A 288,358-nucleotide genomic window follows, 5' to 3' on the forward strand; every position below is an offset into this window, starting at 1 on the left:
ATCCAAGCACCAACATAGCACTTTAAATAGGAGTATTATTTAAATATTTTTTTATGGTAATTAAGTGACACGTAAATAATATGTTAGTTAGGTCAACATTTTTTATTAGACAGACAATGTCGATAAAATGAAAACCATCTCAGAAAACTCAAGGATTAAAGTGAAACAAGGGGGGAAAAAATCAAGGATTAAAATTTAAAGTGAAAATACACCATAAATATAGGGATGAAAAGTCAATTTGAGCCTTTATTGTTTTCTCGCAACCAGTTAAATAGAGCAATTTTATGGACACAAAAAATAATTTCCTTAAAAAATCACATATTTTTTCACAAATGCATGGCAAGTTGTAATTAGAACTTCACTTTGACATGAGCCCATTACAACATCCAGTGGCGACGCCACATGCAAGTCAGGGTGTTCCCAGGAACACCCTGACTTGAAAAAAAACCTGAATTTTTTTTTTTTTTTCTTTTACAAATCTTTTTATACTTGCTCTGTTTTAGGAACACCCTCAAATTAAAAAAAAAAAAAAAAAAAAAATTTATTTGTTCTACTTTCAAGCAAAAAAAAAAAAGAAAAGAAAAGAAAAGAAGAAAGCCCAAAAAAAAAAAAAAATGGTAACAGAGGCAAGCCCAAGGCAACTCGGCAAGTCCAACAGATTACAAAGGCAAACCCACTGATTCTCAAAAAAAAAAAAAAAAAAAAAAACCAAACCCCAATATAGAGCTGCAGACCAAATCAAATCAGAAGACAAAAATCACTTCTAATTTTCTAAATCATAAATCCTAAAGGCTTAAAGCAAACCTAAAGAGTAAAGACAGAGTAAGCAACGCCTCAGGCTCAAACCAACTGCCAACAGCCGGAGTCACGGAGATCGGATCGGTCACGTCGCTCGCAGCTCGCAGCTCGCTCATCGTCGGAGATCGGTCCAGTCCAAATCGTCATCGTCGCTCGGCTCGCTCGCCCCTCGTCCTCGTCGCTCGCCACTGCCCTCATCGGAGATCGCTCGTCGCCTCGTCACCTTGTCACTGCCTCGTCACCTTGTCACTGCCTCAGCGGCCTCAGCCTTCACGCCTCCCTGCTCGGCTGCTCCGGTGCTCCCTCCCTCAAGGTATTTCATTTTACTAAACTAACTTCTCTCTGACTCTCTCTTTTTCTCTCTGACTCTCTCTGAATCACTGAAGTCTGAAATGAAAATAATGACTCTCTCTCTCTCTTTATTCTTTAATACTAATTTTAATGCTTTGTCTTTATCTGATTCTGTGATTGGGCCACTAATTGCTAAGCTTTAACTTTATCTTTATTAATATTTGGCTGATTTTTTGACTTATTGAATTTAGCTTTATTTTAATATCTTATCCGTTGGTGTTGGTGGGTGTAACGGTGTTGCTGTTAGTGTTGGTGTGTGTGTTTGTGTCGGTGATATTTTAAATTATTAATTGTCTTTTTAGTATAATGCGTATTGTGATTTGTGATTGTAAAATATTTTGATTGGCAGTTGGCTCTTGTGTTTGGGGAAATTTTCTTGAGGCTTGACTGGCTTGTCTGTTGAGTGGAAGGGGGGGGGGGGGGGTTGGGGTGGGGGTGGGGGTAGATGAACACATGGGACCGGATAAACAATAATTAAAGCAGTATGATGTGCACATCAGCCCATGGGATGTGTAATGTGCACATGGCTGGCTATTTTAGTGTAATGTGCACATAGATGTGTGCTAGTGCAACTAATGAACAATAATTTAATTAATTAATAATTAATTGAGGAAAACAACTAATAAACAATAATTAATAATTTAATTAACCAATACATTATAAAAGACAGACAAACAAATTAAATTATATTAGGCTAAACAACAATTAATAATTTAATAATTAATGAAATAACAATACAACAAATTATAGTTTATAAAAGACAAACAAATTAATGAAACAACTAAACAACAATAATTAATAATTTTATTAATATGTCAAATGAACTTATAGTTTATTGTATAGGTACCTTTGTTCATTTATTTTCTTTTCATTTTTTTTTTCCTTTTGAGGTTTTTCGGTGTACAAAATGCAAATTTGTTTTGGTTTTAAGAACCTTTTTTTTTTTTTTTAAGCACAAACTTCATGCCGGCCAAATTTTGAATTTTGGCCGGTATTTACCGAAATGTCCCGAAACACCCGAAATAGACCGAAATGACCCGAAATTTTTTCAAAGTGGAATAGGAACACCCTGGACAAAATTCCTAGAGTCGCCACTGACAACATCACTTTTATTAATAAGAATCACAACATACTTCTTCAACAATTGTGAAGAACTTAGGAAATATATAAATTATAGAGTTACTGAATTACATAACCATAAAGTCCAAACTCCAAAATGACATATGAGAATACCCGCCAAACAAGAATGGATCCAAGATGAAAGGGTCCAAGCTGTATTCTTTCTGTTCTTCTCTGGTTGAACTTAAAGCGGTGCACAATATGTAGCTTCATGGTGAAGATCTATCAAACCATGAATGAAGGATGAATCATGTAATACTATGGATTGGACACGGCCACTGCCGATCAGAATTTTATGACTGCCAATGAGATGAACATTTTTAGAGAAGGAAAAGAAAAATTCATTCACATGGTTAAGAATTTGTAATACTTTGAAACAATATAACTATGCACTAGCACATCTGTCCAGTATAGGAAAGGTACCTGAAGAAAATTGAGTGTTTTCATATTTTTTGCTTTCATCAGTGTTCATTCACTTGATCAGGAACCGGGAAAATGTGTATGCCAGAAATGTGAGAAATCCTTGGCCTTTCTACACCTCCCTCTTGGCAACGAGAGCCAAGCAACAAGCATTCAGTGATTAAAAGTGAAGTTAAGAGTGGTGGGTAATCCCCCTGCTGGCATTGACTCGAGCTTCTCACAGTCGTTGATCTCCAGTGTTTCAAGTGAGGTGAGGTCCTGAAGGCCTTTGTCAAGGACTTTGAGGTTTGGAAGTCTGCTAATACGAAGAGAAGTGAGAGTGTTGGGCAACAGACCCTATTCTGGAAAAAACTTCACATTACTGCAGCCACCTTCAATCTCAAAACAAGTGAGAGACACCATTCCATGTAAACCCCATTCCTTTTGAGGTGTGAGATTGTTGCAATTACTAATAATCAGAGATTGCAAGTTAAGGGGCAAATTGCCTTGTGAAAATTGAGAGAGCTTTGGACAATTGGATAATTCCAATCTCAGAAGACATGGTAAGCAAGTATGCAACCCCCCTCCAGGAAGTGATTCCAGCTCTAGGCAATCCTTGATTTTAATTTCCTGAAGAAATGTGAGAACCATATCTTGAGTAGAAAGGGACTTGAGATTCTCACAGTCCTTAATATGAAGATATTGAAGCTTGGTGAATATGCCTAATGGCAGAGATTCCAAAGATTCACAGCTATTTGATATATGCAAACGTTCAAGAACTCCAAATTGGTGCATTACATTCTCAGGTTGGAAGAACTCTAATTTTCTACAGTAAGAAATAGAAATTGATTTTAATGTAGTAAGAGAATCACCTCCAAAAAAGGAAATGAGTGAGGGGCAGTTAACTATTTCCAATTGTTGGAAACAAGAATTGCCTCCCAACAATTCTTCAGGCAGGGTTGTCAAAGCATCCAAACAATGCAGCTTCATTTCTTTCAAAGTTGGGACTCTCGGTATTGAAGCCTTAAGCTTCCGACACCCAGAAACCACTAATTTTGTCAAGGAACCAAGGTGCTTTGGTAAGCTCCCAATTAATTCAGGACATCCTTGTATTTGAAGCTCTTGGAGTGAAGGGAACTCTTCACCTTCATTTGTAGAAGGTATCCAATGCACCCAATTAGGCAAATCCTCAAACCACAAAGTTTTCAAACATCTGAATGGCTTGACTCCCATGTGGCTGTTCCCATAAAATCCGGCATCCAGGTTTTGTAATCTTTCCATCTTTGAGATGCGGAGCTCTTGAAGAGAAGATAGCTGCCCTAGTGGCGGCAAGGCCATACATTTTTTGCACCTGCTAAGATGTAGGAATACCAGGTTAGCAAAAATGGCATCACATAACCAATTGGGAAACCTTGCACCACCATAGTTTTCAATGGTTAGCTTCTTCATATTTTCATGAGGCCGCAGATTGTCGAGTACTTTTGTTTCAGTTTGTACTTCATGGGTGTCAGAGTTCCATTGGAAAACTAACTCATTAAGATAATTTTTACTTTTCAAGTCGGCCTTTGAAGCATCTATGGCATTGACTACAAACTCCAGCTTTGAGATGGTAAGTGTACTTCGAAGATGTGAAAGCTTGCCCAATTCATTGATCCTTGACCCACTATCTTTGCTCACAACAAAATTAGTCAACACTCGAAGACTCTTTAACCTTCCAAATGCAACTGGCATCTCTGCTAAGTTGGTTTCACTTGCATCTAGACGGCGTAAATTAATGAGGTCTCCAATGTTTTCTGGTAACACAGTGAGATTATAACAACTTGACAACAACAATGTTTGCAAATTATACAAAGAACATATCGAGCTAGGTAATTCACCAATTAAAGTGTGGGAAAGGTCCAAGTAACGTAGATGAATCAATTCGCCCAAAAAGTCAGGCAGCTTACGGATCGCTTGACCAGAAAAAGAAAGCACACGTAAGTGCTTCAGAATGGGCTTTTGCTTAAGGCAGAGCATTGAGCAGGATTTGAAAAGCTTAGTGGAAGGAAGGTTCGAAGAGACTTCAATTCCTGAATTGCCACGAATTTCTCAGGGCCATCCCGGTTGGTTGACAATGCAAAATGGCGAGCCTTTTCTGAAATTCCATGCAGTTTGCCATCCTCAAACTTGCAACAAAATTCTCCAGATGCAAATTGAGCTAAATCATTCACAAGGTCATGCATCACAAAGAACTATTTGTTGCGAGGTGATTGTTGAAAAAATGACCACGATAATAGTTCACGAAAGTACTCATTTCCAACCTCTTCTATTGTGTCATTACCCTTTTGTTGCTGTAGGAAACCTTCTGCCATCCACAAGAAAACCAATTTCTCCTTTTCAAACTCATAGCCCTTAGGAAAAATTGAACAATAAGCAAAACATTGTTTGAGATGTGAAGGGAGATGATAGTAGCTCAATAATAAAGCGGAAAGTATGTTACTCTGGTCATTAGGTAGATCCCATATCTTGCTTTTCAGTATTCTATGCCATTCCTCAACTTCTACTTTCGAGTGCAAGAGGGTTCCAAGTGTTTCTGTAGCTAAAGGCAGGCCTTTGCATTTTTTGACAATCTCCTCACCGATTCCCTTTAAGGTTGGTTGTTCTGCAGGGTTTCTCGTATTAAATGCATGTTTTGCAAATAATGACCAGCAGGCTTCAAATGACAAATGCGGCAAAGGATAAGTAACAACAGCATGCATGATTGATGCAACACTTTGATTACGAGTTGTCACAATAATTTTACTCCCATAGGCTCCAACTGATAAGGGTCTTGACAGCAAATCCCATTTACTAAAGTTCACATTCCAAATGCCATCTAGAACAAGTAGAAATCTCTTTCCCTTTAATTTCTGCTTTAGTTTGACTTGAAGAACATTCAGGTCTCTGACATTGCAATCGCTTGGAGTGATTGATTCAAAAGTGGTTCTTGTGATGTTTAAAACATCAAATTCTTCTGAAACATAAGCCCATGCTCTTAATTCAAAATGTTCCTCCACCTTTGAATCATTATACAAGAGCTGAGCAATGGTCGTCTTGCCAACCCCATAAATCCCAACTATAGCAATCACAACCAATTCTCGCACACTACCAGCAAGCAAAAACTCCGTTAGTTCCTCTTTATTCTTTTCTCTACCAAACACTTTGGATTCATCAACTAAAGAAGTTGTGGGAAACATGCATGATGGTTTCCCCCTTACAATTCCATTGAGATTGAGCAGATCTCTCTGGTTTGATAAGGAATCTAGTCTTTCAACTATATTTTTCAGCATGGATTCTGGATTACGTGGATTAAGAGCAGAGAACTGACCAGCTGCTACCTGGTTTCCATTGGCCTTAGCTTCAGCTTCCAACTCTCCTCGTAAAGCTATAGTGGCAATCTCATCCAGCAGATCATCAGCGTTGTAGGTTGCATCTTTGAGCCCATTGTCCATTGATCCACTCTTTCACTGCCAGATTCGTGATCTGGTTCTCCTCTGCATGAATGACCACTGCATTAACAGTCAGCAGAGCTGTCTTTAGCTTATGAAAGAGTGTTTGATCAAAATCCCGGCCTCGGAAGAAGGCCATAACCTGGCGAGAAGCCAGCCTATCAAACAGCACTTCAAAAAATGCAGAAAGTAATGCCCCTCCCACAAGTTCGGGAAGCATTTTTTGTTTTTGTTTTTGTTTTTGTTTTTTGTTGCTTTGTCAAGGAAGGATTCAAGAACAACAATGAAAAAAAGAGCTTGGGAATGTGTCTGCAATCTGTAACAATTGCTTCTTTTCTTATTCCTATATAACCTTGAATCTAATGGGAAACTTCTTTTCTTATACCTATATTTTGATTTATTTATTTATTTTGTGATTTGATTGGATCGCCTAATATGATTTTTAGTATGTTGTCTTCATAGTAGCTTCGAATTGATCGCTGCCAATGATCAAGTCAAAAAAATATTCAATTCATATGGTATTTAATTAGACCAAGTATCTATTTGGATTCACGTCTGTATTTTGCTTCCGCGCGTTTTTTTTTTTTTTTTCCAAGCCGCAACTTTTGACTATTCTCTCGTGAACAGTGCACCCGTGCACTATTCACAGGTCCCACAAAGTTCACTTTTCAACAACTTTTTCATTAAAAATGGGTCCCACGGTACTATTCACACATTTAAAAATTATTTTGTTATAATATTTTCAGTTTTCAGTTTTCAGTTTTCAGCAATGATAGGCAAAAAACAAATTGACCCCTTGTGATAAACTAACCAATTAATTTAGCCAAGTGAATTAATTAAGTTAATTAACATACAAACGCGTGGTAGCACAAACAAATCACTAATAAACTAATTATGCAACGGAAAATAAATAATACGGTGATTTGTTTACAAATGGGGAAAACCTAACGGCAAAAACTCCACCGGGTGATTTTCAGGTCACCACTCCCGAAACTTCACTATTATCACAACAAACGGTTACAAGTAAAGGAATTCTAGTACCTTATACCAACCTATAGTTGAACTCTTACCCCAATACCCAATTGGACTTGTTCTGGAATTCTGTTTTTCATAAAGCTCGACAGATACCTGTCTGTCGAGATGCTGTCGAGCAGCTATCGGGCCACAAGGTTGGAACAGCTTCTTAACTCGATGGATAGCTAGCTGTCAAGATTTAATGAACAACACTTCTTCAGCTTGAATCTTGGATGGACTTGCATGTCTTTAACACTTGATCTTGAAACACAGTTTCTTGAAGTATTAAACACATCCTAGATCTATCCAAATACAAGTAAAGTGCGTTTTGTCAAAGGATTATCCAATTACATAAAATAGTGATATATGTTCCTAACAAGTGAATCACATATGTCCTAACAATCTCCCCCTTTGGCAATCCGTGACAAAACCACAACAAACAAATGAACATATGAGAGAAGTCATAAATCATGAAAGTTCAAAAACGTGTACAAAACACCTTTGAACGTTTAGACCCCCAAATTACAACTTAACCAAAACAAGCAATATGTCAAACAACTAGTGTGCGGAAACTTAACACATGCTATAACACGAAATTGGTTAAAGGCTATCTAAGCCATAACAAAATAAAACCACAGCAGATAATAAAAAGGCAAAGATAGAGAGGAAGGAAGATGCAAACACAAAGACAACACGCGATGTGTTATCGAAGAGGAAACCGAAGTCCTCGGCGAAAAACCTCTCCACCGTCCTCCAAGCGGTAAACAATCCACTAGAAAATACAGTTGGGATACAAGGACAGCAATAGACCCTCCAAGCCTAATCTACCCAGTGCACCTAAGCCCTCCAAGCTTCTTGCTCCAACGAGGTTGTGCCGAACCTTTTTCTTTTCTAGCTTCCCGGATTCCGCTACTAGACCGTAGCATCAACCAATGAAGATTGGCTCCTTCCTAACTGCTTCCCAGAAATCCAAACAACTGTCTCACAGTGATGATGAAGGTGAGAACCAGGTTTGGTATAATGCCTCTCAAGGATTTGACAATGGAGAGGAAGAGAGTTGAGGAATTTGAAGAGACTCTAAGGTAGAGATTGTGGGTGAAACAATCTAGTTTTTCTTTAGGGTTTTTCTCTCAAAATTCTCTCTGGAAGCTCTCTTTCAATCGTGGGTAAAAAGGGTATTTATACTGGAGTGGGAGAGGAATGTGAAACGTCAGGTTTTACAAAACATGGGTGGCTCGCGGCTTGACCTCGCGGCTTGACTAAGTCGCGAGATCCAGTCGCGAGTTAACCGTATGGCCAGTTGTCCTGTTTTGTCCTGTAGTGCTCCAGCTAGCATGACTGTTCATCTTCCAGCATGCTTGGCACGTGTTCTGCTTCTGGCGGCTTGCAGCCGCGAGTCACCCGCGAGTCTCTGTTTTCTTGCACACTCTTGAGAAGAACTCCAAGTCTTGACCAAGACTTTCTTTGAGAAGCTCCTCATCAGGACAGAGATCATCATAAACCGGTGAATGTCGGAAAATGGGTCTGTTGATGTGAAGAATTTCTGCCAGATATGTAGGAGAGACAGAAAAGCTCTTTTTCCGAACCCAGCACTTAAGTTCATCTCCTTCCACAATTGCGTTAGCATAAAATTCTTTTACCAACTCTTCATACACGTCATCTGGATCAGATAGAAGGTAATTCCAATCCTTGTGAGCAAACCATTTCGGAATGTCAGTGTCATGAAGTGAGGACTGATCCAAAACTCTTTCTAGTAATGGTGTGGCATGTAGAAAGAAATTCTCATAAGACTGATAGGCTGCATATGATCTGAACTTGTTGGGATCGAATCTCTTTGATGAAGAGCGAGTCCCTTTTGGTTGAGGTGGGTAATCATCAACATCAATTACTAGTTCCTTCCCTTTGGAACTACCTCCTTTCACAGCAGCTTTCTTGAATGGTGACATGACCAGTCTGCATTATAAACAAGGGAAATGATAGAACACAATCCAACAGACTATATTAGCAGTGGGTTAGAGGAAAATTAGTGATACGAGTGTTAAGTACAAGAGATAACTTAATCTTACTCATCACAAACAAGAGCCATAAAGCCCACTTGCTTAGTTGTGCATAGAGATGCTCATCTAAGTTACAAGAGATACAAAGTTTAGAAAACTTTGTTTCAATGGCCATCCAAGATACACAAGTACCAATGTACACAAAACAATCACTATTTTTGTATTTTTCTAATTTTTCAAAATTTTTTTAATTTTTATATGAAAAACAAAACAAAGCAAAACTGAAAAATAACCAAACAAAAACATGTTAAACAAAGCAAAGTATAAAAACTAGATGCAAATGCATGAGGAAGAAGGAGGAGAGAAAGAGATCAATCCATGGAGATAACACCAATGTTTTGATGAAGGAATTCAAAGCGTTTGCTATCAAGAGGTTTAGTGAACAAGTCAGCCTTCTGATCATCGGTGTGAATAAACTCAAGAGTGAGAATACCATCTTTGATAAGCTCCCTAATGAAGTGATGTCGAATCTTTATGTGTTTGGTTCGAGAATGTTGAACCGGATTCTTAGAGATGTTGATGGCACTGGTATTGTCAAAATAGATGGTGAGATGCTCTTGACAAATACCATAATCATAGAGGAGTTTTTGCATCCATGGGAGTTGGGTGCAACAGCTACCGGCAGCGATGTACTCAGCTTCTGCAGTGGATAAGGAGATGGAGTTCTGCTTTTTGCTTATCCAAGAGACAAGATTGTTACCCACATAAAAATAACCCTCTGATGTACTCTTTCTATCATCAGCATTCCCAGCCCAATTAGCATCAGAATAACCAGCTAAGACATCATTTGTGTCCTTACTTTACCACACATCGAACTCAGCAGTGGTTTTGACATACTTTATAATTCTTTTTAAAGCAGTCATATGGGATTCTTTGGGATTAGCCTGATATTTAGCACACACTTCAACACTGTAACTAATGTCAGGTCTACTAGCAGTAAGGTAAAGAAGACTACCTATCATGCTTCTATATAGAGAAGGATCTACACTTTTTCCTAACAAGTCCACAGTGAGTTTAACATTTGGGCTCATAAGGGTTCTAACAGAACTAGCAGATTCCAAACCAAACTTTTTCACAAGATTCTTAGCATATTTAGATTGAGATAGGAATATACCTGAATCTTGTTGACAAATTTGTAATCCAAGGAAGTGAGTCAGCTTTCCAATCATGCTCATCTAACTCAGCTTGCATGAGTTTTGAGAAGCCATGAGCAAGTTCATCCTTAGTTGACCAAAAGATGATATCATCAACATAGACTTGAGCAACTATCAACTCGCCATCTTCCTTTTTGATGAAGAGAGTTTGATCAGCTTTTCCTCTTGTGAACCCATGTGACACCAAATATTGTGTGAGTCGATCATACCAAGCTCTAGGGGCTTGCTTTAAGCCATAAAGTGCCTTCTTGAGATACAATACATGGTCTGGAAATTGTGGATCAATGAATCCTTTTGGTTGAGCCACATAGACATCTTTTTTAAGTAGCCCATTCAAGAAAGCAATCTTTACATCCATTTGATAAAGTTTGAACTTCAAATGACATGCTAGGGCAAAGAGAATTCTGATGGACTCCATACGGGCAACTGGGGCAAATGTCTCATCATAGTCTACTCCTTCCATTTGTGAGTATCCTTGAGCTACAAGCCGAGTTTTGTTGCGAATCACATTGCCCTCCTCATCAATCTTATTGCGGAATATCCACTTTGTGCCGATGATGTGCTCGCCCTCCGGTCTAGGTACTAAGGTCCAGACATCATTCCTCTAAAACTGAAGGAGTTCATCATGCATTGCTTTAACCCAACTTTCATCGTGAAGAGCTTCCTCAACTTTTGTGGGTTCAACCTGTGACAGATAACAAGAATAAGACACAAAGTTAGCAACACATTTATCAACAGTCCATTTCCTTAATGTGAGTTCATTCATATTTCCTACAATAACTTTTGGAGGATGATTTAATTTAACCCTGGATGAAGGTCCTTTCTCTTCATGAGATTCAGAATCTGGTGAAGTGGGTATATCTACAGAATCTTCTAGAAGACTAGGAGTACCGGGAGTACTTGGAGATGCAGGTTCTTGTTCAATAAGTTCTTGAACTTCCTTAGGCTCAGGAGGAAGAATTTCTTTGGGTAACTTCTCAATGCCTTTCTCAGAACTGGAATCTGAAGACTTATTAATAACAACATTCACTGTCTCCATTACCTTCATAGTTCTTTTGTTGTATACTTGATAAGCCTTGCTTGTGGAGGAGTAGCCCAAAAATATACCTTCATCGCTCCGAGAGTCAAACTTTCCCACATTCTCTCTATCCTTGAGGATGAAACAAGTACTTCCAAAGATTCTGAAGTACTTCACATCCGGCTTCCTTCCTTTCCATAACTTATATGGAGTCTTCTTGATACCGGGTCTGAAGTACACCCTATTAACCGTATGACAGGCAGTGTTAACGGCTTCTCCCCACAAGTTTCTAGCCACATCCTTGTTGTATAACATGGCTTTAGCCATCTCCTGAATAACCCTGTTCTTCCTTTCTACTACACCATTCTGCTGAGGAGTAATAGGAGCAGAGAATTCTTGAGATATACCTAATCTTGTGCAAAAGGACTCCATATATGAGTTCTCGAATTCTTTACCATGGTCACTTCGAATTCGATCAATCTTCAGGTCTTCTCATCCTGCAATCTTGTGCGCAAAGCTTCAATGTGCTCAAGAGCATCAGACTTGGATCGTAGGAGAATGACCCAAGTGTATCTAGTGAAGTTGTCTACCACAACCATGATATATCTCTTACCACCAAGAGACTTGGTTCTACTTGGACCCATAAGATCCAAATGTAGAAGCTCCAATGGCCTAGATGTAGCTGATGTCTGAGTGCCTAGATGCTTAGCTTTCGTCTGTTTCCCAAGCTGACATGGTCCACACACCACATTGCTCATTCTACTAAGTTTGGTATCCCCAAGACTGATTCATGCTTAGATACAATAGAAAGATATTTGTAACTAACATGTCCCATCCGTTGATGCCATAGATCTTCATTTGGCAAACGAATGCTATTGCAAACAATATCAGCATTAGGAACCAATCCATAACAGTTGTCTAAAGTGCGAATGCCACTTATGAGTTTCTTTCCAGACTCATCCATGACAAGACACTTTCCCTTTGAGAATAGTACCATGAAGTCTTGATCATATATCTGACTTATGCTTAACAGGTTCACCCTTAGACATTCTACATAAAGAACATTTGCAATGTCTGGCAATCCAGGTAGAGAGATAATTCTCTTCCCTTTAATCTGTGATTTGCACCCAACACCAAAAGTGACATTGCCACCTTTCTTAGACTCGAAAACCTTGAAGAGAGATCGGTCTCCAGTCGTGTCTTGAGCAACCGCTGTCGAGGTACCACAAACATGTGTCCATAACTTTAAATGCGGACTTCATCATAAAACACACTTCATGTTTAGATGACAAATCAGTGGGAATGGTGCTTTCTCTCATCTGCCTTTTTCGAGCTAAGCCTTTAACTTTCACTCTTCTCAGACGAACTCGTTTGCACATTTTCATTCTGAGACAGTCTAATTTCTTCTTAGCCAAACTGAGATCTTTTTCAATAGTCATCATAAGAGAATTCAAATAACTTTTAGACTTGTATTTTCTGAGACACTCAACCAAATAGAGATTAGAAAAACAAGATGTATTTGAAAACGAAGATCTCTTCAAGTCGATTACAGCCATGACAACAGGGGTCAATGGATCAACATAGCAAAGATTAAAACATAATCAGAGTGTGTCTGCTCTGATACCACTTGATAGGCCAAAAACGAATTGACCCCTTGTGATAAATTAACCAATTAATTTAGCAAAGTGAATTAACATGCAAACGCGTGGTAGCACAAACAAATCACCAATAAACTAATTATGCAGCACAAATTAAATAACACGGTGATTTGTTTACGAATGGGGAAAACCTAAATGCAAAAACCCCACCGGGTGATTTTCAGGTCACCACTCCCGAAACTTCACTATTATCACAACAAGCGGTTACAAGTAAAAGAATCCTAGTACCTTATACCAATTTACAGTTGAACATTTACCCCAATACCCAATTGGAATTTTTTTGTAGTGACAATTTCCCCTTTTGATGCACGGCTCCCAAGTACGTGACTAACCAATGCGCGGATCCCAGTACGCGACTTCAATTACCAACTAGAGAAAGTTGTTGGCTGCAAAGTTCTTCAGTTCATCCCAACGATGAAGATCAAGAAGATGCTTGGTCACAAAACCCTACAGTGCACATACACAACAACTTCTTCACAAGAATGATGAACTAGGGCAAAACTTTGTCTCCGGTTACAAATTGCTTGAACTAACTTTGCTCAACACTTGTACAACTTGTATATACTTTGACGGCCCTTAAAATAATCATTTTATATGTCTAGGGTTAGAAGAAAAGAAAGCTTAAACACATAAAACCGGATTAGAGTCAAAACAGAATTGGAATTCTGTTTTTCATAAAGCTCGACAAATACCTGTCTGTCAAGATGCTGTCGAGCAGTTGTTAGGCCACGGGGTTAGAACAGCTTCTTAAGCTCGATGGATAGCTAGCTGTCGAGCTAGCTATCAAGATTTAATGAACAACATTTCTTCAGCTTGAATCTTGGACAGACTTGCATGTCTTCAACACTTGATCTTGAAACACAATTTCTTGAAGTATTAAACATATCCTAGATCTACCCAAATACAAGTAAAGTGCGTTTTGTCAAAGGATTAGCCAATTACATAAAATAGTGACATATGTTCATAACAAGTGAATCACATATGTCCTAACAAGCAAAAATAAATTGTATCCAAACGGACCCCAAACATAGGTAAGATTAAAGAATTTATTTTCAATAAATTCAGGGAGACTTCATGTATCATTGTACCATGTTCACTTGGTTTAAGGATTAAGGTCCTTTAACTCATTTTTTCTAAAGCTACCAAACACTAGAAAATATATAAAAAAAAAAAAAAAAAAAAAAAAAAAACTATCTTTACATATTGTTTACATAAAAAATTCATCTCCTAGTTATAGAATTTTTTTTATTTTTTTAAAAAGTATTGTATTTTATATTTCTTTCATTGAAACAAACTTCCAAAATAAGAAATAGTATTAATCTTTAGATTGAGCCGGCCAAACATTGGAATAATATCCAATTCATTATTTTGGATCTCTCTTTTTGGACCTTCATCTTTTTACAATGTTGGACATTATTATTATTTTTGGTTGAGATGTTGGACAAGCTTTGTTTTATAGGTTGTATTTACCTTCTTTTTTAATATAAATATAAATATATATATATATATATATATATATATTTATATAAATGGGTTTATTCTCCTCGTACCATGTGGATAGTCCCTTTACCTTTTTAATTTAGACACTTCAAATTTTGAGTAAATTAGATTTTAAACCCTATAGTTCAAGGGTATAATAAATTAATCTTATAGTTTCAAAAGGAACAAATCTAGTATTGAAGTTTCAAAAAATAACAAATTAAACTTTAATTAATTTAAGCAACATGACATGAGTTGAGGGTTTGATTTGTTCCTTTTTAAAATTGAGGGTTTGATTTGTTACTTTTTAAAATCTTGGGGTTTAATATGTAATGTATTGAAACTATAAGATTTAATTTATTATTTTTAGAAATGTCAAGATTTAATTTGAAACTGTTAAAATTATAGGGTTTAATTTGTTACACCCCCTAAGTTATATGGTTTAAAATATAACTTTTCCTAAACTTGTTTTATTCTGATTAATAAATAGTTTTTACCGCATCTATATCTATATCTATTTAAAAGCTGGAACGTAGCATTTATTGTTGTTACGCTCCCGTTGAGCCACATTAGCAGTCACGTTACTATTTTATTTTATTTTTTTGGTTTTCCATCTTTATTGATTGTCTATTGCAAAATTAATTTTTTGTGGCCAAATGTGATGCAATTTACGCCATCATAAATTCTAATTGTCTTTTGTCTATCTTGAAAGCTCATTTCAACATTGAATGTCATTTTCTTTCCATCCTTATATATATATATATATATACACACACACACACACACATTTTGCTACTCAATCATTGAGCCACATCATCTACTTATTTTTTATCTCTTCTTTTCTTTTCTAAACTTTTCTTCTAACTACTATTTACAAAAAAACAAAAACAAAAATCTTTTCTTCTCCCTATTAGTACACACCTACATATGGTTACACTTCATCCAACCTTTCCCTTCTTTTTTTATTTTTTATTTTTTATTTATTTTTATAATTTGACTCTTCTTCTTCCCATTTTATTTGTACACATCTACGGTTACACTTCCTCCAACCTTTCTCTTCCCTCTTTACCTCTTTACCTCCCCCACTACTCTTTACTTCACCGTTACAGTTCCTTCATCATTTTCCCTTTTTTATAACTTGACTCTTCTTCTTCTCATTTTATTTGTACACACCTACAATTACACTTCCTCAAACTTTTCCCTTCCCTCTTTGCCTCTTTACCTCCCCCACTACTCTCTACTTCGTCGTTACACTTTATCATTTTCTCTTTTTTATAACTTGACTCTTTTTCTTTCCATTTTATTTGTACACACCTACGGTTACTCTTTCTCCAACCTTTTCCTTCCCTCTTTGCCTCTTTACCTCCCCCACTACTCTCTACTTCACCGTTACACTTCCTTCGTCATTTTTTTTATTTTTTTTATTTATTTATAACTTGACTCTTTTTCTTCCTATTTTATTTGTATACATTTTTTTGATACATTTCTCCCATTCAATCCATATTTTTCTCATACAAAAACTGTGAGTACTCTCTCTTTCTCTCTCTCTACTTTCTTTTGGTGAATTTTTGATCTCTTTTATAACTCTAATTAAGATTGATGGTTTTTTTTAATATGTGTTTTGTTATTGTTTTTTTTTTTTTTTTTGTTTTTTGTTTTTTTAATTTCCCATTACAAAGTCGTCTCTCTCCCTTTTATATCTCTGGTTGAATTTTGGTTTGAGTTAATACTTCGTTTTTTCTTTTTCCTTTTTTTTTTTTGGAAATAGGAATTTGAGTTTATATCAAAATACAATCTACAATATGGCCATGAATTTGAATATGTCTACCAATTTTTTAAATAATAAATTATGATAAGGTCTATCTTTTATTTCTTTGGTTTCATTTTAATTTTGGTTAAGATGAATTTGTAATTTTGTGATGATTTTTGATTATCATGATATCTACTTATTCCTTAAGAGAGTTGAAACTTATAAGGTTTAGTTGTATATTAGGTTAATATAACACACTACAACAAAAATTAGAAAGATATGGTTCACCTTAAAAAAATATTAATCAAACACACAAAAAATAATAGAATGATATATTTGTAGAGAAGGTAAAAAAAAATGCATGCAGATATCTTTAAAAAAATTGAAAATACTTGAAGTAAGTGTTACTTTTTATATATTGCACCCCATTATATAATATTTATATATATTCCCACGCATCGCGTGAGTCTACAACTAGTTATATGTACAATTAAATCATTAAACTAGTGGATTCCAGTTAGCTCAACCGTTATAGGTTGAAACTCTATAAAAAAAATAAAAAAATAAAAAATCTATTACTAGAAGTTAGAAAAAAATTATAAAATTTATTGTTAATTATTTTAATTGTCAATCATAAATTTTAATTTTGACAAAAGGTTTAGTAATATAAACTTTTATGGTGAAACTAAACTATTAGTCCTTCAAATTTACCTTGTGATCGCAATTAGTCTCTCAAGTTTCAAGTGGGCACTATTAGCCCCTCAAGTTTCAAAATTGAGCACTATTAGTCTTTTTTAAATTACTGTTAGTGTTATTGTTTATGTGACTAACGAAATAGTGATGTGGCATTTATATATTGACATGGCAACTTAAGTGTCAAATGCCAAGTCAACTATTTAATTATATGGTTGTCGCATAATCTTTTAATTGATTATTATTTAGAGAAATGATATGTCCACAACTTTTTTATAACATTTTTAGAACAAATCCTAAGTGGGCACTATTAGTCCTTCAAATTTACCTTGTGATCGCAATTAGTCCCTCAAGTTTCAAGTGGGCACTATTAGCCCCTCAAGTTTCAAAATTGAGCACTATTAGTCTTTTTTAAATTACTGTTAGTGTTATTGTTTATGTGACTAACGAAATAGTGATGTGGCATTTATATATTGACATGGCAACTTAAGTGTCAAATGCCAAGTCAACTATTTAATTATATGGTTGTCGCATAATCTTTTAATTGATTATTATTTAGAGAAATGATATGTCCACAACTTTTTTATAACATTTTTAGAACAAATCCTAAGTAGCAGGTTGTTACTGGTTGTTATTGTTGGGGCAAAATAGTAATCTTAGTGTTAGGTTCAAATTTGAAACAATAACAACTAACCACCTGTGATTTGTTATGAAAATGTTATAAAAATGTTGTCAATGAAGCATTTCTCTATTATTTATTATAATGGAAAAAAAAAAATTTGATTTGTTTCAGGCCCCCTTTCTCCTTCGCAGCTTTCAATTCTCCAATCGAATCACCGGAGCACCTCAAAGCCAACACAAATATTGTGAAGTGAGTATTGAGTTGAAGAGATCCACCTTTGAGCAGACAAAGTCTTATAAAACTCTAACTCTCTCTCTCTCTCAAATTCATTAACCATAAATCCTTTCTTGTTAATGGGAATAGTCTATGATTGGGTGAAGCCATGCAGGAAAGCCAACATAGATGTGTGCAATAAAAGGCATTCTTGCACCCAAACTTAGATCTGTTCAATAAAAGGCAGTCGGTGATCCCCATGAATGTTGGTTGGAGGAGGGGTAGATAAAAAAGGATTAAAGATTTCTAATGAAATTGATTTAAACCTTTTCATGTTAATTATAGTTATAGATCCATTGGAAATAAAGCTTAAAAGCAAAGAAACATAGAGATCTTTGGAGATTAGCCATTGGTGGATATCCATGGAGATTGTCAAACAACAAAGAGGTGTCTGTGCTGGTTGATGCGGCGGCGACAACAGCCATTTGGATTAGAGGGAAGTATGGCTAACGGCAGCAACAACAGTAGTGACAGAGGCAATGACACCCATTGGTAGAAGAGGAAGAGGAAGAGGAAGCTTGGGGTGGTCATAGGAAATAAACAAAGAGTTTGGAAATGTTTTTAACAAAATAATAATAAAAAAAAATGACTCACATGCTAAAGTTGCTAACCTAGCGAATTTTCCAACGTGGCTATTACAATATATATAGACTTACACTTAGTTTATAAAACATTTTGAAGTAAAAAGATTAAAAGATGTTAGGTCATTATGTTGTTAGCCACATAGGCAATAATACTAACGGTAGTTAAAAAATGACTAATAATGCTCAATTTTAAAATTTAAGAGGCTAATTATGCTCACTTGAAATTTGAGCGACTAATTGCGCTCACAGGGTAAATTTTAGAGACAAATAATATAATTTTGCCAACTTTTATCATAAAATTTAAGGTGATTTTTTATTAACTATTTCATTGTTCAACTCTGATGATATTTTTGAATCATATCTTTATTGTACCTATAAATTTTAATGAAAAATGCTATGTTCACAACATTTTAACAACAAATCATAGGTGGTTAATTGTTATTAGTTTAAATTTGAATCTAACACTAAGATTATGTTTTTGCCTCAACAATAACAACCAGTAACGACCTGTCACTTAAGATTTATTGTAAAAATATTGTGAAAATGTTGTGAACATATCATTTCTCAATTTTAATTAACCCATGCATTAACACAAGTTCTACTAATTTAATAAAAATAAAATTTTTTTAGGGAAATAAAAATATATAAAAATTGCTAAAATCTTAACAATGGTAAATTAAAAATAAAAAAGAAAGTAATATTTTGTCATTAAAACCCAATAATATTAACTCTTATATATTTACGATTTTTTTATTTCTTTATTCTGTATTTTTGTTAAGCAATTATCTATCCACAAGAACTTAGGATGATTTTTGTATTATCTATCGCAGACAATGAAAACTGTAAAACATCACCCTTATAATTTGAGTGTGGGTAATGATTTTCTCATACAACTAATTTTATATATTCCGAATATATCTACTTTTTTTACATTTTGAATGTAGATATCATCCTTTTGTGTTTTAAAATAAATACATCAACACATTTAATTATGGATATTGTGTGTAGGCATTTGTGGATATTACCTAAGCTCGCAATTTTTAAATCCTGTATCATAGTCATATTTAGTAATATAATAATGTGTGGTTTTACTTCTTCATTTCAATCGTTTTGGAAAAATTGCTAAATCTTTTTAAATTATTAAAATTGCTGATAATTTAAACTCTAAAATTATTAATTGCTTTTTAGAAACCTTGTAATTTATTTTCATTGTCCGTCTTTGTCAACTTAAATAACATCATCTCAGGTTGATGCTTGTTAAAAAGAACACCAAACGGGACAAACTAGTCGGTAGCCGGCTAATCTATATCCAAAACGACATGCACTGTCAATCTGCATGGACAAGAGAGGCTCAACTAATTTAATTTATAAAAAAAAAAATAATAATAATAAAACCATAATCAAGCTAAATTCAAAGTTGTCAATGGATACTTGCTAATGAGTATGACAATGCATGGGATACTAGAATATGAAAATTGAAATGTTGAAGAAGAAGAATGTTACCATCCTAAGAATTGCTATCATCTAAGAGTTCTTTGTATAACTCCAATATAGAATTTTTGAAATTCTATTTATTCATTTAAAAATGAGTAGATTTTGGATTTTATCACTTTATCACTATTTAATAAACATTTGGTGCATGTTCGATTTTGATCCCTTTAATTTAAAAACTTGGGATTTGGTCTCTAGAATTTCAAAAAGGAAAGAATTTAGTCCCCCCATGTATTTTTTTTAATGTGACTAATGCAGTGATGAGATGTCCCATTTTTTAGGAATCAAATTAAACTCACCGCATATGTAATGGATCAAGATCGATTCGACCTCATATTTAAGAGATCAAAATCAAAGCAACCCCATAGTCATGGGACCAAAATCAATTGAGCCAACCTCAAATTTAAGGACTAAAATACCGACCCAAAATTTTAGGGACCAATCCGAAATTTTTAAAATTGGAGTACCAAGATCATTTATTTTCTTTTTCAATTTGGCCTGCATCTTATTTGTACTATTCCAATTTGGATGAGGTCTAGAATATTTTATAAGTCCTAGTATTGATTATATTTCCTTATTTGAATTTTGTTTCCTTTCTTATTTGGTTAAACCTGACATTCCTGCTGAGACTATTTTTAGAGCTTTATAGGCTTAGAATGCATTTTGCAAAAAAAAAAAAATGGTATCTAAATCATTTTCTAGAGCAAAAAGTGGGAAAATGTTAAAATATTGAGGATTCTACTTTTGCATTCTACTCCTGGTGGCCTTCTCTTCATCGAACTCTCTTTCAGGCAAGTACTCCTCCTCCAACCCCTTGGTCCTTCAAAGGAAACACCAAGAGGTCCCAGATAAGCTACAATGCTTGGCAAGGGAAATTATACCTAATCTATCAGCAGGTATCATTGATCACTTTCTCTTTCATTAATCACACTCATTTTGTTCCAATTATGTCTGTAAAGCTCTACCACTGAACAGTCTGAACTAGTTGTGTTACTCTATTTTATTGCTCAACTGTGTTATCTGCTCTAACACGAGTTTATTTGTTTAGAAACTGAGAATCTCAAAATTAAGATATAGGCTTGGTTACAGAACTGGGTTGCTCACCCAAATATATGATGCAAAACCAACCAAATGAAATTAATCCAGAAAGAATGAAATTTCTTGGTTTAGAATCTTTAACTAAATAAAGAAAGTACCCAATTCTTAACATTACACCAGAGGCCTTAATAAGGTCTTACAAAGTTGTACCATTAAACAGAACTGAACCCTACTAAACTAGCATTCTCCAGAGACAAAAGCGATAGTATTGTTCTCAGGACGACTAATAACATCGAGGATGGAATCAAATGTACCCGGATATTTTTAGTTCCAGAAGTAAAGCATCCTCTGTGTCTTGCTAGACCGGCTCACAAAACCTTTAGTCAGCCAACATTGTTTACTCTTTCTAAGTCCACAGGTTCCATATTTGCACAAGTCATGAAATAGTTTTCAAAATTCTAACGTATGAGTCCTATATATATAAGAGAGATTTAATTAGATGAGTGGACAAAAACAATGACCAAGTTTAATACAGAAAAATTTAAATCAAGGTTTCAAAATCATACCTGAAATTGATTGATCATCAGACATCATAATAGCATACTAATGTTCAGATATAGCCCAACACTGAGATCTGCAAATTTAAAAAAATATTCATGATGAAGATGTATGGAGAAATTAGCTTTCATTTGGTTACTCTAACTATCTCATATAATTATTATACGATGCAGTTATCACTTATGTCTCTTCTTATTTTGTCTCAGCTCAGCTAAACATTTCTAAAGCTCATGGTAAAAGAAATTTTATTGACGGTTGTCAGATGATAAATTGAAATTGGTGAAATAGATTTCTTATTACTGAAGCCTTAGCATACATGGAAAATAGTGCAAACAATTTAAAAAAAACCTGATGTATGTAGTTTTCAGTGCTAGATTTTCACTTCTATGCTGCTGGATGAAGATCAACATAAGATTCACAATCCTTATTGATGTTGTGTTACCCTGTTCAAATTTCAGTAGATTCAAATTACTACTAATCCAAATAAGTTTAAATTATGAAGCAGAGATGCCTATATTGGATACCAGTATGCTCATAATGCAAATCCTAACAAATTAAGATGTTTGTGTGTGCCATTCCCACAAATAAAAATAGTAAATGCTTCTATTACCTCCCATTTCTACTAAGGATCAGAATCACCAAATGGAATTTGCCAAGATCTTGACTATTTATTAATCTCTTATTCGCCTCCCCTTCATGCCTATTAGATGTCTCAACTGAAAACATTAAGTTGATATGAAATCTTTTATCCTTTCAGAATTATGACGAAAGAGAAATGAATTATACAACCTTCACCATAAAACAAAAAAAAAATAAAAAATGTTTGATAAAATGAAAACGAAGTTAAATATTGATACAAGAATTTTTCATGACATAAGTTGGTTTACTCCACCTTTTGCACTCCAAATAGATGATCAAACAAAATAATCTGTGCAAAGTAAACACAGTATTAGATCCAGTTAAAGGTGAACAAAGCGTAAGGACTGGACTTCCTCCGATAATAGAGGGAACTGAGAACACTTGAAATTATGAAAATCTATTAGAAGAATAAGCTTTTTGAGTTTCATGGAGAAATAGTATAAGTTTAAGTAGAAGTGGTACATACCAAGTACCAAGAACTGCAAAGAGCAAAACTGAAACCATGATTCTGCAATTAAGTAGTCAGAGAAATAAAGGTATGTAAAACAGGCCATTCTATAATCGTTTTTGTGCAGCCTGAGGGCTGTTCATTCAACAGCACCTGCCACAATATTCCAACTTCAGTCCACACAGCCAGAGCCTTCTTCTGATGTTAAGTCAAAAGCTGCATATATTCAATCAACATGTCTTGTTAGATGAAGACAGTTGGGATGGGTTTTGCCAAAAAAGAAAGACAAAATGAAGTTTTTCCACTAGGTTCTTCACTAGGGTGTTACTTTTTGTATATATAGTTCAACATCCTGAAAAGGATTCACAAGAAATGTAGATATAAAATGAGAGAGGTTTCCACAGTACTATAAACCAAAACAACATAATAATAGTACTAAACTAAAGAGCTTCAACCTTACGGAAAAGAATTCATCGACTTTCTACTGACCAGACAAAGCACTAGCGCTGCTTCTCCTGGTGATTCAAAGATCACAAAAAAATCATTAGTTGAAGTAGATAGTTAAGGTCAACAAAAATAGAATCACCAGATCATAGTAAATTAAGTTAACAAATAGCACCATGTTTGACATATGGCAGAGTACCTGAGAAGAAGTTGGATATATTGAAGAGCTGGGTTCCAGTAGAAATTAAGCTCATCATATTCAGATCACTTTTTCATCAATTTTTATGATGGGTATATGAGCTATCTTGGGCCAGTCTTCCCCTTTCTCCCTAAGGCACCGAGTTTTCAGCAATGGACATTTCTTGACACTTAGAAATGACAACGATTTTGGCAGACCCTCTTCTGGCATGGACTGCAGATTTGGGCAGCAGCCAATTCCCAATTTTTTAAGTGTGGTGAAATGTTGAAGCTCATTGCCGTCCAGCGATTTCAAATGGGGAATATTCCAGATTTCAAGGGATGTAAGAGAAGAGGGCAGCAGCGCCCTCTCTGGAAAGGACTCCACATTTTCACATCTACCCCTGATACAGAAGCTTCTAAGAGAAGACAGTCCTTGCAAACCCCACCCTGTGCGGCTGGAGATAAGTTTGTCACAAAAAAGGATTTCAAGTGCATTTAAACTGGTTGACAACCCCCCATCTGGAAATGACTCAAGTTCTGGACAAAGCCGAATACTCGAAGCCCGAAGGGATGGGAGCAAGGTATGCATCTGGTCAGGCAGTGCCTTCAGATTATTACAGTAACCAACACTGAACCTGGTAAGGTTGGGTGCAGGCAGTCCCTCTTCGGGAAAGGACACAAAGTTGGAACAGTTACTGATTACTATGCTTCTGAGAGATTTAAGATACTGAAGCGGCCCTTGATTTGAAACAGAAAGGGACCGAAGGTTATGACATCCGTGGATATCAAGATGATTCATCTTTGGAAATAAATCTAATGGAAAGGACACCAGAGAATCGCAACTACTTCTTATGCACACACTCTCAAAGGAAGCATAACGATGGTGCATCGGAAACAGTAATTTCCCACAGTTCTTAACACCAAGTGATTTTAGTGTATCAGCAATACCACTACTGGGAAGCAACGTGAGAGATGGACAATCAGAGATATCTAGCTCTTCAAGGCAGTTGTTGTTGTTGTCCATAGGTAAGGACTCCAAGTTGTCATATCCGATAATTTTGAGCTTCAACACTTGCGGTGGTAATTCATTCAACACCACCTTATGACAATATTGTAACCTCACTTGACGGATGGCTGGAGCACTTGGAAGTGTAGCGACAAGCTGCTGGCATTTATCAATCACAATTGATTTCAAAGAAAAAATGCCATTGGGAAGACCCATGCTCAGTTTAGGACAGTTTTGTATACAAAGCTGTTGGAGACGAGGGAAAGCTATTGCACCTCCATTGTCATCCGTGAAAGGAAGCCACTCTTGCAATTCTGACATGTTTTTAAAGCGCAAATTTTCTAGCGATCCAAATGGCCTGCGCCCAGAAGCAGGAGTCCCATAAAACTCTCTACCAATATTCACTACTCCATCTAATCCCACAATAGAGAGGTTCTTCAGAGAGGGCAGTTTCCCAAACGGTGGCAATTTGTAGCAATACTTACAATTATGAATTTGGATTGATACAATATTGTAGGCTTCATGTCCTAACCAGTCTGGAAAAACTGTGCCACCATAATTTTCAATGGTAAGCTTTGTCAGGTCTACATGAGGATGCAGTTGGTCTAGTACATCTCTATTCTTTTTGGAGTCATCTGTATCCCCACCCCACTTTAACACCAATTCATTAAGTTGCAACTTATCCCTCAAATTAGCCTCTAAAGCATCTCTAGCATCAACAACATTTTCCAACTTCAAAATTGAAAGGCTTCCCCTAAGTTGCCGGAGCTCCCCCAACTCTTTGAGGCCAGAGCTACCTTTTTTTCCCAAAATAAAAGAAGTTAATGTTTGGAGACTTTTCAATTTATCCATTAGCAGTGGCATTTCTATCAAGTTTGTTCCACTAATATCAAGATGATGCAAGTTAATTAGCCATCCCATGTTGGCAGGCAACTCAGTGAGAGAATGACAACTTGCCAACAATAATGTTTGCAAATTGTGTAAAGTACACACTGAATCAGGTAATACTTTGATTGCAGTGCGAGAAAGGTTTAAATATCGTAAATGTTTTAAATTACCAATTGAGTCTGGTAGAAATGTCAAATTCCAGTAGTCAGATAGAGATAGTACCCTTAAGCTTGTCAGTGCTGGTAATAAGTCAAGAATAACTTCTTTACTTAAGCATCCAGACCGCACTGACAAATTTGATGGTAGAAAGCTTCGCAAACCCTTGGCTCCAAGACAGGCTTCAAATTTTTCGTAGGCATCAAACTTCAATCTAGAATATGAAAAATGCCGAGTCTTTTCTGACAGATCATATGAATTGTCTGTCTCCATTCTAAAACAAAATTCCCCAGAGACAAATAAAGCTAAATCATTCAAAAGGTCATGCATAACATAGCATGAATTCTTACCACCTGACCTCTGAAAGAATGACCTGGATACTAGATCATAGAAGTACTCAATACCTACTTCTTCTAAATTCTCTCTTTTAGGCAAAAAATCTTCCGCCATCCATAAGAGCACTAATTCCTCCTTTTTAAATTTGTAATTTTTTGGAAATATTGAACAATAAGCAAAGCATGGCTTTAGATGTGAAGGTAAATAATGGTAGCTCAATATAAGAGCTGGAAGAATATTGCTTTTGCAGTCTGAGAAACTCCATATATTGCTCTCCAATATCCTAAGCCATTCCTTAGAATCCAACTTCGAGCGTAAGAGACCACCAAGTGTTTTTGCAGCTAAAGGCAAGCCTTTGCACTTGTTCACAATTTTCTTACCAATTAATTCCAGCTCTGGATGTTCTTTAGATTCTCGGTTGCCAAATGCATGTTTTGCAAATAATAACCAACAATCTTCATCCGTTAAATGCTTTAGATGGTAGGTTGGAACTGTGCCTGCAATTGATGCAACACTTTCATTACGTGTTGTTAAGATGAGCTTACTTCCATATGCCCCAGATTTGAAAGGGATTCGTAAGACCTCCCAATCCAAGTAATTCTCATTCCAAATATCATCTAACACAAATAGAAATTTCCTTCCCACAAGACTCTTGTTCAACCTAACTTGGAGTAGATCTAGGTCGTCAGTATCACCTGACGAGGAAGTCACTGCCTCAAGAATAGTTTTTGTGATCCTAAGCACATCAAATTCTTGTGAAACACAAACCCATGCTCTGACATCAAAACTCTCCATCACCAACTTCTTGTTATATACAAGCTGCGCAAGTGTGGTCTTGCCCACACCACCCATGCCCACTATGGGAATCACATTTATGTTATTACCACTACCATCATTTTCTAGCAACAACTCTATTATGGCCTCCTTATCTCCATCCCTTCCGTATACACCAGATTCTTCTACCAAAGACGTTGTTGGCCTTTTTTGTGAAAATTTCTCACCACCACCTTCTTTGAGATCAAGGAGGTCTCTTTGCTTTGCAAGAAATTCTAGTCTGCCTAGAATCTCTTCTAACTTAACTTCTATTCCATTGTAAGAACTATGAGAAATCAAGTTGAAGCTTCGTACCTTATTTTTGCTAATTTCCATTTCGGCTTTTAACTTGTAGAGTGCAGCATCAGTAGCAATCTCGTCCAGCAAGTCCTGAGCATTATAGGCAGCATCTTTTAGCTCGTTCACCCATTCTTTGACAACTGGGCTTTTCATCTGCTTCTCTTCTGCATCATTGAGGACTGAATTGATCAATAATAGAGTTGTCTTCAACTTCTTCAGCGGTTCATTGTTAAGCTTCCATTGGCTGAAGAACTCAAGTACCTCATGAGAAGCCATCCTGTCAAACAAAACCTGGAGGAAAGCAGAGAGAAATGCTCCTCCAACTAGAGCGTCAGCCATTGGGTTTTTTTTTTTTTGATGGAAAGAATTGAAGGAAAAAATATGGAAGTGATTGAGAACAATGGAGCACAAATGGATTGGTCAAGCTTTTGAGGATTCTACAATTAGTTCTTGAGCCAGATTTCAAAAATGAACAATTCTTTTACTATCAAGGGGGGACAACCTACCAAGTCGTCGTGTGGCAGACTTAGACCCCCATAAAACACTTAGAAGGGCAATTTGTTACTTGCATGTTGAATCCACAACTTTTTTATTTTATTTTATTTTTGTGAGCAAATTATGTCATTGAGCTTCAAATCTTTTTGCATCAATTAGTTGAATATCGAAGGTTAAATGTTAACGAATCCATGAAAGTGAGATTATACATATATAGTACCCTATAGTTTGGTTTTCTTTTCCTTTTTTTTTTTAAAAAAAAAAAAAGAAAAAGAAAAAGAAAAAAGAATTCCCCTCCCAACATTGAGTCCAATTTGAAATTATAAAACCTTTTTTTTTTTAATTAAAAAAAAAGGAAAAGAAAAAAGAATTCCCCTCCCAACTTTGGGTCCAATTTGAAATTATAAAACCTTTTTTTTATTTTTTTTTTTATTAAGAAGAAATTAAAAAACCTTAAACTTTGAGGAATGACCACATTAATCTTTCTTTTATCATGCCGTTTATGCAATAGACGGTTTAATAAATAAATAAAAATTAAAAGTCAATGAAGAATTCCTTTTAATTTTTTCTTCTTTCTTTTTGTGTTGTCTTATTTTCTTCTTAGCCGACTTAAAAAAAAATAAAAAAAATAAAAAAATAAAAAAAAAAATCTCTACAACTAAAACCCAATTACCACCGCCCACAAGATACGACGCCACCACCTTCCATTCATTCCTTTGGAATTTCCTTGCGTAGTGACACTGACATTGCGGAATAAGCGGCAGACAGCAAAAAGGACCCCCAAAAAAAAAAAAAAAAAAAAAAACTAGAGTAGAAGTGCAATAGAAAGACGGCAAAAATAGCCAAATATCACTATTTTTTGAAATTATTAGTGTTTTATCACTGTTTGAGAAATATTTAGTAATGTACCACTTTTTTAAAATTCGAATTTTTGAAACTTGAGTTTGACATGGAACTCGAGTTTAAGAAAATCGAGTATCATAAAAATGTCACATGGAACGGGAAAGCCGAGTTCAATGTGTTACTCGAGTTTAAGACACTTGAGTACCATGCAAGAAACACTTCCCACTTCCCACACACTCACACAGTCAACAATAGCACTCACACAGCCACAATTGTTGACTCCCGCAGCACTCACATAGTCAACAATAGCACTCACACAGCCACAATTGTTAACTCCCACAGCACGCCTTTCTATCTCTTTTAATTTTTTATTTTTTCAACTTCTATCTATTTTTTTTTTTTCTCATTGGCTTCCAGTTTTGTTTCTTATTCTTCTAGTTTTGTTTATTCTTCCAGGTGTGGGTTTCCCTATTTTCTTTCTATTGTCAGGGTCATGTAGGATGGAAGATAAGTCAACAATTGTGAAAAGGTAGTGAAAGTGTTTGAAATAGAGGCAAAAGGAACTCGAGTTTATGAAACTTGAGTTCCAAGTGGACTTTTTTAAGATACTCAATTTTTGTAAACTTGAGTTCCATGTCAAAATCGAGTTTCACAAACTCGAGTTTCAAAAAAGTGGTACATTGCTAAATATTTCTCAAACAGTGGTAAAACACTAATAATTTTGAAAAAGAGTGGTATTTGGCTATTTTTGCCATAGAAAGACTAACATAACAATTTTTGGTCTCCACCCGGACATGATATGATCAACTATAAGTGATGGACCTACATAAAAATAATAATTTACCATTCATAGTCGACTATATTAAAATTGTGGTAAAAATTATGACATAATTTTTATTTTTTTTAAAGATAATTACAATATATTACGGAATATTAACCTTATAGTTTAAACATTTTCTCTTTTAGAGCCTTAAGCATTTTGTGCATGGGAAGGTGCCAATTCAACTAGAAGGCTTAACAAAATATAAGAATTGTAGGGAAAAAAAAAAAAAAAAAAAAAAGATGATGAAGGAAAATTGAAACAAAATAGTTACACGGATGTTGGACTTTGATAAAAGTTGTAGAGTTAGAGTGGGTCTGAGTCCCAAGTGCTAACACTGTTCTAAGTGTTGTTCGATCTCATCAAGAAATGAAGAAAATAAGCAATGTTGAGGTCTCCTGTGATATTTTTGAATTCAAAGTTCAAACTTTAGTTGTCAACAAAATGAAACTCCGGTCTCCACAGCCCAAATTTTCTCCAGAAACTTAAAGAGGCCAGCACTGCACCCCACCAAAAAAAAAAAAAAATGAAGGGGTTTCGACCTTGAAAGGTGATGATGCCAAAATCGTCAGTTGGGTCACTTGTCAAATCCGGAGCATTAGACAATCTTGTAGGACCTGCAAAATAAAGGAGGGACTGATCGAAGAGACCACCGGGTTATGCCCGGTGGGGGAGCCTCCGATGCTTAAGTTAGTACCAACCCATATATTGTGTATATAGACAGTGTTTTGTAGTAGTTTTTTTACATACCTTAGCGAATGGACAAATTGTCCCTTTTATAGGTGATTTAGGTAGCCGTTGGACATAAATGAGGGTGATTATTACCCTAATTGTAACGTTCTTTGTCTTGATGAGAGGGTTTAAGGCCTTTGATGATCGTTATTGAATGTGTGGGGTGGTTACTCATCTATCTTTGATGGCCAACTAATGACGCAAAGACCGTCCATTAAGATGGACAACCTTAGTAATTTTTATGGACTCATCAATTGCCCCCCATTCCCAAGTCTGATTTTGCTTTGTGCTAGTCAGACTTTGGGAATATTCTCGACTTGTTTAGATTCAGACTTCTTTATCTTCAACTACTTTCTCCTTCAAGAGTAGTAGTATTTTTGTGACGACTTCTTAGTATCTACCTTTTAAAGGTCTTCTTGGACGTTCGAGGGAATATAGCTTGATCCTGAAAGTGAGCTAATTTCTTTGGACGACCATTTTTTATCACTGCTAAAGAGCGAGGTGATTTCTTTGGACGACCATTTTTTATCGCTTCAATGCTTTTTCTTTCATTCATTTTTTGGTTGTCACGTTTGATATTCTTGATTTGCTTGTGACTTGCGTTTGTGTGAGAATCCTTGTTTGCTTACACTCGTCTAAGGGTATTTAGTCACTTAGCCACTTTTAGGTGACTTACATCCAATTACAGAGCTTTGTCATTTAGACTTCATCAGCGATTTACATCGGCCTAGTGGAATCTTCTCCCTTTTTTTTTTTTTTTTTTTTTTTTACTTACATCCATTTAAGGAATCTTGTCACTTAGGCTTCGTCAGTGATTTACATCCGTCTTGGCGGAATCTTATCACTTAGCCATTCTTTGGTGACTTACATCCATTTAAGGAATCTTATCACTTAGGCTTCGTCAGTGATTTACATCCGTATTGGCGGAAGCTTATCAGTTAGCCATTCTTTGGTGACTTACATCCATTTAAGGAATCTTGTCACTTTGGCTTTGTCAGTGATTTACATCCGTCTTGGCGGAATCTTATCACTTAGTCATTCTTTGGTGACTTACATCCATTTAAGGAATCTTGTCACTTTGGCTTTGTCAGTGATTTACATCCGTCTTGGCGGAATCTTATCACTTAGCCATTCTTTGGTGACTTACATCCATTTAAGGAATCTTGTCACTTTGGCTTTGTCAGTGATTTACATCCGTCTTGGCAGTGATTTACATCCGTCTTGGCAGAATCTTATCACTTTTTGCTGGAAAGATTCCTTGATGCTATGTCGTTTTGGACCTTCTTGAGGTCATGTTAATATCTGCATTAAGTAGCACATGCACTTGCTAGGACTTGGTTAAACAAGAATTTTAGAACAATTCATACATGAATAATAAGTCACCAATGGCTTAGGTGGGCCTTTTTCTTATTTTCTTGTAATCCTAGAGTTTTACCTCTTTTGTGATCTATCTAGTAGTACATACATTTTTGCATGAAACCTTACTAGGTGTAAATTTTTATAGACGAATATAAAAGAGACAAATAAATGTGTTACCTTAAATGACGACATTATTTTGTCACAAACCTCAATCTTTTTATTGCTGGGATCTTCTCGACAAGCTCTTCCATTTTTAAGATGACGAGCTCTTCTCTTTTCAAGATTTTTTATGCTCAACATGATACTTCATGTCTAAGGCCTAGATCTCTTTTGCTTCAATTTTTTGAAGATGTAAAAACTAGGCCACGTTGTTGCCCCCGTTCAAACATGGAAAAGGCAGTTCTCATTTGTTGACGACTATAGGAGTGGTCTATCATGATTGGAACCCTCTTTTTTTTTTTTTTTTGCGTGCTTTGACGACTATGGTCATTGCTGTTTGTAATAGCAATTTTCTCTTCCTTCTTCTTTAATTGTACGCTTAAGTCACTTCACTAATGCTAGTTGCATTTTGTTAGGAATGACAATGTACAAATATGCAATTACTTGCTATACAATTATGGATGTCAGTTAACGAAATGCATTCCATATGAATCATAGAGAAGTATTCTGTGATATATAAAAATTGAAGCTATTTGACTATAGGCTTGTTTTAAACTGGGCTTTGTTAGGTGCTTGCATCGTATATAATTTTGAAAGCAATTTAAAAAAGTTTTGGTGAGTTGACGGAGATAGCAGGAATTTATTGAGACTTAAACTCATGACCATACGATAATCTAACATTTAAAATCTAGGAGACTTAATAGAATTTCTCAGATTCATGACGATGGAACATATGCTACTAATAATACAGTCATATTAGCTATGATAATTGTAACAATTTTATAGCAATGTTTTCAACATGATTTATATGTACATATTTGTAGATAATCATGCAAGCTTGATATGCACTTAATTCTAAATAAAAAGAAAGAAATAACTGAGTTACCTCGACAAGAGACCTTAAATTATGATACTATTATGTACATACCTTGATCTTTTCATTGTTGTAGCCTTCTTGATAAGCTTTAAGATCTCTTTTGTTAAGCTTAACATGCTACTTTCATGTTTGAGGCTTGGATCTTTTTTGCTTCATTCTTTTGAAGGTGCAAGGACTAGGGCATGTTGACTGTTCGCGGTTATATTTCCTTCCTTTAGGGACGGAGACTACCCTGGGGGCTTCTATTATTACTTCCTTTATCGTTTGATGGCAACAAGTGAAATGACCCTTGCTTTTTGTCTCTTTGTTGAGATAGTGACCTAGTTGGCCAATTTCTTTTCTTATTCTTCTCGGGCTATTCACTTGACTGTTATGATCAACTGTCTAAAGTCCTATCATTCTGCAATTTATACATGTACTTGCAAAGTGTTTCATTAAACACTTGTCATATGAGTAAAGAGACCACTGGCAAGATTTTATAGGGCGTTTTGCCTTTGCTCCAGTTTGTTTTAAGGGGTGATCCCATTAGGGTCAAGATTGGCATGTGCATAAGATAAGATTCTTCCGAACACATGCCTAATTGGTTATGCATATACTACAATTTAAAAAGAGTACTTATGCTTGATACATGATCTATCATCATACTTTCACATTCAATAAATATTCAAGCTAAATTTTTAACACCATGTCTCTTATATATCATTGTGTGAGTCATTATGTATCAAACATATAGCATACTGATATAACAATTATGTATCAAACATATAGCATATTGATATAGCATTTTTTTTTTTTTTAAAGAAGGAAATATTCATGATGCTATGGAAAGATTCTAGGCTTTTCCATGATTTTTGGCCTCGGTACAAAATTACCTTGTAGCAGTGTCAACAATTATATATAGATAGAGATGGAGTGGTATGATGCTATCATGTCACATACCTCTGATCTCCTTTTTAGCAAGCTCTTTTTGATGAATTCTCATTCTTAATCCTGTAGACTTGAGAGTATATGTACAATCAAGATAGTCTAGATACTCTAGTCTAGTTGTTGTACTACATGTATTCTTGCTGCGTAAAACATTAAGCTTGGAGCAACATTGTCAAGCAAGAAATCACAAATGTTATTAACCACAAATATATAAAATTTGTTGTGGCTTATGGGCGATTGATGCATCCATAACATAGTCTTTAGCATAGTATACCTTAGCATGTTTGCATAACACAAATATGCATGTGCATAACATAAAGAAAATGTAATTTAATTCATACTGAGCACTAAAATAATGGCTCAATTTGTGAAAGTATGATGCTCAAATATATAGAGACCACAAAAGTTTTCATGAAACCATGTAGTGGATTTATGCATCAATTGTTAAAGCATGTTCGATAAGCAGACAAGTATACAGGAGGAAAACTCAAAACCCCAAATGCATATGTAGACAAAGATTTTGGTACAACATGTTATATTGTTATATCATGAGCTATGTGAACAATGCTGTCTCCTATTATTGATATCTTTTTCATTTAAAGAATTCATATGGATAAAATCTAATACTATTTTGAGAGCAAATTGTATGATGGTCTACTAATGACTTAGATAACTTAGATAGGCAATAAGATTCAAATCCACCTTTTTAGTGGTTAGAATCATGACATACTACAATTCTATTAAGATAATAATTTTCGGTTTCACTTTTCTCAAATGGTAAAATATGAGAATTCTTACCTTTGACAAGGCCATGCAATAAAATTTGACTTCAATTTTCCTATCTTAGCAAGATGCATTAGGAAAGAAAAGTACTGATAAAAAGCCATAATGTGTGAACATCAATTAGGATATTATAAACATTTATTTATACAGTAAAGGGACTCAAACGGTTTGTTTTGATTATATTAGGAAATGTAGTAGAACTCTTTTTGATGGTCATGATTAGAATATCAAGGCTATAATGCTTGACTTATATTTAGCTTTAATAGAGGGGATTTTAAAGAGTAAATGGTGATATTCCTTGACTGAAGGACCAGGGGAGAGCATTAATTCCGTCTCTAAGGAGTTTTATTTTTTTTTTTTTTTTTTTTTTTAAGAAACTTCTCTAAGGAGTTGAATGCTGAAGTTAATGTGCAAGAGGAGTGCGTTACAAATGGCTTACAGGTGGACGACAGTTTGATTACGAGGTTAAAGGAGAAATTATTGCACCATAATTACTCGGTATTTCCCTCAGACTTCGTCTTGGTTCAAAAATTAAACAATGATAGCTCAGAAATGGTAATAACGGATAAGGAAAAAGAGGCTCCTAGAATCACGGAAGTTAATGCTGGAGAATTTCGCTTCAATGCAAATTGCATTAACTCTAAAAGGATCTCTTTCCATACTCTTTTCCCTAACTACCAAATATAATATATCCAAATATAATATATTCCTTGAATGTGTGTTGGCTGTAATTATAAAACCTCACTGTTGTACAACTATTCAAACCCAAAATTAGAATCTAAAATTTTGGTGTCCTTTTTATCCTCTGTTTTCAGTTTGTTGAAACAGGGTATATATTCCCTTGTACTTATAGTTTTACTAAATAAAAGTTTCTACCCATTTCACATCAAAAAGCTCGTATAAAATTGGATAATATCTCTAGACCATATATATTTATTACCATGTATTCACTGTCTTCTAACTATATTATGGCAATTTCCATCAATGCTTAGCATAGAACTTGGGAATTATAATATTGTCTAACGTTTTGCATTCTAGGATGGAAAAGTACTATAGTTATTAACTCCTTCACCCTTATGTGTCTTTTGAGAATAGTGTAGCGTGAAAGAAGATTAAATATTATTTGCAAATACTTGGAGAGTAGAAAAGGAGAAAATGCGTAAATCTAACCTTTGGCTTTTAGACCATAATGTGTTCTTTGAACTGGGCCATATCCTTAAGGTTTGTCGAGGTCGCTTGAATTTTGTGGTCATCCAAGTTTTAGTCCATTCCTTATAATGAACAAACCACCCATTTTATCTCCTCTACACCATAAGACCCGAATGTGTGCTTTGTTCTCTGCTTCAGTGGTGTGGACCCTCAAGGAGTCAAGGTAGAGGCCATAGGGTTTGAGACCTTGGATTTGGGTTCTCACATCATCATCTCCTTAATTGGACAACATAGTCATGCTTTGACGAAGATGGTGTGTCAGTGATACCTCTTTGTCTCCTCCATCTCAACCCAATCTTATATTGCGAAAGTGGTCGAAGAAATGAGAATGTGCAAATTGAAGAGATGATCCAAGGGTATCATCCTATGCGATGCTCTTGGTCCGGTATCTTCTTGTTCATAACCCTTGATTGAGTTAAGTGACCCTTTGTTGTAGGAAGAGGTTAGTGGCTAATCTCTTCCCACAGACGGCGCCAAACTGATGATGCCAAAATCGTCAATTGGGTCACTTGTCAAATCCGGAGCATTAGACAATCTTGTAGGACCTGCAAAATAAAGGAGGGACTGATCGAAGAGACCACCGGGTTATGCCCGGTGGGGGAGCCTCCGATGCTTAAGTTAGTACCAACCCATATATTGTGTATATAGACAGTGTTTTGTAGTAGTTTTTTTACATACCTTAGCGAATGGACAAATTGTCCCTTTTATAGGTGATTTAGGTAGCCGTTGGACATAAATGAGGGTGATTATTACCCTAATTGTAACGTTCTTTGTCTTGATGAGAGGGTTTAAGGCCTTTGATGATCGTTATTGAATGTGTGGGGTGGTTACTCATCTATCTTTGATGGCCAACTAATGACGCAAAGACCGTCCATTAAGATGGACAACCTTAGTAATTTTTATGGACTCATCAAAAGGTATGGAGGATTGGAAGAAGAAGAAGATAATTGTAATACCCAGGAAAAAAAAAAAAAAAAAAAAAGGTTATTTAAGTAAATTTGTTTATGGGGTCAATTTTATAATTAATATTTCTAAGGGGTTTTTTAGAAAGTAAGGTTGAAACCCTAGCATATATAGTCTAATTTAAGTCAGCGTATAGTGACAGATGTTTTGAGAGAGGAGACTACCATAAATACTCAAGTAGAGAAGGTTTGAATGCATAATTGAGGTAAGAGTCTAAGAATCTATTTCTTGTCAAATCTAAGCTTTATTTGAAATTAGAGTATTTTTTTATGTGGGTATTATGGCCAATAGTGAAACTATTTAATTATTCGAGAGTTTTAATGATGCAAACAAAGAAAAGTTTGGATTTATTTTCGATAAACTAGACGCTGTTACTGCAGATTTTTATGTTCAGTAAGTAGTAACTTCATCTTATCTGATAAGGGGAATTTTCAATTGGCAAAATAAAAGTTGTTGTTGATCTCCAAAGACCTGTCAGCTCTATTATGCATACTGACGACTTCACGCAAGATGAAGCCGTCAATCTCTAAGCTGAAGACATCACGCTAGATGAAGCGGTTAGTCTCTAAGCTGAAGACTTCACGCAAGATGAAGCTGTCAGTCTCTAAGCTAACAACTTAACACAAGATGAAGCCGTTAAGTTGATGACTTCATCTTACGACCTGTTGGCATCTATGCCTAGACAGAATGAAAAGCTGACGGGGAGAAAGCTGAAGGCAGGAAAGGATCCCACGAGATATGTGTATTAATGAGTGATAAGGAAATTTACAATATTAGAATCACCAATGAAAAGGGATGAAGCGACAGTCTATTGACAAATGACGACATGAGGAAGTCTATGGGTCCACCTCAAAGCTGATGGGAGCACCTTGAGCGATGATGGAAAGCTGACGACTATAAGCTGAAAGGGGTATGCCAGACCCCAATGGTTCTAATATGGCTTTACTTGAGCTCCATGCATGCGTGTATAATAAGATATTTTGTGCTCCACACTCAGTGTTAATCAAAAGGACTCCTACAAGGAAAGGGTTCCGAAAAATACGCTCATGGAGACTCCTATAAGGAAAAGACTTCTAAACCAAGGAAGAGAGGTCAACCCTCAACTATTATAAAAACCCCAAAACCCTCACAAACCAAGGTACACATAATTCACCCCAGCTCTGGTACTCTAGAGTTGTGAACAAGAGATTTCTCTAACTTGACCGTCTGAGGGTATTTAGCCAATACCACACCGGTACTCCTCTTAAGGTCTTCAGCTTTTATGTTGTGCAGGTTCTTGTCAAGAGCACGTGAGGACCGTGTGGTTCACTGGTGATTTTTTCGGCATTATCATTATCTATGCCTTTTGTTACGAGTCTACAAAGTCCACAAAATGGACGAATTTATTACCAAGTCTACAAAGTAGACGAGCCTAGCACCACGAAGTGGACGAGCCTATCACCAAAGTCTACAAAGTAGACGAGTTTAATATAAGTCCAAAAGTTGGACAAAAACCATTACCAAGCTTACAAAGTAGACGAGCATAAGTCTACAAAGTGGACGGGCCTATTGCCAAGTCTACAAAGTAGGCGAGTTTAATATAAATCCACAAACTTAACCAGAGTCTACAAAGCAAACCAGCCAAGGTTCACAAAGTGGATGGGCATATTACCAAGTCTACGAAGTAGATTAGCCTAAGTCCACAAAGTGAACAACCCCACAAAAGTGGATGAGATTATTACTAAATCCACAAAGTGAGCAACCTTATTACAAAGTCCAAGTGAACGGGTTTGTTAAGTCTACAAAGTGGACAAGTTCAATATAAAGTCCACCAAGTGGACGAGTTCATTACGAAACCCACAAAATGAATGAATTTATTACAAAATCCACAAAGTATGACTTGTTCCACAAGTGGACGAGTCCATCAAGTAAAAGCAAGCTGACACCATTATCCACAAATGGATGACCAGTCCACAAAAGGGACGCGTTCAAAGAAGAAGATGGTTTGAAACCGTTAAATAAGACGTGTCTAAAAGACACCTTAAGTGGATGGATTCGCCTTAAATTACCAAGTACGAACGTATCCTAACATACATACAAATGCCAAGGATAGACACACATGCTAAATAAAAAGTAACGCATATATATTGAAAGTGACAGGCGTAAAATACTACAAATAAAGTGATGTTTTTACAAGCAAGAGCCCAAAAACAAGCGGGCGTCAAACATTGTCTGAAATTAGCTTACATTTACAATAAAGAAAGAAAAAAGCTTAAGTTCATGAAGCCAGGGGGTTTTGAGGCTTTTCATCACCCTTTGGAGGAAGGGCCTGGATGCCTGAAGTGGAAGGGTCTTCAGCATTAGGGTCTTCAGCATGAGGATTGGCCGACGGAGTCAAAGGGACAACGGGCTGGTCCACGGCAGGTTGGGCAAGGACGACGCTATCATCTTTTAGGTCCACCTCGGACTTGGTAAGATCGTCACCTTCCTCAAAAATAGTAGGGGGCAGCTGATAAAGGCGGCTTGAGGCATCACACATGAATGACCTTTCTGACGATGTTAACTCCATAACCCGTCAGCTAAAGCTGACGAGGCTATGGAGTAAGGGGCAGCTGATAAGGGGAATTTTTAATTTGCAAAATAAAAGTTGTTGTTGATCTCCAAAGACCTATCAGCTCTATTATGTATACTGACGACTTCATGCAAGATGAAGCCGTCAGTCTCTAAGCTGAAGACTTCACACAAGATGAAGCTATCGGTCTCTAAGCTAAAGACTTCACGCAAGATAAAGCCGTCAGTCTCTAAGCTGAAGACTTCACGCAAGATGAAGCTGTCAGTCTCTAAGCTGACAACTTCACACAAGACGAAGCTGTTAAGGTGACGACTTCATCTTATGACCTGTTGGCATCTACGCCTAGACGGAATGAAAAGCCGACGGGGAGAAAGCTGAAGGCAGGAAAGGATCCCACGAGATATGTGTATTAATGAGTGATAAGGATAAATTTACAATATTAGAATCACCAATAAAAAGGGATGAAGTGACAGTCTATTGACAAGTGATGACATGAGGAAGTCTATGGGTCCACCTCAAAGCTGACGGGAGCACCTTGAGTGTTGATGGAAAGCTGACGACTATAAGCTAAAGGGGGTATGCCAGACCCCAACAGTTCTGATGTGGCTTTACTTGAGCTCCACGCATGCGTGTATAATAAGCTATCTTGTGCTCCACACTCAGTGTTAATCAAAAGGACTCCTACAAGGAAAGGGTTCCGAAAAATACACTCATGGAGACTCCTATAAGGAAAAGACTTCTAAACCAAGGAAGAGAGGTCAACCCTCAACTGCTATAAAAACCCCAAAACCCTCACAAACCAAGGTACGCATAATTTACCCTAGCTTTAGTACTCTAGAGTTGTGAACAAGAGATTTCTCTAACTTGACCGTCGGATGGTATTTGGCCGGTACTACATCGGTACTCCTCTTAAGGTCTTCAGCTTTTGTGTTGTGCAGGTTCTTGTCAGGAGCACGTGAGGACCATGTGGCTCACTGGTGATTTTTTCGGCATCATCATTATCTATGCCTTTTGTTACGTTGAGCGGAGATAGAATCTGCAGAATTTTAGGCTTGGTGGGACAAGTTTCTGCACAGCCGGAATAGTACCAATTTGATGAGTTGAGGACTGACAAAAAAAAAAAAAGAATCGTATAGAAGAAGATGAGTCTAGGATGGATCTTCATGATATTCTACAGTAGTGCCCATCTTAAACTTTGCAAATTTCCATCCTATGATTGGACTTGGTTGGGTTGTTGATGCACCATTTCTTTTATAGACCTTGCTATCATAAAAATTAGTTTTTGCATAAAAAAATAAATAAATAAAAGAAAAAGAAAGAAAAGAAAGAAATAATGGTTGTTCTGTAAGGCACATGGCCTAGCCTGTACTCGGAGTTGTCAACATCTCAAAAGATGATAATGGTGGCAGGTGATAGGAAAAAAAAAAGAAATTAAAGTACCTGAAGAGTAGTCCATGTGTTGCTCTTTTTTTACAAGTGATTTTTACCTTTATGTATTCTATAGGTCTTATCCTAGGGTATTATTAGTGGTAGAAAGTAAAGAATAAATATATGGTGAATATGTGGATTTTTGCGTTGGTATAGACTTATAGTAGTGAAAAATTATGGGATATTTTTAATAGTTTCTTTTCTGGTCGGATACCGTTATAAGTTTTTTTTGAATTATTTGATTAATGAGTATGGTGTTTGAATATTGTTTAGATAATATCTAAAGATTTTAGAGAAAGTGTTTGGGAGAAGTTCTTTGTGATGAGTTAGCTGAGGTAAGTAACCTCATCCTAATTGAATTTTATTTTGGTTATATTAATGTATTTTTAACTACTGAAAATTGTATATAATTGTTAGAATTTTTATTTCTATTGTATTACTGATTTCAAGTAAAGGATTATTATAAATATATTTTAATACTGAGTATATGATTTTTATATACATGCTTGAATAAGATATATTTTTATTAGAAACTATAATTTCATATATATGATTATGGACAATCTGACTATGAATTGATTTTGATACCCAGCCAATAGGGGTTATTCATTGGTACTCTAATATCTAAACCAATGAGGGTTATTCATTGGTACACTGATACCCAGTCAATGGGGGTTATTCGTTGGTACTCTATGCCTAGTCATGGGGATATAACATGACCATAGTCATAAGATTGTTAAGAATATGAATTACGTTTGAATATTTGAACTATTTTGAGTTTTTAAAACTACATATTTGATTCTGGAAATGTTTGAGTATTTGAAATATTTTGAGTCATTAAAACTGCTTATGTATTTTTGGAATTTACAATAAGTTATAGCTTTTGATATACGGAAAATTGACTACTTTCAAAACCATCTATGATATATTTTTAAGATTAAAGTATGTGATGTATTTGCAACTTATTATTTTAAGACTATGAAACTTCTTTAGTTATTTTTGAAAACTCATAGTATATAATAACTTTTGAAAACTCATATTACATCTTATTACTTTACGGATCTATTGCTTAATAGAGCTTATTAGGATTTTGGTTACTTATTGAGTTGTCAACTCACCCCATTTTTCCCCTCCAATTTCAGATTGTGAAGAATAGCAAATTTTGGGAGTTTTGATGTTGTGTTGTGAGTAGGAAAAGAAGCTTAGTGATTTTGGGATTGGATAGTCTTCTAATAGGTTTATATTCATTGGCCAATTGGCATTATGTACATGAGATTTGGATTATGTTCCTATTAAATTATTGGAGATCTAAAGAATAAAGAAATTGTTGAGGTATTTTGAATTTAATTGTTGTAATTTTTTAGGATAAATTTTAGTTGCTAAGAAGGCATTGCACACTTGTAGGGTGCTTACTTTATAAGCATGTGGTGGTTGTTACGTGCCTATCTTTATAGTTGGGTTTGGGGCATCACAATTTTAATTGTATTAGAGTTTAGGTTATGATCTTGCAGACTCTATACTAGGATTTGATTTGGAATAAGGTTTGCGCACTAGGGATTATGGTTATAATCATTGTTTATGAAGGTTATTAAGCCATAGATAGTGTTCTCTTGATGATTTGATGAGAAGTGTAGGTGAGGTTCCATCATATGATGAATTTGTTTGGCTAGATTCACTAGGATTTTATATTTATGTCTCTTGGGTTTATGCGTACATGACTTATAAAACGAAAAGGAGGATTTTAATGGATATACTTCTATATTCTTATACTAGTATTAAGTGAGTGTGTTTTATTCTTGTAGTGAGCCTCTAAAACTTCGAATCTTTGACAGCCTTGGTTCCTCCATAGGTTGTCTAAAGGATGGTCCATGCTTCCTTCGCAGTTTCAATGGAGGATATCTTCTTCAACTCCTCATTAGTGACTGCACTAAATAGAGCATTCAATGCCCTGCTGTTGAAGTTTGCCACCTTGATCTTAGCATCATCCCAATCGGCCGACGCTTTCTTCGGCTTGGTCCAGCCTATCTCTACAATTTGCCACACTTTCTCATCTATAGACTACAATAAAGCTCTCATGTGTACTTTCCAGTATGTATTGTTAGTGTCATCAAATAAAGGAGGTATAATAAGGGACTGTCCTCTATCCATGACAACAGGGGTCAATGGATCACACTGCAAAGATTAACCCTAATCAGAGTGTGCCTGTTCTGATACCACTTGATAGGCCAAAAACATATTGACCCATTGTGATAAATTAATTGATTAATTAGTCAAGTTTATTAATTAATCAAATTAACATGCAATGTACGTGATAGTACAAACAAATCACCAATTAAACTAAATATGCAGCGGAAATTAAATTGACACAGTGATTTGCTTACGAATGAGGAAAACCTACACGACAAAAACCCCATTGGGTGATTTTAAGGTTACCACTCCCAAGAATCCACTATTATTAAAACAAGCAGTTACAAGTAAAGGAATCCTAGTACCTTATATCAACTTACAGTTGAACCCTTATTCCAATACCCAATTGGACTTGTTCTATAGTAACAATCTCTCTTTTTCAATACACGGCTCTCAGTACATGACTAACCAATTGCGTGGATCCCAGTACGTGACTTCAATCACCAACTAGAGAAGGTTGTTGGCTGCAAAGTTCTTCACTTAATCACACGATGAAGATCAAGAAGCTCCTTGGTCACAAAACCCTATGGTGTACAAACACAGTAGCTTCTTCACAAGAAAGATGAACTAGGGCAAATTCTATCTCCAGTCACAATTTGCTTGAACAAAATTTTGCTTAGCACTTGTGCAACTTGTGTCACATTTGACGGCCCTTAAAATAATCCTTATATATATCTAGGGTTGTAAGAAAAGAAATCCCAAACATATAATCATGGATTGGATGAAAAATAGACTCGAAAATCTGAGTTTTATAAACCTCGACAGATACCTATCTGTTGAGCTGCTGTCGAGCCACGGGATTCAGACAGCTCTCTAAGTCTCAATAGATGCTAGCTGTTGAACTTTAATGAATAACAATTTTCACACTTGATTCTTGGACAGACTTGCATGGCTTTAACACTTGAACTTGAAACCTTGTTTCTTAAAGTATTAAACACATCCTAGATCTACCCAATTACAAGCAAAGTGCGTTTTGTCAAAGGATTAGTCAATTACATAAAATATAAAAACTCAGTAATTCTCGACAAATAGTTAGGTGTCGAGAGGTATCGAGCTTTAAAAGGGTCGACAGATGCAGCTATCGAGAAGGTGTTCAGAGGTGTCCATAATCAAAAAGAAGCTCGATGGATTGAGGATCTATCGAGGAGCTATCGAGGGAATAGAAAGTTTCTCGATCAATCCACCTAGCTATCGAGAGGTGTCGAGATTACGCTAAAAAGCAACTGAAGAGCTCGATAGATAAGCTAGGTATCGAGAGGTGTCGAGAAGCTGTCGAGATTGCTTAAAAATAATTTTTCAAAGAAGAGAAAAATACAGACATGAATGCAATCAAACATGCAACTTAACCAAGGATCCAAACAACATTTTAAGCTCTCTAAATCATCTCTCAACAATAAAAATGATAAACATTTAGATCTCAAAACACACACACACACACACTAAATAAGTCTAACCAATTTTATATTTCAAAAACAAGTTAAGATAGTTTTGTGAGCATACATAAACACATGTAAACCTTGTGATGGCCAAATCACATTGTACCTACACATGTATCAAAAGTAGCAAAGAATATTGCGTGTTGTGTGTGAAAAACATCGCAAGATCGCATAAGTGTCTACATGTTATGACGATTTGAGATATGAGAAAATTACTTTAACTCATACACAATCATAACTATTTGATGAGGACTATCACCTTCAAGTTACATCCTATAACTTCCACATCTCTTAGAATAAACGCTTTCAATCATATATGTTAGGTTCTAAAGTATAGGACTTTATGTATTTAGAACTCTAATTTGTATTGTTGGCAAACCATGATCAAAACAATGTGTTTAGAAGTGTTTAAAGCTAGCTCAAAGTTGTATGTCAATGTAAAGTTGGAATCGAGTGTAAAGCAGAAAGCGGTGTGGCTTTCGACCTGGCTCGATCGATCGAAGCTTAGGCTCGACCGATCGAACGTCGAGCAGATTGCTTTTCTGCAGAATTTTCCAACTCAGCCCTAGTTGTTTTAAAACGTTTTTAGGGTTTCTTATTTGTCCTAAGTATAAAAGGCAAACCCTAACCACGTTTTAGTGTTGCTCATATTGTGGTTTGTGTAAATCTCTTGTGAGATCTAGAGGAGCTTTCCTTTACACAAACTTAGGGCTTTCAAGGAGGAGATATTCTCTACACCTTGATGATTAAAACAGTTGCTGCCATTAAAGCTTAAAGAATACACAAGCGGGGGTACTTGTAGCTGGTGGGAATCCAAGAAAGAAGGAGTCCGTAGATTCGGAGCTTGCACGTGGTCGTGTCAGTAAGTTCTACTGGTTGGTAGCATTAGGAAGTCGAGCGGGGGGTGCTTGTAAGTCCTTTTGTATGAACTTCGATTCTTTCTGATAGTGGATTCAAGTTTACCTTGAGGATAGCTAGGTCAAATCCTCCCCAGGTTTTTACCGGTTTGGTTTCCTAGGTGATCATATCGTGTGTTATTTATTTTCCGCTGCTTTGTATGATTTGATCTTTATTATTGTGATAACCTAGACTTGTTTAATTGGACTAAGTAACAACTTGGCTAATTGCCTAGGTTTAATCAATTGTTTAAGGAGTCTAAAAACTGACAATATATAAAGCATTTTTATTCTTTTTGTTTTTTATTTTCTTTGCATATTTTTCTTTTTGAGTAAATCATGCATGGGCATATAAGAGAGAGAAAAGAAATACTCAATTATGTTAAGAATTTTGACATTCTACTTTTTCTATGCCGAAGCATACAAATGTCATTTCATGATTGACGGGCAACAGTGGTGAGATAGTTATTTATGCCTTTCTCTTCGAATTTTCTAGTCCTTCCCATAAAAAAGAGTGATACGAGTGTTAAGTACAAGAAATCACTTAACCTTACTCATCACAAACACGAATCACAATACTCACTTACTTAGTTGTGCATAGAGTTGCTCATCTAAGTTACAAAAGATACAAAGTTTAGAAAACTTTATTTCAATGGCCATTCAAAGTACACAAGTACCAATGTACACATACACACACTATTTTTGTATTTTTTTTTATTTTTCAATTTTATTTTTTTATTTTTATATGAAATACAAAATAAACCAAAATTGAAAAGAAAACAAACAAAAAGAAATTAAACAAAAACAAAGAAATGCATAAAACTAGTCTGACTCAAAACTATAAAGCAAAACATACAAGTAATGCAAAACAAAAATTTGAAGGGGGAGAGAAAAAGTGACAGAATCACTTAGAGTCCTTTTCCTTCCACACCTTGGAAAAGCCTTTCCTTTGAGTGAATCCTTGAACCGGAGGTGAAGGGGAAGAATTGAAATCGTTTAAGTTCGAAAGGAACATGAGGGCATTGAGAAGATCTCCAAGGGGAGCAAAAGAAGATGGAAACTGATTCTAGTTTCCTGATGCAATTATGTTGTTGCTCTATTGAGTGGCTAATCACTTATAGCAATTAGGTTGAGTATGACCAAATGCTCCACAGTGATGACAAAGATGTTGCTTCTTCTATTTAGGCTTTTAAGAGTTAGCCTTCTTAGCCCTAGGGTTTTTAACTTCTTTCTTATCCTGCTTAGGGGGTGCTCCTAAGATAGATTTACCTTTGTCTATGTTCTCACTAGCTAAGTCAGTTTTGACATTAGTGTTCTCAATTTCAACATTATTAGCAAGAGAAGCAAAAAGAGTAGTACTAGTAGAAGCAATACTAGGAGAAAAGTAATCATACCCTAAACCGGTTCGATCGGAAACGGATTTCTAAAGATTGAGCATTTCATCGAGTTTAGCGCTTGAAGTCCTTTCTAGCTGAGCTCTGACTTGGAACAGTTCTGTCTCAAGCTTCTTGATCTTTTCAGCCAAGAAGTTATTCTCAAACCTTAGTGCTCCAATAGTCTGATTAGCTTCATCAAACTTTGTAGAGATTTCTTCTCGCTCTAGCTCCACATCATTAAGCTTCTTGGTGGTCAACCTATACAACTTCTCATACTTTTCTGAGACCTTGTATAACTTTGCATAGGCTGTGTGGATGTCATCTTATTCATCCATCTTCTCAAACTTGGACTCCACCAATTCCTCTTCTTCATCTGTATCTTCAACAATCCCCTCAGTAGGATTGACAGTGGTAGTGAAGGCATTTAGGATTTTGTCATCCTTATTGTTGGAATCATCCTCAGGCTTGGTGTCGCTCAATATAGTAGCAAGTGCCTTGCTCTTCCCAATGGTCTTGAGATATGTGGGGCATTCTTGTTTCATATGTCCAAAGCCTTGACACCCGAAGCACTTTGGTCCTAAGGGAACAGCATACTAACCGCTATCCCTAGCATCCTTCTTCCCTTTGTCTTGGCTCTTGAACTGTGAGGAGCTAGATTGCCTACGATCCTTGTTGAAGCCCTTCCCATTGGCATTCTTCATGAACTTCTTAAATTGCCTTATAATGTAGGACTTCATCTTGGAATCTTCATCATCTGAAGACTCATTAGTATCACTGCTCTTGGCCTTCAATGCCAAGCTATTGTTCTTGCTCGATTTCCCGATCCTTGTCAAACCCAACTCATAGGTCTGCAGATTTCCAACCAACTCTGTTAAAGGAATTTTGTCAATATCCTTTAATTCCTTAATCGCGGTGATCTTGGCATGGAATATTTTGGGCAGAGATCTGAGCACCTTTGTCACAATCTTGGATTCAGGAATAGTTTCCCCAAGATTAAAGGCTGAGTTCACTATGTCCTTGAGCTTGACATAGAACTCATCAAACGACTCATCCTCCTCTATCTTGATTTCTTCAAAGCTTGTAGTGAGCCTCTGAAGTTTTGAATCTTTGACAGCCTTGGTTCCTTCATAGGTTGTCTGGAGGATGGTCCATGCTTCCTTCACAGTTTCAGTGGAGGATATCTTCTTGAACTCCTTATTAGTGACTGCACTAAATAGAGCATTCAATGCCCTGTTGTTAAAGTTTGCCGCCTTGATCTTAGCATCATCCAAGTAGGCCGGCGCTTCCTTCTGCTTGGTCCAGCCTATCTCTACAGCTTGTCACACTTTCTCATCTAGAGAATCTAATAAAGCTCTCATGCATTCTTTCTATTATGCAAAGATTAACCCTAATCAGAGTGTGTCTGTTCTGATACCACTTGATAGGCCAAAAACGTATTAACCCATTGTGATAAATTAATTGATTAATTAGCCAAGTTTATTAATTAATCAAATTAACATGCAATGTACATTGTAGCACAAACAAATTACCAATTAAACTAAGTTTGTAGTGGAAATTAAATTGACACGATAATTTGTTTACAAATGAGAAAAACCTACACGGCAAAAACTCCACCGAATGATTTTAAGTTCACTACTTCTGAGAATCCACTATTATTAAGATAAGCGGTTACAAATAAAGGAATCCCAGTATCTTATACCAACCTACAGTTAAACCCTTATCCTAATATCCAATTAGACTTGTTCTGTAGTGACAATCTCTTCTTTTCAATGCACGACTCCCAATACGTGACTAACCAGTTGCGCGGATCCTAATACACAACTTCAATCACTAACTAGAGAAGGTTGTTGGCTGCAAAGTTTTTCAGTTCATCACACGATGAAGATCAAGAAGCTCCTTGGTGACAAAACCCTACGGTGTACAAACACAGCAGCTTTTTAACAAAAAAGATGAATTAGGACAAATTCTGTCTCCGGTCACAATTTGCTTGAACAAAACTTTGCTCAACACTTGTGCAACTTATATCATCTTTGACGACCCTTAAAATAATCCTTATATATGTCTAGGATTGTGAGAAAAGAAAGCCCAAGCATATAATCATGGATTAGATGAAAAACAGACTCGAAAATCTGAGTTTCATAAACCTTGACAGATACCTATCTGTCGAGCTGCTGTGGAGCCACAGGATTAAGACAGCTCTCTAAGTCTTAATAGATGCTAGCTGTCGAGCTTTAATAAACACACTTTTCAGACTTGATTCTTGGACAGACTTGCACGGTTTTAACACTTGAACTTGAAACCTTATTTCTTGAAGCATTAAACACATCCTAGATCTATCCAATTACAAGTAAAGTGCGTTTTGTCAAAGGATTAGCCAGTTACATAAAATATTGACATCTGTTCCTAACATGTGAAACATATATGTCCTAACATAATTTTTGGAGACTACTTAGGCCTTGGAATTTTGTTGAAATTAATAATTGATGGAAAATCAGTTATTGGGGTTAATCTAAACGATTGGGCTTTGGAACTTTTATCCATATTGAAAGGAACTTAGAGAGCTATTTACACTAGAGATATTTATATCTTTAAAGAATCTTATATTTTTTCGTAATATTGTTGTTCTTAAACTATGGGTAATTGAGTAAGAGATTTTATAGTGGTATTGTATTATGCAATGGAAACATCATGGCTCCATTTGCCCCAATTTGATTGATTGTGTGATGCCCCAATTCAATTAATTGTGTGATGTGTGTGGGTATGTGTTGAGTCCCACATCAGGTATTTACTGGATAAATCTAAGTTTTATTAACAATTACAAGAAGTTTCAATTGTGACTTATCCTTTTAAAGTATAGAGCACATGTGGCTAGCGTTTTTCCTTAGGTCGTTTTATATGATATCAGAGCTAGCCCGGTAACCCCGTGTGGGCTCAGAGACATTACCCCACAAATTGGGTCCAAACGAAGATGCTAGGGATTTAAGTGAGGGAGATTGTGATACCCCAATTTGATTGATTGTGTGATGTGTGTGGGTGTGTGATGAATCCCACATCGAGTATTTACTGGGTAGATCTGGGCTTTATTAACAACTACAAGAAGTTTGAATTGTAACTAATCCTTTTGAGGTATAGCACAGATATGACTAGCGCTTTTCCTTGAGTCATTACAATAATAAAGAAAAGCAAATTTTTAAATAAATTTTTTATTTATTTTAAGAATCAAACAAAAACAAAAATTTAAAGCACAACAAAATTGATAATATAGAATAAGAAAACAAAAATTTCCATCTTTTTTTTTTTTTTTTTGTGTGAACAAGGAGAAGAAAAGATTTAATTGAATAGAGAAAAAAAATATTATTATCTTTTAACCATAATAAGGGCTTGAATTTTTTATGTAATAATTTATTACTTTTTTTAATAAAAAGGTAGTGTACTATAATAAAATATGGAAATAATATAATATTTATAATTTCATATTGATTTCATGTTAAACTATAAGATTTTAGGTGCACAATTAAATGATATTTAATTGTTATAATTATAATTATTTTATGAGTTAAATAAAAGCTGATATAAATTGTAATTAACATTTATTTAATTCTTTTAAAAAATATTTATTTGAGATATATAGATTGAATTTTGACAATAAAAAATATTACACGCCTTATCAGTATATAGATAATCCCAATAAATAAAATCAATATGATGGGTATGTTATTTTTTATGAGTTATTTAAAATTGAAATACTAATTGTATAGGGTATCATTTTTTCAATATACACATTCAAATATGTTTGATATAGTTTGAAATAAAAAGAAGAAGAAGGAGAATTTGACAATTGCATCCATTCATTTTGTTTTTATGATTTAAGAAAGAAGGGTAAAATGAAATTTTACATCTTTAAACGAAGGAAATGAATCATCTTGTCTGTATTTTTTGGATTTTTTTTTTTTTTTGAAAATACTAAGGTCTTAAAGAAACTGACAGTGGTGCATATCTAAAATGACCTAACTATTGGATACACAATACAAACTTTGAACCTCTTTAACCTCTTAGAAATTTTTTTAGAAGTGAATGAAATATTTCTTTCTTTTAAAAGTATCTACCAACTAATATGCCTCTCCCTTCATTTCCCTTCCAACCACTATAATTCTACCCATTCGCACAGGTTGTAATGCCACGGCTTATAAAAGAAAGCAATGGGAAGAGAAAAAAAAAACAATTAAATGTAGAATGGATAGAATCTATATATTACATATCTAAAAGTTGAAGCGTAGCATTTATTGTTGCTACGCTCCAGTTGAGCCAAATCAGCATCCACCTCATTAGCATTTTCTTTCCAATTTTCCTATAATTGTTTTTAACATTTACTTTTTATTTTATTTTAATATTTACACTTTTTCCAACCTTTCTCCACCCTTACTTTTTCATCTTCCTACTACTTTTTCATCTTCCTACTACCTTCTACATAAATACTATTCTTCTTCTTTTTATCTCCACTCTACCCTCTACATAAATACTATTCTTCTTCTTTCTCTTCATCTTCCTTTATCTTGTCTCTTCTTATTCACACTCTCTTACTATAAATTTGTAACTATCTATTCCATTCTATGCATGGTTTTCTCTCACAAAAAAAGGTTCTCTCTCTCTCTCTCTTTCTCACACACAATTTTTCGATGAATTTTTTATACATTCTTCTATTTATGCCAAATTACTAATCTTTGGGAATCCTTTCTTTCTTTTCTTTTCTTTTTTCTACACTAGAATCATTATGCTCATTTTCTCACTTAATTTAATCGGGTAGTTTGCCGGAATTCAAAAAACGGTTCTCTCTCAATTTTTCGATGAATTTTTTTTTATACATTCTTCTATTTGTGCCAAATTACTAATCTTGGGAATTCTTTATTTTTTTTTCTACACTAGAATCATTATGCTCATTTTCTCACTTAATTTAATCGAGTAGTTTGCCGGAATTCAAGTAAAACCAGACAATAAGGAATCTTACGGCATTGGAGAATGCCTAAATATATACCAGCCCAAAGTTGAAAGTCAGCAAATTAGTGGAGCTATGATTAAGCTTCAAATGGGATTGATGGTATTGCCAATGTTCTTTAATTAGCATCCTTATTTCTATTTCTCTATATATGTTTCCTAGAATTAGTATTAGTCTCATTTTTATTTTCTCTATTATATTCTAGGTAAACCAAGAGTTCTTTAAAATTCCACATTGGTTAATGCCATTTAGATTTGTTTTTTAAACTTTTTTTTTTTTCTATTTAATTGTTAAATGTTATCCTATTTTTGTTCTTTCTTATAACTCTAATTAATGTTGATGGGTTTTTTTTTTTTTTTTGGTTAGTTAAGGTTGATGGTTCTTTCTTACAAAGAAAAGAAAAAATTGAAAACAATTGAATTCCGTATAAGCCTATACCTAAAGGGGATAGGAGCCTTTGTTTATTTGATTAGAGACAATATATTAAAGGGGCATATCATTTGGCGATTGCATTGCATTTCTTGAGGTTAATAGATAGAGCTTGTCATTATAGGAAAAAATTTTAGGTGGGGATAAGGGCGTCATTTTGTTTGCTCTAAGAGTAACAAAAGATCCTATTATAAAGGAAGTCCACAATCATATCACATGCTTATTGCACTAACCATGAGCACAACACATTATTCTCTCTCACCATGTTTCTACTACATTTGCATTTAGCAACCTAAGTTTAGAATTTACTCCCAATAGAAGACTTGTAGAATCATTTAGTTTTTATAGGAAACTAGCCGCAAACTCATGCGATGCGTGGGAATATAAATATTATACAATGAAGTGTAATATATAAAAAGTAACAATTACTTCAAGCATTGTCTTATTTTCCAAAAAAAAGATTTTTACAGTTATTTTTTTTAATCTTTTTATCTCTACAAGTATATCATTTTAATATTTTTTTTGTGTATTTCATTAATATTTTTTAAGGTGAACCATATTCTTCTAACTTTGTTGTAGTGTGTTACATTTGCTTAATATACAACTCATCTCTTAAGGAATAAGGAAATTATCATTATAATAAAAAAATCATCACAAAATTACAATGTTAACTTAACCAAAATTAAAATAAAACTAAAGAAATAAAAAATAGATTTTATAATAATTTATTAGTCAAAAAATTGCTAGGCATATTCAAATTCTTATTTCCAAAAACAACTAAGTATTAATCCAAACCAAAATTCAATCAAAAATATAAAAGGGAAAGAAAAGACTTTTTGATGGGAAATTAAAAAAACACAATACAAAAACACATATTAAAAAAAAAAACCATCAATCTTAATTAGAGTTATAATAAAAAAATTAAATAAATAATCTTTTATGTGCAATTGTTCTCTTTAGTGGTATTTATTGTTCTATATTTTATTTTTACTTTTTTTCTTCTTCTCATCTTATGTTATTCAACATTTAAATTCAGTAACATCTTCCATATCATTAAATTATTTATATTTTCTCTCTTTTTTATTTTTAATAATTAAACATGGAATATTCCTTACCTTTATCTTTTCATCTCCCCACTACCTTCTACCTTAATATCACTATTCATCTCCCCACATCTTCCATATCATTAAATTATTTTTATTTTTCTCTCCATTTTATTTTTAAAAAAATTAAAATTTTAAAATTTTACTTAAATTCAATAAATAAAAGTGTCCTCATAAAGTGGAGTAATACTAGGGACACACTCATTCTCAAACCCAATACATCAAAGAAAAAATATAATACAAAACAAATGCTAATTGGGAAACACTAAATTAAAAAAAAAAAAAAAAAAAGAGGATATCAAACCAAATATAATATAAAGAATAGTTATGGATATACTAACTTAAGGGTAGCAAAATTAAATGAAAAAAAAAAAAAAAAAAAAGCTACAACGCATATTTAATGCAATAAAATCATTATCAAATTTTGGAAAACAGTAGGTTGCTTATGGAGAGAGAGAGAGAGAGAGAGAGAGAGAGAGAGAGAGAGAGAGAGAGAGAGAGAGAGAGAGAGAGAGAGAGAGAGAGAGAGAGAGAGAGAGAGAGAGAGAGAGAGAGAGAGAGAGAGAGAGAGAGGGTAAAGAAAAAAAATAATCAAATGTCAATTAGTAACTATTAATTGGAAAACAAAGAGGTAGAGAGAGAGGGTAAAGAAAAAATAATCAAATGTCAATTAGTAACTATTAATTGGAAAACAAAGAGGTTGTAAGGAGAAGTAAAAATAAAAAATAAATATGACCAATATGGAGAACATTAAAAACTTTATATTGCAATAAAATTAGCTGTTACATTTACTTAAAAAATTGAATCAATAATCAATAATTAAACACAATCATAGCAATATATTTAAACTTAAAACTAATCAAACTCTAATTCATAACTAAAAGGAGATGTTCTCATGTAATAATAGAAATTACATAAGAAATAAAGATAGAAAATTTTAAACCAGCAAATCTATATATTACTAAAAGCGGTAGTGTAGCGGTTAATTCTACTGCGCTCATGTTGAGCCACATCAGTATCCACGTCATTTTTTTTTTTTTCTTATAATTATTTTTAATATTTTTTTTATTTCATATTTACATTTCTCCAACATTTCTTTCTCTCTTACCTTTTCATCTCCTCACTACTTCTCTAACATTTCTGCTTCCCTAACCTTCTCATCTCTCCACTACCTTCTACATTAATATCATTCTTCATCTTTCTCTTCATTTTCTTCTATTTTTGTCTCTTCTTATTCACACTCTCTTACTATAAATTTGTCACTATCTCTTTTATTTTATGCATAGTTTTCCCTTACAGAAAAAAGGTTCTCTCTCTCTCTCTCTCTCTCTCTCTCTCTCTCTCTCTCTCTCTCTCTCTCACACACACACACACACACAATTTATGGGTGGATTTTTATTTTTTTATTTTTCTTGCATCTTCACTCTATGTTGATAATTTTTTATATTCTTTAATCTACTTTAGGTTAATGCGATTCATTTATGTTTTTTTAATTATTGTGTTTTTTTTTTTCTCTCTCTCTTGGATTGTTAAATGTTATCCTATTGCGTTATGAAAGATTAAATATAGCATATAAAAATATAATATTATTCTACTATATAACATGATTTGGATAATTTAATTTGTTAGTTATTGTAATTTGGTAACATGATTTTTATAGTACTCAATTTAGATGTTAAACTATGAGACTTTAATCATTTTTGTTTATTTTTTAATTATTTGTGGTGGACAAAGTACTCTTAATAATTGTATTAGAAGTACTCCGTAATGCCATTTATTTAGAGAAAAGCAAAAGTTGGCTAAACAAAAATTATTGGATTATTGGATGATAGACAAATTTTATCTTTCGCAATTTTACTTTTATTATTATTATTATTATTATTATTTTATAACAAGGCATATATAGAAATTTAATTCTTAAATTTTGCTAATAATTGTTTATTTGATAATATGTTTTGGGTGGACAAAATTACAATTTCTGCAAAGAAAATAACCTTAGTAGATTACAAACAACAAATTGTTTTCCTAATTGGTCCAATTAATCATAGTTAAGTTTTATTAATTTTTTTAGTTAATGTTGAAGTGTAGCGTTTAATGCTACTGCACTCACGTTGAGCCACGTCAGCATCCATGTCATTATTTTTTTTTTCTATTTTCTTATAATTATTTTTAATATTATTTTATTTCATATTTACATTTCTCCAACCTTTCTCCCTCACTTACCTTTTCATCTCCCCACTATTTCTCCAACCTTTCTCCTTCCCTCACTTTCTCATCTCCCCACTACCATCTACATTAATATCATCTTTCATCTTTCCCTTCATCTTCATCTATTTTTGTCTCTTTTTATTGACACCCTCTTAATTACTATAAATTTGTCACTATCTCTTTCATTCTATGCATAGTTTTCTCTTATAAAAAAATGATTCTCTCTCTCTTTCTCTCTCTCTCTCTCTCACACACACACACACACAAATTTGGGTGGATTTTTATTTTTTATTTTTCTTGCTTCTTCACTTTAGATTGATAATTTTTTATATTCTTTAATCTACTTTAGGTTAATGCAATTCAGTTAATTTTTTTTTCTTTGATTGTTAAATGTTATCCTATTGCGTTATAAAGGATTAAATATAACATATATAAATATAATATTTTCTACTACATAGCATGATTTGGATAATTTAATTTGGTAGTTATTGTAATTTGATAGCATGATTTTTATAATGCTCAATTTAGACGCTAAACTATAAGACTTTAATAAATTTTTTTTTTTTTTTAATCCTTTGTGGTGGACAAAGTACTCTTAATAATTGTATTAGAAGTACTCTATAATACCATTTATTTAGAGAAAAGCAAAGGTTGACTAAACAAAAATTATTGGATGAGAGACAAATTTTATCTTTCGCAATTTTTCTTTAATTATTATTATTTTATAACAATACATATATAGAAATTTAATTATTAAATTTTGCTAATAATTGTTTATTTGATAATATGTTTTGGGTGGACGAAATTACAATTTCTGCAAAGAAAATAACCTTAGTAAATTATAAACAACAAATTGTTTTCCTAATTGGTCCAATTAATCATAGTTAAGTTTTATTAATTTTTTTAGTTACTTTTTTTCAGTTTTTTGGATTGTAGGTAGAAGAAATAAGTTTGAGAAAGTTTGTTTAAAACTAAAAGGATAATTTCCAAATTTTATATTCTTTTTAATGATTCAAAAAATGTTATAAATAACCTTTATAATATATATATATATATATATATATATATATATATTTTCGTTAACTTGCCTTTTGAATTTTTGAGAAAAATTGTATTTTTTTTCATTTTAGTACGACAAAAATGATTAAATTTATGATTTATGATTGTTTCTATATTACATTTATGATTATTCTTATAATAAATAAAAATAATAATTACAAAGTACATTACTCTTTATTAAATTAGCTTAAATTGTATAAAAAATTAATAAAACTACCATAAATAATAATCTTCATGCTCAATGCGTTGGTTCGCTGCTAGTATATGATAATAGTAAAAAATGTTATAATTGAAATTATGAAAAAAATGTGATAAAACTAATTAGCTACTATCATTATAAAGTAGTAGTCTATGATTTTACACATCTAAAGAAGTGGAATATATAGAGTTTACTTATAGTATATGTAAAGATTCACATTAAAAAAAAGACATGTAAAGGTTAAAAAATGTATATTCTATAAATAAATAAAAAGGTATATGTAAGGTTTTTATTAACTTAAAAGAAAATGAAAAATCAATTATTAACAACAACAACAACAACAACAATAATAATAATATAGGGTTAATTACATTCCCCTTCCTTGAGATTTGAGGAAATGACACTCTACCCTAAACTTGAAAGGAAAAAATATTTTCATCCTTTACATTTGTTTGACCAAATTTTGTTAAATTAATATTAAAATATTGTGTACTAACCTGCTTGTGCTTAAGGTAATTTCCAAAACTATCCTTAATGTTAAAATTAAATTCTCTTATTTTAAAATTTTAAATTAAAGTGTATTTCAAAATATTAAGTAATGTCTTTTGCTTTTTTTTCCCTTTTCTTTTCCCAATGAGTTATGGAGAGATTTGTCATTTCAAATGTTTTGGTATTTTATAAATTTGTATTTTAATTCTAAAGTTATGAGTAATGTCTTTACTAACCATGGTTAAACATTTATAAACAAATTCTTAAATAAATTTAAAATATTTTGTTATTAATATAAATAGAATGGGAGGGTGTTATTACTTATTACCCCAAATATATTTGGTAAGATCATCCTAAAAAAAAAAATTATCTCACGCAATGCGCGGGTTTGCGACTAGTAAAAATGATTGTCGATACAAGGAAGTAGGCTAGATTATTTCACTTCTTGTTTATGAGACACCTTAAAAATCTCATGGACTGATAACATGGTAGATTGAAATTGAGACTTCAAAATTTACGTCACATTCTTCAACAAATTCACCATCGCATTCTACACTCTCCTTAGCTCCTCTCCATTTTACCTCAACTTTCCCTCGTTTAAACTAAACCATAAATGGCTATAAAAATACTAATGGACACCGCTTATGTCAAGTGCACTAATACACTAGATACAAGCTTAACCCGCGTTCTAAAACCAAAATCATTTCATTTTGTCTGTTATAAAAACCAGAATGATGGGAAGTCAGATTTTTATTTTTTTTTCTTCTTCTTTTTCTTAGAAATTGTGAACGAAAATGACTTCAGACCCGACCAAAATGAAAGCACGATCTATTGTAATCAAATTCAAAGATACAAAAAGATTTTGTTGACTTTAATGAAATGTAATGGACCATTTGCTTCCGCAATAGGGAAGCTTCTAACAAGAGGGCATAAAGATTAAACACACGTTTGGAACAGTGATTCAAAGGACTAACGTTACAAACGGGTGTGGTTGATGGGGATCGAGTTCGGTTTTGAACCAGCCAGGTCGAGTCGTATTGAGAAGAAATGCAGTCATAGAATGAGACAGGGCAAAGCTCAAGCGTTCTCTCCCAGTATGCAATGATCACTCACTGACTTCTTTTGAAATGACAAAGCTCTAGCATTGCTGCTACCAGTTATGCAATGATTACTGAAAGACATAAGTTAAAGTAGATAATTAAAGATAGATGCATGAGGTCAAGAAGATAAAATGCACCAATGCATATGTAAATGAGTACCTGAACAGAAATATGATGTGTAAATGAGTACCTGAGCAGAAGTTCAATTAGATGAAGAGCTGAGACTACCGCAGACTATCACCTTGTGAGATCACTTCTTTGTCAACTTTTATAAGGGATATACCCTTTATCTTGTGGCACAGGTTTTTCAGCATTGGACATTTCTTGACGTTTAGAAAAGATAGGGAACTTGGCAGACCATCTTCTGGCATGCACTGCAGATTTGGGCAGCAGCCAATACCCAATTTCTTAAGTGCAGTAAGATGCTTAAGCTCATCACCAACCAGAGATTTCAAATGTTGAAGATTCCAGATTACAAGGGATGTAAGAGAAGAGGGCAGAAACCCCCTCTCTGGAAAGGAATTCCAATTGTCGTATTCACCCCTGATGCAGAAGCTTCTAAGAGAGGGCAGTCCCTGCAAACCCCATGTCGGGCGACCAGCAGCGAGTTTGTCACAAAAACAGATATCAAGTGAATTTAAATTGGATGGCAAACCCCCTTCTGGAAGTGAATTGAGTTCTGGGCAATGCCACAAACTCAAAGTTGCAAGTGATGGGAGCAGGGTTTGCATCTTTTTAGGCAGTGCCTTCAATTTGTTACATTTATAAACGTGAAACATGGTCAGGTTGGGGGCAGGCAGTCCCTCTTCGGGAAAAGATACAAAACTAGAACAGTTACTAATTTGTAAAGATTTGAGATTTTGAAGCGGTCCTTGATTTGAAACTGCAAGGGACAGAAGACCCTGACATTCCTGGATCTCAAGATGATTCAGCTTTGGGAATAAGTCTAATGAAAATAACTCTAGAGAATCACAACTACATATTATGCACAAACTCTCAAGGGATGAATAGTACTGGTGCATTGGAAACAACAATTTCCTACAACGCTCGAGATGAAGTGACTTTAATGTACCAGCTATACCAATGCTAAGAGGAAACATGATAGGTGGTAAGGACAACAAGCCCTCATATCCACCAATTGTGAGCTTTAGCATTTGAGGTGGTAATTTATTGAACGACACCTTATGACAGTTTTGTAACTTCAATTCACGGATGTCTGGAGCACTTGGAAGTGAAGCCCTGAGCTGCTGACACTGATCAATCACAAGTGTTTTTAAAGAAAAAAGACCATCAGGAAGACCCTTGGTCAGGTTAGGACAATTTTGAATATAAAGATGTTGGAGATGAGGAAAAGCCACTGCACCTCCATCATTATCTCTAAAATGATGCCATTCCCGCAATTGCAACATCTTCCTCAATTGCAAAGTTTCTAGTGATCCAAATGGCTTGCTAGTAGATGCAGCAGGCCCATAAAACTCAGAATCAATTAACTCTACATTATTTAATTCCGTAATATAGAGGTACTTGAGAGAGGGCAAATTTCCAAATGGTGGCAAGGAGAGGCAATATTTACATTTCTGAAGGTTTATAGATACTAAATTGTAGGATACATGTCCTAACCAACAAGGAAATGCTGTGCCACAATAATTTTCAATGGTAAGCTTTTTCAGGTCTGCATGAGGTCGCAGTTGGTCTAATATTTCTCTATCTTTTTTGGAGTCATTGGTATCGACGGTATGCCCACCCCATTTCAACAATAATTCATTAAGTTGCAATTTATCATTCAAATTGGCCTCCAAATCATCTCCATAATGAGCAGCATTTTCCAACTTCAAAACAGAAAGGCTTCCCTTAAGTTGTCGGAGTTTCCTCAACTCATCGATACAAGAGCCACCAATCTTGCCCAAAATAAAAGCACTTAATGTTTGGAGACTTCTCAATTTATCAATATGCGGTGGCATCTCTATCAAGTTTGTTCCACTTATATCAAGATGACGCAAGTTGACTAGCTCTCCCATCTTGGCTGGCAACTTAGCAAGAGAATGACAACATGACAACAGTAACGATTGCAAATTGAATAGATCACACACAGAATTTGGTAATACTTTGATAGCAGTGTGAGAGAGGTTTAAATATCTTAAATGTTTCAAATTGCAAATTGAGTTTGGCAATACTGTCAAATTCCAATAATGAGTTAGAGATAATACCCTTAAGCTTCTCATTTCTAGTAGTGAATCAAGTGGAACTTCATTACCTAACCATCCTGATTCTAATGACAAATGTGATAGTAGAAAGGTTCGCAAACCCTTAGCTCTATGAAAGCCTTCAAATTTCCTGTTAGCATCAAAATGAGTTCTATTATAAGACAAATAACGAGTCTTTTCCGACATGTAGTATGAATTGTCATCCTCCATTCTAAAAGAAAATTCTCCAGAGACAAATTTGGCTAAATCATTCAAAAGCTCATGCATAACATAGCGTGAACTCTTGCCACGGGAACGCTGAAAAAATGAACTTGATACCAGGGCATCAAAGTACTCTGCACCTACTTCTTCCAGATTCTCTCCTTTAGGGTGCAGCAACAAATCTTCTGCCATCCAAAGGCGCACTAATTCCTCTTTTTGAAATTTGAAGTTTTTAGGAAATATTGAACAATAAGCAAAACATCGCTTTAGATGTGAGGAAAGATAATGGTAACTTGATAGAAGAGAAGGGAGAATTTTGCTCTCACGGTTTGAAAAGTTCCATATATTGCTCTGCAATATCTGAACCCATTCCTTAGGATCCAACTTCAAGCGCAAGAGACCCCCAAATGTTTTTGCAGCTAAAGGCAAGCCATTGCACTTTTTCTTGACTATATTCCTACCAATTATTTCCAACTCTGGGCTTGCGATAGACTTTTTGTTTCCAAATGCATGCTTTGCAAATAACGTCCAGCAATCCCCGTCTGTCAATTTCTTTAAATGATACGATGTGACTGTGCGTAGAATTGAAGCAACACTTTCGTTTCGTGTTGTTACAAGAAGCCTACTTCCATCTGCCCCTGATTTAAAACAAATCCGTAAGGCATCCCAATCCAAGTAGTTTTCATTCCATACATCATCCAACACAATCAGAAATTTCCTTCCGACAAGATTTTTGGTCACCTGAAGTTGGAGTTGATCTAAGTTGTTAGTATCAACAGTCGAGGAAGTGATTGCCTCAAGAATCTCTCTCATAATCCTACGTACATCAAATTCTTGAGAAATGAAAATCCATGCTTTGACATCAAAACACTCCGTCACTAACTTGTTGTTGTATACAAGCTGAGCAAGGGTGGTTTTGCCAATACCACCCATTCCCACAATGGGAATCACACGTATATTATCAGCATTGGCATCATCATCTAGCAACATATTGATTATCGTCTCCTTGGCACCATCCCTGCCGTATATTTCAGATTCGTCTACCAAAGACGTCGTTGGCAATTTTTGTGAAGATATCTCACCACCACCTTCTTTCAAACCTAGGAGGTCTTTCTGCTTTGCAAGAGACTCTAGTCTGCCTAGAATCTTGTTTATCTGTTAGAATAATGATAAATGATTAAATTCATTATTTTCTAATAGTTTAAAATTTTTGGGATAAGTGATTGATAATGGTTAAACAGAAAACTCCCATTAAGTTTGCTGACTGTACGACCAGTGATGCAATATTAGAAGCTAAACAATGGCACACAATAAACCCCTAATTTTGAGGAAATAGCAACCAGGTATGCAGTTACTGAAGCTTTTGTTGACTAAACTTCCTATTTAGATTCCTATAGTGCATCTCCCTATTGAATACTGGAACTCCACTTGCTTTAGCCGTGTAGCAAGTGGGGTTAGGAGGTAAATCTAGGAGGAAAGTCATTGGTAGTCGGGGTTGAGTATCCATGTATCCCTTCAAATGTGAGAAACGTAGGGTGTTTGGAAATGCAAGTTTTGCATGTCAAAGAAAAGTTACAAAGACATGGATTCCTAGGAAGAATAAGGGGTTCCAAGGTTGAATAAATATACTATTAAGGTCCGTTTGGATACAGCTGAAAACTGAAAACTGAAACTGAAAACTGAAAAACACTGTAGCAAAATAATTTTTAAATGTGTGAATAGTATCGTGGGACCCATTTTTAATGAAAAAGTTGCTGAAAAGTGTATTTTGTGGGACCCATAAACAGTATATAAAAGCACTGTTCACACCAGAAAAGTCAAAAAGTTACTGCTTGACCAAAAAAAAAAAAAAAAAAAATGGTGAAACGTAAACGTGCGTCTGGGAAGCGCAAAACGCGCTTCCCAAACGCACTCTTAGGGTGCTAGAGTGTGTAGAGAGAGAGAGATGCAGCACCAAGAGTGTTTAGAAAGGCTATGCAAAAGTATAATAATGAAAGGCAGGTTTCTACTGGTAACCGTGTAGTAAGAAAGATGACTAAGCTTCATCCTTGTCAGAATTCTTTAAAATTTTGGCTAGCAACGATGCTAAGGGATAATCAGGAGGATGGAGGGATATCTGACATAGATGAGCAGTGGACTAACAGATCTCCTAGTGTCACTATCCAGAAAATCATCAAACAAGCACTGTGCAATGGATTTGGAAGGATGTGAAGAAAGATCAAACAAAAGATGGGGGTTGACAAGAGAAGCCCGAGATGCAGGGCTCATTAGAGGTGCCCTGAGGGTTTTTGTACAACTTCAAATTTTCAATGAATTTGGTTGTGTGGAATATAAGAGGTCTAAATGATCCCTTAAAAAGGTGGTGAAGGCATTGGTGGGCAGATGGAAAATTAATGTGGTATGCCTTATGTAAACCAGAGTTAAGGAAGAACATGTTAAAAGGGTTAAGGATTGTATTGTACCAGATTGGGGTTTCATACATAATTGTGTGTCTCATGGCTTAGGTAGAATCTGCGTATGTTGGAAATTTGGAACAATCATGATGAATATGGTGTGCCATATAGACCAGGTAATATGTTATAAGGCTTGATTGTTTAAGGTAAAATGGTTGTTTTCTATCATTTTGTACGCATCCAACAAGGGGATGGGAAGAAGATCACTTTGGTAGAGTCTAAAGTCATTCAAAGTTTCTATTGTTGAGGAGTTTTGGTTGATAGCAGAAGACTTTAATGTAGTATGGTGTACTGAGAAAAATTAATGGTTGAGGGTATCTCCACTTATGAAAGAATTTTTGCAGTTATTTGTTTTACATAGAAGTCTTGGATCTTGCTTTTGCGGGATGCTATTACAATTGGAGTACAAGAAAGAGAGCTGTCAATGTGTCAAGAAAGTTGGATCAAGTTTTGGGAATTTGGGTTGGATGGAAGTTGGGAGTTCCTAAATCCTAGGGTCACTGATAACTCCCTGCCAATGATCTCTAAAGAAATGGAAGGGAACTTTGGTCAGAAACTTTTAAAATTTTATTTTTACGTTGATAAAGATTCATTCTTGAATTGCATTCAAAAAGGATGGGCACATGAGATTGATAGGGTACACATATTTAGGCAATACGCAAAGCTTAAGGCAGTCAAATGCATCCTATGGAAAGTTAATATAGAACTGTTTGGTGGAATTCCTTAAAGGTTTAAACCAGGTAGATTGAAGCTGGAGCATAACAAAAGATGCTTGATGCAGTACCCAGGCAGGACAAAGTTTTTGGTTTAGGAGAAAGATTGCATGCATGAATATGTTTCAATTTGCACACAGAAAGCTTTTTTAAAACAAAAATCTAGAAAAAATTGGCTTAATCTTGGTGACCAGAATGTGGCCTACTTCTATAGGTTTGTAAAAATTAGAAATTCCAAGTATACTATAAGATGTTAGTGGGATGGAGGGATCAAAGTGGAAGAACTGGGGCAAATTAAGAATCTGGCAGTAAGTTTATATCAAAGGCTACTCAGGTTTTCTCCACACTCATCTGGTAAAAAAGAGGCAGCTATAATAATTAAAGTGATGACTAATCAAAACTTGCTGAAATGTCAAGGATTATTGCAGAAAGATGATTAAATAGAAGAAGCTTGGTAGGTCATGTTTTCCATTGATGGAGGCACAGCTTCTGGCACTAGCAGTTTCTCTAATTTTTCTAAGGCTTGGCCTATTATTTTATACTAATTGAAAACCGACGATGCATGGGAAAATTTGTAAGAATATGATGTAAAATTTGTAGGTTAAATGGTGCAAACATTATTTAAAAGTATTTTCTTTTTCTTTTTTTTTAAAGTTTTATGTAATTGAACACATGATGTATTTAGCATTCAACCACAATACATAGTGATTGATGTGAATGCATGTGTGTGTGTGTTTATATATATACACACACATAATTTAATAAAAAGATTTAAACTACATAATTATAATATTGTTTTAAATAAATTGAGAAAATGTTATTAAAATGGACTTTTTAAAAATATACTATAATAATTAAGAAGTAGATTAATTCGAACATATACAAGAATATTTAAAAAAAAAAATGTACACCCTCATTCAATAGAATACATGTAATATATATGTTACAATAAGTTTAAATTATTATATAAGTTTAGAATTGTAACATTGATTTTTCCTTTTCCAAATATAAGAATAATGCATATATTATTGAAACTTGAATTTTATGTAATGTTGTGAATATTTATCATTTTTATTCTTTTTCTAGAGCTCATATCTCTAGTTTCTAATGTCTATTTTGTTTGTATTTTTTATCCCAAAACTAAAGAATTTGGCTCAAATAGAATTAAATTTAATATTTTTCAACCTAAAATTTGAGGAAAAAAAAAGAATTTTTGAGCCCAAAACTGTAAAGGTAACCTATAAAGGAATCAATTTAAGGACCAAAATGGGCCAGAATAGACCGAATTAGACTGAATGGACGAAAGTGGACTGAAATGAACTGAAATGCTACATTAATGTGACTTAATAGGAGTATAACAACAACAAATGTTATGCTTCAATTTTTAGATATTATATGGATTATTTATTAATTGTAAGATAAATATTATGGAGTATATAAGAAATTGACTTCTAATGTGTCTGCTTGAATACGGTATTAAAGTTGTGAAAATCCTTGAGCTACACATAGGAAAAGAAATAGATAATATATAAATTTATATGCTCAGAGGCTAGACATTGGGTTGGATGTGGGTCCAAGAGTGCATCACTACAAGATTCTTTGTGGCTATAAATGGAAGTTGAGTAGTTTGGCTAGGCTTTTCTAGGGTGAAAAGGGATTAAGGCAAGGTCATCCCTTATCACCAATAGATTTATATGACAATTTGGGTACATTTGGAAAATTGTACTAGACCCCATAATGGAACGGATATTCCTTATGGGTTTGTTTAGTTTGAGGAGTGAAAAAGTGAGAGGATAGAAAAGTAAAATGATATAAAATATTTTAGTTTTCCTTTGGTTTGAGGTGGAAATGTGGAGGGATAGAAAATGTAATTTGTATAAATTTACTTTTATAACCCTACTAGATTTATAAAAAAGAAAAAAAAAAAGAGAGGTAACAAATTAGGGAAAAAAAAGAAAAAAAAAGTAGCAGTTGAGTAGCACAAAACGGAAAAAGAAAACCAAAAGAAAAATAAATAAATAAATAAAAAGCTCCAAAGAAGAAACCAAGACAAACCCACTTTGCTTAAAAAAAAAATAAAAAAGAAAAAGAAAAAGCAAAACCCAATTAATGTTGGATGCTTGGAGCAACATCATAAGGATGGTTTAGTCCAGATTTTTTTTTTCCTCTCCATTTTTCTCCCCAATTTTGGGAGAAACCATTTTGGTGGCTCAAGGGAAAAACACCCGAGCCTCACTAGTTTTCCTTCCTAAAATCACTTCTACCAAAAACCCCAAAAAATTCCTTTACTTGTAAAAATTTAAGTTCCAAAAAAAACCCTACTCTTACTTACTAGGTTCTCTCTCTCCCTAAGCGAATAAGAATATATTTTTGTAAATCACTTATTCTCTAGAGTCTTTCCTAGATTTGTTGTAAATCTCTTATTAAAGAGTTATCATCAGGAACAGTTGTCATAGATTAAAACTCTCTCAAAAAAATTTGAAAACTAATTCAAAACATAATCTAATATGTGTAAATATATAATTTTGTAAAAACAGTGTTTTGGGAATTATCATTCCATTCCATCTTCTTTTATTTCTTGTAATAATTATTCTTATTACGCAGTAATCATCATTATAGTATATCAAATATGCCGCATAAGGCAAGGTCAAAAACTTAGGATTTCAAATTTCATTCTTGGTGCTCTAAACTTCATTTTATTTATTTGGGCTATTCCGATAATTTATTGATGTCTTTCCATGGTTGATAAGACTTCTTCTTGCTTATTTAGTAAAGTATTTGAGGAGTTACGACAACTTTCTAGATTAGAAGCCAATCCTACGAAAAGTGAGGAATATTGTGCTGAAGTTTTACTGATTTAAAGAAGAAACTGGTGGTTGAAAAGGGGGGGGGGGGGGGGGGGGGGGGTTGTTAATCAATCCTCCCTCTCCCTACACAACTTAAACTTTGATTTTATCTTTTTAATTCTTATAGAGTTTCTTTAAGTATGTCTTTTTTTATGTATATCATAATAACTAATAATTAATATACTTATATTTCTTTTACATCTCAAATTTTATTTAGGATAAAAAATTCTTTTTATTTTATCAATATCTTTTAAATATTCAAAACCTATAAAAAGAGAATAAAAAAAGTTGAAAAATAAATAATAAAAAAACGCAAGAGTTTTAATCGAAAACTAAAAGACAAGAAATAACGATATTATTAACTTTCAATAAGGGTTTAGGGTTGAGATTGCTTTGATGACTTGAATATTCAGAACTGTTGTTGTTCTCCAAGTGGTTGCTAGGCATTTGTGTTTCTCTAGGCCTTTTGTAATTTTATTTGTGGTGATCTACAATAGTTTAGGCTAGAATTGAGTTGTGTCTTTCTATGTACAACGAGGCTGCATGCTGTTTGTATAGCTGTGTGTGACTTTGTACTTAATAATATCCTTCTCAGTCGTTAAAGAAAAAAAACAAAAAACAAAAAATCATTCCTAAACTTTAACTTGTGACCAATTTTGTCTTTGAAATTTAAAGTGGTATCTTTTAGTTCTTAACTAACAACCTTGTTTTCACCAAAAAAAAAAAAAAAAAAAAAAACTAACAACCTTGAAAGGATTGTTTTTAGTCCCTAACATATCTAAGGGAGCGATAACAAGTTAGTTTTTTGTTTGATCACAACGTATATCGTTGCATGGAAGAATCTAATAGATGTTGACGAAATGACCAAAGGTTATCATTAGGGGCTAAAACTAATAGCTTTAAACTACAAGGACTTTAACTTGTTAAATATTAGCATTGATGTGTACCTTATTGAATTTGTTAGAATAGATTCGGAAGAGGAAGCATTTAATAAGAACACAAGGAATATGAGGTTTAGCTTTGTCGATCTACGTCCACATATGTAGCCCTTAAGATGAAACCCTTAATGGCTACATCTTTAATATATGAGAATGCAGTACAAATCTTGTGTTACTATGAATCTTGACATGAGTATATATCGTAAGCTAAATCCTAGACTTCTAGTACAAGTATGAGACTTGTCTTGCATACAAAGTATGATGGGCTTGGGTCTATGCTATTAGACTAATATGTTTAATATATGTCTAACACTCAAGGTGGAAACTTAGTGAAAGTTTGAGGTTGGATAAGTTTGAGAAGATGCCTTGAAAGATATCTTAAAGAAATCATGATGATAAATTTGCTAATTAAGCAAATTCGGAGCTTCAAGTGAAGAAGTGGAGCCCAAAATCGGAATTTACGCAAAAAAAAACCAAGCAAAATAAGCCCTTTCAGAAATTTTGATTTTTTGGTTAAAGGTCAATGCAAAAAAGTCAACTACTAATCACTGGATCAACATAGGATGGTCAAACATGGAGAAGTTCAAGGGTCATACTCGGGTGTTCCGAGTAGGGTCAGTTTGGGTCAACTAAGCTCAATGATGTGGCAGAAGGACCTAGGGTTGACATGGCAGTCTTGCCTGGCTAGATGACGTTATCTAAACGTCCTGGGCGTCACGTGTGAGAGGCCAAAGAGGTGCGAGGAACGACACTAGCGCGTGGGCGACTGATAAAACTTCCATTGGAGCCCGGGTTTCGGATTTCTGTAGTTCGAATGATGCCAAAATGGATGACCTAGCGCATGGGGCAAGGAACTCAGCGGAGCGTGAGATCACTGAGAAGGGTCTGGAATATTGCCAGGAGTTGAGGCTGTGAGTGGCAGCGCGTGCAGCAAATATATGGGATCGGCTTTTCAAGTTTTACTCGTGCAATATTGTTGAGGTGGCCAGTGTGGTTGATTTCTTCCAAAGGAGGTTGGAACATCACAAATTATTGTGTAGGTGTTGTAGTTTAATGGGTTTAGATCTCAATCTCTAACAATGGGGGCGAGGGATGTAGACGGCATGTGGAGGTGTGGTTTGGCTGACAAGGCCTGTGGAGGTCTTGTGGTGGAGTTGAATGTGCCAGTAGGTTCAGAGATAGTAAACGATGCCACAGTGATAGACCTGGTGCATTGGAGAATCTGTGTTGTCCACTATGGTATCTTATTTGCTGGATAGATATGAATTAATTTCGCTAGATGCTAAGAACAAAGTTTATCTTTGATACCATATTAAATATTAGTATTGATGTATATCATATTGAATATGCTAGAGTAAATGTGAAAGAGGAAGCCTAAAATAGCAACATAAGAATACAAGAGTTATGTGCCTCAGCCTTGTCGGCTTACGTCCAAGGAGGAAATCTTTAAAGGCTACATCTTTAATATATGAGAATATAGTACAAATCTTATGTTACAATAAATCCTGACATGAGTATATATAATGGGCTAAACCCTAAACTTCTAGTACACATATGAGACTTGTCTTACACACAAGGCACGTTAATAGACTAAACCCTAGTTAAATATTATTTAAGTGATAACATAAAGACCCCATTTGAAGATTTCGCCTTAGGCCTCTAAAATGCTTGGGCCACCCTAGATGCCACAGTGATAAACCTTATGCGTTGGAGGATTTGTATTGTCCACCTAGGAATATTCTTTGCTAGATAGAGATGAATATTTCTAGATGCCAAGAATGAAGTTTGGCTCTGATACCATGTTAAATATTGGCATTGATGTATACTATGGTGAATATGCTAGAGTAGATGCAAAAAATGAAGCATAGAACAGGAACAGAAGAACGTGAGGATTACGTGATGTGGCCTATGTCCACAGAGGAAACTCTTAAGGTTACATCTTTAATATATGAGAATATAATACAAATCATACTCTACAATGAACCCTAACATGAGTATATATAATAGGTTGAACCTTAGATTTCTAGTATAAGTAGGAGACTTGTCTTATACACAAAGTAAGATGGACTACTTAGGCCTATACTATTGGGCTAATATGTCTTATATATCTCTAACAAAACTCATTGGTAAAAGTTTAAGGACCAACAATATTCCACCCCCCCCCCCCCCCCCAAAAAAAAAGATTTAATGAATAAATGATTATTCACTTTTTCCTATGAACAAAGTTGTGTATAAACTTAGTTGTAACCAATGGCTACAACTTCTATTAAAAAATTTAACATGACTATAGATAAAAAATTTAGCTGTCAAATTGCGTGTTCTTTATATTCTTAACATGTATGTCAAATTTTGTATTAATAAGATATTATTTACTATTTTATCTATAACCCTTTTATGGATAATTTTAGACTAACAAAACTTGAAGTTTAAACGTTTGATTAATGACATACCTATTAATCTTTAATTTTTTGAAAATTTTACAAATATAAATTATATAAGAAGAAAAAGTAATCCAGTGAAGGATTTATCAAAATTCACATCCAATAAAAAAATGTTAGGTTGAGTTGTAGTTACAACTAAGTTTGTAGCTAAATTTTGCATTTTCCTAATAGTTTAAGCAGGGATCAACACAATATAAGACCTAGCGCAACAACTTTGATAAGACATATTCTTATATTTAATTATTTATCAACTAATATTTAACTTTCTATATAATACTTTTTAATTTAGATTACATCCATCTCATTGTTTTGAGACGTGGAATTCTAATTAAGTTTTTGTATTCAAGTTTTGCTACTTATTTTTAATTGATAATTAATGTGTTTAATCCACTTGTGGCATAGTCATTACTTCTTCAAAAAAAATTTGTATTGAAAATAAATCTAAACCATCAATATCAAAATAAATATCGCATTTGAATAAACAATCAAGATTAAGAGCATATTTTTGCAAACTATCATCATCTAGTGATTTTAATTTTTTCAGTGCAGTTTGTATTATGTCTTTATTTGATTATTTTTATCAAGCTATTTCTTTCTAAGTTCTTCACGAAATGCAAGTTCTTATTGCAATTCAACTTTAATCTCTATGTAACCAGAACATATACAATTTCATTTTCTTTATATTTTTTGGGTTAAAAATGAGTGTTTCAATTCAAACTACCCTCCTGTTTTAGGAGAATTAGAATTCATAACCTCCTTCCTGTTTATTATTATTATTATTATTATTATTATTTTTATGAGTCCTCATGTTGTTGTATAAAGTATCAAAGAGAATATATATATATATATATATATATATATATATATATATATAAAAGCATTACTCTAAGAAAAATACATCTTGGTACCATCTGTAATCTAACATAGTAGGACAACGTAAATTGTTTAAGTAGTCACTAATACGGGAAGAAATATTAGAAGGAGTTCCAACCAAATGTTTAATAATAGTATAGATTAAAGTATTGACTCCATCAAGAATACCTTGACCAATTCTTTCGTCAAAAATGGGTAAACCATCATCATCTTTTTTAACAGCCTTTTTGATGGATTTTCTAGACTCTTCAGTAAGATATTTTTCCCACCAACCATGAAGGGTTCCAGAAAAACCAGTGGTAAGAAGGTCAACAATTTCAACATGTTCAAGATTATGATTGGTAATATAAGCATTAGCAAACATAGACATTTGACCCATTTTATTAATAATTTCTTGTTCAAGTAAACCATCAATATTTCATTCATAAAATTTATTAGCAGAAATAGAAAACTAGGTTTGAAAAAATATTTCTTCAAATTGCATATCAAGAGGGGTAGGTTTTGAATACCAATTTTTTTTGTAAAAGATATGGAATTGGGTTTTCTGACAAATCTTTTCAAACTCAGGAGTAAAGGATGAGGAGTCAGAATCTGAATCTTCAAGAAAAAACAACCTCTTCTCTTTTCCTAGAAATAGCACGGGCAGTACTTGTAGAAGTAGTATTCTACTCAGTTTTTATTTTTTGTAAATCAAGAAGCAATTGTTCAACTTTTTCAATAGTTTTAGTCTTGGTGGTCTTAAGGCTCAAGCTTTGCCTTTGACCAGGTATATCAATCAAAGGTTTTTTAGTTTTTGAAGAAGAAGTAGGTTTTTCAATTTTTCTTCAATACAGTCAAGTTGATGTTAGGAATTATTAAAAAAATTGTTTTGTTCAATAATCTTTTTTTTTTTCAGTAGAAATAGGGGTGTTAACATCAATTATTTTAGCAATTTTGAAAGAGGAGGCCTTTATCTCAATCCCTTTACAAACCTTTGAACAAAGTTTTAGGATGGATTAGGTATCCTATCCCCAATAAGAATGACCTAGTACATAGGTTAAGTGATGCTGTCATATTCTCTAAATTCGATATGAAATATGGGTTTTGGCAAGTCCAAATATGTGAAATGCCATAAGGAGGTAGATGACTAGACCGAACAACAGTTTTATCTTCTTTAACAAAATTTGATTTTTTTTACCATATCCAAACTGTTTTTTGAAATATTTTTTGAAACATAATAGTTTTCAATGAAATCAAAAAACAAAATATATTTTTGCAATTCATGCATTTTTTCTTTCCATTTTCTTTTAACATAATCTTTTTCTTTCTACTCAAAAGTAGCATGATAGGATTTTCTTTTTTCTTTGTTTTTTGCAGATTTAAACTCATCAAATGAAGCTACCATATCAATAATAAAGGCTTTGTTTGAAACTCTCAGTTGGCTATGAATAATAGGGGTTTGAAATCGAGAGCAATAGAAGCTTGAAAATCAGAAGCAGACGGAGACTCAGATTCGGTTCCTTCTTCTTCTTCAATAACATGCTTGCTATGTTTAGAAGGATCCTTTGTTTTTGTAGAATAATAAGCAGTTCTTACTTGGGAGTTATCACTTGCAACCCCTTTCAACTTCAACTCAGGTTTTTCAAAATTCTTTTGTAAGAAATCATTGAGATCTTGATCTTGTTTTGAAATATTTTTAGAAATAGTAGATCCAACAAAAGAATTTCATCCTTCATTAATCATAAGAGGTTTGTTATTATCAAAACTTATTTTAATAGTTCCATCAAGATATTGTTGGATATGGTCAAAATTTAAGTCATCAGAAGCAAATTTAGCCGGTTGAGCTTCTCGTTCTATAATATATATATATATATATATATATATATATATATGTGTGTGTGTGTGTGTGTGTGTATTGGAGGTTTTAAGAATTTTTTCAGGGTGGTCACTAAAAAATTTAAATAATACAAAATTTAATAAAAAGATAAGTTAAATATATCAACATCAACCAAAAAAACATGAAAATATGAAAAGTATTTCAATTTCTTTTCTACTAACAAAGAGATAAAGAAAGAAAAATGACTGATAAAAGATAAAGTAGGAATTGAAAATATTTAGAAGAGAGTAATAAAGTGAGAGAGAATTGAAATGGTAATAGAAAAGAGAAAAGTGAGTGGAAGAGAGAGAGAGAGAGAGATGATTTTTGATACAAATGCGTGCCAAGTTACTAAGAAGAGCAAAATTATTGCAACTGCAAAGTTAAAGAAAGCAAAATTGTGGGCATAGCAAAGGAGAACTCACGATCATAGTATTTCTCTTAGTACCTTTTTAAGAAAAAAAAAAAATTTAAACACTATTTTTTATGTAATAAATTGAACGAGTTACAAATTTAAATGATCATAGATTCTTATCTTTATTTTGTTTTTTAGTAGATTTTTTGTTGAATAATTTGTTCACATGTTGTTATTTGGTCTAGTCATGTTTTTCATTGAGTTATTTTTGTTGTTACTTGGGCTAATTTTTATTATTGTTATTTAAGCCCCTTTTTTTCTTTTCTTTTTTCTTTTTTGTTTAAGGGGGCTAAGAATTATTTTTGAGAGCATAAAATTAGTTTTGGAGTAATGCTTTGTTTATAATATTTTTAGAACAAATCTTATGCAACAATCTATTATTGGTTTGTTAAAAAGTAAACCAATATTGAGGCTGAATTAGAGTTAGTCACAACTTATCATGTAGGATTTTTTGTGAAAATTTTATAAAAATGTTATGAATTTTACATATATATATATATATATATATATATATATCTTCTCTTTTAACTCTGTTCTGTTCAGAATTAAATTCATTTTCAAGAGCGTCCATATCAGGGATGAACTCTTTTGTCAACATTAGGAGCTGATGATCATATTCAGTTTCCTGCTGAATAGGATTTTTAAAGTCAGATCCTGATGGTGAGGGAGGCTTAAGACTGTCCTAACTGTTGCTGTCTTCTTCTTGATCAGCAACTGAGTCATGCTTGGCTGTGTAACAAGGGGTACTAACCTGGGAGTGGTCTTTAACACCTTGAAACTGTGGACCTAGGTCTCTTCTAGAGGTAGGAGCTCGTGTTCTAGACGAATTACTATACTGGGATGCAGGTCTATCTTTCAAGAGGATAGTTGGCTGCCTAAAGGGTTGGCGTAAATCTATGGATCTGGACCTTGGTTCCTGGTATGTTTCCTGGTGCAGATCTAATGAGGATCTGGGCCTGGGTTCATCATACTCTAAGGGTGATCTAAACCAAGATTGGTCAAAACTAAGTCTAACCGTTCCATCGGCTAACTGCTGGACATAATCTAGATCTGGATTCCTAACAGGATTCTGGATCTGTAGAGGATAATTTTCATTCTCTAGAGACCATTGTGCTGGGAATGTTATTTCAGACCATTTCAGGGTTCTTGGTACCTGAACGGTGGATCTAACATCTGGGGTTTGGATAAGAGTGGTTTCACGTGCCTTAGGTTTGAGGCTAGTTTGTCTAGTTGTGGGGAGCTTGACTAAGGGTTCTTCTAGAGTCTGGATTGGTTTGCTAGGGTTTCCTGACTGGAGGAGAACCTTGTTGTCAATCCTATCTTCTATCCTATCAAGCTGTTTTCCTATGACTCCTAAACACTGGTTGGTATAGTTGTTTTGCTCTATTACCTTCCTGACAACCTTTTCTTCTGGGGTTGTAGCACACTTGAAGGGAGAAGCAATAACATCTGTACTTCGGTGGTTAAAGAGTATGGCTTCTTGGGGAGGATGACTAGACCTAACAATTTCTGGTTTGCTAGTACTTGGTGCATCCTTTTTTGGGAGTAGTTTCCAGTTGGTTTTGGAAATGACATAGTTCTTTTTATGCCATTGGAAATGTTTCTCAAAGTATTCAAAGAAAGGATAATCAGCTTGTACCTCTTTCATGAATAACTTCCATTTCTCCAAAACTTCAACCAGCTCTTTAGGTGTCATAGATTATGATAACCTAACCTATGGAGATATCTCAAGCACAATCCGAAATGAAGGAATGAAAATGTGCATAGATCTTAAAATCTAGAATCAGGCCAACAAGAGCAAAGCCAAGTACGAAATAGGAAATTTCTGTACCCAATATGGCTTACCTTCAATCATTCCCAAGAGGAAATCCAAACACAGAGGCGAAGAACCCTCTGAAAAATCCCATAGGAAGAAACCTGCCTCCAAACATTATAGAAAAAAGAAGTTCAACACTGATAATTTCTATAAGAAAGGCAGATCCCAATCCACAGGTAAATTCATACCTAGAGCATCAGGAACATGCTTTAAGTGTGGAAAGAAAGGTCATTTCCAAAAAGAGTGTCAAGCTAAGGCCAAAACCCTTATCAATACCCTCATTAGTGACCAGACCAACAAGGATGAAATCTTCAAACTCTTAGAACTCGATCACCTGAGCAGTGAGTCTAGTGACCAAGAGAAACATCAGTTGAATATATATATAACAAAACAAAAGAGAAGTCAAGATCAAGGGTGGTACCTTCTTTCTGCTCACTTGCAGGTCCCCTTCCAACATGCACGAAGCATCCGTTGCAATCTCATCAAGCACATCCTCAGCATCATAGGCTACATCTTTTAGCTCGTTAACCCATTCTTTCACAGCTGGGTTTGTGATTTGTTTCTCCTCAGCATCATTCAGCACTGCATTCATCAACAGTAGTGGTGTTTTCAACTTCTTCAGCACTTCATCACTAGGCTTCCATGGACCGAACTCAAGGACCTCGAGAGAAGCCATCCTGTCGAATAAAACCTGGAGAAACGGAGATAGAATTGCTCCTCCAAGTCCAAGCACGACCTCTGCCATTTTTATTTTTGCTGATTAAGGAAAGAAATATACTGAGTAGAAAAAGGTTAGCTTAAGCTTTGAGTATTGTATCTGTGATAAGTTGCAACTCCTTTTATACTCAGTGAGTCGTGTCATGGATCATGGACTCCACAGCTCTCACGTGGGAACTCCAACATCCAAATTCCAATCCACGCTAGTCAAAATGCAAAGTGCATGCCGTTATAACAGGTCTAGGCAAGTGTTAATAAAAGCACGCTTCTGTTACAAGGGGTTTACGGTTAGGTGCACTTAGGGTCCATTTGAAAATAATTTATTTAACTGAAATTAAAATTTTATTACTGAAAATATTGTATAAAAAAAAATAAAAAAATAAAAAAACTAAAAACTAGCTGAATAGTACAGTGCTAAAAAGTGCAATGAGGCCTATAAATAATAGTAAAAATAAACTAAAAACTCTAATAAGTTTCAACTTTCATCACTTTCCAAATCACTTTCCAAACACACTCTTAGAGTTCAAAGGTAGAAATTTAAATGTCTAGAAAAAAAAAAAAAGAAAAAAAAAACCTTTAAGCATGCTATTTATTTTTTGCGCATTTTGAAAAAGCACAAAGTAGCGTAGGCACGCTTTTTCATTTTATTCGTAAACAAGATGTATAATATCCAAATTAATTTCTTGATCTTAAAAGAAATAACATAGACCAATGATTTACTATACAACTACTATTCTTAAGGTATTGTATACTTGTATTATACATATGATTTTTTTAATTTACATATCAAAAGATACAAACAATATTAATTTACTATTTTTGTACTTTTGGTTTCCAATTTTTAGATTTTTGCATCATTTGATCATAAATGGCTATGTATTTTTATAAAATACAAGAGAAGTTTATAAAATGTTATGTTTAAATGCTCTACAACTAGATTATCATGATATTGTCCATTGATAATTTTTTTCAATTGACTATATAAAAATTTTAAGAATATAATTGAAATAACTTAAGTAAAATTTGAACTTAAAAACATTATGCAATTTCACTTACCTAAGGGATGAAATTTACAAATTTTGAGTTTTTCTTTTTTAAATTATATGTTACAAATAGTTCTATTAAAGGTTATTAGACATTATACTTGAAAATTGTGCACTTTATTTCAATCAAGCATGCGATTGCGCTTTGCTCCTAGTCTCTAAGAGACTTATGCGCCATGCGCTTAGTTTTACCAACACTAGTTTGGACCCTAACTCCACATATGGGCCAACAGTCAAATATTTTAACATGCCAAAACTTTTTTTTTTTTTTAACCAAAACGATAGAATATAACAAAACTTAGATTTTAGAAATTGTCAATGTCTTTTTTGTTGAGGAGAGAAGTACCATCGGAAATTGTCCATGACTGTGTTAAGGAGAGAAATACCTTGGGGAAACTATTTGAGTAGTTAATATAACATATAGAAACAACACTTAACCCAAAAGATTTAAGCTCAACTATGTTATATTTAATCATTCACTCTTCTCGTTAGTATCCAAACTTTGTGTTGAGGAGAGAAATACCTTGGGGAACTATTTGAGTAGTTAATATAACATATAGAAATACCACTTAACCCAAAATATTTAAGCCCAATATGGTTATGAGATCAACTATGTTATATTAATGATTCACTCTTCTCGTTAGTATCCAATGTGAAACTTCACTTCTTAACAAACCACACTACTCACACTTGAATATTCCAACCCTTGTTAACCTGTTAAATTGAGTATATAATGAGTCTATGAAGATCATATCAAGTTCAAGACAGATTGTGCAGGAAACAATTCAAAAAAGACAAGTCTGACAATGTTTAACTACCCTTCGATAAAGACAATGTTTAACCACACTACTCAGAGTTTGTTTTGCCTAGAATTTCATACCCTAGTGAACGCCAATACATAAGGAATTATTTTACACGATTTTCTAAGAAGAGGAAAAAATAAAATTATTAATGAATATGTTATTTTAATGGGCTCAATTAAGAAAATAAATAATCTTGTGTTAAAAAAAGTTTAATAATTTGTTGGACTCAAATTAAAACACAAAATTTAACCCCCAAAAAAAAAAAAAAAAAAAAAAAAAACTATTTTAAACTAACCTGTCTATGTATCTTAAAATACATACGACTTTATGATACGATACAATTCATATAATACATACCTATGTATTGCACAATTCATAAGTACTTCCCATACCTATCATATGATATGTATTGCATACTGTACGATACCAACAATTGTGCCAAAATGAGGGGGAAAAAGAATGTAAAGAAAACAAATGAAAAGCCATAATAGAAAGTTAGAAACCAAAAGGATAGCAAGAAACTTAGAATATGAAACTCCTCTGTAATTGGATTTTTATTGGAACTCCTCTATAAATTTTTCTGAAATATGGTAATTTATTATGTCACCACATATTCAACAGTAGACTAATGACCTTATAGTTATATACATGTTATAAAATTGTGTGTGGAAAACAGTTTTCCACACACAATATTATACCTAAAACTATAGGAAAGGCATCATTAAGATTTTGAAGGAGATTGTCGAAAGTTTGAAATTGTCAAAAGTGTATGGTTTTTGTTAATAAGGTCTCAGAATTGTATACCCCGACCTTCCTAGTGACTATTATTCTGAAGGGACTTGCTAAGTTTTTGTTTATTGATTTTTTTTTTTTTTTTTTTTGGGTGTTTTCTGGTACAGGGCTTTGAGGAAAATAGTAGTAGATTGTGATTAGATGCTTCTTGAAACTACTATATAACTAATCATGTCAGTGATGAGCTTACTTATTGTATAACAAAAGAATTTTTGAGATACTAGTCCCTTCTCTAGGCACTTTAGGAAATTTCCTTAACTTTAGATATTCTTCTATTTGACTACTTATATGATAATTGTACCATGTTAGCTTTTGATTAATTTCGTTAATAAAGTCTTAAATCTATATCACAACGAGAAGTGCATAATATTCGGAAGGGAAGAAGCAATCTGAAGTTGTTGATAAGGGTGACAGTATGATTTTGCCTACTTTCAAAGTTGCATTGAATGAGATTGTTGGCTTTGAGTTACAAATATCATCGAAGCCAAAATTTGTAATTATATTTGTTTAACGGAATTCATGATAAATGTTAAGTTTAATGGAAATAGATTATTAGTTCATATATTGATATTTAGTATTTCTTTAGATATGCTTTTTAGTAGCTTTACGTGCTTCAAACGAATTTGCAACTAGATACCATAAAAGACACAATCATGATTTCTCTCAAATGGGAGTCTAAAAGTAGAAAATTCATGCTCACATCTACGAAGGGAGGTCTGGTACAAGAAGTGGGGTGGGGTATAGACTCAATGTTTTATTTCTTTGAGTTTGGGTTGTTAGGGACATATTTATGTAATTGGCTAATCCTTTGACAAAACGCATTTTACTTGTAATTGGGTAAATCTAGGATAGGTTTAGTACTTCAAGAAACAAGTGTTCAAGTTTAGTATTGAAACCATGCAAATATGACCAAGAAACAAGTGAAGAATATGTTGTTCATTAAAGTTCGACAGAAGTCTTGACAAAATCCTTTTTATTGAGAATTACTGCTAAAGCTCGACAAAAGCTCAACATAAGCTGTATCTATCAAGAATTACGAAATCAGAATTTCCAAGTCTGATTACACGCATATCTTTGAGTATTTGTGTAGGGTTTATTTTCTCACAACCCTAGACATATATAAAGATTATTTTAAGAGTCGTCACAAGGTGATGCAAAGTGATAATACACGCATATTGTGACGAGAGACAGAAATTGTTTTGATTCATCATATTCTCTCTAGAAGCTACTGCGTCTTTACGCCAAGGATTTTGTGACCAAGGAGCTTCCTGATCTTCATTGTTGAACTGAAGAACTTTATAACGAACATCTTCCTCAAGTTAGTGTGTTAGTCACGTACGGAGATCTGTACATCATTGGTTAGTCATGTATTGAGAGTCATGCATTGAACAGAGAGATTGCCGCTACAATACAAGTCCAATTAGGTATTGGGGTAAGGGTTCAATTGTAGGTTGGTATTGGATACTGGGATTTCTTTTACTTGTAACTGCTTGTTATTGATAATAGTAGATTCTTAAAAGTGATGACCTTAAATTCACCCGATAGGATTTTGCCTCGGTGGTTTTCCCTATTCGTAAATAAATCACCTGTGTCAAATTTATTTTCCGCTGCATTAGTTTAGTTGGTGATTTGTTTGTGCTACCACGCTTATTGCATGTTAAATTGACTTAATTAATTAACTTGGATAATTAATTAATTAATTTTCCAAATGGGTTGATACATTTTTGCCCTGTTAAGTGGTATCAGAGCAGACACACTCTGATTAGGTTTAATCTTTGTTGTATGATCCATTGACCCCTGTTTGTCATAGATATAGGACAATCTCTTATTATACCTCATTTATTTGATAGCACTAACTATGTATATTGGAAAGTAAGCATAAGAGCTTTCTTGCAGTTTTTGAATGAGAATGTGTGGCAAGCTGTGGAAATTGGCTAGACTAAGCCAAAGGAAGCGCCGGCTGATTGGGATGAGGCCAAGATCAAAGTAGCAAACTTCAACAGCAAAGCATTGAATGCTCTATTCAATGCAATCACCAATGAGAAGTTCAAGAAAATATCTTCAACTGAAACTACTAAGGAAGCGTGGATCATTCTTCAAACTACCTATGAAGGAACCAAAGTCGTCAAGGATTCTAAACTCCAAAGGCTTACTACAAGCTTTGAGGAGATCAAGATGGAAGATGATGAGTCATTCAATGATTTCTATACTAAGCTGAAGGACATACTCAACTCCACATTTAATCTTGGAGAACAAATTCCCGAATCCAAGATTGTGAGAAAAGTACTCAAATCTCTATTTGAGAGATTCCATGCCAAGATCACTGCCATTGAAGAATCAAAGGATATTGACAAAATTCTTTTGATGGAGTTAGTTGGCAGTTTGCAAACCTATGAATTGGGTTTGACTAGAATTGGAAAAGGAAGCAAAAGTAAGAGCATAACACTAAAGGCCAAAAGTATAAGACTGATGAGCCTTCAGATGATGAATATTCCAAGATGAAGTCCTACATCACTAGGCAGTTCAAGAAGTTCATGAAGAATGCCAATGCAAAAGGATTTGATAAGGACCGTAAGCAATCCAGTTCTTCTCAATTCAAAAGTCAAGACAGAAGAAAGAAAGAAAGATGTTAAGGATGGTGGTTAGTATACTATTCCCTCCAGACCAAAGTGTTTTGGATGTCAAGGTTTTGAACATATGAAATAAGAATGTCCAACATATCTTAAGTCAATTGGGAAAAGTAAGACTCTTGTTGCTACCTTGAGTGACACCGAGTCTGAGATTGAGTCAGATGACAGTGATGACGAGGGAATTTTGAGTACCTTCACTGCCACAGTGGATACTATCAAGGGTATCGTAGAAGCAGTAGATGAAGAAGAGCACTTGGTGGAATCAAAATTTGAGAAAATGGACGATCAAGATGACATCTATACAGCTTATGCTAAGTTGTACAAGGTTTCTGAGAAGCATAAAAAACTGTATAGGCTGGCTACCAAGAAGTTGAGTGATATGGAGCTAAATCAAGAGAAGCTCTCTACAAAGGTTGATGAAGCAAACCAAACCATTGGAGCTTTGCGTTTCAAGAACAACTTCCTTGCTGAAAGGACAAAGAAGCTTGAAGTGGAACTATTCCAGGTTAGAGCTTAATTGGACAGGACTTCTAGATGAGATGCTAAGCTTTCAAAAAGCTGCTTCTGATAAAACCGGTTTGGGGTATGATTTTTCTTCTCCTAATATTGTCTCATCTAGTACAACTGTGTTTGTCTCACCTGCTAATAATGTTTGATAGTTTTTAGACCCCTTAAACAATTGACTAAACCTAGGTAATTAGCCAAGTTGTTACTTAGTCCAATTAAACAAGTCTAGGTTATCACAATATAAAAAATCAAATCATGCAAAGTAGCGGAAAATAAATAACACAAGATATGATCACCAAGGAAACCAAACCGGTAAAAACCTGGGGAGGATTTGACCTAGCTATCCTCAAGGTAAACTTGAATCCACTATCTTGAAAGAATCGAAGTTCATACAATAAGACTTATAAGCCCCCACGCTCGACTTCTTATTGCTACCAATCAGTAGAACTTACTGACACGACCACGTGCAAGCTCCAAATCCACGGACTCCTTCTTTCTTGGATTCACCACCAGCTACAAGCACACCCGCTTGTGTTTTCTTTAAGTTTTAATGGCAGCAACTAAATTGATCATCAAGGCGTAGATAAATCTTCTCCTTGAAAACCCTAAGTTTGTGTAAAGGAAAGCTCCTCTAGATCTCACAAGAGATTTACACAAACCGCAAATATAAACAACCCTAAAACGTGGCTGGGGTTTGCCTTTTATACTTAGGACAAATAAGAAACCCTAAAAAACGTTTTAAAACACTTAGGGCTGAGTTAGATGAATCTGCAGAAAAACATTCTGCCCAAGCTTCGATCGATCGAGCCTGTCTTTCGATTGATCGAGCTAGCCCGAAAGGCACAATGCTTCCTGCTTTAACTCGATTCCAACTTCACATAAAATCACAACTTTGAGCTAGACTAAAAACACTTCTAAAGCATTGTTTTGATCATGGTTTGCCAACAATACAAATTAGAGTTCTAAATACATAAAATCCTAAACTTTAGACCCTAACAATGTTAATTCTAAGAATGATGAAGCTAAAACTGAAATAGCTGGTAAGAACTTAGATAAAGGCAAATCTACTTTAGGAGCACCTCCTAAGGTTGAAAAGAAAGAGGCTAGAAACCCTAGGAATAAAAGGGAGAATAACAAAAAGTCTCAACAAAAGAAGCCACATTTCTGTCATCACTGTGAAGTTTCATGGCATACTCGTCCAAATTGCTACAAGTGGTTAGCCACTCAACAAAGCAATAGTATGCTCTCGTCCGGTAACCAGAATCAGTTTCCATCCTCTTTTTCTCCTCTTAGAGATCTTCTCAAGATCCTTATGTTCCTTTCAAACTTGAACTGTTTCAATTCTTTCCCCTCACCTCTGGTTCAAAGCCTCACGCAAAGGAAAGGTTCTTCCAAGATGTGGAAGGAAAAAGGCTCAAAATGATTTAGTCATGCATTACTTGTTTGTTTGTTTGTTTGTTTTTATTATTTTTTTATTATTTTTTTTTTTTTGCTTTCTTGATTTTTAGTTAGTCTAGTTTTATGCTTTGTGATTTTCTTTATGTTTTTGTTTGGTTGTTTTTCAGTTTTTGTTTATTTTTCTTTTCATAAAAATAAGAAAAAAAATGAAAAATCAAAAAAAAAATACAAAAACAATGTGTGTTTGTGTATATTGGTACTTGTGTACCTTGGATGGCCATTGAAATAAAATTTTCTAAACTTTGTATTTTTTGTAGTTTAGATGAGTATCTCAATGCACAACTAAGCAAGTGAACTTTATGGCTCATGTTTATGATGAGTACGATTAAGTAATCTCTTATACTTAATACTCATATCACTCTTTTTGATAGGAATGACTAGAAAATCTTAAGAGAAATGCATAAATAATCATCTCACCACTAAAGCCTGCCAATCATGTATAACATCTGTGTACTCAGACACAACAAAATAGTAATGTTTCAGCTTACATAATTGGGTATTTTTTTTTTCTCTCTCTCTTATATGTCCATGCATGCTATGCTCAAAAATAAAAATATGCAAAGAAATACAAAAGTAAAAAGAATCAAAATGCTTTTAAATATGGTTATAAGTGTGTTTTTAGGAGATGTGGGAGTTATAGGATGTACCTCAAATGTGATAGTCTCCATCAAGCAGTTATGATTGTGTGTGAGTGTATTTGGTTTTTCTCATATCTTAAATCGTCATAATGTGAGACACTTATGCACTCTTGCTATGTTTCACACACAACACGCAAACTTTTTGCTACTTTTAATACATCTGCAGTTACAATGTGATTTGGCCATCACAAGGAATACATGTGTTAATATATACTCACTAAACTGTCTTAACTTATTTTTGAAATATAAAATTGGTTAGACTTGTTTAGTTTGTGTGTGTGTTTTGGATCTATGAATGCCTTGCATATATGTTGAGAGATATTTTGAGAGCTTAATGTGTTAATTGGATCTATGTTTGAGTAGCTTGCTTGTTGCATTAATCCCTATGTGTTTTTACCTTCTTTGAAAAACTTGTTTTCTTTAAGCTCGACAGATCCTTGACAGATTCCATTTCTATTGAGCCCTTCTTTCTCTTTTCTCAATAGATCTTGACGAATCCTCTATCCATCGAGATTTCTAGGTTTCTCTCTTTAGACAGAATTTCTTTTCTCTCGCCCCAAACACTTTTCTTTCATAAAAATCTCCCTACCCACGCGATTTTCGGCCTAGATCTAGCCTCAATCACTTGGTATATGTTCTTAAACCCTCATTTTACATGCATTCATGTATTTTAGACCTAGGTTTTGGGGTTTTTGAAAAATTTTGGGGTTTTTGAGATTTTTGTGAAATTGTTGGGTTGAGTGTTGTTGATTTTATGTTATATGCTCATGCATTGCATTCTCAATGCATTTTAACAATGTTTCATGCATTTTAGATGTGTATTTGATTATTATTGATTATGTGCTAGTAGGTTGGATTGGGTTTTTACCTATGATGTCTTTAAATTTTTCACGTCACATGTTCATGCATTTTTCATGCATATGTCTTTTCCTTTCTTTTCTTTTCTTTTCTTTTCTTTGTTATTTGGTTGTGATGTTCTCTCTCTCTCTCTCTCTCTCTCTCTCTCTCTCTCTCTCTCGTGGATAGACTACGCTATGGCACCTAAAGCACGTAAATCCACTCCGACTCAGAATCCTCTTGGTTTTGGGTCTTCTTCTTCTGATCTTATTCCTCCTCTCCACATTTGGTTCCATGATGAGAAGGCTCAAAAGGACTTCTTGGAGAACTTTCAAAAACATGGCATTCATTTCAAGCGCCATGTTATCCTGTCGGATTTTGCCGACACTTCTCTCCCCTCTGTCATTCGGACTCGAGACTGGGAATCTCTACTTAAGAGTCCCTTAAGGTGTCCCATCGTGTTTATATAAGAGTTTTACTCCAATATACACAGTATTGATACCTCTGTACCTCGGTTTGCCACTACATTTCGAGGAACACGTTTCGTAGTTACCCCAGATCTTATATCCAAGGTACTACATGTTCCGTGGTAGCACATCCTAACTACCTCGGTTGTGAGCATCTTCAAATTGTGTCCAAAGATGAGCTTATGTCTCACTTTTGTGAGACACCTTCCATATGGGGTGGTAAGCAAAATACCCCATGCTCGGGTTTTGCAAAAGGTCCAAGATTCCTTAACATGGTGATGACATTTACTCTTACTCCATTGTCTCACTATAACTTTATCACTAAGCCTCATACTCGCTTTCTTTTATCTCTTCTTGAGGACCTCTCTATTGGCTTCCCCTTTCACTTCATCACATCTGTCCTCAATGTGTATCAAGATATGGCGACTCGTGATAAGCTCATCTTTCCTTCAACTATCACGTGGATCCTTCACCACTTCTCCATCCCCATTCTTGACTCTCCTTATTTCATCACTATAGGTGCCATTAGTGTCGATTCTGTTCGGCGAAGCAAGGCCAGCTTCGACCAAAGCGGCCAAGGACGAAGACGGTTGATCTTGAAGCTTCTGCTGTTCCTTCTTCCTTGGCTCCTTCCACCTTTGCAGCTAGTGGTGTGACCTTGGAGGCCATCATGGCGCAGCTTTAGTGCATGGATGCTCGCCTTGACTTTCTTTCTGATGAGATGGGTCAGGTGAACACCCGCTACGGTCGTATAACACGTCGACAAGCTCGCCTTGGTGGTATTGCTGCTTCTCCATCTCCTTCTCCTAAGGCTTCAGTAGATGTGAATGGTGATGCTGGTAATGATGAGGATGATGATGCTAGCTCTTCCAGTGATAACGAGATGACAATCTCTCAGTGACTTACCATTTGTCATTCATGACAAAAAGGAGGGTAGTCTTGTACTTAAGGGGAGAGTTAGTATAGGACATTTTTGTTATGAGGAGTGCGTATATCTTTTGAGGGATGTAGTGAGGTTTACATGTATTTTTTTCTCTTTACATTAGCCTCTTGTACACCGGTCTTATGAACATTTAGTGGCATACATTGTACTTTATTTTCATATATATATATATATATATATATATATAATGATGCATGTTGTTCTTCACCTATCTCCACATGTGTTATTTCTTTTCTCTCTTTATACACATGTTTCTTTATGTACACAATCTTTATTTCTATTTTATATATGATGGCTTGAAGAGTTTTGTTTAAGTTTTTTAGAAAGACGGGTTGTTAAAGTCCACCATGCCATGAATTCTCTTCTTGCAAAGTTTTTCAAGAGTTTATGCTAGGGTTAGATTTATTTTTTAATTCAACAAGTGGTTATGAGTTTAGTGATTTAAGACTTCTCTCATGATTCATTTGTTTGTTGTGGTTTTGTCACGAATTGCCAAAGGGAGAGATTGTTAGGGACATACTTATGTAATTGGCTAATCCTTTGACAAAACGCACTTTACTTGTAATTGTTCAAGTTTAGTATTAAAGCCATGCAAATCTGACCAAGAAACAAGTGAAGAATGTGCAGTTCATTAAAGCTTGACAGAAGTCTCGACAAAATCCTTTCTATCGAGAATTACTACTAAAGCTCAACATAAACTTGACACAAGCTGTATCTGTCGAGAATTATGAAATCAGAATTTCCAGGTCTGATTACACGCATATCCTTGAGTATTTATGTAGGGTTTCTTTTCTCACAACCCTAGACATATATAAGGATTATTTTAAGAGCCGTCACAAGATGATGCAAAGTGATAATACACGCATATTGTGACTAGAGACAAAAATTGCTCTAGTTCATCATATTTTCTCTAGAAGCTATTGCGTTTTTATGCCAAGGGTTTTATAACCATGAAGTTTCCTGATCTTCATTGTTGGATGAACTAAAGAACTTTGCAACCAACATTTTTCTCAAGTTGGTGTATTAGTCACATACTGGGATCCGTGCATAATTGGTTAGTCACGTACTAAGAGCTGTGCATTGAACGGAGAGATTGCCGCTACAATACAAGTTCAATTGGGTATTGGGGTAAGGGTTCAATTGTATGCTAGTATTAGGTATTGGGATTCCTTTTACTTGTAATCGTTTGTTATTGATAATAGTGGATTCTCGGAAATGGTGATCTTAAATTCACCCGATGGGGTTTTGCCTTGGTAGTTTTCCCCATTCATAAACAAATTACCTATATCAAATTTATTTTCCGTTACATTTAGTTTAGTTGGTGATTTGTTTGTGCTACCATGCTTATTGCATGTTAAATTGTCTTAATTAATTAACTTGGAAAATTAATTAATTAATTTGCCAAAGGGGTCGATACATTTTTGCCCTATCATGGGCAATTGACATGTGTAAAAAAAAACAAAAAAAATTCCACAATCTGGCCCATAAATCAGCCCACGTTCCTCCAAAAACCTCCCATTAACCTCTAAGAAATTCCAAAGTAGCAACATATATAAACACAAAAAATAATTAAAAAGAAAACAAACAAATTAGGTCACTGTGAACTATTCCAATAGTGTCACTTGCCTCCAACAATATTTCCTATTCTCAGACCCTCAGATTAGGTAATACGGTAGCGCATATCCTAGCTAAATATGTTAGAGGTTTATTGGTGTAAATGGAGAATGTTCCTCCACACCTCCATGTTGTTCTTTTAGTCGATCATGGTTGATTTTTTCTTTAATGAAAGTTCAAGGTCTATTTTCTCAACCAAAAAAAAAAAGTTTGCCATGCCCTAGTGTTCTTGTTGGGTGTTCACAACATCATTTCTTGGCAGCACTACTGGTACACCTTCGCTCTCTTGTTTCATTTGTGTGCTAAAACACTGTTGTTTGTTTGTTTTTGTTTTTTTTTTTTTTTAATTTTTTTTTTTTAGGGGGATAAACAAACACACACATACGAAAGAGAGAAATAGATTCTAACACAAAAGCCTACCATATTATTGTCACAACTGCTAAACATTATTGTAAAGCAATGACCGACTAAAGTAAATTTCTAGACTAGAGTAATGAAGTGATGTATAGCTGTACATCACCCCCACATGCTTTTTTTTTCTTTATTATTTTTATAATAGATATATTAGTTTTGTTGTGTTGTTTTAATTTTTTTTAATAAAAAATTTCAACTTATGGCGTCTGCTCCTGTTATTTTAATATTATGTATACTACAAATAATAATAATAATAATAATATGGTTTATATTATTATTTTTGTTGGTATCTAATAATAGTGGGAGGACAAATAATTTTTAAATTGTTTGATTGCACCTAAATAGTAATCTATTTTATCTATCTATATATTGTTTTAATGTTTTTTTTTTTTTTTATATAGAAAGTTTTAGATCTATGGTGTCCGCTCCTGTTATTTTAATATTATGTACACTACAAATAATAATGATAATAATAATAATAATAGTATGGTTTATATTAGATTTTTTTTTTTTTTTGTTGGTATCTGATAATAGTGGGAGGACAAATAATTGTTAAATTGTTTGATTGCACCTAAATAGTAATCTATTTTATCTATCTATATATTACTAAAAACTTAAGCGTAACATTTAATATTGCTATGCTCAAGTTTAGCCATATCAATAGCCACATTATCTACTTAATTTCTACTAATTCTTTTTAAACTTTTCTTCTCCCTATTCTCAAAAAACAAAAACATAAAAAAAAAAAAAAAACAAGTACTTTTCTTCTCTCTGTTGGTCCACACCTACTATTACACTTTTTTCAACATTTTCTCTCCTTCTTTGTCTCTTTATCTTCCCACTACTATCTACTTTTTCATTACACTTCCTTCATCCTTTTCTCTTTCTTATATTTTGACTTTTTTTCTACCCATTTTATTTTGTATAAATTTGATATCATTTCTCTCATTTAATCCAAGTTTTTCTCACACAAAACCTATGAGTACTCTCTCTCTCTCTCTCTCTCTCTCCCCCCCCCCCCCCATTCTTTTGGTGTATTTTTGTTATTTCTTATAACTTTAATTAAGGTTGATGGTTTTTTTTTTAGTATGTATTTTGGTATTGTGGTTTTTTTAATTTCCCATAAAAAATTCTTCTCTCTCCCTTTTTATAGCTTTGGCTGAATTTTTGCTTGGGTTAATACTTAATAATTTTCTTTTCTTTGGAAATAGGAATTTGAGTTTATATCAAAACACAATCTACATTGCTATGAATTTGAATATGCCTACCAATTGTTTGATTAATAAATAATTATAAAGTATATCTTTTATTCCTTCGGTTTCATTTTAATTTGAAAGGCCAATCATGAGCTAATCAAATTTCCATTTAAACTTAAGTAGACGTTACTCAAATAGCCAAAAGAGCCATTAAGAGGTCAATGATGGTTACACTTATAATGAGGCTCCTAATGGCTGTATCAAGGCTATAAATAAGCCACCAAACACCAAAAACAAGGTACACAATTCTAAACATACAGAATTACATTCTAATTCTCTGTGAGATATAAAAATCTCTATTGATTTAATCATCAAAGAACCGTTGGCTAACACCACTCTGGTGCCTTTTTCTTTCATCTTTGTAGGGAATGTAACCTTGTTGAGGCTATCAACTGAAAAACATTTTTGCTTCATTGGATTTTTTTTAATTATTGTTTCTCAAAAATTGTGTATTTGATAAGTTCATGACTACTATCGTGCAATGCACAAGCTTTCAACTAGTTACTAAATGGAGGATAAACTTTGGCTATAAATATTTTTTGAGCTATTTTTTAAACTCTATATTGAGATTTATAAAAGTACCAATGTGTATTATTTAAACAAATCACATGACCCATTAAAAAAGTCATATATATGAGTAAAATTATGCATAAATATTCAATTACCACATAATAGATTGCAAAAACATAGTTCCAAACATGTTTGGAGCTAAATGTTTTCCTTAAATGAAATAGAGAATTAGTTTGAAGGAATCTCCTCTAACTCATTACATGCAAGTCATTTAACCTTCTACACGTACTATTTAAACAAGTCACATGACAGATGACCCAATTAATAGGTCATGTTTCACGTGGATGGTTTTAGCAACCTTCACAAGAGCTAAAGGAATTTTTCTCCAAACTAGTTTAGAGGTTAACTTTTTTATTTTAAAAATAGTTAGCTAATTTTATTTTTAAAGATTCTTATCATCGAATAAATAGTAGAAATTTTTGGTTAAATCTTTAGGGTACATTTCATACACTAAATGATGATTATGATTGAAATGGTAATCTTTATTACTGAGAATAAAATGTGTTGTAATAGAATAGCTAAACTTATTCATAAGTTTGGTTGTGAGTTGTAACATTAAAATAAAACTTAAGATTTATTTTAAGAAATATCTTAATCAAACAATTATATTTCTAAGAAAATAATATATATTTTTTAATTTGAGATAGATAATTTATTTTTTGATGATTTTTTATTTACATAATTATTATGTGCGTATGGTATGGAAAGTTTGCTTATTTGAAAATATATTAATTTTAGAAATTATTGCACCTATTAAAGAATAGCTATTACAAGTTTACAACCCATTTAGGACATATTTGGTAGACTATAATAAGTACTGTAATATAATAGATATTCCTATGATTTAGCTATTCAATAGTTTGGTTATTATTTTATTGCAGAGAATAGTCATTCCTTATAAATAAAATAAGGAATAACTATTAATCTCTAAAGGGTTGTAATATCTATTCATTAGTAAGTGTAATAATTACCTTGATATACTTCTAAATAAACAAACTTTCTATATCCACATAGCAATTATGGAAATAAAAAATCATCAAAAAATAACTCATCTCTCTCAAATTTAAAATATATTATTTTATAGGAAATATAATTGTATGAGCAAAATATTTCCTAAAATAGATCTTAAGTTTTACTCTCTTTTTTTTCTTTTTTTGTTGAGAATGTCGTATTCTTATATTACAACTTACAACCAAACTAATGAATAAGTTTAATTATTCCATTACAACACAGTTTATTGCCAGTAATAAAAATTATCATTCCTGTTGTAATCTACATTCAATACACTAAACGTGTCCTTAGTGAGAAATAGTTATTATTCATTTTAAAGAATAGTTTTTTTTTTTTTTTAATTGAGAAAAAAAGAATAGATATTCGTAAAAAATGAATATTCTTTGTAATAAAAATATAACCAAATTATTAAACAGCTAAACCTTAAGAATAACTTTTTCATTACAGTGTTTATTACAGTCTATCAAACATGCCTTAAATGAACGCGAATACTCTCAAATGTTTTAATAAATTAATACTGCAAAGTATGTTCCTTTTAAAGCTATTTTCCAACTATCACCAATCATCAATAGACTGATACACATGAATGCTAAGTACGAACATTATTGAGTTAATAAATTTTGGATGCTTTTTCATTTCTAGTTTTGTTTTCTCCTAATCTAATATATTCAAGTTTTCCTCTCTATCTCTCAATTCCCCTATTATTTGTTTATATAATAGTCTTCATTCATCAAGTAAAAAAGTTAGATCCAGTATTGATATAATGATGCTTTCCCAGACTAAGACCTAGATTGAGACTTGGCATCCAAGGTGTCTTTCCACCCACTACCATGGAGATCTTTTTATATCTTACAAATAGTATAAAATAAAAAAGGTAGAAGAAGATCATTCATTTTGTTTGATGAATAAAATAACTTTTAATTAATTAAATATTATAATTTTCCTTCTTTCTCAACTCATTGCAATTAGGTCCTACTTAAGAAGACCTAAAGTTAAGGGTCGATGGTGCTTTTCTAATTGCGTACCATCAGTTACTAATTTCTTGGAACATGCTATAATTTATGTCTAGCCCATAAATTGGTAATAGCCTATTAGGAGCTTTGCATTATTTAACAAAACCTATAAACTCAAGAAGACTCGGCCAAAATCTTTGGCGTAAAAGTGCTTTCCTGATCCCGGTCTTGCACCTTTTTAGAAGATGTTTCATAATGATGACTAGCTCACAAATTCTAATAATATTAAGAGCTTTGCATTATTTAAATGACGTTAATTCAACAAAAGCCAAAGACTTGGTGCCATTTTTGTGCTTTCTCAACTTGTAAGTGCTTTCTTGGAAAGTGCATTATAGTGATCAATGAACACTAATCCATGTCACTACCATGATGAACTTTGCATTATTTAAGAACTCCTAGACCAAGATAGTCAAAACTTCACATCCATGTGTCTTTCCACTCACCACCATCAGAACTTTTTTAATACTAATATATAATTTTTTAAAAGTTTGAAGAAGATAATTCCTTTAGTTTCAATCAATAAATAATTTCATTAAGCAATGAAAAAAGATTCAAAGACCTAGCCTATATGCTTTCACCAAAGTGATAAAAGTGCTATGAATATATGGGATTACGACAGGCCTCTAAGATGAAACCATATTGGCCCAACAAGATCATGAGGAAATTTCAGGTCTCTTTTCGAAGTGGATTGTGTAAAAATGATGTGGGATATACGATAGGACTGACGAACTCACCTCCCTTGGATGAGCTCATCAAATATACTCGTCCACCTTGGCAGGACACGAACGAACACAAGATAACCATTAATAAGAGCATTCAATACCTTGGATAGTTACCAAACAGTTGACAGACCATTGGAGCCTCATCAAAACCCATATTCATGAGCCCTGAGGCGTTACAAAAAGGGCACTAAAGCCACAATTAAGGCCCCCAACAACTCGGAACCATGAAGCTGTATATATACACTCTAATCAGAGACAAACCAAGTAGATAGGCTCACCCAAAAGTATTCATAGACGCTTTGATATTCAATACTCTCTTATTATTCTCTAAAAACTTCTATATACTGATTTTGGCATCAGAGGCGTGGTGACAAACATCACATCGGTGACCATTTTGAGAGAGCCATTGTCCCACATTTGCAAAGATAGTGGGAAGGACCCAGCTCCATCTGGACGAACCTACAAGATTGATGATTTGCACGTCATCAATATATATTAAAACCATTGGCCCATATCCCTCATACTCAAAATGCATCAAACAATATATATAAAAGTTTAGAACAAAATCCAACAATATAAAGACTAATAAATTGCAATATTTTTTCATATTGACCAATAAACATAAATTTCAAAATAATTAATTTCAGTCTAATTATATGCTTGAATCTGATTGAAAATTTTAATATATCACGCTTGTAAAATTGTAACTAAATTTTACCAAATCTAATAAAGAAATCAATTGCCAACCACGGGAGCCCACAACAACTTAACCAAGGCCATACAGAAGTCTAGTGCATTAATAACTGTAATAAAAATGACAAAATTAAAAACTATAATAAAAATGGCAAATTTTGGTTACAACTCTCAGTAAAAAATTAATATGACTATAATTTTGAAAATCTGACCATAAAATTGTATGTTTTGTTTTTAACACACATATCAAATTTCGTGTTAATTATATGTTATTTAATATTTGATCCATAAAATTTTTCCATGTGTAATTTTAGAATACAAAAACTTGAAATTTAAACATTTGATTAATAACAAACACCTAATAAAAAAAATATCAATTGAAATTGTAGTTTCACAAAAAGATATAATATATTTTTTTATGTAATTTACAAATCATTTGAGATGGAAATTTTAAGGTGGTGAGGACGTGTATGTAGGCTGTGAAGAGTATTTTTCCCTTTGACATCTTTTTGTAAACTTGAGATAAAATTAAAACTAAGAATGCTATTGTCACAAACTATATTGATGTGATAAATTCTTACAAATTGCTATCTATACCCACAACTGACATTATTTATTTATTTATCAATAACTACTTACCACATTAACCGTTTGTAATATTTTTTGTAGCTTTAACATTTTCCTTTGCCTAATTAATTGCCTCTTCAATTTGGATTCCTTCATACACACCAAGGATACTACGTGGTAACCCTTACGCACAGAAACATTCAAACAGTGATGATGCAAAAGTTACCTTACCTAACTTTTTTTTGATGAACCGTTACCTTACCTAACTGAGCAAGGTGATCATACAAATTACAAGGTACTTTACAAAACAATTTTCTTATTTTTCCAATTAATCAGCAACTGTTTTAGCAATCACCTACTAAATTTATTTAAAAATAAACGTGAAGAAACATAACTATATAATTAAAAATCATGATAATTAGCACTACTATTTGGATAACATGTCCCTAAATTTGATGCGGCGTTAATTTAATTTCATCTAATTTTTCCTACCTTGATTATATTGAATTGCTGAAGGATCAACTGGAGCTTATTGAACTTCCAAAACTAGTAATAAAGACATCAAACCAATAAACAAAATACATTATCAACAGTACCTATGGCAGCATCTGCTTAACAATTGCCATCAAAATTGGTGAACATTATGGATTGAGAAAAAAATAAAAAAGAGAGAAGAAAAAAAGAAGAAGAAGCATCGCCTCTATTTCCTTCCACTCTTTTACGCAAAAGTAACTTTGATCTTTTTATCTCACTTTTACTTTCCACCGAATACAATTAGTCTTCATGTAATAATTTTGTCCTCGGAAAGCTCCCTATTGCGTCAACAAATGCTGCTTTAAATCAAAGTCTACAAGCCTATTAGAAATTTTCAATTATGAAAAAATAAACTATCGATTACATCATTGTCTCAATGAAAGACTTTCGGTCTGTGTCCATCACGCCTTCTCCATTGTCGTGTCTGAAATCATTTTGGTGTATACTTTCCACCAAAAAAGAAAAAGTCACTGTCATCACAAGCCAACGATGCAGTACAGATGGCTTGGATGCAGTAATGGCAGATTTGCAAAGAAGTCACTGTCACCAGATACCAACTTTGAGGACCTGCTTGTCTTGGCACAGTCAAATTAGAAAATCTTGGTATCTAAATTTGTATTACTCTGTCAGGAAGTATTGACAAGCAAGTTAATGTAGAAAATTTTACAATCTAGACTAGTATATGACTGTAAAGTAAAATCTAGATTTTCAATCAGATAATGTATACCTTATACTAATAAAATGAAGAACCTCATTCTTGCAAAATTGCAGCTGTTTATTCTTTTCCAAAATTTTGTTGAAAAGAAATCACAGTACATGTTTAGCGTTTCTTTTATCATTATGACAACCTGTCTATAGGTGAAAGGTGTGGCAAGAGGGACAACCTGTCTGTGAGTACTGTGCGGAACTAATTTATTGCAGAGACGAATGATCCATTTCATTACACTGAAGTCAACAAAATCCTTTTGTATCTTTGATTTACTTAGATTGTGCTTTCATTTTGGTCGGGTCTGAGGTCATTTTCATTCACAATTTCTACAAAATGTCAAAAAGGAAAAAAAAAATTCGAGTTCCAATCATTTTGGTTTTGATAACCGACAAAAGGAAATGATTTTGGTCATACAACACTAGAGATTATCATTTACATTTTTTTTTTTTTAGCCATTTATAGCTCATGTTGTCTTTTGAACGAGGGAAAGTTGAGGTGAAATGGAGTGGAGTTCAGAGGGTGTGGAATGTTAGGCGAAATGCATTATTCCCTTATTATTGAAGAAAACTAGAATATATTTTTATTTATCTTAAGTAGAATAAGAATTTTAATAAATTTTAAAACACATGGAAAATCCCTACCCGAAAGGCACACCGATAGTGAATTCATTGAGTTTGAGACCTGGATTTTGTTAAAATTAAGTTTTAAAAACATAGACATTTTACTGCATAATTTGAAAATTAAAGACAAATACCTATTTTTTCTCACAATTTTAATATAATTGATTTTGAGCAATAAACTATTACTTTTATATACATTTATCATTTATAGTTAACTACATTAGAGTAATGACCAAAATTATTACACAGAAAATTGTGTTGGTAGTCTTTCTATTGTACTTGTACTATTTATTTATTTATTTATTTATTTTGTCTTATCTGCCGCTTATTCCGCAGCGTCAGAGTCACCATGCAAGAAAATTCCAAAGGAATGATTGAAGAGAAATGCTATGTTTACAACATTTCTACAACATTTTTACAACAAATCCTAAGTGGCAAGTTATTACTGGTTGTTTTTGTTGGGGCAAAAATGTAATCTTAGTGTTAGTTTTAAATTTGAACCAATAACAACTAACCACCCATGATTTGTTGTAAAAATGTTGTAAAAATGTTGTAGACGTAGCATCTCTCATGATTGAAAAGTCGTATTTAATTGGTTGGCTATGAGACAAGACAAAAAGGAAAAAAAATTAAAAGAAATTCTTCATTAACTTTTAATTAAATTATTTATTTATTTATTAAACTGTGACAGGCAGTGACTTCCTCGACAGGTGATACTAATTAACGACCTAGACCTACTCCAAGTTAGGTTTTTTTTTACTGAATAAGGTAGAATTGATATATATATATATAAAAAAAAAAAAAAAAAAAAAAAAGGGTACTCTTTTGTCCTGTAGCCTAGAGGCCTGTTGTGGCTCAGGACCCTATTCTTTTGTACTTTTGTACCAAGTTAGGTTGAACAAGAGTATTGTGGGAAAGAAATTTCTGATTGTGTTAGATGATATTTGGAATGAGGATTACTTGGATTGTAAGTAAAATAATATTGACAACACGTTATTAATCGACATGGAGATGCTGTTAAGCTTGCCCAGATGTTGACATCTTCTGCCCAAATGTTACCTCAAAGGTATATATTATACAAATAACATTTCTATCCAATAAATAAAAGAAGGGGGTAATTACATTAAACCTATCTGTGATTTGGTCAGAAATCACTTTGCTTCTCCATGGCTTAAAAAGTGTCACTTAACCCACCTGAAGTATGTTCCGTTTGTTTTCTGTAATCCATCTCTTTTAAAATCAGGGGTAAATAAGTATTTTTGCTTAAATTTTGTCTCTCTCCTCCCAAAACAAAAAATAGCACAAAAATGCATGAGAAACAAAATCAAAAAGTGGTATTGGTCTCTCTCTCAATTCACATAAATCTTGAACATGAAAAACATACCCAAAAAATAAAAAATAAAACTCAGACCTACCTACCCAGATCTCCGATGGCTACACCGTCTTTGCCACCGATCTCCTCGGCCACAACAGATCTGACGGCCTCCACTACTACCTAGTCGACATGGAGAAAATCGTCGGAAGTTCCCTATCTTTCTTCTTTCACATCCACAACAGTGAGCTGTACAAACTCCTCCCAGCTTTCCTCTTCGGCGAGTAAGGATAAGAGTTTGAAGCTCTATGATGGGATGTACCATTCGTTGATTCAAGGGGAGCCAAATCTACCTACCCAGATCTAATCCACTTTTAAACCCAAAAATGGATACCCAAAAAAGGAAATGACAGCTAAGGAAAATAAATACTATTAGTTTCCATCTAGAATAATTGAATTCAAACATCTACAAGACAAGCAACAATTTTTTTTCTCAAACAAATAGAAGTTGGAAACCCCTTCTTTCTCTTGGTAAAGTAGTTGAAATCCCTCATTGTTGCTAGCTTTGTACAACTTTCCTTCTTTCAAGCTCTTTGTAATAATCACCAACCACATCAATGGTATGAAAAATCAGATTATTGAAATAAAAGTCACCATACTTTGTCATCACAAGACTAGCTAGATGCCGAATGTTGAGTTCCTATAAAGTGGCAATAGCATCAACACCATCTTCACCTAGATTATATAATTCTGCTCACATATCAATGAGGGCAGCCGCGTAGGTCCTTTGGTCTTCAGGAAATGAACCTAAATCCATGAAAAAGTTTTTGAATTTGACCTCAGGACATGAAAATTCTAGGCTTCTTTGGAGACATTTATGCAGATCAATATTGGAAATAATGTCGTCAATAGAACATTTCCTCAATCTACTAAGCTGAACCTCTGCACTCTGCCCAGGGAATGATCCACCAATCACTTCAAGGGCTAGTGGAAACCCCCCACAGCCTTTCAACATCTGCAATTTATGGAACCACATAAAATTTGTAATTCCTCTTTTGGGTTTAATTTTTTTTTTTTTTAATACTGTCTCCAAATAACCTAGATCTAATCCACCATGACTCTCCAAACTCTCCCTTCTATAACCCTTTAGAAACTCCTTCACAGCACATAGCCAAGGCTTTGCATCGTTTCATTAACCATATCAATCACTTTAAGCCAACTTCTTCACTCTCTACCAATGCAGCTCAAGCAGATATAATCTCAAATGGAGGTGAATACCTCTTGAAATACTCTGTTGGTACACCACCAGTCCAAATCCTAAGCATTGCTAATACTAGTAATGAGTTGATTTGTCTACAGTGCAAGCCTTGTAATGGCTTCTACAAGCAAACAGCTCCACTTGAAGTACAAATTTAGAGTTTCACACAGTAAGTTGGCACTTGAACAAAATCTAAAACCCTAAATCCAGAACAGACACAAATACCTTGATTTTCTTTACCGAAACTACCTTCCCTAGCTTCGATGTTGCGAAACTAGTGTTTTCTCCCCCTTCAAACACTCCAAACCATGAAGAACACGTTGATCTCACCACAGGTCTCTCTCTCAAAAAGTTTCTAAGTTTTGGGTGTTTTGATTCACGTTATGTTATGTTTTGGGTTTAAGAAGTGTTTTTGTAACGGTTGAGCTTGAGGTGGATTACGGAGATTGACAGAAACATACCTTAGGTGGGTTAAGTGATACTTTTCAAACCACGGGTAGGCAAAGTGATTTTCGCCCAAACCACAGGTGGGTTATGTGTAATTAGTAATTACCCCATAAAAGAAAATATATATTTATAATACTATATAGAAGTATAACAAATTTTAATTGATTATCAAATAATAATAATAAAATTAATTTTTTTTTTTTTGGTATTTTCTAAGCTTAAATACATGAATTTGCATGTAATCATAATTGATATACAACTGTTCTACCAAAAAAATAAATAAATAATTGATATAAAACTAAAGTATAATTGAAATGGTTGGTTCTAGTTAACTCAACTGGTAAAATTTTCGATGATTGAATAAAAAATTTGAAGTTCAATCCCCACCTATTCCAAAAACTAATTGGTATCTTGGTCTGATGATAAAGAGTTATCATCAAAAGTAAACACTATAGGTTGAAATTTTCTCAAAAAAATAAATAAATAAATGAAATGCCACTTGGTATGAAATTAGAGTATATTTAAAATTAATATAATGTGTTCCTCTCTCTCTCTCTCTCTCAACTGAGAATAGAAAAATGGAGGGAAGCAGCAATGAGGAAGAAATGGAGTCAGTAGTGCTCCCTAATTTCGATATCATCTACCAGGTAACCGTATGGTGTAATATATTATATAAAAAAATAGTAGTAGTAATTGTTAATAGGATTTCAAGAATGCTGTTACGGAGATAGAGTTGCTCAAATCCAACTCTATTGCTCAAAATCCCAGAAGCCCTCCAATTCACTTCTCATTCTCTCTACCAAGGTCAAATATGATTTCATTCTTTTACTGCTTTGTGTTTGTTATATTGCCTCAATAAACAATTTTTTTGTTTTTTTAAATGTTTCTAAATTATCAACTTCAACTTATGACTTTTAGTGATCATTGCATAACTGGTAGCAGCAATGCTAGAGCTTTGTCTGTTCATAGAGGTCAATGAGTCATCATTGTACACTGGAAATGCTTGAGCTTTTCCCTGTCTCATTTTATGCCTACATTTCTTGTCAACACTTCACAGGCAACTGACTCATATCTTCTGTACAAGTTTGAAGCCCCAATGATGATTCTTGTTGCAGTGATATTGAAAGCTCTGTATACAAAAAGTCCCGGGATAATGTAGGGCCTAATGAACTAACTTCATTTATTTTTCTTTTTAGGATAAAACCAACTAGCAATAATTGTGTTTATTGAATGTCTGCAGCTTTTTACTTAACATCAGACAGTATTTGGCTATGTGAAGTGCAGTTGGAATATGGCGGAAAGCACTGTTAAATGGATGGCCCTCAGGCTGCACAAATGATGTACTTGAGAAGCTTGTGCCTCATACAAACGTGAATAAGCTACAGATCCATAATTATGGTGGCACAAGATTTCGAGGTTGGTTAGGAGATGATTCATTCTGCAATATTGTATCTGGCCTTCAAAATTGTGAATATTTCTGTATCTTGCTACCCCTTGGGAATCTACCTTCCCTGAAACACTTTTCCATTGAAGGTTTTGATGAACTAGCTAGTGGCTGTTGGTCCTGAGTTTTATGGGAACAATTCTCTTGTGGCTCAGCGGTTTCTATCTCTTGAAATATTAAAGTGTAGTTGGATGTCTGCATGGGAGGAATGGTGTTCTATCAGAGTTGAAGATGAATTTATAGCTTTCCCTCGTCTGCAAGAGCTTCACTTAGATGTTCTTTTGAAGTACCAAGATCAGCACAGAGCTTTGTTAGGTCTGCTAATGTTATCAAATTTCTTAAAGCAGAGTTTCATTCAATTCTGCAGGTACGTTCTCATTGCTTATTGTTTGGTATACTTGACTGAGTATATTCCACAAACTTACTGATGATTTATTGGTTCTTATTGTGGACCATGCAGGCTTCTAGTTCACACAAAATTGAGGCTTTTACAACATTCCACCTGATGATTATCCCATAATTACTTTTTTAAATTTGGTGACTACTACGAGCATTGTAAGCATTGGAACAATGGAGAAAATCTCTAATATTATTGGTGGAACAGGACTTCTCATCTTGCTTAGTTTAGTTTACTGGATGTCTTGTTTTCTGTCCAATGAAGTAGCAAAATGAACAGTATCTGTGGTAAAATTTCATCTTGCACTATTGGATTTTTTAACTTGTATGTTGTAGTTCACCATCCATTTTGTTTGAAAAACGCCAGAGGCTTGTACTGCTAATTTTAATGGTAATGTTTCCGGTTTGTGTGGCTTTAACTTGCGTTTGTTTTGTTGCATTAGCTCTACCTCTAATGTCTAATTGCTAAGCACTTCATTTTTCATGTGGTAGACCTCAATGGGTTGGATTTGTGATATTGAAGGCAGAGATTGGCTGTGACCACATTGGTGGCAGCCGGGTACATTCTTTCCTGTTATATTGAACTAGCATGTCGTGTCTCTAAAACTGAACTATTGTGTGCTATGAAAGTAATTTTCTAACATAATTTTAGATTGGAAATAGGGATGTAATAAAAAAAAAAGTTCATAAATATGAAAATCTCTATATTCAGTGTGTATTAATTTGCCTCTACCTAGGACATGGGTATTTATATATGTTGGAATACTTTTATAAAAATTACAATATTTTTATTAATATGGATTAATTGAAGTGATTTAATAGAAACTTTTTTCTTTCTTTTATGTCTACCTTTCTTACTACGCAGCTAAACCGATATGCTTTGACTATTTTTAAATTGATGGTTTCACTTATTTAATGTTGGTAAATTACTAAGCTGTTAAACCGATATGCCTCTTTCTTACAATAGTCAAAAGAATCAAAGTAATAAACATGAGACTTTATTTTTAACGTATAGTTTGTGACAATAGCATTCTTAGTTTTAATATTATCTCAAGTCGACAACAAGATGTCAAAGGGAAAAATACTCTTCGCAGCCTACACTTCCTCACCACTAACATATAACTAGCACAAAATTTGATATGCATGTTAAAACAGAACATGCAATTTTATGGTCAGATTTTCAAAATTATAGTCATATTAATTTTTTTAGTTAGAGTTGTCGCCATTAATTGTAACCAAGGTTTTTTTTTTTTTTTTTAATTCTTTTTCTTTTTGAGAGGGGATAATTGTAACCAAGTTTGTAACCAAATTTTGCCATTTTTATTATAGTTTTTAATTTTGTCATTTTTATTACAATTTTTAATGCACTACACTTAGTTTCAAAAATAAAAATAAAAATTAATGCACTAGACTTCTATATGGCCTTGGTTGAGTGATTGTGGGCTCCCGTGGTTGGCAATTGATTTCTCTATCAGATTTGGTAAAATTTAGTTATAGTTTTACAAGTGTGGTATATTAAAATTATCAATCAGATTCAAACAAATAATTAGACAAAAATTAATTATTTTGAAATTTATGTTTATTGGTCAATATGACAATATATTGCAATTTATTAGTCTTTATAATGTGGGATTTTATTCTAACCTTTATATATATATATATATATATATATATATATATATATTGTTTGTTGCATTTTGAGTATGAAGGATAAATTATGGGCTAATGGTTTTAAAATATATGGATCCCACATCATTTTTACACAATCCACTTTGGAAAGAGACCTGAAATTTCCTCATGATCCTATTGAGCCAATATGGTTTCATCTGGAAGGCCTATCCCTATCTCATATATTCATAGCACTATTATCACTTTGGTGAAAGCGTATAGGCTAGGCCTTTGAATCTTTATTCATTGCTTAATCAAATTCTTTATTGATTGAAACAAAAGGAATTATCTTCTTCAAACTTTTATATAAAAATATTAGTATTTATAAAGTTCTGATGGTGGTGAGTGGAAAGACATATGGATGTGCAGTTTTGACTGTCGTGGTCTAGGTGTTCTTAAATAATGCAAAGTTCATAATGACAGTGATATGGATTAGTGTTCATTGTTCACTATGAAGCGCTTTTCAAGGAAGCACTCACAAGTTGAGAAAGCACAAAAATGACTCCAAGTCTTTGGCCTTTGTTGAATCAAGGTCATTTAAATAATGCAAAGCTCATAATATTATTAGAATTTGTGAGCTAGTCATCATTATGATACATCTTCTAAGAAGGTGCAAGATAGGGATTTGGAAAGCGCCATTTGTGCCAAAGATTTTGACCGAGTCTTTTTGAGTTTATAGGTTTTGTTAAATAATGCAAAGCTCCTAATACCATTAGTATGGGCTAGACAACAATTATAGCATGTTCCAAGAAATTAGTAACAAATGATACACAATTTAGAAAAGCAAATAACGAAAGCTCATAATATTATTAGAATTTGTGAGCTAGTCATCATTATGATACATCTTCTAAGAAGGTGCAAGATAGGGATTTGGAAAGCACCATTTGCGCCAAAGATTTTGACCGAGTCTTTTTGAGTTTATAGGTTTTGTTAAATAATGCAAAGCTCCTAATACCATTAGTATGGGCTAGACAGCAATTATAGCATGTTCCAAGAAATTAGTAACAAATGATACACAATTTAGAAAAGCAAATAACAAGGGAATTGAAGACTATTATATAAAAAAATAATGGGGGAATTGAGAGATAGAGAGGAAAACTTGAATATATTAGATTAGGAGAAAACAAAACTAGAAATAAAAAAGTGTCCGAAATTTATTAACTCAATAATGTTCGTACTTAGTATTCATTTGTATCAATCTATTGATGATTGGTGATAGTTGGAAAATAGCTTTAAAAGGAACATACTTTGCAATATTAATTTACTAAAACATTTGAGAGAATTCGCATTCTTTTAAGGCATGCTTGATAAACTGTAATAGACACTGTAATGTAACAGTTATTTCTAAGGTTTAGTTATTCTATAGTTTGGTTATATTTTTAGAAGAGGTTGAAGTGGTTCACTTGTAAGATGGCTTGCTTGAATAGTGAAGGAATATAAACCAAAAAATATACCCTTCTCTCTCTCTCTCTCTCTCTCTCTCTCTCTCTCTCTCTCTCTCTCTCTCTCTCTCTCTCTCTATATATATATATATATATATATAAAGCAAAAGTTGAGAGAACATTCAATTAGATTACAATTTGAATTTCAATTGAAGAATAATTTTATGCCATATGTAATTTCAATTTTCTTAATATCTTTAGAGAGTTGCAAAAACATGCCAAAAAGAATGCAATTGCATCTAAGTTTTTAAATTTTTGTATCAAATGAGTTAGTGTAAAATAAGAGAAGTCCAATATGAATGAACCATTAGGAACCCAGCTATATAGCTAAATCTATGAATAAAATAAAGGAAAAGGATTCACTGCAACCTCGTATGCAATAATTGTTGCATGGCAGCCAAAGAGAAGTGACTAGTGTCCAAGGGTCCTGTGCAATGCACATGACCAGCTTAATCCATAATTTGTTGTCACTTCTCTTTGGCTTCCACCTTACCTTGTATGAAGCAAGTCCTCTCCCTAAAATAAAATTTGAAGAAGAGAGATTTTGAATGATTTTTCCTTCCTATGCCATTTGTTTGTCTAACTATATATGTAAATATTGTGTGTGTGAGTGTGTGTTTAATTGTACCCGAACTGAGTGAAAAAATAATTAGATTCTACAATTGAAGTGCAATTTGCGTCATGTGTCTTAAAAAATTTCTTAATTATTATGTAACTCCATGCATATGCATGAATACAATTAAAAAAAATTACAATTATACAATTCAAATTATGCCTTTTTTTAGAAGATATTGAAATTATATGTGGTATTAGCTTACACCTTTTTTGAATCATACATTTTTAGAATATGTAATGGTTTCTTATTTTATATATATATATATATATGATTTAGAATTAAATTTGATTTATAGTCTTCGGTTTTTGCATCCAAAAATTTATTTGCCATAGAAATTAAAAAAATTAGATAGACACATGGCGCAAAATTAGACTCCAATTGAAATCCAATCTAGAATCTAATTGGATTTGGACTATTCGATTTTTACACTAAATAACTCATTTGATACAAAAATTAAAAATTAAATGGGACACATGGTACATAATTGTACTCCAATTGAAATTCAATTTAGATTTTAATTTGATTTTCTCTGATCTTTGGCTTTTACTATATACTAGTATATACCTCGTGCATATGTATTGTACAATTAAAAAAATTACAATTACACACATATATATGGATTCAAATTATTCTCTCTCTCTCTCTCTCTATTATTTTTTATTTATTTTAATTTATTTTGGATATAAACATGAGTTTACTCTTTCTTTCTTTCTTTTTCTTTTTTTTTTCCCCTTTTTTTTCTTTTTTTGGTCTATAGAGTTCTTGATGATTTATTTATATTAGACTCTTCATCTTTTGTACCTCATTAACTCACCTAGAATAAATTAAAAAAAAAAAAAAAAAAAAAAAAAAAAAAAAATTAACTAGGGTACATGGTGCAAAATTAGACAACAATTGGAATCCAATTTAGAATCCAATTGGATTTTCTCTCAGCTTTACCTATTACGCTCTATTTGTTTAGGCAAAAATATTTTCTAGAAAATGAGTCATTTTCTTAAAAGTATTTTCCATAAAACTATTTCATTTTTTTCTTTATTTGGTAATTACCTTAAATAAGTTGAAAAACAATCTTTTAACCTCCCCTATTTAGCTTGTTGTGAGATAGAGTTGTTTAAAAAAAAAAATTAATGAAAAACAATCTCTACAATTAAACGACATTTTTTTTAGTTGACCAAAGATAGTTCTCCTTTGATTTTTCTTTTCCTTTTTTTTTTTATACTACCAAACTCTAGAAAACATGGAAAACTATCTTTACAAAAGGTTTTCCATCAAAACAAATAGAGTGTTAATATATATATATATATATATATTGGTGTCAAATGTGGAGATCACACCATAAATATTTATCCATACATTCATTGTATTTATTTACAATAATGCACAAACCGAGGAGTCCAATAAAAAATTTTCTAAAAGGTGAAACATCTCACAGATTATGGAAAAACAAAAAAACCAAAAAAAAAAAAAAAAAAAAAAAAAAAAAAAAAACACACACACACACACTGAATGGACTAGAGGAAGAATTCTAATGCTAACTCAGTCGAATCCATAGTTCATGAACTACATAATCATATGTTTTTCCCCAAAGGTTCCTACTAACTTTGAATGACAATACAATCCCGCACTAGAGGTAACTTATAGATCTTACCGACAAAGCATGAACTTGAAATACATGTTTCTGAGTTTTTTTTTTTTTTTTTTTTTTTTTTTTTGAGTGTTTAGACTCAAAGGAGCAGAGAATATTCTACAAATCAAATAACCTAAAGATAAAAACTAGCATGCAGGGAAGCCACCACGAGTTTGATGTCTTTATTACTAGTTTTGGTAATTCAATAAGCTCCAGTTGATCCTTCGGCAATGATGTCTTCAATATAATCAAGGTAGCAAAAAATTAGATTAAATTAAATTAATGCCGCTTCAAATTTAGGGACATGTTCTCCAAATAGTAGTGATAATTTTATCATTTTTATTATAGTTTTTAATGCACTAGACTTCTGTATGGCCTTGGTTAAGTTGTTGTGGGCTCCCGTGGTTGGCAATTGATTTCTTTATTAGATTTGGTAAAATTTAGTTACAGTCTTACAAGTGTGATATATTAAAATTTTCAATCAGATTTAAACCTATAATTAGACTGAAATGAATTATTTTGAAATTTATGTTTATTGGTCAATGACAATATATTGCAATTTATTAGTCTTTATATTGTTGGATTTTGTTCTAACCTTTTTATATATATTGTTTGATGCATTTTGAGTATGAGGGATAAATAATGGGCCAATGGTTTTAAAATATACGGATCCCACATCATTTTTACACAATCCACTTCGGAAAGAGACTTGAAATTTGTTCATGATCCTATTAGGCCAATATGGTTTCATCTCAGAGGCCTGTCCCTATCTCATATACTCTTAGCACTTATATCACTTTGGTGAAAGCATAAAGGCTAGGACTTTGAATCTTTTTTCATTCCTTAATGGAATTCTTTATTGATTGAAACAAAAGGAATTATCTTCTTCTAACTTTTTTTTAAAAAAAATATTAGTATTAAAAAAATTATGATGGTGGTGAGTGGAAAGACACAAGGATGTGAAGTTTTGACTGTCATGGTTTAGGTGTTCTTACATAATGCAAAGTTCATAATGGCAGTGATATGGATTAGTGTTCATTGTTCACTATGAAGCACTTGCAAGTTGAGAAAGAACAAAAATGGCACCAAGTCGTTGGCTTTTATGTTGAATCAAGGTCATTTAAATAATGCAAAGCTCATAATATTATTAGAATATGTGAGCTAGTCATCATTATGAAACATCTTCTAAGAAGGTGCAAGATAGAGATCAAGAAAGCACCATTTACGCCAAAGATTTTGACCGAGTCTTTTTGAGTTTATAGGTTTTGTTAAATAATGCAGAGCTCCTAATACCATTAGTATGGGTTGGACATCAATTAAGCATGTTCCAAGAAATTAGTAACAGATGGTGCACAATTTGAAAAGCAAATAATAGGGGAATTGAAGACCATCATAGAAACAAATAACAGGGAAATTGATAGATAGAGAGGAAAACTTGAATATATATATATATATATATATATATATATATATACATATTGAGAATACAAAGTATTTTAACACACACACACACACAAGGGGAAAGGAGAGAAGGTTTTAATGACACTAGCAATGGTGTATATCCCACAGGGCTTAACTTGAATATATTAATGAAATTCTTTATTGATTGAAACAAAAGGAATTATCTTCTTCTAACTTTTTTTAAAAAAAAATATTAGTATTAAAAAAATTATGATGGTGGTGAGTGGAAAGACACATGGATGTGAAGTTTTGACTGTCGTGGTCTAGGTGTTCTTACATAATGCAAAGTTCATAATGGCAGTGATATGGATTAGTGTTCACTGTTCACTATGAAGCACTTACAAGTTGAGAAAGCACAAAAATGGCACCAAGTCTTTGGCTTTTATGTTGAATCAAGGTCATTTAAATAATGCAAAGCTCATAATATTATTAGAATATGTGAGCTAGTCATCATTATGAAACATCTTCTAAAAAGGTGCAAGATAGAGATCAAGAAAGCACCATTTACGCCAAAGATTTTGACCGAGTCCTTTTGAGTTTATAGGTTTTGTTAAATAATGCAGAGCTCCTAATACCATTAGTATGGGCTGGACATCAATTAAGCATGTTCCAAGAAATTAGTAACAGATGGTGCACAATTTGAAAAGAAAATAATAGGGGAATTGAAGACCATCATATAAACAAATAACAGGGAAATTGAAAGATAGAGAGGAAAACTTGAATATATATATATTGAGAATACAAAGTATTTTAACACACACACACACACAAGGGGAGAGATGAGAAGGTTTTAATGAAACTAACAGTGGTGTATATCCCAAAGGGCTTAACTTGAATATATTAATGAAATTCTTTATTGATTGAAACAAAAGGAATTATCTTCTTCTAACTTTTTTAAAAAAAAAATATTAGTATTAAAAAAATTATGATGGTGGTGAGTGGAAAGACACATGGATGTGAAGTTTTGACTGTCGTGGTCTAGGTGTTCTTACATAATGCAAAGTTCATAATGGCAGTGATATGGATTAGTGTTCATTGTTCACTATGAAGCACTTACAAGTTGAGAAAGCACAAAAATGGCACCAAGTCTTTGGCTTTTATGTTGAATCAAGTTCATTTAAATAATGCAAAGCTCATAATATTATTAGAATATGTGAAAAATGGCAAAATTTGGTTACAAACTTGGTTACAATTATCCCCTCTCAAAAAGCAAAAAAAAAAAAAAAAAAAAAAAAATTGGTTACAATTAATGGCTACAACTCTAACTAAAAAAATTAATATGGCTATAATTTTGAAAATTTGACCATAAAATTGCATGTTTTGTTTTTACCATACATATCAAATTTTGTACTAGTTATATGTTATTTAATATTTGATCCATAAAATTATTTTTTATGTGTAATTTTAGACCACAAAAACTTGAAATTTAAATATTTCACTGATAACACAGCTATTAATCTTTAATCTTTTGGAATTTTGCAAACATGAAGAATGTAAGGAAAAATATGTAATCCAAATTTCTCAACACTCACACCTAATAAAAAAATATTAATTGAAATTGTAGTTTCACAAAAAGATATTGTAGGTAGAAGGGGCCCAAAAATGCATATTAGGCCTTCGGCTTTGTCTGAAGACGTTATTTTGTTTGAGGACAAATAAATAGTATTGAAGATGTAATTCTTAGAGCCCCATAAATAAGTTACAAATGAGAAGGTCGAGGAAGGCAGGCCGTGGAGGAATATCTCCTCGGCTAAATGAAGCAAAGGTCAAAATGTGTATCCTACCATCTAGGATGACCATCCAGGAAGTTTTATTGATAAGGGCATGCATTATGAACGCATAGGAGGGATGGTAACTGAGAAATATCTAAAAGAAAGCTGCTACCACTACATTGAATGCTCTGCAGCTAACTCTCTGGCCATATTAATGAGGAAGTGATATCTGAACAGTCTTTTACAGCCTTACAACTACCCCCAAAGACTTCAGGAAGGTGTTGATGGGATAAGGATCAACACCAATAATCTGATCTACACGTGGAAGGCAGATATGAAGGTAGAGGGATAGTATAAAATTGGAGAAGGCAATGAGAGAAGGAGATCGAAAAATGGTAGAAAGAAAGAATGTAGCCATTAACACTGTACTTGTATCCAACTTCAGGCACTATATACAAGAATTGATCTCCTCGGACTGTGCCGAGGATGACTTTCTTTAAATAAAACCAGACTACTTCTATTTTATTGTCATCTGGATCCATTATAGCTACTACCCAACTCATTAGAACCTAGTTTTCTAACTCACTCTCTACAAATTCATTGTATTGGGTTAGTTGGGCCTAAATCCTTTTACCTTTTTGGCTTAAGATCCAAGTTGCGTCCTTACAGATATAATATTTTTTTATGTAATTTAGAAATCATTTAAGATGGAAATTTTTAGGTGGTGAGGAAGTGTAGGCTGAGAAGAGTATTTTTCCCTTTGACATCTTGTTGTCGACTTGAGATAAAATTAAAACTAAGAATGCTATTGTCACAAACTATATGTTAAAAATAAAGTCTCATGTTTATTACCTTGATTCTTTTGACTATTGTAAGAAAGAAGTATATCGGTTTAGCAGCTTAGTAATTTACCAATATTAAATAAGTGAAACCATCAATTTAAAAATAGTCAAAGCATATCGGTTTAGCTGCATAGTAAGAAAGGTAAACATAAAAGAAAGAAAAAAGTTTCTATTAAATCACTTCAATTAATCCATATTAATAAAAATATTGTAATCTTTATAAAAGTATTCCAACATATATAAGTACCCATGTCCTAGGTAGAGGCAAATTAATACACACTGAATATAGAGATTTTCATATTTATGAACTTTTTTTTATTACATCTCTCTTTCCAATCTAAAATTATGTTAGAAAATTACTTTCATAGCGCACAATAGTACAGTTTTAGAGACACGACATGCTAGTTCAATATACCAGGAAAGAATGTACCCCCGGCTGCCACCAATGTGGCCACAGCCAATCTCTGCCTTCAATGTCACAAATCCAACCCATTGAGGGACCACATGAAAAATGAAGTGCTTAGCAATTAGACATTAGAGTTAGAGATAATGCAACAAAACAAACACAAGTTAAAGCCACACAAACCGGAAACGTTAGTACCATTGAAATTAGTACTACAAGCCTCTGGCGTTTTCCAAACAAAATGGATGGTGAACTACCAACATACAACTTAAAAAACTGCGAAGGGTTGACAAGAAATGTAAGCATAAAATGAGACAGGGCAAAGCTCAAGCATTTCCAGAATACAATGATGACTCATTGACCTCTATGAACAGACAAAGCTCTAGCATTGCTGCTACCAGTTATGCAATGATCACTAAAAGACATAAGTTGAATTTGATAATTTAGAAAAAAAACAAAAAAAAATTATTCCAAACTGGGGAGCACTACCAACTCCATTTCTTCCTGGTAGATGTTGGCAGACCCTCTTTCTGGCATGGGATGAAGATTTGGGCAGCAGCCAATCCCCAATGAAGGTAAAGCTCATCACCATTCAGAGATTTCAAAAGAGGATTATTCCAAATTTCAAGGGACGTAAGAGACGAGGGCAGCCAGCAGCTCCCTCTCTGGAAAGGATTCTGAAATTTCAAATTTACCCCTGATACATAATCTTCTCAAAGAAGGCAGTGCTTGCAAACCCCAACCCAAGCGGCTGGCGATAAGTTTTTCACAAGAATAAGTTTCAAGTGAATTTAAACTGGATGGCAAACCCCCGTCTGGAAATGACTCAAAGTTCTGGACAAAAACGTATACTCAAAACCTGAAGAGATGGGAGCAGGTCAGCAGGGTGTGCATCTGGCCAGGCAGCGCCTTCAAATTAATACAGTTATCAATACTGAACACCAAATAAGCATAATTTAGCAGGTCTATAGCATTGCTAATATGCTAAACACCAAATAAAAACCAATGGTACTAAATGAACCGTATAACAAAAAATACCTGGGAAGATGTCTGTGATGGAAGGAATATATTTGGGGGCTGATAGGGAGCAGGAGTTCCGTATGCTACATAAGGAGAACTTGAGGGAGGTTGATAATTTCCACCATATGGACTGCTGGGAACACTAGGCTGCATTTGTGATGGCGCAGTTTCCTAAACGATACGCATTAAAAAAATTCAAAGGATAAAAAAATATACACATTAGAATAACTGGGAGAAATGCAACAATGTTTGCAATAAAACAGCAGCTGAGACAACTACATCATACAGAAAAGAGAGTCACAAATAAACACCTGATAATATGTTTGAGAGGTATCATAGCCATAATTGGATTGATCAGCACCATACACTGCTGCACTTTGTGTTTGAGAGTTTTCAAGAGGCATAGCCCTGGCTTCTTTCTCTGCAACAAACAAATTCATCAACTGAAACCACATATTGAGTCAAAAAAAAAGCTATATAGAGCTTAATTTGTCCTTAATTTTCAAATAGCATACCATTTGTTACTAATTTCTTGGAACATGCTATAATTGATGTCTAGCCCATACTAATGGTATTATGAGCTTTGCATTATTTAACAAAACCTATAAACTCAAAAAGACTCGGCCAAAATGTTTGGTGTAAATGGCGCTTTCCTAATCCCTATCTTGCACCTTCTTAGAAGATGTTTCATAATGATGACTAGCTCACAAATTCTAATAATATTATGAGCTTTGCATTATTTAAATGACCTTGATTCAACAAAGGCCAAAGACTTGGTGCCATTTTTGTGCTTTCTCAACTTTTAAGTGCTTTCTTGGAAAGTGCTTTATAGTGAACAATGAACACTAGTCCATATCACTGCCATTATGAACTTTGCATTATTTAAGAACACCTAGACCACGATAGTCAAAACTTCACATCCACGTGTCTTTCCACTCACCACCATCAGAACTTTTTTAATACAAATATTTTTATATAAAAAGTTTGAAGAAGATAATTCCTTTCGTTTCAATCAATAAAGAATTTCATTAAGCAATGAATAAAGATTCAAAGTCCTAGCCTATATGCTTTCACCAAAGTGATAAAAGTGCTATGAATATATGAGATAGGGGCAGGCCTTTGAGATGAAACCATATTGGCCCAATAGGATCATGAGGAAATTTTAGGTCTCTTTTCGAAGTGGAATGTATAAAAATGATGTGGGATCTGTATATTTTAAAACCATTGGCCCATAATTTATCCTTCATACTCAAAATGCATCTATATATATATATATATATATATATATATATATAAGGTTAGAACAAAATCCCACAATATAAAGACTAATAAATTGCAATATATTGTCATATTGACCAATAAACATAAATTTCAAAATAATTAATTTCAGTCTAATTATATATTTGAATCTGATTGAAAATTTTAATATATCACACTTGTAAAACTGTAACTAAATTTTACCAAATCTAATAAAGAAATCAATTGCCAACCATGGGAGCCCACAATCACTTAACCAAGGACATACAAAAGTCTAGTGCATTAAAACCTATAATAAAAATGAAAAAATTAAAAACTATAATAAAAATGACAACATTTGGTTACAAACTTGGTTACAATTATCCCCCCTCAAAAAAAAAAAAAAAAAAAAAAAAAAAAAAAAAAAAAAACTTGGTTACAATTAATGGCTACAACTCTCACTGAAAAAATTAATATGACTATAATTTTGAAAATCTGACCATAATATTGCATGTTTTGTTTTTAACACGCATATTAAATTTCACGCTAGTTATATGTTATTTAATATTTGATCTATAAAATTATTTTTTATGCCTAATTTTAGATCACAAAAACTTGAAATTTAAACATTTGTTTGATAACACAACTATTAATATTTAATCTTCTAGTATTTTGCAAACATGAAGAATGTAAGGAAAAATATGGAATCCAATGGAGAATTTCTCAACATTCACACCTATTAAAAAAAAATTAATTGAAATTGTAGTTTTACAAAAAGATATAATATATATATATTTTTTGCAATATAAAAGATATAATATTTTTTTTTATGCAATTTACAAATCATTTAAGATGGAAATTTTAAGATGGTGAGGACGTGTAGGCTGCGGAAGAGTATTTTTCCCTTTGACATCTTGTTGTCACAAACTATTCGTTAAGAAATAAAGTCTCATGTTTATTACTTTTTGATTCTTTGACTATTGTAAGAAAGAAGCATATCGGTTTAGCAGCTTAGTAATTTACCTTGGACATTAAATAAGTGAAACCATCAGTTTAAAAATAGTCAAAGCATATCGGTTTAGCAGCTTAGTAACAAAGGTAAACATAAAAGAAAGAAAAAAGATTTCTATTAAATCACTTCAATTAATCCATATTAATTAAAATATTGTAATCTTTATAAATATATTCCAACATATATAAATACCCATGTCCTAGGTAGAGGCAAATTAATACACTGAATATAGAGATTTTCATATTTAAGAACTTCTTTTATTCCATCTCTATTTCCAATCTCAAATTAGGCTCCCCACTAGGTGTGTTTATGTTAGAAAACTACTTCCATAGCTCACAATAGTACAGTCTTAGAGACACGACATGCTAGCTCAAAATAACAGGAAAGAATGTACCCGGCTGCCACCATGGTGGTCACAGCCAATCTCTGCCTTCAATGTCACAAATCCAACCCATTGAAGACTACCACATGAAAAATGAAGTTCTTAACAATTACACATTAGAGGTAGAGATAATGCAACAAAACAAACGCAAGTTAAAGCCACACAAACTAGAAGCATTACCATTAAAATTAGCACTACAAGCCTCTGGCGTTTTTCAAACAAAATGGATGGTGAACTACAACATACAACTTAAAAAATCCAATAGTGCAAGATGAAAATTTTACCACAGATACTGTTCATTTTGCTGCTACATTGGACAGAAAACAAAACATCCAGTAAACTAAACTAAGCAAGATGAGAAGTCCTATTCCACCATCAATATTAGAGATTTTCTCCATTGTTCCAATGCTTACAATGCTCGTAGTAGTCACCAAAAAAAGTAATTATGGGATAATCATCAGGTGGAATGTTGTAAAAGCCTCAATTTTGTGAGAACTAGAAGCCTGCATGGTCCACAATAAGAACCAATAAATCATCAGTAAGTTCGTGGAATATACTCAGTCAAGCGTACCAAACAATAAGCAATGAGGACATACCTGCAGAATTGCATGAAACTCTGCTTTAAGAAATTTGATAAATTTAGCAGACATAACAAAGCTCTGTGCTGATCTTGTTACTTCAAAAGAACATCTAAGTAAAGCTCTTGCAGACGAGGGAAAGCTATGAATTCATCTACAACTCTGATAGAGTACCATTCCTCCCATGCAGACATCCAACTACACTTAAATATTTCAAGAGATAGAAACCGCTGAGCTGCAAGAGAATTGTTCCCATAAAACTCAGAACCAACAGCCACTAGTTCAAGGATACAAAACTGGAACGGTGTTGATTTGTAAGCTTCTGAGAGATGAGAGATCCTGGAGCGGTCCTTGATTTGAAAATGAAAATGAATGAAGATTCTGACATCCTTGGATATCAAGATGATTCAGCTTTGGAAATAATTCTAATGGAAAGGACACGAGAATCGAAACTGCTTCTTATGCACAAACTCTCAAGGGATGGATAGCATTCGTGCATCGGAAACACTAATTTCCCAAAGTTGTTGACACTAAGTGATTTTAGTGTATCGGCTTTGCCAATACTAGGAAGCAATCTGAGAGAGTGACAATCAGACACATCTAACTCTTTAAGACAGTGGATATGAAATTTCTCATAGGCATTAAACTTCATTCTAGAATTTGAAAAATAACGAGTCGTTCCTGACAATTCATATGAATTGTCAGCCTCCATTCTAAAACAAAATTCTCCAGAGACAGAGAGCTAAATCATTCAAAAGATCATGCATAACATAGCATTGACTCCTACCACTTGACTGCTGAAAGAATGACCTAGATGCTAGATCGTTGAAGTACTCAACACCTACTTCTTCCAAATTCTCTGTTTTAGGATGCTGCAAAAAATCTTCTGCCATCCATAAGAGCACCAATTGCTCCTTTTTAAATTTGAAATTTTTGAGGAATATTGAACAATATACAAAGCATGGCTTTAGATGCGAAGGTAAATAATGGTAACTCAATCTAAGAGCTGGAAATATTGCTTTCACAATCTGAGAAATTCCGTATATTGCTCTCCACTATCTTAACCCATTCCTGAATTAAGATTATTAACAAATACTAACAACAATATATTACACCATATGGTTACCTGGTAGATGATATCGAAATTGGGGAGCACTACCTACTCCATTTCTTCCTCATTGCAGCTTCCCTCCATTTTTCTATTCTCTCAGTTGTGAGAGAGAGAGAGAGAGAGAGAGAGAGAGAGAGAGAGAGAGAGAGGGAGAGGAAGAGGGAGGACTGTTGAAGTGAAAGGAACAAGAAGCTTCAAGCTTAAAGACAAAAAATCATCGACTTTCTACTGACCAGACAAAGCACTAGCGCTGCTTCTCCTGGTTATTCAAAGTCAAAGATCACAAAAAAACATTAGTTAAGATCAATAAAAAAGAAGAATCACCGGATCATAGTAAATTAAGTTTACAAATAGCGGAGTACCTAAGAAGAAGTTGGATATATTTACATCACTTTTTCATCAATTTTTATGACTGGTATGTGAGCTATCTTGGACCAGTCTTCCCCTTTCTCCCTTAGGCACCGATTTTTCAGCAATGGACATTTCATGACATTCAGGAAAGATAGAGATGTTGGCAGACCCTCTTCTGGCATGGAATGAAGATTTGGGCAGCAGCCAATCCCCAGTTTTTTTAGTGCAATAAGATAAAGCTCATCACCATTCAGAGATTTCAAAAGAGGATTATTCCAAATTTCAAGGGATGTAAGAGACGAGGGCAGCAGCTCCCTCTCTGGAAAGGATTCTGAAATTTCAAATTTACCCCTGATACAGAAGCTTCTCAAAGAAGGCAGTCTTTGTAAGCCCCAACCCAAGCGGCTGGTGATAAGTTTTTCACAATGATAGATTTCAAGTGAATTTAAACCGGATGGCAGCCCCCCATCTGGAAATGACTCAAGTTCTGGACAAAAACGTATACTCAAAATCTGAAGAGATGGGAGCAGGGTGTGCATCTGGCCAGGCAGCGCCTTCAAATTAATACAGTTATCAACACGGAACCAGGCCAGGTTGGGGGCAGGCAGTCCCTCTTCGGGAAAGGATACAAAATTGGAACAGTTATTGATTTGTAAGCTTCTGAGACATAACAGATGCGGTCCTTGATTTGAAAATGAAAAAGAATGAAGATTCTGACATCTGTGGATATCAAGATGATTCAGCTTTGGAAATAATTCTAATGGAAAGGACACAAGGGAATCGAAACTGCTTCTTATGCACAAACTCTCAAGGGATGGATAGCATTGGTGCATCGGAAACACTAATTTCCCACAGTTGTTGACACTAAGTGATTTTAGTGTGTCAGCTTTGCCAATACTGGGAAGCAACCTGAGAGATGGACAATCAGAGACATCTAACTCTTCAAGACAGTGGTTGTTACCCATAGGTAAGGACACCAAGGCATCATATCCACTAATTGTGAACTTTAGCACTTGAGGTGGTAATTCATTGAACAATGCCTTATTGCAATACTGCAACTTCAATTCATGTATGGCTGGAACACATGGAACTGAAGCAACCAGCTGCTGACACTTTTCAATCACAAGTGTCTTTAAAGAAGAGAGGCTGTCAGGAAGACCCTTAGTCAGGTTACAACAATTTTGTATATAAAGCCGTTGAAGACCTGACAGAGCTACTACACCTTCATCATCATCTCTGAAAGGAAGCCATTCCTGCAATTGCAACATGTTCTTGAAGCGCAAAGTTTGTAGCGATGCAAACGGCTTGCTTTTAGAACCAACAGTCCCATAAAACTCTGTACCAATAGTCACTACTCCATCTAATCCCACAATAGAGAGGAACTTCAGAGAGGGAAGTTTACCAAACGGTGGCAAGAAGAGGCAATACTTACAATTAAGAATTTGGACCGATACCATATTGCAGAATGCGTGTCCTAACCAGTCTGAAAATATAGTGCCACCATAATTTTCAATGGTAAGCTTTCTCAGGTTTGCATGAGGTTGCAATTGGTCGAGTACATCTCTATCTTTTTTGGAGTCATTTGTATCCCCACCCCACTTTAACACCAATTCCTTAAGTTGCAACTTGTCCCTCAAATTGGCCTCTAAAGCATCTCTAGCATCAACAACATTTTCCAGCTTCAAAACAGAAAGGCTTCCCTTAAGTTGCTGAAACTCCCTCAACTCTTTGATGCTAGAGCCACCCTTTTTGCCCAAAATAAAAGAAGTTAATGTTTGGAGACTTTTCAATCTACCCATTAGCAGTGGCATTTCTATCAAGTTTGTTCCACTAATATCAAGATGACGCAAGTTAATTAGCCATCCCATGTTGGCAGGCAACTCAGTGAGAGAACGACAACGTGACAACAGCAAAGTTTGCAAATTGTATAGAGTACACACGGAATCTGGTAATACTTTGATTGCAGTGTGAGAAATGTCCAAATATCTTAGCTGTTTCAAATTACAAATCGAGTCAGGCAATACTGTCAAATTCCAGTAGTGAGATAGAGAAAGTACCCTTAAGCTTCTCAGTTCAGGTAATAAGTGGAGTATAACTTTAGTACTTAAGCATCCTGCCCGCACTGACACATTTGATGGTAGAAAGCTTCGCAAACCCTTGGCTCCATGGAAGGCTTCAAATTTCTCATAGGCATCAAAATTCATTCTAGAATATGAAAAATAACGAGTCTTTCCTGACAAGCCATATGAATTGTCAGCCTGCATTCTAAAACAAAATTCTCCAGAGACAAAGAGAGCTAAATCATTCAAAAGATCATGCATAACATAGCATTGACTTCTACCACTTGACCGCCGAAAGAATGACCTAGATACTAGATCATTGAAGTACTCAAAACCTACTTCTTCCAAATTCTCTCTTTTAGGATGCAGCAAAAAATCTTCTGCCATCCATAAGAGCACTAATTGCTCCTTTTTAAATTTGAATTTTTTAGGAAATATTGAACAATATGCAAAGCATGGCTTTAGATGTGAAGGTAAAAAATGGTAACTCAACCTGAGAGCTGGAAGAATATTGCTTTCACAGTCTGAGAAATTCCATATATTGCTCTCCAATATCTTAACCCATTCCTTAGGATCCAACTTCAACCGTAAGAGACTACCAAGAGTTTTTGCTGCTAGAGGCAAGCCATTGCACTTTTTCACTATATCCTTCCCAATTAGTTCCAAGTTAGGATGCGCCGTAGATTCTTTGTTTCGAAATGCATATTTTGCAAATAATAACCAACAATCTTCATCCGTTAAAGGCTTTAGATGATAAGTTGGAATTGTGCGTGCAATTGACGCAACAGTTTCATTACGTGTTGTCAAGATTACCTTACTTCCATTAGCCCCAGATTTGAAAGGGGTTCGTAAGACCACCCAATCCAAGTAATTCTCATTCCAAACATCATCTAACACAATCAGAAATTTCCTTCCCACAAGGCTCTTGTTCAACCTAACTTGGAGTAGATCTAGGTCGTCAGTATCACCTATTGACGAAGTCACTGCCTCAAGAATAGTTTTAGTGATCCTAAGTACATCAAATTCTTGTGAAACACAAACCCATGCTCTAACATCAAAACACTCCGTCACCAACTTGTTGTTGTATACAAGCTGAGCAAGTGTGGTCTTGCCTACACCACCCATACCCACTATGGGAATCACACTTATGTTATAACCACTGCCATCATCTGCTAGCAACAATTCAATTATGGCCTCCAAATCTCCATCTCTACCGTATACAGCAGATTCTTCTACCAACGAAGTCGTCGGCCTTTTTTGTGATGGTTTCTCACAACCACCACCTTCTTCGAGACCAAGGAGGTCTCTTTGTTTTGCAAGATATTCTAGTCTACCTAGAGTCTCTTCTATCTTAAGTTCTATTCCCTTGTAAGAAGAACTACGAGAAGTCAAGTTGAAGCTTCGTACCTTACTTGTGCCAATTTTCATTTCAGCTTTTAACTTGTAGACTGCAGCATCAGTAGCAATCTCATCCAGCAAGTCCTGAGCATCATAGGCAGCATCTTTTAGCTTGTTAACCCACTGTTTGACAACTGGGTTTTTTATCTGCTTCTCTTCTGCTTCATTGAGGACTGCATTGATAACTGATAGAGTTGTCTTCAACTTCCTCAGCGGTTCACTATTAAGATTCCATCGGCTGAAGAACTCTAGTACCTCGTGAGAAACCATCCCGTCAAACAAAACCTGGAGGAAGGCAAGAGAGAAATGCCCCTCCAACTAGCGCCTCAGCTTTATTTTTTTGCAGTGGAAAGAATTGAAGGAAAAAATAGGAAGTGATTGAGAACAATAGGAAGTGGCTGGGATCAATCTTTGAGAAGAAAAGGAAAGAGAAAGGAAGAGATAGTATTTCCTCTGTATGGTTGCTTTGATAGAAAGGAAATGGCGTAAAAGTGAAAGGAAATCATCCGGCCCCACATTTTTCTATCCGTCCAAATTGGGATGAAATGGAGAAAAGACTTTAAAGGGGATCTAGCCTTTTGCCCCTTCTGGGCAAAATATTTGGCATTATGTCCCTGTTTTGAAACTATATAGAAACGTGCCTCTGTTTTGATACTTGATTTTACGATAATCGAGTTACTTAAATAACTCGTCTATTATGAAGTCGAGTTTTTGGGCAGGTTCCTGCCACGCTGGTACTCCAACCTGGCTTTTGGGCAATAAAATATTTTTGTGTTACTGTTTGTAACTCGGTAATGGGGAAACCGAGTTATATGCAGAATAAGAAGGAGTTTTGAATGTAACGTCTCTAAAACTGTTTGTCTTCCTTCCTCAACAGTTTCTCTCCCTTCCTCAGTCCAATCAGTAGCCACCCTCAGTCCGTTCAGTAGACCCTTCCCAAGTTCAATGCATCTTCAAGTTCTCCTATTTCTACCCGTACCCAAACCAAACCGTTTAGTCGACCTTTTCCGAAGCTCAATCCAAACCCACACCTAAACCCACACTTTTTCAATCTCACCATAGCCGAAGCTCAACCCAATCTGTCTTCAGAGTTAAAGGATTAGAAACGTATCAAGGTAATTTCTAAATGCTGAGTTCAAATTTTCTTTTTTTTCCCTTTGCATGTAATCTGATTTGAGTGTGGCTTCTTAAGTTTTTCTCTGTTAGATTTTTCTCTATCTTTATTCATTATTATTGTTGCTGTTTTAGCTTTGTTGGGTTTGGTTTTGAACTGGGTTTTGATGCACATCTAGGGCAGAAATTCATATAAAATATAGTTAGCATGACAACAATGTTCATTGTTAGGGGAAATTGCTTTGTAATTCATATAGTTTGAAAGTGTATCAAATCAAACTCTATAATTTCATCAAATTATGTCATAAATTATGTCATGATTTTGAATTAGGGAAAATTTCTTTTTAATTCAATGCTGAATGATCTTGAATTGAGAAGCTATTGGTTTTACAAGCTTCAAACTTACTGGCTTTTACAAGCTTCCACTCTGTTAAGTTATTATTATAATAGATATAATGTGTGTATAGTGGATATGCACGCATATATCTACACACAGAACATAAAATGCACATCATGGACATCCTAAAACCTTTGCTGCCATTTACTCTGCTTAGGGCTCTAATTGTGCCATATTGTTTTTATTCAACATCTTAGTTTTTGTTGGTTTCATGTCATTATCCTTGTAATATCATATGGGAACATATAAACTTACCACATCAATTGAAAGTCACTTACATTTTGTGTACAGATGCATAATTGATTGTCTTAAGAGACTAGAATTGTCTTAGAAGTTCTTAAATTACTTTTTTTTTTTTGTTATTAGAATTCCTAGTCTTTCTAAGAAAGGATTTAGAAATAGCCTATAAAATGGCTTTATTGTAGTCGATAATATTGATAGATTTTAATAACATTCCAACTTTTTTCAAGCGTGATTGCTATCTCCTACCTAAGTGTGACTGCTTAGGAAAGCTTAGGTGTGATTGCCCAGTGTTTTATCTTTCTTTATTTGATGTTCTTTTTATTGTTTTAATACCAAACAGCCATCAACACATTCAATATCTTATCAAGAATCTAGTTTATTGCTGAAATTCCTAAAAATCCTACATCAAATTTGGTATTAAAGCCCGTTCAAGCTTCTGTCTTGTGTCAAATTAGCAGCCTTTTGTGGGTTATGTTTGTTGACTAAGTACATCGAATTATTATTATTATCATCTATTACATTTGGGGTTGAAAAGGGAACTTAGTGGCCTTTTAGGGTCACCCAATCCTTTCATAATATGTTGGGTTAGGTTAGGGAGCATTAAGATTTGTGGTGGCTTTGGGAATGGAAATAGTACATCCTCTGAAAAGCCAATTGTTTTCAGGTGTCGGTGCTTCTAGGGTGCTTTTGACGGACCTAGGGCTTTGTTTGTTTATTTATTTATTTTTTTGGTGGTTTGGCCTACTATACTTATTTCCCAAGGGTATTGGTGGAGGTATTGATTTCTCTGTGTCAAAATTAATTTTTGTGGGTATAAAGGTTTAGGCTTTTGAATGGGAATTGATATATAATTTAATTAATGGAAAAGAATGGAATATGAATTGCCACCTAGGCTTTTGATGCAGATGGAAAATTGCAATAAAGAAACAAAGACAAAAAATGATAAAAAAAAAATTAAAAACCTAGGAGTACTGGCAGTTTCCTTGAAAGAGTTTTTTAATTTGGGATGCTTCAGATGATGAAGAGTTCTATTGGGACCTTCCTTAGTCTAAAGTTGAATTTACTCTTATTTGATTGCAATTTCCTTTAAAGACTTTTTAATTTGTGAATATCAGATGATGAAGAGTTTTCTTGGGACCTTCCTTAGTCAATCAAAATTTGAATTGACACTTATTTGATTGTTTGTTTTTGTTTTTCCTTGTTGGATTGCTTTTAATTAAGTTCTCCCAGAATAAAGACAATTTGGTAAATTCCAGGTCTTCTAGAATGGGCTGGCCTTGGCTGCACCAAAGGCCTTGTCACCTCACACCTTAGGGCGTCAGGCGATATAAGGCCTTGGCACCTTAAGGTTGCCTTTCACCTTTAACTACCTTAACCCTATTTCTAGTTGACTTAGGAAAGCCAACTATTGATTTTCATAAATGTGCTTAATTCGAAGAAAAAAAACCCAAAAGAAAAGAAAGTAAAGCTCTTGGACTGTTATGGTCACCAATTCAGTGTTCATTTGACACATAACTATGCACACACCATCATTTGACGGTATAGGTCTCACAGTTGTTTAATCCATTTAATTAAACTCAATATTAATTTGACTATTATTAGTTGCCTCCAAAGCTGTGCTTGTGAGTGAGATGTCCATTGCACCAGAGTCTCTAATGGCACCTTTACCTACTTCCATGTTTGTCTCCCCCTTTTTTTTGTTGAAAACACACCTCACTAGCCACTAAGTTACAATGAACCCTTTTCACTTCTTGCTTTATGAAATAAAATTTCTTTTAGAGTGTGATGTCAAGTACGGGAACAAGCAAAAGGAAAGAACTTTACACTTTTTTTAAAGAAGGGAAATTCTACTGCTGATGGGTGGTCGGGCTTGTTTAGGGTAATTGGGTACCTTTTAATTTTAGAGCTATGTTTTAGTATTTTAGAATGGTGTTTTTTGTGGTGCTTAATTGATTCTTTGGTTTGCATTTTGCTGTGTTCATTTGTTGGTTTACTTTGTTTGATTTAGACATTGATTCTCACCTTGGTTGGTTGGTTAGGTTGCTTATACAATTTGCAACTATGTGTCCTTTTTGTTTATGCCTTGCAGCCATGAACGTTAGGTTGTTTATATTTTAGTGTTTTACTTTAACTCTTCCTTGATATGATTAAATGGATAGAAAATCAGTGTATATATAGATGCATGATGTATAATTCAGTTAAGCAATTATATGTTTTCAATTTTCTGTCAAATCTCTCTCTCACTCTATTTCTCTTTCATTCTCTCTCTCTATTTGTTTCTATGAGTTTGTTCTAGAACATTCAATTACTTGCTTGTGTTTACTTGCAAAAGCCAAGCTTTTCTTCACTATTAAACATAGACCTACTTGTCTAACATGATTGTATGCATGTCAGATATGCAACAACTGCGAAATGTGGATCCTGGACCCACGGTTGGTACACAGTTAACGCAGCAGCTGGGTCATCGATCCACGGCGCTTTGGGAGACGCCTGCCAGTTAGGTACGTAGTTGTATTGAACTTTGAACATGTCGAAATCATTTCTTTTTATTTCTGTAGGGTTCTTTGATTATTTGTAAATAGACGTTGGATATGGTAGAATCTTTTGGTTTAGGCAAAATTGTATTTAATCCAAAGAGAAAATGGTATGAAGCATAAATAATCAAGAAAATTGTATGGAGCAAAAATGTTCAAAGTCAATAGATCTCATTTAGAAGCTATAGTAATCAATTAAAAAATGAATCCACTGCAATTATTTTTTCCAAACGTTCGCACACAATTAGGTGTGGCTACACATAAAATAACTGACGACTTTGATTCCTAATTCCCTACTCCATTTGACATAGTGAGGCACTTTGTTCATTCATTTCAAAACATAATGCCCATCACCTTAGTGCTAATTTTAAATAATGTCATTGATCCTATCTGCTATTGAGCTAGAGTGAATAACCAGTTAACATTGTAACTAATATATTGCAAAATGTTCGTAACTAATTAGTTTGCCTACTGTTTCTTGCATATTATCATTATGTAGCATTCTTATAGTTATTTCGTGTGCACTATCCTAAGACAATGCTCTTTTGTGTGCAGGTAGTGCCACGCGTGCTAAAGTGCAGACGTCGAACGTGCAAGTTACCCCAGCATGGGCTTGACCCACAGATTGCTCGCTACATAACTGAGGCGGGTTTTGAAGGGTTATTCAAGGTTCCAAACTTGGAAGTGGATCATGCGTTGATCACAGCACTGGTCGAGCGTTGGCATCTAGAGACGCACACATTCCACCTACCACATAAAGAGATGGGCATCACCTTACAAGATATTGAGGTGATGCTAGGGGTTCGTGTTGATGGGTTGCTAGTGACTGGGGGTGTCAAGATGGATTGGCCTACGTTGTGTCTTGAGTTACTGGGTCATCGTCCTCTAGACCCAATACCGCATCCCTATGAAAACACATCTATCCTTGCTGGGGCGAGGCTAAGATTCACCTGGTAGGAGGCACAATTTAGAGGTCCCCTAGCTACGGATGCTACTGATGAGGTAGTGCAACAACATGCATGCTATCGCATACTCGAACAATTGGGGACCATTTTATTTATGGACAAGTCGGCAGATCGAGTGTTGGTAATGCCTCTACAGTTCCTAAACCCAATTAGCAACACGAAGAGGTATAGTTGGGGTAGTGGAGCATTAGCCTAGTTGTACAGGCACTTATGCAAGGCATAGAAGACGAAGGCGATGCAGATTGGAGGAGCAGTGATGTTGGTGCAATTGTGGGCGTATTCGAGGTTCCCATTGATATGCCCTGTTACGAGGCCGCCACAACCGCCAGTGGAGGCAAGTCCCCTTGCCAGTCGGTATGTTATTTGATTAGTTTGATACAATTTTCATGCCATTTGTCATTCACCATGCATGTGTCTATTGTTTATGCCACTTGTAATACATTCACTAAGGACATTGCTGTTGAGAAGTAAACCCTGTTTCAAACCAAAAGTCCAATTGACATTAATTTAATGGATTACTTAACAAGATTTATTGCACATTACTTGTAGGAAAATTTAATAGATTCAATACATACAGACTCATCCAAACCACACATACCAACCACACATATGATTCAACAATACGAATAATTCATATATATGACACCATGAGTCACTGTATCATATACCCGTATCCGTGTATCTTAGTTCTAATAGTGTACTACTTTATAGATACATTACATACAGACTCATCCAAACCAGGCTAATCACTCATTCTCTCTTCCTCTTTATGTACAAGAAAGTTTTTTCATAACAAACTTTTGTCTGACTTCATGTTTTATGGGCAAATCAGCTGAGGGATATGTTTGTATCATCTTCATCTAAGTCTATTATTTCTATCTGATGATCTTCCAATTTACAATTCTTGCTAGGTGGATATTGAATCTCAATGGTAGTCTTATCAAATATAAGAACATGGAAGCTTGAATTTCCTTCATATCTGAAGACTAAAAAATAACCATAACAGATAGAATGGTATTCAACGAAATCCTCCCAACCATTACAAAACCAAATGTTGTTATCAGCTTTCTTCAATCCCACTTGCCAAATACCACCATAGGGAGCAGTGAGTGTAGCTACGATGGATAGCTCAGCACTGTTGAACCCTGACCACAAGTACCCATCCACACTCACGTGAAAATACAGAGCATTCCTTCCAAGTTTATGCATCAATTTTGGGGGTGAGCTGTCCACCATTTCTACTTATACACTTTGCAGTGCTGCATGTGCTGCTCAACAGTGCTTCGCACTGTTGAACCCTGTCCAGTCATATCACCTACATGCACATCAATACACAAATATGCATCCTTTTGCAATGCACCGTTTTCAAGAATGCAGAGCATCCCTGAAAAGTTTATGATACATTTAACACAGCTCAGCACTGTCTCGTCAAGTCACGTCAGATGAAGCACAGGAATGCTAAATAGTCTTCACGTGGACCCTATCCAGTCATATCACCTATACACACATCAATACACAAATATACATCCTTTTTGCAATGCACCTTTTTCAAGGATGCAAAGCATTCCTGAAAAGTTTATAATACATTTAACACAACTCGGCACTATCTCGTTAGGTCATGTCAGATGAGGCACAAGAATGCTGAATAGTCTTCATGTGAACCCTGTCCAGTCATATCACCTACACGCACATCAATACACAAATATGCATCCTTTTGCAATGCACTATTTTCAAGGATGCAGAGTATCCCTAAAAAGTTTATGAAACATTTAACACAACTTGGCACTGTCTCGTCAAATCATGTCAGATGAAGCATAGGAATGCTGAATAATCTTCACGTGAATAAATTCACAACCTCCTTTGCAGTACACATCACTAGCCCTCTACTGTAGCACAAGTTATAGCCATATCAAACAGTTGCCTCAACGAACCACATGCACCAATAGGTGTCACTGAATATCCAAGTCATATTCGCAGTTTTGCTTGTGCTCCTCGACACCTCACTGAACAATACAATGTCGAGTTATAGCATCTTTATTCATGTGAATACTTACCCTTACATATAGTCACATCCACATGAATACTTGCCCTTGCAAAACTCCTATATAAAGTCCCAGTCCCATTTACATCTACCTTTGCAAAACTCCAATATAAAGTCTCAATCCCATTTACATCTATGCTTGCAAAACATCTACACATACTGAAGTCCCATTTACATCTACCCTTGCAAAACATCTGCACATATCGATCAAAAGTCACATTTTCCAATGTCAATGCGCAATTGGATGCTACCTCGTTTTCAAATAACTAGAGGAGGGAGAGAGATTCCGACGAGAGGGAATACTATACCGGACTGCGGCAGGAGTCGGACTTTCGCATGAACGAGTCCAACGCTCTGCATGATGATCTCGTGCGACTCGGAACGCCTCTTGTTGATCGTGTCTTGCTCACACTGTCACGAGAAAAATGCACCAATGTGAGCGTGCAGTGACAACAAAAAAAAAAAAAAAAAAAAAAAAAAGAGAATAATTTGATGATACTCCGTAGATCCAAGTATCACATGTTATAGCTGGCGGAAGAACTGGCCACCGCAATGAACAAGCAACTCACTCCGACGGAACGTAACAATGTCCTCAACTACAAGGACTACCTGTCAAAGTGAATGCCTATGTGGTATGTGTGTTATATCTAGGGTTAAGTTAATAATGTTAGTAGCGTTAGTGTTCAATATGCAATGCATGCATATTGGTGACATCGTGTAAGTTATTTTATGTTTTCTATGTTATGTTGTAGGTGCTTATTGAAAAACATCATGTGTGGGAATATTTATCTTTTATGAGTTATGTGAGAATAAACTAGATTACGAATAACATGCATGCTCCTCACAATCAATAATAAGGTTTACATAGTAAAAATGTAACAACAATGACACACATACATTTAAAACATAGTTAAGCAAAATAGTTAAACAACAAAGTCTAATTATACCACGACACAATTACTCTTCATCTGACATCTCCATGTCTGACTGATAAATGGGATCAGTAAGAAGTGATTCCATGAATTATGCGTGCTCGTACCACCCTCCCTCCACTGACTCTTGAATCTCAACTTGAGTCCGATATCGATTAAGACGTATCTTCATTCGATTATTTTCTTCTCTTATGTGGTTCAATGCTTTACGAAGTTCGTCGATCGTGTCTCTAGGCATCTGTGATGCGAGTCGCCGAGGCACTGGCAACTTAAAACCAACTAGCTCATCATAAAACATTTGTTCTTCATGAAATAACCAAGCCCACTCCTGTCTCATGGTATTGTCAACGTAAGCACTATTTCGCAGATTCGGATTGATTGAATAGCTAAACTCATCTTCCAATACCCAGCAACGACCCATAGCAGTGAACACATCGTGAGGCCTATAGAGTTGTGGGTTGCCAGAACCAGATATTGACGCTGAATACAACAACATCAAATGATCAAGTTAACAGTGTGCATCAACTGTTGGTAAATAATGTAATGCTGCATAAGATGGTACATGACAAAGAAATTCATAAATTTGTGTACTATTACATGCTAAAAATGAAATACTAACACTCAAATTTGACCATAAACATTAGACGTTGTTAATGTCTACACGTTGTGTGCAATACAAAATGTTGTTGCTAATGTCTGACCAATGATGAGTATGTACATTCAACTTTTGCAAATCTAAAAATTAACTATTTGTTAGTTTTAGCAAATCTAAAAATTTTCATTTTCTGTCAATGAAATTTACACCAACAAAGACCCAATATAACCCAATATACACACATAACACTCATCACCATTTCTATAGCTTATTGTACATTTCTTGTAGCATCAAACAACACCAAACAACTAATATAACCTTAATCTACTCACATAACACTCATTCAAGAAAATATCGAAGCACAAGTAATACAACCTATTAAATGAAAATTCTTCTCTAACAAAAACATACATTATGATTGATAAACTTTTATAATATCTACAAATACGTTTACCTACACAATAAAATTCTCTATGTATTTCAAAGAAGAAAATGAGTTTCTTACTTGAGATGATAGAGAGATAACACCAACTTCTGATAGAAAATTCTAAAAATAAGGAGAAGGACTGAAAATGATGAGAGAAATTGCATGAGAAGTTGATATAGCAGCACAACTCGATTATAAAAGAGCCGAGTCACATTAATAACTCGATTTCCCATTCATTTGGTTCAACTTCACGTGCAAATAATTGATGTGAAGTGGCGTCAGAATAGCATAAAAACTCGATTATACTAGAGCCGAGTAACATTAATAACTTGATTTTCAATTGATCGGGTTTATAGTAACTCGGTTTCCCCATTGTCGAGTTACAAACAGTAACGCGAGAATATTTTATTGCCCAAAAGCCAGGCTGGAGTACCAACGTGGCAGGAACCTGCCAAAACTCGACTTTGAAATAGTCGAGTTATTTAAGTAACTCAATTACCATATAATCGAGTATCGAAACAAGGGCACGCCCCTATATAGTTTTGAAACAGGGGCATAATGCCAAATATTTTGCCCAAAAAGGGCAAAAGGCCAGAATCCTCCTTTAAATGCCAGCAGCCAATTTTGACTTTCAACAGTTTCCAAAATGTCAATTTTGCCATTAACTTTTTATTCCTCCCTTCCTACTTTTTAAGGGTATAAAAGTAAAAAACAATTATTCTTGTCTTTCCATTTATTTTCCCTTCCCTTCCTCTATCTTTTCCTTTCCTTTTCTTTATTCTTTTTTTCTTTTCTTTTCCTTTCCTTTTACACCTTGATGTGCATTTGGGTGCACATGAAAAACTCGATTAAATTGAAAACCATTTACTTTGACTGTAAAATTTTGCCCCTTCACCTGTTAAATCATTTACACTCTCAATTTACCTTCAAACTCATTTTTACAAACTAAAGACTTAGAGAGAGAGAGAGAGAGAGATGGAAAAATTTTCCATGGAACTCAAGTACCATGAAAAACTCGAGTTTCTGAAACTTGAGTATCCAAAAAAGTAGTAGATCCTAACATATTTTCGAAACAGTGGTAGATTGATAAAACTTAAGTTTCCGAAACTTGAGTATCCAAAAAGTAGTAGATCTTAACATATTTTCGAAACAGTGGTAGATTGATATATATTTCAGTAAACAGTGTTATTATGCCATTTTAGCCCCAATGTTGGACATTGATAAAAGTTGTAAAGTGGGTCTAAGTCCTAAGTGCTAACATTGTTCTAAGTGTTCTTCCATCTCATTGAGCTCAAGCGAGGTTCCATTCCAAGGAAAAAAAATATATAGTTGAATAGAGAAAAATGTATTATTATCTTTTAACAGTAATAAGAGATCAAATTTTCTATTTTTTTTTTAATAAAAAATTTGTGTATTGTAATAAAACATGGAAATATTATAATATTTATAATTTCATATTGTTTTCAAGTTTTTATTTATTTATTTTTTATACAAGATAAAAATTCTACTCTAGCCTAATCTAAGTGTATATGTGTGTGAAACTCATTCCTGGATACTTGAACCCCGGCCCTTACCCTTCTACACCCTACAAGCACTTATTCTTGTGAAGTGACCATCACACCAAGGATATGCAGTGGTATATTGTTTTCAAGTTAAACCCTAAGGTTTTAAGTGCACAATTAAATGGTATTTAATTGTGGGTTCCAGTTAGCTTAACTTGTAAAGTCTCTAATAGTTGAATAAGAGAGATAGGGTTCAATCCCCGCTTGCACCAAAAATTGATTAGTATCTTAATCTAATGATAAAGAATTATCATTAGAAGCAGGCGTCATAGGTTGAAGCTCTAAAAAAAAATTGATATTTAATTGTTATTATTCAATTATTTTATGTGTTAAATAAAAGCTTATATAAGTTGTTGTACGGCATCGAGCTTCCAAAGTCCATACTGCCCTTGGGCCCAGACCCATCTAGGCCCCGGGCCCAAGCCCATACCGGCCCTGGATGCAGGCCCGGCGCCGAGCTTCCAAAACCCGTACTGTCCTTGGGCCCGGACCCTTCTTGAAACTGCCTTAAAGTAAAAACAGGTTTTGAGCACAAAGTTCCCAGAGTTGACCGGTTGATCCTTCCCGGAAGAGCGCATGAGTCATATCCGGGAAGGACATGATATGAACGGGAACGTGAGTTGCCGAACATAATCGGTGCAAATGGAAACAAGTTCCAAGATCATAAATGCTGCACCGCCCTTCCACCTAAACGACCACTTTAACCAGATAATACTGGACCTTTAGTAGCACTAACGGTGATTGTAATCATGATCTCCCCACTAACCTTGAGTATAAATAGAAGAAAGTTGGGAGAAGAGGGGGTTCAGAAAAATTGAGAGAAAATAGTCAACGAGAGAGCATTTCAACTGAGTGTTACTTTGAGTCTCTCTGCCGAGAACAACCCATTGTAGGAAATCCTTAAACCCACTACAAATAAATTGTGAGCCCAAGGAATCTAAGGCCCAGAACTCTTGTACTTGGTTCTTACAATTGACGCCCACCGTGGGGCCATCCTACGAAGCTGTGGTTCGAGTGAGACTCAAGCAAAGAAGATGTCTGAGGAGCGTTCAAGAGGGCACGTTCCGAGCAATTCCGCAGGATCTTCTCGGGGATCGACGTGGAGGGAGAGAAGGCAGAAGCGGCTGGAGGATAGGGAGCATTCAAGAGGAGAGGAAAGGTCCGGATTGGGAGAAGGATCGGCCCAAACGCACCGGACGATTTCAAACGTCTCAGCACATCGGCAGCATGATGATAGAGACCGGGAGCTGGAGCGGTTGCGCAGATTGGTAATGGACTTGGAGCTGGAGGCAAGGGGTCGGCGCCACGAAAGGAACCACAACCCCCAACCCAGGAGGAACCGTGGCGAGGAAGGTTCCAGCCGATCTGTTACACAACAACACCGGGACCGATCCCATTCTCAAGAGTCACATCGTCACTCCCGGGATATTCATCGTAGACGGGACCGTTCCCGGTCGCATGGATATGATAACCAAGGGTCAGAGTCGCCAGAGGAGCGGCAGCACCGCAACGCCGCGATGGACGCCATGAGCAGGGCCTTGCGGATGGCGGCCCGGTCTCCATTCTCTGACGAGATTGAACGGGCACCCATGCCGAGCAGATTCACGCGTCCACCATTCAATTCCTATGAGGGGAGGACAGACCCCGTGGAGCATGTTAGTCATTACATCCACATGATGTCGTTGCATGCGCACAACGATGCATTGATGTGTAAAGTATTCCCCTCTAGTCTCGGCTCTACCGCGCTGAGATGGTTCAATGGGTTGCGGAAATGTTCTATACACAGCTTCGCCGAGCTGATTCAGGAGTTCGGCAGCAGGTTCGTAACATGCAGCCGAGTGCAACAACCGGTCGACGCGTTGCTGTCCATGAAAATGAGGGTCGGGGAAACCCTTCGGAGCTATGCCAGCCGATACTGGGAACTCTACAATGAGATTGATGGGGGAAACGAGAAAATTGCGGCTAGTACCTTCAGGATGGGGCTTCCCGAGGATTCTGAACTACGGGAGTCGCTGACAAGAAGACCCCCGGAGGACATGAGGCAACTGATGAGATGCATAGAGGAGTACAAACGCCTGGAGGATGACCGGCTGCAAAGCAGGGGGAAAGCCCCTTTTACGGGGAGATCTCGGCAAAGCATCTTACCGCCAAAGCCGAAAAGGGACTTCAGAATGCAGGAACCAGAGGTGCAGATGGAAGGGGTTAATGTGTTGTTTAAAGAGCCCGTGCACAAGATACTGGAACGGATAAGGAACGAGCCATTCTTCAGATGGCCGAACAAAATGGGGGGCGACCCATCTTGGAGAAACCAAAGCCTATACTGCACTTATCACAGAGACAAGGGGCACACCACCGAGTAGTGTAGGATATTGAAAGATCATCTCGGGCAGTTAGTGAAGGCAGGGCACCTGAAAGAGTTTGTAGCAGATTCCACTGACCGGGAGACCGAGCAGGGCGCCCCACAGAGAAGGAATCCACTTCCACCACCCCGGGGGGTAATCAACGTCATTCATGCCGCACCGAGAGGGGCAGCAGCGGCAAGGATGGTGATGACAGTGGCTCGCGCGGAGGGAGAATCATCCAAGAAGCAAAAGAGAGTTGGACGGCTAGACATCTCGTTCGGAGAAGATGATTTCGAAGGAACCATCCAACCTCATGACGACGCTTTGGTGGTGACCGCCCGGATAGGCGGATTCCTGGTGAAGAGGGTGATGATTGATCAGGGTAGCGGGGCTGACGTCATGTACCCGGACCTCTTCGAAGGGCTCGGGTTAAAAACCCAGGATTTGGCAAAGTATAACACGCCATTGGTCTCGTTTGACGGGAGAATTGTGATTCCCGAGGGGCAAATCTCACTCCCTGTGGACATGGAGGGTAAGGAAGTTGTAGTTACGTTCATAGTAGTCCGATCGTTCGCACCTTACACCGCAATCCTGGGGAGGTTCATAGGATTCACGCCATGGGGGCTGTTCCGTCCACCCTTCACGTGAAAGTAAAATTTCCTACTGAGCACGGAGTTGTAGAGGTAAGGGGAAATCAGCAGGTGGCGAAGCAATGCCTCGTAGCCGCGGTCCAGTGGAAAAAGGAGCAGCTCGGCCAAGCTGAGTACGCCGAGAAAGAGACTGCATAGCAATTACAGATACCCCAGGAAAAGGGGGCGGACGTTGCCGAGGAGGTGCTGAAGGTAAGAAACTAAGAATTCTCCCAGATAGTGGCAAATACTTCCAGATAGGTACAAGCATGGACGACCGGGAAAGGGTAGAGATGTTGTTGTTCCTGTTGCAGAACATAGATGTCTTCGCATGGAACCCGTATGAAGTGCCCGGCGTAGACCCCGAGTTCATTGTTCACAAACTCAATGTGGACCCATCATTTCCTCCGAAAAAGCAGAAGCCGAGAAGAGCATCAAAGGAGCACGTCGATGCAGTAAACCTAGAGGTCCAGAGACTGAAGGAAGCCGGGGTCATAAAAGAAATATTCTTCCCGAGATGGCTAGCAAACACTGTCGTAGTAAAGAAGAAGAGCGGTAAATGGAGAGTTTGCGTGGACTTCACCGATTTAAACAGAGCGTGTCCCAAGGATCCGTTCCCGATGCCCAAGATAGATCAGTTGGTGGATGCCACGTACGGGCACCCTAGAATGAGTTTCCTGGACGCCTTCCAAGGCTACCACCAGATTGCCTTAGCACCCGAGGACCGAGAGAAGACAGCGTTTATATCCCCGAACGCAAACTATCACTACGAGGTCATGCCGTTTGGATTGAAGAATGCCGGGGCCACCTACCAGCGTATGATGACAAGGATGTTCCGGGAAAAAATTGGTTGCACGGTTGAAGTTTATATCGACGACATGGTGGTAAAGAGCAGAAAAGAGTCGCTGCATACTGAAGACCTTCGGGGAGTATTCGAGATACTACGACGACACAGGCTGCGCCTCAATGCCGAAAAGTGCACTTTCGGAGTGGGGGCTGGCAAGTTCCTGGGTTATCTGATCTCCACTCGGGGAATAGAGGCTAACCCCGACCAAATAGAGGCAATCAATCGCCTCAAACCACCGAGCAACCCTAAGGAGGTGCAGGTGCTCACCGGGATGTTGGCCGCCCTGAACCGATTCATCTCCAAGTTTGCCGATCGCTGCCGGCCATTCTATCAACTTCTGAAGAAGTGGAAGGGGTTTCAATGGGACGAGAGCTGCGATGAAGCTTTTCGAGAACTAAAGGGGTATTTGGCAAAGGCGCCGAGGTTGACGGCCCCGGAGCCCGGGGAGGATCTGTTTATGTACCTTGCAGTCACCAATCATGCCGTAAGTGCCGTATTACTAAAGGACCGGGGAGTGCAAATACCGGTGTATTACGTAAGCAAGACCTTGGTCGACGCCGAGACGAGGTACCTGCCTCTTGAAAAGTTGGTTTTGGCCTTGGTACACGCCACGAGGAAGTTACCACACTACTTCCAGGCACACACAGTGTTCGTCCTCACCGAGTATCCATTGCAATCACTGTTGAAGAGATCCGATTTCACGGGACGGATTGCTAAGTGGGGGACTCGGTTGGGATCGTTTGACATAAGATACCGACCAAGAAGCTCGGTGAAAGGGCAGATTCTCGCTGATTTCATCGCGGAATTTACACCTAAGAATGAAGGCCAGGTAATCTGTAGTGCGGAGATTCGCCCGTGGAGGTTATTTGTGGACGGCGCATCAAACGCTATGGGGGCCGGGGCTGGTATTGTCATAATCACCCCTGAAGGTATGCGACTGGAACATTCCTTCAGATTGGGGTTCAAAGCCTCGAACAACGAAGCCGAATATGAGGCCCTGTTGGCCGGACTAAGGGCAGTATTGCATCTGGGCGCCAGGGATGTGGAGATCTACTCAGACTCTCGACTGGTTGTTTATCAGATCACGGGGGACTTCGAGGCTCGGGATCCCCGAATGAAAGCTTATCTGAGTACGGCAAAACAGATCATCGGTCAGTTTGGAACGGTGAAGATATCCCAGGTGGCCCGGTCGCAAAACAAGCATGCTGACTCTCTTGCCACGTTAGCCTCATCGGCTACCGAGGACACCCCGAGGCTTATCACGATTGAACTTGTAAGGGAACCAAGCATCTGTGTGAAGACTGCCCTCGACCGTGCCGGAGTAGAGGTTGCGCAGGTGGCGGTGGCAGGACCATGCTGGATGAACCCGATCATAGACTTTCTTTCCGAAGATAAAGTTCCAGAGGATGAGGCCGAGGCCAATAAGATTCGACGAATGGCTCCCAGGTACTGGTTGTCCTCTGACCGAAAGTTGTACAGAAGGTCCTTCGCTGGCCCTTACCTCTTGTGCCTGCATCCTGAAAAAGTCAAGGAGCTTCTAACCGAGCTGCATGAAGGAGTATGCGGCGGGCATGCCGGGGGACGATCTTTAGCACACAGAGCAATGACGCAGGGGTTTTGGTGGCCACAGATGCAGAAGGACGCCGCCGAATACGTTCGGAGTTGCGAACAATGTCAAAGGCACGCCCCAATGATCCATCAGCCGGCCGGACATCTAAACCCTGTCAGCAGCCCGTGGCCATTTGCACAATGGGGGCTCGACATCCTCGGGCCATTCCCCCGAGCAACGGGGAACCGCCGTTTTGTACTAGTGGCCGTGGATTACTTCACAAAGTGGGCTGAAGCCGAAGCCTTGGCCAATATCCGGGATACCGACGTGAAAAAGTTTATGTGGAAAAACATAGTTACAAGGTTTGGGGTGCCGAATTCACTAGTGACAGACAACGGGCTACAGTTCGACAGCAACGCTTTTCGGGCCTTTTGCAGCGAGCTCGGCATCAAGAACAAGTATTCTACCCCGGCATACCCCCAGAGCAACGGCCAAGCTGAAGCAGTAAACAAGACAATTTTGAACGGGCTCAAGAGAAGGTTGGATGGAGCGAAAGGAAGGTGGGCAGAAGAACTACCCAGTGTTTTGTGGGCCTACCGCACGACCCCCAGGAGATCCACGGGGGAAACCCCATTTTCTCTGGCATACGGAGCAGAAGCGATGATACCAACCGAGGTGAGCTTGTGCAGCGCGCGGGTCGTCGGGTTTGACCCCGTACAGAACGCCGACCTTATGATGGAGCAGTTGGATTGGCTAGAAGAATGTAGGGAGGCCGCGACCGTACGTCTTGCCGAGTATCAGCAGAAGCTGGCGCAAAGGTACAACCGAAATGTAAGGACCAGGGAATTCAGCGCCGGGGAATTGGTGTTAAGAAGGGTAGTAGGGAACATGCGGGACGTGGCTGCAGGGAAGCTTGCTCAGAGTTGGGAGGGACCATACAGAGTCACAGCCGTTGCAGGGGCAGGGGCTTACTACTTGGAGGACCTGGACGAGAGGCCGCTCCCCCGACCATGGAACGCCAACAACCTGAAGAAATTCTACGCGTAACCGTCGATGTAAGCCAAAACTTGTATTCTATGAAGATTAAGAGTATGATGAACTTTTTTGTCTTTGCTGTTTTTGAACCTGTAGCCGCGCACCAAGAGAATCGCCGAGTAGGTGAAAACCTTACAAACAAAATCCTAAGGACAGAAACCTGACTCTCGGCTCGATCAATATCGTCGAGCAGGTGAAAACCTTACAAACAAAATTCAAAGGCCAGAAACCTGACTCTCGGCTCGATCAATATCGCCGAGCAGGTGAAAGCCTGACGAATAAATCTTAAGGGCAGGAACCTGACCCTCGGCTCGATCAATATCGCCGAGCAGGTGAAAACCTTACAAACAAAATCCTAAGGACAGAAACCTGACTCTCGGCTCGATCAATATCGCCGAGCAGGTGAAAACCTTACAAACAAAATCCTAAGGACAGAAACCTGACTCTCGGCTCGATCAATATCGCTGAGCAGGTGGAAACCTTACGAACAAAATTCAAAGGCCAGAAACCTGACTCTCGGCTCGATCAATATCGCCGAGCAGGCGAAAACCTGACGAATAAATCTTAAGGGCAGGAACCTGACCCTCGGCTCGGTCAAAATCACCGAGCATGAGTGAAACTTGCAATTAAATTTATGAAGACAAAAACTTGATTCTCGGTTAAAATCGAATATCCGGACAAACGGAAACTTTGCAAACAAATGCTCGAAGGACGGAAACTCAATTCTCGGTCAAACCAAAACCTGATGAAAACCTAAACCTTTTTACAAAAACTAAGCGCTCTCAAAACTACCCATAGCTCCGCACAACAGGTTCTCGGGGGTACCATTCTGTTAAACGGCCATAGCACAGGTATAATTCAAGCAAAGCACAAACGGATATAATTTCACTTAACAAATTGAAACGGGAAAAGGAAACGGACTACCAATTAAACAAGTAAAAGCAATTGTTCAATCACCACATCCCGGTGACATGGGCAAATAAAACCAATAAAATAGAGCAACGGTTCAATCACCACATCCCGGTGACATAGGCAAATAAAAATGAAATAAAAAGAAAATAAAGTCAACTAGGGGGTTGAGTCGGTGGTGGCACTTCCTGCTGGACGATCTGGGAGAAAGGCTGGGCCTCGTCAAGAAGTTCCTACACAGTAGGTATGCTCGTGGCCTCCAGTTCCTCGGGCTCAGCATGGGAGTCGATTTGTTCAACCAACTCCCTCATACTGGCCGTCTCCTCCTCATCAAGAGCAGCCGGGGCGTCCTGGCCGGCAGGTACAGGGTTCGGAAATGGAATCTGGCTGGGGTCCCTCAGCGGTGAGTCCTCAGGAACTCCCATTGCCTGAAGAGCAGCAAACCACCCGGCCTCGAAACCCATACGCCGAGCCCCAGTCACCACCGGCTCTGCGGAGTTCTCGGCATCGGCGAAACCTACGTCATACCACTTCTGCTCCGCGGCCGCCAAGCCGGCCCTGAGATCGGCTATCTCGTTAGCATGAGAAGTGTTGAGGCTGAGGGCTTCGGCTAGCTTAAGTTCCGTCTCATTTTGCCGGGCCAGGAGTTCGGTACACCTTTTTTCAGCCGATGCTCGGAACTTCTCCGCGGCAGCAGCCTTCTTCTCGGCAGACTCAGCAATCTTTGCTTTTTCCTCAGCGGTTTTTAGTGCTGCCTCCCGCGACTCCTTCTCGCGCTCATTCTCCTCATCAAGCTCCCGTGCCCGGGCAGCCACGATATGAGCCAGTTGAGCGGCCTAGCAAGCACGGGGGTTAACAAAGAAACCCAGGGAAATCTATATATATACGAAAGTAAAGAGATAAAAGAATTACCGCAATGGCGTGCCACTCTAACCGGCGCCCCACAGACTCCTCGGACCCATCCTCGAAAGCATGCACGTCCTCGAGGAGTTGGAGAGCTCCAGCCAAAGTCTGGGCGATACGACCACCCTCGCCCTTATCCCACATCCGAATGGAGGCGGTTGAGGGCAATGGCTTGCCGTCCAAAAGGAACTTAGGCTCCCACGCTGGAGCCACTTGGGAGGAGGACGCGCCCCCCGTGCCAGCTTCGGTTGGCGGCTCGCGGATAACGATTCCGCCAGTCGGACGGGGAGGAGTCTGAACTACGGCGTCCCCCGGACCCGTGGAATGTTGCTCGGTTACTTTTTGTTTCTTCCGGGCACGTCCGGACTGCGAGGGGGGAGGAGGTTGAGAAACTGGACCCCGACCCTGAGTAGGCGGGGGCTGGTTGGTCGGCCGGGCACCAGGCACGAACCTGTCAAGGGTCATTGCTCTCCTTGCCACCATTCTTACACCGGGCTGGATCGCTTCAGCTAGCAGGTTAGCCGCGTCTGTCACTTGCTGTTGGTGCTCGGCAGGTGGATCCTCGGGATGGGGCTGCTCTTGGGCTTGGTCCCCTTGTTGTATGGCTTCGTGAGCTCTCTCTTTAAGGCGCCGGGATACCTGTTCCGCGGAATCGTCTCGCTGGGGAACTATTTCGTCCGCGGCAGTGAACCGCCGACCAAATTCCCTCGCTTCCCCGGTTGTAAGCTTCGGCGGCAAGAAATTCACGTACCGGACGTCTATGTACGATAGCAGGGGGCTGTCAACTATCAACGCCTGCTTGAAAGGCTGCCAAGTAGAGTAAACCGGTTCCACGCCGAGGATCAGGTGTGAGGCCCGGAGTTGCCCGTCCCAATGCACAAAGATCTCGGAACGGAGGACGAAGTTTAGGTCCCTGACGTGGACGGCTCTGAGGTCCTGAACAAAAACTTTGCCGTCTGCAAAAGAACAGATAACGCGTTAGCCTTTAACAAATAAAAATTTTCTTTTACTCAAACAACTATAAGAAGGGGAGGGTACGAACCCACTTCACGCCGTGTGAGGGGGCAAGGGATCTCCCCGGCAAACCAATTGCCGCGCACCCTGACGAACTCCCCGGCGGAGTTCCTGTTCGAATCGGGTAGGCACGATATCAGCCGTACCCGAGCATCCCTCGTCTTTAAATAATAATTTGTGGACTTGCTCCCACAGAGGCTGTACATTTGATTAATATCATGTTGGTCTAATTGTAAGTTAAAGGTTCGGTTCAATTGGCTGACACAACTAACTACCCGGTAAAAATTGGGGGGAAGCTGGTCGGGGCACAGCCCATAGTAGGTGAGTGTGTTTATCAGGAGGGGATCTACCAGGAACCTAACCCCACCTTCTAAGATGTACATCAAAGGAAAGAAGGCTGTACCCTGCCCTCGGTGGAGTTCCATATCACTCTCGTGACAGTAGGCCACGTCCATGTCACTGGGAATACTAAATTTACTCCTAAAGGTGGCCAACGCAGCCGGGGTATCTAGGAGGTAAGAATAACCCATCTACAAAGCCTAAAACTATAAGAATGAACTCAAAGAAACAAAGCTGAAGGAACAGGAAGGGGAAGGAAGACTTACTTTGGGTTCTAAGGAGGAAAAGAACGCTGAGCAAGCAAGCACACAGAACTATGGTCGGCAGAGAGTAGACGCTAAAGATCAGAGGCGAAGGAAAAATGGAATGATGTGTGGAGAAGGACTATTTATAGAGCCAAAAGAAACGAGGGAAGAGGAAACGCTTAATCAAGCAATAAATGGGCACAGCCTACGAGCGACCCAACGAATGCCAAGCGTAACTGATGTGCGCGCCGCTTCGGTTTACGAACCGTCAGGCAATAATGACGACTGAGTCTGGCGCCGCGAAACGGCGCGTCTTTTGAGATGAATTTTAATGAGAAGTGACAGCCGGAAGTCCCAGGCTAGAAGACTCCTGGGATCAAAAGGCCCTAAGCAGCACCTTGATTCTCCTCGGCAACTGAGTATGAATCAAGGGGGGGCTATTGTACGGCACCGAGCTTCCAAAGTCCATACTGCCCTTGGGCCCAGACCCATCTAGGCCCCGGGCCCAAGCCCATACCGGCCCTGGATGCAGGCCTGGCGCCGAGCTTCCAAAGCCCGTACTGTCCTTGGGCCCGGACCCTTCTTGAAACTGCCTTAAAGTAAAAACAGGTTTTGAGCACAAAGTTCCCAGAGTTGACCGGTTGATCCTTCCCGGAAGAGCGCATGAGTCATATCCGGGAAGGACATGATATGAACGGGAACGTGAGTTGCCGAACATAATCGGTGCAAATGGAAACAAGTTCCAAGATCATAAATGCTGCACCGCCCTTCCACCTAAACGACCACTTTAACCAGATAATACTGGACCTTTAGTAGCACTAACGGTGATTGTAATCATGATCTCCCCACTAACCTTGACTATAAATAGAAGAAAGTTGGGAGAAGAGGGGGTTCAGAAAAATTGAGAGAAAATAGTCAACGAGAGAGCATTTCAACTGAGTGTTACTTTGAGTCTCTCTGCCGAGAACAACCCATTGTAGGAAATCCTTAAACCCACTACAAATAAATTGTGAGCCCAAGGAATCTAAGGCCCAGAACTCTTGTACTTGGTTCTTACAGTTGTAATTAACATTTATCTAATTCTAAAAAAAATCATTACCTGAGACGTATAAATGGAATTTTGACAATAAAAAATATAACGCGTTTTCTCATATATATATATATATATAGTCCCAATAATTAAACTCAATATAATGGATATGTTATATTTTATGAGTTATTTAAAATTTTCAAATATTAATTGCATAGGGTATCATTTTACAAATTCAAATATGTTTGGTAGTTTGCGAAAAGAAAAAAGAATTAAAAAAAGAAGAAAGAAGGAGAATTTGACAATAGCAACCTTGCATTTTGTTTTTATGATTTAAGAAAGAAGGGTAAAATGAAATTTTACATCTTCTAATGAAGGAAACGAATCATTTTGCCTATTCTTTTGGAAAAAATTTTAGAAGTGAATGAAACATTTCTTTCTCTTGAAAGTATCTCCTAAATAATATGTCTGTCCCTTTCTTTCCCTTCCAACTACTCCAATTCTACCCATCCGAACAGGTTGTAATGGGGTTTGGCTTATTTCTATTACTTTTTTAATTGAAATATATTTTTGCTTTAATGAGAGACTGTCACGTCACTCACTAACTAAATAAAATGTAGAAATTAAAATTCACTACCACTTACCCATGTATATTTAAAACAAAATGATGTGTCTAATTAAAAAGTAATGAAAAAAAGCCAAACCTGCTGTAATGCCACGGCTTTTAAAAGAAAGTAATGAGGAGGATAAAATACAATTAAAGTAAAATGGATAGAATAAAAATGATTGTACATACAAGAAAGTAGATAGACTATTCCACTTCTTATTTATGAGACGCCTTAATATCTTATGAACCAATAACATGGTAATTTGAAGTTAAGACGTTATATTCTAAAACAAATTCACCGTTTGTGTGCCTGGGGGGGATTTTTCCTGTATTTTTTTTTTTGATACAATTTTTCTTGTAATATGAAATTTATTAAAAGTTTTATTATAATTAAGGGAACTAAAAATATATACCAGTTTTTTTCCACACCCTCCTTAACTCCACTCCATTTTATCTCAACTTTCTATTGTTTAACATGATCTATAAATGGCTAAAAAAATATTAATGGACACCGCTTGTGTCCAGTGTACTAATGTACCAGATACAAGTTTAACAAGTGTTTTAGATCCAAAATCATTTCATTTTGTCTGTTATCAAAACCAAAATGACTGCAAGTCAGGTTTTTTTTGTTTTTGTTTTTTTCCTATTCTTTTTGTAGAAATTGTGAACGAAAATGACTTCAGTTTCAGATCCGACCAAAATGAAAGCACGATCTAAGGTAATCAAATTCAAAGATACAAAAAGATTTTGTTGACTTTAATGTAATGTAATGGACCGTTTGTTTCTGCAGTAGGGAAGCTTCTAAACGTTTTTGGAACAGTGATTCGAAGGACTAAACGTTACAAGCGGGTATGGTTGTTTGGGGATTGAGTTCGGTTTTGAAACAGTCAGGTCGAGTTGGATTGAGTTTGGGCCAAATACTTTTTGGGCTAATATATGTTGTTATACTTTACTCGGTCTTCGGGGTGTCAGGTTAACCTGAAATTCTACCTAATTAACATGGGCTGAATTTTGTTAGAATGAACCTGCTCCTAGATTGTGGTTATAACATGATAAAATGATGCATGCAATTATTAATGTGATGAGACTAGAAGATGAACATGCATGGTGGAATTATCAATTACGTTCAACTAGTTATAGACCTATATAATGCGTGAGAATATATACTTCTTTTGTTTTTTAAATATTAATGAAAATAATTTGTTCTCTTTAAAAATTGAATTATTTTGGGTTTTTTTAGAAACCGCCGCCCCCCGGGGGGGTGGTTATTGATATTATTGTTTTTTGAAGTGAACTATTATTCTTCAAACTTTTGTTATAGTGTTTTATATTTTCCTTTTCTTTGGGTACAACTAAACCTTTTTAAGTTTCAAATTAATTATTCAAGTTTCTCATCCTCTCAAAAAGACTATCATAATAATCAAACCTCATCACAAATGTACAATTGATAGTACTCAAATAATTGATAGGCACATTCAAATACGTAACCATGTTGATTGTATTTTGATATAAACTCAAATTCTCACTTCCAAAATATCTAAGAATTAAATCAAACAAAACTTCTCAGCAAAAAGTAGAGATACAAAAAACACAAAAATTCATCAATCTAAAGAGGTGGGGGGGGGGGGGGGGTGGGGGTGGGGAGAGAGAGAGAGAATAATCACCTTTTTCTTAGAAATTGAACAATTACTAAACAACAATAAAGCTACCAAGAAAGGACTCAAGACTTGCTTTATTTATTTAAGATTTAGGCAAAAAACACATTTTGGTCCCTACATTTTCACACGATTCCCACTTTAGTCCCTATATTTTATTTTTACCGTTTTTAGTCCCTATTTAGAAAAACATCTTCTGTTTTAGTCCTTTCCGTCAGTGCCGTTAGGGCACTGACCTACGTGGCAAATGGAATTATTAAAATAATAATAAAAAATTTTATTTTGTCATTAAAAAATGCCAAGTCAGCATTTAAATTTTAAAAAATAATTTATTAAATTTAACTAAATAAAAAAAATAAAAAACAGAAAAAAAAAATCACATTAATTAAGATTGAAGTGTGTCTTGAGCAAGAACAACAAGAACACAAACTCAGATTTAAGAACACAAAACTAAAATCCAAAAATCACAAACCCAAAAAATAAGAACATCAAATTAAACCTGAACAAGGAATTAAACATGAAAACAAACACAAAACACAAACCCAAAAAATTAAAATAAAGCTAGCACAACACTCCCACTCTCATTTTATACTTCTTTTTCTTCGTTCTTTTCAAATCCATTACTCTCTCTATTTGAATAAAAAAAGTTTTTTATTCTCACAACTCTCTCTCCAAACTCAGTTCTCTCCTCTTTCCTCTCTCTCTTCTCTCTCCCAATGGATGTGATCCGGCGATGGTTATGGTCCGACGATGGTTCTGGTTCGGCAATGGTGGTCCGAGAGTCATGCGTCCGATGTGGTCTGATGGTCTCCTTATGTTCTCTGTTCTTTGTTCTCTCTTCGTGGGTCTGCATGGATCGAAGGAGTCATGGGTCGGAGTGTGGGTTTTTGGTTTGGGGCGTGGATCGAAGCAGTCGTGAGTGTGGATCGAAGGGTGGGTCTGATTGTTCGTGGGTCATCCTCCGCCTGGTTCCACTCCTTTAATCGAATTTGGGTCAGGGTTGTGGTGGTTGGTGGTTCCAATCTGGGTTTGGTTTGTGGCTTGCATCGTGGTTTGGTTCTTCATTTGTGGTTTGGTTTGTGATTTATTGGTGGGTTTGGTCACTGTGATTGTCCCTGGGTTCGTGGCTTGCTTCAGACGTGGTGGTTGATGGGTTTTTCTGAGTTTGAGATTTTTTTTGTTTGGATTGGTTGTGATGTATTTTTGGATTGATTTGGTAGTTTGGAGTTTTAGGATTTGATGATTTTGCTGGGTTGAGAAAATGGTGATTTTGAAAATTTTAATTTATGAATTTTAATTTCTGGGTTTGTGTTCTTGTTCAAGTCATACTTAGATCTCAATTCATATGATTTTTAGTTTTTAATTCTGTTTTTTTATTTTTTTATTTAGTTAAAATTAATAAATTACTTTTTAAAATTTAAATGTTGACTTGGCATTTTTAATGACAAAATAAAATTTTTTATTATTATTTTAATAATTCCATTTGCCACGTAGGTCAGTGCCCTAACGGCATTGACGGAAATGACTAAAACAAAAGACGTTTTTCTAAACAGGGACTAAAAGCAGTAAAAATAAAATATAGGGACCAAAGTGGGAATCGTGTGAAAATGTGGGGACCAAAATGTGCTTTTCGCCTAAGATTTACTACATTTTCTTAGAAATCAACCAAAAATGAGTATAGGTTTCTCGTTGTTTTTTTTTTTTTTTTTTTTCTTTTAATAATTTATTTAACAAAAAAATAAAAAAAGAAAGGTGCATAGGAATGTGAAGTGAAATAAACCCACCGTGCAAGCCTAAAGTGGTTAGGAACTTCTCTTTGCAAAGTGGCATTTTTGGCAAAAATTTGCCCCTTCCGAATTCAAAGAAAGAGTAGACTTTATGGTGGAGTCGTCAAGACAAAGGAATAAATTGTTAGAATCATTAAGACCTAGTTGTAAAACCGAATTGAAGTGATGGATGATTATGAAGGATTATTTGGTAGGTTTCAATCTAAACGGTCTAAATGTTTGCCAGTTGAGGTTCCGTTATTGATGTAGTAGTTAGGAGTCAAAAGTGTTTTAATCATAACTAAGTTGTATCAATCTAATGTTATCTAGTTAGATAGCATTTAGCCAAGAGCATTGCAACTCAAATGGTTGGCATCTCTTAGTGTGTCCATGACATCCAAGGTTCAAATCTTTCCATCCCGTTATAAGAGCAACCACATCAGTTAGTGTATTTTATACATCCATTTTTACACTAAAAGCCTACTTTTTCTATTTTACACATCCATTTTTACAAAACACCTACATCAGTTTATCTATTCTATCACTTCTTTTATTTAAATAATCAATTTTCTCAATTTTTTTATTATTTCTCTCAACTACCCTCGTTACATACGCACGCTCTCTCTCTCTCTCTCTACCCATTTTTCTGATTTGTTGCTCTCTCTCTCTGTACCCATCTCTCTACTTGTCTCTATTCCCATTTCTGAACACAGATCAACTCTCCCTCTTAGTCTAATCCACATCATCTCGGTCACAAGCACTGATCCACAGCTCCGATCAGGCAAGACCCGATCAAGCATCGATTCCACAAGCACCAATCAGATCCGACTAGATCAGATCTAACTGAGATCTCCTTAGCTCCGATCCACAAGCATCAACCAAATCTCCCTAGCTCTGATCCACAAGCACCGATCAGATCCAAGATCTCCCTAGCTCCGATCAGGCTTCAATTAGGGAAGACCCATACCCACGAGCTCCGATCAAGCAAGACCCATGAGCTTCGATCGTTCTAGTCAAGCACCAATCAAGCACTGATCATTCCGATCAAGCACCAATCTGTCTCTTTGTTGTTTGTCCGTGTTTGTTTGTGTGTGGGTGTGTTTGTGCATCTCTATGTTTTTTTTTTTTTTTTTTTTTGAGTAAGTGTATCTTTGTGTTGATTTGTCTGTGTGGATGTGTTTATGTATGGGTGTGTTTGTGTGCATTTGAGGAAAAAGAAGAAAATGAAGAGAGGAGAAGTTACTGAGTTTTTTGAGCATGGAAAAGAGAGAGAAAAAAAGGAGTGAACATGAAATTAATAAAATAATAAATGGACGAGCTACAATAACCGTGTATATTTACATGGTTACTGTAGCTCGTGTAGGGATATACACACTTTTAGAAGCACTGATGTGGAGCATTTTTAAGGCAAAATGTGCAAAAGTGGTGTCTTTTTCTATTTTACATGATTTTGCATCCACTAATGTGGATGCTCTAACTATTGAAAAAAAATTAGATAGCATTTATATTTTCAATCTGCTTTGTATAGAGTTGGGTTGTTTGAATCGATGAAGTGATGATTGCTATTTGCCCTGTTTTGGGAATAGCATCCCAGGTTGTAACATTTATTTTGAGCTAATTTTGAATCATTGAAGAAGAATAAGTGTGAATAAATATTTGAATCACTTGTAAATGGACCAATATCTAAATAATGATGGTGAACTCAATTTTTTTGTCTTATTGTTTCAAAAACCACAAACAATAATGTATTGGACTCAATTGCTAGGTTTTACATTGCTCTTGCTAAGGACATCATTTGTTGCTTATATTTTTTAGTCCCTTTTAGCCTTTGTTCCATTTATTGAAGGTATGCTCTTGTAGTTTACTACTGCTCCCTGAGCTTTCCGAATGCCATCATGAGAACCAACATGTCATGCCTTAAATGATCAATTTTTCCATTTGGTCCAAATTGGCCTAGCTCAAATTGATGAATAAACTATTTTTCTTCTCCTCAAGTTCCTTAGAAATCTCTCTGGCCACTTAAAAATCCTTCATTATCAAACTCCCATGTATCTGGATCAATGTTTCTAAACCCTGCAAGAACCAAATTCCACATTTAGCATTATCAAAATTAGGAAAAAATAAATTAATTAAACCCCTAATCATGTTTTGTGATTTCTATTTCCTTGTGACCATCAAACTATATACCAAACCAATAAAATCTATCACATACAATGAGATATCGTGATAATGAAGAACTTGAGACCATATTTAGAAAATATATAACTGATATAAGTACACTCCAATTGGATTAATTACACAATTATAGTTAATTCAATACCCATTCAATGAAATATTTTCAAAAGTTACATTAATCATTCTTGATGTCCAAGATGTATCTAAATTCTAACATTGCCAGTAAACAAAGATGCTAGACCTTAATGAGTTTGAGGGAAAAAAAAAAAATACCAATTTACACAATTGCTGAAATCATCACTTTCCACTATTGTGTGTGTGAGAAAGAGAGAGAGAGAGAGAGTGGCTATTGTGTTGCATCTCTTAAGAAGAATCTACCCTGTACATTTTTTTTTTATATATATGTAATCGACCTAGAAAAAAATAGATGTACCACTTTCAGATTGCACAATTGGGAGATTAAAGGTAAAGGAAAATGAGAAACTGAGCCCACCTAAATATTTTTTGCTCTTCTTGATGTTGACTTCTCTAGCATCATCCAGAATCAAATTCATGTACTCCTCAAAGCCCTATAAGGTGCAAAAATTAACATTTTAACAAACTTACGTGTATTCACTTAAATTTGAGAAAGAAGCTAAAAATTAGATTGATATCAACCTTTTAACCAAAATTCAACATTTTAATGATTCCACATCAATCATCTATTTTGCCATTGTTAGTTGCAACATATATCTTTTCAGCTGTGGCTATTGTGTTGCATCTCTTAAGATGAATCTACCCTGTACATTTTTTTTTTTTTTTTTATATATGTAATCGACCTAGAAAAAAATAGATGTACCACTTTCAAAGTGCACAATTGGGAAATTAAAGGTAAAGGAAAATGAGAAATTGAGCCCACCTAAATGTTTTTTGTTTTTCTTGATGTTGACTTCTCTAGCGTCATCCAGAATCAAATTCATGTACTCCTCAAAGCCCTGTAAGGCGCAAAAATTAAATTTAACAAACTTATGTGTATTCACTTAAATTTGAGAAAGAAGCTAAAAATTAGACTGATATCAACCTTTTAACCAAAATTCAACATTTTAATGATTCCACATCAATCATCTATTTTGCCATTATTAGCTGCAACATATATCTTTTCATCTGTGACAAATATGGTCCAATTTTGGCCAAAATTAGACTAACTCCATCCTATATTGCTCTAAGAAATCTATAGAATCCTTACCCTAAAATCTAAAAGAACATGCTATAGCCATGGATAGGAGGGTAGAACAGAAAATTACATGTTCATAAAGATCTCAAAGTTCTCAAAGTGTAAATTTGACAAAACCACCCTCCAAACATGTTTGATATACATAACATATAGCAAAAATACTTATCATAAATGTGATTAAAAAATTGAAGTACTAAATTACAACCCTCTACATAATATTATATATATATATATATATATATATATAGTAAATAAAAAAAGAATATCCTTAACCATTTTATCTTCAAAACATTATAACAGGCAATGCTGCAAAAATTTAGGATTATTCACCTACATATAGCTTAACCATACTTGCTACTCCATATAATTCAAATCAAGACATTTGATTTTCCCCCTCATCACACAACCATATTATCAACTAAAATTTTAAGAATAGAATTACATGCAAAACCCTGAAGATTTATAGAGACAATTTGATGATGTACCTTGTACCTTGTAATAGTTCTTGTTATTGATAGGCTTGATCCTCGTGTTTTTAGGTTCTAAGATTCTTAGTGATGGACCTAGTGACTAGATTGGATGATTATGTGTGCCTGGTTGAGGTAAATTTGGATGGACTTCCTAGATAAGTGGCTTCTTAATGGGATTAAAAATAACAATAATCATATTGCATAAAACATTGTTGTTAAAACACATTTTGAAAAATTATTTTGTGGGACTATGTTTTCCTAAAAAGTGTTGTGTTGTGACTCTACTGTATATGATTATATATGAAAAGCACATCATATTTGATATTGCATATAGGGAAATGCATGAATTATTGGAATGGGAAGACAAGCATCTTTGATCTCATCATTTGACAATGTATTTCATGTATTTATGGTGTTACTCGGAAATATTAAAAGATGCTTTATCTTAAACTATATTATTTGGGAAGTTATACAAAATCTTATTGACAAGGAATGATTTCGAAGAGTTTGGGAATTTTATGGAAATCTTGGTTATTGAAATATTTTATGAAACTACTTAGAGCGTGACAATGTGTGACTTTGTACTTAATAATATCTTTATCATTCATTAAAAGAAAAGTCAAATATACCATTGGTTCCTAAAACCTTAGCCCATGACCAATTTAGCCCTTGAAATCTATAGTGTTCTCTTTTAGTTCATAACTAGTTGCAAACCCGCGCAATGCGCGGGAAAATTTTTTAGTTACTATAGTGAAAAATACTATTTCCATTTTAAGAACTCAAATGGTAAAGCTAAAAGCTATTCATTCCTAACTAATAGTTAAAAAGAAATTTTTTCTCAATAAGAAAACATTAGACAATCTACCTCTCTCAAATAACAATAACATTTAGTTTATTATAAGAGCACAAAAATTTCTGGACAGGGAGCTAGACTACACAAGATATACTAACTAACCACCCACATTGCTGCAATCCAAACAGTTCACCAAACTATTCAATGGATAAGAGCGATGAGCAGTGTCTACAAGGGCATGGATGTAGTCAATGTGAGCTAATGACTCATGCAGTCATGCTTACAAAGAATTCCTCATTAATTGAAGATAAACGATATTGAAACTTTACCCTGTGCAAGTAAAGCATAAAATTTGTTTAGCAATTGCAACCCCAGTTTAAGAAAATTAAGGCCAAAATATCTTAGAATCCCAACTAACCTCATAACTACGACACTAATACAGAGTGTTGAAACCCAAGCAGGTTCTTCTATAAAGTAATTATATCTCCACAGTAACTAACCCCTATATATGCTTTGATTTCAAGCTCTCAGTAGAGTTTGTCACAGAAGATATACCAACCTAATGTGACACATTTCTTTGAAGATTGGAACTTCTCTGGGTGGGGTTCATTAGGGAATTGAAAAGGTAATTTCAAAGAAATAAACAGTAGATTGATACCTCAATGCATAAGACACTTTCTAGAAATTGTGTTGTCCTTAAAATATGCATGCTAGCATAAAATGAAGAAGACCAAACTTAGATAAATCACATATAAGACAATGAGAATCATTATTGGAAATTTAGAATATCAATCATTTGGAACTTTGTCGAATCCAATTAGTCATCATTTCTTTCTAATAAAATAATACAGATTTTTGTAAAAATATATATGATTTATGACTATTAAAAGGGACAATCAAACAGAGGGCCAACTTTAAAATCAGAGGTGATGACAATCTGTGCTACAAAAACCAACATTTTTAAGTAAAAACAACCTAAGAAATCGAGAAGTAGATATAATGGAGAGAGCGACTTTACCACCAAATCTTAGATGTGTGTTTGGTTCGTTAAAGCTACATCAAAAGGGAATCTCCTTCACCTACCAAATCATTTTGGGAACCTTGGGCCTCATAAATGGTGTGGGGTAAAATACACCAAGAGAGGAAACTACAATGATGCAAATTTGCTTTTAAAAAAAAACATGCATATGGAGTTAATAGTCCAATTTTGTAAGGGATTAAAAAGACAAACCTTCAAATGTGCATTGTGTCGTTTTCTCTCCCAACGCCAAATATTCCCAACATTCATGGTCCTAAACCTAGATTTGAAATTCCTTTAAAGACATTTCAAAAAACATTTAGTCCATAAAAAGGTGTGCAAGGTTACTCATGAATCTTGATTGCTAACCCTAAAGTGAATCACCAATGTTGTAGATGATTTACAAAAAAATGCAACTTAATTTGACATGTAGATCATTACTAAAATATTGATACCCTCTAAGGTATATTTACATTTACATTTAAATTTATTTTATATGCACATATGCTCATTATGCATCTTTCATTATATTAAGAAAATACAAAACCATTTTTAACATTTAATGAGGAAAACCCCAAATTGAATTTATGGTTTTTATTTTTTTGCATTGGAGCATAAAACTACACGATTTAATTTAATGAAAATATAAATACCTTTTATTCAGCATAGTGGCTGCAAAACATAGATAAAAATTATGTGATATTTTGCACCAGTCATGTTTTTCAATAGAAAATATCTAATCTATGAACATATTACAATCTAATCTAACGTTATCTCAAAATCTGAATATTAGTCCAATGGTATTGCAACATGTTAAAAAAAAAAAAAATACCAACACCCAGAATCATACAGTCCCAACAAAGAAATTTCAAATTTTACAGTTAATTCGAACTCCTAATTTGTTTTGCATCTAGTAATGGTGAAGTACTTGTTCATCAAATTGTATTGTATTGTATTGTTAGTTGTACCTATGCCCATTTGACACCAAGCCACATCATGGGGTTCATCTAAATATCAAGTCTAGCTACCATCAGTTTTGAAATATCAATGGATATTAAATTTATAAGTTTAGTTGCATAATCTGAATATTAGTCCAATGGTATTGCAACATGTTAAAAAAAAAAAAAAAAATACCAACACCCAGAATCATACAGTCCCAATAGAGAAATTTCAAATTTTACAGTTAATTCAAACTCTTGATTTGTTTTGCATCTAGTAATGGTGAAGTACTTGTTCATCAAATTGTATTGTATTGTATTGTTAGTTGTACCTATGCCCATTTGTCACCAAGCCACATCATGGGGTTCATCTAAATATCAAGTCTAGCTACCATTGGTTTTGAAATATTTGTTAAATGTATTATTAGCTACGCGATGTGTTATACCATATTGTATATACTAGAGTGGATGCAGAAGAGGAAGCATAGAATAGGACACCAAGAACACGAGGGTTATGTGGTTCAACCTTGTCGGCCTACATCCATGGAGGAATCCTTTATTATGTATAAGAGTGTAGTACAATAACCTGTGTTATAATGAATCCTAACATGAGTATATATAGGCGACTAAACCCTAGACTACTAGTACAAGCAGAACTGGGCTTGGGCCTATTACATTGGGCTAATATGTCTAACATCCTCCCTCAAACTCAAGCCAGAAGCTCAATGAAGGTTTGAGGTTGGATAAGCATGAGAAGATCACTTGGAGATGCCTTGAAGAATACCTTTGAAGAAACCACAATGAAGAATGTGCCAATTGACCAATTTTGGAGCTTCAAATGAAGAAACAGAGTCCAAAATTGGAATCTACATGAAAAACTGAGCAAAATAGGCCCTTTCAGAAAATTTTGACTTTTGATTAAAGGTCAACGCAAAAGGTTAAACTCAACAAAAGTCAACGTCAACTAGTCCAGAGTCAAAGTCAACAGATACATGGTTTGGGTAGGTTCTGGGTTTCTGGGTTGGGTCACGGATCGGGCTAAGGAGATGGTGACGTCATCATGATGACGTGGCGCTAACCTAGATTAGGGCTGACGTGTCTACGGCTTGCGTGGTGCTGATGTGGCAAGATGACGTCATCAGCAGTCTTCAGGCGCGTGTGGCGCGTGCGAGTATTCCACCGGCGCGTTGTTGGAACTCTGGAAGGTGCGTGCAATGCGTGAGAGGGAGATTGATGCTCAAACTTCAGTGGTTTGGCAAATCGGCGAGCTATGAGGCTGTCATGGTGGCGCGTGTTGCCGGAGGAGTATCTGCTCCTGAGGAATCCAAGGCAGCGTGCGGAGAACTACGCAGAAACAGCCCGCGCGTGGAGGCACGTGAACTGTGTTGGGGAGCCCAGCTTCCTGGGTTTTGATCGCGAGAGGCTGTGGAGCACGTCTGTATGGTTGGTTTCGTCAAGTGATGCCTTGATTTGCACAGATTTGATATTGATGTCACGAGTTTGCTTGAGTTTGTGGATCTTGGACAGCACTGAGCCATGGTGGCTGCGAGTTGCCGTGGAGTCTAAATCCAGTAGATAAGCATGTGTGACTTTTGATGGTGGTGTGCATGTGATATTCTTTTTTGCTTGCTAGAGATGATTTGTTTGATGCCAAGAACGAAATTTGGCTTTGATACTATGTTAAATGTATTATTAGCTACACGATATGTTATACCATGTTGTATATGCTAGAGTGGATGCGAAAGAGGGAGCATAGAATAGGACACCGAGAACACGAGGGTTACGTGGTTCAGCCTTGTCGGCCTACATCGGTTACGTGGTTCAACCTTGTCGCCCTACATCTACGGAGGAATCTCTTAAGGGCTATATCTTTATTATGTATAAGAGTGTAGTATAATAACTTGTGTTATAATAAACCCTAACATGAGTATATATAGACGAGTAAACCCTAGACTACTAGTACAAGTAGGACTGGGCTTGGCCCTATTACATTGGGCTAATATGTCTAATATATATCTCTAACAATATCAATGGATATTAAATTTATAAGTTTAGTTGCATAATCCAATTTGGGTGGTGGGACAACAGAGAATATATACTTTCGCAAAAAGATGCTTAAGAATTAGGAAACAATCTACCAACCCATCTTAAAATAAAACTGCAGCATATAATCATACTAAATCCATTGAGTTTTGAATATATAATAAATAAACAATTGAAACACTCGACTATTTTATCAAACAATTGGCGTGCATCTAACAAAAGCAAAATTTAAAATATATAGGAAGATGTAAAGAGAGAAGTGGGCAGGTTTCTAGAGAAGGACTTAAGCGCAAGGGAGAAAATAAAAGAAATTAAAGAATATATTTTTTTACAAAAAAGAAACCATCAAGCAAAATAATAGAGTAAGAAATTGGGATGTAGGGATACCTAGGCATGTAACATAATAGAAAGTAACCCAGTAGTAACAAATTCAACACCCTAACAAAAATGAAACCATCCACACCATAGATGAAATAGGCAGAAACAAACGTAGAAAGGAAAAAAGAAAAGCAAAATAATAGAGCAAGAAATTGGGATGTAGGGATACCTCAACTGAATCACCTAGCTTACATCAGTATTTATATAGATGTGAGGAGAGGAAGGAAGACAGAGAGGCTGCCATTAGAATCCAAAACAGAAGCTGAAACCGTAGAACGGGAAGATGAAACCATGAGAATCAAAAGGTGGGGAAGGGGAAGAAACTAAACCTGAAACAATGAATAAGTTGTAACCGTGAAAACTTAAAGCATAAGATGTATAAGCTGTAACAGAAGGCAAGGGAATAGCAAAAGTTGTAACCATGAAAAGCAATCAGATTTGACAAAGGGAGTTAGTTGAAAAGGCTTTGGGTGTGGGCTTGGGTTGTATAGTAGATTTAAATGTAAAAGAAGTAAATTTTAAAGTAGAGATAGGGCTGGATATAATTTTAGTTTTATTAGTATTTTATTAATTGGTAAAAACTATTTTAAAATTGAATTAAAAATTCAGAAAATAGGATGGGAATGATATGGTGGCTGACGTGGCTTAATGTGAGCGTAGCAACATTAAATGCTACGCTTCAGCTTTTAGTAATACTAATTAAGACCCGTGCGTTGCACAGTTTTATGTTAAAATTTATAGAATATATATAATCATTATACCAAATAAGTAATTATTAAACGGAATGAATAAATTGTATTGGTACATCAAATATAAAATGATAGTTCCTCAGTACAAAATTATCTTCTAATATGCCAATTGTGCTATAATATCGTTTGTAGTTACATGTATCAAACTATTTGCATATGAATATTATTTCTAATGAATCTACAATATAAGTGATTTACAGTATTGTTAACAATAATATTAATGATTAAAATCTTTAGACAAAGTAACATAAAATTAGCCACTTTTAAAAGATAGAACTATTCGAGAAATAAAACCTTTATTCTAATTTTTTCCATGCAATGTACTCTTTTATACATAAAATTAGTGTAAATGAAAAAAAAAAAAATTGCAAAGTTCTACATCTAGATTACAGACCTGAGCTCAAAGCAACACAGAAGAAATATGACTATAGAATTGACACAGAATTGTTTTCACTGGTTATGAAACTAAAACGCAACAAATACATAAAACGTATTTAAATAATATCAACAAACTGTACAATAGGAAAAGGGAAAAATACACAAACCGTATATATACCCCCACTTTTATATTAGATAATTTTAAGTTGTGAAAAAGTTGATAACTTGATATGAACAAAAAGAAAATGGAGTTTACCCAATCAAGAAGTTCAGGTTTAATTACAAATTAGTTTTTTTTTTTTATAAATAATTTATCCCAAAAATATAGTTAACGTTATTAGCTAGATTGTTATTAGATTATTATTTTTTTTATTTTTTTATTTTTGTTTACATTAAAGTTAACGTAAAGAAGTATTTTTTTTTCTAGTATTTTTTTTTTTTAGATATACACTTACTTTAGACATTAAGCACTTTTTTTTTTTTTTTTTGAAATAAACTACTTAATGATAAGAAATTAAGAATGAATTAGAGTCATGGTAGTATACCCTCACTTTTATATTAAACTAGTCGCTAACCCGTGCGATGCACGGGATAGTTAAACAAAATTTATACACATTCACTTTTATTGGTACAATCATTTGAAAATAATTCTAACTAATACCCAAATGTAAGAGACACATTGACTTACTATTTAAAGTAGCCTTCTGAAGAATTTACACATATTGTGTAACTGAGCCTTAATTTCTCATCAACAATAAAAACATGGAAATTCAAAACATGGAAAGAAAATAAAAATTACAACAATTAATTTCATTATCTTTCATGCTATACATTGTAATTGTACAGAATTAAGTCAACTCAATTTAAGTAGTTGTAATAAAATTGGCTTCTACTATTCTCTATTCTATAGAGATATGAACATATTGGATTTCTTAAACAATTACCGCTATTGCAATAAAATGATTTATTATTGAAAATAAGAAACAAAGAAAATCTGTCTATAGCTTAAGAAACACAATATACTAAAATTAAAGAGAAAAAAATTTTTGGATGACAAAATATTATTGTTAATTTTAGAAACAGATTATACACTTAAAAGGGTTAGTAATTTATAGCACTTACCCCCCACTATTAGTATATAGACACCAAGTACGGTCGTCGTAACCCTTTGAAAGAACCTTCCCCAATTGGACCCTATCAAAAAAAAAAAAAAAAAAAAAAAAAAAACGCCCAATTAACAAAATTGATCCAAAAGGGTCTAAAAAGCACACAAAATCAATTCAAAAAACAAAAATATGAGACAAAGTAATTACTTTCCGCTGCCAATGAAATCGTCTTTTGTATTGCTGTTCCAAACTGCAACACTTATCTCTCTAAGGCCTTCAATTAACGAAAACACAAACTTCTCTTGGAATACCGGAGTATTATGACCATCTATACACACACACACACAAAACAAAATCAGCATAACTCACTATAACTCTATAGAAGCCCCAAAAATATAAAGAGAAATTAAAGGGGTTGAATTTGATATTTACGTTTGGAGAGAGAGAGTTTGCAGAAACTGTGGCTTTATATTTCTTAACTTGAGATAGGGGTAAAGTTGCTAGGGTTTTGAGGTGTTATAATGTTTTTATTTTTATTTTTTATTTTTTAAATATTGTGCTGACGTGGAAAATTGTGGTGCCAGCAGAGGTTTCGGTTTTATATATATATAGATAATTTTAAGTTGTGAAAAAGTTGATAATTTGATAGGAAGAAAAAGAAAAAGGAACTTACCTAATCAAGAAGTTTAGGTATAATTTATCCCAAAAAAATAGTTAATGTTATTAGCTAGATTGCTATTAGAATTTTTTTTAAAATTTTTTTTGTTTTCATTTAAGTTAATACAAAAAAGAAGTAGGTTTTTTTTTTTTTTTTTAGATAAACTACTTAATGATAGTTACGTGAAGAGGTGATAGTTTTTAGTTTTTTTTTTTTTTTTTTTTTTTGAAATAAAATACTAAATGATAAGAATGAATTAGAGTCCTAGTAATATACTATTTCTTTTTAATAAGTTGTGAAGAAGTTGATAATTTGATATGAAGAAAAAGAAAAAGGAACTTGCCTAATCAAGAAGTTTAGGTATATTTTATCCCAAAAAAATAGTTGACGTTATTAGCTAGATTGCTATTAGAATTTTTTTTTTATTATTATTTTTTTTTACGTTTAAGTTAATACAAAAAAGAAGAAGGTTTTTTTTTTTTAGTTTTTTAGATAAACTACTTAATGATAGTTACGTGAAGAGGTGATAGTTTTTAGTTTTTTTTTTTTTTTTTTTTTGAGATAAACTAACGTGAATTTTTTTTTTTTTTAGATAAACTACTTAATGATATAAATATATATATATATATATATATATTGAGATAAAATACTTAATGATAAGAATGAATTAGAGTCTTGGTAATATACTATTCCTTTTTAGTTATTTTTTTAAAAAAAATTAATAAATTTTTTATAATTTGGTAAAGTCACGTGGTGCAATCACAGCGTCTAAACCCAACTTTTATTATATATAATATAATATAATATAACATAATATATGTTTAAGTTAATACAAAAAAGAAGAAGTATTTTTTTTTTCCTTAGATAAACTACTTAAAGATATTTACGTGAAGAGGTGATAGTTTTAAATTTTTTAGTTTTTTTTTTTTTTTGAGATAAACTACTTAATAATAAGAATAAATTAGAGTCCTGGTAGTATACTATTTCTTTTTAATAAAATTTCTACAATTTGGTGAAGTTAAGTGGCGCAACCACGGCGTCTAAGTCCAACTTTTATTATATATAATATGATATGATATAGATATAGATATAGATTAACAACCTTAAAGTGATCTTTTTAGTCCCTAACATATCTAATGGAGTGATGATAGGTTAGATTATGGTTTGGTCACGTAATGGTCGCATAGAAGAATTTAATAGATGTTAACAAATATGAGTTTTATGTGCTGTTAAATCCTGACGGAGGAGATTAATAGTTGCTTCATTTGTTGCCTTTTCAAGCACAAGGCCACTAGGTGTATGATAACATTATTAGTCGACTGAAGAAGAAACACAACACATTTGAGCAAAATAATTTGACTCACCGGATTTGAGCTCCAAGTCGCCAACCTTTGTCATGTAATCTCGCTTAAGCAAATCCATAGACTTCTTGTGTTCCTGCTCACATATTTACAAGGATTCAACTGTAATGACTATTATTTAATCAGATAGATATTCAAGTACACCTGATAGAAATTATGATCAGAGCTTCTCATTTTCCCTGTTAGGCTTTTAACATATTTAACATGTAGAAATTATGGAATCAACTTACATATTCTTGATGGAGACGTTCATCACTCACTCTATTAAGTTCTTTCAAGCTCTGGCATTTTGTGCGCTGTTCAAGCCGCATTTAAAACAATAATGAATGTAGGCGAAGGAAAAAGATATTTATTATAAATTAAGGGGTCCATTTGGTTAGGCGTTTTGGAAGTCTAAAAAAAGCTTTTTTAAAACTCAAAACTCTATTTTGCAACCACAACTCCTCCTCATAGCTTTTTTTTACAATCACTCATTTTAACGCTCTGTTTGTTTCACCGGAAAACTATCTATATAGATAGTTTTCCATATTTTCCAGTGTTTGGTAGCATAAAAAAAAATTAGTCAACGGAAAACTATCTTTAGTCAATGGAAAACCCTAATAAAAACAAGGCTTATTTTCTATGGGATGTTTTCCAATTTTTTTTTTTGGAAAACAATCTCTCTCTCTCACGCATCACATCTCCTATAAATATTATTTTTTTCTTTACCCTCTGCAGCCGCGGGAAACAACTATTTTGGCGCCTCTGTCTCACAGTCTCACGGTAAGCTCTCAGTTTTCTCCCTTCTCTTTGCTTTTTCTCTCCTCTCATATTCTCACTGTCTCTCCCCCTCTGGTCTCTCCTCTTTTCAGTTTTCACAGATCTCTCTCTATCTGTCTCCCACGGTCAACAACTGTTCCTTGCAGTATTCCCACGGTAAGGTTCTTGGTTTCAATTGTGCTCACACGGTTTACTATCCAGATCTTCAATGGTAGCCATTATTCAATTATATGTCACTGTGATTATTGTCAAACGTTTTGTATACAAAAACATCAAAAATCACGTTGGAAATAAACCTGTGATTTAATGACTATTTGGCTCTTGGCACGTATCTTTTCTATATATTCAGGCCTATGTGTCCAGCCATGATAGAGATATAGAAGAGGAGGTTTTGTCCATATATATTTTCATGTTAGTCATATTAGAATCCTCTCTCAATGTGTAGGGAATTAAAATTATTAAAGATTTTGTTGTTGTTGTTGTTGTTGTTGTTGTTGTTTTCGTTAGGAGCAATGCTCTGTTTCTCGGTCCAGAAACAGAGTGCTTGTAAGCCAGTTGTTGTTGTTGTTGTTGTTGTTTTTGTTAGGAGCAATGCTCTGTTTCTCGGTCCAGAAACAGAGTAATTGTAAGCCAGTCAAAACGTGGTCCAGAAATAAATTATTTTTGCACACTTTGTTTTAAATCTTACACATTCTAATCCCATATCAATTTATCTCACAATCAAACAGTGGCGACGCCCTCAATCAAAATTAAGAACACCCTAAAAAAAAACTCAAACCTTACGGTTCTCATGGTTCCTCACACAGAAATCATCACTAAAAAGGTGGCTGGGCTAGTTCATCTTCACCAAAAGCTCAAACCTTAGATAGATGTTAGATCTACCATTGATAGATCAGTTTGCTTAGGAAGAAAGGTTATAGAGGAAGAGATGTGTGCTCTAATCTACTTGTTGTATGAGAGACTAAGAGGTGAGATCCTCAAAAAAGAAAAAAAAAACAGAAACAGAGACAAAGAGGACGGAGAAAGACAGCTTCGAAGAGATCAACGTATTTGTGTTACTTATTGTGTCATTGTAAACGTATTTGTGTTACTTATTGTGTCATTGTGTGGGGATGAGATAGAGATGAGATATTTTATATTTTTTTAAACAAAAAAATTCCACAGCCACACACCTGTTTTCATGTTACTTTGACATGTATTTTAGTTTTGAAAAAGGTGTTTTAGACTAGTTTAATACCGGCTACTTTCTCAAAAAAAAGTTGAATGTCTGCTACCATTTCAAACCTTAATATATATATATATATATATATATATATATATATATATATATATATTTTAATGAAATAAACGTTACTTTTTGAAGGCCTTTGACATGTATTTTAGTTTTGAAAAAGGTGTTTTAGACTAGTTTAATACCGGTTACTTTCTCAAAAAAAAGTTGAATGTCTGCTACCATTTCAAACCTTAATATATATATATATATATATATATATTAATGAAATAAACGTTACTTTTTGAAGGCCTTTGAATGTATATAAATATAATACATGTAATGTTATTAATAGTTTCAACTCTGTGCTAGGGATGAATAGAATATCTTATATATTAGTAGTTTGGTTAATAGATTAATAGTTTGGCTAATTATATTAGTAAATTACAAATTTGACAGCCAAAAGTCTTGTAACTGTGGCTTCCTAGAGCCGCCATTGGTTTCTAGTATTTATGGAGTGATGATGTTGTTATCTTATAGTTTTGTCTCATCAAACTTAAAGTGTTAATTTTTTTTGCTCATGTTCATGTGGAGGGATGAGAAGGAAGTTGAAAAAGAGACGGACCTGGTCAGCAAGAGTATATAGAGATTCTGATTGCAGTCTGGTCAGCCGCTCATTCTCTGCAATGTACATATATATATATATATATATATAGAGCATAGCCTCATAGCTTTTTTTTACAATCACTCATTTTAAATTCAAAATGTTTTCCAACTTCTTATTTGCTCATGTTCATGTGGAGGGATGAGAAGGAAGTTGAAAAAGAGACGGACCTGGTCAGCAAGAGTATATAGAGATTCTGATTGCAGTCTGGTCAGCCGCTCATTCTCTGCAATGTACATATATATATATATATATATATAGAGCATAGTACTTCAATTGACTTTAGAAGATTTTTTTATTTAAATTGTTTATTGAGGAATATAACAAACTCAAAGCAGTAAAAGAATGGAAATCCTATTTGACCTTGGCGGAGAGAATGAGAAGTGAATTGGAGGGCTCCTCGGATTTTGAGCTCAGCATTGGAGTTGGTTTTGAGCAATTCTATCTCCGTAATGGCATTCTTGAAATCCTGAATTAAAGATTATTAACAATTACTAACAATTACCAATTCTCTCTCTATATGATATATTACACCATATGGTTACCTGGTAGATGAGATCGAAATTGGGGAGCAGCACCAACTCCATTTCTTCCTCATTGCTGCTTCCCACCATTTTTCTATTCTCTCAGTTGTGTCACATTGGCGAGAGAGAAGAGAGAGAGAAGACCGCCGAAGTGAAAGGAATAGGAAGCTTCAAGCTTAAAGACAAAAAATCATCGACTTTCTACTGACCAGACAAAGCACTAGCGCTGCTTCTCCTGGTTATTCAAAGATCACAAAAAAGCATTAGTTAAGGTCAATAAAAAAAAGAATCACCGGATCATAGTAAATTAAGTTAACAAATAGCGGAGTACTTGAGAAGAAGTTGGATATATTGAACAGCTGGGGTTCCTGTAGAAATTAAGCTCTTCATATTTAGATAAGTTTTCATCAATTTTTATGACTGGTACGTGAGCTATCTTGGATCAGTCTTCCCCTTTCTCCCTTAGGCACCGATTTTTCAGCAATGGACATTTCTTGACGCTCAGGAAAGATATAGATGTTGGCAGACCCTCTCCTGGCATGGAATGAAGATTTGGACAGTAGCCAATCCCCAATTTTTCTAGTGCAACAAGATGTAAAAAGCTAATCCCCAATCAAATATACAGGATGAAATATTGCCACAGATACTGTTCATTTTGCTACTTCTTTGGACAGAAAAAAAAACATCCAGTAAACTAAACTAAGCAAGATGAGAAGTCCTATTCCACCAATAATATTAGAGAAATTCTCCATTGTTCCAATGCTTTCAACACTCGTAGTAGTCACCAACAAAAGTAATTATGGGATAATCATCAGGTGGAATGTTGTAAAAGCCTCAATTTTGTGAGAACTAGAAGCCTGCATGGTCCACAATAAGAACCAATAAATCATCAGTAAGTTTGTGGAATATACTCAGCAGTATACCAAACAATAAGCAATGAAAACATACCTGCAGAATTGCATGAAACTCTGCTTTAAGAAATTTGATAACTTTAGCAGACCTAACAAAGCTCTGTGCTGATCTTGGTACTTCAAAAGAACATCTAAGTGAAGCTCTTGCAGACAAGGGAAAAGCTATAATTCATCTTCAACTCTGATAGAACAGCATTCCTCCCATGCAGACATTCAACTACACTTAATTTTTCAAGAGATAGAAACCGCTAAGCCACAAGAGAATTGTTCCCATAAAACTCAGGTCCAACAGCCCCTAGTTCATCAAAACCTTCAATGGAAAAGTGTTTCAAGTAAGGTAGTTTCCCAAGGGGTAGCAAGATTCAGAAATTTTCACAATTTTGAAAGCTTACAGATACAATATTGCAGAATGAATCATCTCCTAACCAACCTCAAAATCTTGTGCCACCATAATTATGGATCTGTAGCCTATTCAAGTTTGTATGAGGCACAAGCTTCTCAAGTACATCCTTTGTGCAGCCCGAGGGCCACCCATTCAACAGTGCTTTCCGCAATATTCCAACTGCACTTCACATAGCCAGATCCTGTCTGATGTTAAGTCGAAAGCTGCAGACATTCAATAAACACAATTATTGCCAGTTGGTTTTATCCTGAAAAAAAAAAATGAACTTTGTTCATTAGGCCCTACATTAAACTTGGACTACTTGCATACAGAGCTTTCGATATCACTGCAACAAGAATCATCTTGGGGCTTCAAACTTGTACAGAAGATATGAGTCGGTCTCCTGCGAAGGGTTGACAAGAAATGTAGGCATAAAATGAGACAGGGCAAAGCTCAAGCATTTCTTCCTCATTGCTGCTTCCCTCCATTTTTCTATTCTCTCAGTCGAAGTGAAAGGAATAGGAAGCTTCAAGCTTAAAGACAAAAAACCATCGACTTTCTACTGACCAGATAAAGCACTAAGGCTGCTTCTCCTGGTTATTCAAAGATCACAAAAAAGCATTAGTTAAGGTCAATAAAATAAAAAAATAAAAAAAGAATCACCAGATCATAGTAAATTAACAAATAGCGGAGTACCTGGGAAGAAATTATGCTGGGGTTCCTGAAGAAATTATGCTCTTCATATTTAGATCACTTTTCCATCAATTTTTATAACTGGTACGTGAGCTATCTTGGACCAGTCTTCCCCTTTCTCCTTTAGGCACCGATTTTTCAGCAATGGACATTTCTTGACACTCAGGAAAGATAGAGATGTTGGCAGACCCTCTTCTGGCATGGAATGAAGATTTGGGCAGCAGCGAATCCCCAAATTTTTTAGTGCAATAAGATAAAGCTCATCACCATTCAGAGATTTCAAAAGAGGATTACTCCAAATTTCAAGAGATGTAAGAGACGAAGGCAGCAGCTCCCTCTCTGGAAAGGATTCTGAAATTTCAAATTTACCCCTGATACAGAAGCTTCTAAGCATAGGCAGTCCTTGCAAACCCCAACTCAAGCGGTTGGCGAAAAGTTTTTCACAAAAATAGATTTTAAGTGAATTTAAATTGGATGGCAATCCCCCGTCTGGAAAGGACTCAAGTTCTGGACAAAAACGTATACTCAAATCCTGAAGTGATGGGAGCAGGGTGTGCATCTGGCCAGGAAGCGCCTTCAAATTATTACAGTGATCAACACGGAACAAGGTCAGGTTGGGGGCAGGCAGTCCCTCTTCAGGCAAGAATACAAAATTGGAACAGTTATTGATTTGTAAGCTTCTGAGAGATAAGGGATGCTGCAGCGGTCCTTGATTTGAAAATGAAAAAGAATGAAGATTCTGACATCCGTAGATATCAAGATGATTCAGCTTTGGAAATAATTCCAATGGGAAGGACACGAGAGAATCGAAACTGCTTCTTATGCACAAACTCTCAAGGGATGGATAGCATTGGTGCATCGGAAACACTAATTTCCCACAGTTGTTGACACTAAGTGATTTTAGTGCATCGGCTTTGCCAATAATAGGAAGCAACCTGAGAGATGGACAATCAGAGATATCTAACTCTTTAAGACAGTGGTTGTTACCCATAGGTAAGGACACCAAGGCATCATATCCACTAATTGTGAACTCTAGCACTTTAGGTGGTAACTCATTCAACACCACCTTATTGCAATACCGTAACTTCAATTCACGCATGGCTGGTACACATGAAACTGAAGCGACAAGTTGCTGACACTTTTCAATCACAAGTCTCGTTAAAGAAAAAAGGCTGTCAGGAAGACCCTTAGTCAGGTTACAACAATTTTGTATATAAAGCTGTCGAAGACAAGAGAAAGCTACTACACCTTCATCATCATCTCTGAAAGGAAGCCATTCCTGCAATTGCAACATGTTCTTGAAGTGCAAATTTTGTAGCGATGCAAATGGCTTGCTTTTAGAACCAACAGTCCCATAAAACTCTGTACCAATAGTCACCACTCCATCTAATCCCTCAATAGAGAGGTTCACCAGAGAGGGCAGTTGACCAAATGGAGGCAAGAAGAGGCAATACTTACAATTACGAATTTGGACCGATACGATATTGCAGGATGCATGTCCTATCCAGTCTGAAAATATTGTGCCACCATAATTTTCAATGGTAAGCTTTCTCAGGTTTGCATGAGGTTGCAAATGGTCTAGTATAACTCGATCTTTTATGGAGTCATTAGTATCCCCACCCCACTTTAACACCAATTCATTAAGTTGCAACTTATCCCTCAAATTGGCCTCTAAAGCATCTCTAGCATCAACAACATTTTCCAGCTTCAAAACAGAAAGGCTTCCCTTAAGTTGCTGAAACTCCCTCAACTCTTTGATGCTAGAACCACCTTTTTTGCCCAAAATAAAAGAAGTTAATGTTTGGAGACTTTTCAATCTACCCATTAGCAATGGCATTTCTATCAACTTCGTTCCCCTAATATCAAGATGACGCAAGTTAATTAGCCATCCCATGTTGGCAGGCAACTCAGTGAGAGAAAAACAACCTGACAACAACAGAGTTTGCAAATTGTATAGAGTACACACTGAATCAGGTAATACTTTGATTGCAGTTTGAGAAATGTCCAAATATCTTAACTGTTTCAAATTGCAAATTGAGTCTGGCAATACTATCAAATTCTTATAATGAGATAGTGATAGTACCCTTAAGCTTCTTAGTTCGGGTAATAAGTGGAGTATAACTCTAGTACTTAAGCATCCAGACCGCTGTGATACATTTAAGGGTAGAAAGCTTCGCAAACCCTTGGCTCCATGAAAGGCTTCAAATTTCTCATAAGCATCAAACTTCGTTCTAGAATATGAAAAATAACGAGTCTTTCCTGACAAGCCATACGAATTGTCAGCTTCCATTCTAAAACAAAATTCTCTAGAGACAAAAAGAGCTAAATCATTCAAAAGATCATGCATAACATAGAATTGACCATTACCACTTAATTGCTGAAAGAATGACCTAGATGCTAGATCGTTGAAGTACTCAACACCTACTTCTTCCAAATTCTCTCTTTTAGGATGCAGCAAAAAATCTTCTGCCATCCATAAGAGCACTAATTGCTGCTTTTTAAATTTGAAATTTTTAGGAAATATTGAACAATATGCAAAGCATGGCTTTAGATGTGAAGGTAAATAATGGTAACTCAATCTAAGAGCTGGAAGAATACTGCTTTCACAATCTGAGAAATTCCATATATTGCTCTCCAATATCTTAACCCATTCCTTAGGATCCAACTTCAACCGTAAGAGACCTCCGAGAGTTTTTGCAGCTAGGGGCAAGCCATTGCACTTTTTCACTATATCCTTCCCAATTAGTTCCAATTTCGGATACGCCGTAGATTCTCTGTTGCCAAATGCATGTTTTGCAAATAATAACCAACATTCTTCATCCGTTAAAGGCTTTAGATGATAAGTTTGAACTGTGCGTGCAATTGACGCAACAGTTTCATTACGTGTTGTTAAGATTACCTTACTACCATATGCCCCAGATTTGAAAGGTGTTCGTAATACCTCCCAATCCAAATAATTCTCATTCCAAATATCATCTAACACAATCAGAAATCTCTTTCCCACAAGACCCTTGTTCAACCTAACTTGGAGTTGATCTAGGTCGTTAGTATCACCTGTCGAGGAAGTCACTGCCTCAAGAATAGTTTTAGTGATCCTAAGTACATCAAATTCTTGTGAAACAGAAACCCATGCTCTGACATCAAAACGCTCCGTCACCAACTCCTTGTTGTACACAAGCTGAGCCAGGGTGGTCTTGCCTACACCACCCATTCCCACTATGGGAATAACACTTATGTTATCACCTTTGCCAGTTGCTAGCAACAATTTAGTTATGGCCTCCGAATCTCCATCTCTACCGTATACAGCAGATCCTTCTACCAAAGACGTCGTCAGCCTTTTTGGTGAAGGTTTCTCACCACCATTACCTTCTTTGAGACCAAGGAGGTCTCTTTGCTTTGCTAGAGATTTTAGTCTGCCTAAAATCTCTTCTAACTTAAGTTCTATTTCCTTGTAAGAAGAAATATGAGAAGTCAAGTTGAAGAGTTGTACCTTACTCTTCAGTTCAGCTTCCAACTTGTAGCGCGAGGCATCAGTCGCAATCTCATCCAGCAAGTCCTGAGCTTGATAGGCAGCATCTTTTAGCTCGTTAACCCACTCTTTGACAACTGGGTTATTTATCTGCTTCTCCTCTGCATCATTGAGTACTGCATTGATCCATAATAATGAATTCTTCAACTTCATCAGTGGTTTTTTATTAAGCTTCCATCGGCTGAAGAACTCTAATACATCATTCGAAGCCATCCTGTCAAACAAAACCTGGAGAAAAGCAGAGAGAAAGGCTCCCCCAACCACAGCCTCAGCCATTGTTTTTTTTTTTGCAAATGAAAGAAATGAAGGGAATAATAGTGAAGTGATTGAGAACAATGGAGTACAAATGGAATGGTCAAGCTTTGAGGATTTTACAATGGAGTACAAAAATGAACAACTCTTTTACTATCTGAAGGAGTCAACCAACCGTGTCAAGCGGCAGACTAAGACCCCACAGCACACTCAAAAATGCAATTTGTTACTTACATGTTGAATCCACCACTTTTTTATTTTATTTTATTTTTGTGAGCAAATTTTGTGATTGAGCTACAGGGCTCTTTGCATAAATTAGTTGAATCTTGATGGTTAAATATTAATGAATCTATGAAAGTGACATTATACATGTATACTGATGAGGATAAAAGGAGAGCCTCAGACCGACGGTTTTGTGCGATCTTCCATACGTAAGCAGACGGCGCGATAGCTGACGGTCATAGCTGACGGTCTCCAAGATTGACGGTCTCACTAGGTGACGCCCAAAAAGCTGAAGGAAATAAATTGAGGCTGACGGTCCGAGCATAAGTTGACTTGCTTCCCACGCTATGAGTAAGGAGTTGTCTTGTTTCCCATGCTAGAGAATATTCGAGAGACTCCTATAAGGAAAGGATCCCGAAAAATACGCCCAAAAGGACTCCTATAAGGAAAGGACTTCTACTCCAAGGGAAAGAGGGATGACCCTTGCTACTATAAAAACCTTAGTACCCTCGTGACCCAAGGTACGCATAATTTACCCTCTCTAGCACTCTAGAGCAATGAGAATAATTCTAACTTAACCTTCGGAGGGTATTTGGCCGGTACTACACCGGTACTCCCCGCTAGGTTCTTCCTTTTCGTTGTGCAGGTACCATTGGCGACGTATGAGGAACGTGTGACTCACTGGTGGCATATTTCCGGCTTCATCAGTTGGCGCCGTCTATGGGAATCGTTTAGCACATTCTCGCTTCCAAGACAAAAGAGTTACATGGTACTCACTCGCTCAATGGCGACCACCAACGACGTTCAAGAAGAAGAAACCCCTACGACTGCGCTTGAAAGACAGGTGAGGACGCTCGCCGCTGCCGTGGAGCGCCTCACAAAACAAAACCACGACCTAGAAGAGCAACTGAGACAGAAAAATGCAGCTCCCAACAACTAAGGAGCAGATCAAGAAGGAACCAGCGCCGACAAGAGAAACCAGGAAGGACCCCAGGCCAGCAACGCCCCGAGCAAACCAGAACGACAGAACATAAGCATCCCCTCCCTCGCGGAAACCACTCCGCCACTTGTTATCGCGGAGATGCAAGCCATGAAGGAACAAATTGAGGTTATGATGAATGCTCTCAAGGGACGAGTATCAAGCGACCTTGACGACCTTGTCAACCGAACTGACTCGCCGTTCACCGCCACCGTCAACTCCTACCCTTTACCAAGTAAGTTCCGCATGCCGTAGATAGACAGTTATGACGGGGTCAAGGACCCACTGGACCACCTAGAGACCTTCAAGACCCTAATGCACCTTCAAGGAGTAGCGGACGCCATCATGTGTAGGGCCTTCCCTACAACGCTGAAGGGCGCAGCGAGAATTTGGTTCAGTCGACTGGCACCAAACTCCATCAGCACCTTCAAAGAACTCAGCGCTCAGTTTACCGCACACTTCATTGGAGGCCATCGATACAAGAAGTCTACGGCTTGCTTGATGAGTATGAAGCAGCGAGAAGACGAAACTTTAAGAGCCTACATCTCCCGCTTCAACAAAGAGGCACTCTCGATCGACGAAGCTGACGACAAGATACTTGTTGCGGCATTCACGAATGGCTTGAAGAAGGGCAAGTTTTTGTTTTCCTTATACAAAAACGACCCAAAAACCATGTCAGAAGTACTTTATCGCGCCACAAAGTATATGAACGCTGAAGATGCGCTGTTAGCTCGGGAAGAGAGGCCTAGGAAAAGAGAACGACAGGAAGACAATCGGCAGGACCAAAGCCGAAAGAAGGCAAGAACCGCAGACTGAAGGGATGAAAGACGCCCTAAGCCCCTGGGAGGAAGGTTCACGAGCTTCACTCCGCTAACAGCCCCGATAGATCAAATCCTTATGCAAATTAAGGACGAAGAGGCTCTGACGTTCCCGGGAAAGCTGAAGAGTGACCCCAACAAACGTTCCCGAGATAAGTACTGCCGATTCCATCGCGACCACGGCCACGACACAGCTGATTGCTATGACCTCAAGCAGCAGATTGAAGCCCTTATTAGACAAGGAAAGCTGCAGAGATTCGTTAGCAAGGAGAAAGCGGATCCCCCCGCACAAGACCAACACCCCCGACGGGACAATGAGCGACCGAGGCCCCCAATTGGGGATATAAGGATGATCGTAGGAGGAATGACTGCCGCCGGGTCATCCAAGAAGGCCCGCAAGACCTATCTTCGGATGATACAAAATGTTCAGCTGACGGGAGTCGTGCCGAAGATAACACGGAGAGAAGGTCCCGTAATCGGATTCTCGGAAGAAGACGCGCGACGCCTTCACCATCCACATGACGACGCACTCGTCGTCAGCTTGCGTGTAGGGGATTACAATATGCACCGGGTGCTGATCGACAATGGCAGTTCAGCAGATATCTTATACTACACCGCGTTCCAGCAGATGAGGATCGACAAGGGGCGACTGATCCCAACAAATGCCCCGCTTGTTGGCTTCGGCGGGAGCCGAGTATTCCCACTGGGCGCGGTCACCTTATCCGTAATTATGGGTGATTACCCCCAACAGATAGCTAGGGACGTGACATTCTTGGTAGTTGATTGCTCGTCAGCCTACAACGCTATCCTCGGGCGACCCACGCTCAACTCATGGAAGGCGGTAACCTCCACCTACCACCTGATGATAAAGTTCCCAACTGACTACGGAGTAGGGGAGCTGCGTGGGAGTCAGATGGCCGCGCGCAAATGCTACATAGCTATGATGGAAATGGAGGATCAGGTTCAAGCTTTAAGCATAGAAGAGCATCAGACGGTAACGGAGCCGGTTGAGAAGTTAGAAGAGATACCCCTTGACAGTTCCGATCCTGGCCGGACGGCCAAAATTGGAACGCTCGCTAACCCTACAGTCCGTCAGGAGCTCATAACCTTCCTCAGACGCAATTGAGACGTATTCGCATGGGGACATGAAGATATGCCGGGAATAGATCCTTCAGTCATGGTGCACAAGTTGAATGTGTCGCCCGCCTTTTCACCCGTCAGACAAAAGAAGAGGGTGTTTGCCCCTGAGCGAGACCGAGCCATAGCAGAGGAAGTCAGAAAGCTACGGGAAGCGAGCTTCATTAGGGAAGTATACTATCCCGACTGGTTAGCAAATGTAGTAATGGTGAAGAAAGCGAGCGGGAAATGGCGGATGTGTGTGGACTTCACCGACCTTAACAAGGTCTGCCCCAAGGATAGCTACCCCCTCCCAAGGGTCGATGTCCTAGTAGACTCTACGGCCCGACACCAGTTGCTGAGCTTCATGGACGCTTTCTCGGGATACAACCAAATCCGAATGCACGAAGCCGACCAGGAGAAAACGTCGTTCGTGACCAGCCAAGGCCTATTCTGTTACAAGGTCATGCCCTTCGGCCTGAAGAACGTAGGCGCAACGTACCAAAGGCTCATAAACAAAATGTTCGCGCAACAGATTGGGAGGAATGTCCAGGTCTACGTGGACAACATGCTAGTCAAGAGCCGGAGGGAGGAAGATCATCTAGGAGATCTCAAATAGACATTTGATACACTCCGCTCCTACAACATGAAGCTCAACCCAGGAAAATGTGCCTTTGGAGTGACGGCAGGAAAATTCTTAGGATTCATGGTGTCTCAAAAGGGAATCGAGGCGAACCCGGACAAGATCCGGGCCATTATGGAAATGGCACCACCAAGAAATGTAAAGGAGGTACAAAGCCTCAATGGAAAAATAGCAGCACTAAACAGGTTCGTGTCAAGAGCAACGGACAAGTGTTTGCCCTTCTTCCAAACATTGAAAAAATCCTTCGAATGGACCAACGAATGCCAGCAAGCATTCGAAGAATTGAAGATTTACCTCTCCTCCCCACCGTTGTTGAGCCCGTCACAGCCGGGAGAAGAGCTTTTCCTCTATCTGGCCGTCTCCCCCGCAGCCGTTAGCGCAGCCTTGGTCAGAGAAGAAGAGAAAGTGCAAAAGCCCGTGTACTACGCAAGCCGAGCGCTTCACGGTGCGGAAGAAAGGTACCCGCCGATGGAAAAACTTGCCTTCGCATTGGTTACGGCAGCCCGAAAGCTCAAACCGTACTTCCAAGCTCATACGGTAAACGTCCTGACTGACAAGCCTTTACGGCGGGCAATGAGCAGCCCCGAGGCCGCGGGACGACTGGCATTATGGGCAATCGAGCTGAGCGAATTTGACATTCAGTATCGCCCGCGGACCGCCATCAAGGGACAGGTTGTCGCCAACTTTATAGCTGAGTTCACCCATGACGAAGACAAGGGGGCAGCAGAGTCCCCTCAATGGAGCATACATACGGACGGATCGTCCAACAGGCAAGCCGCAGGGGCCGGCATTGTGCTGCTATCGCCCGAAGGAGACACCATTGAATGTATGGTCCGTCTCAACTTCCCCGCTACCAACAATGAATCAGAATATGAGGCTCTGATAGCAGGGCTCAACCTCGCCAAAGCAGCAGGAGCCACAAGGGTAGTCATCTACTGCGATTCACAGGTCATCACTAACCAAATAAATGGAGACTACGAGTGCAAGGGCGAAAAGATGAAGAGGTACCTTGATGAAGTAAGGGCAAGAGTGGGTGACCTGGAAGCCAAAGCCGTCCAGATTCCAAGAGAAGAAAACGAGCGAGCAGACCATCTCGCGAAAGCCACTTCAGCGGAACAAATGGTCATCCCTGGTAATGTACTCTCTTTCGTACAGCTCTCTCCGCTAATAGATCTCAGCGACATGCAGGAAATACGCCCCGACAGTAGCTGGACAACGCCGTTAGTTTCATACCTGAAAGATGGGGTCCTACCAGACGAAAAGGAGGCCGCAAGGAAACTTAAGGTCCAGGCGGCAAGGTTCATTCTAATAAAAGACGTCCTTTACAAAAGAGGTTTCTCTCGACCATATTTGAGATGCTTGGGTATGGAAGAGGCAGATTACGTCATGCGAGAGGTGCATGAAGGAATCTGCGGAAACCACTCAGGGTCCAGATCGTTGGTACACAAGCTTGTGCGAGCAGGTTACTATTGGCCCACCATGCAGAAGGATGCCAAAGCCTACGTCAGGGCCTGTGACAAATGCCAAAGGTTCAGCAACATTATTAGACAGCCAACCGAAGAGCTGACCCTGATGACGGCCCCGTGGCTGTTCGCACAATGGGGATTAGACATTATAGGACCATTCCCTACAGCCGTACGACAGCTGAAATTCCTAGTAGTAGGCATCGACTATTTCACGAAATGGGTGGAAGCTGAAGCTTTGGCCACGATTACAGAGAAGAACGTGCGGAGCTTCGTCTGGAGATACATCATATGCAGGTTTGGCATACCTAGAGTCTTTGTCTCGGACAACGGAAGGCAATTCGACAACGACCATTTCCGGGATTTTTGCTCACAGTTAGGAATAAAGAACCACTACTCCTCCCCCGCCCACCCTCAAGCTAATGGACAAGTCGAAGTCACAAACCGATCCTTGCTCAAGATCATCAAGACTCGGCTCGAGGGGGCAAAGGGTATATGGCCCGAAGAATTGCCGAGTATACTATGGGCATACAGGACGACGACAAGAACACCCACAGGTGAGACACCGTTCCGCCTGACGTACGGAGGCGAAGCAGTCATCCCGGCCGAAGTCGGACTCACAAGCTACAGGGTACACAACCATGATGAGAACAGAAACGATGAAGCTATGCGACTACAGCTCGACCTAGTGGACGAGATCAGAGCAGCAGCGGAACAAAGGCTCGCTAGGTACCAGGACCGCATGGCCAAATACTACAACTCTCGGGTTCAACACAGAGACTTCCAAGTTGGAGACCTTGTTCTTAGAAAAGTCATAGGCGCCGCCAGGGACCCTACCCAAGGGAAACTCGGTCCTAATTGGGAAGGTCCTTACCGAGTTTCGTTGTGGTAGAGAAAAGGTACTTACCACCTAGAAACGTTGGACGGACAAAAACTACCACACCCATGGAACACCGAGCACCTACGAAAGTACTACCAATAGGAGCGGCAGCATGAAGACCAACCTCTTTTCTATTTTCAGCAAATTATAGTTTTACTCCTCAGATTTATCATTTACTTTAGTTTTTTTGCGACAATACTTTTTAGCCCAAGGGGTAGAATTTGGTTTTAATTTCTTTTATTTAAATGCATGGCAATAAGAGGAGTTTTATTCAGAAATCGCTGAAGTGTATTTTTTCTACGGTCCACTAACTCTGTGGCCAAAACGACTAAGTCCATAACACAAGGACTAAAGAAAAAACTAACGGACCAACGGAGGTGTCAAAAGACATCAAGGCTAATGGCCAAGAAAATAACGGTCCGGAAAGGCTAAAGCTAAAAGCTGACGGTCCAATAGATGAAGTTATCATCTTATGGACCGGGCCTTCAAAACTAACGGACCAACGGAGGTGTCAAAAGACATCAAGACTAATGGCCAAGAAAATAACGGTCCGGAAAGGGTAAAACTAAAAGCTAACGGTCCAATTGATGAAGTTATCATCATATGGACAGGGCTTTAAAAACCAACGGACCAACGGAGGTGTCAAAAGACATCAAGGCTAATGGCCAAGAAAATAACGGTCCGGAAAGGCTAAAGCTAAAAGCTGACGGTCCAATAGATGAAGTTATCATCATATGGACCGGGCCTTCAAAACTAACGGACCAATGGAGGTGTCAAAAGACATCAAGGCTAATGGCCAAAGAAACTAATGGTCCAGAAAAGCTAAAGCTAAAAAACTGACGATCATCAAATGGACCATGCCTAAAAAAAACTAACGGACCAACAGAACAAGGCCAAGGCCAAGTGCATGACGGTCCGAAAAAGCCAACGCTGTAGAACTGACGGTCCAATGGATGAAAATATCATCGAACTAAAGGACTTATAAGGTCGACGGTCAAATTGTTGACGGTCTGACCAAAAAATGAGACTACTTACAAACGAGGTTCTCTAACCAACAAGCCTGTAAAGATGACGAGCTAATCGAAAAAGGCTAAAAAACAAAGAGATAACGGTCTCATTGAAATTAGTCAACAAAGGAATAAAAAACATCAATATACATGTTCAAAGTGACGGATAATAAGCACCATATAAAAAAAGAGGGGGCGGATAGAATTACAAGTAAAAAGCCCAACAAACATAAGGGCACTTAAAAACATTGTTCAAAAATTACAATTAATAGCAAGGATTAAGTGGCAAGAACGTCCTTGGAGACCCCGTCAGCTTTATCCTTGGCAATTTGATCTGAAGACTCGGCAGGGGTAGGGACAGCAGGCTGGGCTAAAACAACCCCAGCATCATTAAGCAAAAAATCCAAATTGAGGGGTTCGTCATCTTTGTCAGCAGCAGGAGTCATCGGCACGGAGGCATCCATGGTGATTCTAGACAGATCCAGCTCCGGATAAGCTGACGCTACTTGCTTCAGACAATCGTCGAAACCTGTGCCATAATAGTCAGCACAGGAATCAATGAAGGACTGGGTTGTCTTGAATTTTTCGACTGCGTCAGTCCCAGCCGTCTCTACTTGCGCACGCAAAGACGAAACCTCCTCCTCAAGTTTCTTCTGCTGGCCCTCAGCTTCTCCTAACTTCTCCTTCACATCCTTCAGATCTGAGTTTAAGAGACGGACGGCCTCCTTGTATTGCGCCTGCTGATCCATCAGGTTGGAATTGTGCCTCCTCACCCGAGAGACGACGCCTTCTTTGGCCACGCACCGGTCTTGAAGTGCTTTAACACGAACCAAGGCCTGAAGGAAACACAACCGTCAGCTATTAAGCAAGGTAAAGATCAGATTGTTCAAAGTAGGGAGCATACCCGTGCAATATCAAAGAAGGCTGACGCTCCCAGGTCCTCCGTCCCTAGCTGAGCACAAGGATCCAGATCCGTCTGTTTAATGAGAGATTCCACTCCCTCGACAGCGTAATCCTTGTGAGTCAACAAGCAACGGGGCCCCTCAATGACGGGACCAGAGGAGGTCATCACTCCTTTCCCAGCACCGTGACCAGACTTGGGGGGCGACTTCTTGGAGGGCACGTCCATAGGAGTGACGGTCACCTTCTTAGAAGGAGGATCATCCTTTCCGTCAACCTTCCTCTTGATTGAACCCTTCAAAGAAGAATGAGGGGTTGACGCTCCTTCTTTTCCCTTGGCTTTGTCTTCCTCCTTCTTACGGGCAGCAGCGGCCCTCACCCTTTGCTTCGCAGCTTCCATCTCTACACAAAGTAAACTGACAGATAAGTAAGAGCAGACGGAATAAATAAGCCGACGGATTAAATAATGCATTCACTTATGTTTTCTAGAAAATTCTTCCAACTTCCGAGCCTCGACCGTCGGCTCAGGACCCCCACAGTACAAATGTAGAGTGTCTAGGGTTATCAAATCCCTACACTTACGTTGCTCGAGCGGGATGCTGAGTATCCGACGGATGAATTCCCTTTGTTCGTCAGATACCTCCAGGCGAGCGATAGCTGAAACAAAAGGGAATAGACGGTGTTAAAAGAGACGGTGAAAACTCCCTGGAAAGTGGAAAGGGACGGTAAAAAGAAAGAGAAGGGGGGCAACCTGACTCCCTAATATAAGCCCAAGTGTTATCAAAATAACCCCCGGGCAACGTATCCCACTCATCCAGACGGCACACCCAGTCCGTCCCCTTAACAAAGAAAAATCTATTCTTCCAATTCCTATTTGAGTCCGGCATATCAAACACTAATCTTAAGTTCTTTTCACGAGGTGCAAAATGGTATGTCCCCTTGGCGGATACTTTATGCTGGGGTCTGTAGTAGTAAAAGAACTCGTCTAGCGAAAGTTGACGGTTCCCCCCACTCAAGCGACCCCCCAAAGGACCTTAGCACCAATAAAGATCCTCCAAGCATTCGGAGCAATCTGGCTGACGGACAATCCCAAGAAATCCACCAACTGACGATGTAAAGCCGTCAGTGGTAATCTAAGGCCAGCTGCGAACATGGCATCGTACATCCCCGCATCAGCAGTCCTCCCTGTATAACACCTCTCATTTTTTCTAGGGAGACGGAGGGGAATGTGGTCTGGAATTTGGAAACGGATACGCAACTCATTAAAAACTCTGTTGCTCATCTTTGGGAGAAATTTATTGATGGCCCACTCCTCCGGAAGGATGAAGGGACAATTACCTCCAGAACTCCCTGAAGTTCCCTCACTGGACTCTTCGTCACCTTCATCCTCATTCCCGTCACTACTGACCTCGTTACCGTCATCCCTATCCCCGTCACTATCAATCTCCTCGTCGCCTTCCTCCCAGTTCCTGTCATCAACAATTTCCTCGTCGATCCCCTCGACCTCAACCTCACTTAACACCTTTTCCCTAACTCCCTCGACACAGTCTTCTACGTCAATACTAAGGGATTGGGCTGACGTTTCTTTTCCTGACGACTCAGAAAAGCCGTCGAACTCTTGACCTGAGCCAAAAACTTCGTCGTAGCCCGCTCCGTCGCGGACTGTCGACTGATCACTCGACGCGTCACTTGACATCTGACTACCTACAAGTGACGGATACACCCTAAGTTCCTAGACTGACGTTCTCAATAAAAAAAAATTTTTGGGCAAAAGTAAAAATAAATAAAAAAAAGCAAAGAGAAAGGAAGAGGAACTTACAGGTGAAATAGATCTTGAATAAGTGAAACAACCTTAAGAATGACGGTATTGATAACAGTTGACGGAACGAATCGTGAGTAAGAGCGACGGGTTCTCTCTTAAAAGATCTGCGAGGTTGAAATGGCGAAATGAGACAATGAGGCGTGATATTTATATAAGGGGGAAAACGCACGGAATGCGAGGCGACGCCCGTGCCCAGGAACGAGGCCAACGACTGCGCGCCACGTGACCTCGCATTAAATAGCTCGCGGCTCGAGGAGTCATTCATAATTCGTTTTCTTTTTTCAGAAATAACTCCACATGCTGACGGTTTTAAGCGTCGAACATGTAGAGTAGGGGGCAACTGATGAGGATAAAAGGAAAGCCTCAAACCGACGGTGTTGTGCGATCTTCCATACGTAAGCAGACGGCGCGATAGCTGACAGTCATAGCTGACGGTCTCCAAGATTGACGGTCTCACTAGGTGACGCCCAAAAAGCTGAAGGAAATAAATTGAGGCTGACGGTCCGAGCATAAGTTGACTTGCTTCTCACGCTATGAGTAAGGAGTTGTCTTGTTTCCCACGCTAGAGAATATTCGAGAGACTCCTATAAGGAAAGGATCCCGAAAAATACGCCCAAAAGGACTCCTATAAGGAAAGGACTTCTACTCCAAGGGAAAGAGGGATGACCCTTGCTACTATAAAAACCTTAGTACCCTCGTGACCCAAGGTACGCATAATTTACCCTCTCTAGCACTCTAGAGCAGTGAGAATAATTCTAACTTAACCTTCGGAGGGTATTTGGCTGGTACCACACCGGTACTCCCCGCTAGGTTCTTCCTTTTCGTTGTGCAGGTACCATTGGCAACGTACGAGGAACGTGTGACTCACTGGTGGCATATTTCCGGCTTCATCATATACTTTATAGTTTGGTTTTCAATTTTCTTAAAAAAAATTCAAGAATTTGCCTCCCAAACTTTAGGTCCAATTTGAAATTATAAAACCTTAAAGTTTGAGGAATGCCCACGATAATCTTTCTTTTTTCATTCCGTTTATGTAATAGACAGTTTAATAAATAAATAAATAATTTAATTAAAAGTTAATGAAGAATTTCTTTTAATTTATTTAAATTTTTTCCTTTTTGTCTTGTCTCATCATAGCCCACCAATTAAATACCACCTTTCAATCATTCCTTTGGAATTTTCTTGTATGGTGACACTGACATTGCGGAATAAGTGGTAGACCAAAAAAAAGTAGAAGTGCAATAGAAAGACTATCTACACGATTTTTTGTGTAATAATTTTTGTCACCTAATCTAATACTATATATAATAGCAGAAGCCTTTAATGAGGTGCTGACACGTTAGGAAAAATGACCCCTTAAAATTTTGCCACGTGTAAATTAAAAAGCGATAAATTATGTTGTTTGGCAACGCTGCAGCACCGTTTAAGAGCCTCTTATTATAAATAAAAAAATTAACCGCAAAAATCAATTAAAAAAACAGGCTTGCTTGCTGTATGGAGAAAGAGGAAGAGAACGGAGTGGTAAAAATACAAACGAAAGGCCTGAGAAATATATAGTCACAAAGAGAGACAGTTTGTATGGCGCCAAGAGAGAAATAGAGAGAGGCGATGAGGCCTGAGAGAGACACGGAGAAAGAAACAGAGAAAGGGGAAGAATCAGACCACCGGAACCACAAGCACATAGAAAGAAAAATCTATGGCCCATCAACACCGGTAAATTTTTTTAGATTTGGGTATGAAATTTTACCTTTAACTGAGTTTTCCTGTTGGGTAGGTTTAGATTTGATTTGTTTTTGTTTTTTTTTTTTGGGTTTTTAAAACACAGAATGATTGAGAGGGATACAGAGATAGTGTTCGTGAATGTCGCTGCCACCAGCGTCAGTCCGGCTTCCTACCACCGTCAGTAGCCTCGCCATAGAAGAAAAATCTATGGACCATCAACACCGTAAGGCCATATACGCACCACCATCAGATTATCGGAACTGCCGCCAGTACCTTCTTTCCCCCTTTTTAGATCTAGGTATGATTTTTTTTTTTTTTTTTATAAGATTTATGTATGATATTTGATTTTTTGTTTTAAATTCTTTGATAGGATAGGTTTTTTTATTTATTATTATTTTTTAATAACTTACTGAAATTATAAAAAAAAAATTTTTGAATTTTAGTTTTGGTTTTTCACCGTAAAGAAACGAAATTAAAAACAGTTTCCTGTAACTAATCTTAACAAAATCCTTGGGATCAGATAAGTGTAGGATTGAGTGTTGTGCTGATATTTGTTTTTTCTTTTTCAATCTCATTTATTTAGGTTTATTGTTCGGTTAAGGTTTATCGGAACCGCAGGCACAGAGAGACAGGCTACTATTGGATAAGAGCTACTAAATTAAATTGAAAGGTTAGGAATGCCTAATTTTCCCTTTGTAGCTATTATTTAATTTGTAACTCTTTGTCCTTTGTTGATGCTTGATTAAAAAAAAAATAGAACTAAAATAGTTTTAAAGATGATCAAATATGGACTCTTTGATTCTAAAAATAAATGCTAAAACTTATTTCTTTCCTATACCATGATATGATAGCAGAAAAGAAAAAAAAAAAAAAGAAAAAAAAAAAAAAAGAGAGGAAAATGCAATAGAAGCACGCCTAAAAAGATGGTTGCAAAGTTTTGAGAAACGAACCAATACAAAATGGCATGAAAGAAAAAATAGTTTACAAAATAAACTTACCCAGGCTAGGAAATACAGAGGAATAGTAATTGCTAAAAAAAGAAAAAGAAAAAAAAAGATTGTTCTTTGTTGCATTCACCTGGTACAAGTACTAACTTTTATGTGTTAAGAGGTTCACTTCTCTTTCTGCCACTTTGTACTTATTAGTTCTTTATACATTCCTTTTTCTAAATTTGAAAATAAAACTTTCTATTCACATTTGATTATTAGATATTGATGTTGACATGGGCCATTCCTTTGGAGAAACTAGAATTAACATAAGTACAGATGATACTTTGGTAAAAGGTAGGTCCAGTTGTTGTGATGTTCTTCAAGGAATCCATGAATCAGATAATGAGAGTGGTTGTGAAGAATTTCCAAGTAAATGACTTCAATTTACAAGAAGGAAAAAAAAAAAAACTTGACTTTCATTTTGTTCACATCATTAATGTTGTTCCCATATTTTAAAATTCATATAGGAAAATCTACTGAACCTTGGAATTTCGGTCCACCTTATTTATGCATGTATTGTGGTTCAATTTTATGGTATGAAGAGAGAATAGTAAAATCTAAGAGGCCTAAGAACCTAAAATTCTCTGTATTGTATGGAGGGTAAGGTTAAGTTGCCTTTGCTTAAGAAAGTACCTCCTCTTATTGATGAGCTGTTATAACATTCATTTTGTTTGACAAAGGAGCTAAGAAAATTGTATCTAAGACTGCAAAAGAACTTGCAGAGATGCAAGCAGAGGCAATTTCAAATAGAAATGTCAATTATATTTCTTTATTGTTTGAGAGCTGAACTTTTATAAACCTTTACCAACATTGTACACATACATATCATTATATACCATTAAAAAAAAATTTACAAAGGTATGCTGCATGTTTTCCGTAGCTTTTCCTCTTAATACTTTATCTTTGTTAATATTTTCCTCTTATTGTCTCAAGCTTCATCATGTAAGAATTCTATAATTACTAATTACAATTTCGAAACAAAATTGTATATTTGGTTTGTGGTCTTTAGCATTTTTTAGTTTTTCTTACGATTTTCATGAATGTTGTTACCTTGAGATGCTGTATTGTGAAATTTCTCCAACGTAGTCTTTCCTAACACAATAATTGCATCCTATAAGATTTCAACCTCACAAACACTCGATAAAAAGGACTGCCCATTATAATCTTGATATGATTGCTTGATTAACAGTAGAATACAATTACAAAGGTGAATGGTTAGAACTTAAAGTAAATTATTAATTAGAATGAAGACATGAATGTGAATGAGAATTTAGAAATTTACTTGAAATTCCGAGTTAAAGAAATTCTTATTTTTTATTAAAGAAAATAATATATCCAATATGGTTTATATATTGTATCTTAAAATTGAGGTTCACATGGTTTGATTGATTTGGTACATTACTATTTATTGTTGAAGAGAAATTTCAATTTTGAACATTTCTTAAAATTAGATAAATTTTCATTAGAATACTCAAGATATTTGACAATTTCTAGCTTGCAAGGTCAGTATAGTACTATGAATGCAATAAACTTATTGAAAAAAAAAAAAAAACTAATGGTACAGGTCATGATGTATGTATGTATACTTAGGTAAATTTGTGACTGTGTATACAAAAATTGAAGTTGGATGTAAATGTCCTACCAAGGGAGATTCAGAATATAGTTGGCAACTAATAATACTTCCAAACATGTTCTAGAGATTCACAAAATTAGAATGTTTTCAGTTAAAATTATTTGTGCCACACACACTTTTTTTTTGCACCATTTCTGTTTGGAATTCCTAATATGCACATTATTTACTATGCACACCTACTTGGTACATAAGAAGTTCTCATCAAATTAAAAATAATATATTAGAACTTCTCATGATGCCTTCAAAGCCAATGTAGTACAATGAAAGCAATCTAAATTTTGCTTATGAGAAAATTGTAACTTATTGTTTAAGGATTTATTAAATGTTTGTGAATTCTTGAAGCACCTTTTAATTTAAGTGAAAATTATTGTAGGACACAAAAGACAAATTTGTAAGAAAAACAAGGGAGGACAGCAGTTCTCTATTTACAACTGCCATATCTGCTAAAGAGGAAAATCAGATGATGATAGCATACCAATTCAAATGCTTCACAAACGAAGCACGACTACTAAACAAAATGCATTGAAGAAAGAAGAAAATTTGAAGAGAAAAAAAATAACCAATAGATGTACTACATTACCCAGATGAAATGTAATGTATTTTATTATATTCTTATGTTAAGTTGATAGAATTTTAAATATGTAAAATGTTCCCGTGTATTGCGAGTGTTAAATGATTTTTATTGAATATTTTTTGGAATTTTTTTTTACTGTGTATTTAGGATTTAAATTTGTCAATGCCTTACTCTACAAAGTTCTATTTAATTTTTGGTTTTTGTTTTTCTTCTTACCTGTTCTTTTATTTTTAAAGAGGGGTTGAAATTGTGGGACTTTGAAATTTGAAAGTATATAATGTTCTTTTTACATAGTTTATATTTCATAGATTTTACATGTTTTGATTGTGAAATCTAAAAGTATAATATTCTTTGTACAAAATTAATAACTTTTTAGGTTGTGGCATAAATTAATTTCCTAAGAGATTCCTATGCGTTGGTTTTGGTGTTTATCAAGGTATTTTTTTTGTTTACAAAATAAAATTTCTACTTTAGTTTAATTTAAGTGTATATGTGTGTGAAAGCTCCCTCCTGGCGACTTAAATCTCGGCCCTTGCCTCTCACATCCTACAAGCACTTATACTTATTAAGGTATTCTAGAGACTAATAAGCCCTAACAAAAAAAAAAAAAAAAAAACCATTCGAGAGACCCATAACCTGTATCAACAAATAATAGTTAGCACATATATCTTTAACTAACATTACCTCCAAAAAATAATGAGAACCAATCTCTACTAATCATGATATATATATATATATATATATATATATATATCCCTTACAAGGGTGTGAATGAAATGATTCATCAAATTATTATATATGTACATAATGATTAGCAAATGGACAAATACATTTTATGTACATAGTACAGGATCAAATGCAAATATAGAATTATGACTTAAAAAATATTAAACCCGTAATGATAAATTGATTTTAATCTACATAAACATTAAGAGATATCTCTTTTATTTCAAATTTTTATATGTTCCTTCAAACCATCACACAAATTATGATACATAACTCAAGGGCTCTAACTAATATTTTTCTGACTTTCTATTCCATAAACCTGTAACCATTTTTTTCTTTTGAACTTTTTGGTTGTAAAATTTTCTCTAATCTTATGGTTTGATTCATTGTGGTTCCTAGGAATGGTAGGTATAGTATTTGAAATTGTCATGCAAGTTTTAGTTCGATGTGATTCATTGCGGTTCCTAGGAATGGCAGATTTTTTATTTGAAATCGTCATGTAAGTTTAAAATTGGTGTGTTTCAACCTTATATGTGGTTTTTAATTTTTTTTTTTTTTAAAAAATTTGTTTCTATGTATTATTTTTTGTAGATTCTTGCTTGAAGCAAATTAGTAAATGCTTCAAAAATAAAATGATCTTTGCAAATTGTTAGCAAATTAGTAAAGGGCAGAGTATTGAAAACCAAAATTGTAGAGCACTCCAATGTAGTGCAAAGTGCGCTACGCAAGCCATAATCCAAGTATAAATTTTATAAATGTGTTTTTTATATGGTAGAAGCTTGACAAGATGCTCAAAATAAGTCAAGCTTTAATTGCTTAAAGTCAAATTCTTTTTTCAGACACTATATGCTTAAATATACTACATCATTCAAGTTTAAATGTATGTAGTGGAAGTATGATAACTAAGTTTATGTTGGTTGCAAAGTTCATTAATATGCAAAATGACCCCGCGCATTGCGCGGGTTAAACACTAGTTGACTATAAGTGATAAATCCATATAAAAATAATAGTTTACTGCTCAGAATCAATCATATTAAAATTGTGGTAATAATTGTGAGAGAAAATAGATATTTGCCCTAATTTTACTGCTCAGTAAAATGCTCATATTTTGAAACTAGTTAGCAAAATGCTTATATTTTGAAACTATTTAGCAAAATGCTCATATTTTTTAAACTCAATTTTAACAAAATCAAATTACAGGTGGAACCTTACATTAGCAATGTCGAGTTCCACTTAAAAATATGCATAGAACTCGATTTTGAGGATATTAAGTTTTATATAGAACTTGATTTTGTTAAAATCAAGTTTTAAAAATATGAGCATTTTGTTAAATAGTTTCAAAATAGAGACATTTTGTTGCATAGTTTGTCAATTAAGGGCAAATACCCATTTTTCCCAAAAATTGTTGCATAAAGTTGTTGGGCTTGAAGAACTATAGAAAAAAAAAATAATAATAATAATAAAAAATTGAAACAAAATAGTTACACTGATGTTGGACTTTGATAAAAGTTGTAGAGTGGGTCTAGGTGTTCTTCCATCTCTCCGAGATCAAGCTAGGTTCCATTCCATGTATCAAAATTCCAATGAGGTAAGGGAAATGAAGAAAATGAGCAATGTTGAGGTATTTTGTGATATCATTGAATCCAAAGTTCAAACTTTATTTGTCAACAAATGGAACTCCAGTCCGCAACCCAAATTTTCTCCAGAAACAAAGAGAGCTCAGCACAGCAATAATAATAAAAAATGAAGGGGTTTTGACTTTGGAAGATAAGGAGGGTTAGGAGACAGGGCAAGAAGAGGATAATAAACAAAAACAATTTTTTTAATTCTTTTTTTTAAGAATCAAGCAAAAACAAAAATTAAAAGTATAATGGAACGATAATTGTTACTGCAGGGAAGTAGACTAGACTATTCTACTCTTTTTTTATGAGACATCTTGAAGCACTATAACATGGTAGATTGAAGTTGACACTTCCCAGAGTTGCTTCACATTCCAAACCATTGAATTCATAGTCTGCGTGCCTTAGTAGGGGTATTTTCCTTGTGTTTTTGAAATTTATTAAAAAATTTATTCTAATTAATATAAATAAAAATATCTACTAGTTTTCTTCAATAATAAGGGAATAATGCATTTCGCGTAGCATTCCACACCCTCCTTAACTCCACTCCATTTTACCTCAACTTCCCTCGTTCAACAGACAACATGAGCTATAAATGGCTATTAAAAATAAAAAAAATGGAAAAGTAAATGATAATCTCTAGTGTTGTATGACCAAAATCATTTTATTTTGTCTGTTATCAAAACCAAAATGATTGGAACTCTGAACCTTTTTTTTTTTTTTTTTTTTTTTCCTTTTTTGACATTTTGTAGAAATTGTGAATGAAAATGACTTCAGACCCGACCAAAATGAAAGTACAATCTAAGTAAATCAAAGATACAAAAGGATTTTGTTGACTTCAATGTAATGAAAGGGATCATTTGTCTCTGCAATAATTTTCTCTCTGCACAGTACTCACAGACAGGTTGTCCCTCCTGCCACACCTTTCATCTATAGACAGGTTGTCAGAATGATAAAATTTTTATGGAAAGTGCTTGTTCCATGCAAAAGAAAAGCTAAACATGTACTGTGATTTCTTTTCAAGAAAATTTTGGAAAAGAATATATACAAGAATGAGGTTCTTCATTTTATTAGCTCATGATTTTGAAGAAATAGTAGGTCTACATTATCTGATTAGAAATCTAGATTTTACCTTATAGTCATATACTAGTCTAGATTGTAAAATTTTATACATTAACTTGCTTGTTAAAGCTTCCTGACAGAGTGATACAAAGATTGTCTAATTCAACTGTGCCAAGACTAGCAGGTCCTCAAAGTTGATATCTGGTGACAGTGACTTCTTTGCAAATCTGCCATTACTGCATCCAAGCCATCTGTACTGCATCGTTGGCTTGTGATGACAGTGATTTTTTCGTTTTTTGGTGGAAAGTATACACCAAAATGATTTCAGAAACGACAATGGAGAAAGCGTGATATACACAGGCCGAAAGTTTTTCATTGAGACATTGACGTAATGGATAGTTTATTTTTTCATAATTTAAAACCTCTAATAGACTTATAGACTTTGATTTAAAGCAGCATTAATTTGTTGATGCAATAGGGAGCTTACCGAGAAGGATATAATTATTACATGAAGACTAATTGTATTCAGTGGAAAGTAAAAGTGAGATGAAAAGATAAAAAGATCAAAGATACTTCTGAGTAAAAGAGTGGAAGGAAACAGAGGTGATGGTTCCTTTTTCTTTTTTTCTCAATCCATAATGTTCGACAATTTTGGTGGCAATTATTAGGCAGATGCTGCCATAGGTACTGTTGATAATGTATTTTGTTAGCCATGGTTTGCTTGCAAAAATCCCAAACCGAGTCAGGTTTTTTCCTAGATCACCATATTGCAACTTCCTTTGATTATGATGTTTTTGTTGGGCTTGAGTTGAACTCAGTTAAATTAACCAATTACTCAAGTTGATTAATTACTTTAATTATGCAAATGTCTATTAATATGTGATTGACATAATCATTTTACAAAATCTAAGTGGAACAGAAAATACATTTTGACATAGTGAAATGGTTATGATAGGAGAAACCCTGAGGAGAAAAACCAAACGGGTAGTTTGGAGGTCTCCACCAATTTGAAGAATTCACTTTGAAGATTAACGTCATAAGAATTAGACTTGATTCTAAAGTTCTTGCCCACGGTAGAACTTACTAAACTATCCAACTGCAGCTCTAGCCTAGTTGAATTACTCTTCAAGTGAATCTCTTTGATGCATGGATATATAATCTGTGGCTAACTTCACACACTCACACTTTTACTTTTGAAGGAAAAGGGTGCAGCAATATTTAATTACTGGAACACTACAAACTCCACGGCTTGGGAAACTCAATTGGTGTCTTGGTGCAAAACCCGAGATGCACAAGGTCGCAACTGTTTCTTCGGGGTAAAGTGTTCTTGATATGAAACTCTCCTTTACTATGTCACAAAGAAACTCTCTCAAATCTTTTGTGATGACGACTTTGAAAAGTAGGCTTCAAGTTGGAATCCTAGTGTATGAATTCCAAGGTTTCCCATCATCAAACAAACAAAATTAAAATTTTGTTTTTTTGTGTCTCAATCGATTAGTTAGTGTTGAGAGTCAAGTCAGCAGATATTGCATTTCTTTGAGCAGATTCTTGAGCTATTTATTGTGTCTTCAATGTGATTCTTCAAGACTCTTCTAGACGCTAAAAAACTAACAACTCAATTACATGGAAAATGCATTTTGACTTAGATTTGCAAACACTTACAAATATTGCCCGTTACAGTTTTCTTTATGCAATTTTGTGTGTGATTGTATTAATCATAACCAAAAGCAATATTGGACTATAATAAATTCACTAGACTTAATAACTGGTTATTGGTATTTGGCACAACTAGGGACTAAATTTGTCCCCACAAATAATATCTTTTACTTTTATTGGTGTCCCTCCAATGTCTTGTATTCTTGTTATTGGTGGAACATAAAAACTTGTACAAATTATTTGTATTCTTTTATCTATATATTGTTGTTCCTAAGAACAATAATAAACAAATAAATTGAATTTCATAAAATTCAAAATATTATTTAAATAATAATAATTCACATAAATTAGAATTTGGCATAAATTAGAGAACAGTTAAGAGATATTACCTCAATGACTCTTTAAAGTGCATATCATAACATGATAACTCATGAGTTTTTAGATGGCAGAGCTGAGGTGTAGACCATGTCAATATCTTGAGACGTTACATACCGTCTACGAGATATCTAGTGTAATAGACTAACAACATTATGCGTGTTGCTCCCGGGATACAACAACTTTTAGGCTCCTTGCTAATTGTCCTAACAAGACTACCCAACTTGTAGTATCTTAAGCTCTTAATATAGTACTTTCCAAACCAAGAATATGGTATAGTGGAATATATATATTCCAGAAAATGATCTTGCTTCAAAAAATAACTTTGTTTCAAAAAATAACCTTGTTTCAATAAATAACCTTGTTTCAGAAAATAACTCTGCTTCAGAAAATAGCCTTCTTTCAGAAAACGAAGCTCTTAGAATCCGTCTTGAAGCCTACATTAGTCAACACTTTGGCAAAGAGGAAATCCATTCAATAGATAAAGAGACTATAATGGGCACTGATTATGCTAGATTGAGTCTTAAGACCCAATCTATGTTAAGAAGTGTTGTTGCCAACTTACCAACAAATATACGTTCTCATATTTAGGAAAGCAAGGCTATGTTTAGGTCTTTTGACCTATGGTTCAAGTATTTCAAGACAAACTTGTTATAGCCACTATTCCTAATCCTGATGAATTAGACGAAGGTGATAATGTCTTTATTCAGATTGATTGGGAAGAACACTTTGGGAGTAGTCTCAGAGTGTATGAAAAGAAACATCCATTTCCTAGTCTCCTGATTGATTATGATGATGGTTCATATGTTGCTAATAATGATTCAAATGATGATGATGATGATGACAGAAATCCTAGCTGGCTTTCCCAAATGTTTGAATATATGGCTTTATTTGGTTCATAAAATTAACAAGCCATAAACAGGCCAGTCAACTTCCACAGATTATTCAGATTGCTATTAAAGGGTTTGAAAGCTCTTCCACTAGATCTTTTGTTTCCATCAGATGCTGGAGTACTTTGTCAGAATGGGAAAGAGATAACTGGATGAATGTCCAACCCTCAAAGCATCTCATTCTCAATAACGGTCACACCCACCAAGGACAATGGCTTGAAAGAAATTCCCACTTGTCCTTCAATGATCCTTTTGCTCTTGCAAAATGTTGGAGACATTATTTTAATAATCAAATTCTTGAGGTTGCTCAAAATCTGTGGAAATTTTTATTTCATAGGAAGCACAGATAGAATCTCTATTTTTGGTCCTCGACCCTATGCCAATGCCATTGCTCATTTGCAGATAGCAAATCATTGTAATCCAAGAAGTCTTCTCATCCCAAGAAAAACTCCAGAGTTTGATCCATTATTATATTGCGGACTATGTAATAAATATGCTATCTATCATGAGCATGCATGTAATGATGATTCTCCATGGGATCCTTATGATGGTTATCCATTCGATGCTCCTTCCACTAATTGATGAATGGTCTCCTTAAGTTAATATTACTACTAAAAGAATTTTTGTCAAGTCTGGAAGCACAGTTATACAGCAATAATATATGTTGAAAATAATATAAAAGCAAAGTAGAACTAGCCAAGAAGGCGGTAATGCAATTATAATCAAGCTAAAGGGTATTAAGGCGGTAGAACCAGCCAAAGTAATTTAAAAGCAGTAGTAAAGCGGTAGTAAAGCAGTAGAACCAACCAAGCAGTACATATGAAAGCAATAAAACTTAGAACCATCCAAGATGGTGGTAGCAATAAGTAGTATAATGAACAGAAAACTGAAAATATTTGTTATTGAAAATAGCACAAAACACTTACAGCAGTATTAGTAGTTACAATATCTCAACAGTACAGGTTAACAGTTACAAAGCTTGTTCTAGTTCTAGTTACAAGATCGTAAGGTAGTAGTAGGAAGTAGTAAGGTGGAAACAAGGAAATCTCTCTAGAGAAGGGCTTCTAAAGGAAGAAGGGACATTCTTTGATTATAACTGCATTATTGTTCAGTTTGATTATAGGGTATAGGGTTACGAAATGCATGAGAGGTATAGGGTTGACTAGGGTATGTGTTATGAAATGCAACGGTTGTGAGAAAAACATAATAATTGAGTGTTGAACCTAGGATAGTATGGATAGGTTGTGGAGATCCAACTCCTTTGTCAGCTCCAGGACTGGTTGTCCTCCTGATATTGTAAATGAAGAAGATCACACTATTGAAGAAAATGAGTTACTCCCTGATTTCTAGTGATGGAATATTCCTAAAGTTGATACTAAAATTGTTTATAAAACTAGTGTGTGTGTATATATATATATATATGTTTTTTCTCAACAAAAAAGGAAATTAACTAAAAAAGTATTTTTTGAGAATTTGTTACATGAAAAGTCTTTAACCAAAATTGATCCTTCTCTCTTCATATCATTTTGGAAAAATTATTAGGTACTTCCAGAATACCATAAATGCGTAGTCCCCCCTCTCACATGAATAGTGGGTCCCACCATGAATTTAATTAGTGGGACCCACTATTCATGTGAGAGGAGGGAGTACATATTTATGGTACTCTGGAAGTACACAATAATTTCCCAACATTTTGGCCAGATAGGAAACTATTTATTATTTAAAGTAAAGTATCCATGCCAATTAAAACACATTTAATGAGATATTCATTAGAAATAAAGTCTCATTTATTACTTTTATTCTTTGACTATCGTAAGAAAGAAGCATATCGGTTTAGCAACTTAGAAAACGTTTGAGAGTAAAAGAAAATATTTAATAAGGAAGTACATTAGGTGCACCAACGTTTGGAAAGGTTTGCTAATCAATATGATAATTAATTTGGCCAAATTATAATAGGAAAAACAGTGGGTTCTAGTTAGCTCAATTGGTAAAGTCTATGATAATTGAATAAAAGATCTGGGGTTCAATTCCCGCCTACACCAAAAACTGATTAGTGTCTTGGTTTGATGATAATAGAGTTATCATTAGGAGTGGACGTCATAGAATGAAACTCTCTCAAAAAAATAATAATAATAACAGGAAAAACATAGAAGAAAGAAAAATGATTTCTATTAAATCACTTAAATTGGCAATTAATCAATATTAAATAAAAATATTGTAATCTTTATAAAATTATTCCAACATATATAAATCAAGCGAGTTAATCTCGTATCAGAGGCTGTACCAGTTTGACCATTAGAACGATATATTTCGATATCAATAAATAAAGGTATACCATTTTGAGTTTACAACAACAACAACAACAACAACAACAATAATAATAATAAAAGTTTACCATAAAACATTACCTCAATTTAGAACAAATTATTCATGGTTTTAGTCTTTAGCATCAACTAAATAAAAAAAAATAAAAACACACACACACACACACACACACAATGTAAAAACAAAAAAAAAAAAAAAAAACAAAAAGCTTAATTGTTCATTGCATACCAAAAAAAAAAAAAAAGTTAATACAAATTAGTTACCATTTTGCCCTTACAAAAATTCAAAAATTACAAAACTTAAATAAATAAATAAGACTTTTCCTATACCAGCCGATATGCCCGAAATTGGCCGATACAGCCAGTATTTAAATCGGTACAAAATAGCTATGTTTTGGTACCGGTGTACGTATCAAAATGGTAAATACCGGCCGTACCGGCCGGTACAACACAGTATCGACCACCGTGATATAAATACCCATGTCTTAGGTAGAGGCAAATTAATACACACCGAATATAGAGATTTTTATATTTAAGAACCCTTTTTTTTTTTTTAATTCCATCTCTATTTCCAACCTCAAATTAGGCTTACCACTATGTGTGTTCATGTTAGAAAACTACTTCCATAGCTCACAATAGTACAGTTTTAGAGACACAACATGCTAGCTCAATATAACAGGAAAGAATGTACCCAGCTGCCACCATGGTGGTCACAACCAATCTCTACCTTCAATGTCACAAATCCAACCCATTGAAGTCCACCACATGAAAAATGAAGTGCTTAGCAATTAGACATTAGAGGTAGAGATAATGCAACAAAACAAACGCAAGTTAAAGCCACACAAACTGGAAACATTACCATTAAAATTAGTACTACAAGCCTTTAGCATTATTCAAACAAAATGGATGGTTAACTACAACAAAGAACCTAAAAAATCCAATAGTGCAAAATTACTTTGCTACTTCAGAAGCTGTCTACATTGCAAAATTACTTATGAAGTGTTAATGATCAAATATACAGGATGAATATTGCCACAGATACTGTTCATTTTGCTACTTCATTGGACAGAAAACAAAACATCCAGTAAACTAAACTAAGCAAGATGAGAGGTCCTATTCCACCAACAATATTACAGATTTTCTCCATTGTTCCAATGCTTACAATGCTCATAGTAATCACCAAAAATGTAATTATGGGATAATCATCAGGTGGAATGTTGTAAAAGCTTCAATTTTGTGAGAACTTACACGGTCCACCTCGTTCAAAACCGACCTAAAACCAGAATCTTAAGGCACAAACTGCCCCACATAGGGACAATGGCCACTAAGAGACTCAAGAAAAACCCTTAATCTAGAAAAGAAAAAAGAAGCCGAAGAGAAATCTAACCTAACGGTGGTGTAATCGAACATCAATGGAGAAAAAGATAAGGAGGAACTCACCAAAAAATGCAAAGAAAGAACTCAAAAACTTGGGGAAGACAAAAGGCCAAAAAGAGAGATGAGAGGTTTTTGTAAGGAAAGACGTGAAGTTAGCACAAAAAAACCAAGAAAACCTCTTTCGCACGACTAACCCATGAACGAACGACACGTGGCCACGATCAGACATGTGACATGAAATACATTCAATGCGATGTGAATGGCATCAAAAAATCCTCGTCATATGAAGTGCAAACTATCATTATTCCTATCTTCGTCCAAAGATACAACAAAGGAATAAGGGGGCAATTGACAAGAACCAAAATTACGAGTTCGTCATATAACTGACAAACCTTCAATCCATAGACTCGTCCATATAGATGATGAGCATAAGGTCCACAAGGTCGTCATATGAGAAGACAACCATACACCATTAATGGCACAGCCATCAATAGTCTTATAACTGACGAGCTCCAATGTTAGAAAGGCCAATCATGAGCTAATCAAACCTCCATTTAAACTCAGGCAAACGTTACTCAAACAGCCAAAAGAGCCATTAAGAGGTCAACGATGGTTACACTATACTATATACTAGTAAAATAAGTGTAGGAATTAGTCGTATTTGAGGTGACAACCCTCCATGAACGTATTAAGAAGAGAGGAATTTTTGGAATTATAATCTCATGCCTCTTATTATTCACTTCCTCCTTAAATACATAATCTATGAAATTCAAACTATAAGGATAACTCCAACTCTAACTGACTAATCCTATCCCGAGATAAGAGGGAGAGTCCTATCATCAAGTGGTTATTTATTGATAACAACAATCCTATAATTCAAATAGTAACAATCCTAATATAATTCAAATAACAGCAATTCTAATTGAGGCATTATCTTCTCAGCAACTATCTTCTTCTAGTCCTTACTTACAGTTGCAACACTCAATCCAACGTGTCCCTGGAACATAGCATTCCCATCCCCTTAAAGAAAAATCTTTTCCTCAAGATTCGAGGAAATTGTTGTGGTAGATCAAGTAAGACTTCCCAAGTGGCATCTTCCTCTACTATACCAACCCAATGTACCAGTGCTTCTTGTAGGATCTTCTTGCCAGACTTACGCCAACGAAAGTCCAAAATTGCTTTAGGCTCCAATAACACCTTGCCATCATCTTTCACTTGGGGCAACTCCAATGCTATGCAATCAAAATTACCCAGTTTCTTTTTTAACTTCAACACATGGAAGACATGATGAATCCGAGAGCTTGAGGGTAATGCTAATTGATAGGCCACCTTGCCAAGACATTCCATGACTTTATAGGGCCCATAAAAACGTGGAGATAACTTCATATTTCCTCTGATGCCGATAGACATTCGCTAAAATGGTTGTAACTTAAGGTAAACAAAATCGCCCATTGCAAAGTCCAGCTTCCGTCAATGCCAATCTTCGTTGAATTTCATTCGATGTTGGGCTGTCACCAAATTTTCCTTCAAGAGTTTCAGCAACTTGCCCCTCTTTTTCAAAGAATGCTCAACCTGTGCAATTGCTGTTATCCCATGCTCATAATTGTGAACTGCTGCAGGTGCTCGACCATAAACCGCCTTAAATGGAGTCATGCGTGTGGTAGTGTGAAAGGACATATTATACCAGTACTTGGCCCAAGGAAGCCACTGTAGCCATTGTTTTTGCTTGGCACTTCCGAAGCAACGTAAAGTGTCTCCAAGCAGTGGTTGAGAACCTCCGTCTGTTTGTTAGTCTACGGGTGGTAGGTGGAACTCATACGCAACGTAGAGCCTTGTAGTCGGAAGTACTCTACCCAGAATTGGCTAGTGAATATTGGATCCCTATCACTCACGATGGATCGCGGCATGTCATGAAGCCAAACCACCTCCTTCACGAATGCTTCAACTACTGTTTTTACCGAGTAAGGATGCAATAATGCAATGAAATGGCCATACTTGGACAAGCGATCTACCACCACTAAAAGAACAGAGAAGCCATTGGACGTTGGAAGTCCCTTGATGAACTCCATTAACACATCTTCCCAAACACGATCAGGTATTGTTAGCGGTTCTAACAACCCCGCTAGAGTAAGTGTGTCGCTTTTACTCCGTGGGCAAACATCACACTGCTGTACATAATTTTGAATATCTCGCTTCATGACAACCCAATAAAAATTTGAAGCAATTCTTTTGTAAGTTCAAAACATACTAGAATGTCCCCCCAATTGGTGTATAGTGAAATTCATGGACGACAGCTTCTTTGTGCAGTGAGTGTGGAGATAGTACTAAGCAGCCTTTATACCATAGATGTCCCTCTTTTTATTCGTACCTTTTAGTGCAGATGGTTCCATTCTTTAGAGCATCTCGCATGGCCGATAATGTTGGATCATTGTGGGCTTCTAGGCTGATGGCTTCCAACCATGTGGGATGCAAGTATGTGATGGCGGAGAGCTCGCCATGAAGCCTAGAGAGAGCATCTACTGCTATATTATCCCACCCCAGTCGGTACTTAATTTCATAATCATACCCCTTCAGCTTAACTAACCACTTTTGTTGATCCATTGTTAAGATTTGTTGCTCTAGCAAGTATTTCAGACTTTTTTGGTTAGTTCGAAAGCAAAATCTTCGTCTTAACAAATAGTTGCACCACTGAAGAACGGAATGAACAATGGCCATAAGTTCTTTTTCATATGTGGATTGGCCCAAGGCTTTTCCTGAAATTGCCTTGCTGTAATAGGCCACAGGCCTTCCCTCCTACGTAAGAACCACCCCTAGACTAGTCCATGACACATCAGCTTCGACTACAAACAGTTTAGAGAAATCTGGTAGGATGAGTACGGGTGCTTGCGTCATAACTTGTTTGAGGTTGTGGAATGCTTTCTCTGCCTCTGATGTCCAGTGAAATCCATCTTTCTTCAGTAGCCGTGTTAATGGTGTAGCAATGGCACCATATATTTGGATAAATTTCTGATAATAAACGGTTAATCCAAGGAAACCACAAAGGGCAGTGGTGTTTGATGGAATCGGCCAAGTTTCCATGCTATGTATCTTTTTGGGATCTGCAGAAACTCTTGTTGCACTAATAATATGGCCTAGATTTTTCACTTCTAGTTGTCCAATTAAGCATTTAGATTGATTCACAAATAATTGGTTCTTCATTAAAGTGCCCAAAACAATTGCAAGATGAGATAAATGAGCATCCCAATTTTTATTGTAAACTAGTATGTCATCGAAGAAGACCAATACATACCTTTGCAGTAGATGCCGAAAAATATCATTCATCAAGGATTGGAATGTGGCCAGTGCATTGGTGAGCCTAAACAGCATAACCAGAAATTCATAATGGCCATCATGGGTTCTAAACGCTGTCTTTGGAACATCCTCAGGCTGTGCCCAAATCTGATGATATCCAAATTTGAGATCCAACTTCGTAAAGTACTTCGCACCATGTAGTTCATCTAGTAACTCGTTTATGGCAAGAATGGGGTACCAATCTTTCACTGTGACACAGTTTAAGGCTCGGCAGTCGACACAAAAACTCCATGAGCTATCCTTCTTCTTCACTAACAGTATTGGAGAAGAGAATGGGCTAGAATTTGGGTGTATAATTCTAGTGGAGAGCTTGTCTTTGACAACCCTTTCTATTTCATTTTTCTAAATATGTGAATACCAATACGGTCGGATGTTGACAAGCCCACTACCTAATTCCAAGGTAATACAATGGTCATGGCACCATGAAGGTGGCAGAGTAGTGGGTGCTTGGAGCATGAACTGGTACTACCTTAGTAACTCCTCTAACGTCGTAGCTTGCTCCGGTGTAGGCCTATGTGGAGTGATATTAGTGAACTCACTATCAACCTACATAACATAGAATTTCAAGCCACTACTTGCAAGCCTTGAAATGGATTGAAGGGATTCATGTAACACCTTCCCAGTATGCTTTCCTTGTAGAACAAATTTATGATCTTTGTTCTGAAATTCCATGGTAAGATTTAGCCAGTCATCTAAAACTTTTCCCAGGCTTTGCAACCATTGCATCCCTAAAACAACATCTGATCCTTGTAGATCTAAGGGATGCATATTGGTCTGGAGTTGGCAGCCTTAGATCTCCCCTAGTATTGCCAAATAAATTTCGTCACATTGTAATCTTTCTCTGTTCGCCACCATCACTTGAAAGGTTGGTGCTAGGGTCTTGCAACACTCCATTTACTTCGCAAACTTCAAACAAACAAAGTTTTGGGTTCTCCCACTATCAATGAGGATGTGTAATTGCCTTCCTTGAATTGCGCCAGTAACTTGCATGGTTCGAGGAGTGGCCACACCAGATAAAGCATGGAGAGATATTTTTGGTACAGTTAATTGCTCTTCGACTTCCTCAAGTGCATCTTTAATTTTCTCTTTTGGTTTGTCCATTGTCTCTAACGTAAATACCTGCTGTGTTTTACATTGGTGTCTTGGACCAAATTTCTTATCGCAGTTATAGCATGACCCCTTGTCTCTTTGTGCTTGCATCTCAGTCCATGAGAGCTCTTTGAACATTGGATTGCCTTAAGGTCGTGGTTTTGGAATGGGAAATGGACTGGTCTTTATTTGTGGTGGTATTGGCAAAAGAGGAGGTTTGTGGGATGAAAATTATGGAGGCTTGTTGGGTATAGTTATGCAGTGAAGTTTCTGTAATTTATCCTCTTGTAATCAGGCCAAACTTGCAGCATGTAATAATGTCGTGGGTCTGAATACTTTTGACTTCCGAGCTAATTTCTGCCGTCAACCCTCCAATTTGCTTCCAACTAGCGCTCATTGTGGTCAATCCTGGACTTGAATAGCTAAACGTTCAAATTGCATTTGGTATTTTCTCACCATTCTCGTCTTTCACACTTTAGCTAAAGCTTCATCAAAACCTTCACAATCTGATCACCCAAAGTGAATACACAAGGCTTGCGTAAGCTTTTCCTACTGCACATTGGTTTTTGTCTTCTTATACCATTGGTACCATTGCAAGGCATCATCCTATAGATGAAAAGAGGCCAACAACACCTTCTCGGCCTCATCTGTCTTTCGGTAGTGGAAAAATTGCTTGGCCTTGTAGATCCACCCCGTCAGATCTTCTCCATTGAAACTAGGAAAGTTCAAGCATGAAAATCTAGTCTATAGGCCACCATTTTGCATGCTATCATTGGGTTTTCCACTGCCTCCAATTAGTCCACAATTCTGGTTAACAAATTCATCTTCACGATTATTGTTCTGGTTGGTCTCACCGATTCGAGCATCTCTAGCTTCGATCTTTCATCCCATTTAAGCAATGGCATCAGTAAGAGCATCCTTTCCATTATGGAGACTAGCAAATTCTTCTTTTCGGGCTTTGACTTGTCTACTTAGGAAATGGTTGCTAACATCCAAGGCTGACATATAGTCGTCATTGGTGGTGGATCGTGTGGGTGATGAGTTATTTGTCATTTGGCTCTGATACCAAATGCTATACACTGGTAAAATAAGTGTAGGAATTAGTGGTATTCGAGGTGACAACCCTCCAAGAATGTATTAAGAACATAGGAATTTCTAGAATTATAATCTCATGCCTCTTATTATTCACTTCCTCCTTAAATACATAATCCATGAAATTCAAACTATAAGGATAACTCCAACTCTAATTGACTAATCCTATCCCAAGATAACAAGGAGAGCCCTATCATCAAGTGGTTATTTATTGATAACAACAATCCTATAATTCAAATAGCAACAATCCTAATTGAGGCATTATCTTCTCAGCAACCATCTTTTTCTAGTCATTATCTGCAGCTGTAACACTCAATCCAACGTGTCCTTAGAACATAGCATACTCATAATGAGGCTCCCAACGGCTATATCAAGGCTATAAATAAGCCAAGGAACACAATCCTAAACATACAAAATTACATTCTTATTCTCTGAGAGATATTGAGAACTCTACTGACTTAGCCACTACAGTGCCTTTCTCTTTCATCTTTGCAGGGAACATAACCTCGTCATAAGCTCCGACGAGGCTATCAATTGACAAACATTTTTTGCTTCATCAGATTGTTTTTAATTATTGTTTCTTAAAAGTTGTATATTTGATAAGTTCATGACTACTATCATGCAATGCACAGGCTTGTAACTAGTTATTAAATGGAGAATAAACTTTGGCTATAAATATGTTTTGAGCTATTTTTTAAACTCATTATATCGAGATTTATAAAACTACCAATGTGTATTTTTTAAACAAATCACATGACTCATTCACAAAGTCATATATATGAGTAAATTATGGATAAATATTCAATTACCACATAATAGATTGCAAAAATGTAGTTCCTAACATATTTGGAGCTAAACCTTTTCCTTAAATGAAATAGAAAACTAGTCTAAAGAAATCTCTTCCAACTCATTGCATGCTAGTCATTTAAACATCTACATGTACTATTTAAATAAGTCACATGACTGATGACCCAATTAATAGGTCATGTGTCATGTGGATGGTTTAGCAACCTTCATAAGAGATGGAGGAGTTTTCCTCTAAACAGGTTTAGAGGTTAACTTTTTTTTTTTTAAAATAGTTAGCTAATTTTATTTTTAAAGATTCTTATCATCGAACAGATAATAGAAAATTTTTTGGCTAAATCCTTAAGGTGCGTTTGGTACACTAAATGATGATTACGATTGAAATGGTAATCTTTGTTACTGGGAATAAAATGTGTTGTAATAGAATAACTAAACTTATTCATAAGTTTGGTTATAAGTTGTAACATTAGAATAAAATTTAAGATTTATTTTAAGAAATATCTAACTCAAACAATTATATAATATATATATATATATATATATATTAATTTGAGAGAGATAATTTATTTTTTGATGATTTTTTATTTACATAATGTGTATGAAAAGTTTGTTTATTTGAAAACATATTAATTTTAGAAATTATTACACCTACTAAAGAATAGCTATTACAAGTTTACAATCCTTTTAGGACGTGTTTGATAGACTGTAATAGGCACTATAATGTAATAGCTAATCCTATGGTTTAGCTATTCAATTGTCTGGTTATGATTTTATTGCATGGAATAGTCATTCTTTATGAATAACTATTCTTTAAAATAAGGAATAACTATTAATCTCTAAAAGGGTTGTAATATTTATTTCTTAGTAGGTGTAATAATTTCTAACATTAATATATTTCCAAATAAACAAACTTTCCATATCCACGTACCAATTATAGAAATAAAAAATCATCAAAAAATAACTCATCTCTCTCAAATTTAAAATATATTATTTTCTAGGAAATATAATTGTATGAGTGAGATATTTCTTAGAATAGATATTAAGTTTTATTCTTTTTTCTTTTTTGTTGAGAAAGTCTTTTTCTATTATCAAAACTTACAACCAAACTAATGAATAGGTTTAATTATTCCATTACAACACATTTTATTCCCAATAATAAAGATTACCATTCCTGTTATAATCCACATTCAGTGCACCAAACATGTCCATAGAGAGAAATAGTTAATATGCGTTTTAAGGATTTTTTTTTTTTTTTTTTTTTTTTTTTTGAGAAACAAAGAATAGATATTCATAAGGAATAAATATTCTCTGTAATAAAAAAAATAACCAAATTATTGAATAACTAAATCCTAGGAATAACTATTACATTACAATATCTATTACAGTCTATTCAAACATGCCTTAAATGAACACGAATACTCTCAAATGTTTTAATAAATTAATATTGCAAAGTACGTTCCTTTTAAAGCTATTTTCCAACTATCACCGATCATCGATAGACTGATAGACATGAATACTAAGTACGAACATTATTAAGTTAATAAATTTCGGACACTTTTTCATTTCTAGTTTTGTTTTCTCCTAGTCTAATATATTCAAGTTTTCCTCTCTATCTCTCAATTCCCCTGTTATTTGTTTATATAATAGTCTTCATTCATCAAGTAAAAATGTTAGATCCAATATTTATATAATGACACTTTCCCAAACTCTATCCTGTGCTTTCTTCAAAAGTCTTTGCATTGTTGAAGAAGACCTAGACTAAGATTTGGCATCCAAAGCATCTTTCCACCCACTACCATGGAGATCTTTTTATATTTTATGAATAGTATAAAATAAAAAAGGTAGAAGAAGATCATTCATTTTGTTTGATGAATAAAAGAACTTTTAATTAATTAACTCTTATAATTTTCCTTCTTTCTCAACTTTTTGCAATTAGGTCCTACTTAAGAAGACCTAAAGTTAAGGGTCGATGGTGCTTTTCAAATTGCATACCATTTGTTACTAATTTCTTGGAACATGCTATAATTGATGTCTAGCCCATACTAATGGTATTATGAGCTTTGCATCATTTAACAAAACTTGTAAACTCAAAAAGACTCAACCAAAATCTTTGGCGTAAATGGCTCTTTCCTAATCCCTATCTTGCACCTTCTTATAAGATGTTTTATAATGATGACTAGCTCACATATTCTAATAATATTATGAGCTTTGCTTTATTTAAATGACCTCGATTCAACAAAGGCCAAAGACTTGGTGCCATTTTTTTGCTTTCTCAACTTGTAAGTGCTTGATAGTGAACAATGAATACTAATCCATATCACTGCCATTATGAACTTTGCATTATTCAAGAACACCTAGACCACGACAATCAAAACTTCACATCCATGTGTCTTTCCACTCACCACCATCAAAAAATTTTTAATACTAATTTTTTTTTTTTTCTAAAAGTTTGAAGAAGATAATTCCTTTTGTTTCAATCAATAAAGAATTTCATTAAGGAATGAAAAAAGATTCAAAGGCCTAGCCTATCTGCTTTCACCAAAGTGATAAAAGTGCTATGAATATATGAGATAGGGACAGACCTTTGAGATGAAATAATATTGGCCCGACAGGATCATAAGGAAATTTCAAGTCTCTTTCCGAAGTGGATTGTGTAAAAATGATGTGGGATCTGTATATTTTAAAACCATTGGCCCATAATTTATCCCTCATACTCAAAATGCATCAAACAATATATATAAAAGGTTAGAACAAAATCCAACAATATAAAGGGTCCGTTTGGAAAGAACTTATTTTGTTGAAACTGAAAACTGAAAACACTGTAGCAAAATAATTTTAAATGTGTGAACAGTGCTGTGGGACCCATTTTTGATAAAAAAGTTGCTGAAACATGGAATTTGTGGGTCCGTGAACAGTGCATGGGTGCACTATTCACCGTGGAAAAGTCAACAAATGCAGGCTAAAAAAAAAAGGGAAAATACGGAAGAAGCAAAACATGGACTTGATAAGTTGGATCCAAACCGCACCAAAGTGTAATAAATTGCAATATATTGTCAAATTGACCAAAAAACATAAATTTCAAAATAATTAATTTCAGTCTAATTATATGTTTGAATCTGATTGAAAATTTTAATACATCACACTGGTAAAACTGTAACTAAATTTTACCAAATCTAATAAAGAAATCAATTGCCAACCATGGGAGCCCACAACAACTTAACCAAGGCCATACAAAAGTCTAGAGCATTAAAAACTATAATAAAAATGACAAAATTAAAAATTGTAATAAAAATGAAAAACTATCACTACTATTTGGAGAACATGTCCCTAAATTTGAAGCGGCGTTAATTTAATTTAATCTAATTTTTCCTACCTTGATTCTATGGAAGACATCATTGCCGAAGGGTCAACTGGAGCTTATTGAATTGCCAAAACTAGTAATAAATACATCAAACTCATGGTGGCTTCCCTGCATGCTAGTTTTTATCTTTAGGTTGTTTGATTTGTAGAATATTCTCTACTCCTCTAAGTCTAAACACTCAAAAGAATAGTGAAAAAAAAAAGTAAATGGACTAGAGGGAGAATTCTAATGCTAACTTAGTCGAACCCATAGTTCATGAATTACATTATCCCACACAAGAGGCAACTTATAAATCTTACCGACAAAGCATGAACTTGAAATACATGGTTTTTTTTCCCCCCATAATTTGTGAGACATTTCACCTTTTAGAAAGTTTTTTATTGGACTTCTCATTATTGTAAATAAATACAATGAACATATGGATAAATATTGATGGTGTGGTCACCACATTTGACACCAATATATATATATATATATATATATATATATATATATATAAAAAGCTGAGAGAAAATCCAATTAGGTTCTAAATTGGATTCCAACTGTTGTCTAATTTTGCGCCACGTATCCTATTTAAGTTTTTTTTTTTTTTTTTTTTTTTTTTTTATTTATTTTTTTTTTTTATTCTAGGTGAGTTAATGAGGTATAAAAGACAAAGAGTCTAATATAAATAAATCATCAAGAACTCGGTAGATAAAAAAAAAAGAAAAAAAAAAGGAAGAATAAACTCATGTGTATATCCAAAGAAATTAAAATAAATAAAAAATAAAAGAGAGAATAATTTGAATCCATATATGTGTATAATTGTAATTTTTGGCGTAAATGGTGTTTTTGTGGGCTCCCTATCTTGCACCTTCTTAGGAGATGTTTCAGAATGATGACTAGTGTAATTGTAATTTTTGGCGTAAATGGCGTTTTTGTGGGTTCCCTATCTTGCACCTTCGTAGAAGATGTTTCATAATGATGACTAGCTCACATATTCTAATAATATTATGAGCTTTGCATTATTTAAATGACCTTGATTCAACATAAAGGCCAAAGACTTGGTACCATTTTGTGCTTTCTCAACTTGTAAGTGCTTCATAGTGAACAATAAACTCTAATCCATATCACTGTCATTATGAGCTTTGCATTATTTAAGAACACCTGGACCATGATGGTCAAAACTTCACATCCATGTGTCTTTCCACTCACCACCTTCAGAACTTTTTTAATACTAATATTTTTTAAAAAAAAAGTTTGAAGAAGATAATTCCTTTTGTTTCAATCAATAAAGAATTTCATTAAGCAATGAAAAAAGATTCAAAGGCCTAGCCTATATGCTTTCACCAAAGTGATAAAAGTGCTTTGAATATATGAGATAGGGATAGGCCTCCAAGATGAAACCATATTGGCCCAACAGGATCATGGGAAAATTTCAGGTCTCTTTCTAAAGTGGATTGTGTAAAAATGATGTGGGGTCCGTATATTTTAAAACCATTGGCCCAAAATTTATCCCTCATACTCAAAATGCATCAAACAATATATATAAAAGATTTGAACAAAATTCAACAATATAAAAACTAATAAATTGCAATATATTGTCATATTGACCAATAAACATAAATTTCAAAATAATTAATTTCAGTCTAATTATATGTTTGAATTTAATTGAAAATTTTAATATATCACACTTGTAAAACTGTAACTAAATTTTACCAAATCTAATAAAGAAATCAATTGCCAACCACGAAAGCCCACAACAACTTCACCAAGGCCATATAGAAGTCTAGTGCATTCTAGACTTTAATAAAAATGACAAAATTTGGTTACAAACTTCCTTCCAATTATTCCCCCTAAAATTAAAAAAAAAAAAAACTTGGTTACAATTAATGGCTACAACTCTCGCTATAAAAATTAATATGACTATAATTTTGAAAATCTGACCTTAAAATTGCATGTTCTATTTTTAAAATGCATATCAAATTTCATGCTAATTATACATTATTTAATATTTGATCCATAAAATTATTTTTTATGCGTAAATTTAGACTAAAAAAACTTAAAATTTAAACATTTGACTGATAACACAACTATTAATCTTTAATCTTCTAGAATTTTGCAGAAATGAAGAGTGTAAGGAAAAATATATAATCCAATGGTGAATTTCTCAACATTCACACCTAATAAAAAAAATATTAGTTGAAATTGTAGTTTCACAAAAAGATATAATTTTTTTTTTATGTAATTTACAAATCATTTAAGATGGAAATTTTATGGTGGCGAGGACGTGTAGGCTGCAAAGAGTATTTTTCCCTTTGACATCTTGTTGTCGACTTGAGATAAAATTAAAACTAAGAATACTATTGTCACAAACAATACGTTAGAAATAAAGTCTAATGTTTATTACTTTGATTCTTTCACTATTGTAAGAAAGAAGCATATCGGTTTAGCAGCTTAGTAACAAAGGTAATCATAAAAGAAAGAAAAAAGATTTCTATTAAATCACTTCAATTAATCCATATTTAATAAAAATATTGTAATCTTTATAAAATTATTCCAACATAAATAAATACACATGTCCTAGATAGAGGCAAATTAATACACACTGAATATAGAGATTTTCATATTTAAGAAATTTTTTTATTCCATCTCTATTTCCAATATCAAATTATGTTAGAAAACTACTTCCATAGCTCACAATAGTACAGTTTTAGAGACACGACATGCTAGCTCAATATAACAGGAAAGAATGTACCCAGCTGCCACCATTTTGGTCACAGCCAATCTCTGCCTTCAATGTCACAAATCCAACCCATTGAAGTCTACCACATGAAAAATGAAGTGCTTAGCAATTACACATTAGAGGTAGAGATAATGCAACAAAACAAATGCAAGTTAAAGCCACACAAACTGGAACCATTACCAATAAAATTAGCACTACAAACCTCTGGCGTTATTCAAACAAAATGGATGGTGAGCTACAACATACAACTTAAAAAATCCAATAGTGCAAGATGAACCACAGATACTGTTCATTTTGCTGCTTCATTGCACAGAAAACAAAACATACAGTAAACTAAACTGAGCAAGATGAGAGGTCCTATTCCACCAATAATAATAGAGATTTTCTCCATTGTTCCAATGCTTACAATGCTCATAGTAGTCACCAAAAAAAGTAATTATGGGATAATCATCAGGTGGAATGTTGTAAAAGCCTCAATTTTGTAAGAACTAGAAGCCTGCATGGTCCACAATAAGAACCAAGAAATCATCAGTAAGTTTGTGGAATATACTCAGTCAAGTATACCAAACAATAAGCAAAGAGAACATACCTGCAGAATTGCATGAAACTCTGCTTTAAGAAATTTGATATCTTTAGCAGACCTAACAAAGCTCTGTGCTGATCTTGGTACTCCAAAAGAACATCTAAGTGAAGCTCTTGCTGACGAGGGAAAGCTATAAATTCATCTTCAACTCTGAGAGAGCACCATTCCTCCTATGCAGACATCCAACTACACTTTAATATTTCAAGAGATAGAAACCGCTGAGCCACAAGAGAATTGTTCCCATAAAACTCAGGACCAATAGCCACTAGTCATCAAAACCTTCAATGGAAAGATATTTCAGGGAATGTGGACTATAACCTCATGAGATCACTTCTTTGTCAATTTTGATGAGTGGTATATGCTCTATCTTGGGCCAATCTTCTCCTTTCTCCCTCAAACACCACTCTTTCCGCATGGGACAGTTCTTCATTGTTAGAGAAGAGAGAAAAGTTGGCAGACCCTCTTCTAGCATGGACTGGAGAGTTGGGCAGTAGCCAATAGTCAATTTTCTATGTGCAGTAAGATGTTGAAGCTTACTGCCATCAAGAGATTTCAAATGTTTCAGACCCCAAATTTCAAGGGATGTAAGAGAGGACTGAAGGAACCCTCTCTCTGGAAAGGCCTCCCAAGTTTCCTATTCATCACTGATATAGAAGTCCTAAGAGAGTGTAGTCCCTTCAAACCCCACCCCATGCTGCCGACAATGAGTTTGTTACAAGAGCGGATATCAAGTGAGTTTAAACTGGATGGCAAACCTCCTTCTGGAAATGACTCAAGTTCTGGACAACACCGTATACTCAAAGTCTGAAGAGATGGGAACAGTGTGTGCATCTGGTCAGGCAGCACCTTCAAATAATTACAGTTATATACACAGAACCGGGTCAGGTTGGGGGCATGCAGTTCCTCTTTGGACAAGGACACAAAATTGGAACATTTTGTGATTTTTAAGCTTCTGAGAGATAATAGATGCTGAAGTGGTCCTCAATTTGAAAATGAAAAGGAATGAAGATTTTGGCATCCGTGGATATCAAGATGATTAAGCTTTGGAAATAATTCTAATGGAAAGGACACGAGAGAATTGAAACATCTTATGCAAAACCTCTCAAGGGATGCATAACATTGGTGCATCGGAAACAGTAATTTTCCATAGTTCTTGATACCAAGTGATTTTATTGTATCAGCTTTGCCAATACTAGGAAGCAACCTGAGAGATGGACAATCAGAGACATCGAACTCTTCAAGACAGTGGTTGTTGCCCATAGGTAAGGACACCAAGGCATCATATCCACTAATTGTGAACTTTAGCACTTGAGGTGGTAATTCATTCAACAACACCTTATTGCAATACTCTAACTTCAATTCATTTATGGCTGGTAAATGTGGAAGTGAAGTGACAAGCAGCTGACACTTTTCAATCACAAGTGTCTTTAAAGAAAAAAGGTTGTCAGGAAGACCCTTGGTCAGGTTACAACAATTTTGTATATAAAGCTGTTGGAGACGAGAGACAGCTACTACACCTTCATTGTCATCTCTGAAAGGAAGCCATCCCTGCAATAGCAACATGTTCTTGAAGCGAAAAGTTTGTAGCAATGCAAAAGGCTTGCTTTTAGAATCAACAGTCCCATAAAACTCTGTACCAATAGTCATTACTCCATCTATCCCACAATAGAGAGGAACTTCAGAGAGGGAAGTTTACCAAATGGTGGCAAGGAGAGGCAATTCTTACAATTATGAATTTGGACCGATACGATATTGCAGGATGCATGTCCTAACCAGTCTGAAAATATTGTGCCACCATAATTTTCAATGGTAAGCTTTCTCAGGTTTGCATGAGGTTGCAATTGGTCTAGTACATCTCTATCTTTTTTGGAGTCATTTGTATCCCCACCCCACTTTAATACCAATTCATTAAGTTGCAACTTATCCCTCAAATTGGCCTCTAAAGCATCTCTAGCATCAACTACATTTTCCAACTTCAAAACAGAAAGGTTCCCCTTAAGTTGCCGAAACTCCCTCAACTCTTTGATGTCAGAACCACCCTTTTTTCCAAAATAAAAGAAGTTAATGTTCGGAGACTTTTCAATCTACCCATTAGCAATGGCACTTCTATCAAGTTTGTTCTAATAATATCAAAATGATGTAAGTTAATTAGCCAACCCATGTTGGCAAGCAACTCAGTGAGAGAATGACAACTTGCCAACAGTAATGTTTGCAAATTGTATAAAGTACATACTGAATCAGGTAATACTTTGATTGCAGTGTGAGAAATGTTCAACTATCTTAACTATTTTAAATTGCCAACTTTTATTGGCAAAACTGTCAATTCCAGTAGTGAGATATAGTTTGTACCCTTAAGCTTCTCAGTTCTGGTAATAAGTGGAGTACAACTTTAGTACTTAATCATCCAGACCACAATGACACATTTGACGGTAGAGACCTTTGCAAACCCTTGGCTCCATGAAAGGCTTCAAAATTGTGAACGAAAATGACTTCAAACCCGAACAAAATGAAAGCACAATCTAAGTAAATCAAAGCTACGAAAGGATTTTGTTGACTTTAATGTAATGTAATGGATCATTTGTTTCTGCAACAGGGAAGCTTCTAACAAGGGGACATAAAGACTAAACACACTTTTGGAACAGTGATTCAAAGGACTAAACTTTAGGTATTTCATTCGAAATTGAATAGTTACCCATAAAGTATGTGAATTGTATAATTTCCTGTCATAAGAAAATGAAATGGACCACTCCACCTATTTTTGGACCAAACATATGTAGCACCATAGAATGGAACCATCCCTCTCTTAATTTTGGCTGCCAAACAAGGGAGTAGTGGGTAATATCTTGTCCTATAAAATTATTCATTACACCCGGTGTAAAAGTGGGATCCCACCTATAGATCCTATATATGAACCTACATTTATGCAAGAAAGATGCAGTACACCGAGTATACCAAATAACTTGTCGCGCTCATTCCTTTCCTCTCTATTCCAAATAATTTGTCGCTCTCATTCCTTAATTTCCTCTCTGCACAGTACTCACAAACAGGTTTTCCCTCTTGCCACGCCTTCCACCTATAGAAAGTTTGTGACGATGATAAAATTTTACGGAAAGTGCTTGTTCCACGCAAAAGAAAAGCTAAACATGTACTGTGATTTCTTTTCAAGAAGATTTTGGAAAGGAATATATACATTTGATATGAAAACAACTGCAATTTTACAAGAATGAGGTTCTTCATTTTATTAGCTCATGATTTTGAAGAAACAGTATAAGGTCTACATCATCTGATTGGAAATATAGATTTTACCTTACAGTCATATACTAGTCTAGATTGTAAAATTTCCACATCAACTTACTTGTCAAAGCTTCCTGACAGTGTAATACAAATTCAGATACCATCTCTCAAGCCATCTTCTGAGCAAGGAAGCTGCCTTCTGAGGATCTCGTTCTCCTTCCGTAGTTTCATAATCTTCAGTTTAAGTGTTTCAACAAGCCGACTTGAAACCGTATCTCTTTGCTGTGCAACCAACTTTGTTCTGCTAATCAGCACTGCATTGTTACCGAGATTATATGCATTAGTAGATAAAAGTGTTATTATAGCATTATTTACTGCACTATGTGGTAGAGCATATCTGTTTTATGCATTTGCTTAGGACTCCTCAATCCTTAAATCAGATTTAAGCTTAGGCAAAACCTAACATGTAATAAGAAAATATAAAGCATTTAACCAGAGAGGACATGAGATTTCTAGAATAATATGGAACGAGCAGGTTAGGATTTCATGTATTAAGTACAATATCAGCTGTAGTTTCTGGTTACATCCGGTCTTAGACTGTTTCAAACATATTTTTGGGGTGAGCATATTAATCAACTATTTAGCCAATCTAAAGCAGGAAAAAAATTGGAATGCACAAGAAGCACAGTTCAAAGACGGGTGAAACTATTTGAACGTAGAGAATGAAAGCAATCACACACTCACATTCCTTCTCCAGTTCTTGAATTTTCCTACTCAACTCATTTTTCTCTTCCTGTTCAATCATAAGACAGTCCTTCAGATCCTGAATCTCAAGATCATCTGTCAACAACAAAAATCAGTGACATTATTCATAAATGCCTTACAATTCAACAAAATCTGGAAATGGAACTCCTAAAATTCACATAACCTCACATTTAGATTCCACATCGAAATGAACACGGTCCAACCTCTTTGCAAGAGTCTGAACATGAGTTTTATGCACTGTTAAATCCTGACGAAGGAGATTAATGGTTGCTTCATTTCTTGCCTTTTCAAGCAGAAGGCCCCTACTTTGCGTATGACAACATCATCAGTCGACTGAAGAAGAAACAAAACACATTTGAGCAAAAATATTCAACTCACTGGATTTGAGCCTCTAAGTCGCCAACCTTTGTCGTGTAATCTTGCTTAAGCAAATCCATAGACTTCCTGTGTTCCTGCTCACACATATATTTACAAGGATGCAACTGTAATGACTGATTATCTAATCAGACAGATTTTCGAGTACACACCCGATAGAAATTACAATCAGAGCTTACATATTCTTGATGGAGACGTTCATCACTCACTCTCTTAAGTTCTTCTTTCAAGCTCTGGCATTTTGTGCGCCGTTCAAGCTGTATTTCAAATAATAATTAACGTAGGCGAAAAAGGAAAAATATATTTATTATGAATTAAAGGGTCCATTCAATTAGCCATTTTTGGGAGTTTAAAAAGAGTGTTTAAAAACTCCAAAACTCTGTTTTGCAACCACAACTCCTCGTAGCTTCTTTTTTTTTTTACAAAAAGACGGACCTGGTCATAATAATTAATGTAGGCGAAAAAGGAAAAAGATATTTATTATGAATTAAGGGGTCCGCTGGGTTAGGCATTTTGGGAATTTAAAAAGAGTGTTTTAAAAATCCCAAAACTCTGGTTTGCAACCACAACTCCTCGTAGCTTCTTTTTTTTTTTACAAAAAGACGGACCTGGTCATAATAATTAATGTAGGCGAAAAGGGAAAAAGATATTTTTTATGAATTAAGGGGTCCGTTGGGTTAGGCGTTTTGGGAATTTAAAAAGAGTGTTTTAAAAATCCCAAAACTCTGTTTTGCAACTACAACTCGTCGTAACTTTTTTTTAACAAAAAGACGGACCTGGTCAGCAAGATTATGGAGAGATTCTGATTGCAGTTTGGTCAGCCGCTCATTCTCTGCAATTTATATATATATAGCATAGTGCTTTCAAATTGACTTGAGAAGAGTTTTTGATTTAAATTGTTTGTTTATTGAGGCAATATAACAAACAGAAAGCAGTAAAAAGAATGGAAATCCTATTTATGTGACCTTGGCGGAGAGAATGAGTGGTGAATTGGAGGGCTTCTCGGATTTTGAGCTCGGCGTTACTGTTGGATTTGAGCAACTCTATCTCCGCAATCGCATTCTTGAAATCCTGAATTGAAGATTATTAACAATTTACTAACAATTACCGATTCTCGGATTATATAATAGATTACACGATACGGGTTACCTGGTAGATGAGATCCAAATTGGGGAGCAGTACCGATTCCATTTCTTCCTCACTGCTGCTTCCCGCCATTTTTTTCTTTCTATTTTTCTGTCTCAGTTGTAAGTAAATGAAAGGAAAGAGAGAAGAATGAGAGAAGAATGAGAGGATATATATCTGATGGAATTGGTGAGTAAATGAAAGGAAGTGATTTGGGTTCACTGTGTAATGTTATGGAAGCATTAAATCGCACAATTTTATGTCACAACTCATCACATAGCAAGTTATAATTGGTGAATGTATAATGGTGGGCTATGTGAAAATACACTTTCACCATTCACAACTTACCATATAGCGAGTTATAACACAAAATTAGATATTTTTATGTGTTTCTAACATTACTCTTTACTTATTGGTGCTTTAATTTTTATTGAAACTTAAAAATAAATAAATAGTAGGCTCTGCAGTAATGGATGTGGGTGAGTCAACAAATGTTTTTATTTATTTATTTTAGAAGTGAAATATTTACAACATTTTCATAATAAATTCTAAGTGGCAAATTGTCACGAGCTTTTAATTTAAATCTACATTAGATTTTTGTCTTCTACCGTCAATTGTAGATTTTTGCATGTTAATAGGAAGGGTAACAAGTTAGCTCATGCCCTTACTAGAAGAGCAGTTTTATCTGATGTGTGGACGGAAGATCTTTCACGGGATTTGGATGATGTAGTTTAGTTTGTTTTTTCCAATAATGAGGCTCCTTGTAGTTATTAATAAAGTCCAGATCTACTCAATAAATACTCGATGTGTGACTCATCACACATCTACACTGTACACGGTATAGTTTTTAGAAAAATTGAAAAATTATTGGTTGAACTAAAATCCTATTTTTGGAATTAAAATTAATAAATACTTCAAAGCAAATGTTGACAAATAATTTGGATGAAGATAATATTTAATTTGAAAGAAAAAAAAAAAATTGCATTAAGGATTGAGGGTGGGCCGTCCCCCTTGGTGAAGTTGGAGTAGACCCAAGCAGTGCAGGCTCCATTAAGAGACCCCGACCCAATGTCAATATTGGGCTTTTAGTGCTTTAGTTTGATAAATCCTAGGAAAATTATTTTTTCCTTGTGACATGGTGTTCCCAATAGATCCTACAAAATCTAACAAGAAGTGATTCACAAGTGAAAAAGAAGTAATCTGTGAACAAATCTAACAAAAAAAAGAAAAAGAAAAGGAATATCCTACTAGAAGAAGGTATAATGGCAGTTTTTTTTTTTTTGATAAAAGTTTGGGCTAGACTTTGATTTGTTGTGAATGTAGTTTTTTTCCAAATATATTTATTTTACTTTTTATATGCATGAAAGATCACCTGGTGTACTTTCTACTATTGGGTCATTTTAATGAATGTCATTATTTGCATCCGTTAATAAACTATTTAAAAAAAAAGTTTTGAAACCATAAAAAATATAGAAAAATTTGAAAAAAAAAAATCAATCAATTATTCTCTTTTACCGTAATTTAAAAAAAAAAAGTTACGCAGAGCATTGTTAATATTTCAATTTACGATTTAACCAATGTCGACAAAAACTCTCCTCACGTAGGAGCCTTTTCTCTCGACTAGCTGCGAGCCTACTCCCTCCCTTGGGCTCCCTAAGGGTTTGACTTTTCCATTTTTGTTTTGATCTGTGTCTCCTTTTCATGGCTGAAGACGTAATAAAAGGTCTGGAGAAGATGAAGTTAACATTGGAGGAAGAAGAAGTAATATTGATCTCGGATGAAGGCAGGAAGGAAGAAATTGAAAGCTATCATCTGAGTTTGATCGGCAAGTTTCTCACATGCAAGCCTTTCAACAAACGGGCTGCTCAGACAACGTTGAGGCGAGCCTGGGGTCTGGAGGGTTCAGTTCAGATAGTAGAAGTAGGGTCCAATCTTTTTCAATTCAAGTTCAATAGAGAGTTTGACATGGACCGTGTGCTAAAAGGAGGACCTTGGTCTTTTGACAATCAAGTGCTCTTGTTGAGAAGGTGGAAACCCGGCATGACAGCGGCGAACGTCACGTTTGACTCGGTGGCTCTTTGGGTTCAGATTTGGGGAGCACCATTCGATATGTTGTCTCCCAAGGTGGCAGAAGAGATAGGTGGTCGCTTGGGAAAGGTGGAGGAGGTAGAGAAGAGACAAAAACTGGATGCACAAAGCTTCTTCATGAGGGTCAAGGTTGCTGTCCCAACGTCCAAACCTCTACGGCGCGGTGGTTTTATCGGCGGTTCGGACGGAAAGAGATCATGGGTTACGTTTAAGTATGAGCGACTCCCCTTATTCTGCCACTTCTGTGGACTTTTGGGACATGATTTAAAACACTGTGCAGAACATTTTGCAAGGTGTAAGAATGGAGGAGAGGTGGTATACCAGTACGGGGAGTGGCTAAAAGCTGCTGGTGGCCGTTCTAGATCTCCGCCAAGGATGGGTCCGGCCAAGAATCACCATTCGAATAATGTAAAACCGACTGAGGCTCAAACCGATAATAGTAGCAGTCCGGTGAGGCAGTCGGCGGAGGAGGTGTCAAAAGGTTCTACCGTTACAGCTGGTACTTTGCACGTAAATGGAAAGGACGGAAATGCAGGGATTGTTCCGGGCTTGACGGATGCTGCTTCCGTAACGGATGGAACGTCTAAGGAAAGTTTGGAGCCGTTTCCAGCGGTTACCAAGCCTGAGGAATCAAATTTAAATAAGGAGAGTAAATCCCCTATTAATAAGCCACAACACGTGGAGGTCAATGGGTCTGAATTTACTGTGGGCCGCGTGGAGGGGAAGGAACTTGATGGGCCTCAAGGTGTTAAGCCGAAGCCCACTTGGACAAGACTTGCAAGGATGGAGTGTGGGCCGAGCTTAGTAAAAACAGAAAATAGGCCACATACGATGGGGAAAAGAGGTATCCAGGAAGCTGAAATAGAAGTTGATAATGAGTCTGAAGGTCAGTTGGGTAAAGGTGGTCGACGTTCTGCAGATTTTCAAACATTTGAAGCGGCGGGGGTGCAAGAGCACTCTTGTCGAGCAAAATGAGACTTTTAAGCTGGAACTGCCAAGGGCTTGGGAACTCTTGGACAGTTCGTAGCCTTCACAAGCTAGTGAAGGATCAAGCTCCCAATGCATGTTTCTTAATGGAGACACGCTTAGACAGAGAAGGTTATGAGAAACACTGTAGAGAACTTCCTTTCCAAAATAAATTTATTGTTAAAAAGCCTAATGGTGGTGGTGGTCTAGCTCTTATTTGGAATACGGAGGTGAATATGGAAGTGATAAACTTTATGGATAATCATATCTTAGCTAGGGTGGTGGAAGATGACGGCTTTGCATGGATGTTGACGTGTTTTTATGGATGGCCAGAAGCAAGCCAAAAACCAAAATCATGGGCTTTGCTTAATCATTTACGCTCATTTGTGGATGGACCATGGTGTTGTGTGGGCGACTTCAACGCTATACTACACTCCTCAGAGAAACAAAGTAAGTATCCTCCTCCTTATAAACAAATGGATGACTTTCGTAACACACTGGATGTTTGTGGATTGGTAGACTTGGGTTTTGTTGGCTATCCCTTTACATGGAATAATAAAAGGCCAGGGCTGGAAAACACGAAGGAGAGATTGGATAGGGTGGTGGTCAACTCAAGTTGGAAGGATAAGTTTCAAGCGGGCTCAGTGATTCATTTATTTTCACATGCATCAGATCATCGACCTTTGTTGCTGCAAGCCAAAACAAATTTACGACACCGAGGTAGGAGTACAAGGAGTTTTAGGTTTGAAGAAGCCTGGTTATTGAAGACTGATTGTGAGGAGGTAATTAATGAGGCGTGGAGTTCAGTAGGCACTATGGAGCCAGGTTTACGCTGCATGCAGGAGAAAATTAGCAGGTGTGGATCAATACTCCAGGCATGGGGGGCATCTGATAATAATCCAGGTGAGAAGGAAATCAAGAAACTCCAAAAAAGGGTGGAAGATTTAAGCATGGCTGAATCGACAATGGCAAACAAGGATGAGTTTTTGGCAGCAAGCAAGACATTGGATGAGTTGCTTCTCAAACAGGAAGTGTACTGGGCCCAACGGTCTAGAGTATCATGGTTGAAGCATGGGGACAAGAACACTAAGTTTTTCCATTCAAAAGCTTCTCAAAGGCGGAAGAGAAACTTCATTCATGGGGTGAGAGATCAACACAATAACTGGGTGGAAGAACCTGAAGAAGTGGCTGGTGTGGCAGTAGAGTATTTTAAGAGTATTTTTCAGACGGGTACATGTCAAAGAATGGAGGAATGTCTTAGTGCAATTCAACATAAGGTGACTTCAGCAATGCAGGATATATTGGCCTGTGACTATAGCAAGGAGGAAATCAAAGATGCATTGTTCCAAATGGGACCAACAAAGGCGCCTGGACCTGATGGTATGAACGCCCTTTTTTACCAAAAATATTGGCACATTGTTGGAGATGATGTGACTGTTGCTGTACTTGATTTTCTAAATTCTGGTAACATGCTTCCTGAAGTTAATTATACTCATATTGTTCTTATTCCTAAAGTGAAGTCTCCTGAGAAAATATCTGACTTTAGACCTATTAGCCTTTGTAATGTAATTTATAAAATTATTTCTAAAGTGATGGCTAACAGATTGAAACAGATTCTCCCTCAGTTGATTGCCCCTACCCAAAGTGCTTTTGTTCCAGGCAGACTTATCACTGATAATGTATTAGTGGCATACAAAACCTTGCATGCTATGCACTGCAGAAAATCAGGCAAGAAGGGGTCTCTAGCTTTGAAGCTGGACGTAAGTAAGGCTTATGATAGGGTTGAATGGGGGGTTTTTGGAAGGAATAATGATCAGATTGGGATTTCCTATGACCTGGATTGAGAGGGTGATGTGCTGTGTTTCTACTCCCTCATTCTCAGTTTGTATTAATGGTAAAGCTTATGGGAATATTATGCCTTCAAGAGGACTTCACCAGGGCGACCCATTATCACCTTATTTATTTTTGCTTTGTGCTGAGGGATTCACAGCTTTGCTGACTAAAGCAGAAATTGAGGGGAGGCTGACTGGGGTTGCGGTTTGTAGAAGAGCACCTCGCATTTCTCATTTATTATTTGCAGATGACTCATTGCTTTTTTGTTAGGCATCTCAGGAGGAAGTGCAAAATATCACAGATACTTTGCAGTTATATGCAGACTCTTCCGGCCAATGTATTAATTTTGAAAAGTCTTCCATGTATTTTAGCAACAACACGTCGAATGGGCAGAGAGAAATCTTAAAACACATGCTGGGGGTGAAGGAGGTGGATAAATATGAAACCTATCTTGGGCTGCCTACGCTTATTGGTCGATCAAAATACCAAGTTTTTTCCTTCCTGAAGGATAGAGTTTGGAAAAAGCTGCAAGGATGGAAAGGGAGAATGCTATCACGAGCGGGCAAAGAAGTTTTAATTAAAGTTGTGGCTCAGTCAATCCCAACATATACTATGGGGGTATTTTTGCTCCCGGCTAAGCTTTGTCATGAACTTAATGCCTTGTGTGCAAGGTTTTGGTGGGGTCAAACCGGAGACAAAAGAAAGGTTCACTGGAAAAATTGGGAGGCATTATGTCTGCCCAAAAAAGATGGTGGTATGGGTTTTCGCGACTTGAAGGATTTCAATTTGGCGATGCTTGCCAAGCAAGGGTGGAGGTTGATTCAAACAAAGGACACATTGCTATACAGGTGTTTCAAAGCACGTTACTTTCCACAGTCCAGTTTTCTTGAGGCCTCGGATGTTCCTAACAGCTCTTATGTGTGGAAGAGCTTAATGGCAGCACAGTCTATTTTGAAGCAGGGTTGTTGTTGGAGAGTGGGAGACGGTACGGCCATTCGGGTTACTTATGATAAGTGGATTCCGAATCAAGTCACAAACCGAGTACTGCACCCACCAGTGGAAGAGGAATGGGAGTGGCGGGTTTCGGACCTCATTGATTGGAGAACAAATTCCTGGGACCGAGAGATGGTAATGTCTAAATTTCAGAGGTCTGATGCAGCAGCTATCCTTCAAATCCCCTTAAGCCGTAGACAAGTCCCTGATACTATCTTCTGGCTCTACACAAAGAGTGGTGAGTATTCAGTGAAATCTGGATATCACACTGCGAGGTTGCTTTCAAAACAAGAAGCAGAGAAGGGGGAGAGTTCAGGGGAGGTGATTGGTGGTCCGGTCTGGGCAAGGTTGTGGAAGCTCAAGATCCCAAACAAAATTAAAGTGTTTGGTTGGCGTGCCTGTCAGGAGATTCTGCCTACACGTGAGAATTTGGCTCGAAGAAGGATTATTGAGGATGCAAGATGTGGGGTCTGTTTATCGGCCACTGAAACAGAGTACCATGCTTTGTGGGAATGTGGACTAGCCCAAGATGTTTGGGCTGGTTGCACAAGAGGTTTGCAAAAGGGAAGGATTGGTCACGTGGATATGCTACATTTGGTGGAAGAAATGCAAGGTAGATTGTCCAAGGAGGAGTTGGAATTGTTTTGGGTCCAAAGTTGGTTGATTTGGAACCAACGTAACACCTTGATGCATGGAGGAGTCATCCAGGACCCGGGCAGACTGAACCAACGTGCTAGAGACTATCTGGAGGAGTTTAGGATGGCACAGGTACAGCTCGGTTTCTCGGGAACGGTTGGTTCAGTTGAGGCATGGCGACCTCCAGTGGGTTCGCTCTACAAAGTGAACTTCGATGCCGCGGTGTTATACGGAATAATTTGGGGGAGATATTGGCTGCTATGTCTGCCAAAGGACCTGCTGTTGGGGATAGCGAAGAGGCTGAGGTACTTGCATGTCGAAGAGCTCTGGAGTTTGTAGTTGATGCGGGATTTGCGGAGCTTGAGATTGAAGGTGATAATGTTACTGTGATGAGATCTTTGGCTTCTTCAAGTGCCATCCACTCTAGGCTAGGAAATATTTATGCAGACATTCATGTATTAGCAACAGGGTGTCGGTGTCTGTCCTTTCTTTGGGTCAATCGTAGTGCAAATCGTGTGGCCCACTCCTTAGCTAAGCATGCTAGTTTGATAGAGGAGGATGTCTATTGGATGGAGGAGTCTCCACCTCCAGCTCTTGAAGCATTGTACACAGATTCTATTCACTTGAATGATTAATAATATGGTTGGACCGGTTTCAAAAAAAAAAAAAAAAAAATTTCAATTTACTCTTTAATCCTTCTCCTAGTAGAAGACGGTATATAATGGCAGTATATGATATGGGTCTAGACTCTGTTTTTGAGAGATATGTACCATCAATAGTGTTTTGAAATAAACCTTAACTAGATGACCGGATAAAAATTCCTCTCTCTTTTCGCAAGCGCCTCTCCTCTGCCTCCAAACCTCGCTCGGTCTCTTCATCCATCGGCAAAAGGGTCTGCCTCCAAACCAAACAAAGTGAGTTTTTGTTTTTTCCATCAGCAAATTGCTTTTCTTTTTGTGTGTTGTTGATTTTTGGTTGGTGGGTACTTATACAATATTCTTCAAATTTCTTTTTCTCATTCGATCGTATCAATCATCAATGTTTATGTGTTTTATTGATCTTGCAAACATAATCCAATATGTAATAGGATTGCTATTTGGTTTTTTTGGTTGTTCTCTGGATTCTGCATGTTGTAGAGTCTGTCAGAGTAGTTGAATCTGTTTTTATCAGATCTTTTTGTTATATGAAATTACTGCATTCTAGAAAAAGGAAAAAAAAAAAAAAATACAAACATGATTTATTATTTAGTATATTACATGTTGCCTCTAATAATAATATTCTTTATAATATTGTGATGGCCTACTAAAAATTTAAATTGACAAATTCTAATTTTTTTTTTTCATTATTGTTTTTCAGTCCCACACTATAAACATCATGTCGTCTGAATGGGCTAATCTTCCGGATCTTATTCTCTATGAAATAGCATGTTGTATATCTGTCTATGATGATTTTGTCAACTTTGGTGCCGTCTGCAAGGCATGGCAGCGTGTCTATTCAATGGAAAAGCCTCCACTATCTCCTAGGTGCCCTTGGCTTCTACTTGCAGAAGAAAAGGAACAAAAAAATCATACACGTGTATTTTTTAATGTATTTGACAATAAAGTTTACAACTTCAAGTTGCCCGAACTTGCTGGAAGAAAATGCATTGGAACATCTTTTGGATGGTTGCTCAGTGTAGGCATCGATTTCCAGATGGATCTCTTTCATCCATTGTCTAAACACCAGTTAAGTCTTCCCCCTCATCCATATGTTTGGGAACGATATCGCAATTTTGAACTCTTCCCTTTAGATTATGGTGATATCTTTCTTTACAAGTGTGTTTTATCAAGGAATCCATGGAACTCTGCAACTCATGAATATGATCGTGATTGCATAATCATGATTATCTATACTAATTTTAAAACATTGGCCTTCACTAGACCGGGATATAAAGCTTGGATTGATATAAAATGTGATTCTCGATGTCTTTATGACATTACACTCTACAAGGGAAAGTTTTATGCGGTAAACAATCATGGTAACGTTTTTGTTTGTCACATTGATGGTGATATTGTGTTCACTGAATGTATTACATTCTGCAAGGAACCTGAGGATTATATCCATAAGTATCTTGTTGAATCATTGGAAGATCTTTTGTTGGTTTCACGCATACGAGAAGGTCCTCTTGAGGCCCATGAATTCATTAATGATGACTTTGAAGATGATATTGACGATGTGAACATTCATGAAGATGAATCTGAAGAAGAACAAGAACAAGATCAAGAACAAGTACGAGAAGTAGGACAAGAAATCATCTATGAAATTCCATATGAGACAACTGGGTTCAAAATTTTAAAATTAGAATCTTCTTCTGAAGTGAAAAGCAAAAATGAATATGATTGGGTGAATGTTGACAACTTGGGTGATCAAGCATTGTTTGTGGGTGACACATCAATGTCTTTGTCTGCATCAAGCTTCAATGGATGCAAATCTAATTGTATCTATTTTACAGATGACAATGTTGACTGCTATCTTAATTGCTTAAATGGTGGAGGGTACGATATGGGTGTATTTAGCATGGAGGATGGAACAATTAAGCAGCATTACAAAGGAAAATCCCTCTCTTCCTTTGCTCCTCCAGTTTGGTACATTTAATTTACATATGACATGTATTGCATATGTTGATTTAAATAATTGAAGCTAGTGAATGTGTTTAAAAGACTTGTCTTTATTTATCGGTCTTTGATTAATTGGTTTATTGAATAATAATACAGTTTTTTCCATTTTGATATTTAATTGCTATAATTTATAAGTTCTTCTTTCTTTTCTTTTTTTTTCATGATATAATGCCATACTTATGTTTTTCACTTATATGATGAACCATGGAATTTATCGTCCTTATTTTTATCTATTGATGAAGAAGGCAGTAGTCCTTAATTTTATTCATTAACTTACTCTAGGACATATAATGTGCATATTGAATCTCAAATGCATGAGAAAAGCTTTTGATGTTATATAGAGACAACAAAATAAGTGTATGGTGAAAATAAAAATATCACTTGATTAGTAACAAGTAGCATTATCAATTATTTGTCAGGGGCCTAGTAGTTCAATTGACACTTCTCTGTGCACAAAGTGCTTGGAATTGTAGGGGGGGAAGAGTTCTAGTTGTGAGGTTAACAGTATACTGTAACTATCTATAAAAAAAAAAAGGCGTTAATGATTATTTAAAAAAAAAAATTTGTAGATGAACAAAAAAACAAACTTTCTTGAAAGAGAAGTCAAGCCTTCAGTAATACATACTCCACCAAAAAGACAAGTAAATAAAGGTGATGTAGGGAACAAAGTAATTGTTTAAATGAATGTTTGGAAAAATATATCTTCCTTAAGCAGTAAAAAAGTATGAGTGTTTGGATTTGAATGGTAAAATCCAAATTTTGAAACTGAAATGTATAAAATCTAAACACCCTTAAACTTCAAGGGTAAAATCCAATTAACCCCAAACTTTTGAGATGTAGTTTGCATTTTCACCTTTAAAACAATATATCTTCATTAAGTAGTAAAAAAGTATGGGTACATGGAAAGTAGTGTGCATGAGAAAAGCTTTTGATGTTATATAGAGACAACAAAATAAGTGTATGGTGAAAATAAAAATATCACTTGATTAGTAACAAGTAGCATTATCAATTATCTGTCAGGGGCCTAGTAGTTCAATTGACACTTCTCTGTGCACAAAGTGCTTGGAATTGTAGGGGGGGAAGAGTTCTAGTTGTGAGGTTAACAGTATACTGTAACTATCTATAAAAAAAAAAAGGCATTAATGATTATTTTAAAAAAAAAATTTGTAGATGAACAAAAAAACAAACTTTCTTGAAAGAGAAGTCAAGCCTTCAGTAATACATACTCCACCAAAAAGACAAGTAAATAAAGGTGACGTAGGGAACAAAGTAATTGTTTAAATGAATGTTTGGAAAAATATATCTTCCTTAAGCAGTAAAAAGGTATGAGTGTTTGGATTTGAATGGTAAAATCCAAATTTTGAAACTGAAATGTATAAAATCTAAACACCCTTAAACTTCAAGGGTAAAATCCAATTAACCCCAAACTTTTGAGATGTAGTTTGCATTTTCGCCTTTAAAACAATATATCTTCATTAAGTAGTAAAAAAGTATGGGTACATGGAAAGTAGTGTAGACTTCTAAATTCTACCAATAGCTTTCCTTTGTAAAATCATAAGCATTATTATCACCTCACCCAACTAGATGCTGAAGACATATAATTACTAATTAGGTAGCTTAATTTGATAATTACACCTTCGGGTCCGTTTGGATACCGCTTATTTTACTGAAAACTAAAAACACTGTAGCAAAATAATTTTTGAAAGTGTGAATAGTGTCGTGAGACCCATTTTTAATGAAAGTTTTGTTGAAAAAAGAGGTTTGTAGATCCGTAAACAGTGCACGAGACCCACTAGAACTTAGTTAACGCTCTTCTCAAAAAAAAAGAAAAAGAAGCCAAAACGCAGATGCCAAGACTTTCATTAGTATCCAAACGGATACTTCAATTGACATAAAAAGATTAAGAACATCAAAAACCCCAAAAGTGGCTTAAGTCCTAACTTAAAGGTTTATAATTCTTTGATTAACCCCAAATCTATAATGTCTTTACCCAATTGGTGTTTTGAAAAAAAAAAAAAAAAAAAACTAATTAGATGCATGGTTTTAAAAACGGGAACGGTCAAAAACCCATTTTTGACCCCATTTTCTGGTTTTGATTGGTTTTTACCAAACTTGACTAGTGCCCGAATAATACTAGAGATTTTCTCCATTGTTCCAATGCTTACAATGCTCGAAGTAGTCACCAAAAAAAGTAATTATGCGATAATCATCTGGTGGAATGTTGTAAAAGCCTCAATTTTGTGAGAACTAGAAGCCTGCATGGTCCACAATGAGAACCAATAAATCATCAGTAAGTTTGTGGAATATACTCAATCAAATATACCAAACAATAAGCAATGAGAACATACCTGCAGAATTGCATGAAACTCTGCTTTAAGAAATTTGATAACTTAAGCAGACCTAACAAAGCTCTGTGCTGATCTTGGTACTTCAAAAGAACATCTAAGTGAAGCTCTTGCAGACGAGGGAAAGCAATAAATTCATCTTTAACTCTGATGGAGCACCATTCCTCCCATGCAGACATCCAACTACACTTTAATATCTCAAGAGATAGAAACCGCTGAGCCGCAAGAGAATTGTTCCCATAAAACTCAGGACCAACAGTCACTAGTTCATCAAAACCTTCAATGGAAAGGTGTTTCAGGGAAGGTAATTTCCCAAGGGGTAGCAAGATACATAAATTTTCACAATTTTGAAAGCTTACAGATAAAATATTGCAGAATGAATCATCTCCTAACCAACCTCGAAATCTTGTGCCACCATAATTATGGATCTGTAGCTTATTCAAGTTTGTATGAGGCACAAGCTCCTCAAGTACATCCTTTGTGCAGCCTGAGGGCCATCCATTCAACAGTTCTTTCCGCAATATTCCAACTGCACTTCACATAGCCAGATCCTGTCTGATGTTAAGTCAAAAGCTGCAGACATTCAATAAACACAATTATTGCCAGTTGGCTTTATCCTGAAAAGAAAAATGAATGAACTTTGTTCATTAGGCCCTACATTAAACTTGGACTTCTTGTATACAGAGCTTTCGATATCACTGCAACAAGAATCATCATTGGGGCTTCAAACTTGTACAGAAGATATGAGTCGGTTTCCTGCGAAGGGTTGACAAGAAATGTAGGCATAAAATGAGACAGGGCAAAGCTCAAGCATTTCCAGTATACAATAATCACTCATTGACCTCTATGAACAGACAAAGCTCTAGCATTGCTGCTACCAGTTATGCAATGATCACTAAAAGACATAAGTTGAAGTTGATAATTTAGATTTATTTTTTATTTAAATTGTTTATTGAGGCAATATAACAAAACAAAGAAGTAAAAGAATGAAATCCTATTTGACCTTGGTACAGAGAATGAGAAGTGAAATGGAGGGCTTCTCGGATTTTGAGCTCAGCAATAGAGTTGGATTTGAGCAACTTTATCTCCGTAACGGCATTCTTGAAATCCTGAATTAAGATTATTAACAATTACTACTACTACCACTATTTTTTATTTATTTAATATATCACACCATTCGGTTACCTGGCAGATGATATTGAAATTGGGGAGCACTCCCGACCCCATTTCTTCCTCATGGCAGATGACAAAAACGTATACTCAAAACCTGAAGAGATGGGAGCAGGGTGTGCATCTGGCTTGGCAGGGACTTCAAATTATAACAGTTATAAACACGGAAACAGGTCAGGTTGGGGGCAGGTACTCCCTCTTCAGGCAAGGATACAAAGTTGGAACAGTTACTGATTTGTAAGCTTCTGAGAGATAAGAGATGCTGAAGCGGTCCTTGATTTGAAAAAGAAAAAGAATGAAGATTCTGACATCCGTGGATATCAAGATGATTCAGCTTTGGAAATAATTCCAATGGGAAGGACACAAGAAAATCGAAACTGCTTCTCATGCACAAACTCTCAAGGGATGGATAGCATTGGTGCATCGGAAACACTAATTTCCCACAGTTCTTGACACTAAGTGATTTTAGTGCATCGGCTTTGCCAATAATAGGAAGCAACCTGAAAGATGGACAATCAGAGACTTCTAACTTTCTAAGACAGTGGTTGTTACCGATAGGTAAAGACACCAAGGCATCATATCCACTAATTGTGAACTCTAGCACTTTAGGTGGTAACTCATTCAACATCACCTTATTGCAATACCGTAACTTCAATTCACGCATGGCTGGTACACATGAAACTGAAGCGACAAGTTGCTGACACTCTTCAATCACAAGTGTCTTTAAAGAAGAAAGGCTGTCAGGAAGACCCTTAGTCAGGTTACAACAATTTCGTATATAAAGATGTTGAAGACGAGAGAAAGCTACTACACCTTCATCATCATCTCTGAAAGGAAGCCATTCCTGCAATTGCAACATGTTCTTGAAGTGCAAATTTCGTAGCGATGCAAACGGCTTGCTTTTAGAACCAACAGTCCCATAAAACTCTGTACCAATGGTCACCACTCCATCTAATCCCTCAATAGAGAGGTTCTCCAGAGAGGGCAGTTGACCAAATGGAGGCAAGAAGAGGCAATACTTACAATTACGAATTTGGACCGATACGATATTGCAGGATGCATGTCCTATCCAGTCTGAAAATATTGTGCCACCATAATTTTCAATGGTAAGCTTTCTCAGGTTTGCATGAGGTTGCAAATGGTCTAGTATAACTCGATCTTTTATGGAGTCATTAGTATCCCCACCCCACTTTAACACCAATTCATTAAGTTGCAACTTATCCCTCAAATTGGCCTCTAAAGCATCTCTAGCATCAACAACATTTTCCAGCTTCAAAACAGAAAGGCTTCCCTTAAGTTGCTGAAACTCCCTCAACTCTTTGATGTCAGAACCACCATTTTTTCCCAAAATAAAAGAAGTTAATGTTCGAAGACTTTTCAATCTACCCATTAGCAATGGCATTTCTTTCAAGTTTGTTCCAATAATATCAAGATGACGCAAGTTAATTAGCCATCCCATGTTGGCAGGCAACTCAGCGAGCGAATGACAATTTGTCAACAGTAATGTTTGCAGATTGTACAAAGTACACACTGAATCAGGTAATACTTTGATTGCAGTGTGAGAAATGTCCAAATATCTTAACTGTTTCAAATTGGAAATTGAGTCTGGCAATACTGTCAAATTCCTATAGTGAGATAGTGATAGTACCCTTAAGTTTCTTAGTTCGGGTAATAAGTGGAGTATAACTTTAGTACTTAAGCATCCATATTGCTGTGACACATTTGAGGGTAGAAAGCTTCGCAAACCCTTGGCTCCATGAAAGGCTTCAAATTTCTCATAGGCATCAAACTTCGTTCTAGAATATGAAAAATAACGAGTCTTTCCTGACAAGCCATATGAATTGTCAACTTCCATTCTAAAACAAAATTCTCCAGAGACAAAGAGAGCTAAATCATTCAAAAGATCATGCATAACATAGCATTGACCCCTACCGCTTGTCCGCTTAAAAAATGACCTAGATACTAGATCATTGAAGTACTCAAAACCTACTTCTTCCAAGTTCTCTCTTTTAGGATGCAGTAAAAAGTTTTCTGCCATCCATAAAAGCACTAATTCCTCCTTTTTAAATTTATAATTTTTTGGAAATATTGAACAATAGGCAAAGCATGGTTTGAGATGGGAAGGTAAATAATGGTAACTCAACCTAAGAGCTCGAAGAATATTGCTTTCACAGTCTGAGAAGTTCCATATATTGCTCTCCAATATCTTAACCCATTCCTTAGGATCCAACTTCAGCCGTAAGAGACCACCCAGAGTTTTCGCTGCTAAAGGCAAGCCATTGCACCTTTTCACTATATCCTTTCCAATTATTTCCAAGTGCGGATACGCCGTAGATTCTCTCTTGCCAAATGCATGTTTTGCAAATAATAACCAACAATCTTCCTCCGTTAAAGGCTTTAGATGATAAGTTTGAACTGTGCGTGCAATTGACGCAGCAGTTTCATTACGTGTGGTTAAGATTACCTTACTTCCATTCGCCCCAGATTTGAATGGGGTTCGTAAGACCTCCCAATCCAAGTAATTCTCATTCCAAATATCATCTAATACGATCAGAAATTTCTTTCCCACAAGACTCTTGTTCAACCTAACTTGGAGTAGATCTAGGTCGTTGGTATCACCTGTGGACGAAGTCACTGCTTCAAGAATAGTTCTTGTGATCCTAAGCACATCAAATTCTTGTGAAACACATACCCATGCTCTAACATCAAAACGCTCCGTCACCAACTTCTTGTTATATACAAGTTGAGCAAGGGTGGTCTTGCCTACACCACCCATTCCCACTATGGGAATAACACTTATGTTATCACCACTGCCATTATCTGCTAGCAACAATTCAGTTATGGCCTCCGAATCTCCATCTCTACCGTATACAGCAGATTCTTCAACCAAAGACGTCGTCAGCCTTTTTGGTGAAGGTTTCTCACCACCATTACCTTCTTTGAGACCAAGGAGGTCTCTTTGCTTTGCAAGAGATTTTAGTCTGCCTAAAATCTCTTCTAATTGAAATTCTATTTCCTTGTAAGAAGAAATATGAGAAGTAAAGTTGAAGAGTTGTACCTTACTCTTCAGTTCAGCTTCCAACTTGTAGCGCGAGGCATCAGTTGCAATCTCATCCATCAAGTCCTGAGCATGATAGGCAGCATCTTTTAGCTCGGTAACCCACTCTTTGACAACTGGGTTATTTATCTGCTTCTCCTCTGCATCATTGAGTACTGCATTGATCCATAATAATGAATTCTTCAACTTCATCAGTGGTTTGTTATCAAGCTTCCATCGGCTGAAGAACTCTAATACCTCATTCGAAGCCATCCTGTCAAACAAAACCTGGAGAAAAGCAGAGAGAAAGGCTCCTCCAACCAGAGCCTCAGCCTTTTTTTTTTTTTTTTTTTGGCAAATGAAAGAAATGAAGGAAATAATAGTGAAGTGATTGAGAACAATGGAGTACAAATGGAATGGTCAAGCTTTGAGGATTCTACAATGGAGTAAAAAAATGAACAACTCTTTTACCATCTAAAGGAGACAACCTACCGTGTCAAGCGGCAGACTAAGGGTCCGTTTGGATACAGCTGAAAACTGAAAACTGAAACTGAAAACTGAAAAACACTGTAGCGAAATAATTTTTAAATGTGTGAATAGTATCGTGGGACCCATTTTTAATGAAAAAGTTGCTAAAAAGTGAAATTTGTGGGTCCGTGAACAATACACGATGTGCTGTGATTGGTCCAAAAAAATTTGAAAAGTCAAAGTTTGCGGCTACGGTTCATTGAACAGTGTTACTGTTCATTGAACAGTGCATGAACAGTAGCCGCAACACCCAAAACGCTCCAAAACGCGTGAAAAAAAAAAAAAAAAAAAAAAAAAACAGACAAAACGCAAACGCAGTTTTTTTCAGCCGAATCCAAACGCGCTCTAAGACCCCACAGCACACTTAAAAATGCAATTTGTTACTTACATGTTGAATCACCCCTTTTTTATTTTATTTTATTTTATTTTTGTGAGCAAATTTTGTAATTGAGCTACAAGGCTCTTTGCATAAACTCGTTGAATCTTGATGGTTAAATATTAATGAATCCATGAAAGTGACATTATACATATATACTACTCTATAGTTTGGTTTTCAATTTTCTGAAGAAAAAAAAAATTCAAGAATTTGCCTCCCAAACTTTAGGTCCAATTTGAAATTATAAAACCTTAAACTTTGGGGAATGCCCACGTTAATATTTCTTTTATCATTCCGTTTATGTAATAGACTGTTAAATAAATAAATAAATAATTTAATTAAAAGTTAATGAAGAATTTCTTTTAATTTATTTAATTTTTTCCTTTTTGTCTTGGCTCATCATAGCCCACCAATTAAATACCACCTTTCAATCATTCCTTTGGAATTTTCTTGTATGGTGACACTGACTTTGCGGAATAAGCGGCAGACAAAAAAAAAAAAAGAAAAAGAAGTAGAAGTGCAATAGAAAGGGGGGAATGTGCAGAATAGCACAGCGAAGTTGGAGAATATCGTAAGTTAAGATGCGTTAGAAAGAAAATTGGAAACTAGCATCTCGACTTTCATAGACTCGATTTCAATCTACAGATCTTGAGTCTTATAGACTCGAGTTCTAAAAAGCAAAACCTCAACATCTGAAGGAAAACAGAGGAAGAACGATTCAGAAAAACAGAGGAAGAACGATTTGAAGCACGATCTAAAGAAACGAAGAGATGATTTGAAGAGGAAGATCTGATTTGAAGAGGCACAATCTGGTCTTCAGATCTGCCGTCGAAGAACAAAGAAGAAGAACGAAGAACAATTTGACACTCTGAAGAACGTAAGGAAGAAGAAGAGAAACTCGAGTCTCAAAAACTTGATTTCCACAAATTTTTATCTTGGAACTTGATTTTTAGACAGTCGAGATGCTTTGAAACTCGAGTTTTAGATACTCGAGATGCTAGTTTTCAACATTATTTTGAAACATGACAACTAACTAAATTTTTTAATATTTAATGTTATTTGAAAATAAAATTCCAATAGAAAGACTATCAACAAGATTTTTTGTGCAATAATTTTTGTCACGACTCTAATCTAATGGACTATAAATGATAAATCTATATAAAAATAATCATTTATTGTGATAAAAATTGTGGGGGTAAAATGGACATTTGCCTCTAATTTATAAACTATGTAATAAAATGTTAATGTTTTGAAATTATTTAGAAAAATGTCCCTATTTTTTGAATTCAATTTTAACAAAATCAAGTTGCAGGTGGAACTTGACATTAGCAATGTCAAGTTTTTTGCAGCTTTTTCCACTTAAATTTTTTTGAAAATTTAAGTGGAACTTGATATTGCTAATGTTGAGTTTCACTTAAAAATATACGTAGAACTCGATTTTGCTAAAATCGGGTTTTAAAAATAGAGACATTTTGCTAAATAGTTTCAAAACAGAGATATTTTGCTATATAGTTTGTAAATTAGGGGCAAATACCCATTTTTCCCAAAAATTGTGACATCTTGTTGGGCTTGAATAACTGTAGGCAAAAAAAAAAAAAAAAAAAAAATTTGAAACAAAATAGTTACACCAATGTTGGACTTTGATAAAATTTGTGGAGTGCATCTAAGTGTTCTTCCATCTCATCGAGATCAAGCTGGGTTCCATTCCATGTATCAAAATTCCAATGAGGTAAGGAAAATGAAGAAAATGAGCACTGTTGACGTATTTTGTGATATCATATATTGAATCCTGTTAGAAATACAGAATAATTGTATTGTATTTCATAGATTAAAGAATATACATCAGTGCCTTTATATAGGAGACATATGTGTGCGGTACAAGTAGAGTGTAGTACAAGTACAAGTACAAGTGTGCTGGACAAGTAACCTAGCTGGGCCTAAAGCCCATAACATAATATACGTTAACAGCCCCCCTCAAACTCAAGGTAGATGTGAGACCAACTTGAAGTTGTCAACCAAATCACGAGTGCGTCCCTTAGGAAGTGACTTGGTGAAGATATCTGCAAGTTGATCTTTGGAGGAGACAGAGAAAAGCTTAAGAGCACCATAGACAAGATGATAACGGATAAAATGACAATCAATCTCGATGTGTTTAGTCCGTTTATGAAAGACATCATTGTAAGCAATATGAATGGCACTCTGGTTGTCATAATAAAAGGGAGTAGCAGAGGAGGTGGACACACCCAAATCCTTAAGGAGCCATCGTAGCCAAAGGAGCTCAGATGTGGTATCAGCAAGAGCACGATATTCTGCTTCAGTACTGGAGCGGGCCACAAAAGTTTGTTTCTTGCTTTGCCAAGAAATCAAAGAAGAACCAAGAAAAAAACAATAACCTGTAGTGGACCTGCGATCAGCAGGATCTCCTGCTCAATCAGCATCAGAGAATGCACGGAGTACAAGAGGAGACTGAGCTGAGTAGAAAAGGCCATGAAAGAGGGTGCCCTTCAGGTATCGAAGAATGCACAGAACAGCAGCATAGTGAGTTGATCATGGAGCAAATAGATACTGGCTCACTTGATGAACAGCATAGGAGATGTCTGGACGAGTAACTATGAGATAAACTAGGCTGCCAACCAATCGTCTGTAAAGAGAAGGATTAGACAATGGTTTCCCCCCCGAGGGTGTCAGATGCGCATTAAGTTCAACTGGAGTGTCAACAGTCTTGCTATCAGTGAGTCCAGCTCGAGACAATAGGTCAGAAGCATACTTGGCTTGAGTAATATAAAGATCATCTGTGGAATGAGTAATTTCAAGACCCAAGAAATAGCTGAGATGTCCAAGATCTTTCATCTCAAACTGCTGACTGAGAAAATCCTTAAGTTCTTGAATGCCACTGAGGTCATCACCAATTATGATCATATCATCCACATATAGAAGAAGCAAAATAGTGCCTTTATCAGTACAACGAAGAAATAAGGCAGAATCATACAGACTGGCAGTGTAACCCAAGCGAAAGATAGTGGAGCTGAACTTGGGCAAACCAAGCTCGTGGGGCTTGTTTAAGACCATAAAGTGCACGTCGAAGATGACAAACCTTGTTTGATTCAACAGAGAGACCAGGAGGAGGTTGCATATAGACTTCTTCACTCAGCTCCCCATTAAGGAAAGCATTTTTAACATCCATCTGAAAAAGATCTCATTTACTAGTAGCAGAAACAGCTAAGATGGCACGAACAGATGAGATACGAGCAACTGGAGCAAAAGTCTCTTCATAATCAATCCCATACTCCTATGTAAAACCTTTGGCAACAAGACGAGCCTTGTAGCGCTCAACAGACCCATCAGAGCGAGTCTTGATCTTATAGATCCACTTACAACCAACCACAGACTGTCTAGGAGGGAGAGTAACCAGATCCCAAGTATGGTTTTTGGTTAATGCATCAAGTTCCTCTTTCATTACAATCTGCCATAAAGGGTCAGTAGAGGCCTCACAATAGGTTTGAGGCTCGTGAAGTGTAGCAAGGGCAGTGTAACAATGATAATTAAGTAAATGTGTAGGAATGGATTTTACTCTGGTTGAATGGCGAGGTGGAATGTCTTGTGGAGGATCTTCAGGCAGAGTAGGAGCAGGGGACCCAGGCTTAAGGTGGGGTAGCTTATCACCAACCTGTTCATCTTCAACTTGTCTAGGAGAAGTATCAAAAATATCTGGAGAAAAGTCCAAAGGAGGATCAAAAGTATTTGTAGAAGGAACAAGAGACTCATCTGGAAAGATTTCTAAAACAGAAGAGTTAGTCAAGGAAGAACGAAAATGAGAGAGTTGAACAAACAATCGGTGTTCCCAAAAGACAACATTATGAGAAACATGAAGACGATGAGAGACAGGATCATAACACCTATACCCCTTTTGAGTTTCACCATAACCAAGGAAATAACAAAGTCTAGATCGAGGCTCAAGTTTGTTGTGCTCATGAGGTTGAAGAAGAACGAAACAAGCAGATCCAAAGGAGCGAAGGTGATGATAGTCAGGGGGTGACCCAAAGAGACGCTCATATGAAGTCTGATTATAGATGACAGCGCTTGGAATGCGATTAATCGCATGAACAGCATGAAGAGCAGCTTCACCCCAAAATGGGGCAGGAACTTTGGCAGAAAGAAGAAAAGCACGTACAGTGTCAAGAATATGACGAAATTTTCTTTCGGCTCGACCATTTTGCTAAGAGGTAACTGGGCAAGTAAGATGATATACAATGCCATAGGAATGTAACAGAGCTTGAAACGCATATTGAGTATATTCAAGAGCATTATCAGATCGAAAAGTTTTGATACGTTTGGAGAATTGTGTTTCAACCATTTTTACAAAGTTGTTGTGTATTGGTAAAATTTCAGAACGAGATTTCATATAAAAAATCCAACTATAACGAGAATAATCATCAATAAAAACAACAAAATATCCAGATCCACCAATACTAGCAACAGGAGAAGGTCCCCAAACATCAGAATGAATTAATTCAAAAATACTATTAGAAATGGATTCACTATTATTAAAAGGCAAAGCTGGCTGTTTTCCTAACTGACATGAAGTACAATCAAAATTGTCTTTGGACACAGAACCCAACAGATCCTTAGATGCTAACTGTTGTACCCGAGAAGATGGTGCATGACCAAGACGAGAATGTCAAAGTGAGAGAGAAGGTAAGGAAGAAACTGCAGCAGCTGCAACAGCAACAGAAACAGGAGCAACAGATGGAAGATGAAGATTGTCCACGGGAAATATACACCCAACTCTAGGACCGATCCCAAGCTCCTGCCCCGTCCTCGAATCCTGCACAATACACCCAGAATAGTAAAAAATAAGGCGATAACCTAGTTCAGCTAATTGTCCCACAGAGCACAAATTATAGGATAGGTCAGGTACATGGAAGACTCCAGGAACAGAAAGATTAGAGGTTGAAGCAAAACCTAGACTATTCCCATGCATGGTGGAACCATCAGCTATATGAATATTTAGAAGATGTGGTGCAGGGTCAAGTTTGGAGAATAAGGATGAGTGAGGTGTCATGTGATTGCAGCAGGCAAAATCAAAAAGCCAAGTTTGAGACTTACCGGGTAGAACAGATAGGGCAGTGGAAAGAGATGCATTACCAGCCATACGAACAGCCTGAGCTATGATCTCTTGTAGTTCAGTGGGGGAGAGGTTGATAGTGGATCCAGAATACTGGGACTCAGCTGAGATGGAAGCCATTGGCGGAGTAGGCTCAGTATTAGCAACAGCAGCAGTAGATTTGTTGCAACGGTAACAAGTCTCAATGGTGTGGCCAGGACGCTTGCAATAGTTGCAGAACTTTTTGTTGGTCTGCTTGCGACGATTGCTAGAGCCAGAAGAATCACCTGATTGCTGAGGTTGCTCTATGAGTGGAGTAGATGGAGTAATAGTCAAAACATTGAGCTTATTCTGGGCTTGAAGGGTTGCAAGACGAGCTTCTTCTCTAACCAACTCGTTCATAGCAGTATCAAGAGAGGGAGCAGGACTGCGATTTAGCAGTTGACCTCGAATGGGCTCAAAGTTCTTGTGAAGTGACATCAAAAATTCATAGAGGCGAAATTCATCTCTAATGGAAGCATATTGTTGAGCATCCTTTGAGCATGCCCAAGTTAGATCAGAAAGGTCAATTTGGTCCCAAATGAAGCGAAGCTGATCATAATAGTCATTGATGGATTGCCCTAGTTCTTGCCTGAGTTGATGCAATTCAACCACTAACTGATATTTCATGGATCCATGAATAGTGGAGTACCTTTTGGCCAACATATCCCATGCATATTTTGCATCATCAAAGCTGCCCAACAGATTGGAAATAGAGGGAATGGAAGTGTTCTGAATCCATGTGAGGATCATGTGGTTATGACTATCCCATTCAATCATGCGACCAAGAAAGGCAGCATCTTCTTCACTTGCTCCCTTGACAGGAATAGTTATTGCACCAGTACAATAATGCCAGAGCATGCGACCCTTAAGAAAACTGCGCATAGCTTGAGACCAAGATAAGTAATTTTTATTCCCCTCCAATACAGTATTGATGGAGCGAGAAAGAAAAACATCATTTTTATCCATTTAGAGACACAATATGCAAAAACATGTTGCAAAAATGAAATCTACGCGAAAAACTGGGTAAGGAGAACCTGGATAGCAAAAGTCAACCCTAGAGAAAAGTCAACGGCCAAAGTCAACAGTCAAAGTCAACGGTCAACGGTCAGGCAGATGACGTCACAGGATGACGTGGCAATGACGTCAGCGGATGAGTGAATGCTGACGCAGCTAGGGCTGACGTGGCACTGATGATGATGTCAGGGAACAAGTTCCGGTGCATGGGAGCGCATAACGGCGCGTGACTGAGACAGGACGCGCGTGGCGGTGCGTGATGAGTTTTAGCGGCACGTGGAGGCGCGTGCCAGTGACGCCGAGAATTCTGGTGGCGCGTGGAGGCGCGTGAAAGGTCCGATGAAGACGAAATTTCACAAAAAGGCAGATCGGAGAGACTACTTTCCAATGATGCTATCTGTGGTCTGATCGGAGAAGCGGAAGTGATGGTGGCGGCAAGGCAGTGGTCTTTGATGTACTGGAGTCGTGGTGAAGGCAGTGGTGCTGCTCACAAAAACAGCTGCAGAGGACGCCCAAGAAGACAAGACTGCTTAAGAGCGGCACACCAAAGGATTAGAGTAGTGGCTCTGATACCATGTTAGAAATACAGAATAATTGTATTGTATTTTATAGATTAAAGAATATACATCAGTGCCTTTATATAAGAGGCATATGTGTGCGGTACAAGTAGAGTGTAATACAAGTACAAGTGTGCTATACAAATAACCTAGCTGGGCCTAAAACCCATAACATAATATACGTTAACAAATCCAAAGTTCAAAATTTATTTGTCAACAAATGGAACTCCAGTCTCCGCAACCCAAATTTTCTTCAGAAACAAAGAGAGCCCAACACAGCAATAATAATAATAATAATAATAATAATAATAATAATAATAATAAATGAAGGGGTTTTGACTTTGGAAGATAAAGAGGGTTGGGAGACAGGGCAAGAAGAAGATAATAAACAAAAACAATGTTTTTAATTTTTTTTTTTTTTTAAGAATCAAACAAAAACAAAAATTAAAAGTACAATGGAATGATAATTGTTAATGCAGGGAAGTAGACTAGACTATTCTACTTTTTTTTTAAGACATCTTGAAAATCCTATGCACTATGACATGGTAGATTGAAGTTGACACTTCCAGAGTTACTTCACATTCCAAACCATTGAATTCGTAGTCTGCGTGCCTTACTAGGGGTATTTTCCTTGTGTTTTTGAAATTTATTTCTATATAAAAAATTTATTCTAATTAATATAAATAAAAATATATACTAGTTTTCTTCAATAATAAGGGAATAATGCATTTCACGTAGCATTCCACACCCTCCTTAACTCCACTCCATTTTACCTCAACTTTCCCTCTTTCAACAGACAACATGAGCTATAAATGGCTATTAAAAATAAAAATAAAAAGGAAAAGTAAATGATAATCTCTAGTGTTGTATGACCAAAATCATTTCATTTTGTCGGTTATCAAAACCAAAATGATTGGAACTCTGAACTTTTTTTATTTTCCTTTTTTGACATTTTGTAGAAATTGTGAATGAAAATGACTTCAGACCCGACCAAAATGAAAGTACAATCTAAGTAAATCAAAGATACAAAAGGATTTTGTTGACTTCAATGCAATGAAATGGATCATTTGTCTCTGCAATAATTTTCTATCTGCACAGTACTCACAGACAGGTTGTCCCTCCTGCTACACCTTTCACCTATAGACAGGTTGTCAGAATGATAAAAATTTTATGAAAAGGCTTGTTCCATGCAAAAGAAAAGCTAAACATGTACTGTGATTTCTTTTCAAGAAAATTTTGGAAAAGAAGATATAAAAGAATGAGGTTCTTCATTTTATTAGCTCATGATTTTGAAGAAATAGTATAAGGTCTACATTATCTGATTAAAAATCTAAATTTTACCTTACAGTCATATACTAGTCTAGATTGTAAAATTTTCTACATTAACTTGCTTGTTAAAGCTTCCTGACAGAGTGATAAAAAGATTGTCTAATTCTACTGTGCCAAGACTAGCAGGTCCTCAAAGTTGATATCTGGTGACAGTGACTTCTTTGCAAATCTGCCATTACTGCATCCAAGCCATCTATACTGCATCGTTGGTTTGTGATGACAGTAATTTTTTTCCTTTTTTGGTGGAAAGTGTACACCAAAATGATTTCAGAAACGACAATGGAGAAAGCGTGATATATACAGGCCGAAAGTCTTTCATTGAGACATTGACGTAATGGATGGTTTATTTTTTCATAATTGAAAACTTCTAATAGACTTATAGACTTTTATTTAAAGCAGCATTTGTTGACGCAATAGGGAGCTTACTGAGGACATAATTATTACATGAAGACTAATTGTACTCAGTGGAAAGTAAAAGTGAGATGAGAAGATAAAAAGATCAAAGTTACTTTTGAGTAAAGAGTGGAAGGAAACAGAGGTGATGGTTCTTTTTTTTCTTTTTCTTTTTTTCTTTTATCTTGTTTTCTCTATCCATAATGTTCACTAATTTTGGTGGCAATTATTATGCAGATGCTGCCATAGGTACTGTTGATAATGTATTTTGTTAGCCATGGTTTGCTTGCAAAAATCCCAAACCGAGTCAAGGATTTTCCTAGATCACCATATTGTAACTTCCTTTGATTATGATGTTTTTGTTGGGTTTGAGTTCAACTCAGTTAAATTAACCAATTACTCAATTTGAATAATTACTTTAATTATGCAAATGTCTAATTAATATGTGATTGACATGATCATTTTACAAAATCTAAGTGGAGCAGAAAATAAATTTTGACACAGCGAAATGGTTATGATAGGAAAAACCCTAAGGAGAAAAACCAAAGGGGTAGTTTGGAGGTCTCCACCAATTTGAAGAATTCACTATGAAGATTAATGTCATAAGAATTAGACTTGATTCTAAAGTTCTTGCCTACTGTAGAACTTACTAAACTACAAGTCAGCTCTAGCCTAGTTGAATTACTCTTCAAGTGAATCTCTTTGATGCATGGATATATAATCTGTGGCTAACTTCACACATTCAAACTTTGATTTTTGAAGGAAAAGGGTACAGCAATATTTACTGGAACACTACGAACTCCACAGCTTGGGAAACTCAGTTGGTGTCTTGGTGCAGAACCCGAGATGCACAAGGTCGCAACTGTTTCTCCGGGGTAAAGTGTTCTTGATATGAAACTCTCCTTTATTATGTCACAAAGGAATTCTCTCAAATCTTTTGTGATGATGACTTTGAAAAGTAGGCTTCAAATTGGAACCCTAGTGCATGAATTCCAAGGCTTCCCATCATCAAACAAACAAAATTAAAATTTTGTTTTCTTGTGTCTCAGTCGATTAGTTAGTGTCGAGAGTCAAGTCAGCAGATATTGTATTTCTTTGAGCAGATTCTTGAGCTATTTATTGTGTCTTCAATGTGATTCTTCAAGACTCTTCTAGACGCTAAAAAACTAACAACTCAATTACATGGAAAATCCATTTTGACTTAGATTTGCCGACACTTACAAATATTGACCGTTATAGTTTTCTTTATGCAATTTTGTGTGCGATTGTATTAACCATAACCAAAAGCAATATTGGACTATAATAAATTCACTAGACTTAATAACTGGGGTTATTGGCATTTGGCACAACTAGGGACTAAATTTGTCCCCACAAATAATATCTTGTACTTTTATTGGTGTCCCTCCAATGTCTTGTATTCTTGTTATTGGTGTAACATAAAAACTTGTACAAATTATTTGTATTCTTTTATCTATATATTGTTGTTCCTAAGAACAATAATATATAAATAAATTGAATTTCATAAAATTCAAAATATCATTTAAATAATAATAATTACATAAATTAGAATTTGGCATAAAATTAGAGAACAGTTGAGAGATATTACCTCAATGACGCTTTAAAAGATATTACCTCAATTAGAATTTGGCATAAAATAATTATCACCAACTCATGAGTTTTTAGATGGCAGAGCTGAGATGTAGACCATGTCACTATCTTGAAACGTTACATACCGTCTACGAGATTTCCGGTGTAATAGATTAACAACATTATGCGTGCTGCTTCAGGGATACAACAACTTTTAGTCTCCTTGCTGATTGTCCATACAACAACTTTTAGTCTCCTGGCTGATTGTCCTAACAAGACTACCCAACTTGTAGGATCTTAAGCTCTTAATATAGTACTTTCCAAACCAAGAATATGGTATAGTGGAATATATATATATATATATATATATATATATATATATATTTTTTTTTTTTTTTTTTTTTCTCAAAAGAAAAGGAAATTAACTAAACAAGTATTTTTTGAGAATTTGTTACATGAAAAGTTTGTAACCAAAATTGATCTTTCCCTCTTCATATCATTTTGGCCGGATAGGAAACTATTTATTATTTAAAGTAAAGTATCCATGCCAATTAAAACACATTTAACGAGATATACGTTAGAAATAAAGTCTCATTTATTACTTTAATTCTTTGACTATTGCAAGAAAGAAGCATATCCGTTTAGCAACTTAGAAAACGTTTTGAGTTTAAAAGAAAATATTTAATAAGTGTCGAGGACGTTTTTTTGTGTGCGACAAGGGCCGAGATCACAGAGATGAGCCCAAAACTCCCCTTGGGTTCGTCAAATTCGTTAGTTATTTGGAGAGCCAAGCCCAAAATTCACAATGTGGGGTATACAAAGGCTAATGGTGCTTTATGGAAAAAGAAACCAACACAAAAATGAAAACATAAGAAAACGCCAAAACTGTATATTCATGAGTTAGAAATTTCAGCCCGTAGTCACACAGAGGAAGAAATTGAAGGAGGTCCGAGCAAGAGAGGGAGAGTTCCTCTATCTCAATATTTTCACCCCCAGCCCTTCAAAATTGTCCATATACTAGGTAGCTGACTGGGCTTTTTGTGTCAAAGTTTTTGGGTTTTTTGTGTGGAAAACGTCCCCTTTCTTGTGGGCTAGTGATGCATATTTATACCAAGCTTTAGGGGATGCTTGTGACCAGTTCTTAGGTGGGAGGAAGGCCTTGGATCTTTCAGATGCTATCTTTATGACTTGGTGTGTTATGTTTTATGCTTAGGGAAAGGTTTGGTTGCTTTTTGCATGATTTTGGAAAACAAAGTTGTTTCCTCTTTATAGTTGTTGTCTCTGGTCTTTGTAGGCCTTGGAAGACTACATTTAGGTGGCTGAGTGGGCTAGGCTGCTCAGTCTTTTTCTTAGAGTCAGCTGCCTTGGTGTGGGAAAATGGAGCTAGGCTGAAAATCAGGGGCACTGTCACACAGAGCATGGAGTCAAATCTAGGGTGGAAATTTCTGACATTGGACCTCCTTCATGGGCCCTAGATGCCCCCAGTGTCCCTAGCCCATTTCGTGGCACATACAGGCTGGGCCTATGTAAAAGATCCAATGGGAACTAACCCACACCCACCAAAACCATTCCTATTCAATTCTCCAACCATTCGCATGGGCTTGGGCCACGCAACAGAGTAGGATACATTGATAAAATACATTCGTCGAACCCGCTAAGCAATTGGGCTTAGTCATTCCGTCGAACCATAAAATTTGTCGCGAAAATGACCGTTAACAATAAGGAAGTACATCAGGGGCACTAACGTTTGGAAAGGTTTGCTAATCAATATGATAATTAATTTGGCCAAATTATAATAGGAAAAACAATGGGTTTTAGTTAGCTTAACTGGTAAAGTCTCTGATGGTTGAATACAAGATCTGGGGTTCAATTCTCATCTACACCAAAACCGGGAAATTATTGTGTACTCCCGGAATACCATAAATACGTACTCTCTCCTCTCACATGAATGGTGCTTCCAACTAATTAAATTCATGGTGGGACCCACCATTCATGTGAGATGAGAGAGTATGCATTTATGGTACTCCAGGAATACCAAATAATTTTCCCCAAAACCTAATTGGTTTCTTGGTCTAATGACAGAGCTATCATTAGGAGCGGACGCTATAGGTTGAAACTCTCTCAAAAAAAATAATCATATTAATAGGAAAAACATAAAAGAAATAAAAATAATTTCTATTAAATCACTTAAATTGGCAGTTAATCAATATTAAATAAAAATATTGTAATCTTTATAAAATTATTCCAACATATATAAATCAAGCGAGTTAATCTCATACCAAGGCTGTATCGGTTTGACCAGTAGAATGATATATTTCGATACCAGTCAATGTCAGTATACCATTTCGAGTTTACAATAATATTTGATATTGATGCACGTACCGGAACGGTAAATACCGGCCATACTAGCTGGTACGATACAGTATCGACCACCTTGATATAAATACCCATATCCTAGGTAGAGGCAAATTAATACACACTGAATATAGAGATTTGCATATTTAAGAACTTTTTTTTTTTTATTCCATCTCTATTTCCAACCTCAAATTAGGCTCCCCGCTGTGTGTTCATGTTAGAAAACAACTTCCATAGCTCACAATAGTACAGTTTCAGAGACACGACATGCTAGCTCAATATAACAGGAAAGAATGTACCCAGTTGCCACCATGGTGGTCACAACCAATCTCTACCTTCAATGTCACAAATCCAACCCATTGAAGTCTACCACATGAAAAATGAAGTGCTTAGCAATTAGACATTAGAGGTAGAGATAATGCAACAAACCAAACGCAAGTTAAAGCCACACAAACTGGAAACACTACCCTTAAAATTAGTACTACAAGCCTCTAGCGTTATTCAAACAAAATGGATGGTTAACTACAACAAAGAACCTAAAAAATCAAATAGTGCGAAATTACTTTGCTACTTTATTGGACAAAAAACAAAACCAAATTACTTTGCTACTTCAGAAGCTGTCTACATTGCAAAATTACTTATGAAGTGTTAATGATCAAATATACAAGATGAATATTGCCACAGATACTGTTCATTTTGCTACTTCATTGGACAGAAAACAAAACATCCAGTAGACTAAACTAAGCAAGATGAGAAGTCCTATTCCACCAACAATATTACAGATTTTCTCCACAGTTCCAATGCTTATAATGCTCATAGCAGTCACCAAAAAAGTAATTATGGGAAAATCATCAGGTGGAATGTTGTAAAAGCTTCAATTTTGTGAGAACTTGCATGGTCCACAATAAGAACCAATAAATCATCAGTAAGTTTATGGAATATACTCAGTCAAGTATACCAAACAATAAGCAATGAGAACGTACCCACAGTGAAGAAGGGATAGACACCGCCGTATCCACCTCCATACCCATAGGGTTATTGCTAGACGACAACCCCGTATCAAGCTCACTCAACCTCACCTTGGCTCTTTCCTCAACCATCCCACTCACTAAACACTTCTTTACCGAAGAACGGCCAGTCAAAGGACAGAGCTCGATCAAAACTGACCTAAAAACAGAATCTTAAGGCACAAACTGCCCCACCTAGGGACAATGGCCATGAAGAGGCTCAAGAAAAACCCTTAATCTAGAAAAGAAAAAAGAAACTAAAGAGAAATCTAACCTAATGGTGGTGTAATCGAACATTAATGGAGAAAAAGAAAAGGAGGAACTCACCAGAAAATGCAAAGAAAGAACTCAGAAACTTGGGGAAGACAAGAGGCCAAAAAGAGAGATGAGAGGTTTTTGTAAGGAAAGACGTGAAGTTAGTGCAGAAAAACAGAGAAAACCCCATTCGCACGACCAATCCATGAACGAACCCCATGTGGCCACGATCAGACATGTAACATGAAATACATTCAATGCAATGTGAATGGCATCATAAAATCCTCATCATATGAATTGCAAACTATCATTATTCCTATCATCGTCCAAAGATACGATGAAGGAATAAGGGGGCAACTAACGAGTACCAAAATTACGAGTTCATCATATAACTGACAAACCTTTAATCCACAGACTCGTCCATACAGATGATGAGCATAAGGTCCACAAGGTTGTCATATGAGAAGACAACCATACAGCATTAATGGCGCAGCCATCAATAGTCTTATAACTAATGAGCTCCAATGGTTAGAAAGGCCAATCATGAGCTAATCAAACCTCCATTTAAACTCAGGCAAACGTTACTCAAACAGCCAAAAGACCCATTAAGAGGTCAACGACGATTACACTATACTATATACTGGTAAAATAAGTGTAGGAATTAGTCGTATTCGAGGCAACAACCTTCCAAGAACATATTTAGAGAAGAGGAATTTTCGGAATTATAATCTCATGCCGCTTATTATTCACTTTCTCCTTAAATACATAATTTGTGAAATTCAAACTATAAGGATAACTCCAACTCTAACCGAATCCTATCCCAAGATAACAAGGAGAGTCCTATCATCAATTGGTTATTTATTGATAACAACAATCCTATAATTCAAATAGCAACAATCCTAATATAATTCAAATAGCAACAATCCTAATTGAGGCATTATCTTCTCAGCAACTATCTTCTTCTAGTCATTATCTACACTCAATCCAACGTGTCCCTGGAACATAGCATTCCCTTCCCCTTGGAAGACAAATATTTTCCTCAAGATTTGAGGAAATTGTTGTTGTAGATCAGGTAAGAGTTCCCAAGTGGCATCTTCCTCTACTGTATCATCCCAATGTACCAATGCTTCTCGTAGGATCTTCTTGCTAGACTTATGCCAACAAAAGTCCAAAATTGCTTTAGGCTCCAATAAAACCTTGCCATCATCTTTCACTTAGGGCAACTCCGTTGCTATGCAATCAAAATTACCCAGTTTCTTTTTTAACTACGACACATGGAAGATGGGATGAATCTGAGAGCTTGAGGGTAATGCTAATCGGTAGGCCACCTTTCTAAGACGTTCCATGACTTCATAGGACCCATAAAATTGTGTAGATAACTTCATATTTCCTCTGATGCCGATAGACATTCGCTGAAATGGCTGTAACTTGAGGTAAACAAAATCGCCCATTGCAAAGTCCAGCTCCCGTCAATGCCAATCTTCATTCAATTTCATTCGATGTTGGGTTGTCGCCAAATTTTCCTTTAAGAGTTTCAGTAACTTGCCCCTCTTCTTCAAAGAATGCTCAACCTGTTCAATTGCTATTGTCCCATGCTCATAATTGTGAACTGTTGCAAGTGCTTGGCCATAAACCACCTCAAATGGAGTCATGCATGTGGCAGTGTGAAAGGACATATTATACCAGTACTTGGCCCAGGGAAGCCACCAAAGCCATTGTTTTTGCTTGGCACTTCCGAAGCAGCGTAAAATGTCTTTAAGCAATGGTTGAGAACCTCTATCTGTTTGTTAGTCTACGGGTGGTAGGTGGAACTCATACGCAATGTAGAGCCTTGTAGTTGGAAGTACTCTACCTAGAATTGGTTGGTAAATATTGGATCCCTGTTGCTCATGATGGATCATGGCATGTCGTGGAGCCATACCACCTCCTTCACGAATGCTTCAACTACTGTTTTTGCCGAATAGGGATGCTTTAATGCAATGAAATGGCCATACTTGGACAAGAGATCTACCTCCACTAAAAGAATAGAGAAGCCATTGGACGTTGGAAATCCCTAGATGAAATCCATTGACACATCTTCCCAAATACGATCAGGTATTAGTAGCGGTTCTAACAACCCTGCTAGAGTAAGTGTGTCGCTTTTACTCTGTTGGCAAACATCACACCGCCGTACATAATTTTGAATATCTCACTTCATGAAAACCCAATAAAAATTAGAAGCAATTCTTTTGAAAGTTCGAAACATAATAGAATGTACCCCCAATTGGTGTATAGTGAAATTCATGGATGACAGCCTCTTTGTGTAGTGAGTGTGGAGATAGTACCAAGTGGCCTTTATACCATAGATGTACTTTTTCTTCGTACCCTTTAGTGTAGATGGTTCCATTCTTTAGAGCATCTCGCATGGCCGATAATGTTGGATCAATATGGGATTCTAGGTAGATGGCTTCCAACCATGTGGGATTTAGGTACATGATGGTAGAAAGCTCACCATGAAGACTAGAGAGAGCATCTGCTGCTGTATTGTCCTACCCCAATCAGTACTTAATTTCATATTCATACCCCATCAACTTAACTAACCACTTTTGCTGATCCATTGTTGAGATTTGTTGCTCTAGCAAGTATTTCAGACTTTTGTGGTCAATCCAAATGCAAAATCTTCGTCTTAACAAATAGTTGCACCACTAAAGAACGGAATGAAGAATGGCCATAAGTTCTTTTTCATATGTGGATTGACCTAAGGCTTTTCCTGAAAGTGCCTTGCTGTAATAGGCCATAGGCCTTCCCTCCTGCATAAGAACCGCCCCTAGACCAGTCCCTGATGCATCAACTTTGACTACGAATAGTTTAGAGAAATCTGGTAGGATGAGTACGGGTGCTTGCATCATAGCTTGTTTGAGGTTGTGGAATGCTTTCTTTGCCTCTGGTGTCCAGTGAAATCCATCTTTCTTCAGTAGTCGTGTTCATGGTGCAGCAATGCCACCATATCTTTGGATTAATTTCTGATAATAACCGATTAATCCAAGGAAACCACGAAGGGCAGTGGTGTTTGATGGAATTGGCTAAGTTTCCATGCTATGTATCTTTTTGGGATCTGCAGAAACTCTTGTTGCACTAATAATATGGCCTAAATTTTCCACTTCTAGTTTTCCAATCAAGCATTTAGATTGATTCACAAATAATTGGTTCTTCATTAAAGTGCCCAAAATAGTGATAAGATAAATGATCATCCCAATTTTTACTGTAAACTAGTATGTCATCGAAGAAGACCAATATATACCTTCGCAGTAAATGCCAAAAATATCATTCATCAAGGATTGGAATGTGGCTAGTGCATTGGTGAGCCCAAACGGCATAACCAGAAATTCATAATGACCAGAAATTCATAATGGCCATCATGGGTTCTAAATGCTATCTTTGGAACATCCTCAGGCTGTGCCCAAATCTGATGATACCCAAATTTGAGATCCAACTTCGTAAAGTACTTCGCACCATGTAGTTCATCTAGTAGCTTGTCTATGGCAAGAATGGGGTACCAGTCTTTCACTATGACGGGGTTTAAGGCTTGGTAGTTGACACAAAAATGCCATTAGCCATCCTTCTTCTTCACTAACAGTACTGGAGAAGAGAATGGGCTAGAACTTGGGTGTATAATTCCAATGGAAAGCTTGTCTTTGACAACCCTTTCTATTTCATTTTTCTAGATATGTGGATATCGATATGGTTGGACATTGACAGGCCCACTACCTGATTCCAAGGTAATACGATGGTCATGGGATCGTGAAGGTGGCAAAGTAGTGGGTGTTTAGAGCATGAACTGGTACTACCTTAGTAATTCCTCTAACGCTGTAGCTTGCTCCTGTGTAAGCTTATGTGGAGTGATATTAGTGGACTCACTATCAACCTGCATAACATAGAATTTCAAGCCATTAGTTGCAAGCCTTGAAATGGATTGAAGGGATTCATGTAACACCTTCCCAGTATGCTTTCCTTGTAGAACAAATTTATGATCTTTGTTCCAAAATTCCATGGTAAGATTCAGCCAATCATCTAAAATTTTTCCTAAGCTTTGCAACCATTGCATCCCTAAAACAACATTTGATCCTTGTAGATCTAAGGGATGCATATTGGTCTGGAATTGGCAACCTTGGATCTCAACTACTATTGCCAAATAAATTTCGTCACACTGTAATCTTTCTCTGTTCGCCACCATCACTTGAAAGGCTGGTGCTAGGGTCTTGCAACACTCCATTTGCTTGGGAAACTTCAAACAAACAAAGTTGTGGGTGCTCCCACTATCAATGAGGATGTGTAATTACCTTCCTTGAATTACGTCAGTAACCTTCGGGGAATGGCCACACTAGATAAAGCATTGAAATATATTTTTGGTACAGTTAATTGCTCTTCAACTTCCTCAGGTGCATCTTTAATTTTCTCTTCTGGTTTGTCCATTGTCTCCAACACAAATACCTGCTATATTTTACATTGGTGTCTTGGACCGAATTTCTCATCGCACTTATAGCACGGCCCCTTGTCTCTTTGTGCTTGCATCTTAATCCATGAGAGCTTTTTGAACGTTGGATTGCCTTGAGGTTGTGGTCCTGGAATGGGAAATGGACTGGTCTTGACTTGTGGTGGTGTTGGCAAAAGAGGAGGTTTGCGGGATGAAAATAATGGAGGCTTGTTGGGTATAGTTGCGCGGTGAAGTTTCTGTAATTTATCTTCTTGTAATCGGGCCAAACTTGCAGCATGTAATAATGTCGTGGGTCTAAAAACTTTGATTTTCGAGCTGATTTCCTCCTTCAACCCTCCAATTTGCTTCCAACTAGCGCTCGTTGTGGTCAATCTTGGACTCAAGCAACTAAATGTTCAAATTGCATTTGGTATTCTCTCACCATTCTTGTCTTTCGCACTTTAGCTAAAGCTTCATCAAAATCTTCACAATCCGATCACCCAAAATGAATACACAAGGCTTGCATAAGCTTTTCCTGCTGTACATTGGTTTGTGTCTTCTTATACCATTGATACCACTGCAAGGCATCATCCTATAGATGGAAAGAGGCCAACAACACCTTCTCGGCCTCATCTATCTTTTGGCAGTGGAAAAATTGCTCGGCCTTGTAGATCCACCCCGTCAGATCTTCTCCATTGAAACTAGGAAAGTTTAAGCATGAAAATCTAGTCTATAGGCCACCATTTTGCATGCTACCATTGGGGTCTCCACTACCTTCAATTAGTCCACGATTTCGATTGACAGATTCATCTTCACGGTTATTGTTCTGGTTGGCCTCACCAGTTCGAGCATCTCTAGCTTTGATCTTTCGTCCCATTTGAGCAATGGCATTAGTAAGAGCATCCTTTCCATTACGTAGACTAGCGGATTCTTCTTTTCGAACTTCGACTTGTCTACTTAGGGAGTGGTTGTTGACTTCCAAGGCTGACATATAGTCGTCATTGGTGGTGGATTGTGTGGGTGATGGGTTGTTTGTCATTTGGCTCTGATACCAAATGCTATATATTGGTAAAATAAGTGTAGGAATTAGTCGTATTTGAGGTGACAACCCTCCAAAAATGTATTAAGAACAAAGGAATTTTTAGAATTATAATCTCATGCCTCTTATTATTCACTTCCTCCTTAAATACATAATCCATGAAATTCAAACTATAAGGATAACTCCAACTCTAACTGACTAATCCTATCCCAAGATAACAAGGAGATCTCTGTCATCAAGTGGTTATTTATTGATAACAACAATCCTATAATTCAAATAGCAACAATCCTAATATAATTCAAATAGCAACAATCCTAATTGAGGCATTATCTTCTCAGCAACCATCTCTTCTAGTCATTATCTACAACTACAACACTCAATCCAATATGCCTTAGAACATAGCACACTCATAATGAGGCTCCCAACGGCTATATCAAGGCTATAAATAAGCCAAGGAACACAATCCTAAACATACAGAATTACATTCTTATTTTCTGAGAGATATTGAGAACTCTACTGGCTTAATCATTGAAGAACCGTTGGCTAATGCCACTATGATGCCTTTCTCTTTCATCTTTGCAGGAAACATAACCTCGTCGTAAGCTCCAACAAGGCTATCAATTGACGAACATTTTTTGCTTCATCAAATTGTTTTTAATTATTGTTTCTTAAAAGTTGTATATTTGATAAGTTCATGACTACTATCGTGCAATGCACAAGCATTTAACTAGTTATTAAATGGAGAATAAACTTTGGCTATAAATATGTTTTGAGCTATTTTTTAAACTCATTATATCGAGATTCATAAAACTACCAATGTTTATTTTTTAAATAAGTCACATGACTCATTCACAAAGTCATATTATATGAGTAAAATTATGGATAAATATTCAATTACCACATAATAGATTGCAAAAACATAGTTCCTAACACCTTTGGAGCTAACCGTTTTCCTTAAATGAAATAGAGAATTAGTTTGAAGGAATCTCCTCTAACTCATTACATGAAAGTCATTTAATCATCTACATGTACTATTTAAATAAGTCACATGACTAATGACCCAATTAATAGGTCATGTGTCACGTGGATGGTTTTAGCAACCTTCACAAGAGCTGGAGGAGTTTTCCTCCAAACGGGTTTAGAGGTTAACTTCTTTTTTTTTTTTTTTTTTTTTTTTTAATAGTTAGCTAATTTTATTTTTAAAGATTCTTATCATCGAATAGATATTAGAAATTTTTTGGCTAAATCCTTAGGGTACGTTTGGAAGTTTGGTTATAAGTTGTAACATTAGAATAAAATTTAAGATTTATTTTAAGAAATATCTAACTCAAACAATTATATTTCTAAGAAAATAATATATATATATATATATATATATATAAATATATATATATATATATATATATATAATTTTAATTTGAGAGAGATATTTTTTTTTTATGATTTTTTATTTACATAATGCGTATGGAAAGTTTGTTTATTTGAAAACATATTAATTTTAGAAATTATTACACTTACTAAAGAATAGCTATTACAAGTTTACAACCCTTTTAGGATATATTTGGTAAACTGTAATAGGCACTATAATGTAATAGTTATTCCTATGGTTTAGCTATTCAATAGTTTAGCTATAATTTTATTGCAGGAAATAGTCATTCCTTATGAATAGCTATTCTTTAAAATGAGAAATAACTATTAATCTCTAAAAGAGTTGTAATATCTATTTCTTAGTAGGTGTAATAATTTCTAACATTAATATATTTCCAAATAAACAAATTTTCCATATCCACTTACCAATTATAGAAATAAAAATCATCAAAAAATAACTCATCTCTCTCAAATTGAAAATATATTATTTTCTAGGTAATATAATTGTATGAGTGAGATATTTCTTAAAATAGATATTAAGTTTTATTCTTTTTTCTTTTTTTGTTGAGAAAGTCTTATTCTAATATTACAACTAACAACCAAACTAATGAATAGGTTTAATTATTCCATTACAATTCATTTTATTCCCAGTAATAAAGATTACCATTCCTATTATAATCCACATTCAATGCACCAAATGTGTCCTTAGAGAGAAATAGTTATTATTCATTTTAAGGATTTTATTTTTTTTTTTTTTTTGAGAAACAAAGAATAGATATTCATAAGGAATGAATATTCTCCGTAATAAAAATATAACCAAACTATTGAATAGCTAAGTCTTAGGAATAACTATTACATTACAGTGTCTATTACAGTCTATCAAACATGCCTTAAATGAACGCAAATACTTTCAAATGTTTTAATAAACTAATATTGCAAAGTAGATTCCTTTTAAAGCTATTTTCCAACTATCATCGATCATCAATAGACTGATAGACATGAATACTAAGTATGAACATTATTGAGTTAATAAATTTCGGTCACTTTTTCATTTCTAGTTTTGTTTTCTGCTAATCTATTATATTCAAGTTTTCCTCTCTATCTCTCAATTCCCTTGTTATTTGTTTATATAATAGTCTTCATTCATCAAGTAAAAAAGTTAGATCCAGTATTTATATAATGACACTTTCCCAAACTCTATCTTGTGCTTTCTTCAAAAGTCTTTGCATTGTTGAAGAAGACCTAGATTGAGATTTGGCATCCAAGGCATCTTTCCACCCACTACCATGGAGATCTTTTTATATTTTACAAATAGTATAAAATAAAAAAAGGTAGAAGAAGATCATTCATCTTGTTTAATGAATATAAGAACTTTTAATTAATTAACTCTTATAATTTTCCTTCTTTCTCAACTTTTGGCAATTAGGTCCTACTTAAGAAGACCTAAAGTTAAGGGTCGATGGTGCTTTTCAAATTGCGTACCATCTATTACGAATTTCTTGTTACATGCTATAATTGATGTCTAGCCCATAGTAATGGTATTATGAGCTTTGCATCATTTAACAAAACCTATAAACTCAAAAGGACTCGGCCAAAATCTTTGGCGTAAATGGCACTTTCCTGATCCCTATCTTGCACCTTCTTATAAGATGTTTCATAATGATGACTAGCTCACATATTCTAATAATATTATGAGTTTTGCGTTATTTAAATGACCTCGATTCAACAAAGGCCAAAGACTTGGTGCCATTTTTGTGCTTTCTCAACTTGTAAGTGCTTGATAGTGAACAACAAACACTAATCCATATCATTGCCATTATGAACTTTGCATTATTCAAGAACATCTAGACCACGACAGTCAAAACTTCACATCCATGTGTCTTTCCACTCACCACCATCAAAAAAATTTTAATACTAATATATATATATATATATATATTTTTTTTTTTTAAGTTTGAAGAAGATTATTCCTTTTGTTTCAATCAATAAATAATTTCATTAAGGAATGAAAAAAGATTCAAAGGCCTAGCCTATATGCTTTCACCAAAGTGATAAAAGTGCTATGAATATATGGGATAAGGATAGACCTTTGAGATGAAATCATATTGGCCCGACAGGATCATAAGGAAATTTCAGGTCACTTTCCGAAGTGGATTGTGTAAAAATGATGTGGGATCTGTATATTTTAAAAATGATGTGGGATCTGTATATTTTAAAAATGATGTGGGATCTGTATATTGACCAATAAACATAAATTTCAAAATAATTAATTTCAATCTAATTATATGTTTGAATCTGATTGAAAATTTTAATATATCACACTTGTAAAACTGTAACTGAATTTTACCAAATCTAATAAAGAAATCAATTGCCAACCATGGGAGCCCACAACAACTTAACCAAGGCCATACAAAAGTCTAGTGCATTAAAAACTATAATAAAAATGACAAAATTAAAAACTATAATAAAAATGAAAAACTATTGCTACTATTTGGAGAACATGTCCCTAAATTTGAAGCGGCGTTAATTTAATTTAATCTAATTTTTCCTACCTTGATTATATTAAAGAAATCATTGCCGAAAGGTCAACTGGAGCTTATTGAATTGTCAAAACTAGTAATAAAGGCATCAAACTCATGGTGGCTTCCCTGCATGCTAGTTTTTATCTTTAAGTTGTTTGATTTGTAGAATATTCTCTGCTCCTCTGATTCTAAACACTCAAAAGAATAGTAAAAAAATAAAATAAAAATAAAAAAATAAAAATTCAGAAACATGTATTTCAAGTTGCTTTGTCGGTAAGATTTATAAGTTGCCTCTTGTGTGGGATTCTGTTGTCATTCAGAGATACTAGGAACCTTTGGGGGAAAAAACATATGATTATGTAATTCATGAACTATCGGTTCGACTGAGTTAGCATTAGAATTCTCCCTCAAGTCCTTTTTTTTCCCCCATAATCTGTGAGACGTTTCACCTTTTAGAAAGTTTTTTATTGGACTCCTCATTTTGTGCATTATTGTAAATAAATACAATGAACATATGGATAAATATTTATGGTGTGGTCTCCACATTTGACACCAATATAAATATAAATATAAATATATATATATATATATATATATATATATTAATAGGGAAAACTTAGAGAAAATCCAATTAGGTTCTAAATTGGATTCTAATTATTGTCTAATTTTGCGCCACGTATCCTATCTAAGTTTTATTTTTTTTTTTTTTTTTTTTTTTTTTTTAATTTTAGGTGAGTTAATGAGGTGCAAAAGACGAAGAGTCTAATATAAATCAATAATCAAGAACTCGATAGATAAAAAAAAAAATTAATAATAATAATAAAATAAAATAAAAAAGAAAGAAAGAATAAACTCATGTGTATATCCAAAAGAAATTAAAATAAATAAAAAATAAAAGAGAGAATAATTTGAATCCATATATGTGTGTAATTGTAATTTTTGGCGTAAATGGTGTTTTTGTGGGCTCCTTATCTTGCACCTTCTTAGAAGATGTTTCATAATGATGACTAGTGTAATTGTAATTTTTGGCGTAAATGGCGTTTTTGTGGGCTCCCTATCTTGCACCTTCTTAGAAGATGCTTCATAATGATGACTAGCTCACATATTCTAATAATATTATGAGCTTTGCATTATTTAAATGACCTTGATTCAACATAAAGGCCAAAGACTTGGTGCCATTTTGTGCTTTCTCAACTTGTAAGTGCTTCATAGTGAACAATAAACACTAATCCATATCACTGCCATTATGAGCTTTGCATTATTTAAGAACAATTGGATAATGATGGTCAAAACTTCACATCCATGTGTCTTTCCACTCACCACCCTTAGAAATTTTTTAATACTGATATTTTTTTTTTTAAAGTTTGAAGAAGATAATTCCTTTTGTTTCAATCAATAAAGAATTTCATTAAGCAATGAAAAAAGATTCAAAAGCCTAGCCTATATGCTTTCACCAAAGTGATAAAAGTGCTTTGAATAAATGAGATAGGGACAAGCTTCCAAGATGAAACCATATTGGCCCAACAGGATCAAGAGAAAATTTCAGGTCTCTTCCTGAAGTGGATTGTGTAAAAATGATGTGGGATCAATATATTTTAAAACCATTGGCCCATAATTTATCCCTCATACTCAAAATGCATCAAACAATATATATAAAAGGTTTGAACAAAATCCAACAATATAAAAACTAATAAATTGCAATATATTGTCATATTGACCAAAATACATAAATTTCAAAATAATTAATTTCAATCTAATTATATGTTTGAACCTGATTGAAAATTTTAATATATCACACTTGTAAAACTATAACTAAATTTTACCAAATCTAATAAAGAAATCAATTGCCAACCACGGAAGCCCACAACAACTTAACCAAGGCCATATAGAAGTCTAGTCATTCAAAACTTTAATAAAAATGACAAAATTTGGTTACAAACTTGGTTCCAATTATCCCCCTATAAAAAAAATAATAAAATAAAATAAAATTTGGTTACAATTAATGGCTACAACTCTCACTATAAAAATTAATATGACTATAATTTTGAAAATTTGACCTTAAAATTGCATGTTCTGTTTTTAACATACATATCAAATTTCGTACTAATTATATATTATTTAATATTTGATCCATAAAATTATTTTTTATGCGTAATTTTAGACTACAAATACTTAAAATTTAAACATTTGACTGATAACACAATTATTAATCTTTAATCTTCTGGAATTTTGCAAAAATGAAGAGTGTAAGGAAAAATATATAATCCAATGATGAATTTCTCAACATTCACACCTAATAAAAAAAATATTAATAGAAATTGTAGTTTCACAAAAAGATATAATTTTTTTTTATGTAATTTACAAATCATTTAAGATGGAAATTTTGAGGTGGTGAGGACGTATAGGCTGCGAAGAGTATTTTTCCCTTTGACATCTTGTTGTCGACTTGAGATAAAATTAAAACTAAGAATACTATTGGCACAAACTGTACGTTAGAAATAAAGTCTAACGTTTATTACTTTGATTATTTCACTATTGTAAGAAAGAAGCATACAGCTTAGTAACAAAGGTAAACATAAAAGAAAGAAAAATGATTTCTATTAAGTCACTTCAATATTTAATAAAAATATTGTAATCTTTATAAAAATATTCTAACATATATAAATACCCATGTCCTAGGTAGAGGCAAATTAATACAAACTGAATATAGAGATTTTCATGTTTAGGAACTTTTTTTATTCCATCTCTATTTCCAATATCAAATTATGTTAGAAAACTACTTCCATAGCTCACTATAGTACAGTTTTAGAGACACGACATGCTAGCTCAATATAACAGGAAAGAATGTACGTACCCGGCTGCCATCATTTTGGTCACAGCCAATCTCTGCCTTCAATGTCACAAATCCAACCCATTGAAGACTACTACATGAAAAATGAAGTGCTTAGAGATAATGCAACAAAACAAACGCAAGTTAAAGCCACACAAAATGGAACCATTACCATTAAAATTAGCACCACAAGCCTCTGGCGTTATTCAAACAAAATGGATGGTGAACTACAACATACAACTTTAAAAATCCAATAGTGCAAGATGAAATTTTACCACAGATACTGTTCATTTTGCTACTTCATTGGACAGAAAACAAAACATCCAGTAAACTAAACTAAGCAAGATTAAATGTCCTATTCCACCAATAATATTAGAGATTTTCTCCATTGTTCCAATGCTTACAATGCTCGTAGTAGTCACCAAAAAAAAGTAATTATGGGATAATCATCAAGTGGAATGTTGTAAAAGCCTGAATTTTGTAAGAACTAGAAGCCTGCACGGTCCACAATAAGAACCAAGAAATCATCAGTAAGTTTGTGGAATATACTCAGTCAAGTATACCAAACAATAAGCAATGAGAACATACTTGCAGAATTGCATGAAACTCTGCTTTAAGAAATTTTATATCATTAGCGGACCTAACAAAGCTCTGTGCTGATCTTGTTACTTCAAAAGAACATCTAAGTGAAGCTCTTGCAGACGAGGGAAAGCAATGAATTCATCTTTAACTCTGATGGAGCACCATTCCTCCCATGCAGACATCCAACTACACTTTAATATTTCAAGAGATAGAAACCGCTGAGCCGCAAGAGAATTGTTCCCATAAAACTCAGGACCAGCAGCCACTAGTTCATCAAAACCTTCAATGGAAAGGTGTTTCAGGGAAGGTAATTTCCCAAGGGTAGCAAGATACAGAAATGTTCACAATTTTGAAAGCTTACAGATACAATTATTACAATATTGCAGAACGAATCATCTCCTAACCAACCCCGAAATCTTGTGCCACCATAATTATGGATCTGTAGCTTATTCAAGTTTGTATGAGGCACAAGCTTCTCAAGTACATCCTTTGTGCAGTCTGAGGACCATCCATTGAACAGTGCTTTCCGCAATATTCCAACTGCACTTCACATAACCAGATCCTGTCTGATGTTAAGTCAAAAGCTGCAGACATTCAATAAACACAATTATTGCTAGTTGGTTTTATCCTAAAAAGAAAAATAAATGAAGTTTGTTCATTAGGCCCTACATTAACCCAGGACATTTTGTATACAGAGCTTTCAATATCACTGCAACAAGAATAGTCATTGGGGCTTCAAACTTGTACAGAAGATATGAGTCAATTTCCTGCGAAGGGTTGACAAGAAATGTAGGCATAAAATGAGACAGGGCAAAGCTCAAGTATTTCCAGTATACAATGATCACTCATTGGCCTCTATGAACAGACAAAGCTCTAGCATTGCTGCTACCAGTTATGCAATGATCACTAAAAGACAAAAGTTGAAGTTGATAATTTAGAAATTTCTTTTTACTAATTAGATGAGTAAGGTCAAGAAGAAGAATTCACCAGTCCATCTACCTGACAGCAAATATGATATGATGAGTAAAATGAGTATCTGAGCAGAACTTCAATTAGATAAAGAGATGAGGCTCCTGTGGACTATAACCTCATGAGATCACTTCTTTGTCAATTTTTATGAGGGGTATATGCTCTATCTTGGGCCAATCTTCTCCTTTCTCCCTCAAACACCGCTCTTTCCACATGGGACAGTTCTTCATTGTTAGAGAAGAGAGAGAAGTTGGCAGACCCTCTTCTGGCATGGGATGGAGAGCTGGGCAGTAGCTAATAGTCAATTTTCTATGTGCAGTAAGATGTTGAAGCTCATTGCCATCAAGAGATTTCAAATGTTTCAGACCCCAAATTTCAAGGGATGTAAGAGAGGACTGAAGGAACCTTCTCTCTGGAAAGGCCTCCCAAGTTTCCTATTCATCACTGATATAGTAGAAGCTCCTAAGAGAGTGTAGTCCCTTCAAACCCCACCCCATGCTGCCAACAATGAGTTTGTCACAAGAACGGATATCAGGTAAGTTTAAACTGGATGGAAAACCTCCTGGAAATGACTCAAGCTCTGGACAACACCGTATTCTCAAAGTCTGAAGAGATGGGAATAGTGTGTGCATCTGGTCAGGCAGCTCCTTCAAATAATTACAGTTATAAACACAGAACCGGGTCAGGTTGGGGGCATGCAGTTCCTCTCTGGACAAGGACACAAAATTGAAACATTTTGTGATTTTTTAAGCTTCTGAGAGATAATAGATGTTGAAGTGGTCCTCGATTTGAAAATGAAAAGGAATGAAGATTTCGAAATCCGTGGATATCAAGATGATTAAGCTTTGGAAATAATTCTAATGGAAAGGACACAAGAGAATTGAAACTACATCTTATGCAAAACCTCTCAAGGGATGCATAACATTGGTTGAATCGGAAACAGTAATTTTCCACAGTTTTTGACACGAAGTGATTTTATTGTATCAGCTTTGCCAATACTAGGAAGCAACCTGAGAGATGGACAATCAGAGACATCTAACTCTTCAAGACAGTGGTTATTACCCATAGGTAAGGACACCAAGGCATCATATCCACTAATTGTGAACTTTAGCACTTGAGGTCGTAATTCATTCAACAACATCTTAGTGCAATACTGTAACTTCAATTCATTTATGGCTGGTAAATGTGGAAGTGAAGTGACAAGCAGCTGACACTGTTCAATCACAAGAGTCTTTAAAGAAAAAAGGTTGTCAGGAAGACCCTTGGTCAGGTTACAACAATTTTGTATATAAAGCAGTTGGAGACGAGAGAAAGCTACTACACCTTCATCTTCATCTCTGAAAGGAAGCCATCCCTGCAATAGCAACATGCTCTTGAAGCAAAAAGTTTGTAGCGATGCAAAAGGCTTGCTTTTAGAATCAACAGTCCCATAAAACTCTGTACCAATAGTCATTACTCCATCTATCCCACAATAGAGAGGAACTTTAGAGAGGGAAGTTTACCAAATGGTGGCAAGGAGAAGCAATACTTACAATTACGAATTTGGACCAATGTGATATTGCATGAGGTTGCAATTGGTCTAGTACATCTCTATCTTTTTTGGAGTCATTTGTATCCCCACCCCACTTTAATACCGATTCATTAAGTTGCAACTTATCCCTCAAATTGGCCTCTAAAGCATCTCTAGCATCAACTACATTTTCCAACTTCAAAACAGAAAGGTTCCCCTTAAGTTGCCGAAACTCCCTTAACTCTTTGATGTAAGAACCATATTTCTTCCCAAAATAAAAGAAGTTAATGTTCGGAGACTTTTCAATCTACCCATTAGCAATGGCATTTCTTTCAAGTTTGTTCTAATAATATCAAAATGATGCAAGTTAATTGGCCATCCCATGTTGGCAGGCAACTCAGTGAGAGAATGACAACTTGCCAACAGTAATGTTTGCAAATTGTATAAGTACACACTGAATCAGGTAATACTTTTATTGCAGTACGAGAAATGTTCAAATATCTTAAATGTTTTAAATTGCCAACTGTTATTGGCAAAACTGTCAATTCTAGTAGTGAGATAGAGATAGCACCCTTAAGCTTCTCAGTTCTGGTAATAAGTGCAGTACAACTTTAGTACTTAATCCATCTAGACCACAATGACACATTTGATGGTAGAAAGCTTTGCAAACCCTTGACTCCATGAAAGGCTTCAAAATTGTGAACGAAAATGACTTCAGACCCAACCAAAATGAAAGCACAATCTAAGTAAATCGAAGATACAAAAGGATTTTGTTGACTTTAATGTAATGTAATGGATCATTTTTTCTGCAACAGGGAAGCTTCTAACAAGGGGACATAAAGACTAAACACACTTTTGGAACAGTGATTCAAAGGACTAAACATTAGGTATTTCATTCGAAGTTGAATAGTTACCCATAAAGTATGTGAATTGTATAATTTACTGTCATAAGAAAATGAAATGGACCACTCCACCTATTTTTTGACCAAACATATACAGCACCATGGAATGGAACCATCCCTCTCTTAATTTTGGCTGCCAAACAAGGGAGTAGTGGGTAATATCTTGTCCTATAAAATTATTCATTACACCCTGTGTAAAAGTGGGATCCCACCTATAGATCCTATATATGAACCTACATTTATGCGAGAAAGATGCAGTACACCGAGTATACCAAATAACTTGTTGCGCTCATTCCTTTCCTCTCTATACCAAATAATTTGTCATGCTCATTCCTTATTTTCCTCTCTGCACAGTACTCACAAACAGGTTGTCCCTCTTGCCACACCTTCCACCTATAGACAGGTTGTCACGATGATAAAATTTTATGGAAAGTGTTTGTTCCACACAAAAGAAAAGCTAAACAAGTACTGTGATTTCTTTTCAAGAAAATTTTGGAAAGGAATATATACATTTGATACGAAAACAGCCGCAATTTTACAAGAATGGGGTTCTTCATTTTATTAGCTCATGATTTTGAAGAAATAGTATAAGGTCTACATCATCTGATTGGAAATATAGATTTTACCTTACAGTCATATACTAGTCTAGATTGTAAAATTTCCACATCAACTTGCTTGTCAAAGCTTCCTGACAGAGTAATACAAATTCAGATACCATCTCTCAAGCCATCTTCTGAGCAAGGAAGCTGCCTTCTGAGGATCTCGTTCTCCTTCCGTAGTTTCATAATCTTCAGTTTAAGTGTTTCAACAAGCCGACTTGAAACTGTATCTCTTTGCTGTTCAACCAACTTTGTTCTGCTAATCAGCACTGCATTGTGACCGAGATTATATGCATTAGTAGATAAAAGTGTTATTGTAGCATTATTTACTGCGCTATGTGGTAGAGCATATCTGTTTTGTGCATTTGCTTAGGACTCCTCAATCCTTAAATCAGATTTAAGCTTAGGCAAAACCTAACATGTAATAAGAAAATATGGAACGAGCAGGTTAGGATTTCATGTATTAAGTACAATATCAGATGTAGTTTCTGGTCACATCCGGTCTTAGACTGTTTCAGAGGTTGGCATTCAGCATTTAGTCACTAGAAAGTGTTTTTTGATCAAACATATTTTTGGGGTGAGCATATTAATCAACTATTTAGCCAATCTAAAGCAAGAAAAAAAATTGGAATGCACAAGAAGCACCGTTCAAAGACGGGTGAAACTATTTGAACATAGAAAATGAAAGCAATCACACACTTACATTCCTTCTCCAGTTCTTGGATTTTCCTACTCAACTCATTTTTCTCTTCCTGTTCAATCATAAGACAGTCCTTCAGATCCTGCATCTCAAGATCATCTGTCAACAACAAAAATCAGTGACATTATTCATAAATACCTTATAATTCAACAAAATCTGGAAATGGAACTCCTAATATTCACATAACCTCACATTTAGATTCCACATCGAAATGAACACAGTCCAACCTCTTTGCAAGAGTCTGAACATGAGTTTTATGCGCTGTCAAATCCTGACGGAGGAGATTAATGGTTGCTTCATTTGTTGCCTTTTCAAGCAGAAGGCCCCTACTTTGTGTATGACAACATCATCAGTCGACTGAAGAAGAAACAAAACACATTTGAGCAAAAATATTCAACTCACTGGATTTGAGCCTCTAAGTCGCCAACCTTTGTCATGTAATCTCGCTTAAGCAAATCCATAGACTTCCTGTGTTCCTGCTCACGCATATATTTACAAGGATGCAACTGTAATGACTATTATCTAATCAGACATATTTTCGAGTACACACCCAATACAAATTACAATCAGAGCTTACATATTCTTGATGGAGACTTTCATCACTCACTCTCTTAAGTTCTTCTTTCAAGCTCTGGCATTTTGTGCGCCGTTCAAGCTGTATTTCAAATAATAATTAACGTAGGCGAAAAAGGAAAAAGATATTTATTATGAATTAAAGGGTCCATTCAATTAGGCATTTTTGGGAGTTTAAAAAGAGCGTTTAAAAACTCCAAAACTCTGTTTTGCAACCACAACTCCTCGTAGCTTCTTTTTTTTTTTACAAAAAGACGGACCTGGTCATAATAATTAATGTAGGCGAAAAGGAAAAAAGATATTTATTATGAATTAAGGGGTCCGTTGGGTTAGACGTTTTGGAAATTTGAAAAGAGCGTTTTAAAAACCCCAAAACTCTGTTTTGCAACTACAACTCCTCGTAACTTTTTTTTAACAAAAAGACGGACCTGGTCAGCAAGATTATGGAGAGATTCTGATTGCAGTTTAGTCAGCCGCTCGTTCTCTGCAATTTATATATATAGCATAGTGCTTTCAAATTGACTTGAGAAGAGTTTTTGATTTAAATTGTTTGTTTATTGGGGCAATATAACAAACAGAAAGCAATAAAAAGAATGGAAATCCTATTTATGTGACCTTGGCGGAGAGAATGAGTGGTGAATTGGAGGGCTTCTCGGATTTTGAGCTCGGCGTTACTGTTGGATTTGAGCAACTCTATCTCCGCAATCGCATTCTTGAAATCCTGAATTGAAGATTATTAATAATTACTAACAATTACCAATTCTCGGATTATATAATAGATTACACGATACGGGTTACCTGGTAGATGAGGTCGAAATTGGGGAGCAGCACCGACTCCATTTCTTCCTCATTGCTGCTTCCCGCCATTTTTTTCTTTCTTTCTATTTTTCTGTCTCAGTTGTGAGTAAATGAAAGAAAAGAGAGAAGAATGAGAGGCGGATATATCTGATGGAATTGGTGAGTAAATGAAAGCAAGTGATTTGGGTTCGACGAGGAGTATGTTATGTACACGTCAAAATGCACAATTTTACCACTGATCGGTGGATATGTAATAGTGAGTCATGTGGACTTACATTTCTACTGCTCACATTTTCATTGTGGCGAGTTGTGACACAAAATTAGGTATTTTTATGTGTCCTTAACATTACTCTTTACATTGGTCCTTTAATTTTTATCGAAACTTAAAAATAAATAAATAGTAGGCGGTGGAGTAACAGAGGTGGGTAAGTCAACAAATGTTTTTATTTATTTATTTTAGAAGAAACATATTCACAATAAATTCTAAGTAGCAAATTGTCATGAGTTTTTAATTTAAATGCACAATTGAATTTACTTTTTCGCCCACTATTAATAACAAGTAATAAATAAATTCATGTAAATAAATTAAAGGTAATATTAGTATAGAACTCATTTTATTTTTCAGATGTGAAAATTTTACATAAAAATTATTTAAAAAGTTTTTGAAAATAATTATTTAAAATTTTCGCTAATTACAGTTCAGCATTTAATCCACTTCAATCAAATTCAGTCTATTTAGTCCACTTCAGTCTAATACAATCCCATTAGGTCAACTTTGGTCCATTCAGTCTATTTTGATTCAATTCAGTTCATTCAATACAATCAGTTTAATTTGATCCAATACGGTTTATTAGGTCCAATTCAGTCCAATTTGGTCCCTTCAGTCCATTTTGTCCAATTTGGTCAGTTTAATCTATTTTAGTGTACATACTTAAGAATAGGAAAAGACAAGTTTTGATTGAAAGTATTGTCAATTATTTGAGTAATATTAATTGTGATTACATGATTAATTTTGATTATCATGATAAACTCCTTAAGTGAACGAAAATTTGATTAATAAATTTGAAACTTAAAAATTTTAGTTGTACCAAAAGAAATTAGGAAAATATAATGCATTAATAACAATAGTTAGAAGAATATGGCCCACTTCAAAAAGAATAATATCAATCAAAAACATAAAAAATTTAAAAATTATATACTTGTAAAAATAGATAAATGGAAAGTACTTTTAGGAATTGTTTAATTTTTACATAGAACAAATTATCTACTATAGAGTTTGGAGAATAAATTATACATTATATCACATCTCAAAATAATTACATATTCTCACGTAGTGCATGGGTCTACAACTAGTATGTATAAAAGTAGAGACCTTAAGTGCGAGAGTATGAGGTCCTGCCATATGATGCATTCCTTGAAATTTTATTTGTTTAATTCATTGAATTAGCTAATGAAGTAATTGCATATATTAAATATCTATAGTTATGCACTAATTATTTATATTAAATGAATTTATATGATTATTTTTATAAAATTTATAATAATAAAAAACTATTTTGTTTGGAGTAATAATAATTGATTTAGAATATGATATTCTTCCTCATATTTAGTTGCTTTGAAAATAATTGACACAAAAATCATTTAAAAAATTAAATATTTGTGAATTCACTAAAATTAATCTTAATGATTTAGATTTCCTAACTTCTTATAGTGACATGTAATATATATGAACCAACATTGCAGTATTTACTTTATGTTATTAAACTAGTAGGAAAAATACATATTTTGTTGTATTATTATTTTAAGTAATGCATTAATTATTTAAGTATAATGAAATTTAGATATTATTTTTCTAAGATTTATATGAAAAACAATTAATTTGAAATATGATATTTTTGCTCAAATTTAGTTGCTTTTGAAACAAAGTCGAACAGAAGGAAAAAAAATGATTGAAGAATATTTGCATTTTTATTTTATCAAAACGATATTTGCATTCTTGAGTGGCCATGAAGCATGGCTATATATAAATAGCTATATCATACAATTTTTAAATTTTTAAACACATATAGTATGTTCAAATCACACTCTTGTTGTCTATAAAATAAAATGCTATAGATTACAAATTTTTGCTAAAAAAATTATTGAAATATTGGAGAGAACTAATAACAAATGCACTGCATATCATGCTTGAAACCTGAGAAAAAAATCTGAGACATGAGAAAGATGTTGAATTAGAATGTAAGGCTACAAGTTTGAAAGAGAAACAACATCTTGAAGGCTTGTTGTAAGAGTGGATAGAAGGAGATGTTAATGAAGTGAATGTTGGTTAAGATGAGATATCAATCAAAGCTTTTGCAACCAGCTCAAAATTTTAAAAGTTTGGAATTAAATGGCTAGAGGGGAGTGAGATATCTGGCTTTCATCACTCAAAAATCTTTATATAACATGCATTATATTCAATGAAGAAATACAAACATGTGCTACCATTACATCAATTGCATTATTTCAAACCTCTCATCTTATACAACTTTCCTTCTCTTGAATACATATCACTGATATTAGAGTGTTAACCTTTTCCCATCAAGGAGGATGAAGACAATAATTATGTTAGAATGTCAATGATAACAATCTCAATGACAAATAATTCTTTGCCTTCACTCGTATTTCCTATATATGATTAGGGATTGCCCTAAACTATATTCCATGCCTTTATTTCCCTATCTTGAAGATCTATATATGGTTAACTCTAATTTAAGGCTATTGGAGCAAACAATATGAATGAAATGATATAAATGACATCTCAGGAAAACCCAACAACAACAGTAGCAGAGTTAACATCTTCTGCTTGTTGTTCTTCTTCTTCAACGCTTGTGGCATCATTGGCCCTTTCTCCAAATTAAAATATTTGATTATTAGTCCGATAGAAGGTAGTGATGTTCATCTCCTACAAAATATACAACATCTCTTTGCACTTGAGCAACTTAGGATATTTAATTGTAATGAGATGGGATCGAATTGGAATGGCAAGGCCTGAAAAGGCTTTAATTAGGATCTACCTTTACATAATTATCCAAAATTGACCTCTCTTCCAGTAAGGCTTCACAAATGTCACCTCTTTGCAAAACCTTAAGATTGGAAATTGTTTGAGATTGAAAACTATACAGGAGCGTATCTGTAACATCATATCTCTTCAATCACTTGCGATTTGAGTTTGTCACAATTTAACATCATTGCCTAAATGAATGTCTGGGCTTACGTTTTTGAAAAAATTGTACATTCAAAGTTATTCCATGTTAGTGGAAAGTTGCAAGAGTGAGGATTGGCTTGCTTACACCCAAAACTTGAAAGGAGATCTAGCTCCACCAAAAGAAAAAGATGTATTGAATTTCATTATGCAAAACAAAGTTGTTTTTCTTCATCTCTTTAATTGTATAGCTAATTTTTCTTGGTTATTGAATTTAATTATGCAAAACAAACTGAAAAGAAGAAGAAATATGAACTTAAAACTCTGAGCTTAACCAAAAATTTTGGAGGCTTGCAATTGTTCAACAAGTCAATAAATGATAATTAATTATCTAGTGGTGGATGGTGGTTTCTTGTTTACTTTTTGTCCGCTAATAGAATTTTCATTCCTCACATATATTAGAATTATGTGGTTAAATGATTAAATTTATCATATTGTAATACCTTAAACTTTTTGGACAATCCATAATTTAACATAATATCAGAGCAGGAGATCTTAAGGCGTGAGTGAACATGCTCTATTATAAGAAAGAATATGGCAATTACTTTATTTGTTACTTCATTCAAATAAATCGCATATTGGGATAATATTTGTGGAGTGATGTATTTTGGGTGTTTTACTTCCATCTTGTAAGAGTGAAAATCAACACTTAGTGATGTTGGGATAATATTTGTGGGGAGAAGTAATATTTGGCAACAGTATTGTAGATTTAGCTTGTGCATGTATTTCTACAAAAGAAATATATATATATATATATATATATATAGTTTTTTTTTTTTTTTGGCTTGTGCAAGTTTGAGTCATTTCATACTTTGAGACCTATGCCTCATTTAAGAAAAAAATCTAGCATTATAACCAACACGGAAAAAATTGGCCTTTGCCCTTTTTAAAAAAACAATCCAGCATTTTGTCCTTTTTCCCAAACTAATTAGGGAAATACCCCTCTTTTGAAACTTGATTTTCTCAAAATAAAGTCCTATAGTGACGTTTTAAAGGAGCCTATAGTGAAGTTTTAAGAACCTATAGTGGTGTTTTGTAACTCGATCTCCATGAAGTTGAGTTATAGGTAAAAAAAAAGAAAATAAATTGCATGTAACTTGACTTCATGGAGATCGAGTTACAAAACGCCACTATAGGTCCTTAAAACGTTACTATAGACTCCTTAAAATGCCACTATAGGGCTTAACTCGATTTTGAGAAAATCGAGTTTCAAAAGATGGGCATTTCCCTAATTAGTTTAGGAAATGGGGCAAAATGCTGGATTTTTTTTTTCGAAAGGGGCATTTGCCCATTTTCTCCTAACCAACACACCACTTAGGTTGCTTGTGAACAACTATGAAGTATATTATACTTATTATAGATTTATGTGATTTATAAATTTTCAACTTATTCTATCACATCTCTCTCAATTTTTTAAATATTACTAAATTTATTTTCTTTGATGAATTTACTTTTGATTAAAGGATAATGCCTTTGCATGCAAATTTACTAAAATAATCGAAAGTAACTTTTTTATTTAATCAAAATGATTTAGACTTGTAGGATTATTATAAAAAATAAATAAATTTAATGCTTATTTATGTTGTACTATTTTATATTAACCTTATAATATCAAGAAATTTTATTATAGATTCTGTTTCAATTATTTTTAGATAGTTTTAGTCAATTTTGCTACTATTTATATATTTAAAATACCTTTATTTGTATTTTAATTAATTATTAAATTAATTATGATATCATTATGGTTCGACCTCAGTTGAACCTCAGTCTAACCTTAAAAACTTTAAACCTCTCCCTTTTCCGGTTCTTTAAATGATCCAGGTCTGAAAACCATGACCATAAGTTGATGTTCATGTTAGCAAGGCCTACATAAAGGAACTTGTCATTTTCCAAGTGGTTGCTTATTGGCCTTCTTCTTGAATTCGTTTGTTACAGACGTAACAAGTACTAGTCTTTTTATTTACTATTACATCATCATTGTTCATTTGAAGGGGAACAAAATAAAGACAAAGATTTTCACTTGACAAATTCTTCATAATGCTTATTGTAGTTTAGGGTGAAAGTAGAGATCCAATATTTGTTTATTACTACTTATCCTGATAGACACAAGTATTGACAATAGAACTTGATGACTCATTTTCATTTGTAAGCTTTAGGCTTTAGGCTCTATTCATCTTCAATCACAATTGCAATTTCTCTAACAATCTATGGCTTAACATGTTGATGACTTGGTCTTCCAAAATATCATCCATTACCAATGACATTGCACTTCACAGAGAGAGGGAAATTCTTAATTTAGTTTTAAATCCAAGAGCTTGTGAAGAGCATTATTTGAATTATAAGCTGATATCAACCGCTTAATTGTTCTCTTACTAGAAGTCATCTACAAAAGTTGCCTATACCAATTGTTGTCTTATCATAGGATCTGAATTTCAGTTTTTTATTGGTTCCTTTTTTTTCCATTTTCTGTGAGCATTTATAGGGTGTTTATTTCTTTTCTTAAAATGGTTTTATAATTCACTTTTATTTTGGAATCTTAATTAATCTATTCTTTACTGCGTACGTTTTATTATTGTTTTGTTAAATGTGTGGAGAGGATGGTACCATTTTTTATTCCTCTATTGAAGCTTTGATTCAAAATTGGTCTACTTCCAACTTCTGACTACCAAAATCATCTGTTGTTTCTTTCTCTTTTTGGTATGATGACTGGCTACATATGCCAAAAACATTGGTTCTAGAGTTCGAATCATTTAGAGTGGAAATACACTCAAATACACACACACACACACACACACACAATGACTAGGTTTCAAGTAAAAAAATTTCCAACCTATCCATTATCCAATCCGTAATTTAAGCAAAAAAAAAAAAAAAAAAAAAAAAAAAAAAAATTGAGTAATACTAATGTTGATCAATTAATGGTAGTATTTAATTAATTATGTTAACACATGGTAAGCTTTTATTGGTGGAGTATAGAGTGGAGCATGAAAAGTGGGACAGAGGATTTGAATTCGTTACTTTGACCTTTTTTTTTTTTTTTTTAAATAAATTGTTGGTGACAATAGTTTTCACTCATTGGGAGTAGACAGTTAAATAGTCTAGAGAGCGCAAGCGAGCTTGTAGTCTATACTCTATACCATGCTGGGCTCCGTGTACGAAGCAATAGAGAGACAAATTAGAAATCCAAATCTTATATACAACAATAAAGTTTAACAGTTGAACTAATCGAACCCACAATAATAATTAAGTTTCTAGGGACAGTTGCATATGTGAATTGTGATGGGTGTGTCTGTCATACATAAAAAAATTATACTTTGTTTCAAATGTATACACCATCTCTCTCGCAGTAGGTGGGTGTATACACGTGATAACTGATATGCCTTTAATATATGTTTCCCCTACTTTCATTCTTTCAAGTTTCAACTCAACTTCTATCTTTTCTCTCAGAAAAGTTTAAACTCAACTTTTGAGGTGATGGACCATAATGCCCTCATATTTTTCTTATAATATAATCATATATATATATATATATATATATATATGGAAATCTCCCGTTGGTTTAGCCTTTTAAGCTTTGTGTTATTGTATCTTAAAAAAAAAAAATTAATTACATAATTCTGTATATTCCATATACACGAATTTTTAATTTAGTACACTAATGTACAAATATTTTCAAATAATGTACACAATTTTCAAATTCTATACGTTTAATGTACACAAGTTTTCAAATGACGTATATATTTAATATACATAATTTTTTAAAGAATATACACAATCTGTACATTCAATGTACACAATTTTTCAAATAATTTACGCAATTTTGTATATTCAACGTACACAATTTTTCAACGAATGTATACAATTATTTTTATTCAATATACACAAATTTTCAATTCTATACATATAATGTACACAATTTTTCAAAGAATCTACAAAATTTTGTAATTTAATGTACACAATTTTTAAACTCTGTACAATCAATGTACACAATTTTCAAACAAAGTATGCAATTTTTTATTTCAAATGACACAATTTTTCAAAGAATATATACAATTATGTATATTTAATATACATAATTTTTCAAACAATTATGGCTTACTAATTTTGGATGGAAATGTATTGTTGCCAGAGATATTCCTTATTTATGAAGTCAAATCCCTATCATGAGTCCGATTTTCACTTGGTTGGAAAGTATCGTTATCATTATGATACGTGGGGATTACTTGGTATTGATTTTCAAGAAAAAAAAAATGTTCTTTATTCACTTGCCAAGTTGAGGTAATACCCATACCCAACCTGTAGGGATGGCAATTTTTCCCCGCCCCGCTTGACCCGCCCCTCCCCGCTTCGCCCTGTGCGGGTTTTCCCCGCCCCACAAAGGTGGTGGGGCGGGGATGGGGCGAGATTTTAGACCCACACCACAGGGCTGGGCGGGGATGGGTTTACACTTTTTAGACCCACCCCGCCCCGCTCCGCCCCATCCCCACCCCGCCTCGCATTAATAAGGGTTAAATTGTAATTTTATTGTATCCTAAAACCCTACTATTTAAACAAAAATATCATCAACTTATTTTATTCTACCTAACGTGGCTCTACCTCTTTTTTCTCTCTAGCAAAGTTGGAAATAAGGTACCAATTTTAACTTCTTCTTTTTTTTGTCTTTATTGGAAACAAATTTATATACTATTGAATTGATGATTTCATTCATAATTCATACGGTCTTTCTCAACTTACTTTTCATCATGTACATAATATAATTTTTTTTAATGAGTTACGGGTCTGTGGCTCTAAATATGTGTCTGTGTAATTGTTTTTGTAATTTTGTGTGGGCATTTGGCTGCTTAACAACACTGTTTCTTTAAGCTTGTTAAAATTTTATTTTATCATGTTATGAGATTTTTGTTGTGATATTGTCTTGTTAAAAATTAAGATAATATTATTTAGTTTTTGCTAAAAATTAGTTTAATTTGATAGGATAAATTTATTTATAATTTTAAGTATATTTTTATTATTGAAACATGTCATTTTATTTGAAAAAATGGTAATAGTTGTAGGGAAAATTAACAAGAAATAAAGTTTTACGGTGTAGGGTGGGGCTTCGCGGGTCTTCGTGGGGCCATAAGGGGCGGGGATGGGGCAAGAAATTTTCCCCATCATGCGGGGCGGGGCGGGGATGGGGCAAGAAAAATCCATGCGGGGCGGGGGCGAAGATCTCATCCTTCGGCCCCGCCCCGCCCCATTGCCATCCCTACCAACCTGCCCCACTTCCCCAATCTCCAAAAGGAGCTGATAAAACTCGTCCCATTTAGGTCAAGTTGGTTTTAGGTACCCTCATACCTATGGGTTTGGGTCATCCTTACACATAATGACTATAATTTAACACGTGATGTCCACACTTTTTAAGCATGTACACATTTAACACATGAGATAGCTGATTTGTACAAATAATGTATATTAACAAGTGCACAATAATTCGTGGAAAAATATTGTTTCATACTCTTTGAAATAAAATTTTTAAACACAATGTCCACACTTTCACAGCAAATGTCCACATTTTATACATGACATGATAGAATGTGGACATGATGTCAAAGAGTGAGGACACAATTGGAGGTGAAACAATCAATGCCCTTGCTAGAATTTAGTGTTGGTGAATTCCTTTTGTGACAAATTACATATTAAAAAAAAAGGATTGTAACAACTAACAAGTATGTTTAGGGGTTGTAACGGGATCACAGAAGATGGGCTTCAACTTCTACTTGAAGACTGATTTTTTCTTGATTTTAACCAACATATAAATACACCTTGATGCACGATTTTCATCCCAAGAAGGTTGCTATATCAGTTGAAACCACAGAATTTGTTACCCTGTTAGTGTGTGCAATGACTTCCAGAGTTCCAGCTTGGTGTGGGCATGTCATTCATGGTGGAGATCATATAGTAGAAGTCCAGAGGTTTTGGAACTGCTGTGGTGGAAGTAAATCAGTCATTTTCTTGATTACATAGAGTCTAGATTCAAAGTTTGTAAGTTGGTCTTGTAGCAACTTCTTTATAGTGGATTTCCTTGTAAGGTAAGTTACCACGGAGTAGTTTTTATTTTGGAGTTCTTTAAACAGTTTCACTTGTCACCAAATCTTCATGTTCTATATGATTCAATTATACTGCTTTGTGGATTGTGGTGATGCATGTGTATTTGATTTACTATTGTAAATTCAAGACTGTTATGATTGATCTTGCATCCAAGTGATTATCAAATCTGATAATTGGATTAGTTAGTGGACAAAACCGAATTTTCAGTATTTTAAATTTTACAAAGCAGTAGAGAATGTAGCCAACAAATGCGTCTAATGAAGCCAACAAATAAGTTTGTAAAGAACTTTTTTCTCCACCATTCCAAATATTTGATATTAAACCTAAATACAAAAGTTATTCCAGATAGAAGGAATGCTTATTTGTAGTATCTTAACTGAAAAAGGGAGATACTGTGAAGTTTTACAACACAGTTCTGGCAAATGGAACTCGACCCAATTGCACTAGAATTTCCAGAGGTAATAGGTTTATAGAGTGTTTAGGACATCTTGTAACATAGAGGATGGGCTCAAATTTTTTGGCGTGTTTAGCTCTAGAGGTAAAACATTATTCAGGTCCCTGACCTCCCTTCACTGAGAAAAGTAGCAAAGGAACTTCTGCAGCAGAAAGGAGCAGCTAAAAAGCCCCCAAGTGTTTAATTCTATTGTCAAGCATAGACTCTAAGCAGGAAACATTTCTATTTTCTTGGACATGGATCGCTTTCATCCTCCATTTACATCATCACAGTCCTCCAGATCTCCAGTTACACAAGTCATGAGACACTTTTCAAACATCAGCTCCATAAACCTAAAACACAAAAGATAAAACATATGATATGACTGCACATGGCCAAATTTGATCCAGTTTTATCTATGTTTAAGAGTTCATACCCGAATTAACTGACCCTGAAGAGGCAAAGTACGGTTGAACAAGATAGTTATGCTCAGATATCTCCCACCAATGGAAGTCTGCCAATTTAAAGCTGTGTATAATGAGGATTTGACATCTTACTCTTGAAAAGTGTGTGCAGCAATCAGCTAACTGAACTAGGCAATCATGGCTTAATTTCTTAGTAATCCAGAAATAAGAGGCAGAGGAGAAAAAATTCCTGATGCCCAATGTTTGCCCCTGTAGCTGACTTTCTAGTCCTCAAGAATACAAATTGAGAAAAGCTTACCAGAAGTCCAGGTACTTTTCTGTTCTCTAATTTTCCCTGAACACAGGTGCCAGCATGGTGGTCATAGCCAAGCTTCACCCTCAATGTCACAAACTTGAAAGCTGCCACATGAGAATAAGCGTGTAGCGTTATAGGTAGATATAATGCAAAATAGCAAATAAAAGTTAAAGGCTCAAAGACTGGAAATATTACCATTAAAACAAGTGGTACCACGAGGTTGTGTGGTTATTCAAGCAAAGTAGAAGGTAAAAGTCCACATAAACCTTAGAAAATTCAAAAGTGAAGGCTATTATATCATAGCAGCTGCCTAAACTGTGGAAAATGAAGTGTTTAACTTACTAAACTGTGGAAAATGAAGTGTTAACTTACAACTTACAAGTACACCAGATGATTTCACTTACCAACAGCCAATATAAGCATGGATACAATCATTTTACTGCTTATAAAGAGAACCAAACATGCACAACAATATAAACAGAGAAAACTGAGAAGCCCTATTCCAACAACAATACCAGATTTTTAGTGTTCCAATGCATACAATTTTTGGAGCAGATAAGGAAAAAGTAATGAGATAATGATCAGTGGACTGCAAAAGAGCCTCAAATTTGAGAACTAACGGAAGCCCTCCATGATCCACAATAAGGACCAACAAATCATCAGTAAGTTCGCAGCAGATAGTCATGTGTAATAACCAAAAAGCAAAGAGAACAAAGCTGCAGAACTGCAAAGCAACTCTCCATTAAAAATTTGATCAGCTTTAGGTAACCAAAAAATTTGTTGTGCTGGTCTTCATTCTTCAAAAGAACATAATAGAGGAAGATATCTAAATAAAAACGACTACGAAGGGCCAGCTTACTAATCAAATTGAAAGTTGCTGCTGAGAGTAAATATTAGCATGCAGTACCGGAGTGAAAGTTGGGTGTGTAAAGATGGTCTCTTCTAGAGATAGCTTAAGCAGTACAGTTGTCATCCATCTGTATGCAGGAGATGTGAGCAATCTTGGGCCAATCTTCCCCCTTCTCCCTCTGGCACTGTTCTCTCAGCAAAGGACATCTTCGAATAATGAGATCAACAAGAGAAAGAGGTAGCCCTTCTTCTGGTATTGCTTGGAGCTCAGTGCACCCACTGACGGCTAATGTTGTGAGAGAGGTGAGGTGTAGAAGCCCCCTTCCATCCAAGATTTTGAGGCATGAAAGTCCAAACATGGACAGGTAAGTAAGAGTAGAGGGCAGCAGCTCCTCCTCTGGAAAGGACTTCAAGTTTTCACTTTCATCGAAGATTCCAAAACTTGTAAGCAAAGGGAGACTTTGCAAATGCCACTCCTGCCGGTGAGCAATGACTTTGTTGCAACCTCCAATGTAAAGTGAAGACAAACAAGAGGGCAAACCCCCCTCAGGAAAAGACTCAACTTTTGGACAACCAGAAATCCTCAATTCTCTTAAGGATGGGAGAATGATGCGCATTCCTTCTGGTAGTGATGTCAAGTTCTCACACTCCTCAACCCAAAGATCAGTCAGGTTGGCTGCAGATAGTCCTCTGGGAAAAGAGATGAACTTTGGGCAACCCCGGATTTTCAAGTAATTGATAGACGCAATAACCTTGCATGGTCCCTCTGACAGTGTAAAGAATCTGAAGCTTTTATTCCTCACAATGGTGAGACTGTTGAGATTAGGGAAGAAATCTAATGGAAAATACCTGAGTGAATCACAGCTATCTACTATCAACAAATGTTTAAGTGATGTGTGATAATGCTGCACCGGAAATTCTAACTTCTCACAATTTTTTATACTTAGGAAGCTCAATGCAGTTGGTAGACAACTTCCAGGAAATGATGTCAAAGAAGAACAATCAGAAATATCCAAACGTCGAGGGCTTTCTTGGACTTTCACCATCTCCAAAAACAACTGAACAACAACCTGACATCCTTTGATTTTAAGTGAGTGCAGCGTGCATGGCAGCTCATGCAACACTACAATATCACATTTGAACAGCTCTAATTCACGGATGGCTGGAGCTTTGGGGAGCGGAGAAGCAAGCTGCTCGCAGTATTCTATCACAAGTTTCCTCAAAGAAGGAAGCTTCTTGGGCAAACTCCTGATTAGGCTTTGACAGGACTCCAAGTGAAGCTCTTGCAGACGAGGGAAAGCTCTGCATTCATCTTCAACTCCAATAGAACTCCATTCTTCCCAAGCAGACATCCAACTAAACTTTAATATTTCCAGAGATTGAAAGGGTTGAGTCACAAGAGAACTGTTCCCATAAAACTCAGGACCAACAGCCACTACTTCATCAAAACCTTCAATCGAAAGGTGTTTCAAGGAAGGTAATTGCCCAAGGGGTGGCAAGACACAGCAATTTTTACAGTTGTAAAGGCTTACAGATACAATATTGCAGAATGATTCATCACCTAACCAATCTGGAAATCTCGTGCCACCATAATTATGGATTTGAAACTTTTTCAAATTTGTGTGAGGCACGAGCTTCTCAAGTACATTTCTTTCACATTTTGTATCATCAGTTTTTCCATAACCCCATTCCAAGTCTAACTCCACAAGGTACTTCTTATCCTTTAACTTGGCCTCATAGGCATCCTTAGCATTCATAACATTCTCTAACTTTTTAGGACAGTGTTCCTCGAAGATTTGAAAGGTTCCCCAACTCTCCAATCTTGATCCCATTCTCTTTTCCCACAATGAAAGTACTCAAAGATTGGAGGTTTTTTAATTTACTCATCTATGTTGGCATTTCTTCTACACATGTTCCAGTTATATCCAGATGACGCAAGTTTATGAGATTGTGCATACCCATAGGCAACTTCCTAAGTCGATAACAATAGGCCAGCTTCAGTGTTTGTAAATTCTACAATGTACACACAGATTCTGACAACCTTTTGATCAAAGTGCGAGAGAGGTCCAAATATCGTAGATGTCTCAGTTTTCCAATTGAATCAGGCAACTCGCCGATGCTATGATAGTTGGACAAAGATAACACCCTCAAGCACCTTAACTTAATCAAGAGATCATGTTGTACCTTGTTAGACAAGCAGTAAAATTCATCAGGTGAATATAGTGGTAAAAAGGTGCGTAGACTTTTTGCTTTATAGAAAATCTCAAATCTCTTAAAGAGATCTTCTAAAGCCATAACATATGACAAATGACGAGTCTTTTCTGAAATTTCCTGTGAGTTTAAACAAAGTTCTCCGGATACAAATTTAGCCAAATCATTAATAAGGTCGTGCATAACAAAGCATGAGTTTTCACCACCTGATCTCTGAAAAAATGATCTTGATACTAATTCATGAAAGTACTCATCACCTACTTCTTCCATTCTCCTATTTCTTCTGGGGTGCTGCAAGAGATCTTCTGCCATCCATAATTTTATTAACTGCTCCTTTTTGAATTCATAATCTTTTGGAAATATCGAACAATAGGCAAAGCATCGCTTCAGATGTGAAGGGAGGTAATAGTAGCTCAATCTCAAGGCTGGAAGAATGTTGCTCAGGTCATCTGACAATTCCCATATATCACTTTGCAGTATCTTTTCCCATTCCTCAGCATCTAGTTTAAAGCGCAAGAGACACCCATGTGTCTTAACAGCTAATGGGAAGCCTTTACATTTCTTCACAATATCTCTACCAATTCTTTCTAGGATTGGATATGCATCAGATTTTCCACTCTCAAAAGCATGCTTTGCAAATAATTGCCAGCAATCTTCATCAGTTAACTGCTTCAGATGATGAATTGGAACAGTGCGCATGACTGATGCAACACTTTCATTGCGTGTTGTCACAATGATCTTACTTCCCTGTAGCCCTGAGTTAAAAGTTCTTTTCAAGGCCTCCCAACTATCATAACTTTCATTCCAAACATCATCCAGAACAAGCAGAAATTTCTTCCCAGTCAACTTATCTTTAAGTTTAAGTTGAAGCAAATTTATATCCTTGATATCACAAGGAATTGAAGTGGCTGCCTCAAGAACTGTTTTTGTTATCCTACAAATGTCAAATTCTTCAGAAACACATACCCATGCTGCAAACTCAAAATGCTCCATCACTCTATCATCATTGTATAGAACTTGAGCAAGGGTAGTCTTGCCAATCCCAGCAATGCCCACTATTGGAATCACACTTGTATTATTGCCGTTGACAAAATCTGACAAAATTATTGCTTCTCTATCATCCTCCCACCATACACATCAGATTTTTCTACCATAGATGTTGTTGGTATTTTCCATGACTGTGTCTCTCCAACACCATGTTTCAGGCCAAGGGCATCTTTTTGTTTTGCAATAAATTCCAATCTGTCAAGGATCTCCTCTATCTTGGGTTTAATCTGTGGAAGTATAAACCAAGCGAAATTAGGATTACCGATATTTTTGTAATTTTATATTTTAGTTTGTTTTGGTTCATGAGTCTAAGTGATTAAGACAGTTTAACTTACTAAATTTTACAAATAAGCCATATTAGATATGTTGTGCATGTGTGGTATTGTTCTTATATATGTAAATTATAACATTTGTCCTTTGGATATATCAAGCAAGACTTGATTTGGGAATTTCACTTGAGCGAGTTACAGTCGAATCAAAAGCAAACATTTTATTTGATTCTTTTATGAGTGTATTGAAAATCCACTCAACCAAAAGTAAGTCCACTCCAACAAGATGTTTTGGTTGAGTGAGTTTCATTTAAACCAAAAGTGAAATTTCTGTCTAATTCTTTTGAAAGCGTATAGAAAATTCGCTCGAGCAAAAAAAAGTTCACTTAAGTGGGAGGTAGTTTGCTCAAGAGAAACATATCTCGCTCTAGCAAAACACGGCAAATGATAGATTTCTACAAAAGTTTATAAAAAAAAATGAGTCAAAATAAATGTTTTTTTTTTTCCTACGACTATTGTATGTTTGTAAATCAATCATCAATATATTACTAAAAGCTGAAGCGTTACGTTTAATGCTGCTGCTCTCACGTTGAGCGACGTCAACGTCCACGTCGAGCCACGTCAACGTCCACGTCATCATCTTTTTTTTTTTTTTTTCCATTTTCTTATAATTATTTATAATTTTTTTTATTTTATATTTACACTTCTCCAACCTTTCTCCCTCCCTTACCTTTTCATCTCCCCATTACTTCTCTAACCTTTCTCCTTCTCTCATTCTCTCACCTTCTCATCTCCCCACTACTCTCTACATTAATATCATTCTTCATCTTTCCCTTCATCTTCCTCTATTTTTGTCTCTTCTTATTCACACTCTATTACTATAAATTTGTCACTATCTCATTCATTCCATGCATAGTTTTCCCTTACAAAAAAAAGGTTCTCTCTCTGTCTCTCTCTCTCTCTCTCACACACACACACACACAATTTTTGAGTGGATTTTTATTTTTTATTTTTCTTGCATCTTCGCTTTAGGTTGATAATTTTTTATATTCTTTAATCTACTTTAGGTTAATGCGATTCAGTTTTCTCTCTCTCTCTCTCTCTCTCTCTCTCTCTCTCTTTGATTGTTAAATGTTATCCTATTGCATTATAAAGGATTAAATATAAAAATATAATATTATTCTAATACATAGCATGATTTGGATAATTTAATTTGGCAGTTACTGTAATTTGATAGCATGATTTTTATAGTGCTCAATTTAGATGTTAAACTATGAGACTTTAATCATTTTTGTTTATTTTTTAATCCTTTGTGGTGGACAAAGTACTTTCAATAGTATTAAAAGTACCCTATAATGCAATTTATTTAGAGACAAGCAAAGGTTGGCTAAACAAAAGTTATTGGATGAGAGACAAATTTTATCTTTCGCAATTTTACTTTTATTATTATTATTATTATTATTATTATTATTATTATTTTATAGCAATGCATATATAGAAATTTAATTCTTAGATTTTGCTAATAATTGATTATTTGATAATATGTTTTGGGTGGATGAAATTACAATTTCAGCAAAGAAAATAACCTTAGTAGATTATAAATAACAATTTTTTTTCCTAATTGGTCCAATTAATCATAGTTAAGTTTTATTAATTTTTTTAGTTACTTTTTTCAGTGTTTTGGATTGTAGGCAGAAAAAATAAGTTTGAGAAAGTTTGTTTAATACTAAAAGAATAATTTTTAAATTTTATTTTCTTTTTAATGATTCACAAAATGTTATAAATAACTTTTATTAAAAAATAAATATTTTCGTTAAATTGCCTTTTGAATTTTTGAGAAAAATTGTATTTTTTTTTCATTTTAGTACGACAAAAATTATTAAATTTATGATTATTTCTATATTATATTTATGATTATTCTTATAATGAGGTTCTGTCATGTGGCACTCTATTAGAGTGATTTGCATTTAGCTTTTGTCTCTTTTTTCTTCTCCATTTTCGCCCCAAATTTGCTTTAATCAATTTCAATTATTCAATATTTCCCTCTAATATTTCCAATAAACTCTCCTTCCTCATTTATTACTTCAACTCTCTATTAATTCTGTCCAAGTGTCCCACGTATTATATATTATCCATCCACTCACAAGACTTCTCATCTCCTTATCAAAACAAAAAATGGTTAACAATTCTCCCTTTATTTACTTTCCCATTAAATCACATTCATCATTTTGGCCCTCCTTTAACTCTATCTTTTTGGGCTCTTCCTCTTCTTATCAAAACCTTCAATGCCTGCCCCTTTGGAATTAAATCCCATTCATTTGTTTTTTATTTATTTATATATAGATTTCCAATTCTCTCTCCACCACTGCAGAAGTCACCAAAGTACAAGCAGAGTTGGAAAGTCCCTTTAAGGTGAGTTTTGCCTTTTCTGTTTTCCCCTCCATCTTCATTGGTTTGTTTGGTACAAATTGCATTTTCTCCCATTATGCAGAAGATTAAATGTTTGATTTTAATGTTATAAAAAACTCTAATTGCTCGCTGCTGGACAAAGGAAAGTGTTGCGGTAATATAGAGGATGCAAGTGTAAAGCGTTTGTAGGTGGCTTTTTGTGTAATGGGTCTTTCAAAAAATATATTATTATTGTTTTACAAGGCTCATGGCATGATATATAATGGTTCAATTCCTAATTCATTTGGAATATTAAAAAATGTGATAAAAATAACATAGATAGATAAAATAGGAAAGCAACTAGACCATGTTGATTTATTTTATAAAATGTCAATGTTTATGCATATTTCTTTTGTGTGTCTCTTTATATTCAATTATATAAACATTTTAAATGTTTTAAAAACTCTTTAAATTGATTAGAATGGAGAATGTTAATATATGAAGCTCAAGAAGTATTGCCAAGATAATAGGGATGTTTTTTAGCGTTAGCAAATCAGTCAATACTGCATTGCTCTCGGGTATAACTTAGAAAAATGGTATGTGCATATAACTCTTTTGGTGTTTATTTTATTTATTTTTTTTGTAGGAATTTTGATGTGAAGTAAGGAATAAGTTTTTCATGGCCATACTTCTTACTTGGATGTTTTCCGATGACTCTTTGTAATGTACACATTTTGATTACTTAAAATTTTTCATATAGATGTTGAATTGGATCTGTAGTTAACTTTTTTGTTTAGGCTTGGTGCATCACAAAGAGGTCCCCTCTTCTCAACAATGTCCAACTCTCTATTCACAATCAATGTAACCATTTTCCCTTTATGTAATAAAAGAAGTGTTTGTCTTCAACTTGCTAAGTTACTAGGTTCTTTTTCTATGATCACAGGTTTAAATGTTGTGCTTTGGGTGAAAGCCGAATACCCTGAAGAGGTAGGCGATTCCAAAGCTACTAAATGATTCTTCAGAGAACAAGAGTAGTAAAGTTGCTTTGGAAGAACCATGATTTTCTTAAAGTCAATCAATGTCCATGTAACTAAATTTCAATAAGCAATGAGTAAAATGTATAAATTTTTTTGCTCATAAGTGTTTCATTTTTTTTCCCCTCTGACTTCTCCATGAGATGGGAATTTGGCATATAGTTACAAAATTTTCAGGAAAATTAGCCCACTAAGAGTTGCCATTTCCGTATTGCACATGTATATATTCCAATCAATACCTCAGCATAATGAAGCGATTCTTCATTATTCCATGGTATCACAAAAACAAACGTTGGTGTCAAACCAGATTTAGCATATGAGCATATGCATATGATCTAGATATTTAGATAATTTACATAACTTTTTTTACAAAAGTATAGACTGTATGATAAATTGCAAACTAAATCATGTTCAAATGTACACATCTAAATGTTGCTTTGACCATGGTGTCATTTCTCTTTCCTAGAACAATTCAGGTTAAAAAAATGGACATTTATAAATAGTTTTGTCTTGAATAAGTTTACATTTTATAAAACTAAACTGTTTATAAATGGAGTTTATAAAAGCAAACTGTTTATTATGTAGGTTAACAATTAATTATTAATCTCTTAGCTTACAAAATATATATTACATTATATCAGTTATGAATAATGCTAGAGATACAAACTATTTTATAAAAAAAAAATTTACAAATTACTAATTTGGTGAGTGATTATTGGTAAATGAAAAAGTGATATTAATGATGGGCCTAGATGAAAACCAATAAGAGATTGACCACATCAATATTTTGTAAAAATGTTGTAAAATAGTTTGTGGCTGTAGCATTACTCATCAATTATACCCCATTAGAAAAATAAATATATAATTTTGAGTTTTACACTAATAATTATAAGTTCCATGTACTTATTTCTTCTTTCACTTATCAATAAATAATAAATAAATAAAAACAACATCAAAATTTCCTGCGCATCGCGCGGGTTTACGGCTAGTATACATAGAAGTTAAAACATGTGAGTGATATTACTTTGGAAGTAAAATATTGAAGAAAGAATAAATTGAGAAAAATATTTTTTTGTGGCTCGCTCGAGTGAGGTCAAAGGGCATTCAAAGTGTCGTTCGGGAATAAAGTTCCCAAAACCTCAAAATGAGGGTGCAGAATTTTGCAGAAAATTAAGGGGAAATGAGCATTTTAGGTTCCAAACGGCTTGTAACAACTAAGGCAATGTTTTAGAAGGCGTTAGTTTAGAGGGCTTGTATTACCAAAAGCGGCATTTTCAGGTGTAACTTTTCAAAGGCAACTCTTCATTATAGACATAAATGATGTTTCATATTCATTTATTAAGGAAAATGAAAGTTATATGTCTTTTAGAGCATAAACAATGTTTAATACCATAGAAGAAAAAAATCACGAGATTCTTTCAAGATTGCTAGTTGTAGAATCTAGGATTAGTTGTATCCTGAAGGTGATTTTCCTGGAACCCTATAGCAAGCTCATTCAAGTGGGGGCAAATATAATCTTAAAGCTAACAAATTTATTTGTCCCTCTAACACCTTTAACTTGGTTCAGCGGTTTCGAAACTGAATGCGCCTACATCCATGGGTAATATACCAACTAAAAAAATATACTATTATTAGTGAGAGTTACAACCATAACTCTCACAAACATAAAACCAAACCAAATCCCCAATACACCCACAGGTGCTCTCATGCTAACACGATGGACAACCATAGTCTTTATCTCTCTTTCTAGACAAAGCTTAATCTCTACCACTCTTTTTGTAGGGACTATTGCACCTCCTTACTTCTTTGTTTTCTTATAAATGTGGACTAACACTCCTAACAAAAATTAATGCACCTCCATATTATTCTTTTAGCCTATTTGGGACTCCAAAGCAAATAGAAAACCTCTAAACTATATCAACAGGGCTGGACTTAACGCTAAGAATCACTAAAGTCTAAGATTTGGTCACAGAGAAACTAGTTGTTAGAACGTCTTGCAATTTCTGCAATTAGTAAGGTTCTTATTGGGCTTTTTGTCATGGACATAAGATATTGGATAGTTTGTTTGAAGGTGAGATGATGTTGGTTCAAAAAGAATATTGTAAACATCGTCAAGTTTGTTGACAATGAGACCAAAGGATGACATAATAGAGAGCAGACAAAGAAATGTTGACCGCATAAGAGGTAAGAAATCACTAATAACAATTTTATTTCTTAAGATATGATTGCAGACTAAGTCCACTTATTTTACTGTTCTCATTCTAATTGTCCCAATAATCCTAGTCCTAACTGTCATGAATCTAAGAAAGTGCTAGTCTCCTCTGTGTTATTTCTAAAAAGATTAGTTTCATCGCAATTGAACCTCCTCTTAATTGTTTATAGAGCCCAATCAACTCAGTATATGTCTAATATAGAAATTAGCATACACTAGCACTACACAAACTAACCTAATTCAATTCAATATCCAATAACCAATTAAGCAAAAGTAGTGTCACAAATTTCCACACTTAATCGATCTACCATGAGACAGTAATTTTTGTTATGGAATAAGATTGAAAATTATTTACGTAAAAGCAATTAGAGACTGTTCAAGATTGAATTTGAACCCTACAGTTGAAATTAATGTTGCATGGCAATAAATCTAACAACAAAAAATTTCACAATTCTTTTTTTACAGTTGGGTGGCAAATTGTTATTAGCATGTAAACAAGTGATGCTAGTGGTAGTGATAAACTTTTTTTTTTTTTTTGAGAATCAGGCCTGCCCGACCAGGCCGAAAAAATTATTTTATTACTGGAATGTCAGATACAAAAAAACGATAAATATCCGTAGGAACGGAATTCATCCAAACTAAAGTAGGAAAAGACAATCTCGCTCGTCTAGCCAACGCATGTGCTAAAACATTGCCATGCCGACGCGTATGAGAGAAAGAATAGTATTGGAACATACTGACTGAAGACATAATGTCTTGAACTAAATGACCCACAACTGGATGCTGAAAATTTTTCTTCTTTATAGCTGAAATAGACTCTTCCGAATCCCCTTCAAAAATAACACCACTGAAACCACACTCACGGACAAACAGAGCAGCCCGCCTTGCTGCCATAGTTTCCAGAGCAACAATGGATGAAGGCAGGGGGATTATTTCAGACAGAGCCGCCAAGACCTCACCCAGCGAATTACGCACCACCACACCAATTCCAGCAGCTCCCAGATCGTCGAAAACCGCTCCGTCGAAATTAGCTTTCAGCAGCGCTGCATCAGGAGGCTTCCAGATGGCCTTCCGCGCCACCATTTTTGTTTCTGGTTTTGCACACAATTGTTGAAAATCCGTCAGCTGCTTCTGTGCCAGCTCCGGAATCTTCTCAAGGGGAGCAGCAACCTCATTAACTCGGATTTTGTTGCGCCGATTCCAGATAGACCAACAGATCATTATGAAACCCTCAGCTCCACGTGGATTCTGCAGCGCCAACCTGAAAAGATCAACAAAAAATAAATTTTGATTCGTTGCACTCCGCAACTCATCAAAGTTAGTACCCCATGCCTCCTTCACCTTCTCACACCCCCATAGAGCATGAAACACTGTCTCAGGCCCCCTGTTACACCCCGTGCAGCTGCTGGACAGAACCACTCTTCGCCTAGCCAAATTCACCATCGTGGGAAGGGACTCCGAGCAAGCCCGCCAAGCAAAAGTCTTAACTTTGCTGGGCACCTTCATTCTCCATAAACCAGACCACAACCTCCGGTTTGCCTCATTTGATGATCCTGACGGTGAACCAGAGAGCTCCTTGGCACACACCAGTTGGTACCCAAGCTTCACCGAATACTGGCCATCCTTAGTTTTTGGCCAAATCAACATGTCTTCTTGTGGGATAAGACAAAGAGGGATGGATTTTATTTTTTGCACCTCAAATGGCAGAAAAACTCGCTCCAACAGATACACATTCCACCAACCCGTATCAGCATCTATAATGTCTGAAACTCTCGAATCAGCAGAAAACAAAGAGGGGGGAGAGATCACTTTGCCTGACCCATCACCAGGCAGCCAACAATCATTGTAAATCCGGACAGATTGGCCGTTCCCCACTCTATATCTAGAACCTTCAGCAATTATGTAGCGTGCCTTAAGGATACTCCGCCATGCATATGACCCCGTTTTGACATGTGCTGAAAAAATGTCCCCCGAAGGAAAAAACTTTGCCTTAAAAACCCGATAAAAGAGAGATTTTTGGTCATGAACCAGCCGCCAAACTTGCTTAGCTAACATGGCTTCGTTGAACTTCCTAAGTTCCTTGAAACCCATTCCGCCTTCATTTTTTGGCATACACAAAGACTCCCAATTTTTCCAATGAATCTTTCTTCTCTCTCCACGTTGACCCCAAAAAATTTTTTTTATCATAACCTCAATCTCATGGCAAAGGTTCACCGGTAAAAGAAAACAACTCATAGCAAAAGATGGGATTGCTTGCACAATAGCTTTCAATAACACCTCCCTACCGGCTTGTGACAAAAGTTTCTCCTTCCACCCTTGAAGTTTCCCCCAAATCCTCTCCTTAATATAGATAAAACTCTCCTTTTTCTTCCTACCCACCATAGCCGGCAATCCTAGGTACTTTTCATACTCCTTTACCTCCGGCACCCCTAGGTAGTTCATCAAATCTAATTTGGTGCTCTCAAGGACAGATTTACCAAAAAAAAGATTTGTTTTTGAGCCATTTATTTTTTGCCCGGATGCTCTCTCATATAGGGATAACGCCACTTGGATTGCTTGCACATCACCCATCCTTGCCCGACAAAAAATCAAGCTATCATCGGCAAAGAATAAGTGTGAGATTTGTGGGCCATTCTTACAAAGCGAGAAGCCCCTTAAATCACCCCTAGCCACGGATTTATTGAGCAACCCATTTAATCCTTCCGAGCACAACAAGAAAAGATAAGGGGATAGGGGGTCGCCTTGACGAATCCCCCTAGTAGGCTTAATGAATCCTCGAGGGAACCCATTGATAAACTTAGATGAGATAAGAACCAATAAAAATTTGTAGGTTGATTAACCATCGGGAAAAATTGTGTGAAAATTATTGTGTGTTACTGATCTTTTGCACGGATATAAATTTGATTGTATGACTCATATGAAAGTAAAAACTCACCAGCTCAAATGTCGTGAAAAATGTTACGAAAACATTACTCTTTGCATGGATATAAGTTTGATAGTCAAATTTCATGGATTTAAATTATTTAATTATTTTAATAATTATTTAGTGTTCCTGCAGTCAACAAACTCGGCCAATTTAAAAAAAAGGTTTTATTATCATTGAAGATATTGAATTTGATTTTGTTTAAGAATTTGGGCAAGTTGAAGAATCGGTTCAGCATTGTTGAAGGTCAAAAAAAAAGAATTTAAATTTAGTTGATAGGTTTGGAGAAAATGATTCCTTTGAAAGAGTTGAATAATTATTTTATTCAATCATGTGGTAAAATATAAATTCAAAGTTTGTGTTGGGCAGTTGGATTGTGAACAAGATGAGATATTGTTTAGGTAGAATAGAACATGCAATAATGGTTGAAAAATGGTTTTGCATAAACAACTTACAACTAAAGGACAGTGTCTATTACATACAAAATACACACATTTTAGTTCAAAAAATAATTTGTGTACAGTGTATGCAATAAGATGCGTAAAAAATACGTTTACCGACCATTTATGTAGTACAAGTTTGGCTAAAGAGAGGCAATATTGGACTTATATAAACCAAGCTAAATTAGTGTTTCTTATTTTTTTTTTTTTTTATACGTTTTATATTTTAGTTGGTTTGAATTATGAGTCAGTGTGTCTAGGAAACTCATACCAGGTTTTGGATATGAAAATGTCATATTATATATGTTGCACCAAAAACGTGGTTAAAGGAAAAAATTATTTTTTTTAAAGAAAAGATATGCTTGAAAGTACATCTTTTTTTTTTTTTTTTTTGGTAAACGAAAGTACATCTTATTACTTTCTAGATAGCTTGAATTAACCCCCCTCAAAATAGACCCACACCAATACGAAAGAGGAGACACTAGAACACGTGCTATTTTAGACATCTACGTTTGTTTTAGCTAGAGTATATACGACACGATAACTAGGGTTTCTATATGTATTTCCCAAATTAAACCAACCTCTCTAGAACACAAAAATAAAAAAATAAAAAAAAATAAATAAATAATCTAAATGGTTTGTTAAAAAAGCGAGTGGAGATGACAAAGTAATAAATTTATAGAGAAATTAAGAGAGAGTTTTCAAGAGAGATAATTTCTAGAGGGAGAAATAGGTTGTGATTGATTTTTTTTAACGTACTATTTTGTGTGTTTATAATTTTTTTTTTTTGAAAGGAAGGGTGTATAATTAGGAGTTTACCTTTGAATTTTTTAATTTCTTGGACAAATATTGGACGGACCAAGTTAAAAGATGTATAATAATGTTCCATAAAATAATCAAGAACAAGAATAACTAAAGAAACTACCAACAACATCACTTTTACCAAATTCCATACAAACCTAGAACTTAGATATAGTTATATATGTATTCAGCAAAAGATTAGATAGTTATATTTGTATGCATAAATACATGTACGCTAAAGAGACTTGTATTTCAACTTGTTGACTCTTTTTAATATTTATAAATGAGACATTTAGAATTCAAATCTTTCATTTCTTAATTATCAAATTATTCAAAAACAATATATATATAGTTGGGTTCAAGTTGCACATAGTGTAACTCTAAGTGATATTACACCATTTAATAACTTATTATTAGATGCGATTTTTGACAAATCTACCATTAGATTATATTATATTCATATACTCTCCATGCTTGCAAAATTTCACGGTAATCAAAAATTAATAGTCATATTATCAATCAATTGTTTAAATTCAAATTTTTGTAATTTAAAATAATTCATAAAAGATGAGTTTATGAATCACACGGTAAATAACATCCAATTAGCATGAAAATTGGCATATATGTTAAGCACATATAGAATATATAATTCAATGGTAGATTCTTAAAATATGAATTTAAAAACAAGTTACTGGGTGGTGTAACAGTGCTTAACTCTCATATATATATATATATATATATATATATTGCTTAGCTAAGGCTTGAGTTCCCTTGTCGACAAACATGGGAAAAGTCATGCCAACTCAAAGAACTTACGATAATTTATAAAATAATAATAATAATACATAAAAGTCAGTATTATTTGGCAAAATAGATAATTACTAATTATGCCACTTAGATGGGAGCAGTACACTTTAGTGTGTGTCTATATGTATGTGTATATATATAATGACGCCATTGTTTGCATAGAAAATCTCTGTTTTGAGACCATAAAGTTTAGGAGAGGATGGAGGTGATTAAGACACCATTACTGTTTTTTTTTTTTTTTTTAATTATGTATGTAGAATTCAATCTCAGCTTTATTTAACTACAAAAAAATTTACAAATTAAACTAATCGAAACCATAAAGCTTTAGGAGCCGTTTGGTAATGTTGTTCTAGTAATATTGTTTTTATTTTTTGAAAATATATGTGCATGAAAAAGTGTGCGAAAATATGTGTAATATTATTTAATGTTAAAGATATGGTATATCAATGCTAATATTTAACATTTAAAAATTGAAAATATATGTTTAAACACATATACCAAATGGGCCCTTAGAGCATCCACACCAGCTCGTGTAAATTTATCATCTATTTTACACAGAAAAAGCTATTTTTTCTATTTTACACATCTATTTTTACAAAATACCCACATTAGTTCATCTATTATACAATATATTTTATATAAATAATATTTTTATATTCTTTTTTTAATATTATTTCACCTGCCCGTTTCTTTTTCCAATACCTCCTTTTCTTTCTTCTTTCTTTCTTTTTCCTTGTTTCTGTCATTTCCTCTTTCTTTTCTTCCTCTTCTTTCTTCTTCTTTCTCTCACGGTCAAAACCCAGAAGCACCAGAGCAAGAACTCCATCAACACCACAGCCATCATAAGCACCACAACGCCTCTCCAATCCACCGATCTCCATCTCTATACCCATTTCTGAATCAACTCTCCCTCTCGGTCTAATCCACACCATCTTGGTCACAAGCACCAATCCACAACTTCGATCAGGCAAGCACCGATTAGGCAAGACCCATACCCACGAGCTCCGATCAAGCGAGACGCATGAGCTCTGATCAAGCAAGACCCACGAGCTCCAATCGTTCCAGTCAAGTACCGATCGTTCCGATAAGCACCGATCTCTCTTTGTTGTTTGTCCATTTGGGTTTGTTTGTGTATCTTTGTGTTTTTTTTTTTTTTTTAGCAAGTGTATCTCTATGTAGATTTGTCTGTGTAGATGTGTTTGGGTTAATTTTCTGTTGATTTTGGGTTAATTTTCAGTTGATATTGGGTTGATTTTGGTTAATTTTCAATAGATGTGTTTGGGTTAATTTTCAGTTGATTCTGGCGCGCTGGGTTGTTGTAATGGTTGGAGAAGAGAAGCAGATTGATAGAGGAGAGAGAAAATAAAATAAAAAAATCGTTTACACGGTGAATAGTAATCGTGTATATATACACGGTTACTGTTCATTTACACAGCTGAGTGTATATTTTGCACAACTTGACACCACTGATGTGGGTGTTTTTTTGCTCAAAATGTGTAAAACTTGCACATTTTTCTATTTTAGAAGAGTTTACATGAGCTGATGGGGATGCTCTTATTATCTTTATCAGTCTCATATTCATTTTGATTATTTCTACTTTATCTCTCCCTGATATGGACTAAGAAAAGTGAAAACCGAGTGTCCCTTTAAAAATAATTTATTTAGTTTTTTGCGAATAATTTTTTTTTTATGAAAATGCGATAAAATATATATGAACTTTGAGAAAGTGAGAAAAAAAAGAAGTTTTAAAAGGGTATATATAAAAGCTAAAAAAACAAAAAACTAGCTTAGTATACCTGACTGACGGCGCTTCCAGATTCAGCTTCCAGCTTGCATCGCAAAGCTTCAGTAGCAATCTCATCCCAAAGGTCCTCTGCATCATACACAGCATCTTTAAGTTCAAGTAGCCATTCTTTCACCAATGAGCTTCTCCTCCGCGTCGTTGATCCCTGCATTCACAGATAAAAGCGTGACCTTCAGCTTCTTCAGCAGCCTATCGTTGAGTTTCTTTCCACGAATGTGATCCACAACCTCACGTGAAGCTACCCTATCGAACAACACTTGAAGGAATGCAGAGAGAACAGCTCCACCCACCAACTCTGCAGCCATGTTTCTCTTTTGTAGTAAGTTGCAAAGCAAATTAAATGAATATATTGAAAGGGAAAGAGCGAAGAGGAAGAAGACACAGCAAAAGGTAGAGACCCACAGAGAGAATTGGGTTATGCTTTTGTGAAAACCTATGTTGTTGGCTCTTGCAAGATTTATAATTAAGTGTGGACACAACTTCTTGAACTTGGGGGCAGAAGATGCTGAGTCCTATTGTGTTGTGGACCTCGTAATTAAACGTTCACTCAAAGATCTATACTACTTATTGCTAAAAGCTGAAAACTGAAAAATAAAATTACTGTAGTAAAATAATTTTTAAATATGTAAATAGTATCATGGGACCCAATTTTAAAGTTGATTTTGCTAAATTTCGTATTTACAGATCCCATGAATGATGCACGGGACCTACATATATGAAATGCAAACACAAATGCCAGGGCTGTTTATGTTATCCAAACTCACACCAAAACTATCGTGTTAGAATTAACTCAACAAGCTAGTGATGCTAAAGATATTACAAATCAACAAAATCTTGTTGCACGAATTCACAATTTCAGTTGTTTTTATTCCCTATATGTATTTGTGTGTGTCTTAACGTGTGTAATAAACACTATTCTTACAAATTGATATATTACCAACTATAAAAATAAAAATGATTTATTATGTTATTGAAATAGTATTAATCATAGGTTTCAATTAGCTCAATCAGTAAAGATTTTTATCATCAAACAAAAGATATGAAGGTCAATCTTACTTACACAAAAAATTAATTAGTATTTTGATCTGATATATAATAAAAAGTAATTATCATAAAATATATGCAATAAGTTAAAAATTCTATCATATTAGTGCTATTAATTGCATTCTTTATTACTTGACCTATGTCAGTTTATAAGCTTAAGCTTTTTATAATAATATTTATAATAACTTTTAGCATCTTTTGGATATACACCACACATTTTAAACGTATTGAAAACTCTACTGACTTTCAAATGGGTTAGCTAATGGGAGAACCGTGTCCATTTTTTTATTTATAATAATATTTGTAGAAAACTTTCAGCATCTTTCAAATGGAAACCTTACCACCTGTTATGATGTATAGATTACTCTACAAAACTTTCAAAGGGTTATTGAATGAGAGAGTGAAAAAGGTAACGTCAAGTTTGGGTTTGATTAGGTTGGGTCGGATCAAAATCGAGTGCCGGTCAAAATAACAACGAATTATTATTCTTATTACCGAAACCATTTTTTGAACGAATTATGAATTCAAATTTTCTCAAATTCTACCAAGAATCATGGAGATGGTTGCAGAAGTTTGTTCAAGTGCTTATGCTAAGAAAGTATTATGGAAATCGGTTCTGATGATCATAGTTTAGTGCAGACTACGTGTGGACTTTCAAAGGTCCTAACCATGGACGAGTGGAAATTAATCTATCTATGGACTTTCAATTCTTTACGATATTGAAGTTCAGAGACTAACATTGGCTTTCCAAGGTCATTACTTCTTCTCAATTTTCATGGAGTTTTCCTTGGTCCACGGAAGGACTGCATTTACGTTTGATGCTATTTTCCCTAGCAAAGTAGAAATTTTTTACATGATTCTTATTTTACAAAAACAAAATAAACAAATCTTTTTAGAACAACGAAAATCAAGTGGTTGGATATTATAAATTTTAGATTTTTTTTTTTTTTTAATAAACAATAATACTTATTAGAACACACATGAAAATAGTAATACTAGTATTTTAAACCGGGTTTATAATACAATACATAACCAGAGTACAACTATAAAAGGGTCTAATTTTTGTAGTTGTAGACTAGAGTTATAAACAGCAAACACTAGACACACGCAACCAATGTGAGATAAACATTCTTATTTTTTTTTAGTAAACAGTAATACTTATTAGAGATTTGAGTTCCAATTAACTTAATTGGTAAAGTTACTGATAGTTGAATAAGAAATCTAGAGTTCAATCCTCGCCTACACCAATAACCGATTGGTGTCTTGATCTAATGATAAAAAACTATCATTAGAATCAG

At 35.5% G+C, this 288,358-nt stretch overlaps 9 protein-coding genes and 5 long non-coding RNA genes across 27 annotated transcripts; 3 read left to right on the plus strand and 11 right to left on the minus strand.

The window, feature by feature from the left end:
• Nucleotides 1–3,024: 3,024 nt before the first annotated feature.
• LOC126722645 (putative disease resistance protein At3g14460) lies at nt 3,025–4,683 on the minus strand. Its single transcript, XM_050425790.1, has one exon. It carries the CDS (start codon nt 4,681–4,683, stop codon nt 3,025–3,027), a length of 1,659 nt encoding a protein of 552 aa, XP_050281747.1.
• Nucleotides 4,684–4,898: 215 nt separating this feature from the next.
• On the minus strand, nt 4,899–6,137 carry LOC126722646 (putative disease resistance RPP13-like protein 1). Its single transcript, XM_050425791.1, has one exon. It carries the CDS (start codon nt 6,135–6,137, stop codon nt 4,899–4,901), a length of 1,239 nt encoding a protein of 412 aa, XP_050281748.1.
• A 14,901-nt stretch (nt 6,138–21,038) lies between these two features.
• LOC126723782 (uncharacterized) lies at nt 21,039–23,162 on the minus strand. Its single transcript, XR_007654467.1, has 6 exons — nt 22,629–23,162; nt 22,416–22,451; nt 22,134–22,239; nt 21,872–21,966; nt 21,532–21,599; nt 21,039–21,437 (listed from the first exon to the last, which is right to left on the minus strand). It is a non-coding gene; the product is annotated as an uncharacterized LOC126723782 (long non-coding RNA).
• Nucleotides 23,163–23,258: 96 nt separating this feature from the next.
• LOC126723783 (putative disease resistance RPP13-like protein 1) lies at nt 23,259–165,756 on the minus strand. 3 transcript variants are annotated; one of them, XM_050427578.1, is made up of 3 exons: nt 165,600–165,756; nt 117,901–118,013; nt 23,259–26,202 (listed from the first exon to the last, which is right to left on the minus strand). In XM_050427578.1, exons 1-3 carry the CDS (start codon nt 165,754–165,756, stop codon nt 23,314–23,316), a joined length of 3,159 nt encoding a protein of 1,052 aa, XP_050283535.1. In that variant the 3' UTR covers nt 23,259–23,313. The 3 variants fall into 3 exon arrangements, with proteins under 3 accessions (XP_050283535.1, XP_050283534.1, XP_050283533.1); XM_050427577.1 differs by lacking the exon at nt 165,600–165,756 and having other exon boundaries at nt 117,901–118,958; XM_050427576.1 differs by lacking the exons at nt 117,901–118,013; nt 165,600–165,756 and having other exon boundaries at nt 23,259–27,244.
• Nucleotides 98,227–99,943, plus strand: LOC126723790 (uncharacterized). Of its 5 annotated transcripts, none has more exons than XR_007654473.1 (4): nt 98,227–98,331; nt 98,742–98,839; nt 98,925–99,495; nt 99,589–99,943. It is a non-coding gene; the product is annotated as an uncharacterized LOC126723790 (long non-coding RNA). The 5 variants fall into 5 exon arrangements; XR_007654471.1 differs by lacking the exon at nt 98,227–98,331 and adding an exon at nt 98,338–98,488 and having other exon boundaries at nt 98,603–98,839; XR_007654472.1 differs by lacking the exon at nt 98,227–98,331 and adding an exon at nt 98,338–98,488.
• LOC126723788 (uncharacterized) lies at nt 110,209–111,113 on the minus strand. 3 transcript variants are annotated; one of them, XM_050427587.1, is made up of 4 exons: nt 111,065–111,113; nt 110,627–110,736; nt 110,334–110,486; nt 110,209–110,229 (listed from the first exon to the last, which is right to left on the minus strand). In XM_050427587.1, the coding sequence occupies exons 1-4, from the start codon at nt 111,096–111,098 to the stop codon at nt 110,224–110,226; spliced, it is 303 nt and encodes a 100-aa protein (XP_050283544.1). In that variant the 5' UTR covers nt 111,099–111,113; the 3' UTR covers nt 110,209–110,223. The 3 variants fall into 3 exon arrangements, 2 of the variants coding, with proteins under 2 accessions (XP_050283544.1, XP_050283543.1); XM_050427586.1 differs by lacking the exon at nt 110,209–110,229 and having other exon boundaries at nt 110,292–110,486; XR_007654468.1 differs by lacking the exons at nt 110,209–110,229; nt 111,065–111,113 and adding an exon at nt 110,831–110,976 and having other exon boundaries at nt 110,324–110,486.
• LOC126723785 (protein At-4/1-like) lies at nt 113,098–210,027 on the minus strand. Of its 3 annotated transcripts, XM_050427582.1 has the most exons (12): nt 209,652–210,022; nt 209,468–209,573; nt 209,279–209,334; nt 208,682–208,759; nt 208,506–208,579; nt 208,296–208,429; nt 208,107–208,202; nt 204,135–207,676; nt 160,891–161,416; nt 114,650–114,893; nt 113,542–114,098; nt 113,098–113,448 (listed from the first exon to the last, which is right to left on the minus strand). In XM_050427582.1, exons 1-8 carry the CDS (start codon nt 209,718–209,720, stop codon nt 207,516–207,518), a joined length of 774 nt encoding a protein of 257 aa, XP_050283539.1. In that variant the 5' UTR covers nt 209,721–210,022; the 3' UTR covers nt 113,098–113,448; nt 113,542–114,098; nt 114,650–114,893; nt 160,891–161,416; nt 204,135–207,515. The 3 variants fall into 3 exon arrangements, with proteins under 3 accessions (XP_050283539.1, XP_050283537.1, XP_050283538.1); XM_050427580.1 differs by lacking the exons at nt 113,098–113,448; nt 113,542–114,098; nt 114,650–114,893 and adding an exon at nt 160,696–160,794 and having other exon boundaries at nt 208,296–208,432; nt 209,652–210,027; XM_050427581.1 differs by lacking the exons at nt 113,098–113,448; nt 113,542–114,098; nt 114,650–114,893; nt 160,891–161,416 and adding an exon at nt 203,692–204,041 and having other exon boundaries at nt 208,296–208,432; nt 209,652–210,027.
• LOC126723789 (uncharacterized) lies at nt 177,628–181,303 on the plus strand. The gene is made up of 4 exons (XR_007654469.1): nt 177,628–177,889; nt 178,002–178,196; nt 178,482–178,568; nt 180,894–181,303. It is a non-coding gene; the product is annotated as an uncharacterized LOC126723789 (long non-coding RNA).
• Nucleotides 210,028–216,820: 6,793 nt separating the features above from the next.
• Nucleotides 216,821–218,934, plus strand: LOC126723784 (F-box protein SKIP23-like). Its single transcript, XM_050427579.1, has 2 exons — nt 216,821–217,057; nt 217,500–218,934. The coding sequence occupies exon 2, from the start codon at nt 217,518–217,520 to the stop codon at nt 218,775–218,777; it is 1,260 nt and encodes a 419-aa protein (XP_050283536.1). The 5' UTR covers nt 216,821–217,057; nt 217,500–217,517; the 3' UTR covers nt 218,778–218,934.
• Nucleotides 218,935–220,657: 1,723 nt separating this feature from the next.
• LOC126723791 (uncharacterized) lies at nt 220,658–222,067 on the minus strand. Its single transcript, XR_007654475.1, has 3 exons — nt 221,804–222,067; nt 221,149–221,718; nt 220,658–221,055 (listed from the first exon to the last, which is right to left on the minus strand). It is a non-coding gene; the product is annotated as an uncharacterized LOC126723791 (long non-coding RNA).
• Nucleotides 222,068–222,379: 312 nt separating this feature from the next.
• On the minus strand, nt 222,380–225,469 carry LOC126722647 (putative disease resistance protein At3g14460). Its single transcript, XM_050425792.1, has one exon. The coding sequence runs from the start codon at nt 225,431–225,433 to the stop codon at nt 222,380–222,382; it is 3,054 nt and encodes a 1,017-aa protein (XP_050281749.1). The 5' UTR covers nt 225,434–225,469.
• A 26,799-nt stretch (nt 225,470–252,268) lies between these two features.
• On the minus strand, nt 252,269–254,215 carry LOC126723792 (uncharacterized). Of its 2 annotated transcripts, XR_007654477.1 has the most exons (4): nt 253,363–254,215; nt 253,102–253,277; nt 252,700–252,973; nt 252,269–252,606 (listed from the first exon to the last, which is right to left on the minus strand). It is a non-coding gene; the product is annotated as an uncharacterized LOC126723792 (long non-coding RNA). The 2 variants fall into 2 exon arrangements; XR_007654476.1 differs by having other exon boundaries at nt 252,700–253,277.
• A 1,555-nt stretch (nt 254,216–255,770) lies between these two features.
• LOC126723786 (protein At-4/1-like) lies at nt 255,771–258,911 on the minus strand. Of its 3 annotated transcripts, none has more exons than XM_050427585.1 (8): nt 258,745–258,911; nt 258,562–258,667; nt 258,375–258,430; nt 257,951–258,028; nt 257,776–257,849; nt 257,566–257,702; nt 257,377–257,472; nt 255,771–256,467 (listed from the first exon to the last, which is right to left on the minus strand). In XM_050427585.1, exons 1-8 carry the CDS (start codon nt 258,811–258,813, stop codon nt 256,409–256,411), a joined length of 675 nt encoding a protein of 224 aa, XP_050283542.1. In that variant the 5' UTR covers nt 258,814–258,911; the 3' UTR covers nt 255,771–256,408. The 3 variants fall into 3 exon arrangements, with proteins under 3 accessions (XP_050283542.1, XP_050283540.1, XP_050283541.1); XM_050427583.1 differs by lacking the exon at nt 255,771–256,467 and adding an exon at nt 256,608–256,942 and having other exon boundaries at nt 258,745–258,901; XM_050427584.1 differs by lacking the exon at nt 255,771–256,467 and adding an exon at nt 256,608–256,942 and having other exon boundaries at nt 257,566–257,699; nt 258,745–258,899.
• Nucleotides 258,912–270,184: 11,273 nt separating this feature from the next.
• On the minus strand, nt 270,185–271,912 carry LOC126722648 (putative disease resistance protein At3g14460). Its single transcript, XM_050425793.1, has one exon. It carries the CDS (start codon nt 271,910–271,912, stop codon nt 270,185–270,187), a length of 1,728 nt encoding a protein of 575 aa, XP_050281750.1.
• Between the last annotated feature and the right edge of the window lie 16,446 nt (nt 271,913–288,358).

The sequence above is a fragment of the Quercus robur genome, chromosome 4, assembly GCF_932294415.1.
Source record: "Quercus robur chromosome 4, dhQueRobu3.1, whole genome shotgun sequence".
In the NCBI taxonomy this organism is placed as follows: domain Eukaryota; kingdom Viridiplantae; phylum Streptophyta; class Magnoliopsida; order Fagales; family Fagaceae; genus Quercus; species Quercus robur.

What these genes read in the sequence shown, in the direction of transcription:
- LOC126722645 (XM_050425790.1), bottom strand. Translation starts at nt 4,683, where the DNA reads ATGCTCTGCCTTAAGCAAAAGCCCATTCTGAAGCACTTACGTGTGCTT.
- LOC126722646 (XM_050425791.1), bottom strand. Translation starts at nt 6,137, where the DNA reads ATGGACAATGGGCTCAAAGATGCAACCTACAACGCTGATGATCTGCTG.
- LOC126723783 (XM_050427576.1), bottom strand. Translation starts at nt 27,072, where the DNA reads ATGGCTGACGCTCTAGTTGGAGGAGCATTTCTCTCTGCTTTCCTCCAG.
- LOC126723788 (XM_050427586.1), bottom strand. Translation starts at nt 111,098, where the DNA reads ATGGCACCAAGTCTTTGGCCTTTGTTGAATCAAG. An exon ending in TTGGCCTTTGTTGAATCAAG is followed by an intron (nt 110,737 to 111,064) that starts GTCATTTAAATA and finishes TGTTTGTTGCAG; the next exon opens with AGAAAGAAGCCAGGGCTATG. An exon ending in CCTCTCAAACATATTATCAG is followed by an intron (nt 110,487 to 110,626) that starts GTGTTTATTTGT and finishes CGTATCGTTTAG; the next exon opens with GAAACTGCGCCATCACAAAT.
- LOC126723785 (XM_050427580.1), bottom strand. Translation starts at nt 209,720, where the DNA reads ATGGCGGGAAGCAGCAGTGAGGAAGAAATGGAATCGGTACTGCTCCCC. An exon ending in ATTTGGATCTCATCTACCAG is followed by an intron (nt 209,574 to 209,651) that starts GTAACCCGTATC and finishes TCTTCAATTCAG; the next exon opens with GATTTCAAGAATGCGATTGC. An exon ending in GACTTAGAGGCTCAAATCCA is followed by an intron (nt 208,433 to 208,505) that starts GTGAGTTGAATA and finishes TCATACGCAAAG; the next exon opens with TAGGGGCCTTCTGCTTGAAA.
- LOC126723784 (XM_050427579.1), top strand. Translation starts at nt 217,518, where the DNA reads ATGTCGTCTGAATGGGCTAATCTTCCGGATCTTATTCTCTATGAAATA.
- LOC126722647 (XM_050425792.1), bottom strand. Translation starts at nt 225,433, where the DNA reads ATGGATGAGATTGCAACTGATGCCTCGCGCTACAAGTTGGAAGCTGAA.
- LOC126723786 (XM_050427583.1), bottom strand. Translation starts at nt 258,813, where the DNA reads ATGGCGGGAAGCAGCAATGAGGAAGAAATGGAGTCGGTGCTGCTCCCC. An exon ending in TCCATAATCTTGCTGACCAG is followed by an intron (nt 258,029 to 258,374) that starts GTCCGTCTTTTT and finishes TTTGAAATACAG; the next exon opens with CTTGAACGGCGCACAAAATG. An exon ending in TTTCGATGTGGAATCTAAAT is followed by an intron (nt 257,473 to 257,565) that starts GTGAGGTTATGT and finishes TGTTGTTGACAG; the next exon opens with ATGATCTTGAGATGCAGGAT.
- LOC126722648 (XM_050425793.1), bottom strand. Translation starts at nt 271,912, where the DNA reads ATGGGATCAAGATTGGAGAGTTGGGGAACCTTTCAAATCTTCGAGGAA.